General features: G+C 46.6%; 6 protein-coding genes and 2 long non-coding RNA genes across 17 annotated transcripts; 6 read left to right on the top strand and 2 right to left on the bottom strand.

Annotated features, from left to right (window-relative positions):
* The first annotated feature begins 1,140 nt into the window (after positions 1-1,140).
* On the top strand, positions 1,141-19,810 carry LOC119954199 (glia maturation factor beta-like). 3 transcript variants are annotated; one of them, XR_005458190.1, is made up of 8 exons: positions 1,350-1,510; positions 1,615-1,711; positions 6,871-6,920; positions 7,935-7,984; positions 14,044-14,126; positions 15,422-15,495; positions 16,988-17,168; positions 18,885-19,810. XR_005458190.1 is itself a non-coding variant. In XM_038779230.1 (7 exons), the coding sequence occupies exons 1-7, from the start codon at positions 1,325-1,327 to the stop codon at positions 18,954-18,956; spliced, it is 429 nt and encodes a 142-aa protein (XP_038635158.1). In that variant the 5' UTR covers positions 1,141-1,324; the 3' UTR covers positions 18,957-19,810. The 3 variants fall into 3 exon arrangements, 2 of the variants coding, with proteins under 2 accessions (XP_038635158.1, XP_038635148.1); XM_038779230.1 differs by lacking the exons at positions 1,350-1,510; positions 16,988-17,168 and adding an exon at positions 1,141-1,327; XM_038779220.1 differs by lacking the exon at positions 16,988-17,168 and having other exon boundaries at positions 1,356-1,510.
* A 5,542-nt stretch (positions 19,811-25,352) lies between these two features.
* LOC119954196 lies at positions 25,353-52,608 on the top strand. Its single transcript, XR_005458186.1, has 4 exons — positions 25,353-25,391; positions 41,321-41,403; positions 42,743-42,798; positions 52,564-52,608. It is a non-coding gene; the product is annotated as an uncharacterized LOC119954196 (long non-coding RNA).
* A 1,072-nt stretch (positions 52,609-53,680) lies between these two features.
* Positions 53,681-68,263, top strand: LOC119962252 (cyclin-dependent kinase inhibitor 3-like). Its single transcript, XM_038790242.1, has 5 exons — positions 53,681-53,789; positions 62,624-62,822; positions 65,444-65,475; positions 65,631-65,734; positions 67,636-68,263. The coding sequence occupies exons 1-5, from the start codon at positions 53,681-53,683 to the stop codon at positions 67,723-67,725; spliced, it is 534 nt and encodes a 177-aa protein (XP_038646170.1). The 3' UTR covers positions 67,726-68,263.
* Positions 68,264-68,855: 592 nt separating this feature from the next.
* On the bottom strand, positions 68,856-101,019 carry cnih1 (cornichon family AMPA receptor auxiliary protein 1). Of its 4 annotated transcripts, XM_038779176.1 has the most exons (7): positions 100,863-101,019; positions 99,801-99,869; positions 99,532-99,579; positions 83,706-83,818; positions 78,641-78,784; positions 74,981-75,067; positions 68,856-69,851 (listed from the first exon to the last, which is right to left on the bottom strand). In XM_038779176.1, exons 1-6 carry the CDS (start codon positions 100,941-100,943, stop codon positions 75,004-75,006), a joined length of 519 nt encoding a protein of 172 aa, XP_038635104.1. In that variant the 5' UTR covers positions 100,944-101,019; the 3' UTR covers positions 68,856-69,851; positions 74,981-75,003. The 4 variants fall into 4 exon arrangements, with proteins under 4 accessions (XP_038635104.1, XP_038635114.1, XP_038635122.1 ...); XM_038779186.1 differs by lacking the exon at positions 74,981-75,067; XM_038779194.1 differs by lacking the exon at positions 99,532-99,579.
* A 402-nt stretch (positions 101,020-101,421) lies between these two features.
* On the top strand, positions 101,422-124,650 carry LOC119954175. Its single transcript, XR_005458180.1, has 2 exons — positions 101,422-101,468; positions 123,652-124,650. It is a non-coding gene; the product is annotated as an uncharacterized LOC119954175 (long non-coding RNA).
* Positions 124,651-125,235: 585 nt separating this feature from the next.
* LOC119954157 (cyclin-dependent kinase inhibitor 3-like) lies at positions 125,236-149,660 on the bottom strand. Of its 5 annotated transcripts, none has more exons than XM_038779141.1 (8): positions 148,774-149,660; positions 138,190-138,272; positions 136,784-136,839; positions 131,434-131,478; positions 130,449-130,671; positions 128,266-128,297; positions 128,007-128,110; positions 125,236-125,862 (listed from the first exon to the last, which is right to left on the bottom strand). In XM_038779141.1, exons 1-8 carry the CDS (start codon positions 148,783-148,785, stop codon positions 125,773-125,775), a joined length of 645 nt encoding a protein of 214 aa, XP_038635069.1. In that variant the 5' UTR covers positions 148,786-149,660; the 3' UTR covers positions 125,236-125,772. The 5 variants fall into 5 exon arrangements, with proteins under 5 accessions (XP_038635069.1, XP_038635085.1, XP_038635078.1 ...); XM_038779157.1 differs by lacking the exon at positions 148,774-149,660 and adding an exon at positions 148,539-148,624; XM_038779150.1 differs by lacking the exon at positions 148,774-149,660 and adding an exon at positions 145,634-145,772.
* A 51,907-nt stretch (positions 149,661-201,567) lies between these two features.
* On the top strand, positions 201,568-201,801 carry LOC119962373 (cytochrome b-c1 complex subunit 6, mitochondrial-like). The gene has a single exon (XM_038790340.1). The coding sequence runs from the start codon at positions 201,568-201,570 to the stop codon at positions 201,799-201,801; it is 234 nt and encodes a 77-aa protein (XP_038646268.1).
* A 267-nt stretch (positions 201,802-202,068) lies between these two features.
* Positions 202,069-211,051, top strand: LOC119962251 (suprabasin-like). The gene is made up of 2 exons (XM_038790241.1): positions 202,069-203,522; positions 211,021-211,051. The coding sequence occupies exons 1-2, from the start codon at positions 202,069-202,071 to the stop codon at positions 211,049-211,051; spliced, it is 1,485 nt and encodes a 494-aa protein (XP_038646169.1).
* Positions 211,052-243,793: the final 32,742 nt, after the last annotated feature.

The following is a 243,793-nucleotide window of genomic DNA, read 5'->3' as shown; positions in this document are numbered from 1 at the left end:
CCAGCGACACCGCGGGGCGCTGGCGGCGGGTCGTGAAAATGTGCCGCGCGTAGACCTCGTTGATGGGCCGCACGTACATTCGGTCGAGCATAGCGAGGGCCTCAGTATAGGAGTCGGTACAATTAAGTTGCGTATAGATACGCTGGCTCACCCTTGCGTGCAGTAGACTGAGTTTCTGCTCCTCTGTAGTTTCGGAAGTGCTTGATTCATCCAGGTAGGCCTTGAAACATCGGAGCCAGTGTAGAAAGATTTCCTTTGCCTCTACAGTCTGCGGGTCGAGTTCCAGTCGGTCAGGTTTGAGGGCTGATTCCATTGTAGTTTTCTTCAAGTTTTCTAAGACTATTAAATTGATGAGACCATCAATTCACTAGACACACGATTGGAAGTAAATTGGTTTTAATAGTCTTACAACTAAGCCAGCCTGCGACCAGAGGAACTGAGAGCAGGCTTACGGCTGCAGTACTTTATATTTCCGGTTAGTGGGTGGAGCCAAGGGTGGAGCCCAGTATAAACTCATCTCTCCCTATGGGCAGATCCACGCAACGGCTCACATACAGAGCCCACAAGGACACAATACAACGCAAGGCAATACAGTGTGAATTACGATGCATATAATTCACCACAGTGGACATGCCGAATTTCCTCAGTTTCCTGAGGAAGTATAGACGCTGTTGTGCTTGCTTGGTCGTAGCATTGTGATTGTGAGCACTTCACAAACCATTTCAGTCATGAAAATGAAAAATGAAAATCGCTTATTGTCACGAGTAGGCTTCAATGAAGTTACTGTGAAAAACCCTTATCCGGGGAGGCTGGTACGGGAATCGAACCGTGCTGCTGGCCTGCTTGGTCTGCTTTAAAAGCCAGCGATTTAGCCTTGTGAGCTAAACCAGTCATGTTAAATGCAAAACTTAAGAATGGCTGAATTTTAAAGCACAGGAAATCAGTGTGCTTTTTTTTTTGGCCTGTGATTGAGCCATTCAGTCAGTTCCAGAGCCATGCACACCTTTGTGGGGGGGAAAGACTTTAAAAACATTTAAAGCTGTTTTGGGGGGTTTGAATTCCACGAGTGGCTGCGTCCGGCAGGAACTCCAACAAGCTGCACTGTTGATCTGAAGGCGGTTGGCTGCAGGTGAGCGGGAAGGTGCTGGCGTCCCGCGGAATTCCTCCCCGGATCTCTTCCCCATGATGTCATTTAAATGAGGAAGGACGGGCCCGGCAGGTGCTGATTGGCTCTCTCCCGGATCACGAGACTGGGAAGAGCTGAAGGGACAACGGGAGCCGGGATTAGAAAGTAGGGGAGCAAAAAAAAAAAAATCGTCGAGAAATGGTAAGAAGCGGAGCGAGAGCGGCGTGTGAGCGATGATGGGGAGAGCAGCAGCAGGGGCTCCCCCTGGAGCTGCCCAACATGTCCTAGGAAATGTGCAGCAGGAGCCAGCTCGGCCTAAAACGTCTCGGTTGCGGGCTTTTTCTCTCCTCACTCGCTTGCATTTTGTCCGCGATCGAGAATATTAACCCAGCCAATCAATTAGCCTGACTGGTTTAGAATTTTCAAAAAATCATTTATTTGTTTTGTAATGGCCTGTGTGTGTCTCCTCCCTCCTCCCTATCATCCAGAGCTGCCCAGTGAGTCTGTGCGGTGTCGACGAACAGCTGATGGAAAAGCTGAAAAGATTTCGCTTTCGCAAAGAAACCACGAATGCTGCCATGATCAGTGAGTGAAACGTCCTTTAATCCGCCCGGCCTTAACCAGCCCCACCCATTTTTAAAGAGCCGCAGATGGGGAGGCCGGCAGCACATTGCTCAGGGTTGGCTTCGGGGTGGGGCAGTTGGGGTGTAGGCGACATTCTGGTGAGGTCAATGATCGCCACTTGCCATTTGTAAGGCTTGCACTTGCTTCATATCCTTTGTACAGCCAGTTGTGGTCAACCGAGAAATCACTGTGCCATCTACGGGGGGGATTTGGGAGCTGTGTGGGGGCAAGGCAGGCAACTGTGTCGCTCCTTTAGTCAAACAGCCATGAAGGAAGGATCATTGAGCAGCACAAGAGTTCTGACCCCCCCCCCCCCCCCCCCCGGGCAGGCAGAACAACATGAGGTGGAGGGGGGACGATTACTTTTAGAGAGCAACAGAAAAAGAAAATAAAAACGTTTCCCAAAAAATATCTCCAACCATTTTACACGTGTAGAGTAAATTTTCATTTAGCACAGCCAGCATTTGTTTGCCAGTAATTAAGGTGTGCATACTTGGCTTTTAACTAGTCCAGCCGTATCTTTTTTTGTGGTAAATTTAGTCTGTATATGCAACTCCCAATACGTGACTACAGCCGTTCAATAACTTGAATGAGGGAGCCAGATGGTGTTTTTGCACCATCTTGAAGGACACATCTGGGACAGGCAACTTTTTGAGTTTAATTGTGCACTTGCTGCGATTTGCTTTTTGATTTGCGCAAGCGCAACAATGAATGTTGTTAAACTCATCTTTGCCATCACTGCAAAGTATGGTCCATTTGTTTTTTTGGCACATAGAAAGTTTATCATTAAAGTTATTTTCTTCCTGTTGTAACTACCTCAAAACCAGATAGACCTTTCAGATTGATTATGACACTCATGGAAAACACTCATCCATATCCCCATCAGGTTCAGTGAATGGAATCAGAAAGCCACAAATTGCAAATATGCTTTTGAAAGGCTGAATTATTTTGTGGCATACAGGCCTTCCAAAACCTTGTTAGTGAAGCTATAATTCTCTGAAGTCCTTGCTTTAAACAAAGCCGTGTAAATTTGAGTAATGGTTTTATTTTATTGGCATTTGGTTTTGTTTGAATTAAAGTTTAATAGTCAAGTAAAGTCAATTTAAAAAAGAACGTGTTTAAAATTCAAAATTAAAGCATTGTAATTTTATAGAAAATTCATGAGGTTTTTTTGCATAAAGTAAAATGTCTCTGGTTGTTAGCATTGACATTTTCCCTGCCATTGATTTTTCTTTCAATTTATGTTTGAGTTACATTGCCAGGATTATGTTTTTAATGAAACATTAACTTTTAAAAAAATGTTTGTGAATTGATACGATAGAGCTGTTCCGAAAACAGCAGTTAGCCATGTATCAGGCTCTGCAGGATTCTAAATTTAAACTTGCACCAAAAGGTAAGTGTTAATATGCTCCTTAAAATTATTGGTGGATAATTTGAACATGACTTGCCTGGTGGGAAAATGTGATCAGCTTAGCTGCCTAATTGTACATTTAATTAAGTCAAAAGTAGAGACGGGCAGTGTGTAAAAGGGCAGCCTGTCTGATCACATCACTTTCTCACTTGGTGTTGTAAAAAATTGCCCCCATGTAATTTACACAATTCGGGCTATTGTGCCTGTTACGGTAGTTCTTCATTTGAGATTTGTTGTCCCCTCTTTCCTTGCATCTTTTACATCAGTCAAATGGTTACGCTGTTCTCCTCTTTTAAAAATCAGAGCACCTGCATCAATAGCCTCTGTGGTAGGTTATACAATATTTTAATAATTTGTGTGGTAGGAAATCTTCAAACTTTCTCTTTGTTTTTCTGGTGGCTATCCCAAGTATATGCCATTTGTCACTTTTCCCATTGGCTGGCAAAAATCTTTACTTTTTAAACCTTTTCATTAATTTTGCAAAAAATTGATTCTTCACCCTTGAGCTTTCTGCTTCAGTGAAATAACCTTTTCGAACTCTTCATGTCGTCCCGATGAAGAATTCTTCCAACAGAGTTTTCATGAAGTATGGCCTAATCAACATTTTGCACACATTTAACTTCACCTCTGTTCATATTCAATATCATTTTTATAAAACCAGAATTCTGTATATTTTTAATAGCTCTTCTGACTGCAAATTCACCCACAAATCTGCATACCTATCTTCCTCAATTGTTCCACTCTTAATCTTACTATATGTGATGTACTTCTGTTCTTTTTCCCAAAACGTATTACTTAGCATTTCATTGCATTATACCTTGAGAAGAACAAAAAAATTACATCTGCCTACCTGCTTGTTTAATTTGACATGTCCTGAATTTGATAATACCAAACCCGTATAATTTTCACTGTAACTTCATTCAGTGTTAAAGTAAGCCTACTTGTGACACTAATAAAGATGATTATTATTATCTCTCATGCCTATACCCAAATTATTCTCTACAAATGGAAAATAGAGGTCACAGTATAGTGCCAAGAATCTTGAATAAAGAAGCTTGGATAAAATAAAGTTTAAAGAAATGGATGGCAGGGAATTGATAAGGGTGCAGCTGCGTGGAGGGTTTTTGATATGTGAAATTAGCTTAGGGTAAACAGATACTTCAGTGAAGTGGAGAGTATAGAACTGTTACAATTACAGAAGTTCAAAGTGGAGACATGTGAATGCATACCACGCTTGCATGACTTATAAGGCAAGTCGTTCAGATAAGATGAGATCAAAAGGGATAAACAATTTATCAGTAGCAGCATTAGCTTTGTACTACAGGAGAAGAACAGCTGATGAGCAGCTAAAATAGCCACACTCAGCTGAAAACACAAGCTCTCCCAAAAGCAATATTCTATGCTTGAAGCTGCTGTTTGGCAACATTAAAGTCTATGCTGAATTTGAAGAAAGCCTTCCCAAAATTAAAGATACAACTAGTGTGTGGTAATTTGTTGGATTTGGCTCAGAGTTAAACTGTATGTGATGATGTTATAGGAGAAGGAACATTCTCAGTTTAGGAAAGTAGGTAGATGTGGAATGGGGTTTGTTCAACGATTGTGTGTGTGTATATTGTGGCCTTGTGTATTTAAGACAGGAGACCGTTCCTTATGGTGTGCCTAGCTTTCCTCACGTTATGCCAAAATGCAAAATAAACAATTAAGAACTGGCATACCAAGTTACCCTTCGGGATTTTGAGATACCCTCTCAAACTAACAGCAGTGTGGTTCTTAACAATAGATCCAAAGCCACAAAATCAGTTCATGTCCATTTGAAAAATGTTAATTTACCCCTGTTCTGATGTTTCTCTTAATAAAATAACATTCCCTTTAATGCCATATACCTCCATCTTCACAAAATAAATAATCACCCTGCCCTTTAGAAATCTCAACTGTCGATCTTTGATTTGTGTCTGCTTTGTTGTTAAAGTAATTATCCACTTTGCCCCTTTCTCAAGCAATGGTATAACATTTGGTACTCGGTCCTTTGGCTAGCTTCCCATTTCTCAAGATTTGCAGAAACGATAGCAAATACCTTAGCCATGTCCTCACCAACAACTCAGTATTCTGTTTCACATCCCTCCTTGGCCAGGGAATTTTTCTCCCATCAATAACATCAACCCCAGTAAAAATTCTAAAGAGGTAATTTCAACCAGTACCCAATTATTATTATTTTTTGCAATTAAGGGGCAATTTAGTACGGCCAATCCACCTACCCTGCACATCTTTGGGCTGTGGAGGAGAATGTGCAAACTCCACAGGGATTCGAACCCGGGTCCTCACGCCGTAGTCCCAGTGCTAACCACTGCACCACGTTCCGCCTTTTGAACCAGTTCTAACATCAAATTATGAATTGGCATTTTACTGAAAAATGCTAAACTACCTTCAAGATCACTAATTAGTTTATTGTGGCCAGTTTCTTGTCCTGCATGCAATAGGCTATAGTCTAGGCTGTTCTCATAATAACAATCTTTATTATTGTCACAAGTAGGCTTACATTAACACTGCAATGAAGGTACTGTGAAAAGCCACACTCCAGCGCCTGTTCGGGTACACTGAGGGAGAATTCAGAATGTCCAATTCACCTAACAAGCGCATAACAATTACAGTTGGAAAAGTAGAATAAGCTGGACTGCATCTATACACTAAAATATAAAATACTTGTGCAATTAATTTGTCTGTTCAGAAGCAGCTCCAGGGCCTTTTATTCAAAAGAGATGCTGAGACAATGCAAACTTGGCGTTGGGTGTACTCTGATCTCTTGAGTAATTTCAGATGGCTGTGCTCAAGAAGATTTCTTCAGTGAAGGATGATATATTCCAAGTTTTCTCATTCTGGCTTATTGTACATTCGCAATTATAATTTCTCCATCATTGGTGATCAATTGCCTAGGCCTCTGCCCTCGCTCTCTCTTCCCAATGCAACACTCCTTAAATCATATCTTTGACATGGTTTTTGGTCATCCAACCTAATATCTCCTTATGTGGCTCAGCGTCATATGTTTTCTAATGTTCCTCTAAAGTACTGTGGGACATTTGATTATGTTAAATGTGCTATTGAAATATAAATTGTTGAATTGTGTAGTTTTATTTCTACTTCAGGGGTGGGTGTACTTTAGGTAATTGATAAATATAAAATCTTGAGAAAAATATCCGCAAGCCTTAGTAAAGGTGAACAGCAAGTAAAAGTCGGGTTCTTGTCATCGCATCCTGCTTTTTAATTATATACTGACAAGGGGCATATTTTCTGGAGAGACCTTGGGCTCTAAAGCTAATAAGATAAGCCAAAGTTTAAACTTGGGATAAATGAACGTTTGTAATATTCAAGTAAGTAAACAGCCCTATGTCAGAACAAATTAAGCTTACAAATGCGCTAGCATTTATTCTGCACACTAGAAATAGGTTTATTTTGTTTACTGCTGTGAATTAAACATTCATTTTTGTATCTAAAGGAGTTCTCTTCTATCTCTCCATCACTTTAATCACAAGAGACTTCAACTAATTTGGAACCATCCTAATGGAAGAGTAGTAGAAATAAAATTTGTGGCTTACAGTATACTCTTTTTTTTGTTTTATAATTTCCCATATCTCTCTCCAGCTTAATCAGAATTTAACAGGCTCATGAACTTATACTTCAGAAAAAACACTTTAATTATTATTTTTTGTCACAGTGAAAATTGATCAGGAGCAACATATGGTGATTTTGGATGAAGAATACGAGGTTAGTCACTTATTAACTTACATTTTAACTTGTATTTTAACTTTGGGGAACAAATTTGAACGGTGCCAGGGAAGCCCGGCAAACCACACCCACATGTTCTCGGCGGGACCCACACTCGTTGGGTACTGGACAACCAGCTTTGAGGCTATGTGGGAATGAGGGTGGCATCATGCCTAAAAGTGGCTGTCTTCAGGGTTTCAGATCAGTCAGAACTCTTCATGCCGGGGGGGGGGGGGATGCCCTAGCCTTTGCCTCCGCCTCCGCCTCCCTGATCGCGCGCCGGAGAATCTTGCTCGGCTGGCGATCGGCAACACCACTAGCTGTCCGACCTGGCAGAATTTCTCAGGCTGGAGAGAATAAAATTAAAATTCACCATCCATCGGTTGGAAGAAGGCTTCCACAGGATGTGTGGATGAAGGCCGAAGGCTTGCAAAAAGAAGGCAAGGGGCAAGGCCACAGGGGAATGGTCAGAATGTAAGCTAAGGCCCAAACCAAACTCTAAATCGACACATGCTTTGGTCATATAGGGGATTGTAAAATATGTATGCCAACTAAGGTGGGGGGGGGGGGGGGGGGGGGTCACGGCCAATTGCAGTGAAAACTTGATTGCAAATATGTGTGATGGCATGGTTTTGTAAGTTATAAGAAAACATTCCCCCCCCCCCACTCCCCCCAAAACGCTTTGGGGACAAAAAAGCTGATCATAATGTAGGTGTTTTACTGGCTCCACAGTGTGTGATCCATTAGGTAGGATTGCCATTCTCTTTTGAATCTGACTTAAGATGAGCCAAATGGAGATGAGCACTCTGGCGGAGTTTCCAGCTGGGCCTATGTGTTGTATATTAAACTGGAAGAAAAAAAGGGCTCTGTAGGGGAGGGGGGGAGAGGAGGGAGGGGTGTGTGGAAATTATAAAATCTGTGTTTACAAGCTGTCAAAATTGTCTGCACAGTATAATAAAGCAACGTATTACTGGTGACATAACTTGCACTGTTTGCCTTGCTTGTGTTATTTAGGATATTTCCCCAGAAGAACTTAAGAATGAAATACCTGAGCATCAACCCAGATATCCTTTTCTTGCTTTTCAGTTTTTGCAAAATCTTATTGTTCCAAATAAATTTTCCAGATAATTATACCCAAAATAACATAATTGGAATTCTATATTTTAAATGATTACGGTATGAAATTTTATGCAATAGAAAATGGGATGAATATAAAGCTGAGTGCCTCATTCTCTAGGGAGAGAAATATTTAGTAACCAGTTGCGGCATTATATGCCACTATAAGTTGATTCTAAGGAATTATTTGGTTTGTTATTGTGCTAATAATTTCATTGTGTGTGTGTGTGGGGGGGGGGGGGTGTGTTGTAGTTGGGGGGGGAGGGGTGTGTTGGTGTTGTAGTTGGGGAGGGGGGAGGGGTGTGTTGGTGTTGTAGTTGGGGAGGGGGGAGGGGTGTGTTGGTGTTGTAGTTGGGGAGGGGTGTGTTGGTGTTGTAGTTGGGGAGGGGGGAGGGGTGTGTGGAGGTTGTAGTTGGGGAGGGGGGAGGGGTGTGGAGGTTGTAGTTGGGGAGGGGGGGAGGGGTGTGTGGAGGTTGTAGTTGGGGAGGGGTGTGTGGAGGTTGTAGTTGGGGAGGGGTGTGTGGAGGTTGTAGTTGGGGAGGGGGGAGGGGTGTGTGGAGGTTGTAGTTGGGGAGGGGGGGAGAGGTGTGTGGAGGTTGTAGTTGGGGAGGGGGGGAGGGGTGTGTGGAGGTTGTAGATGGGGAGGGGGGAGGGGTGTGTGGAGGTTGTAGTTGGGGGGGGGGGGAGGGGTGTGTGGAGGTTGTAGTTGGGGAGGGGTGTGTGGAGGTTGTAGATGGGGAGGGGGGAGGGGTGTGTGGAGGTTGTAGATGGGGAGGGGTGTGTGGAGGTTGTAGATGGGGAGGGGGAGGGGTGTGTGGAGGTTGTAGATGGGGAGGGGGGGAGGGGTGTGTGGAGGTTGTAGTTGGGGAGGGGGGAGGGGTGTGGAGGTTGTAGTTGGGGAGGGGGGAGGGGTGTGTGGAGGTTGTAGATGGGGAGGGGTGTGTGGAGGTTGTAGATGGGGAGGGGTGTGTGGCGGTTGTAGTTGGGGAGGGGGGGAGGGGTGTGTGGAGGTTGTAGTTGGGGAGGGGGGGAGGGGTGTGTGGAGGTTGTAGTTGGGGAGGGGGGGAGGGGTGTGGAGGTTGTAGTTGGGGAGGGGGGGGTGTGTGGAGGTTGGAGGGGGGGAGGGGTGTGTGGAGGTTGTAGTTGGGGAGGGGTGTGTGGAGGTTGTAGATGGGGAGGGGTGTGTGGAGGTTGTAGTTGGGATGGGGGGGGAGGGGTGTGGAGGTTGTAGTTGGGGAGGGGTGTGGAGGTTGTAGTTGGGGAGGGGTGTGTGGAGGTTGTAGATGGGGAGGGGTGTGTGGCGGTTGTAGTTGGGGAGGGGGGAGGGGTGTGTGGAGGTTGTAGATGGGGAGGGGTGTGTGGCGGTTGTAGTTGGGGAGGGGGGAGGGGTGTGTGGAGGTTGTAGGGGGGAGGGGTGTGTGGAGGTTGTAGGGGGGAGGGGTGTGTGGAGGTTGTAGTTGGGGAGGGGTGTGTGGAGGTTGTAGATGGGGAGGGGTGTGTGGCGGTTGTAGTTGGGGAGGGGGGAGGGGTGTGTGGAGGTTGGAGGGGGGAGGGGTGTGTGGAGGTTGTAGTTGGGGAGGGGTGTGTGGAGGTTGTAGGGGGGAGGGGTGTGTGGAGGTTGTAGTTGGGGAGTGGGGAGGGGTGTGTGGAGGTTGTAGTTGAGGAGGGGGGAGGGGTGTGTGAGGTTGTAGTTGAGGAGGGGGGAGGGGTGTGTGGAGGCTGTAGTTGGGGAGGGGGGAGGGGTGTGTGGAGGCTGTAGTTGGGGAGGGGGGAGGGGTGTGTGGAGGCTGTAGTTGGGGAGGGGTGTGTGGAGGCTGTAGTTGGGGAGGGGGGAGGGGTGTGTGGAGGTTGTAGTTGGGGAGGGGGGAGGGGTGTGTGGAGGTTGTAGTTGGGGAGGGGTGTGTGGAGGTTGTAGTTGGGGAGGGGTGTGTGGAGGTTGTAGTTGGGGAGGGGTGTGGAGGTTGTAGTTGGGGAGGGGTGTGGAGGTTGTAGTTAGGGAGGGGGGGAGGGGTGTGTGGAGGTTGTAGTGGGGGAGGGGGGAGAGGAGGGAGGGGCTGTAGTGGAGGGGGGAAGGGAGGGGTTGTAGTGGGAGGGAGGGTCGTAGTTGGGGGAGAGGAGGGAGGGGCTGTAGTTTTGGGGGGGAAGAGGAGGGAGGGGCTGTAGCTGGGAGGGAGAGAAGAGGACGGAGGTGCTGTAGTTGGGGGGGGAAGAGGGAGGGGTTGTAGTGGGAGGGGTTGTAGTGGGAGGGGTTGTAGTGGGAGGGGGGGCCCTAGTTGGGGGCGGGGGGGGGGCTAAAATGCAGGCAATGTGGTGAGGTGGGCAAAGTGTGAGAAAGTAGTTGGAAGCCCGTTTGGTCAGCTTCACGGCACATTCTCATGTCCTGGAAACCTTTCCCATGGAGCAGTCTGGAAATCAGATTGGCTATCTGCTTCATGAGGTGGGCAACTAGTTATACTGATGAAGGCGTCAAGCAGGCATATGTTTGCAGCCTCGCAGACATTATAAAAATTCAAAAGTGTTTGTTTTGAAGACTCTGCTCACCTCACCTCAAAAGCTAAGGGCTGAATTTGCTCTCTGAAGGTGAAGACCAGTCACCAAGGCTAAAAATGACAGCTGATCCAGTTTGACCACTGACAGAGTATTGCATGGTTCTGGCTGTTGGGAGGCCCTGGCGGAACTAATCTAAGCATCAGTGAGCAGGTTATTTCCGCTTGATATCAAGTGCTGCTTGATAGCATTGCGACAACACTGTCTATTAATTTGCTGATATTCCTGCGGTGGCACGGTGGTTAGCACTGCTGCCTCATGCCGTCGAGGACCCGGGTTCGATCCTGGCCCCGGGTCACTATTCGTGTGGAGTATGCACATTCTCCGTGTGTCTGCGTGGGTCTCACCTCACAACCCCAAAAGATGTGCAGGGTAGGAGGATTGCCCACGCTTAATTGTCGCTTAATTTGAAAAAAATTATTGGGCACTCAAAATTATTTTTTATAAATTTGCCAATATTTCAAATAGATGATTAATGCACCATTAAAAAGAAAATTCTTTACTTAGCCTGAACCAATGCATATGCTTTAACCTTACAAAATCTATTCAGTCATCAGCGTTTTTACAATTCCTTCACTATCAAATTTCAAGTTTTCAGTATGACTTGAGATTGAATATTAAATATTTTAGTTAATTCTAAACTTCAAATGAAGTTTGAGACTATGAAGTCCAAACCAAGCAGTGAGGTTCAATGCTAATACAAGCAGGAAGGATCCATGGAGTGATTTCATTTCATCACATCACAAGCAGCTAACATCTAATTGCCAAGCTTGCAGTGTGTCATTGAAACTGACGCATTTAGCCATTGAATTTTGATAGATTATCGTAATTGAATACAGTTTAATCCAAATCTAATAACTGAAATTAACATCAGAAAGAATAGCTCAGAATGTCCATTGTTCACCCAATACTTGCATTGTCTTGGTAATTCCTAATGTAGAAGTTTAAACTATTTTGTCAGCATTGCATGCCACCTGATTTATGTAAGTATTTGTGAACATACCTTCACAGGTGCGTGTGCCTGCTTGCAAGTGTTTTGTTGTGGAAGTCAACCAATCAGTGTTAGACTGAAGTGAGACTTGTGTGAAATACATTGGCCAAAGTTGGAAGCACAGAAAGCCAGGCTAATTATCCGCTCTCGATTTAGATGCAAATGTTAAAGTATGTCATAGTATTACACAGCTGAGCTATTAGAAATGAACAACTTTTTGTATATTTTGTGAAGTCTGGTGAAGTAATAAGAAATTCAATCTTTCGAGCATGTTCCACCATTTCACTCCAATCACGGTTGAACGTCTTCCTAAGTGCGGAATTGTCCGTGACTTACTTTTGAAGTATAACATAAATAGTCTTTTTGAAGCATAGTTATAGTCATACAATAGGTAATTCCAGACAGGAACTCTCTAACATTCTGAAATTCTACATACGCCTCTCAATTGCCTCCAGTGCCTTAAAGCTAACAGCATTATGCTGTGTGTTTGTAGCAAACATTATGCATAACAAAAATGCAATATGGGTTGATTTGATGCAATGATCTTTGTGGCTAAATCACAAAAAGGGTAAGCCTTTTAAATTTTCTTGGGGGTTTCAAACGGTTTTCTAAATGTCGGAAGATCAGCTTGGGAGAGTGGGCAGGAAATATTGCTGGTGGGAGAGGCAACTACTGCTCTTCCACCTTTTAACTCTTAAGAATAGTCCCATGTCTAAATCCAGGAATACTGTTGTGAATATTGAGTCTGTCGTATACAAACATCCACTCTTCAGACTAGACAGTCAGAAAATGTCTTGATTCCAAACAAACTTTACCTAAAAGTTTGGTTGGGTGCTTATTCCAAGGTACCAAACTATTTTTTGTGCTAGACAGACTGATAGCTGCATTCTTAGAGCTCTGCTTTCTGGTGAGGGAGATGCGCATTTCTTTTTACTTTGTTGGTCCTGAGGGAGGGTGTGCTGAAAATGAAACTGCAGAAGACCATATTAACTCTAAATCCACCTCTGGTCAGTAGGCTATTCTGTCAATATTTGGAAGTGACTTTGTAGCTGACCCCTGATAACTTGCTTGCATGGTGACATAACTTTTGTGATTTTCTTTCTGGAAGCCCCCCCCCCTCAATCCTTAAGTCTGCAATTAGTCAGTTCGGCACTGACCAGGAATTAATTTAGGGGCTTTGTCAGTTTATGAAATGTGGTACCACACCAAATAATCAGGAGCATATTTATAGAATTTTATGCCAGCAAATGTTTAAGCATCCAATTAAATGCAGACTTTGCAAAAGCTCAGGAAGCTTATATTAACATAGTTTTATAACTAAAGAATTCAAAAGACCGCAATAATTAAATTGGCTGGAGAATCTGCAATTAAAGGAATTTCTGTATCATATTTTTAAAAAAGAATTACATCAAGATTCAAAAAATGGAAGATTTTCCAGGCCCCCTATCCTCTTTGTTATTAGTTACACTCAGCTGGACAGCATTCTGGATGCTAAAAATTGTTTCCAGTGTCTCCAGGCCAGGGACCCCACTAAATATTATCCTTGAACCTCTTGCTGTGCCTGTGATTGAAACATCAGATGATTTTTCGTTTTTTTGAAAATTGGTTTGCTATATATTGAGATGGGCTGGAGATGATGAGGATGTGAAGCAAAGCTTAAGAGCCAGAATGAATGGGATACATTAGTGGAAAATCACAAGTGGAGGAGCTTGTTATTGAAGCCATTGAAGGAGAATGAACTTGTTGAGATAAGGGACTCGTGACTATAAGCAGAATAGCCTTGAGAAACAAGGAGCATGGCCGGATGACAGAATATGAAATGTGGGAGCCTCTTGCAACTATGGCTAACACCTGCTGTTTAAGCCAAGACTGCTACATACTCATGTGCCAATAGATAACCTCAAAGTCTTTAAAATCATGTATTGGAACTATGGCAATAACAAATTTATGCTTTGTAATGGGGGTGAGCTCAAGTGAATGTAAGGGACAGCCCCCTAATAATACATATTTAAAAAAAGGATGTTTTGAGCAATACTTTGGCACTCTCCGAGGTGGTTCTCCGGAATACCTAGAGAGCGGCTCCGATCATAATAAAGAATATTCTGAAATACGGACGTGTTCGAGATTGTTTCTTCCGGACTGAGAGACAAGTGAATTAGAGACGCATTCACAATGAAATGGCCAGCTAATCAATTTTGTGAAAAAATGCAGCAATGTAACTGGTTGAAGTTGCAAATGTTTCAACGGTTGCTTTCTTGCAAGTTCTTTTGATTTGTATTTCAATGTATTATAGCTAAGTTACTTATTTGAACTAAAGAAAAATGTGCGGAATTTCCTTTTTTCTTTGGGTTGATTTGGTGTTAGCCACACATCTAACATGATGTGCAAGTGCTTTTTCTAAGGCTCACTTAACTCGAAGTTATATTTTTCCTTCAAACGGAAGTGTCTTTTTTTCTTAACTCGAACCACATTTGTAGTCTACAGCTACAGATATAAACATACTGATGGAAGGACCTCCTATCCACAGTGCTTCATATTCTTTAGTCCTTCTGGTAAGTGATCAATTTCTAAAGTTTTCAATTTGCTTTCATTTCAACAGTTTACTTGTGCACTATGTTTAGTCTCAATAGCGTGAGTTTCCTTTCTGTTCCCACTTCAAACTTTATAAACGGGTTTCCATTTTTTTTCTTGTGGCTTATTTTAACCTTGGAAGATTGGTTTATTTAAGATATTTTTGGATAGCTTAAAACGTTGCTTCGCAAGATTTCATTTTGTGGTGCCAGCACAAAGTCCTGGAATAGGATGTGCCTTGATTTTATCGCCACTTAAAACCAAAGCTACTACTGTATATTGTTCCTAATCTATCACAAAAGACATTTCAATTTTTGAATAATTCTGAATACAACATGCTGAAATGCTTTTGCACAGAATGCTAATCTTGCTAGTGGTTTTTAACCTTGTGGAGGATTGCTGCAATTTTGGTATATGTGTGTATACAAGTAAGATCATGTTCCATTGGCACCAGAGTCATAACAATTATCCTTATGGACACAGCTCTTGTGCTGCACTAGCTATTGCTTCTCAAATTGCTGGTTTGAAATGTTTAAATGAGATATGAGGCTCACTGGCAAGCCCAGCATTTTCCATCCCTAATTGCCCTTGTGAAGTGAAAGCATTCCAGGCTTTTGACTTAGCATCAGTGAAGGAACAGCTATACACTTGCCACGTCAGCATGGTGTGTGGTTTGGAGGTGAACTTGCAGGTGATAGTGTTGCTGCATGTATCAGCTGTCCTTGTCCTTCTAGATGGTTGAGATTGTTGGTTTGGAAGGTGCTGTCGAAGGAGCCTTGCATTGTAATGATCAAAAAACATAAGTGCTTGTATTACTATATACAGTTTTTACTCTTCCCTGTATGAAAGTTGTCTAAATTGGATTGGAAGTACTGCAGCATTTGGGAATTGATCTGGTGTGGGTTCTGGTCCTTAGACACTAGGATGGTCTGCGATGCACGGTGCTGATTACAAAACTCTTTCTAAATAGTAAGAAATTCATGTAAGTCAACAGTTCTTGTGGTCATTTCTTCCAAATGTCCTACGCAAATGTACTTTTGTCCAACACAAACACTATTTGTTTCCTTTAAATGGGGATTGATCTCTTATTCTTGTAGTGACTAATTGCCACAGCAACACTATTCAATCGATGAGCTGAAATGTTAGTGTTGGCACTTGTTGATTTGTTGAATATAAAGATACAGAGCTAAATGGATTTATTTCTGATGCAGTTTATTATGATTGTATAATCATTTGTTTGTAGATTGTCATGGCTTTTTGTGGCTTTTGATTTTAGGTTGCAAGCCTGAACAGCATATGCTTTATGCTGGTAGCAAAATTGGTTTCGTGGACGTAGCAGAATTTACCAAGGTGAGAGTTTGTAATTTGTTTTGTTTTAAACCGAGCCTGTGCATACAGCTGTCATTTTATGAGCTGCCTGTTTTTATATTGGTTTTCACATTTAAAGTGACAATTTGGTGGGTGGAGTGGGGGGAATAATTGGGTGAAGATTAAAACAAACTCTCTTTGTTGAAGGAACTAATTTCGGTCTTTCTTTACTCATGCTAGAAGAATTCAAACCTTCAGTGGGTTATGATGAGGAAGGAGAGACAGGTTGATTGTAAAGTTGTTTGCGTCATTTTATCTGCCAACTTATATTTTACTATACTGTGTTTTAATTTCCAAAATTCTTTAGATTGCAGTGTGCAATTTGGTTCCTGTAATTTCCTTCAGTCTGGTGTCCCTGTACACACTCGGGCTGCTGCTTGTTTTTTTTTGGACCTTCAGACCATGTTATGTCGTTACGCATTCTGTTGCTGCTCTCTGCTGTGTAGCTCCCTACCAAGGTCTATGTAATCTTTCTCAGATTTTAGAAGTCTGCAAACCCTGACTTTAACCGTGTCTTTGCCATCGACATGTGTTTCCCCTCCTTTTCAGCATCCACTCAGTTTGCCTTTATGTTTACATAAGTCTTTATGGGCAGCATGGTAGCATTGTGGATAACACAATCGCTTCAAAGCTCCAGGGTCCCAGGTTCGATTCCGGCTTGGGTCACTGTCTGTGCGGAGTCTGCACATCCTCCCCGTGTGTGTGTGTGTGTGGGTTTCCTCCGGGTGCTCCTGTTTCCTCCCACAGTCCAAAAGATGTGCAGATTAGGTGGATTGGCCGTGATAAATTGCCCTAGTGTCCAAAAAATTGCCCTTAGTGTTGGGTGGGGTTACTGGGTTATGGGGATAGGGTGGAGGTGTTGACCTTGGGTAGGGTGCTCTTTCCAAGAGCCGGTGCAGACTCGATGGGCCGAATGGCCTCCTTCTGCACTGTAAATTCTATGAAAATACCCCTGCATCCAAGTGAGGAATTGTATGAAAATACAAATTTTTTTCTGCAACCATCTCATTTGGCAGGTTTGAACAGTTGTCTGACAATGGGTTAAACGTTGTTTACCTTCCATTTGACTCAGTGGGTAAATGTACTGTATGGAGTGGCAGTGATGTATTATGAATCCTGGGTTCATTCCATTGGCTGAGATCAGTTAGTGAATCTTCCTTTGCTTCATTGGGCTTGGAAATACAAAGCACTTCTGTAGTGATCTAAATTTTGTATTTATTTACACACTTCTTACTTCTGGTCAAGGTGGGCTAATCCATGAGAAACTTTTGTGTTCCTATTTTGCACTTTGTTATGTCTGTAGAGCTACAAACAGTTTTTAAGATCTCAACTTAAATATCCTATTTTCCATTGAAAACAATTCTTGTACTGTTATGTTCAATTTGCTTTACATAGGATTTTGGAATACTGAAAATAAATTTAATGAACTCCTTGGCAGCCTGTACTCTCCCTTGACTATTACAACTTTTAACAGGAATTCACTCTCAGTTTTCATCTTCTACTCTTGTAAACACTGCTGTATGGGTTAGAAGAGGAAGAAGTAAATGGACCACTATCTGAGACAGACAAGTGGAGCTTAGGCATGAAGGATGAATTAGGGCAGAAGAACTACAGCTGATCAAGATGGTACAGAACTACTGCAAAATGGAAGGAGGGTACGGTACAGTTTCCTCACGGTGTGCATGTGTGCTGAGAAAGCAAGCTTAATATAGTACCAAAAAGAAAATGCTGGAAAATCTCAGCAGGTCTGGTAGCATCTGTAGGAAGAGAAAAGAGCTAACGTTTCGAGTCCAGATGACCCTTTGTCAAAGCTTTGACAAAGGGTCATCTAGACTCGCAACTTTAGCTCTTTTCTCTCCCTAGAGATGCTGCCAGATCTGCTGAGATTTTCCAGCATTTTCTTTTTGGTTTCAGGTTCCAGCATCCGCAGTAATTCGCTTTTATCCAAGCTTAATGTAGTAATGTGCTTTACACAAGAAGAGAAGGGATTTGTCCTTGGGTGCCCTGCCCTAGAGGATTTCAAATAGATATCCAGGTTTCACAGCCTGTTCACGATGGCTGGATGAATGCAAAATATGCCTTAATTGGCAACTACTTCACAGAATTCAGTACTTCAAAAAAAAATTCTAAAGAAAATTAACAAACTATTTTTGGAACAAATCTAACATTGCATATTCTGAGTAGCATATAGTGGAATAGGTTGAGCAAGATGCTTGGTGCATATGCAGGTGTGATATAGTAAAGACCTCTCCATACAACCCATTCCTACGTAACAGCACATAGGTTTCTGTTAGTGGGAAACATGTCAGATGCTTCATTCTCCAGAATCTTAACTTCAACTGTTCTGGTCAGCCCAGTCTAATTCTTGGATAATTGTCTAGTTTGTCAGAATGGACAGCGTGTATCTTTTATCTATCCTTCGTGCTTGTTTGGTTGCAATTTACAGAGCAGGATGTGAGATGTAAATACCAGCTGCTGCTCTTCACTCTTGGGAATGGAAGCAAACTGAAGGTAGAAACTGAAAGCAAAAATGAGCAATCAACATGGGCCAGCATGGCTATGGGCACTTACTGCACTTGTTGAGCTAAAATCCACAATGGCATAAATGTAGATTAATTCAAAGCTGCAAGCACTCCTGATGCGAGGAGCTAGATGAATGCTTAAGAGTACATTCATTTCTTAACAGTCGTTGAACCTGCTGTTCAGGTATGATTGGTTGTACAATTCGAAAATTGATTTTTCCTAAGTTTCTAAATGCCTTAACAATCCTTAAATATGTGAAACAATTTTTAAAATGGAGACATTGTCCAGCATTTTGTACTCCTATGAGCCTAAGTAGTTGGCATCAACCATGTTCCAGTGGAGGTTGTTCACGGGCTGGTTTAGCTCAGTGGGCTAGACAGCTGGTTTTTAATTAGGGTTAGGAACAAGGCCAGCAGCGCGGGTTCAATTCCCGTACCAGTTTACCCGAAAAGGTGCCGGAATGTGGCGACTAGGGGATTTTCACAGTAACTTCATACTTGTGACAGTAAAAGATTATTAGAATTATTATTATAGATATGATTAGGATCCTGTTCTGCCTTTGGTTCTTCCAAGTCTGGGGTCATTGCTGCTGAAGTTTGTAGGGCAGTTTGAGAGTTCACGTTATTGAATAAGAGATTATAATTTTTCTAGACCAGTTTTTCCTGAACAAAATAAATTTTGTTTGTAGCTAAACAGACAAAAATGTTGCCGTTGTTCATTAAATGATGATGTGCTATGCTTTTAGGTTCATTCATAAAATAGGAACTTATCAATAATTCAGACTTTATTGCAATTCAGAGATAAATAAGTAATTGGATTAATGATTTAAGTACGTATTTTTCTTTCAGGTGTTTGAAATTAGGAATACGGAAGACTTCAGTGAAGAATGGCTCTGCGCAAAATTGGGTTTTTTCCGTTAGATGATGTGACTGAATTGTGTTTTGCTTTGTATGGATTAATACCACAAGCTTGAATTTTAATATTTACTTCACATAAACTGGAAAATTAAATGATTTTTGTACATTGTGTTTCAAGCTGTAATGGATTTACACACTGTGACAATGTTGAATGCAGTTTTCCTAGAAAATTAACTCTTAAGCGCTTCATCTTTATTGGGGTTTTTTTTCGTGTGCCAGAAAAATGAAGACAAGCCATGGTCTGCTGAGGCATTTGGAAAGAGCAGTCCTTTGACCTTTGATCCAAGCATAGGACATCAAAATTCCTCCTCCTTTGTTAAAGATCATTAAATTAATATTTGGCCTTCGCCCCCAGTTGGATATTTAACATTTCTTTTCATTTTACTCTCGAGTAGGAAAACCCAATTAAATGGTGGATGATTACTCTTGATTATCCAATTTTTTTTTTTTGCTGTTGCTTTACAACTGAAGAATGCAGCCCTGTTGCCCTGGCATAATTTTGTATATATCTTATTATTTTTGTCTTGGAAATTTGTTTTGATTCTTTGCTTAACTTTGCATGCCAATTCATACTCTGGTTTTCAATGTCTGGTTCCTTTCACAGAGGTCAATGAACATTTGAGAAGCCCCATTTATCTGTATGATATTTACATAAAATGGCAATGATAACGGCATTGGTTGATATTTTTTAGTTGGCTTTATTTTAAAAGGGTACTGTTTTTGAAAATAAAATGCCCCTTCAGAACATTGGTCTAAGTCTGGAAAGTGTAAGTGTAACAGTGTAACTGTTCTGGTTATCTTAGACTAAAATGCATGCTGCCAGGAACAAAAAAAAATAAACATTTTTTGACCTTAAATAGTTTAGCTACATTTTTTGCATCTATACAGATTATTTCTATTGCAAGCCTCCAATCCCCTGCTCTTTGTTAATCCATTTTTAAAATTGAGTTTTCATCCTTGAGTAATTTGTGATATTCTGCTCCCTGTTAATATAAGCTACCCCATAAAACCAAATCTTAGAAGAAAGATCCTGATTTTTGAAAATCAGTTTAATTATTTAGTCAGACAAACTAGAACTGCTTGAATAATTTCAAATTCTTCTCCCTCCTGTATCGAAGAGAACAAATGGTCTACTGTTCCTCCCTCTCTCTTTCGTCTCCTCCCACCCCCCCCCCCCCCCCCCCCCCCTTTCTCCCAATGCTTCTACTTGACTTCCTTTACGTTAGTACAGGTCAGCCTTGGGGCGGGGGAGGGGAAGAGAGAGAGAAACTGTTTCTTTCTACTATGGTCTTCAAATTAATCCACTACTTCCACCTCTAGGAAGTCTTTCTGGATTTTAATTGGAAACTAAATATCCAAATGACATCTTAATTTGAATAGGCTGGACTCTACCAAATTAATATTTTGGTCCATAAAATCCAAATGCTATTTGTGACATATGATATAAATACAACAAATAACAATACAGCACAGGAACAGGCCCTTCAACCCTCCAAGTCTGTGCCGATTGCGTGTCCTATCTAGACTAACCACCTGTATCCTATACCCCGTCTGTTCATGTGCCTATCCAGATAAGCCTTCAAGGTCGCTAATGTATCTGCCTCAACCACCTCACTTGGCAGTGCATTCAAGGCCACCACCACCCTCTGCGTAAACAAGTTCCCCTGAACCTTTTCCCCACCCCTCAACTTGAACTTGTGCCCCTTGTAATTGTCAATTCCTCCCTGGGAAAAAGCCTCCAACTGTTCACCCTATCCATACCCCTAATAATTTTATAAACTTCTATCGGGTCGCCCCTCAGCCTCCGCCTTTCTCGGGAGGACAATCCCAGTTTATTCAATCTCTCCTCATATCTAACACCCTCCATACCAGGCAACATCCTGGTAAACCTTTTCTGTACTCTCTCCAAAGCCTCCACGTCCTTCTGGTAGTGTGGTGACCAGAATTGGACACAGTATGTAGCCTAACCAATGTTCTATATAACTGTAACATAATTCATGAGCTTTTATACTCGATACCCCGCCCGATGAAGGCACGCGTGCCATATGCTTTCTTTACCACCATTTCCACCTGTGCTGCCACTTTTCAGGATCTGTGGACCTGCACGCCCAGATCTCTCTCTGTCTCTATGCTCCTCTTGGCTCTGCCATTTATTTTATAGCTCCCACCTGAATTGGATCTACCAAAATGCATCACCTCACATTTGTCCGGGTTAAATTCCATTTGCCATTTCTCTGCCCAATTGTGTAGCCTATCTATATTCTGTTGTATTCTCTGACAATCTTCTTCACTATCTGCAACTCCTGCAATCTTAGTATCATCCGTAAACATGCTAATCAGACCTGCTATGTTGTCATCCAAATCATTTGTGTATATATTACAAAGAGCAGAGGTCCCAGAACTGATCCCTGTGGAACAGGGGAGAATAATCCCTCGCTTGGTCCAGCAGTGACCCGTTGATAGAATACTGGTCAACTGGGACCTAAACTAGCATAAATCGTCAATTCTCAGAATCCTACAGAACGGTGGTTCCTTGGATGCAGACTCCGCTCCCTCGAGGGTGACGAGAGCGGAGGGAGGGGTTGGTTAACCACCCTCCAAGACAGACCCCAAGCGACAAAGAACAGTCACTCTTCCTAAGTGCTACACCAAGGCCTGACACCGCCAGCACCACCAAGGCTCAGAATTGCAGACACCAAACTCCATCTGCAACTTTTCCCCCATCATCACCAGTCCTTCAGAAGAACTAACCGCACTGCCTCGAGCTCCCCTTTTGTCGATCACCTTAAACCCGTGTCCCCTGCCCTGTGGGAAAAGATTCCCCCACCGTCTGCTCCATCAAAAGCCATCTGACCATCTCCATCACATCCCCTCAAGCCAATCTCCCCACCCCACCCCACCCACTCACTCACAGCACGTTAGCACAGTGGTTAGCACAGTTGCTTCACAGCTTCAGTGTCCCAGGTCCGACTCCTGGTCCGGGCCGCCGTCCGTGCGGAGTCTCCCCGTGCCTGCGTGGGTTGTTTTCTCCCCCCCCCCCCCCCCCCAAAAACAATACCCCGGCCCCCACCCACAAGCCCAGACAGACGTGCCCGCCGGGTGAACCGGACACTCCGAACTCTTTCCCCCCCCCCCCCCGCGCACCCAAACAGGTGCCGGAATGCGGCAACGAGGGGCCTCCCACAGCAACCCCATTGCGGTGGAAATGTTAATGTTTTCAGTAGGTCATGGTCATACAGAACAGAAGGGTCCCTTTGGCCCATTGACTCTGCACTGACAAAATACACTAAATCCCACTTTCCAGCATTTGGCCCATAGCCTTGAATGTTATGATATTTCAAGTGCTCAACCACATTTTTTAAAGTTTGTGAGGTTTCCCGCCTCTACCACCTTCCTGGCAGTGCATTCCAGACACCAACCATCCTCTGGGTGAAATAATATTTCTTCAAATCTCGTCTAAACCTCCTGCACCACTTTATTGACTTTTCAACTAAAGGGAATGTTGCTTCTTATCAGCCCTGACCATATCTCTCAATCTTATATACTTCAGTCTGGTCTCCCCTGCCTTTTCTGCTCTAAAGGAAATAGAAGGGGGTAGAAAAAAATCAGGGAATTACAGACCAGTGAGCTTCACATCAGTGGCAGGAAATTATTTGAGAAAATTCAAGAAGAGAATTAAATCTCCATACTTAAGAAGCAAGGTTTGAAGCAATGACTTTGTCAAAGGAAGGTCATGCCTAACAAATTTGAATGAATTTTGAGCTGATCGGGTGTGTAGATGAGGATAGTGGTAATTTTTATCGGGATTTTAGCAAATCCTTTGACAAGGTCCCACCTGGAAGACTGATGAAGGTAAAAGCACATGGGATCCAGGGTAACTTGACTTACAGGCTTAGTGGTAGGAGACAGAGGGTAGTGGTAGAAGGCAGTGTGTGTGACTGGAGGTTGAATCGCAGTGGCGTACCACCGGGATCGGTGCTAGGTACCTTATTTGTGATTTTAATGTGTATATATCTGGGGAAAAAACAATGTAGATGAGAATGTGGGAGGGAAGAAGTAAGTCATGCAGATAACACTAAGATTGGCAGAGTGATTAATAACAAGGAAGAGATAGATGGGTTAGTCAGATGGGCAGCATGGTAGCATAGTCGTTTGATTCCCGGCTTGGGTCGCCGTCTGCACCCTAAAGGGAACATGTTGAGCCTGTACATTCCCCCTTTCCTTTCTGAATCCCCCTCCCACTGCTCTGCTGTATCCACAAGAAGCTTTTCCCAGTCTCCTTCGGCCAGATCCTGCTCTATTTTAATAAAATCTGCCCTTCCCCAATCCAAAACTGTTTTTGGCAGACCATCCTTTTCCGCAACAAACTTAAATCCTACTGTGTTGTGGTCACAATCACAAAAATGCTCCTTACTGCCACCTTGAACATCTGTCCATCTTTGTTCTCCTGAATTAGATCACAGCGCTGTGCCGTCCCTTGTTGAACCTTTTACATATTGGCATGAAGAGCTTTCCTGAATACATTTCAGGAAATCTGCCCCCTCTAAACCCTTGACACTAGGACTATCCTAATTAATGTTGGGGAAGTTGAAATCCCCAGATATAATTAACCTATTATTTTTACACACCTCAGTGGATTGTCGACATATCTGCTCCTTTATTGCCTGCTGACTATTTAGGGGCCTATAAATACACTTAGAGCAATGTGATTGCCCCTGTGTTATTCCTAAACTCTATCCACAAAGTCTCATTTGAAGACCCTTCCAAGATATCCTTACTGCAGTAACTAACTCCTTATTTAATAATGCTACACTACACCCCCGACGGTGTCACAGGCCACCATCTCCCTGATATTGAAATGGGACAAAGACCCGGAGGCATGTGGGTCCTATAGGCCGATCTCTCTGCTCAATGTAGATGCAAAAATACTGGCCAAGCTTTTGGCTGCTAGGATTGAGGTCTGTGGGCCGGACATTATTATGAAAGATCAAACTGGGTTCGTCGAGGGTAGACAGCTGGTGGCCAACCTAAGAAGGCTGCTGAATGTGATCATGATGTCCCCAGAGAGTAGGGAAGTAGAGGTAGTTGTGGAAATGGAGGCTGAGAAGGCTTTTGACCGGGTTGAGTGGGACTATTTGTGGGAGGTGCTGGGACGATTTGGGGCGGGGAGGGCTTTAATCGACTGGGTCAGGCTGTTGTACCAGGCTCCGGAGGCGAGTGTAAGGACGAATAGGACGACGCCTGACTATTTTAGACTGCACCGTGGGACAAGGCAGGGGTGTCTCCTCTCCCCACTGCGGTTTGCGCTAGCAATAGAGCCGCTGGCAATTGCCATGAGAGCTTCTCTGGGTTGGAAGGGACTGGTACGGGGGGGGGGGGGGGGGAGAACATAGAGTTATGATGTATGCCGACAACCCGCTCTTATACATTACGGATTCAGTGGCTGGGAAGGATGAAATCATGGGAATCCTGTGGGAATTCGGATGGTTCTTGGGGTATAAATTGAACATGGCAAAAAGTGAGTTGTTTGTAGTCCAGGCGAGGGACCAGGAGGGTCGGCTGAGGGGCTGCCGTTTAGGTTAGTTGGGGACAGTTTTAGACACTTGGGGATACAGGTGGCGCAGGACTGGGGCCGGCTGCACAAGTTGAACTTGATGGAGCAAATGAGGGTTGAGTTCTGGAGGTGGGATGCGCTCCCACTGACACTAGCGGTTAAAATGACGATCCACCCGAGATTGCTGTTCGTATTCCAGTGTCTCCCCATTTCATTCTGCGGTCCTTTTTTAAGAAGGTCAATAAAATGATTATGGGATTTGTGTGGGCAGGAAAGTCCCAACGGCTGAGGATATTGATGCTCGAGAGGAACCGAGGGGAAGGGGGGCTGGCGCTGCCAAACTTTAGTAATTACTACTATGCTAAGGAAGTGGATGGTGGGTGCGGGGTCGGTTTGGGGGCGGATGGAGGCCGCTTCGTGCAGGGGCACCAGTCTGGCAGCCCTGGTTACGGCGCCCCTGCCGCTCCCGCCGGCACGGTACTCCACCAGCCCAAAAGTGGTGACGACTTTACGGATCTGGGGCCAATGGAGAAGGCATGTGGGGAAAGTGAGAGCATCAGTCTGGTCCCCAATTTGCGACAATTGGGAAATAACAAGAGATATATAGAAGACCCATTGTGTAAGAGAGCACAGGAAAACAGAGAGGTAAAAGGAGAGTGTAGAGCTACAGCAGGAGACAGACTGAAAGAGGTAGAGATAGGAATAAGAAGACAGCAGGATATTCAGAGATTTCAAAAGTGAGGTGACAGCAGAAACAGAGGGATTGATACAGTAAGAGTGGAGAAAGGGGCAGGCAGACACAAGTCTCCCTCTTTTCCTGGTTTATGCTTTAGAATAGAACAACAGCCTGTCAGTACCAGGAGCTACACGGCATGGTGAACTTGGTGAGTCTAGACCAAATATATTGGACCGTGTTACATGTGGTGGGAGATTTCAGCTCGTGCCTTTCAGATTTTGGAAAGAGGGTTACACTGTTTTCAAAAGCTGAAAATAGCAGCCAAAAAGAGAAACATGATTTTAGCTTTACATTTATTCCCTCTATGAAATCCAGCTGTTTATGCATTTCAATTTCATACAACAGCATCAATTCTAATTTTCTCAACTTGTCTCTTTCAAATCGTGAGAAAAAACTATTTTTCTACAATATTTTTCATGCATGTTTGAAGGGCTTGGGTTTATAGATTACAAAAGCAGGGAGGTTGTGTTGGAGTTGTACAGAACTTTGGTGAGGCCACAGCTGGAGTACTGTGTGCAATTCTGGTCGCCACATTATAGGAAAGATATGATTGCACTGGAGGGAGTGCAGAGGAGATCAACCTGGATGCTGCCTGGGATGGAGCATTTGTGTTATGAAGAGAGGATGGATAGGCTTGGGTTGGTTTCGCTGGAGCAGAGAAGACCGAGGGGTGATCTGATCAGGGTGTACAATATTACGAGAGACATGGACAGGGTGGATAGGGAGCAGCTGTTCCCCTTAGTTGAAGGGTCAGTTATGAGAGGATACATGTTCAAGTGAGGGACAAGAGGTTTAATAATAAATTAATCTTTATTAGTATCACAAATTGGCTTACATGAACACTGCAATGAAGTTACTATGAAAATCCCCCAGTCGCCACATTCCGGCGTCTGTTCGGGTACACTGAGGGAGAATTCAGAATGTCCAATTCTCCTAGCAAGCACATCTTTCGGGACTTGTGGGAGGAGGATTTGAGGTAAAACTTTTTTACCCAGAGGGTGTTAACAGTCTGGAATGCACTGTGTGGGAGGGTGGTAGAGTCAGGTTGCCTCAAATCCTTTAAAAAGTACCTGAATGAGGACTTGGCACGTCATAACTTTTAAAGCAATGGGCCAAGTGCTGGCAAATGGGATTAGGTAGGCAGGTCAGGTGTTTTTCATGCATCGGTGCAAACTCAATGGGCCGAAGATCCTCTTCTGCACTATTAATCTGTGATTCTGTGATTAGCTGATGTCCTGTAAAGTTGCTCAAATCTAATATGGAGTCTGGAGCAGGATTGTCATATTTAGCTGCTAATGTGGTCTGGTTGTTTAGGACCTTCACCACCTTTCCAATAAGTATATACAGTGAAGTAGGCTAAACTAATACCAAGGTCAATTAAGGTAAATTACTGTGAGAAGCTTCTCTGGACTGGTAATTAATTGTTTGGCTCCTCTCACTGTTTACTCAACAAATATTTTGGATTATCTCAAGGCCAGAAAAAGATCGGCAAGAAATAATAGGGTTCAATTCGCATTTTTGAAACTTTTTTTTGCCGGTTAGTTTGGGTTTTCTCATGTCACAGGGACAGGATGGAACCTGCAGCTCCCATGTTGCATTCCTCTCCTACGGAATTTGACGACAGGACACACTAGGCGCAAGTCAACTTTATTGGGATTGAAGCAGAAATTAAATTCCAAAGAAAGAGACAGCCTGTGGTTGGGATGGGACATTTCCTGAATTTTTATGTTGGTTAAGCTTGGGAGGAGTTTTTCTTTACGTTAAATTAACTCTTATTACGCGCATGAGGAGAAAAAATTGGCAGTCAAAGCCACTCTTGTAAAAGTGACCTGTTTGATTTGCTTGTTTTGCCACTGATTTTTATGACCACATGAAAAAAGAGATTTGAATTGTGGTGTTTGTTTTGGAGTTTGTTTAGGGAGCTCTGTCTCTCTCTTCGCCCCCCCCCCCCCCCCCCCCCCCCCCCGCCCCCCCCCCGGCCTTTGTTTCCGCATGGCTACTTTTTACATTAGTTCTGATGCACATGTGACAGCTAACAAACATTCACCCTTTACCCCTGTGCTCGCAGACCTACATTGGCTCCCGGCCAAGCAGCGCCTCGATTTTGAAACTCTCATCTTTGTTTTCAAATCCCCACAGAGCCTCGCCTTTCCCTGCCTCAGTAACCTCGCCCCTCCCTGCAGCACGGTAGCACAGTGGTTAGCACAGTTGCTTCGCAGCTCCAGTGTCCCAGGTTTGATTCCCGCTTGGGTCACTGCCTGTGCGGAGTCTGCACGTTCTCCCCATGACTGCGTGGGTTTCCTCCAGGTGCTCCGGTTTCCTTCCACAGTCCAAAGATGTGCAGGTTAGGTGGATTGGACATGATAAATTGCCCTTAGTGTCCAAAATTGCCCTTAGTGTTGGGTGGGGTTGCTGGCTTATGGGGATAGGGTGGAGGTGTGGGCCGACTCAATGGGCCGAATGGCCTCCTTCTGTACTGTAAATTCTATGATTCTATGATATATAGCTCTAAGAGGGATGATGTGGGGTTTGTGAAGAGGCTGCTGGGTGCCATCCTGGATCTGGATACCATAAGTTAATAGTGGCGGAATTGGAATAAGGTGCAGGCGCTCTCAGCCGCGCTCGCTGGCCCAGTCAGGTGGGGGGGAAAAGGCACTGGCTGGGCTCATGAGAGAGATGGGAGGAGTGGACCCATTGAGGTTCCTGTACCCGGGGGAATGGGAGCATGCGTTTTTCTCTCTGGTACACAAGGTGTACTGGAGAATAGACTTTTTCATGGTGGGAAAGCAGGAAGGCGGCGGGACCTGACAGGTTCCTAGTTGAATTCTATAAGAAATTTAAGGATAAGTTGACACCGCTGATGGTGGGAATGTTCGAGGATGCGATACGCAGGGTGTCTTGCCACAGACGATGGGCAGGATTCGATTTCCCTGCTGCTTAAGAAGGATAAGGACCCAGTGCAGTGTGGGTCATTTAGGCCCATAACCCTACTGAATGCAGATGCCAAGATATTGGCAAAGGTTCTGGCGGCAAGGTTGGAGGGGTGTCTCCTGAAGTTGATCGGAGAGGATCAGATGAGGTTTGTGAAGGGAATGCAGCTGTTTTCGAACATGATGGCGGTTGCTAAATGTGATCCTGTCTCTCTCAGAGGGAAAGGAGAGGGAGGTGATGATGGCACTCAACGCAGAGAAGCTGTTTGATTGGGTAGAGTGGGGTTACTTGATGGCGGTATTGGAGAGATTTGGACTCGGGCCGAGGTTTGTGGCGTGGGTGCGGCTGTTGTACAAGGAGCCGATGGCGAGTGTTCTCACTAATAGTATGAATTTGGAGTACAAGGCAGGGTTGCCCTATGACCCCCCCCCCTGTTTGCATTGACTATAGAGCCCTTGGCCATCGCGCTAAGGAGCTCGGGGCTGTGAAAAAGGGAGGGTGTGTGGGGGGTTGGAGTATAGGGTATCCTTGTTATTGTACATCTTGGAAACGAGTACGTAGGTGGGGGGCATAATGGAGCTGCTTCAAAGATTGGGGACATTCTCTGGGTATATATTGGACTTGGGCAAGAGCGAGTATTTTATGGTCTCCCCGCCGGGAGTAGTGCCGGGGGTGGGGGGGCTGTCATTTTGTTTGCAACCCACTTTAGGTACTTGGGGGTGCAGGTGGCCCGGGATTGGGGTGGGCTCCGAAAATACAATTTTACTAGTTTCGGGGGAGGGTGAAGGCTGATTTGTTAAGGAGGTTGTTTGTTAACAACCTCTCTCTGTCGTTGGCCGGCTGAGTGCAGGCAGTTAAAATGAATATGTCATCGCGATTCTTGTTCTTATTTCAGTGCTTGACAGTCTTTTTACCAAAATCCTTCTTCATGGGGGGTGGCGGGAAGGGGGTTAGACAAATTGATCTCCTCGTATATCTGGTGGGGAGGGAAGGTGGTCAGGATTAGGAGGGTAGTCTTGAAGAGAGGGCGACAGGCGGGGGCACTGGGCCTCCCAAACATACTGTACTACTACTGGACAGCGAATGTGGAGAAGATGGGGTTTGGGGTTGCGGGCACTGGGAACGGTGCCGCTCTCGATGGCTCCAGGAAGGTAGTCGGTGAGTCCAGTGGTGGTGGCTACTTTGAGATCTGGAGGCAGTTTAGGAAACATTTTAAGCTGGAGGCCGGGTCGGGGGAATGCCAATGCCAATTTGGGGGAATCATGGGTTCAAGCCGGAGAGGATGGATGCAAGGTTTTGTTCCTTGGTCAGGGGGGGGGGGGTTGCTGATTTGCGAGCCTGGAGGCCGGCCTCCTTGTTGCTGGAGGCGGTGCTGTCAAGGGGGAGGGGGGGGATTAAGGCAAAGTGAGAGAAGGGAGCTGGCGAGGTGATGAAGCAGGGACTCTGAATGAGGTGCTGCGGAGGCTAAATGCCTCAATCTTCTGTGCGAGGCTGGGGCTGATACAGTTGAAAGTAGCACATAGGGCGCGCCACACAAAATCAAGGGTGAGCTGGCTTTTTGAGGGGCTGGAGGATGTCTGTGAGCGATGTGGGTGGGGCCCCGCAAATCACGTTCACATGTTATGGTCCTACCAAAGTTGCAAAGGTTTTGGAGGGAGGTATTTAGCACTATCGCGAGGGTGTTGAATATCACAGCGGTACTACAGGAGGACACCTCCGAGGGAAGCGAGGCTATACGTGTCGAGATCAGGAATAAGACGGGTGCAGTCACAATGTTGGGGGTTTACTACAGGCCACCCAACAGCCAGTGGGAGATAGAGGAGCAGATAGGTAGACAGACTTTGGAAACGAGTAAAAACAACAGGGTTGTTGTGATGGGAGACTTCAACTTCCCCAATATTGACTGCGACTCACTTAGTGCTAGGGGCCTGGACGGGGCAGAGTTTGTAAGGAGCATCCAGGAGGGCTTCTTAAAACAATATGTAGACAGTCCAACTAGGGAAGGGGCTGTACTGGACAAGGTGTTAGAAGTTTTAGTAGGGGAGCATTTCGGGAACAGTGACCACAATTCAGTAAGTTTTAAAGTGTTGGTGGACAAGGATAAGAGTGGTTCTTGGGCAAATGTGCTAAATTAGGGGAAGGCTAATTATAACAATATTAGGCGGGAACTGAAGAATCTAAATTGGGGGAGGATGTTTGAGGGTAAATCAATATCTGACATGTGGGAGGCTTTCAAATGTCAGTTGAAAGGAATTCAGGACCGGCATGTTCCTGTGCGGAAGAAGGATAAATACGGCAAATTTCGGAAACCTTGGATAACGAGAGATATTGTAGGCCTTGTCAAAAAGAATAAGGAGGCATTTGTCAGGGCTAGAAGGCTGGGAACAGACGAAGCCTGTGTGGAATATAAGGCAAGTAGGAAGGAGTCAGGAGGGCTAGAAGAGGTCACGAAAAGTCATTGGCAAATAGGGTTAAGGAAAATCTCAAGGCTTTTTGTACGTATATAAAAAGCAAGAGGGTAGCCAGGGAAAGGGTTGGCCCACTGAAGGATAGGCAAGGGAATCAATGTGTGGAGCCAGAGGAAATGGGCGAGGTACTAAATGAATACTTTGCATCAGTATTCACCAAATAGAAGGAATTTGTGAATGTTGAGTCTGGAGAAGGGTGTGTAGATAGCCTGGGTCACATTGAGATCCAAAAAGACGAGGTGTTGGGCGTCTTGAAAAATATTACGGTAGATAAGTCCCCAGGGCCTGATGGGATCTACCCCAGAATACTGAAGGAGGCTAGAGAGGAAATTGCTGAGGCCTTGACAGAAATCTTTGGATCCTCACTGTCTTCAGGTGATGTCCCGGAGGACTGGAGAATAGCCAATGCTGTTCCTTTGTTTAAGAAGGGTAGCAAGGATAATCCAGGGAACTACAGGCCGGTGAGCCTTGCGTCAATGGTAGGGAAATTACTGGTGAGAATTCTTTGAGACAGGATCTACTCCCATTTGGAAGCAAATGGACGTATTAGTGAGAGGCAGCATGGTTTTGTGAAGGGGAGGTTGTGTCTCGCTAACTTGATAGAGTTTTTCGAAGAGGTCACAGAGATGATTGATGCAGGTAGGGCAGTGGATGTTGTCTATATGGACATCAGTAAGGCCTTTGACAAGGTCCCTCATGGTAGACTGGTACAAAAGGTGAAGTCACACGGGATCAGGGGTGAGCTGGCAAGGTGGATACTGAATTGGCTAGGTCATAGAAGGCAGAGAGTAGCAATGGAAGGGTGCTTTTCTAATTGGAGGGCTGTGACCAGTGGTGTTCCGCAGGGATCAGTGCTGGGACCTTTGCTGTTTGTAGTATATATAAATGATTTGGAGAAAAATGTAACTGGTCTAATTAGTAAGTTTGCAGACGACACAAAGGTAGGTGGAATTGCGGATAGCGATGAGGACTGTCAGAGAATACAGCAGGATTTGGATCGTTTGGAGACTTGGGCTGAGAGATGGCAGATGGAGTTTAATCCGGACAAATGTGAGGTAATGCATTTTGGAAGGTCTAATGCAGGTAGGGAATATACAGTGAATGGTAGAACCCTCAAGAGTATTGAAAGTCAGAGAGATCTAGGTGTGCAGGTCCACAGGTCACTGAAAGGTGTAACACAGGTGGAGGAGGTAGTCAAGAAGGCATACGGCATGCTTGCCTTCATTGACCGGGGATTTTGAGTATAAGAATTGGCAAGTCATGTTGCAGCTGTATAGAACCTTAGTTAGGCCACACTTGGAGTATAGTGTTCAGTTCTGGTCGCCACACTACCAGAAGGATGTGGAGGCTTTAGAGAGGGTGCAGAAGAGATTTACCAGGATGTTGCCTGGTATGGAGGCATTAGCTATGAGGAGCAGTTGAATAAACTTGGTTTGTTCTCACTGGAACGACAGAGGTTGAGGGGCGACCTGAAAGAGGTCTACAAAATTATGAGGGGCATAGACAGAGTGGATAGTCAGAGGCTTTTCCCCAGGGTAGAGGGGTCAATTACTAGGGGGCATAGGTTTAAGGTGCGAGGGGCAAGGTTTAGAGGAGATGTACGAGGCAGGTGTTTTTACATACAGGGTAGTGGGTGCCTGGAACTTGCTGCCGGAGGAGGTGGTGGAAGCCGGGACGATAGTGACATTTAAGGGGCATTTTGACAAATACATGAATAGGATGGGAATAGAGGGATACAGACCCAGGAAGTGTAGAAGATTTTAGTTTAGATGGGCAGCATGATCGGCACAGGCTTGGAAGGCCGAAGGGCCTGTTCTTGTGCTGTACTTTTCTTTGTTATTTGTTCTATATATGGATATGAAGCTCGGTCCCCTAGAAGCCATTTTCGGGGTGTCGAATCAGCCCAAGTTGCAGGCGGGTGTGAGGGGCAGATGTTTTAGTCTTCACCTCGCTAGTCGCTCGCAGGCGGGTCCTACTGGGGTGGAGATCCGTCTCTCCACACTGCGCCTCGGTGTGGCGGGGGGACCTGCTGGAGTTTTTGACCCTGGAGAAGGTGACGTTTGAGCTGAAGGGGCGAAGGAGGGGTTCCTCAATTCTTGGGGATTGTTCATCATGCACTTTTAGGAGTTGGCTGCTGTTGACTATTAGGGAGGGGAGGGGGACTGTGGATTTTGGGGGAGAACTGATTTCTTTTTTTATATTGTTGGGGTTGTTTTTGTTTCTGTTTCTGTTTTGTATGGTGAAAATGATGAAAATATGGGGAATCAAAATATTTTTCAAAAAAATTTCCCTCAAGGTCCCACAAATAGGAAGTTAGATTAATGGCCAATGAGTGGGGTTTTGGTGAGGCTGATTGAAAAGCAAACATTAGTCAGAACAGCAGAATAACTCTCGTCGCCTTCTCTCAATAAACAATGAGGTATTTTGCATCCACCTGTACAAGTAGATTGGGCCACTGTTGAAAGTGTTCCCTGAACACAGCTCCGACAATAATGTGCTGCATTACAATGCCAGCCGAGATGTGTCCAATTCCATGAATGGGGCTTGAATCTCTGCCTCTGAGATAAAAATGCTACTAACTGAATGTGTGTGTGTGATATATACATTTATCTCCAAATATTGTGGGAAGACTCTCCCACCAATTTAAAGTTCATTAGCAAATGGTTAATGGCCTGGTCAAAACCCATGGCAATTCATGAAATTGATTTCAGTAAATCTGGTCATTTGTGGGTTAATGCATTTAAAAATGAAAGCTTCCAGCTTTTCATGAAAATCAAAAAATATATATTTTTTATACGTACCCAATTATTTTTTTCCAATTGAGGGGAAATTTGAAGTGGCCAATACAACTACCCTGCACATCTTTGGGTTGTGGTGGTGAGACCCTCGCAGACACAGGGAGAATGTGCAAACTCTACACGGACAGTGACCCGGGCCAGGATTGAACCCGGATCTTCAGCGCCATGAGGAAGCAGTGCTAACCACTGCGCCACCGCGTCGCCCCTTAAATCAAAACTATTTATTTAGGTCTTTTGGGACCTACCACCCCTATCAGATCTGGTCTACTGATGGCTCCAGTCTCCTCCATGTGGACGGCCCTTAGGGCGACGAGGGATGGCCAATAAATACCAACTTGCCAATGTCACCCACACATCCAAGATCAACATTTGTTTTAAAATTATGATGCTTTTTCAGAAATAATTATTGATGCTGAATCACAGGAAAGTTAATAAATTCACTCTCAAAACAAAAAGAAAACTAATTTCATATACAGTATTATGTTTTATAAACATGTCAAAAGTAAAATGACATTCAAAGAGAAGGAATTTCACTCAAGAATGAACAAGAGAATGTAATTGGAAAGGGTGGAGGTTTGACAGTAATATCAAATAGCTTGCATACTTTATGAATCATGCCAAAATTTGGACTTCTGGGTCTCTGTTTATCCACAACCTTCATCATCTTTCCAATTAGTGTATACTTCAATTTTTTTGTTCCTGCACCCAACAGTGTCACCTCGCACCTATCCACATTAAATTGCACATCATAGAATTTACAGTGCAGAAGGAAGCCATTCGGTCCATAAAGTCTGCACTGGCCCTTGGAAAGAGCACCCTACTCAAGCCCACGGCTCCACCCTATCCCCATAACCCAGTAATCCACCTAACCTGCGCATCTTTGGACTGTGGGAGGAAACCAGAGCACCCGGAGGAAACCGATGCAGACACTGGGAGAATGTCTCCCAGTGACCCAAGCCGGAAATTGAACCTGGGACCTTGGAGCTGTGAAGCAACTGTGCTAACCGCTGTGCTGCTGTGCTGCCCTTGATACGCCAGATGATGCGAAGGTGTAGCCTGGGAGGAAATAGAGCAATTGTTAAAGAAACCTTTCAAAAATACATACACTTAGTCGAACTCAAAGGATGTAAGCCACTGATCCTGGACTATATTTATCATGGCCGATTCAAGTAATAATATTAGTGTCACAAGTAGGCTTGCATTAACACTGCAATGAAGTTACTGTGAAAACCCCCTAGTCGCTACACAATGGCGCCTGTTCGGGTACACTGAGGGCAAATTCAGAATGTCCAATTCACCTAGCAAGCACGTCTTTTGGGACTTATGGGAGGAAACCGGAATACCCGGAGGAAACCCACTCAGACACGGGGAGAACGTGCAGGCTCCGGACAGACAGTGGCCCAAGCCAGGAATCAAGCCCTGGTCCATGGCGCTGTGAAGCAACAGTGCTAACCACTGTGCTGCTGCACTGCCCTATCTGAGAGGAGATAGTAGCAGCTGTGTCCAAAATGCTTCCTACTTTACTAAATATGACATTGTCATTGGGCAGTCCAAAGAAGCGCAGGTTAGGTAGGGTTAGGGCGGAGGAATAGGCCTAGGTAGGGTGCCCTTTTTGGAGGCAGAATATCCTCCTTCTGCACTGTAGGGATTCTATGGATTCTATGACTGGAGAGTAGTGAGTGCAACATCTTTGTTCATGAATTTAGCAGAATGGTTTCTCAGGATTTTCAGAAGTCATTCAATAAGGTGACCGAGCATGGAAATGGAGAGAAAGTTGGTTGACAGATGGGAAACGGAGTTTCCCTGCAGAATGCTTCAAAATAGTTTAAAGGTCTACAGTGTTTGTGGTCCATATACCGCTGATTAGCTTGGTTGTGAGCAATGCAATCTTGAAATTTGCTGAGAACCCCCAACTGAGTCAGTTTATTAAAATGTTTTTAAAGGGCTGTAAAAGATTTCACAGAACCATAAGCAGAGCGATTAAATGAGATAACAGGTGCCATATCCAATTAAATATTCACCAGCGTGACTCATTTTAGGAAGAAATACAAGAAATGTGCGTATGCACTCAATGGAAATATAATTGGAGGTGAACAGACATTCCAATCTTGTAAGAGCAAGTAGTTAAAATCTTAAAACAGGTCAACAATGTTCTGAGTTTTATAAATAATGTATTTTGGTGGGAAGGAGAAAAGGTCATATATTTCTTGGATAACAAGAATCTAAATGGGATAGAAGAGAAAAGGGGATCTGGGAGGGGGAGGACGCACAAATGGTGTATTAAACTGCTTTACTACTTTTATTAAAGTTCTTTTTTTACAAAAATCAAAGCAAGCACAGTGGTTTATTTCAGGAGGGGTAGAATTGAAAAGCAGGAAACTGCTCTCAAGGCGATGTTTGGTGAGAACACATTTGGAATGCTGTGCACATCTGATCTTCATATTAGAAAGAGTATACAGAAGCATTGCTTAAAGTGCAACACATGATTTGAATGGATTGTGCCAGAACTGGAAGATTTTACCTCTCAGGAAAGATTGAACAGGTCAAACTCTTTTCCCTAGAAAATGGAGTCCGAGCAGTGGTGTGTTACAGCTCTTTAAATTGATGAGTGTGTTTTGATTCGATAAACCATGATGAAAGTGTTTCCATTTGAAAAAACTAGCGAGCTCATGGATATGAAATGGTCGCCAATAAACCCAATAGAAAATTCAGGAGAATTTTCTAAATACAGTACTGGTTAAATGAGGAAGGTCCTACCACAAGGAGTGGTTGAGGCAAATAGAATAAATGTACTTGAGGGGAGGGGCTAGATGATTGGCTTTTGTTTATTGTCACATGTACTGAGGTACAATGAAAAGCATTTTTCTGCGAGCAGCTCAACAGATCATTAAGTACATGAAAAGAAAAGAAAATGCATAATAGATGAGTGCAGTGGTTAAAGAATGGAAGACTTTACTGAAAGGGTCAGATGAAGAGGCATAGAAAGGTGGCTGTTGTGAAGCATAACACCTGGCATAGAAGAGTTGGCCTTCATGGCCTGTTTCTGTGCTATGGATTTATGTAACTTGATGTAAATGGGGGAACAGAGAATAAAGCAGCAAGAGTAAATTGGTACACAACATTAGTTAGGCCACAGTTGGGAGTAATACGCATACTTTTGGATGCCCCATTATTAAAGGACATTGAAACGTAGACTTAGCAGATTGATCCCAGAATTAGACAACTTAGGGTGGCACGGTGGCACAGTGGTTAGCGCTGCTGCCTCACGGTGCCAAGGACCCTGGTTCGATCCCAGCCCCACGTCACTGTCTGGGTGGAGTTTCCATATTCTCCCCGTGTCTGTGTGGGTCTCACCCAAACAACCCAAAAAGATATGCAGTGTAGGTGCTTTGGCCATGCTAAATTGCCCCTTAATTGTGAAAAAAAACTAATTGGGTACTATAAATTTATAACAGTAAAACAAAAAGAATTATGCAACTAAAGTTACAAGGCTAGACTTAAGATATTGTGATTACTTTCACTTGAGCAGAGGAGACTGAGATTTGATAGAAGTTTTTTTAAATTATGGAAGGTCTTGATAAGTGTGCGTAAAGGAAAACTATTTCTTCTGGCATTGGTAATGAGGGATTATTAATTTTAAACGGTCGTGGAATATTTCAGAGAAACTTCTAGACACTGTAGATTAGTCGAGTAAGGACTGGCCATAGGGGGAGATTGAAGCAGAGCCATTACATCTTTTGAGGGAAAATATTTCAAGCATATGCTGAGAAACAGAATTGTCTCGTTGCAGAAGGAGGTCGATCGGCCTATTGTGTCTGCACCAGCTCTCCGAATGAGCAATTTCCTTAGTGCCATTCTTGCACCTTCTCCCTATAACCCTTGGAAGATTGTTCATTTTCAAAGTATAGTCTTTCCTTTTGAATATCCTGAATTAACTTGCTTTAATGTACAATTTTGGGGGGTGTGGGGGGTGGTTATTTTTAGATAGTACCAATGTAAAGCCAGAAATGGCATGGCAGTATTAATATCTACCTTCTGTGCTATAACACTATATGGTTCAAAGAAAGATAAAAAACTGACTTCTAAACAGTGACAACTTCTGCTCAAGCAAGCCTTTCCTTTCCAAATGTCATGTTGCATCAAGACGTCAATCCAAACAGGAGTGGCAGCGAGACTTTCTTCATAAATCGCAGTAGAATAGGACAGGGTAGGCTAGATAGCAGATTTATCTCGCAGTTACGAGGTCAAGTACAAGGGGTATAGATATAAGATTTAAATGTAGGAAATACAAAGAGGGCAGGAGATACTTGCACAAAGTTGCGAGGCTTTGGAATGTCTATATTCAAGATCAGATTAGAAGGAAAAGCATGTGATGGGACAAGGAACAAGATTCAAATTATTTGTTCACATGGAGGGTAGATGGACTATTTGGACCAAATGGCCCATTTCCATTTCGTAACTTCTAGAACATAGAACATAGAACATTACAGCGCAGTACAGGCCCTTCGGCCCACGATGTTGCGCCGTCCTGTGAAACCCCTCTAAAGTCCCTCTACACTATTCCCTTATCGTCCATATGCCTATCCAATGACCATTTGAATGCGTTTACCGTTGGCGAGTCCACTACTGTTGCAGGCAGGGCATTCCACGCCCTTTCTACTCTCTGAGTAAAGAACCTACCTCTGACATCTGTCCTATATCTATCTCCCCTCAATTTAAAGCTATGTCCCCTCGTGCTGGACATCACCATCCGAGGAAAAAGGCTCTCACTGTCCACCCTATCTAATCCTCTGATCATCTTGTATGCCTCAATTAAGTCACCTCTTAACCTTCTTCTCTCTAACGAAAACAGCCTCAAGTCCTTCAGCCTTTCCTCATATGATCTTCCCTCCATACCAGGCAACATTCTTGTAAATCTCCTCTGTACCCTTTCCAATGCTTCCACATCCTTCCTATAATGTGGCGACCAGAACTGCACACAATACTCCAAATGCGGCCGCACCAGAGTTTTGTACAACTGCAACATGACCTCATGGCTCCGAAACTCAATTCCTCTACCAATAAAAGCTAACACACCGTACGCCTTCTTAACAACCCTCTCAACCTGGGTGGCAACTTTCAGGGATCTATGGACATGGACACCGAGATCTCTCTGCTCGTCCACACTACCAAGAATCTTACCATTAGCCCAGTACCCTGCCTTTCTGTTATTCCTTCCAAAATGAATCACCTCACACTTTTCTGCATTAAACTCCATTTGCCACCTGTCAGCCCAGCTCTGCAGCTTATCTATGTCCCTCTGTAACTTGTAACATCATTCTGCACTGTCCACAACTCCACCGACTTTATTGTCATCTGCAAATTTACTCACCCATCCTTCTACGCCCTCCTCCAGGTCATTTATAAAAATGACAAACAGCAACGGCCCCAAAACAGATCCTTGTGGCATACCACTAGTAACCGGACACCAGTCAGAGCATTTCCCATCAACCACCACTCTTTGTCTTCTATCAGCTAGCCAATTTCTGATCCAAACTGCTAAATCACCCTGAATCCCAAGCCTCTGTATTTTCTGCAATAGCCTACCGTGGGGAACCTTATCAAACGCTTTACTGAAATCCATATACACCACATCAACTGCTTTACCCTCATCCACCTGTTTGGTCACCTTCTCGAAGAACTCAATGAGGTTTGTGAGGCACGACCTACCCTTCACAAAACCATGTTGACTATCTCTAATCAAATTATTCCTTTCCAGATGATTATACATCCTATCTCTTATAAACCTTTCCAAGACTTTTCCTACAACAGAAGTAAGGCTCACTGGCCTATAGTAACCGGGGTTATCTCTACTCCCCTTCTTGTATAAGGGGACAACATTTGCTATCCCCCAGTCCTCTGGCACTATTCCTGTAGACAAAGATGACTTAAAGATCAAAACCAAAGGCTCAGCAATCTCCTCCCTAGCTTCCCAGAGAATCCTAGGATAAATCCCATCCGGCCCAGGGGACTTATCTATTTTCACACTTTCCAGAATCGCTAACACCTCCTCCTTATGAACCTCAAGCCCTTCTAGTCTAGTAGCCTGTATCTCAGTATTCTCCTCGACAACTTTGTCTTTTTCCTGTGTGAATACTGACGGAAAATACTCATTTAGCACCTCTCCTAGCTCCTCGGACTCTACACACAACTTCCCACTACTGTCCTTGACTGGCCCTACTCTTACCTTAGTCATTCTTTTATTCCTGACATACCTATAGAAAGCTTTAGGGTTATCCTTGATCCTACCTGCCAAGGACTTCTCATGTCCTCGCTTGGCTCTTCTTAGCTCTCTCTTTAGAGCCTTCCTAGCTAACTTGTAACTCTCAAGCAACCCAACTGAACCATCACGTCTCATCTTCACATCAGCCTCCTTCTTCCTCTTGACAAGTGATTCAACTGCTTTAGTAACCCATGGTTCCCTCACTCGACCACTTCCTCCCTGCCTAACAGGTACATACTTATCAAGGACACGCAGTAGCTGTTCCTTGAACATGCTCCACATTTCCATTGTGTCTATCCCCTGCAGTTTTCCTCTCCAGGCGATGCATCCTAAGTCTTGCCTCATCACATCATAATTGCCTTTCCCCCAGCAATAACTCTTGCCCTGCGATTTATACCTATCCCTTTCCATCGCTAAAGTAAACGTAATCGAATTGTGGTCACTATCACCAAAATGCTCACCTACCTCCAAATCTAACACCTGTCCTGGTTCATTACCCAGTACCAAATCCAATATAGCCTCTCCTCTCGTTGGCCTATCTACATACTGCATCAGGAAACCCTCCTGCACACATTGGACAAAAACGGATCCATCTAAAGTACTCGAACTATAGTGTTTCCAGTCAATATTTGGAAAGTTAAAGTCCCCCATAACAACTACACTGTTATTTTCGCTCCTATCCAGAATCATCTTTGCAATCCTTTCCTCTACATCTCTGGAACTTTTCGGAGGCCTATAGAAAAGCCCTAACAGGGTGACCTCTCCTTTCCTGTTTCTTAACTCATCCCATACTACCTCAGTATTCAAGTCCTCATTAAATGTCCTCTCAGCCACCGTAATACTGTCCTAGTAATATATTACTTCTGAAAAGGCTTATGCCTTCTCCTTTCCTTCATTTTAATGCACCTTCTGGCATTTCCCTACGTTAAAAGTTCGACCATTTTTGCTTTTAAGTATATTTGTTGTTGTATTAAGGGGTATAGGCAAATAGGACATAAATTAGATTAAAACAGAGTCATCTGCTAAGAGAATTAGCACCAGCAAAGAGACAATAAGGCAATTAGTTCCCTTCTGTGAGGTGTGGAGATTGCTTTGGTAGTCTCTGTTTTTGTATGCATAATACCTAAATCTGACCACGGTCTTCATTTTACATTAGCCTATACTGGTAAATTTTTAAAAAGCATGCCTACCCCAGCCCTGGGTCACTGTTCGTGTGGAGTTTGCATTCTCCCCGTGTCTGCGTAGGTTTCACCTCCACAACCCAAAGATGTGCAGGTTAGATGGATTGCCCACGCTAAATTGCCCCTTAATTGGAAAAAAATAATAATTGGGTACTCTAAATTTTTTTTAAAAGCATGCCTACCAGGATTTGTGCATGACAGAAATGTTATTTGGGTACACCAGAAGATTAACGTTCAACTTTGTTACAATACTCTGCATTTAAAACGGGCCTGATTAAACTGTTGCAGCTCTTATTGAGGCAATTTGTCACGGTGTTAGTCAGTGTCAAATCTGAAATATTTTCATACCTAAGTCAATTACTTTTCTTGATTAAGACAAACCTAATGAAATGGCACAGCAGCTGACATTGAGAAAGTTATCTTTGTTTTTTTTTTAGACTGGCACAATGAGGACAAGTGAATCTGACTCTTCAGATGAGGACTCTGAAGGAGAGCACCAGTCACCACTACAGGTATCTTGGTGAGTATCCGCAGTAGATTCATCACTTTCATTTTGTCACTGATTGTTTTCTATATATGCGTGCATTAATGCACAACACCATTTGCCTTCGTCAACCAGGATGTTACGAACATTGGAGAAGATTGCAGTAGAGTTCTGGAGAAGATTGCAGTAGAGTTCTGTATTAGTGTGAACGTGTAACGGCCGTACATTCATAGCCCTCTTAATCTTGCATGCTGCATCAATTTCTAACGTAGCAAATTCATGGTCCAGACATTAGTACGTTTCTTTCAAACAAGATTTGGATGCGCCTTTTAATAATTTCACCAACTTTGCTCAACTCTTTCACCATTGCAAAAGTAGGGAGTTTGCAGCACAGAAATAACTGAGCAGCAGACTCCAAGTACTGAAGATACACTGGTGAGAGGGGATCTTTGATAACTAGGCCAGTGTCCATCTGGGTTTTCTGACCCCATTTTAATGTCGTTTTTCTATATCCTTTTTCCCTTTCCAAATACTAATCCAGCTCCTTTTTAATGATGTTATCATCTCTAACTCAGCAACCACGTATCAGGAAACCTACCATGTTCTAATAAGCCAAGTCCGTACCCTTATTCCTGATTCACCGAACATTGACAACTATTTTTCACCATTGAAACTTTTCATAATTCTGAAAGTTTCCTTGAACCATTTAATGTTCCAGTGTATCTAACGAATCTTCGCTATCCTTCAATGGTTGTAAAACTATTGCTACAATTAGGTGCTAAGCTAGAATGCAAAATTTCAACTTTGGTCTAACTAATAACTTGTACCTATTCAGCATCACTTTCCTTTTGCATCCAAACTCGTATCTTTTAAAATTCACTGGTCCTTTGTCCTTTCACTATTTTTCATTTACTTTATGTACCATACTTTTAACTTTTTTTCCAAAAATCTAATGCATTTTCCATTGCTCGACTCAGTTCTTTTGTAATCTCTTATGTTCTGCTTCACAATTTGGTAAAATCAAAAAACAGTATCATCCCTCGTAGAAAATTATAGAAACAAGTGCAGAGCACAGGTGAGGATGATGTCCAGTTTGTATAATGGGATAGTAGCGATTCCTGGCTTATGCTATTGTACGTTTAGATACTGGGCAATGAGAGTAATTTCTGAAAGTGAGGCCCATTTATGGGAAAAAAATGGCAACAGTAGCCCAAGGTTAATATCGAAGGCTGAGCCACAGTCCATAACGCTGAATGATCTATTATCTTACTCTGAATATTTAAGTGCGTGCTTGATTTTGGAAGTGCCTGTTTTGTTTGGGCACAATTAACTTGCTAAATTTTAAGTAGAAATATTTTTACTATATATTTAACAGGTTGGCTCTATCGATGGTGAACTGTCACCAGTTCCTTGGAATCTGTGCATTGCCAGGTAAGCCATTTTTGTTTTCCCCCACAAATTATGAAAATTTAACTCCTGAGTTTTAATGAGTTTGGAGTAATGTTTCTGTATTTCCGCTCATGATGAAATCATCCGTAATCTCATAATTTCTCTTGTTTATAGGAAATGTTTCTAAGAGGAGCTCCTTTGTTCCCATTTTCATTAAACAAACTGATCACCGATGCTTACCATCGTGTTTCATTGTTTTTTTTTTGGAAATGTTTTTCATTGAGTTTTCATATTTTATATCCAACAAATTACAAATTATTAGAAAAAAAACACGCAAAAATTAACATGTATATTTACAGTCAAGCATCTTCATAATAACAACTGTGGCCACCCCCTTTAACCGGCATACATATTTTACATTCCCCAATATGGCCGAGGCACATGTTTGTCGGCATTTATTTACAATTTGGTTTTGGGCCTTAGCTTGCCATCAGACTGTCGCTTGCGACTTTGTCCTTCCTTTTTTTTGGAATAATTTTTATTCAAGTTTTCAACAACAAATTTTATCACAACAGAGAAAAACAGTAACCCCTCCCCTCCAATACAAAAACAATAAATTAACAAGAAAAAGAAATAAGCATAAAACCATGAGAACAAACCCCCATAATGATCCCGTAGCCCCCCCCCCCCCCCCCCCCCTGTGGGTGTACTGGGAAGATCTCGCTTTTGCTCATGTTGAGTTTGTAGCCCGAGAAGGCTCCAAACTCTTTCAGGAGCGCAATGATTCCGTCCATGCTGCTCTGTGGGTCCGAGATGTAGAGGAGCAGGTCATCTGCATAGAGTGAGACTCTGTCCTCTCTGCCTCCCCTTCGGATCCCCCTCCAATTTGTTGCTGCCCTGAGCACGATTGCTAGTGGTTCCATTGCTAGTGCGAACAGCAGCGGGGACAGTGGGCATCCTTGTTTAGTGCCCCTGTGCAGCTGGAAGTATTGGGAGTTGGTATTCTTGGTCCGTACGCTCGCCATGGGAGCATTGTATAGGAGCTTTACCCAAGCGGTGAACCCTGTTCCAAGCCCGAACCGCTCCAGTACCTCTATGAGGTATTTCCATTCGACTCTGTCGAAGGCCTTTTCTGCGTCCAGGGAGACGATCACCTCTTGTGTTCTCTCCCCGGAGGGGGTCATTATCACGTTCAGCAGGCGCCTGATGTTCGAGGTAAGCTGTCTACCTTTGAGGAAGCCCGTCTGGTCTTCTGCGACCACTTCGGGTACACAGTCTTCTAGCCTTTTGGCTAGGATCTTGGCCAGTATTTTGGCGTCTGCGTTCAGCAGAGAGATGGGTCTGTATGACCCACATTCCGTTGGGTCTTTGTCTTTCTTAGGTATCAGCGAGATTGAGGCCTGTGCTAACGTGGGTGGCAGTGTGCCCCTAGCTAGCGAGTCTGTGAACATCTCCCGCAGGTGCGGGGCCAGCGCTGTCGCGAATTTTTTGTGGAAGTCCGCCGGGAATCCGTCCGGTCCCGGCGCCTTCCCCGTCTGCATGGAGCTAATGCTCTCCATGATCTCTCCCAGTGCTAGTGGTGCTTCCAGGTCCCGTTTTCTGCCCTCTCCCACGACTGGTATGTCCAGTCCATCAAGGAACCGGTTCATCCCAGCCTTCCCCGTTGGGGGCTCTGAGGTGTACAGCTCTTGGTAGAAGGCCTTGAAGGTTTTGTTAATCCTCTCTGGTTCTGTTTCCAACGTGCCTCCGGTACCCCTGATTTGTGCAATTTCTCTGGTGGCTGCCTGCTTTCTCAGCTGGTGTGCCAACAGGCGGCTGGCTTTGTCTCCGTGTTCATACAGGGTCCCACGTGCCTGGCGGAGTTGGTGCACTGCTTTCCTGGTGGAGAGCAGGTCATATTCCTTTGTAGTTCTTTCCTCTCCGCCAGGAGCTCTACGGTCGGGGCCTCGGAGTATTTACGGTCTACCTCCAGTATGGAGTCGACCAGCTTCTGCCTAGCCACCCTTTCCTCCCTATCTCTTTGCGTTTGAAGGCAATGATTTCCCCTCTTAGTACGGCCTTAAGCGCTTCCCAGAACGTGGAGGGTGAGACCTCCCCGTTTTTGTTGTTCTCCGTGTACTCTGCTATGGCCCGCGCTATCCTTTCGCTGAAGGCCTTGTCAGCTAGTAAGGCACCGTCCAACCTCCATGTGGGGCGCTGGGCCCTTCCCGTCTCTAGCCGCACGTCCATGTAGTGTGGAGCGTGGTCTGATATCACAATTGCGGAGTATTCCACCTTGTCTATCCCTGGAAGCACCGTTTTCCCCACCACAAAGAAGTCAATTCTGGTGTACACGTTGTGTACTGGGGAGAAGAAGGAGAATTCTTTCTCCCCTGGGTGGGCGAACCTCCAGGGGTCCACTGCTCCCATCTGCTCCATAAAGTGACTGAGTTCCCTTGCCATGCTTGAGGTTTTCCCCGTTTTGGGGTTTGATCTGTCCGTCTTTGGATCCTGTACACAGTTGAAGTACCCCCCCCCCCCATGATTAGTCGATGCGTCGCTATGTCCAGGATTTCTGCCATGGTCTTTTTGATGAAACTCGTGTCGTCCCAGTTGGGCGCGTACACGTTGACTAGAACTACCAGTGCCCCATCCAGGGCCCCGCTGACCATGACATACCGCGCCCCTGGGTCTGTAACCGTCTTTGTCGCCCTAAACATTGTCCTCTTGCCGATCAGGATCGCCACCCCCCTGGCCCTTGTCCCATAGCAGGAATGGTAGGTTTGTCCCACCCAACCCTTTCTTACCCGCAGTTGGTCCTGCTCCCTCAGGTGCGTCTCTTGGAGGAAGACTATGTCGGCCCTCATGTTTCTGAGGTGGGTGAGGACTCTGGATCTCTTCACTGGGCCGTTAAGTCCCCTTACGTTCCAGTTGATTATCCAGGTGGGGGGCTTCTGCCCCCTCGTTCCTGTGGGATTAACCATATTTATCTGGTGGATGCGCCCCTGCCCTCCGGGGTTTCCCTTTGTTAGGGGGCCGTCCAGGATGGCCGCTGTCACTGCTCTCCCCATGCGGTCGGGTCTCTGCGCTCCGGGGTTTCCCCTTGTCCCGGGGGCACCCGCCATGGCCGTCCACTGTGTGTCCGCCACGCGGGTAGTCCCCTGCACTCTGGGGCCCCCTTCGCCCACAGACCGTACTGGGTGGGTGCTTGCAGCGGTTCCTTGATTCGAGCCTTTGGTTGTGGCACTTTTGTCCCTCTGTCCCTGCATTTCCCCTCCCTGGTCTCTCGCTCCCTGTGCCCCCCCCCCCCCCCCCCCCCCCCCCCCCCGGTCTCTCCCTTTTCCCTCCTCCCCCATATACCCCTCCTTTGCCCCTCTATCCCCTATTCCTGTCCCCGTTTGCTCTCCCGACTTTGACGGGTGTTCCCCCCCCCCCACCCCTGCCTGGCGCCTTCACCCCTGTTGGGGGTGCGCTGCGGCCCTGCTTTGTTGCGTGCCCCCGTCGCTAGCTTTCCTGCTAGTACGGTGGCTCCCCTCTCGGGGGTTGTTGTCTTGCTTCTCCCCTGTCTGGCCTCTAAGGTTTTCTGCCCGCTCTTCCCCCATCCTACCCTGCACCCCTCTCGCCTGCTCTCCCTTCTCCAATACTCTCGTTCCCTCGTGCTGGGGCCTGGCCTTCCACCTGGAGCGGTCCCTCGGGCAGTGGTTTGTTCTTTGTTCTGGGTCTTCCTGCCAGGGTGGGGGGGCTGGCATTGCCTCGCCCCTCCCCACCCCCCCGTTGGCGTGTCATTGCCCGCTGCCAGGGGGCCCTCGTCCCTACCCCCCCTGGTTGTTTTCCAGACCGTGCTCCTCGACGAACCTATTCGCCTCAGCGGGGGCTGTGAAGAAATATTCCCTGTTTTGGTATGTGACCCAGAGTTTAGCTGGGTACAGCATACCAAAACGCACTCTGCTCCTGTGGAGAGCTGCTTTCGCTCTGTTGAACTCAGCCCGTCTCCTAGTTATATTTGCCCCAAGATCCTCATAGATTTGGATGGCGTGCCCATCCCATTTGCAAGCTCTATTTTCCTTGGCCCAGCGCAGGATTGTCTCCCTCTCCCGGTACCGGTGCAGTTTGGCTATGACTACTCTCGGTTGTTCCCCTGCCTTGGGCTTCGGGCGCAGCGACCGATGTGCTCTGTCCATTTCCGGTGGGTTGGGGAAAGTTTTCCTCCCCACTAAGTTGCCCAGCATCTCAGCCACGTATGCTGTGGGGTTTCTACCCTCGCTCCCCTCTGGCAGGCCCACTATCCTGACATTTTGCCTCCTTGAGCGGTTTTCCTGGTCGTCTACTCTGCCTTTCAGGGGCAGCTCGGTGGCCTAGTGGTTAGCACAACCGCCTCACGGCGCTGAGGTCCCAGGTTCGATCTCGGCTCTGGGTCACTGTTCGTGTGGAGTTTGCACATTCTCCCCGTGTCTGTGTGGGTTTCGCCCCCACAACCCAAAAATGTGCAGAGTAGGTGGATTGGCCACGCTAAATTGCCCCTTAATTAGAAAAAATAATTGGGTAATCTAAATTTATAAAAAAAGAAAAAAAAAAAAAAATTACTCTGTGTTGAGCCCAGTCTCGCCACCTCCTTCTCCAGGGCCGTGTTCCGGTCGCTCGCGTCAGTCGCTGCTTTCTCCAGCTCCTTAATGGTCGCCTCCTGGGCTTCCAGTTTCTCCCCTTGGGTATCCAATTTCTCCTCTAGTCTGGTCAGGGCCTGCTGCACCCCTGACATGGCCCTGGCCACTGCTGCCTGCACTGCGGCCTCTATTTCTGCCTTCACCTCTGCCTTGAGTACCTGCAACTGCTCCCTCAGCTCCTCGGTAAAGTGTGGGATCAAAGGCTATGGGTAGAAAGCAGGATTAGGCTATTGAGTTGGATGATCAGCCATGATCCTGATGACTGGCGGAGCAGGCTCGAAGGGCCAAAAGGATTCCTTCTGCTGCTATCTTCTATGTACCTATGTATATATCTAAGGTCATTCAGGAGACTGGTAACAGTGGGGAAGAAGCTGTTTTTGAGTCTGTTTTGTGCGTGTTCTCAGACTTTTGTATCTCCTGCCCAATGGAAGAGAGAATGACCCGAGTGGGAGGAGTCTTTGACTATACTGCCCACTTTCCCAAGGCAGCGGGAGGTGTAGACCAAGTAAATGGATGGGAGGCGGGTTTCTGTGATGGACTGGACTGTGTCATGACTCTCTGTAGTTTCTTATGGTCTTGGGCAGAGCAGTTGGCATACCAGGCTGCGATGCAGCCAGATAGGATGTTTTCTGTGGTGCATCTGTAAAAATTGATAAGAGTCAATGTGAACATGCCGAATTTCCTTTGTTTCCAGAGGAAGTATAGGCGCTGTTGTGCTTTCTTGGTTGTAGCATCGACGTGGGTGGACCAGGACAGATTGTTGGTGATGTGCACACTGAGGAATTTGAAGCTGTCAACCATCTCCACCTCGGCACCATTGATGCAGACAGAGTTGTTTAGGTACTTTGCTTCCTGATGTCAATGACCAGCTCCTTTGTTTTGCTGACATAGAGTTTTGTCGTGCACCACTCCACTAGGTTCTCTATCTCCCCTTGTACTCTTACTGATCTTTGTTTGAGATCCGACCCACTACAGTCGTGTCACCAGAAAACTTGTAGATGGAGTTGGAGCCGAATTTTTCTACACAGTTGTGTGTATATATAAGGAGTATACTAGGGGGCCATGTATGCGGCCTTGTGGGGCCCCGGTATTGAGGTCTATCGTGGAGGAGGTGTTGTTGCTTATCCTTACTGATTGTGGTTTATGGGTCAGCAAGTCGAAGATCCAGTTGCTGGTTTTCTGATAAGGATACACAACAAGCATCGCACTAATCTAAGCCGAAATGGTAAAACATTTATTATCTGGAGCTTTGGAAATGTTGATATAAATGGAAGTGTCAGGCTTTGCTCAGAGTGGCCCCTTCTTCTGAGTCAGGAGGTTGTGAGATCAAATACCTCTCCAGAGCACATAATCCAGGTTGACCCTCCAAAGCAAGCTGCACTGTCAGACATGCTGAATTTCCATTGAGACATTACACCGAGGCCCAAACTGCCCTCTCAGGGAGGCATAAAAGAATCCATGGCAATTTTTGAAGACGTTCTCATGGCATCCTTGCCAATATTTATCCTTTTAAGCAACTTCTGTAAAACCGATTATCTGGTCGTTAGTTAATTGCCATTTGTAGGAACTTGCTGTATGCAAATTGTTCCTCCATTTGACTGGTATCCATGGCTGGGAAGTGCGCTGAAGTTGTGAAAGGCATTGGGCGGGATTTTCCGAATGCCAACGCCAAAATCGCATTCAGCGATTGGCCACAAACCACATAAACCACAACCATTTTTACGCTAAAATCGGGGCATCACTGTTTTACGGATGCTCCGCCTCCGCAAAAATGGTATACTCTAGGAGTGGCCACACGCCATTGGGCCCTGAGGCCCTTCCCCGGTGTCCAACGCAGCCACAGTCGGGGGGGGGGGGGGGGGGGGGGGGGGGGGTGGAGCCGTTCCGCTGGCAAGGCGGAGCTTCGGCTGGGGATACTGGTGGGGGCTGGTCTGGGGGTACCGAGGAGGGTTGCCGGGGGGGGGGGGGGGGGGGGGGTGGAGCCGTTCCGCTGGCAAGGCGGAGCTTCGGCTGGGGATACTGGTGGGGGCTGGTCTGGGGGTACCGAGGAGGGTTGCCGGGGGGGGGGGGGGGGGGGGGGGGGGCAGTATCTGGAAGGCCGGATCCGCACGCGGCCAGCGCCATGTTGTACGGTGCGGCCGCCGCATGTTACGGCCGTGCACATGCGTGGCCACAGACCCGGCCATTCAGCGTCGGTATCTGCAGGTAAAGCCCACGTTGCGCGGCTGCTAGCCCCCCACCAGGCGGAGCATCGGTGCGGGGTCGGTGCCGACTTTTTGGTCGTAAGACCAGATGCTTCGTCCGGACATAGCCTCAAAATCGGAGAATCCAGCCCATTATATGAATGTAAATTCTCTCTGTCTAACATTTAAGAAGTTCCACTTAATCTACAATCATGAGGTCTTGCTAAAATACTTGTGCACGTGACAGGAACATTATGCAAAATGATCCACTAAATAATTAAATGAGTAAAAGCTGCTTTTGTTTTTGCTCTGAGGTTAGGTGAAATGCTCCCTGGAGTTACAAACCCCATAGAGACCGAGAACTTCTAAAAAATATATTTGTACTTCCAATTAATAAGTAGTTGAACAAGATTTCATAAGATATTTACGGTGACAGACTAAAAGCACTATTGACTAAACACTATTAATGTAGACAGGTTATGGTTTAAACTACAGAACAGAACTCTTGACGCTGCAAAAGCCCCATTATTTACTGTGATGCCATCAATTCAATGCCAATGATAATCAATTCTTCTGGAACCAGTACAAAATGATTCTTAACTCCTGTCTTTTATGATGGGAATTTTCCTGGAGAGTTCTCTGTCTAGCTAAAGCTAGGCAAATTTTTCTGTCTCATTTTAAGTCCCTGTGAATGTTGTCTTCCAATCAGAGTGCGAGCTTCCACCCACATTCCTGCACAGTGAACCATGGAGACCTTCGACTAGTCTCTCTCTCCCTTTCCAGGCCTTGGTAAACTAACTTGTAACCTAATAACAGTGTTTCCAATGTATCTTTCCTATTTCAAAGTAGGCATGGTAATTTGATGTGAAGCACATGGGCATTGTATCCAGGTAACAATGCTGATTGACTATTGTTTAGACCCCAACTCTGTTCCTTTGCGGAATTAAATGGACATTTTGAGGCACAAATGTCTACAACCTGACATTCTCAATGTTTTTCTGGGACTTTGGAGACTCGTGGTCTACCTACTGTTAGCACATGAGCTGCTGCCATTGTCTCCAAGTGTAAACACGTCGCATCTTCCTCCCATTAAAGCAAACTGGACCACCTTTAATCTATAACGGTCAGACCACCCAGGCTTGCTGTCAGACAGACTTCAGAACAGGTCACATGAGTCCCGTTATTTACCTGAAATAAAAGAGACAGTCACAAAACATAATATTATAAATCTCTTAATTATAACACAGGATAGTCATCATTGCAAAATTGGAGCAAAACGCATCTGACTAAACCAGCAACATTATTTTTCCATCTGAATGGATGGAGGTGCCATGAAAACTAGCCTAATTTGCAGGAAAGTAATCAACATTGATCTTAATGGGTGTAGTATTATAATTATCATCTAACTGGCAAAAGTGACAGTGGAACAGCATAAACATTTAATGGTCTAAATCATGTACTCCATCATTTCCTTTTTGCACCATTTATGGAAAGTCTAACCTTGAGACCTTTTAATAACAGATGAAATAGACTTTCATCCCATCACTTTTTGCTCATTTGAAAAATGTGTATTAATTTACAAACACCCTGGAATGTCTCAATTCTGTGTGGTGTGAAAGATACCTGGGAACACTGACATGAATGGACAGCTAGTGCACACTTAGGATCTGTTATGTACAAATTGTTTGAGTGATTCTGCAGCTGTTTCTCATGTAACAAATAAACACAGTGGATGGAATGAGGGGGGGGGGGGCTGCTAAGACATGGGGTAAAATTTAATTTGCCTTCCCTGGAATGGTGTGGAAAGGGAATAAAAAAGGTTAAGTCGCCACAGTCCCAGATGACCATAGGCATTTGCGAATTGACTGGTGGTGATTTAACCTAAGGGTCACCACACCTCCAGCGAGGGACAAGGTTGAGAAGGCGGGGCCTTCATGAATAACCTCAGCCATCACAGGAATCGAACCCACGCTGCCGGCTTCACTCCTCATCACAAACCAGCTGTCAAGCCAACTGAGCTAAACTGGAATAGGAGATCAGCGTCACATCAAGTTTCTCCACCCACCACCTCCAACCCTCTCAATATCTTTAATCTGTTTTATTTCAGATATGGGAGAGCTGCCCACTCCTGATGGGTGCGGAATACTTTACACCCTGGATTCGGGAGGCATGGATGGGGTCAACCCCAATAGAACCAAGACAGGAGTTGTAGAGTGGCCAAAAGAGGCCAAAGTAATTTTTTTTTTTGAGTCACTATGCTTGTGGACCCTAACCCTAACTCCCAGGCTCCACAATTAGTCCTTCAGCCTCCCCTGCCCCAGTCTTGCCTCTCCCTCCCAGCACTGGCATTGACTTCCAAAGCCTCAAGGTTACAACAGCGCAGCACGTAACAGAAGAGGCAATAAGCCAGTTGCAGTGGCTATTTGCAGAAATCTAATAGTTTAACAAGGTTTCTGTAGAAAAATATTATGCCACATTATAGTTGATGGGATTATTAGTAACCACTACGGCACAAGCACTAAATCCACTAAAGGTTCCAGTGTCAACCTAAATATTCCGGGGTGCTACGGTGTTGTTAGTGTCTCTGATTGGGAGTGTGTCTGTTTGGAGGTGAGAAACGACATAGTACTGCAGGATTCGAATGACTGGTTGTTTGATTAAACTGGCGTTGTTTTAAATGGAAGGGGGAATTATGCTTGGTCAGTGTCAGATGGGTCTGTAGCAGGATGTCCATTTTCAGAGAGAGAAGTTGGAAGTGCTACTGACTAAGACGGCAGAGAAAGAAGGTCCTATCTAAGAAAGAGTGTTTCAATAATGAGATTCTACTTCTTTTCTTTGGGTCAGGCCATGACTAATTTCATGACTCTTTTGTTTTGATCAAACTTGCTTGAAGGAAAACAATTATGTGCAGCCATTATAATATTGCTTCCAGTTCAGTCATCCTAAATTTGCACAGCTTATTAAATACTACTTTATTTAAACAGGTTGTAAATTTAAAGATGTAAGACGAAATCTTCAAAAAGATTTAGGTAATGTATATTTATATATACATAGAAGAACATAGAACATAGAACAGTACAGCACAGAACAGGCCCTTCGGCCCTCGATGTTGTGCCGAGCAATGATCACCCTACTTAAACCCACGTAACCCGTATACCCGTAACCCAACAATCCCCCCATTAACCTTACACTACGGGCAATTTAGCATGGCCAATCCACCTAACCCGCACATCTTTGGACTGTGGGAGGAAACCGGAGCACCCGGAGGACGTGCAGACTCCACACAGACAGTGACCCAGCCGGGAATCGAACCTGGGACCCTGGAGCTGTGAAGCATTGATGCTAACCACCATGCTACCGTGAGGCCCCGTCCCTAAGCGAGAATCATACCCCTAGACCAACGAGCCGACCTAAATACGTATTTATACGACCGATACGTATGCGTCATTTGTCTGTGGGTTCAAGGAAGGTGACTGTAGAACGTAGAACAGTACAGCACAGAACAGGCCCTTCGGCCCTCGATGGTGTGCTGAGCAATGATCACCCTACTCAAACCCACGTATCCACCCTATACCCGTAACCCAACAACCCCCCCCCCTTAACCTTACTTTTTAGGACACTACGGGCAATTTATCATGGCCAATCCACCTAACCCGCACATCTTTGGACTGTGGGAGGAAACCGGAGCACCCGGAGAAAACCCACGCACACACGGGGAGGACGTGCAGACTCCACACAGACAGTGACCCAAGCCGGGAATCGAACCTGGGACCCTGGAGCTGTGAAGCATTTATGCTAACCACCATGCTACCGTGCTAACCCTGTTTTGGATAATAATGCTAATGTCGTAACTGTTTTGGCCTTTTGGAGTCGTACTTCATCATTTTCTTTATATTTTATCTTGGGGGTTTTTTCGGTGCAGATTTGCATGACGAGTTCTTCTAATGCTGCTGGTAAGCTAGGGCGGGATTTTGTGATACTGACTGGCATCATAATGAGCGACATAGGAAGGTTTATTCCTCCCCCCCCACCCCCCCCGGAACGACCACAATGATGCCCGCGAGTATCGGAAAAGCCGATTTTCCAGTCCCGCCCGTGACGATGTGCGCCGCTAGCTGGACCAGAAAATCTGGAGAGCAGCCAAAACATCTGTTGACTTTGGACGGGAATTCCCGACTGGAGCAGAAAATCCAGCCCCCAGTATTTAATGGTGAGGGGAAAATAACCTGTATTTGATTCACTTTTTTCCCTGCCAATAATGGGTGCTGAAATAAGAAACTTAACTTTGGGGAACAGCGGATACAAATGTGTGACTGTTGTGCACATCGACACAATAGATCTCGACCAGACTGCCGCAATTTCTACTGGCTTAAATTACTAGTTTAGATAAGGCTCTTGCAATCTGCACTATCTATTCCATTGTTGGATTACAGTGGCTGTAAAATGTATAGCTTATATGGAGTTAGTAGAGCATATAATTCATAGTATCCATCTTCTTCAACTATTGACAGAAGAACTCAAGAGCCGCAAGATAGAAGATGTATTTGTGTTCTGTACTGTTGCACGTTTTACTTGAGTGTAATTTGCGTTTATTGGAGTGTATTAACACGCCTCCGTTTAAAGGCCGTGTGCTTAACACTGCTAGGCTCTATGTATGTATTTTCAGCTCGGGAGTCGCCAGTTGCCGTATCTAGACAACTCACAGATATTCCAAGGTCAGGTTCAAAGTAATAAAACGATACACCGATTAGTAAGTTCCAAACGATCAATATTTATTATACAAATATAATAAATACGCATGCACACGCTAAGGGACTAAGCTATAACTAAACTTAAGCGATCAGAATACTTAACTAAACAGGAACAGGCAAGGTCAGGGAGCGAGGCCTTCGTTCCGATCTTGGTCTGCAACCTTCAGAGAGTGTGCTGGTCACTGGGGGTCTAGTGGGCCTGGTTTGCGTAGCGAGCGTCGTATTGGCACTTACGGTTCGGCGGCTGGTGCTCGACGGCTGGAGTCAGGATACAGGTTGAAGTTCTTGGTCAAAGCCGGAGCACGAAAACAACAGACAGGACCATGTGTGGGGTCTATCTTTTATAGGACCCCAATGTCCGTGCCTCTTTTGGGGCGGGCTTTACCTTCAGGTATCGATTGGACCAAATTCTAATCGATATCTTTTCAATTCCCCCAATGTGAGGGTCTCTTCTTGATGGAAGGGGGCGGTTTCTATAGTGGACACTTCTGGTGCCGCTCTGTCTGGACATCCACTTAAAGTATCTATTCAAACCTGAATGTTGCCATTGTGTGTGCCCAGATCTGGATTGCCTCATTAATATGCAAAGCGTTTTGCCATTAACACCTTTGGTTTGAGATCTTCCACCTGGCCAGAAACTAGTTTTGCTGCTTGCAAAATGCTAATCAGTCTTTGCAGACTACTGTCTTGGCTAAACTGCTTTTCCCTGCAGTCTTAGCAATTCTCCATCTTGTTTAGTCCAGTGTCCATTTTAGGTGGCTACAGTGGCTACATTCCCTCCTTGTGATCCTCACAATCAAAATATTGTGAAGGATCACCTATGCACGTTGCTTCGAGTGCTTCTGGGTGCCTTCTTTGTGTTCCCTGACCTCGGCAAGCTCCTGAGCGTCTACTCTGTCCTTGACTATGGGAAGAAAATTTTTTACCTGACATCTCTACTTGGCGCTATGTCAAAGGGGACATGCATTACCAAAAACCGGGAACCTCTACCTATCACAACTATCCTTATCTTACCTTAAACATTTAATTACAGACTAAACCTCATCCATTCATACCACATCACATAACATTTCCTGACTCGGCAGTCGAGTTCAGGACAATATAATACATGGGTATATTTTATTCTATTCACACAGTGCTTTATTCATTTATGGGCTGGGGGGATTGGTGGAAACCGAAGATAGGAGATTGAACTCCATAGATGGTTGAGGGGCAGGAACGGGAGGCTCTCCTCTTCCACTTCCTCAACCTGAGGGTCTGTACGAGTATGACGAGGATTGCAATCACTAGCAGTGATTCAATCACATATGACATGGAGTACCATGTCATAAATTTTGTGCACCAGGTCTGAACCTCACTGATCAGAGCTGAGCACGGGGGAGTTGCTGTGAGTGAAACATTTACGGCGGGGGTTGTGGGGGAAACGTGTCTTGCTCCCACATAAACAAATACAACATTTAAGAGCAATAAGCAGGCTTCCATCATCTTCTCTTCGTTCTCCTTTTTCTCTTCCTCCTGTACGGCTGATCCTTGCTGTGACCCCTTTTTCGTCCTTCGAAAGCTATGGGATCAAGCACAGTATCTGTCAATACAGCTTAATATCCGTACTTGTTAGTGTATCTGTCTTTCAATTCCAATTGACCCATTAAAATGACTGGCCAAGTCACACCCTGTGACTCCCCTCATTTTTTTTTTTTCAAAAGCGAATTTAATGAACACAATACACCTAACCTTTTCTCCTGCGAGCCGTCTCGCAGGCTTTGCTCATTTACCATCCGAATGTTCCTGGATGTAAATAGCATGTGGGATGGCGGCCTAAGGGCTGCCTAACGAAAAATGAAAACAAATTGGAAACAAAAGGTCGAATGGGTTGCGTATGGGCCGCTACGGGTACGATTTGAATGGGATCCCCGGGTAGGGCGTGCTGTGCCATACCCGAGCTTGGCTGACCAAAGTGGGTTCTCAGACAGGGCGGGTCCTCAGTGCCGTTTGTCCACTGCCTGAGTAACCTGGATTAAACGGGCAAGAATGTGTTTACCGTGGGTTTGCAGCCTCTATTCGCCGAATAGAGGGGCACCTAAAAACAATGGAGGAGCCAAGATGCTCCTTCATCTGAAAACAGGGAACAAGTCGTGAACCGTGTCGGTTCACCAGAGGATACAACTGAAGTTCTCAGAGGTATCTGCGGACAAGCTAACGTGCGTGCGAGGTGGTCACAATCTTTTCAGCTGAAAAGATCTGCAATCAATCCCTTAACATATTAACAAGAAAAACATAAACTGACAAACAAACATGCGTGCAGGTTCCATCAGAAAGGACATCGCTTCCCTCAAGCGGTTCCTATTTTACATCATCTGGACACCTCACTTTTCCTCTGTCTCTGTGAACAGGGTCACAAAGGGGTTGCCGTATCGGGATTCAGACACCGTGTCGTCCTGCTCTCCCGGATCCCACACCCTTGTGTGGATCAGGCATGATATCTTTGAATTGTGTGACTGGGGGTCACTTTCGTCATTGCGGACAAGTCGGTACGAATTGTCCCTGTGCCAGAGTGTTGGGTCCAAAAGTGAATGGGTATTGTCGGGGTCGTCGGGGTCGGGTGGTGGGTCTGGGTTTTTAATGTAAGTGACTTCCATGGGGTCACTGTAGTCGGGGTCATTGTTGCTGCAATGTGGGCTGTAGTGTGGTGTGCTGTGGCTGTCCTCAGAGTCAGTGTCTGTATCGCTGTCTCTGCTGCGGCAGCTTGTGGGCGTTTCGGGGCGTGGTCTGTCGTGGTCAGTGGGCGGAGTCGTGGGCGAGTCCGATGAAGAACTGGTCTGTGAGGGGGATGGTGGAAACGTGTCTCTAGTGGGTGGGGTGAGGTGTTCTGCTGCGTCTAGCAGGACATGGTGTGCATGGTTGGCCTGTGTTCCATATGCCTTTAACTGGTTGATATGGAACCACGCGGTCTTACCATTAGGATATTTTATCCTATAAACTGAGGGGCTAATTTTATCCGAAATTGAGTATGGGCCGGAATATTTTGGTGCCAAAAAACTGCTGGGGTTGTATACAGATAGCATTACCTGTTGTCCAACCTGGAATTCTGTGGGGTGTACGGTCTTGTTAAAGCATGCTGTGCGTTGTCTACGGCGTTTCCCTAGCTGAACTGCGGCTGCAATCTGTGCAGACCTCACAGTCTCAACCAGGTCTTTAACTGCCTTTTCGTGTGTGAGGGCCGTCACTTCGGGGCTAGTCATGTCCAGTCCTAAAAGGAATTCTGCACCTTTCATAGGGCGTCCGGTCATGAGTGTGTGTGGTGTGTATCCTGTGGAAGTTGAAACTGTATTTCTGATGAACATGAGTGCAAATGGGAGCACTGAATCCCATGTTGAGTTGTTCTCTTGAACCATTTTTCTAAGTGTGGATTTTAGGGTCCAATTCATGCGCTCTACAATCCCGCTGGACTGTGGGTGATACGCAATATGGAAATTTTGTTTTATGCCAAATATTGTCAGGACGTTCTTCATGACCCGTCCTGTGAAGTGAGATCCCTGGTCCGAATCAATACTTCGGGGTAAACCCCATCTCGTGAAGATGTGGTGGGTCAGGATCTTTGCAGCTGTCTTAGCTGTATTCGTTCTAGAGGGGAATGCCTCTACCCATTTGGTAAAGGTATCGATGACCACCAGAACGTATTTATAGCCATTCCTACAAGGGGGCATTGGTCCTATAAAGTCGATCTGGAGGTTTGTCCAGGGGCCATTAACTGGTCGAGTATGCCAAAGTTGTGCCTTTTTAGAATACCTCTCCGGGTTATTCTGGGCGCAAATAAGGCAATTCTCGATGTAGTGACTTACATCTGTCCTTAGGTTAGGCCACCAACAGAGCTGCCTGAGGTGCCTCGTGGTTGCGTCGATCCCTTGATGCCCGTGCCCATCATGGAACAAAGCAATCATTTCATTCCTGTCCTGCTGCGGGACCACATAAAGCTGATCCTTTATGATCACACCCTCATGTGTGGTCAGTGCGTGTCTGAATTTGTCATACTGTGGCACAAAGTTGCCTTTGAAAATCTCCCTGAGATCCTCATCCTGCTTCTGTGCCTCTACTAGATCTTTAATATCGGTCTGTGAGACTTGAATCGCGCTCACAGGGGCGCTAGCTGGTGCACTAGCTGGGGGTGTCCACAAGTGTCCTCGCCTGGAACCTGCCTTAGCCAGTGCGTCGGCTTTTACATTCCCAGGGGGGGATGACCTATGGTGGCTTCTTACTTTGATAATGCCGAAGGTCCTGTCCTTCGCTTTCTCTAAAATGTGTTGGAGTAAAGGGGCTGATGGAAGGGGTTTCCCATCTGCGGAGACAAAACCTCGTGTCCTCCACAGGGGCAGAAAATCTGTTAAACTATTACAGACATATAGACTGTCCGAATATATGTCCGCCGGGCTGGGGAAAGAATCGGGGTGGTCCACTATATATGCTATGGCCGCGAGCTCTGCTGCCTGCGCGCCTAAGTGTCCTGGTAATTTTAAAGCTATCTCTTCGAGAGCGCGCCCCTGCGCGTCCTCGACATAGATGCCGCATCCTGTGATACGCTCACCTTCTAAAACCGTGGATGAACCGTCTACGTATATCCGTAGTGGTCCACACGTGTCTGTGTGTTGGGGGCTTTGTCTGGGGTTCCCTATCTTCCTGGGGGGTGTCTTCGCTATAAAGGGTCCTGTGTTGTGTAGGGGTGCTACAATTTCGCATTCATGGGGCTGTCCTGGGTATTGAAGGTTGTCGGCTAAAAATGTGTGTGTGCGGGTCCGTTTTACTGTAATGTCCCGTCCTTGTAAGAGTAGTGTCCACCTAGCTGCCCTAATCTGGCTAACTGAACCGTCCTTCAGTCGACCGTCTAGGAGTAACTGTGTGGGGGTGTGCTCGGTCAAAATGGTGGTGGGGTTGAGTCCGGTAATGTAAGAAAAGTATTGTACTGCCCAGAAGACAGCAAGGAGGTGCCTCTCGCAGGCTGAAAATCCTTGTTCCACTGGGTCTAACAGTCGGGAGGCATAAGCCACTGGTCTTAGCTGCTCGTGCCGTTCCTGAAGTAACACGGCCGAGAGGGTCAGATCTGTGCTCGCTACCTCTATTGCATAGGGGGAAAGTGGGTCTGGGACTTGTAGCGCGGGTGCTGCGCTAAGGGCTTTCTTTAACTCTTCCACAGCCTCTGTATGCTGCGGAAGCCATTCCCAGGGGGCTCCTTTCTTAAGGAGGTCTGAGAGTGGGGCGGCTTTTGTCGCGAATCCGTCGATGTGGTTCCGACAATAACCAACCAGGCCTAAAAACGACCGGAGGGCTGAAACATTGTACCCAAATACATCACTTTATTTTCCAAAATCTGGGCCTTTCTTGGGTTAACTTTACAGCCAATTGAGGTTAAAAGTTCCAGGAGTTCGGCCAGAAGCGTAATGTGCTCTGCCTTTATGTCTGTCTGCAGTAGTAGGTCGTCTACATACTGTACCAGACATTCGGGGCGGGAAAATTTTTCTAGACCATTCGCCAACTGTCGGTGGAAAATGGAGGGGGAATTGTGGAATCCTTGTGGAAGGCATGTCCACGTATACTGTTGAGCTTTGAAAGTGAAGGCAAATTTGTACTGGCACGCTTTTGCCAATGGTATTGACCAGAAGCCATTACTAATGTCCAATACCTTGAAGAACTTGGAGTTGAGTCCCTGCTTGAGCATGGTCTCGGGGCTTGTTGCTACCGTGGGGGCTACTGCTGGGGTTACTTTATTGAGTTCCCGATAATCAATGGTCAGACGCCATGATCCGTCGGGCTTTCTCACTGGCCAAATAGGGGCATTATTGGTCGAGGCTACTGTTCTAAGCACACCTCGCTCCAATAAGCTACCTATTACCTTCTCTATTTCTCCCTCTGCTTCTAGGGGAAATCTGTACTGCTTCTGTGGTCTGGGGTCAGGTCCGGTAACGTGAATTTGTCCAGCCGTTCTGCCGCAGTCATGCCGGTGACTGGCAAATGCTGTCCTATGTTTGTTTAATACTGCCTTAACTTGTCTGTCCATGTTTAGTGTAGTCGGGTCAAATGAATAGTCTCCTACTGCACTAATCCTATTAGCGTACTCTCCTACTGTGAGAGTAGCGGGTGCTCTGTCCGATCTTGCCATTCGCCAGACACATTGGTTCACTGGGTCGAACGACAGGCTATGGGCATTCATGAAATCTATCCCTAGGATGTGTTCTGCTGTCCGGGGAGGATTTACTAATACTACTGGGTGTCTGGTGGAAATGTTCCCTAGCTGGATTGCTACGGGTGCTGTAATGTGTCCCTGTTGCGAGTGTCCTGTGAAACCGCTAAGTGTGATGGTGGAGGTGGTCGGCCACGTGTCTGCCTGTGCCGTGGTGGTGGAGTTAATCGTGGTGCGGGACCCTCCTGTGTCCCAAAGTAACTCTATGGGCTTCCCTCTTAACTTTGCCGTGACTACCGGTCTTCCGGATGGATCCCATAGTGTGTCACAGACCCAAGTGGGGGAGCCCGAACACCGTCAGTCCGTTCCGTCCACATTGGTCTGTCCTGACTGGATCCCTATACTATGGATTGGTTTTGTTTTATTCCTGTTCAGAGTGCCTGTCTGCTGGCCTCTCTGTGATCTCTGGGGTGCATTACATTCTTTTGCCCAATGTCCTAACTGGCCACAGTTGTAGCATTCCTGCGACTTCTGTGGAGGGCTGCTCTTTCCCTCATTTACCCACGCGGGGTTTTGGTGCCCTCTCACTGCCTGTATGTCTGCTGCAGCCTGAGCCTCTTCTGGGGATTTCACTTTGCCTCTGCCCTGAACTGATTGCTCCCAAGCGCGGGACAATCTTTTCAGGACCCACTTCTCATTATGGGCTTCCTCTGAGGGGTCATAGCTGTTACAAGCGCTCTGTCCTGCTTCTGTTGCATGAGAAATTATGGTGCGCGTCCATTTAACCATATTTTCCCGGTTCAAATGGGCTCTATTTAAATTGCCAAATACTGCGTTAAAATGGATCCACAGCCTTCCGGCGAATGCTGTGGGGTGCTCGGTTTTCTTCTGTCGGCACTTATTAAGTCCTTCTACGGGGTCACCTCGATTATACCCTATGGCATCTAAAATGGAGGCATGCATTTCCTCTAGGGTGCCTCCGCCAACGTTCTGTGGGTCGGGGAGGGCTGCTACAACCGATTGGTCCAAACTCAGAACTGTGAGTTTAACCTGCTCTCTCTCGTCCAGGCCGTACATGGTAGCCTGTTGCTTTACCTTTGCGAAAAACTGGTGGGGGTCTGCAGTGGGGAGAAACGGAGTGATCTTTTCACACGCGTCCCTTAGTTGGGTTACAGTTAAGGGGGTGGTGTAAGTAATATCGGGTGCGCCTTCTGTGGTCGCTTTCCTCTGGGTGGTGACTGGATTCATTGGAACGGTAACTATCTGATCTGTGGGGGGTTGGGGTGCTTGTCTTTTCTGCTGTGCTGCTGGCGCACATGTTCCCTGAACATAACGCTGCGCTGTCTCACTTAACTCTTTCCAGTCTGGGGCATTCTCCTCATCTAACTGCGTTCCAAAGGTGCTTTGAAACCCATTTTGCACCGAAAGCAGCGATTGCAGCTCTGCAATCTGCTTCCTGCATTTTGCATGGTCTACAGTACTCTGTCTGTGTTCTGTGGTGGCAGCATGGAGTGCTCTCAAAGCTGCTTTAAGGTCAGAGCATTGCCTCTGCAAAGCCTCTACCTGCTTCTCTGATTCTTCTCTTATCAGGACGGCACGTTGCACGTCCTGATAGGCCTTTTCGTACTGGGTCTGGGAACTGCTGAGATGGGCTAGACAAGACTGATGTGCCCTCTTGGCATCATCCACCTCTCTACCTTTCTCTGCCAACTTCCCTCTAAGATCCATGTTTTCCTTTTCGATGTCCCTGACATCCACTTTACTCATTCTATTTCTTTCTTCTAATTCTGCCCGGAGCGTCTGAACGACCTCCTCTGTGCCTCGCAATTGTGCCAAACAGGACACAATCGCCATCGGCTTACGTGCTTTACTCATATTTTTCTTGTGAATTTGAGAGAGGTTCTCCCACCAAGTATGTCCGATACTTCCGGGACCTGTCTCCTCATTCAAACAAAACTCTTTCCAAAGGGGCCATCCCTTTCCTTGCAGATACTTGCGGAGTTCCAGCTCCCACATGGGACACTGACCTACTCGGCTACTGCTGGTCGCTGCGACCACAAACCGTTCTGGGTTCATGAGGCGTTCCATTGCCTGCATGGCCATTTTTCTAAATCTGCATTTTAGGTGGCTACAGTGGCTACATTACCAAAGGAGAAATGATGAAATACAGGGTTCCAGGCTTGTTGGAATCGTACCAGCAACAGGGATTCACAGTGTATCATCATCCTTTTCCTGATGGAAGTGTTCCAGATATTGCTAGCTGTTGGAAAATTCTGGAAGAGCTGAGAATCTGCTTGGAAAATGAGAAAAGGATCCTTATCCAGTAGGTGGCATTGCAGCTGTTCATTGTGAACCTATATGAAACATCATCTTCTCTGGCGGGTGCATTGCAAATGCAAGTAACAGCGTCTCAGTTAAAAAATATATAAGTAGGGTGATTGCTTGAGCCAGATTTTTTTTTCAACGTTAGAATTGTAGCGAGGCAGGACATGAAAAATGAAATAAAATGAAAATGAATGAAAATCGTTTATTGTCACAAGTAGGCTTCAATGAAGTTACTGTGAAAAGCCCCTTGTCGTCACATTCCGGCGCCTCTTCGGGGAGGCTGTTACCACAACGGCACAAGCACTAAATCCACTAAAGGTTCCAGTGTCAATCTAAATATTCTGGGGAGCTACTGTGCCTCTGATTGGGAGTGTGTCTGTTTGGAGGTGAGAAACGACATAGTAGTGTACTGCAGGATTCGAATGACTGGTTGTTTGATTAAACTGGCATTGTTTTAAATGGAAGGGGGAATTATGCTTGGTCAGTAGGACTGAGCAGATAGCCTTCAAGTAGCTGAACCTGAAGGGTGGGTAAGTCTCTCTAATGTATTTGTTTATCTGTTAGGCATTGCAAAGCTCACTTGCTCAAAAGCTGTGTCAGGGTGCAGCAAAGGTACCCGGTTCAATGAACTCTCAAGTGTGCCCCGGGTATGTCAACTTTCTGATGCCCGTTCACATCCATTACCACTGATGGGAAAGAAGGTGAGCGAAGGAAGTGGCAACACTTTCTCCACCAGCATTTGGGTGCCCAAAGCCACAGAAAGTAGTTGAGGCCAAAATATTGCATGTATTCAAGAAGCAGTTAGATATAGCACTTAGGGTGAAGGGGGATCAAAGGATATGGGGGAAAGCGGGATTAGGCTATTGAGTTGGATGCTCAGCCATGATCATAATGAATGGCGGAGCAGGTTCAAAGGGCCAAAAGGCCTTCTCCTGCTCCTATTTCCTGTTTCTATGTTTGAGGACACCCCATTGAAAAGGATAGAGTACCGTCACCTCGAGGTAGATGCATGCGCTCATTTCAGTGATGTGTAAGGGCAGCACGGTGGCCTAGTGGTTAGCACAATCGCCTCACGGCGCTGAGGTCCCAGGTTCGATCCCGGCTCTGGGTCACTGTCCGTGTGGAGTTTGCACATTCTCCCCGTGTCTGCGTGGGTTTCGCCCCCACAACCCAAAGATGTGCAGAGTAGGTAGATTGGCCACACTAAATTGCCCCTTAATTGGAAAAAATAATTGGCTAATCTAAATTTAAAAAAAAAAATTTCAGTGATGTGTTCATGCCACTCACTAGCCTTTGATATTGAAGAACGCATTTTTTCGGACTAGTAGATTAGGAGAAAGTAAATTAACTAGGATGAAGTGACACAGTATAAGAAATTGTTAGATCAAATGTTTTTACTACCTTTTGAGTTATATTTCTGTGAAACCTATTGTTTCTGGGGCAGCTGGAAATAGGGATTGTTCGGTCTGTATAGCTTGGTGTCAGAGTGTCAGTGCATTGATGCCATGCTGCTTAACCCGTCTGCCCACAATTTCTGCTTCTCTTCATCCAAATGGGAAAACCCATTGAGACCTCTTCAAAATAATGTGGGATTTGAGTCCCACATCAGCATGATTTCACAGTGGTTAGCACAGTTGCTTCACAGCTCCAGGGTCCCAGGTTCGATTCCCGGCTTGGGTCACTGTCTGTGCGGAGTATGCACGTTCTCCCTGTGTCTGCGTGGGTTTAATCCGGGTACTGCGGTTTCCTCCCACAGTCCAAAGATGTGCAGGTTAGGTGGATTGGCCATGATAAATTGCCCTTAGTGTCCAAAAATAAATTAGCTGGAGTTACTGGATTATGGGGGTTGGGTGGAGGTGTGGGCTTATGTAGTGTGCTGTTTCCAAGAGCCGGTGCAGACTCGATGGGCCGACTGGCCTCCTTCTGCACTGTAAATTCTATGATCAGAAGGCACGCGGGTTAATGGTGAAGCACTTAGTATTCACAAGAAACCAACAAATCATTTGTAAAATAAGAAAATAAGCAAAATATAGTGCAGGCTGCAACCTGAAATTGAAACTGATAAATATATGAAATATTTAGCAGGTCAGGCATCATCTGTGGAGAGAGAAACCAAATTAACACTTCAGGTGCTGTAAAATAAACTTTTCTGTGTATCCTTCCTTAACTTGCAGCTGGGTCAGTTGAACCTATTTCCACCTTTATCTCACTGCCCAGCAAAAGCAGATGTCTTTTTTTTTGCATGGGCATGATGTAAAATGTGACATATCAATCACCATCTCATTTCATTTTAACTTTTGAGGACAAGAACTTCCTGCATCAGTCAGAATTTAACCATCCTCTTTTCCACCCACAATGGGCAGAATCCCACCTCAAAGTCAGGCCATATTAATAGGAAAGCTAGCCATGAATCTGTGGTCTTAATAACTGAATTCACAATATCAGAGCTAGGATTATCCATGTTCTGCATGTACCCAACCATTTATTCTTGATTGTTGCTGAATCCTGACAAACTGATTAGCATGTTTTATGCCAGGAATCTTTGATATTGATACAGTCGCAAATAACTTTCAAATCTGAACCATTTTCTTGAAGCACTCTCTGTAATTATCTTTGCAGATGTTACGGAGGCCTTGGGCGTTCATGTCTAAGTAAGTGCAGAATTTTATTTCCTCAGTTTTTCCATTCTGGAAGCCCCCTTTTATCCAAAGGAATATCAAAGAGTGGTCCTTCAACTCTGAAGTGTCATTTAATCAGATTAGTAACACAATTTGAAAGCGTTTCCTTCCTGAATTGTGTCTCCTAGTTGCAGCATGTCTTCTACTTCAGCTGTCTGATACCATCCTACCAGAAGATGCAATTGGTCACCTTCGTGAACTAAGAGGCGCGGCAGCGATACAAACAGTGAAGGTACAGTTGAACTATGTCTCAGAAACTATTCATGCTTTATTTTATTTCTAACTAGTTTGCACCCCCTCCATTCCAAGAGTGATGCGAGTGAGAACTGGTCCTCCCTGCCTCATTCCAGGCAGAAAATAGCCAAAATTCCCTCCACGCTAACAATGCTTAAGATTCATATGACACCAAATTAGCCTTGGATCACTTCCAGGATTCCCAGACTGTTGTCATAGAGACCTTGTATTTGTGAAAGAAGGGCCCAATACCAACATTGAGCCTGCTCCTCATGGGTTTTGATACCTTGCTGCTGCTTAACTAAAGAAGCAGTTATTTTAAATGTGCTCATCACATCTCTGCAAGAAGCCACCCTATTCCCAAGGGGTGCAGCCAGCCCACAATTCCTACCCTGCCTGTTCTGGTCTTCCCCTCAAACTCTTCTATTGCCTTTCTAAAACTTGCCAGGGGGTCTATAGGCAGGGCAAAATGCCTACATCAGATCTTTAATTTCTCTGAAACTACTTCATTGCACACTGTGCCAGTATTTCTTATTGCACTATGAATGATCAAGTGTGCTTTACGCCCAGGGAGCAGCAGAGTATCGCACCACGTCAAAGAAGATCATACATCACTCATTCTAAATCTCCAAAATTTCCTGAGACATTGAAGTCAGGACAAAGAAAACCCTGGGTTTGAGTGCCGTATGGTCATTCAGAATTATTATGCCTGCTCCGTGTCAGTTCCCTCACAGCACTGCTGCAAGACTTTGTACTCCCTTCCCAGAGCACCAACTTGCTGTCATCTTAAAGCAAGTGCTCTTTGCTTAATGGTATTTCTCAGTCCCTATCTCGGCTACATAACAGCCTTGCACAAACCCAAATCCCATATCTATTACTCCACCCTCTCAAGGACTAAGAGTGGGAGGCTTCCTTCACCCCCTTGGAGGTCTTTGGGGAGGCATTTGACTCTTAATTGAGTTATTACGGTTGGTGGCATCTTGCAGACCAATAACTGGCAAGTACCTGTATTGTTATCGTGGCATTCCGATGAAGCATCAGTAACGCACAACCACCCATCCATTTCAATCCCAAAGAGGTGATGCTTACCCATTCTACACTTCCACCCTCCCTTACTATAGACCGATCACTGCACAGGAAATGCAAGATGGTAAAAGGATGACCTAGCCACACAAGAATGAATAAGCATTATTCCGTTTCAGTTCAAGTGTCAGCGAAATATCATGACATATTAATTACTCAAAGGAGTCACAACAGCATCCTATGCCAATGCAGTGTGGCAGGTATGACCAAGAACACCTTCCTACCAAGAGCCAACTCCATCCATGACCTAGTCATCCAGATTTAAAACAATAGCTCCCTTCTCTCTCCACAGGTGCTGTCAAACCTGCGGAAATGGTCCACTATTTTGTTTCTGTTCCATCCCATGACCTTTCAGTACGGCATGAGAAGCCACCCACTTCCTATCGACCTGACAGGTGGCACCTAGCATGCCTACAAGGAATTCCATCCCTATGCCTGACATTGAAGCAGCAACTCACCAGTCCTGCCTTAAGCAACTGTTTGAGAACTGCTGCACTGAATACAACAGATGCAACTTATCCCAACTGTGGTAACTAGAGGTGTCCAGGAAACTCTCCTCCACAGCCTCGTAATTGGGACTCCTGATGACTCAAGTGCAATGTAGAGGATTTTGAGAAACACACGAGCTCAGCAACCGTTTGAAGATATCCAATGTGTCAGAAGCATCCACGATTTGTATGTCAATGCAGTGAAGGGGGCCACAACACGTGACATCCACCACCTAAAGAACAGGCGATCAAGTTTATGTATTCAGGAAATGTGAGGATAATTAGAACATGAACAAACCGTCTTGTAATTATTTTGTTTGTCGGACAGCAATACAACTACTTGTACGATTTCCGGGATAACGTGGCAACGTACCTGGCAACAAAAGAAGATGCTGCAGCCCGATCAGTGTCAAGATAAAAAAAGAAACAGGCTGTAGATTGTAATTTTGAAGACTGATTGTATATATAAATGTTACAATTGTCCAACCTCAGCAGAAATCATCAAAATGAAACGTTAACTGTTCCTCTCCATGGATGTGTTGGGCATGCTGGGTGGTTGCAGCATTTATTAATTTTTCCAGCATCTGCAGAATTTTGCTTTTTGTATTTTACCATTTAAACTTCGTCTTTCGTTCACCACACCAAAGAGCTTGTATTATATGGCACCTTTCGGAAATTCCCAAAATATATTGAACTGTAGTCGGTGTTTTATTGTAGGAAGCACAGCAGCTGATTTGCACAGCAAGATTCTATACACAGGAATAAATAGTAAAATCATGGTGTTTTAGGTGATGGCTGATTGAAACAGAATATTGAGAGCAATCTGGTATGTCTACATATAGGTAACATTAGTAACGCAGGCTAAACTTAGCCAGTGGAATAAAAGTCACTTGACGCAGCATGTGTTCGCGACTCCTTTTCCCCCTCCAAAATAAAATTATTAGATTATATCCAAATATGTTATCATGCTTTTTTTTGATGACCTATTTAGACAAGTGCTAAGAAATGTACAAGAGGTTCTTCCTCGACATGTGTACTCGATGTAGAATTGGCTTTCATTGCAGAGATAAAATACCACACCTGATATCCAGTGATATAAAATAGGGCAGCATATTTGAGCTTGATCGTCATACTTCTTGCAAAATAATTTAATTGCACAAAACTTCACAACTTGATTAGAAGATTCACATGAGAGTAAACAGGGCAACCTACGTGTATCAAGTACAATTGATAATGACAATTCTGAATGTTTTGAATAGGCCTGTCTTAAAAGTGGAGCCCATTAATATCAAAACTATCCATACCAAATATACAGTATTATACATGCATAAATTGGTTGGCAAACCGTCTTTAATCCATTTACAGTTGTACCTTTGCATTAAAATGTTATGTAGTCCATTCTTAAACATTAAGCATCAGTCTCTATTTGCTGAAAGGGATACTTGTGGTACAGTACTAAATACAACAGCAAGTTCCTTGCCATTTATGTGTCAGTACTAATGTCCTTGGTTCACCTAAACATGAAATTTTGCATTCTGCAGCGCACAATTTTTAACATTTGTTAATTTATATTCAAGCTTTTTATTTGCAGGAATTTGTACAGAAAAATAAACATACAGCTGTAACACACCACATCTAGTGAACGGTATTATTACAAACCAAATTAAGTATTCTGAAAAGGGAGTTTACGTTATTTGAACATAATCAGAATAAATGCTATGAGGGTCAAAATAACCAAATTTATTATGTAGTAAAAGTATAGTAGAACCATATAAATGTGTAGGTCAAATCAACATGGAATCCTTTGGCACATTTACCAGAGCTAAAATAGTCTTCACAAACAAATGTTCCCAAACTATAGCAAGAAATTTTACTTTTAAAATGTCACTTTGCGTGGGAAAGGGATCCATTTGTGTAAAAGAACCATAATTTTCATATTCTGTAAAGAATGACCATCACAGGTTAGGTTATATCCATCATTCCTTCCGTGAGTACAACAAGCTTAAAATAAATTCTCTTCACATAATGTGAGCAAAACTATTCGATATACTAAAAACGTAAACTGGTATCCTGATGCTTAGGGGCCAAAAAGTGTCTGAATTCATCTTCTAGTCTATCTTTTAAACTGGACACAATACATTTGAGCCTAGTTACATAATTTCTTTTGACATAATATACCTGCAAGTTATTGGTGAACAGCATCAAATAGGAGTGCAATTTCCAGGTTATGTTTAAAACATAATCAGCAATTTTCATACAAAGTACAAACGTAATTGTTCTCAGTTTCGGGTCAAGGCAAGTTGCAGAAATAATTTCTTCTACAGGCGGAAAACTATAAACTCTGGTGGCAAAATGTCCATGAAGTGAGGGAAAGCATTAAATTTGTATGCATACAAGCGAGTCAGATCTGGTGAACCACAAGTTCTGTAGATGAGTCCAAGTTAATAAAAGACTACCATCATCCATCTGTCTTTAGCATGGAGTAAACGAGTTCACTGGATATCGCAACTGTTGTTTTAAGAACTCACCAGCACATAGATCATTCTGCAAAACAGAATAGTTAAAAAAGAGCTATTATGCTAAACCTGTTAAAATGAAATAAAACAAAGATTTGATTTTGAATTAACAGTAACCAAATCAACTGCTGTGGGTAACTTAATAACCGATGTTCCCTGGTCTCCACTACTATTGGTATCCCTCCTATTGTCCTCAAGCTGCCTCTTCAGTCATTTATTCCCAGTCAATACTTCCCTCCTCTTAGATATCTGCCTCTATTCATCATAAGGTATTGTCCTTATAAATATTGTTTAACGTTATGGAAGCTGGCCTATAAACCAGAGTTCTACCCAAAACCATTTTATTTGTATAGTTTTCTTATCTTCAGCAGGTTCAAATGTGTACCTCTGCAACTCTACTCTTGTGTGCACTAGAGTAATTTATCACATTTCCAAAGCCTTTGCTGGGTCTTGAATTATGCACTTCTAAACAAGCAACGTTGTTGCGTGCTGTACTTGATTGTACATCTTTTTCCATCAACTGTCATATCCTGTGGCTGCGCACCTTCACCAATGACGATCTTCAGGGAGATCATCCTTCAAAGTCTCTTCATTACCTAAAATGTTCAAGTCAGGGATGTGATGGAATACTTACTGCTCCTCTGGATAAGAGGAGGCCATTTGGACCCTGCTCTGCCATTCCATCAGATCAAGGTCAATCTGATTGTGGCATTAACCCCATTTTCCTACTGCGTCACCCCCCACCTCCCATAACCGTTGGCTCCCTTGAAGATCAAAAATCAAATTCATTCTTAAATATATTCAATAAATTCCAAAGATTAACAATTGAGAAAAAACTCCTCCTCATTTCTGTCATAAATTGGTAACTCCGTATTTTGAAACTGTTCCCCCAGCGCTAAATTTTACAAGAGAAAAATTTATTTCAGCATCTACCTTTTCAAGCCATCACAGAATCTTTATGTTGCATGTAGTCACCTCTCGTTCTTCTAAACTCCCAATGAGTTTCAGCTCAACCTTTCCACAAACATTCATTTCCTCCACCACCGATGCACAGTGGAAACAGTGTGCACCATCTATAAGATGCGCTGCAGGAACTCATCAGAGCTCCTGAGCACCTTCTAAATCCACGGCCACTACCATCTAGAAGGACCAGCACAGCAAACACATGGGAACACCACCATCTGGATGTTCCCTTCCATCCTGACTGAGAACTATATCACCATTCCTGGGTCAAAATCTTGCAATTCCCTCCCTGCCAACACTGTGGTGTCCCCACACCACATGGACTGAAGCAGTTCAAGAAGGTGATCAACCAGCACCTTCTCAAGGGCAAGTGGGGATGGGCATTAAATGCTGGCCTAGCCTGCGATGCCCACAGCCCACAAATTAATTAAAGACCTTTCCTCATAAGATAGCCTCTTCATCCCAGGAATCAATCTAGTGAACCTTCGCTGAATTGCTTCCAAGGAGACCAAAACTACACAACATTCTAGATATGGTATCACCAATGCCCGTCTGTTGTAATAAGACTTCCCTGACTTTTATACTCCATCCACCTTGCAATAATGGGCAACATTCTATTCGCCTTCCTGATTACTTGCTGTACCTGCACGGTAACTTTGTGATTCATGTGCACCATGTCCTCAATTCAAGTTGTGGCTGTGTTCCTGAACATCACAGTTTAAAGTGAAACAACTTCTAAGTATAGGTTCCCATAGAAATCAATGTTAAAACCAGAATTAGGTTTCTTTGGACATTACTCACCCAGAGAAAAGCAATATACAAATTGAAATACTGTACCTCATATGTGCAGCACTATGCATTCCTAGCTGAAAAACTTACATCACTAAATATAAACGAAATACTGGGCAGTATCCAATAAAACAATTCACTAACTATACAGGCACCTGTACTGAGAGGAGTCAGTTGGCTGGACGGCTGGTTCATGGTGCACAGCATCGCAACAGCTCAGGTTCAATTCCCATAACCGCTGAGGTTATTCACGAAGGCCCCACCTTCTCAACCTTGCCCCTCGCCGGAGGTGTGGTGACCCTCACCTCCAGTCAGCTCTCAAAGAGGAAGGCAGCCTATGGGGCTGTGGTGATAATTACATTTTAATGAGAACTTTTCAAATTGACCATACTCCATCTGGTGGCAGACATTGGTCACTGCTGTTAACCAGCTGAAGTCCCAGAACTTCCGGCACTGACCAACTGCTGCCACTAGATAGAGGCAAATATATCACTGGGAGTTCAGCACCGGCAAAGCCAGAAGCGGACTGCGCAGCCAAGGGAACAAAAACAAGCTGGCAGGCGAATCCAAGGCGCAAGAGGCACCGATGGCGAGAATGGAAGTTCTGGGGGAAAGGCTTTGAGAGTAGGCAGGCCACTGACGAGAACAAACCATGTTAAAGTGAAAGTGGCACAGTTAAATGGATATACTGACACTACTAACATTAAAGAAAAATAACATTAAATGAGACACCTAAAGACTTAACAAGCACAACAACATCCAGATTGCTCTGTACAACAGCACGTCTGCATTTAAATAATATTCTGCTTTTCTATTCTTCCCACCAAAATTGGACAATCTCACATTTTTTCAACATTATACTCCATCTGCCAATTTTTTGTCCATTCACTTAACCTATTCACATCCTCTTTACAACTTACATTCCTATCTATCTTAGTATTGTCAGAAAATGTGGGTACAACCTGGGGGACCATGCACAGGCTTAACTTTTCGAGGCTGGTGGAGCAGATGGAGGAAGAGTTCAGGAGGTGGGACGCGCTGCCGCTCTCGTTGGCGGGCAGGGTCCAGTCGATTAAGATGACGGTGCTCCCGAGGTTTTTGTTCCTTTTCCAATGCCTCCCCATATTGATCCCGAAGGCTTTTTTCAAAAGGGTGAATAAGTCCATTCTCGGGTTTATGTGGGCGCGGAAGGCCCCGAGAGTGAGGAGGGTACTCTTGGAGCGAAGAAGGGAGGTCGGTGGTTTGGCGTTGCCCAGCCTGTGTGGATATTACTGGGCGGCGAATGTGGCAATGATTCGCAGGTGGGTGACGGAGGGGGAAGGTGACACGTGAAAGAGATTGGAGGTGGCGTCCTGTGTGGGCACGAGTCTGGAGGCTTTGGTGAGGGCCCCACTTCCGCTCCCCCCCGGCAAGGTACTCCACGAGTCCAGTAGTGGCGGCGTCCCTCAAAATCTGGGGGCAATGGAGGCGGCAAAGGGGGGCAGTGAGGGCCTCAGTCTGGGCCCCGATACGGGGCAATCACCGCTTTGCGCCGGGGAGCATGGATGGGGGATTTGGGAGTTGGCACAGGGCAGGCATTAGACGGATTGGGGACCTCTTCCTGGATGGGAAGTTCGCGACGCTGGAGGGGAAGTGGAACCTCCCCCCGGGAACGCTTTTAGATATATGCAGATCAGGGCATTTGTTAAGCGGCAGGTGGCGGAGTTTCCGCGGCTGCCGCCAAGGGAGGTGCAGGATAGGGTGCTCTCAGGGACGTGGGTCGGGGAGGGGAGGATCTCGGCAAACTATCAGTTGATGCAGGAGGAGGAGGAGGCCTCAGTAGAGGAGCTTAAAGCGAAGTGGGAAGAAGAGTTAGGGGAAGAGAGCGAGGATGGAACGTGGGCGGATGCCCTGGAAAGGGTGAACTCGTCCTCTTCTTGCGCACGGCCCAGCTTAATCCAGCTGAAAGTGCTGCATAGGGCGCACATGACAGGGACCAGGATGAGCCGGTTCTTTGGAGGGGAAGACCGGTGAGTGAGGTGTTCGGGAGGTCCGGCGAACCACACCCATATGTTTTGGGCATGTCCGGCCTTGGAGGGGTTTTGGAAGGGGGTGGCGGGGACTTTGTCTGAAGTGGTCGGGTCTAGGGTCGGACCGAGCTGGGGGCTCACGATCTTTGGGGTAGCTTCGGAGCCGGGAGTGCGGGAGGCGAGAGAGGCCGGCGTTCTGGCCTTTGCGTCTCTAGTAGCCCGGCGCAGGATTCTGTTACAGTGGAGGGATACGCGGCCCACCGAGGTCGGAGGCTTGGATCAACGACATGGCTGGGTTTATCAAGCTGGAGAAGGTTAAGTTTGCCCTGAGAGGGTCGGTACAGGGGTTCTTTCGGCGGTGGCAGCCCTTTCTCGATTTCCTGGCGAAGGGGTAGAGAGAGTGGTCAGTTTCAGCAGCAACCTGGTTGGGGGGGGGGGGGGGGGGGGGGGGGGGGGGGGGGGGCTGGTTCAGGGGGCTTGTATTTGCGACGGTGGGTCTGCTATTTTTTTCTTACTTGTACTGTTGTTTGTTATCATTTATTATTTCATGGGGGGGGGGGGGGGGGGAGTTATTTTTCTGTTTTGGTGCAGAACCACACTTTGTTTGTTTTAACTATGGGGAGAAAATTTGTTGTTGAAAAAATTTGAATAAAAATTATTTAAAAAAAAAAGAAAATGTGGGTACAATACTCAGTCTCTTCATTCAAGTTATTAATATGGATTGTAATAGTTGAGGTCCCAGCACTGATCCCTGTGGCACTCCACCAGTTAAGTTTCTCAACTGAAAATGATCCATTTATTCCAACTCTGTTTCCTGTTAGTTAGCCAGTCCTCCTTCCATGCTAATATATCATTCCAATTCCCTGCGTTCTTGCATAATAACCTTTTACATGGTACTTTTTGAAATGTCTATTGGAATTTGAACACACACCCACTGGTTCCCTATATCCATCCTGCTTCCTACATCCTCAAAGAACTCTTATAAATTTAGTACACGTGGTTTCATAAAACTACGCCCAAGTAAATTACTTCCTAAATGTCATAGAATCCCTACAGTGCAGGAGGCTGCCTGAGTCCGCACCGACCCTCTGAAAGAGCACCATACCTAGGCCCATAGCCCCACCCTATATCCCTGTAACCTCATCTGATCTTGGACATGAAGGGGCAATATATGGCCAATCCACATGACATGCACAAATTTGGACTGTGGGAGGAAACCAAGCAGACACAGGGAGAAAGTGCAAACTTCGCACAGTCACCCAAGGCCGGAATTGAACCCTAGTTCCTAGCGCTGTGATGCAGCAGTGCTAACCACTGTGTCACCGTGCTGCCCTGCTGCTACTTCCTTAACAATGGACTCCAGCATTTTCCGATGACAAACGTTAGGTTGACTTGCCTGTAGTTTCCTGCTTTCTATCTTTATCCTTCTTGAACAGAAGTGTTATATGTGTGGTTTTCCAATCTGCTGAGACATTCCCAGAACCTAGGGAATTTTGGAAGATTACAACCAGTGTATCCACTAGCTCTACAGTCACTTCTTTTAAAGACCCAGGATACACATCATTAATTCCAGGGGACTTGGTCAGCCCTTGAGCTTTCATGGAACGTTTTCTCTAGTGATAGCAATTATTTACATAGACTAGAATCCCTGCAATGCAGGTGGCTATCTGGCTCGTCGAGTCTGCACCGACCCCTCGAAAGATCACCCTACCCAAGCTCAACCCCCCCCCCCCCCCCCCCCCCCCCCCCCCCCCCACCGCCTTATTCCTGCGACACCACCCTAGGGGCAATTTACCATGGCCAATCCACCTAACCTGCACAAATTTGGACTGTGGGAGGAAACTGGAGCACCTGGAGGAAACCCATGCAGAAACGGGGAGAACGTGCAAACTCAACAGTCACCAGAGGTTGGAATCGAACCCAGGTGCTGGCGGCAGCAGTGCTAACCACTGTGCCACCCTCATTTTTCTCTCCTGCCTTTTGATCTTTGATTTTCAACTATTCCTTTGGTGCTTTTCGTGTCTTCTACTGTGAAGACAGGTACAAAACCTTGAAAGTCTCTATTTCCTTGTTCCCTTTATTAATTCCCCAGAAACTGCTCACTTCCTTTTTATATACTTGCAGAAGCTAATATTATGTTTTTATATTTCTTGCTTGTTTACTTTCCTATTCTAATTTGTCTCCGTTTTTTTTAGTCGTCCTTTGTTGATTTCTAAAATGTTCTCAATCTTCTGACCTGCCACTAATCTTCACAACACAATGCCTTTTCTTTCAAAATTCTATGGTTCTTTCAATATACCATCGTAACTTCCTTCGTTAACCATGGATGGTGCACACTTCTCGTGGATATATCCTATTAGGAAATCATCTCTGTTCAATGAATACAGCCACGAAACACTGGATTAAAAATTCTACCACTTTGCAGATCGTACACAATGCAGCCAAAGTGCTCCAGAGCAGGGTTTTTCAAACCCGGGGTTGTGAAGTAATCGGTCGTGGCCCTCCTGATCGCGGGATAAGCACCCAACAGCCACGATCGGCTTTGAGGTTGAGAATGCCGCCCACGTCTGCCAGCAGCCGCAGCATTTCGTCTTGCTTCATCTGATTGGCACCCAGATTATCCAATAGGGTGATTAGCTTTCCTAATGTCACATCCAAAATCTAATTGTTCCGCTGACCCAATAGTGGTGGATGGGGGGGGGGGGGGTATTTCCAGCGGTAGGACTGTTGAAGCTCGAGGCCTGTGACAGACACGGAGAGCGGCCAAGGTAAGGTTGTGTGAGGAGTGAGAATGGCGGATCATGATGCTGGCAGTCAGTACCAGTTCGCTGGCTTCCACAAGTACTTCAATACCTACACCATCACAGGAAGGGGGAAGTATGTGATAGCTACATAACCAAGGATTGCAACAATTTGTTTGTTCTTCAAACTGAGATCCAAGAAGAGGACACCAGCAGCAATCTCAGAAAATAAATTGTGTGTGGTTTTCCTCTGGAGCAGGGCAAGTGGAATTTAAGCACCAGCATGTGAAATCTGTGAATGTTTGAAACCTCTGCAATTGTTTCACTATAATGGTGTATTATAAGTTATCGGTCTTCACAAATAAAACTCATGGGACACCATGTGCTGTTTAAAAAAAAGAGAATGCCGTCCATATGCATGCTCCCTCAGGCAGATCCGGCAGTGCTCAGGCCCAGTGCCAGGGGGGGCAGAATGCCACCTCCCGACGTCAGCGTTTTATTAAAAGCAGCAGAGACTTTGCACCAGAAGTGGTGAGAGAGAGCAGGTCACGCACCCGGCACGAACACTAATGTCAGGCAATCCGTGCTTTGGCCGTGAAATTGTGGAGGAGATATTCCTCCATTTTGCAGCTGCTAGCAAGCTACAAAAGTCTGTGAGTGTGTGAAAAACTGAATATGTATCAACTCGTGATAAAGGAAGAGAGGGCCAGAGACACAAATAGGCCAGGATCTCACAACTGAATTGGCTGGAGAGAGCTTCTCATGAAACTTCACGCAGGACAAAGCAGTGCTGGTGTGAGCTCCAGGGCCTCTCGTGAACAACCCATTAAGAAGCTGAAATCGGAAACAAAGTAGTATAAAGATGATTTCTTGAGGTATGGCTTCATTAATTGTGCCAATGCAAATCAGTATGCAATGCCCATGTGCGTTATGTGCAGGGAAGTACTGGCAAATTAAAGATTAAACCCTCAAAACTTCAAAAGCATTTGGAGACGAAGCATGGCGAATTCGCGGACAAACCTGATTTTTTTTTTTCAAAGGATGCAGCGAGAACTTCATCATCAGCTGAAGTCCTTAGCAGAAATGTAACACTGAATGACAAAGCAAGTGAGATCGTGAGGACCAAGCAGGCTCACCTGTCGCATTAAAGGTAAGCAAAAAAGTCAGTTGGAAAGTTCGAGTAGCATGGGTCACGAAGGATTGCCAGTTGGTAAAAATGTGTCCCGGGCAAAATGGTTTGAAAAACACTGCTCTGCAGCAACTCACCAAAGTTACTTCAACAGCACACCCCTCCTGTGACATTTACTTCTGAAAACAAGATAAATGTGTATACACCATCACCTTCAAGTTCTCAGAGTCATACATTACCCGGACTTAGGCATACATCGGGGTTACTTCAGCATCCCTCGGTCAGCATTCTGGGAACAGCTAACATTATTGTGGGAACACTATCAAAAGGACTACAAGCAGCCTTGCCAGTATCACCATACCCAAGATTTTAAAAAGGATCTTTTAAATGTCTCTGAATGGGATACAAGAGATTTGACAGGCGGTTTTCCCCCTCCTGCTGTTTCTAACTCTCACCTCTTCAATGCAATATTTTTTCTATTTATTTTGTTAATATTATTTACCCCCCCACAAACCTTCTCACCTTGTTCTTTCTTATTTTCCTGGTATAACACACTATAAGCCTTCCGCCTCCCCTCCAAATTCAGTTTTACAGTTGTTTCATTGCATTGTCTCGTACTGCGGCTCATCATTTTCTGGGATCTTGAAATGAAGCAACCCCATTAACACCCTGCACATACACTTCCTCTTTCCGCAGGCATTAATTACCCAGCCACTATTTCTCATTTTATCCCATCATCTCCTAGTCTTTACGCTTCAGTGGCAGTTTTACTTTTTTTTTATAAATTTAGATTACCCAATTATTTTTTCCAATTAAGGGGCAATTTAGTGTAGCCAATCCACCTACTCTGCACATTTTTGTGTTGTGGGGGCGAAACCCACGCAGACACGGGGAGAATGTGCAAACTCCACACGGACAGTGACCCAGAGCCGGGATCGAACCTGGGACCTCAGCGCCGTGAGGCGGTTGTGCTAACCACTAGGCCACCGTGCTGCCCCTCAGTTTTACTTTTTCACCCAAATTTTGAGATAGGAAATTATTTTTTTGCCCGAGAACAATAAATCTAATACCCAAGTTTTATACTTCAAAATCATATTAGTCATTATAAACTTAGCAGTGCATAAATCTCAGTGATAAAATTGATAAAATATTTCAAAAAACATAATTCACCTTTTTATCAACTTACCCATATAGATAGTAAAAAAAAGACAACAGGTAAAATGCTAGTTTGCACCACCCTTCCTTCTGACAGTATGCTAGTATATCAGCATTCATAATAGTGGTCGGATCATAAAGACCTGGAACGCTCATTATTGGTCGAGTCATGTACCTGCAAATACATTTCATTTTGATTAAAAAATATATATCCTCAATTGACATGAAAAGTGACAATTGCTCTGATAAATGCAGTGATCAACATAAAATCCCAACAGTACATCAGGTCTGCACCTACCCTCTGAAAGAGCACCCTACCTCGGCTCACTTCCCCCCTCCCTATCCCTGTTACCCTGCAATCCCACCTAACCGTTGGACACTAAGGGGCAATATGAGCATGGCCAATCCACCATCTTTGGACTGTGGGAGGAAACCGGAGCCGCCGGAGGAAACCCACGCACACGGGGAGAACGTGCAAACCCCACATAAACAGTCACCCGAGGCCGGAATTGAACTCGGGTCCCTGGCGTTGAGGCAGCAGTGCAGATCACTAACATAGGAACAAGCTAAGAATGGAGCACAGATTCTTTCCAGGCCATTTATAAAACAGTGGCAGAGTACAAAGTAAGGAACATTAACACCAATAAAAGTAGTTTTGTGAACTATATATCAAATTTATGACGTCATTGTACTCGTTAATTTAATAACTTACAAAGTATCCCGATAGGTAAATTCAATAAAATTGGAAAAAGTAAAAGTTTTGAATGTAATTTGGCTGTGGCAATGCAAAACTGATGCAAAGCAGACAATAATGGAAACACTATTAATCAAACACATAACTGTATCCTTTTACAGACAGTGCCTTAGAGTACACTTTTCAAGAAACAGTCAGGCTGATCTTAAGGATATTACTATATTTGTCCTTAATCATAGCCTGGAATCAAACAAAGAGATCATAAAATACTGCAGACGCTGTGAACAAGAAATAAAAACTGAAGATATTGCAAATACTCAGCTGGTAGGGAAGCATCGGGGAGAAAAGTACAGTTCATGTTTCAGTCTATGACCTTTAATCAGAACTGCAAAAATCTAAAAATGTAATTGGCCTAAAGCAAGTGAGGGGGGGGGGGGGGGGGGGGGGGTCCAATAGGGTAGAAGCACAAGAAATTAAATGACCAAAGAATTGTTCCTGCAAGATCATCAGACTCATCAATAAGTTAAACAATTTCAGACCATTACTTCTCCCTCCATTTTGCTCCCTTTTTCTGGCAGGTTTTAATTTTCCTCCAGTTTTTCATTTTTGGACAGCAGCTGTTCACTATTCCGACATTTGCAACCTCCTTTAGAGGTTATTCATGAAGGCCCTGCCTTCTCAACCTTGCCCGAGGTGTGGTGATCCTCAGGTTAAATCACCACCAGTCAGCTCCCCCCCCCCCCCCCCCCCCCCCCCCCAAAGGGGAAGTAGCCTATGGTCATCTGGGACTGAAGAGCTGAGAAACTTCCTAGCATCCCTAGTCAACATCCATTTCTCAACCAACATCAACTAAAATTGACCAATTTTTCATTCAGCTCGTCAGTGTTTATGGGTCTTTGCTTTGTACTAATTAGCTGCAACATTTCCCTACATAATAATAACCACACTTATTTGATTTGTCTGAAGTATTTTGAGACATTTAAAATGAAATACTGTGCTACAGAACATGTTTTCTTTTAACATTATGAAACATGTGGCAATTAATGTGTGAATTCAAAAGCCACTATACAGTTCTGTATGAAAACTTGCATACAAGTATGTATCCATGGCCTTGGTGAGCATTTCTTTCAGAACCTATGCAGAATTTTATGGTTCTTGCTATTTATTTCTGATGATTCCACCATAGAAAAGATGGAGTTTGAAAAAGCTACTGGTAAATTCTACATTTTGTAGGCCACAACATACATTATCCAATATAATGGATATTGACCAGTATATCAGGTCTCAACTTAGTAAAGCCTCAAATTATATAGGTGTGCTTTAAAACATCAAAACCAAGGCAAGTGTTAACATGTTCAAACTCAATTTCCTGTACACAAATGACATTGCAACCTGGACCTTATGTGCGTGCAGTAACTTAAGCAATACATCTGCTAAACTCTTCATTGCATTGGCTGAGGGATGTAAGGTTCCTGGATTTGGAGAAGGTGAAATATGCTCCGAGAGGGGCAGATGAGGGGTTCCACGAGAGATCGGGTTTATTTATCTTACACTGTTTGTATCTGATTGCCATCAAGGGGGTGTGGTGTCGGAGTTGAGTTTATTTGTTGTCAAAATGTTAAAATGTATAATATTATTGCTTCAAATATTATTTTCCATTTATCATTCAGATTGTTAGCTTCTATTTCTAGTCAGTGCCATAAGGACCCAGATTTTCGACTGTACACCGGGGGGGCCAGAACATAAGCAGGTGCGCTTTGAAAATAGTGCTTTCTAGATAGTTTCAAAGTGAGAACAGGTGGGGGGAATTTGCTCGACTCCAATTAACAGCCTGTTAAGCTCCTTGAGGAGTTTGTTAATGGGCCGGGGAGAGCAAGGCAGCGATTTTCAATTATTAAATCATCAAAGTCTGAACAGTCTGGTGCTGCTGGGCTCAATGTGGGCAGAAATTAACAGATATTTTTATGATGGAAAGTTTTAGAAACTAGAGGATCTTGCTTCAAAATGGGCACAAAATCTTTTAGTTAGCTGTTTTGGTCACTTCAGTGCAGGATCAGGTTGCTGGCCCTCTCATCTACAAGGCAACAGGAAGCCCCACTATAGCTGCTTTCTGCCTTGCTTTTCATGCTTCGCAGGCATTTCCACTTCCTGGTAACGCTTAGCACCACTATTTGGGTCCCAGTTCATCTCCAGCCCAATTCAGGCATTTAAGTCCTGTGGAATCAGGACTTGAAAATTATTTATGCTTTGGGGTCTCAACTGCAGTTTGAAAATAGAGTCCAATAGGTCTATTGTGACTTTGAGGCCTAATGAATATTTTAGTAATGTTATTGTTCAATTCGAAACAATCTCAACTGATGAAATTTATTATGCACTCTTCTGCCAGGTTTTGCATATTTACAACAATTTTAATTATAGATTTGGAAGAATGTTTACAGGGTTAAATTCAAATTCCAACAAATTTGGCATTAAAAGCAGAATAAGCTGAATTATCAAATCGTAATAAAGCAAAAAATGTTCCACTCTGGCATCTCTAACTCTTATCCAATTTTTCAGAATTTCAGTGCTCCATCGTGCTTATATATTGCTGAAAAGAGAGCCATGTTGCCAAAGCTTTTCAGTTTCACTCATCAGGGTAAACTTAAGTATGCCAAATTTTAAACATTCACAGCAATTTATACCACAGGAGAAAAAGGTAATCAGTTGGCAAGCCAACTCTGATTAGCAGAGACCTTGCCATGGAGAAAGCAACAGAGAGCTATAGGTTCTCTGAGCTCCTGCGAAATCAAAAAAGGTGCACGGCCTGAACATATTCCTTTTGCTTACAAACAACAGGTCCCTGCATATGAACATGCATCGCTTCCAGCAAATTAAATGAGACATGTCATGGGCTTGGCTGATTATCTTACATTGGTTGTCATTGCTTTAAGTGCACTCAAGATTGTTCAGCAAGTGCTGCCCAATCACAGAGTCGCATCCAACATCAGACGTTTGTTTTGGATGTTGCAAGTGCGGGCTAGTTGAGTATGGTCCGTATTCTTAGAAACAACCAAAGGAACATGCTATTTGTTTCAATCAGCCAATCACTGGGATGCATTGCCATGTACTTGGCATCAGACTAGCACTGAAATTCATGCAAGACATTGCCAAATTGTTTGGTAGGTAGAGCGTCTTTTTGGACTGATGAGAATATCTGTTAGTGGCAAATACGTCATGTTGTCACTGCATAGCAGTAGTGTGGAAAGGCTGCCTTAACCTGATGTTCAAATTTTTGACATGCTTTACCTCTCCGGGGTAATTCTGAGATAGACCAGGCACTTTTCAGGTCTGAAGGTGGAAGCCTTTGGTCTATTTGTGAGTTTGTAGAAAACACAGTAACCAATGACCTGGCGGGATTCTCCGCCGCCGTGATTCTCCGTTATGCCGGCACCCAGGGTTTCCCGACGGCGTGGGGCTGCCCCACAATGGGAAACCCCATTGACCGGTTGGCATAACGGAGAATCCCACCGGCTGGTCGGGGCAGAAATGTGGCGCAGCAGGGCGGAGAATCCCACCCCTGATCAGGCTAGCCACTGTCCCACAAGCTAGCTTTGACGCAGTGTCGCTGTGTTAATCTTGCAAGGTGAGCAAACAGCTAGGGCTCTATTTTACAATCTTGTAATACATGGAGGCATAGCTTCCCTGGTCAATATACATGTTGGGATTTGAATACATCTGTCTGCCATAAGATTGGCCTTATCAGAAATCTTGTAAATAGAGCCCTAGCTATTTGTTCACCTGCCAAACGCAAAGCAAAATGTCTACTGTTCGATGTGATTCCCTTATTGGGCAGCATTTGCTAAATAACCCTGAGTGAATTAGTATCTACATTAACCCAATTAAGAATAATCAGTTTAGCTTGTCATGTGACTCATTTAGACTTGCTAGAAATTATATACATTCATTCGTAGGACATATAAAAGAAATATTTTTAAACCTTGCACCTTGTTTGAATTACACAGGAACCTTTGGTTCTCTGTTGCTGTCTCCATGGAACACCTCAACCAGAGTCAATGTGCCAACCAATTAGCAGCCTTTTCTCCTGTAGCACAAATTGATGCGATGGTTTAAAGTTTGATATTCTAGCATCCGTCCTGATCAGCAAGGCAAAAAACTCTGGCAAAACATTTCTCTTCAATATTTTCAAGTTCTGTACCACCAGGCAAATGTACTCATAAATAGGAAAGATTGTGCGCTAGGCTTCAGGAAAAACACAATGTAGAGCTAAAATATAAAGAGTATAAAAATAGCTGCAAATAAACTACAAGATGAATGCTGCATATTTGGCACAATAAATTCAATTATCTATTTAAAGCAAAACATAAATATATTCAGTATAAAATGGTAGACAATAGGTACTTACCTCCAGATGTGATAGCCCAACAATGGCATATTGACACCCAATGTAAGCCATTCTGTTGCACAGAGGAACATGACACAGAAGAAGGCATGGATGAGGTACTCAGGAAGTACCAGCTGAAAGAAAAACCTTAAAATGAGTGTGATGTACTAGATTTATTTTACCTTTATATTACGGCTAAAAATAGCCCATTGGATTTTTAAAAAATTAATTGGTATCCAATCGGGCCAATGTTTCAGAGTCATTAAAACTGCTTTCCCATTCTAAAAGTTCTATGTAAATGTGCCAGTCGCCAGCACTACTTACAATACGGGAAAACAAATTGGATCACATCTGATACAAACCAAAACAAAGCTGCATCAAATCATAAGGAAATAAACCAAACTATTTATTTCAAATAAAAATGTAAAGATTAACTCAAAAATATTCTGAAGTATGGGCAGCACGGTGGCACAGTCGTTAGCACAGCTGCCTCGCGGCACTGAGGACCCGGGTTCGATCCCGGGTAACTGTCCGTGTGGAGTTTGCACTTTCCCCCCTGTGTCTGCGTGGGTCTCACCCCTACAACCCAAAAGATGTGCAGGGTAGGTGAATTGGCCATGTTAAATTGCCCTTTAATTGGAAAAAAAAATTGGGCAATCTAAGTTTTTGTTTAAATATACTGAAGTATTTAAACGTCCTGAAGCAGTTGCACACCTGATATTAGGTTGGCATGTCAGAACAATGGGAGCAGAACGTGGAGCAGAATTGTTCTTTTAAAAATCCCGTACAAATTACAGAGCTGTAAGCATAAACAGGAACAGCAGTTTGGAGTAAAGCAAGGTATGTAGCAGCCACACAACATGCAAGTTTATGGTAATTGGACATTCTGCTGTTTAGATGTCTTAAATATTTAAGATGTAGTCTCTAATTTTGCAGCTTGTTTTTAATTAAGTTTAATCCCTAGACAACTGGGTTTCACCCATACACAACTGTGATGTAAACAAAATAACTTGGTTGAGTGATCTCACTTTAAATTTGACACTGAAAAAAAGTGTCAAGAGTTGAATCTTCAGACATCAGTGACTCAATTGGCAGGACCTGTCGGTTTAGGAACAAAACGCCATATGCTTCAAGGTTGGTTTAATAAAAAAAAAACAGAAAAAGGTCAAAAGAAAAAGCTAATATAAAACAGGATGGAAGAGAAAAGACCAGAAAAGTGAAGACATTTTTTAAAATCTAGAATTCATCTTTCTCGTTCAAATATTTGGATATGAATGTTGTATTCATCAACATGAAGGATGTCAATGCTGGTAACAGAATATTTTTGCAATTTTTGTCTCCAAATTTCAATATCAAACATTCATAAATCAGATACAATTGACCAGATATGGAGTATGGTTCGCTTTACTCTACCCAACAGTATGCTTTAACCTCCACCCAGTGTAAGACCCTTCGTATTCCTGTGTTAATCATTCAACTTTTCAATCACCTTTATTAGAGTATCCAAGTCTAATTGTCAATTTAAGGAAGATTTTTGCTGTGAGGTCACATTCAATAGGCACTCTTAAGATGTCCTCAGCATGGCAGTACATACCATACAACAATGTTTATCGCCTTGCATTCATTAACATAATATTTTTCATAATATTCTTGAGTGTAGGCCAGTGAAGGTTACAATTTGCAGAATTAAATGGTTGCTTCCAGACTTTGAAATGTGGGTTGAGGGTGAGCACGGCACAGTGCAATTTTGATTAGATGCCACAATAGAAGGACAACTCCAAAACAGAATAATGGAAATTGGCAGATAATATACTCACACCATATGGAAAGTAGAGTGCAGTGATAAGCATTGCTTACTTTAATATTTCAAACAGTGCATGTTTACAGTGGACACAAAACATAAATAGCAAAGTTTTGTTCCATCTGTTTTTATGCTATGGGGGACACTGGTAAGGTGGTATTTACTATCCATCCATATTTGTTTTTTAAATTTAGAGTACCCAATTCATTTTTTCCAATTAAGGGTCAATTTAACGTTGCCAATAAACCTACCCTGCAGATCTTTGGGTTGTTGGGCGAAACCCACGCAAACACGGGGAGAATGTGCAAACTCCACACGGACAGCAACCAAGAGCCGGGGTCAAACTTGGGACCTCGGCGCTGTGAAGCAGGAGTGCTAACCACAGCGTTACCGTACTGCCCTTACACCCTCCCATATTACCAAGATCTCGTTACAAATTGTAGGACTGGAGTCACCAGCAGTCTCGAAACGGAGACATATACGGCAATTTCCTTCCTCAAGGACAGATGAACAATTTGAGTTTTTAAACCTGTAAACTTTCCTGGTCATTTTCTGGCGCTAGCTCATAAATTTACTGAATTCAATTTGATAATTAACTATGACAGGATTTGTTTATTGCTAGCCCAGTAGTATTCTGGATAGGTCAAACAATATTTTTACTTTCAAGTAAATGGTTTCTTTTAAATTGGTAGTATTATTTTGCAGAAGGTTGGTTAAAAGATGGGGGGAGGTGGTGGAACAGTGGAGGTTTGGGAGGCCAAGGATGAAGGAGTTTTCGCACTTCCCCATGTGCACCAGGTGTATTCCGTGATTGATATATTTGTGTTGGACAAGACGTTGCTGGCAGGGGTGTCTGAGTCGGAGTATTCGACTATTGTGGTTTCCAACTACGCGCTGCACTGGGTGGATTTGCGCGCAGCACCCTCAGTGGAGGTTGGATGGGAGGTTGCTGGCGGATGAGGAGATGTGCAAACAGGTGAGGGTGGGCTGCCATTCGGGGCTACATGGAGCCGAACGACATGGGGAGGTCACAGCCGCCACGCTGTGGGAGGCACTCAAGGTTGTAGTGGGGGTTATATCAATTTGGGTGCATAAGGAGAAAACTGAGCGGGAGGAGAGGGCAAGAATTTGAGGGTGGACAGGAGATACTCGGAGAAGCTAGAGGCTTGGCTGTTGAAGGAGGCAGAGGCTACAGGTGAAGTTTGGGCTAGTTTCTACAGGGAAGGCAGTGGGGCAGCTGCGGAGAGCCAGAGGAGCAGTGTATGAGAATGGGCATGCAAACTGTTGGCCCATCAGTTGAGAAAACAGGATGTGGCGAAGGAGATCAATAGAGTTAGGGATGATAAGGGTACGCTGGTGGCGATGCCGGAGACGGTGAATGGGGTGTTCGAGACGTGCTATAAGAGGCTCTATGAGTCGAGGGGGGGGGGGGTTCCTCCTTTCACTTGCTCCCAGTGTCAGAGACCCGGGTTCAATTCCCGGATTGGGTCACTCTCTGTGCGGAGTCTGCACATTCTCACCGTGTCTTTGTGGATTTCCTCCAGGTGCTCCAGTTTCCCTCCACAAGTCCAGAAAGATGAGCTCGTTAGGTGAATTGGACATTCTGAATTCTCCCTCAGTGTACCCGAACCGGTACCATAGTGTGGAGACTAGGGGATTTTCACAGTAACTTCATTGCAGTGTTAATGTAAGCCTACTTGTGACACTAATAAAGATTATTGTTATTACAAAAGGTGATTAAAACAAAACTTTTGGAATTGGTGGACAAGTTGCAATTGAATTTATCTGCAGGGGTGAAGACAGTAGATGTAATTAAAATGATATCTTAGCATTTAAATTTGGAAGAGATGCCAGATACACAGCCGGAGCTAATATTATTGGAATTAGCCAAGCTCCAGTTGCAAATTAAACAATTTCAGCATGCTGAAAAAATGAGACAGCTGGAATTAGAAGCAAAGAAAAAGAGAGGGCAGAGAAAGAAAAAGCGAGAGGCAATGGCAAGGAGAGAATTTGAACTTCAGAAAATGGACCTGAAGGAGAGGGAATTGGAACGGCACGGAACACATCAACTTTAACTCCAATCCTTTACGGCAGAAGATGAGGAAAGTCTAGAGGGAGGAATACCCCTTCGTAGTCCAAATCCTAGTGGGAATTTGTTTAAATATGTTCAAGCACTGCTTGTAACTAAACAATTTAATTGGCCAAAAACCATGTGAGTATGGTTGGTTCAATCAAAATTAGTAGGCAGAGCTAGCAAAGTATTTGCTTCATTGCAGAGTAGGCACCTAGGGAATATGATGTGAAAAAAGCTATTTTAAGTGCATATGAACTAGTACCAGAAGCCTATGGACAAGTTTAGAAATATAACGAAAGAACCAAGTCAGACGTACATAGAATTTGAAAGAATCAAACATAACTTTGACAGGTGGATAAGAGCATTAAACATAGACCTGAATGCTGACGCTCTTCGGGACATTATTATTCTGGAGGAATTTAAAGATTCACTTTCTACAGTAGTGAGACCCATGTGGAAGCGTTAAAATCGCTAGACAAGCAGCAGAAATGGCAATGATTTTCAATTAGTTCATAAATCAAGGTTTGGTTTTACACATTATTTTCAGTCTGTGATGGATAGAAAGTGGAAAATTAAAAATCCACATGGGGTATAGTTGGAGATATTGAAGAGATTTTTACTGCAGGTTATAAGAGAAACTTATGGGGCAGCGGGTTAGCCCTACTGCCTCACGGCGTCGAGGTCCTAAGTTCGAGCCCGGCTCTGGGTCACGGTCCATGTGGAGTTTGCACATTTTCCCAGCGTTCGCATGGGTTTTGCCCCCACAACCCAAAGATGTGCAGGTGGATTGGCCACGCTAAATTGCCCCTTAATTGGAAAAATTAATTGGGTACTCTAAATTTATTTTTACAAAGGAAACTTATGGGAGCGGGAGAGAGATAAGAAAACTTGTTTTCATTGTAATAAAGTTAGAAAGTTAAAGTTGCAGTGTTGGCTTAAGAGAAGTACTGGGAAAGCAGACTGTTTAAAACAGGATAAGCCAGTAGGGTTTATTGAAGTGGCAAAAGAAACCATGGTTGCAGCTGAAGAGGTGCCAAAATATGTATAGCCTGTTCAACGTTTAGTAGATAAGCAGGTGTCAGATCTTTTAACAGATTTTATTTGCAAGGGCACGTTTCCCTCATGTGTACAAGGTGGAGTAGGTATGGTTGTTAAAATCTTAAGCAATACAGGAGCAAGTCAATCTTTGATGGCACATGATAAGGAGGTATGTTATTCAGAAGGAGTGTTGCCAGAAAATGTGGCAATATGTAGGATTAATAGTGATGAGTGGTATTCCATTATACTGTATAAGGTAAGGTTAGGGAGCCCAGTGAAAGGTGATGAAGTGGTGATAGGAGTAATAGAGGAATTACCTTTTTCAGGGATACAGCTCATCCTTGGTAATGATTTAGCTGGATCACAGGTGGGAGTAATGCCTACTGTGATTGGAAAGTCAATGGAAAGTCAAACAATTGAGGTGTTGCAAGAAGCAAGACCTGGGGTGTTTCCAGATTGTGATGTAACAAGATCACAAAGCCACAGGTTGAGACAGGAGGAGGAGAAATCAAGAATTAAGATGGGGAGGCTGTGTTTTCATTATAAGAAACAATCTTGGCCAGATTATTGATAAAGAACAGGTGGAGGATGAGGCTGATGTCTTTAGTTCAGGAAAGTTGGTAGAATTACATCAGAAGGATGCAGAGATAAAGCAGTTTTGTATCAGAAAGTATAGATTCTGAGTGTATACCGGAGTGTTATTACATTAGAAATAATGTACTAGTGAGAAAGGGGAGATCTTTCCACATTCGGGCAGATGAGAAATGGGCAGACGTTCATCAAGTTAGATTACTGGTAGGTTATAGAACAGGTTTTGCAGATAGCGTGAGGTTCCAGTAGGGGGGCATTTAAGAGTAAGGAAAACATAAGCGAAAACACAAAGAATTTTATTGGTCTGGACTGCACAAGATTGTGGTTGAATTTCATTGTGCATGTCACAAATGTCAGGTAACAGGAAAACCTCAAGCAGTAATCAAATCAACATCCTTAATATCCATTCTGGCATTTGAGGAAGTTTTGCTAAGGTTCTAATTGATTGCATGGAACCCCTTCCAAAGATGAAAAGTGGAAATCAGTACTTGTTGACTATAATGGATGTGTCTTAATAGACTTCCTATAAGAAATATTACAACTAAGAGGGTTCTAGAGAAGTTAACCAATTATTTTTACCAGATAGACTACCAAAAGAAATTTAATAAGATCAAGGGTCAAATTTTATGTCAAGTTATTCAGGGATGTTGGGCGGCACGGTGGTGCAGTGGTTAGTACTGCTGCCTCACGGCTCCAAGGACCCAGGTTTGATCCTAGGACCCAGGTTCGATCCTAGCCCCGGGTCACTGTCAGTGTGGAGTTTGCACATTCTTCCTGTGTCTGTGACGGTCTCACCCCAGTAACCCACAGATGTGCAAGGTTAGGTGGATTGGCCACGCTAAATTGCCCCCCAATTGGAATTTTTGAAAAAGATATTCAGGGAAGTTATGGATAGCTTCAGGGTACTGCAATTTAAATCAACGGCATATCATCCAGAGTTACAGAGAGCGTTAGAAAGGTGGCACCAAACTGTAAAGAGATATGTTGAGGGCCTATGGTCAGGGTTATCCAGAGAATTGTGATAAAGAAATTCCATTTACACTATTTGCAAATAGGGATGCAGCTAATGAATTAACTAAATTCAGTCAGTTTGAATTGATTTTTGGTCATGAGATAAGAGGACTTAAATTGATTAAGGGGAATCTGGTGAGCCAGAATTCTGAGACTACAGTTTGCGACTACATGTCAAACTTTAGGGAGAAATTACAGAGCTGGTGAGTTAGCTAGAAAGCATTTTAAATTGTCACAACATATGATGAAAATAGAGGCAGATAAGAGATCAAAAACTTGTACCTTTGTAGTGGGGAGAAAGTATTAGTATTAGGACCAGTGTTAGGTGAACCATTAAAAGCAAGATTTAGTGGGGCTTATCAAATTGAAAGGTAATTGAGCAAGGTGAATTATTTGATAAAAGCGCCAGATGGAAGGAAAACTCACAATGTGTCAGGTTAATATGATCAAAAGGTACTTGACAAGGAAGGAAAGAAGAGGACATGTAAGTAGTTATAACTCAGGGAGGAGAGAAAAATCCAGATGATTCTGAATTTGATATTCCTCAAATTAGATTGGACAAGGAGAAAGTAATGAGACATTTCTATAAATGACTGAATTACCTTCCAGAGGAAAATCATAGTGTCCTGAAAGACCTATTACAGTCACAGAGAATAATATGTGGGAACTAGGAAGTACAAAGGTGATTATACATTTTTTTTTTTTTTTTTTGGAGTCAGCCGCTGGCTGGGAGAGAGAGGCAGAAATCCCACAGACTGACACTGCCCCCCCCCTCCCTCCCCACCCCGGGGGGTCCCCTCCCTCCCCACCCCGGGGGCCATCCCTCCCCACCCCAGGCCCCCCCCCCCCCCCCTCGGGACGTTTGTTCGAGGACTCGGAGGCCGCCCAGCTCAGGATCGCTGGTCGGTACTATGGCCTCGAGAGGGTTTGATCTACGGCCCTGGTATCTGGGCTGTGCGAACGCCGAGCTCAGGGGGCAGAACGCCCCCCGGATTCGGCGCCAAGACACGGACTGGCGCAAAACCGTGCGCACGTAGCCCCAGGCCGCAAAGGTGATTATACATGATGTTGATGTAGGAAGTTTTGTTCCAATTATAATAATAATCTTTATTGTCACAAGTAGGCTTACATTAACACTGCAATGAAGTTACTGTGAAAAACCCTAGTTGCCACATTCCGGCGCCTGTTTGGCTATACGGAGGGAGAATTCAGAATGTCCAAATTACCTAACAGCTCATCTTTCGGGGCTTATGGGAGGAAACCAGAGCATCCGGAAGAAACGCAATTAAGTAACATCCATATACACTGATTTCACTAAAGTTGGCACAGGTTCAAAAGGAGATTGAAAGCATGCTTAAGAATATTATTAAAATGAGTTGCAGTGATTGGAACTCACCTAAAGTGATGGTGCCAAAACCAGATAGAACACAAACGATTGTGTGCGGACTATAGGGAAGTCAATGCAGTAACAAAGTCTGATTTGTGTCCTATTACTCGCTTGGTAGAATCTTGATTAATTTGAGAATCAGGGGGTATGGGGAGAAGACAGGAGAATGGGGATGAGAAAAATATCAGCCATGATTGAATGGTAGAGCAGACTCTATGGGCCGAGTGGCCCAATTCTGCTCCTATGTCTTTTGGTCTTATAGACTATTGAAAAAGTGAGACATGCAAATTTCATTACCAAAACTGACTTCCTAAAAGCATACTGACAAGTACCTTTAACGGGAAGGATGAAGGAAGTTTCGGCTTTTGTAATGCCAAATGGTCTGTACCAGTTTAAAGTTATGCCATTTGGACTGAAGAATGCGCCGGCAACATTCCAAAGGCTACCCAACAAGGTCATTTCTGAACTAAAGAATTGTGCAGTATTCTGGTGGTGTTCAGTCAAACATGGAAAGAGCATGTTTCTTTACTAAGTGAGTTTGCTGTGAGGCCACGTCACATTCTTAGGCCTTACTTGTTGTTGGGTCAGACGGCCCCACAGAACATGAAAACGAAAGCTACTGGAGAATTCCCAATAGTCAACGAGAAATTTTGAAATTTCTTGCCACGAGTATTTTCTACAGAAATTTTGTGCCAAACTTTGGCAGTGTGGTTGCTCCACTGGCTGAACTTTTGAAAAACAGTAAAGTTTATTGGCCAACAGAATGTCAGGAGACATTTGATAATCTGAAAACGGTGTTGACCACAGCACCAGTTTTGGCGACACTGAATTATAACAAGCAATTTAAGATGGCCATTAATGCAAGTTATGTGGGCATTGGTGCTGTGTTATAACAAGATGGCGGAGACGGTATAGAAAAACCTGCTGGCTATTGTTCCAGAAAACTAAATGTTCATCAAAAGAAGTATTCAACCATCAAAAATCAAACACTGAGTTTGGCATTGCAACATTTTGACATTGATGTTGCTAACAATTCATCGTAGACAAATGTTTATCCATGCCATAATCCATTGGAGTTTCTGGAGAGGTTTAACAATCATTACACAAGACCGCTTAGATGGAGTTTATTTCTACAACCATTTAACTTGAAAATTATACATGTAGCAGGAAGGGAAAACATAAATGCAGATGTTTTATCACAGCTTTGAGATGTGAGAAGAATGGAATGTTTAAAGTTGGGGGAAAAGACTCAAATGAACTGTACTGATGTTTAAATTTACATGCATGAATATGACGAGATATGTATCTGTTTAACAGTAGTTAAACAGCAGCAGGGTAGCATGGTGGTTAGCATAAATGCTTCACAGCTCCAGGGTCCCAGGTTCGATTCCCGGCTGGGTCACTGTCTGTGTGGAGTCTGCACGTCCTCCCCCTGTGTGCGTGGGTTTCCTCCGGGTGCTCCGGTTTCCTCCCACAGTCCAAAGATGTGCGGGTTAGGTGGATTGGCCATGCTAAATTGCCCGTAGTGTCCTAATAAAAAAGTAAGGTTAAGGGGGGGGGGGGTTGTTGGGTTACGGGTATAGGGTGGATACGTGTGTTTGAGTAGGGTGATCATGGCTTGGCACAACATTGAGGGCCGAAGGGCCTGTTCTGTGCTGTACTGTTCTATGTTCTAGTGTTAGTAGTGAGTAGTATTTAAAGTTGAAACAGCTTTGGAAAATGAAGCCATCTTTTTATGTTCATTGTTTAAGGGGGGGGGGGGGGGGGTGTGAGGAATGCAAGAAAGTCATATTTTATATTTTTTGCAGTAATGTTAGCGAAACCTGAGTTAAGATGCATACAGACAGTATGACTGCTAGAGATGTGATTAAGGTGTCATAAAAGTGAGTTAATCATTGATTTGCAGATGAAGTGCTCTGCTCTTAGATCTTGAGAACTAATTACCTTTTTGCAGATAACTAGTTAATGGGATATTGTTTACATTTGAAGGACCCCTGGAGTGTAGATAACTTATGAGAGGTATTGTGTTTGTTCTTGGTTAAATAAGGGACATCTTGTAAGAAGAGAAAAAATTGCTTATGTTCTAGGTACAGATGATGAAATGAAATGAAAATCGCTTATTGTCACGAGTAGGCTTCAATGAAGTTACTGTGAAAAGCCCCTAGTCGCCACATTCCGGCGCCTGTCCGGAGAGGCTGGTACGGGAATCGAACCGTGCTGCTGGCCTGCTTGGTTTGCTTTAAAAGCCAGCGATTTAGCTGAGTGAGCTAAACCAGCCCCAATTAATGGGAGGAGCCAGATTTGTCTGAAAGGCAGTTGGTCCTAGATCTTTCATCTGAACAGAGGTGTTTCAGTTTGGGCCTGAAAAATTCTCTCTCCAAAGATTCTGCACAGAGATAAGCAAGTAGAAACTTGGTTGTTACCTTTATTCATGAATGGTATTGGAAATATACTGGTTTGCTTAATTGAAATATAGTGGCAGGTTTAGGAACTTGGTTAAGGTTTTCTCTTTTACCTAAGAACTGTTGTAATTATTAATTCTAAAGCTTTTTCTTTTTTTTGCCAATGTGGTTAATTCTGTGTTTAAATTAAAATGTGTCTTAACATACAGTGTCATTGTTATCACTGCTGGATGCAGTAACATTTCCTCTCAGTTTTACAAATTGCAAATAGTTTGGTTGTCGCCCGAGATCCTAACATAGTGAATGTAAATCTCAGAACATAGCAAGTCTCAAACATATGAATAGTATCTTTCAGCATCCTGTTTAAATTACAAGATCAAGTGGAACTATTTGTAAGGAAATCTAATAATTCAACAATATCATATCATCTGCCCCATTTCTAGATACAAGCTTCGGTTAGATATTATCTTAAAATGGATGTTGATTTTGCTGCTTTCCCACTTACCTTTCAACCAGAAGTGTGCCTGGGCTGCAAACAATTTGAGACAAGATGGGGATAGAGTTTTGTTTTTAAACCTATTCACCCCCATCTCACCAGTTCTTCAAAGTGGCACTGCTGAGTGAGTATCAGCTAACGGAGTAGGGTAACTCTTGATATTTTCACTCTATGTGATCTACAAGAATTGTGATGTTATTTTTACCTGGAAAGACTGAACAGTCTTTTTCTCTAGAAAGTAAACCTTGCATTTTTACTGCGCTTTTCACAACCACTAGATGGTTCAAAGCAATTTACAATGAAGTACATTGAAGTGTAGTCACTGTTGTAGGAAATGTGGCAGCCAATTTTTGTGCATAGCAAGCTCCCACAATGAGCAATGTGACAATGATCAAAAATCTGTTTTTGTGATATTGGACAAGAGAGAAATATTGGTCAGGACACCAGAGAGAGCACTCCTGCACTTTTTTCAAAATAATGCCATGGAATAGGACTTGATAGAGAGCAAAAGGGTCTCAGTTTAACGTCTGTCTGAAAGACAGCACCACACGTCAGCTTTGATTTTTGTGAAGTTCTGGAGTGCGACCTAAACCCAGAAGTGAGAATGGTACCAACAGTGCCAGGCTGACACCACAAGCTGTGGGGTGACCAGAATGAGATATGTATAAGGAAGTTTCCATTTGTGGCAGAAACCACAATGAGAGACCCTAAATTCAAGATAACCACTAATAAATCTAATAAAGAATTGAGGAGAAACCTCTATACAGAGTGCTAAGACTGTGGAATTCACTGCTATATGCTGTATTTGAGGCAAATACCTTCATTGCTCCAAGGGAAAGCTGAATAAATACAAGTGGAAAAAGGAATAGAAGAATATGCCAACAGTTAGATGAAGTGCTTTGGAGGAAGCTTGTGTGGGACATAAGAAAAAAAAATGAAATGAAAATTGCTTATTGTCACAAGTAGGCTTCAAATGAAGTTACTGTGAAAAGCCCCTAGTCGCCACATTCCAGCGCCTGTTCGGGGAGGCTGGTACAGCATAAAAATCAGCACATACCGAAACGGCAGTTTCCCTGCTCAAAATTCTCTGCAATATAACTCCATGAAATACTGCACAACGTTTCAAATCCATGTCAAATACCTGTCTCTCTACATAAAATGGCAGAAGGATGCAAGCAGTGGTTCAGTGAGTGAATGCACTGCATTGCAGGTCACTGTCAGACAAAGGGTGGCACGGTGGCACAGTGGTTAGAACTGCTGTCTCACGTCAAGGACCCAGGTTCAATCCCAGCCCCGGGTCACTGACCATGTGGAGTTTGCAAATTCTCCTCGCATCTGCGTGGGTCTCACCCCTACAACCCAAAGAAGTGCAGGGTAGGTGGATTAGCCACGCTACAATTGTCCCTTAATTGGAAAAACTATTTTAAAAAGGATACTGTCAAACAGACCAATAAGCTCTTTTAGAATCAATCCATTAACGTTTTTGCTTATTATTTTGTAGCGAAGGTGAAAGTACTATATTAGGCTTTGACGAAAGAAGAAAAATTGCAAATACAAATCTCCTGGAGGTTCATGAAGAAACACCATATGAAGTCTGGGTCAGACTCAGCTGTACTGACCTCAACTGTCAAATCCACTGATGCTGATTGTATGCACTCATGCATGAATAACTGCTTTGGATGAGATGCTGTAATGAATTACTTCAACCATGAAATAAAGCCAGTTACTTTCTTTAGGAAGGGACGTATTAAAGAAAAAATACTGGGTACCATCCAGACAAGATAACTGCACTATACATTGTGCCACGGTGACAAAAACTGAACATTTAATTCATTTTAATTTTGTGGATTTTGCTGCAAGTGCAGAATTTATTGCTCTCACTTGTTGCCCAAAATAGCAGTTTGATGCCCAAAATAGCAGTTTGATACAACTGAGTGACTTGCCTAGGCACTTCAGAAGGCAATTAAAAGGCAAATACGTGTGACTGGATATAGGCCAGACCAGGTAAGGATAAGCAGTAAACAAGACAGGTTTTAATGACATTCTAGCAGCTTCATGGACACTTTTATTGCCAACAGCCTTTTTTCCCTTCAATTTATTTTTAAAAATGGAATTCAAGTTCCCAAACTGCACCATTGAGATAGGAACTCTCAAATAGTACAGATTATAAACACTACTGGATTCCAATTAGGAAGACGAACTTCAACAGATCATAGCGTTCAAGCTACTTATGGGAGAAAACTCTCCATTAAAAGACCCTTTTTCCATTTATTCAAGCACAATTCCTTGTAGATAGTGTCGTCAGTGATAACTGCAAATTCAACTGAATACCCTTCTTTGCTTGATGAGCAACAAAAATGAAAGCTGAAAACTTTGATTGCAAGGGCATTAAAAAACCTGAAGTATTTTGTTCAAAAAACTAAGTAAGAGGTACTGCACAAAAATAATGATCCAAATGTGCAATCCTGAAATGTTAAATTACTGCACTGATTACATATCTCAATTAAAATCCGTTAAAAATGCTTGGCATTGGGCAGTGCAGTGGCACCGTGGTTAGCACTGCTGCCTCACGGCGCCGAGGTCCCACGTTCGATCCCGGCTCTGGTCACTGCCTGTGTGGAGTTTACACATTTTCCCCGTGTTTGCGTGGATTTCACCCCACAACCCAAAGACGTGCAGGGTAGGTGGATTGGCCACGCTAAATTAGCAAAAATGGATTGGGTACTCTAAATTTATTTTAATGCCTGGCATATTTACAGAATACGGTTCTGCTCGAAGACAAGAGGCATTGTGCAACAAGGCAGCCATTTCCTTTATTAGTTAATGCTGCACGGTGAAATGGTTTCAGCATAATAGGTACTTATGGGTGATACATAGATAGACACAGATAATTGTTTCCCTCCACTTAATTTAACGTGAAATCTCGTGACAGGCACTCTATATTGGAACAAATTTAAAATTAAATGCTGCCAAATATTTCATTGAAAAATTCCATTTCTAATCTACATCAATGATTTGGGTTCTGAAACAATATAAATTGGTCAAATGTGAATCATAACAATTTACCGGGGGGGGGGGGGGGGGGGTCAGAAATTTTAGAATATATCTTACAAATAACTAACTAGGCAGAATAGCAGATGAAATATAATTCAGACAGCTAACATGAATGCTGAATTATATTGTCAAAACAAGGGTTCAAATCAGAGGAAGTCATGCTGGAACTCTTAGTCCCTGAAGCACTGCCTCCAGTTCAAGATACTAAGACACATGGCAGGCACTCACACGGGAGGCTTTGCAGAGGAGTGCCACAAAGCCGAATCCCAGTTTGCGGTCTGAATGGTGAAAACTGCAGAAATGTGCACATTAACTTTGAAAGAATCACAGAATTGACTGCTTCAATTGAACCTGCCTCCACCACACCCATGTAGTGGAGATGCCGGCGTTGGACTGGGGTGAGCACAGTAAGAAGTCTTACAACACCAGGTTAAAGTCCAACAGGTTTGTTTCAAACACGAGCTTTCGGAGCACGGCTCCTTCTTCAGGTGAATGGAAAGGCTTGTTCCAGAAATGTAAACATTTCTGGAACAAGCCTTTCCATTCACCTGAAGAAGGAGCCGTGCTCCGAAAGCTCGTGTTTGAAACAAACCTGTTGGACTTTAACCTGGTGTTGTAAGACTTCTTACTGTGCACACCCATGTAGAGCATTCCAGGCCCTAACCATTTGCTCCATGAAATGCTTTTAATCATATCAATATTGCTTCTTTTACTAATTACTTTAAATATCTGCCTCCTCATTCTCTATCCTTTCACAAGTGAGAACAGTTTGACCCTATCGACTCACTCCAGACCCCTCATGATTTTGAATACCCAAGGTGGCAGGGAATAATATTTTAGAGGTATACAAGATATTAAATAGCAGAGAAGATTTGTCAGGAAAATTATTTCAAACTAGACTGCAAGAGTCAGGCTAGGGGTTCAAGGTAGCAAACGGCAAATACAAGTGATGGAATGGATGGAATGAACCTCCTGATATAGTTGGGGAGGGAAAAACCCATGATTCATCTAAGAATCAACTGCATGCCACAGCTATGTGGGGGAGAGGGGAAATTAATTGCCTTTCTGGTGGATAAATTAAGATTTCCAATTGGCCTCTGTTATCCATAATTATCTTATGATCGTCTGAACAAGAGTTTCAGCCAATAAACTACAAATTAAAAGACAGACATTTTGCTAGCATGTCGGATTTATTTTACTGGCATACTGAATATGTATGGAAATTACATAATTAAGTAATGTGCCTTCTCAATGTATCTTTACATGAAAGAATACCCACCAAAATCTCAATATGAAAATGAAATGAAAAATGAAAATCGCTTATTGTCACGAGTAGGCTTCAATGAAGTTACTGTGAAAAGCCCCTAGTCGTCACATTCCGGCGCCTGTCCGGGGAGGCTGGTACGGGAATCGAACCGTGCTGCTGGCCTGCTTGGTCTGCTTTAAAAGCCAGCGATTTAGCCCAGTGAGCTAAACCAGCCCCATATTAAGATGGATATTGATCACCAACAATAATTAAGCGTTCCACTGTATGCACAAGAATGTGTTATGTTTGATGATGCCGGGCTGGGTCATTTACAATAGTCTTTCAGTTAAACAGCATCTTCAGCATTTTCTGTTGTGCATCTTTAGTAATCCCAATGAATTTGTTTTACACTTAAAATTTACAACAGTTGAGCTTGCAGCTTGTAAGTTAACTTGAGAAGTTTAATTCTTACTGAACTTACCAATTTCAAAATATCTTAAGGTTACGTAGTCCCAAATTATTTGTTCGTACAATCAGCCCAAGTCAGCGTAGCATACAAATTAAAATGTAACTGCAAAAGTTCCATATATTAGCCGTTTATTTAATTCATGATCAAAAAAATTCTTGTTGCAAATAATTTGATTCTACCCCTGTATACTGTCAATTATGATCTGAAAGACGTTCACATATGACCCCAAGAAAAGGGTTTTTAAATTAAAGGCATTTTAACTAGAAATTAGTACGAACCTTTAATGCCATTTTGACTCTTTTAATCTTTCTGACCTTTACAACTGTCTTTGTGCCGAACAAAATGACAAAAGCAGATTGAAAGAATGTTAGTACGACAGCTGACAAGATCACTGTAGATTAATAAGTCAGAATACAAAGGTGAAGAAGGCAAGCATGAATCCAGACTCAAAGAGAAACAACTTTGCTAGGCAGAGAAAACAGAATGTTTAGATAAAAAGCAAAATAAGCAATTTATAATTATTCAAAATCACCTCACATTAACTTACAGGATTGAGTGTATTACATTGGTCTATAGGATTCTTGTAGTCAGTCTTCAATTCATCAAATGCTATAATCTGGAAAAGAGTATCAACGGTTTAACATAATTTTATCTTCCCTCATATTTGCAAGTTCACAAATCATTGGGTCAATCAAGATTATTCAACCAAATAAAGGTGAACCTAGTGGAATTTATTATATGCTGCTATTTTTTGATAAGGCTTTAAAATGCAAAAATATGAATTACATTCCCACACTCGCCTAACATTTAGCAAACTGGAACACAACCAAGAGGCAACACATGGGTCACAATCGTAGAAAAATAAAATGGCATACAACAATAAACATTATCTGGTGGCACGGTGGATTAGCACTGCTGCCTCACAGCACCAAGGACCCCGGTACAATTCCAGCCGTGGGTGATTGTGTGGAGTTTGCATGTTCTCCCCATGTCTGGGTGGGTTTCCTCCGGGTGCTCCGGTTTCCTCCCACTGTCTCAACATGTTAGGTGGATTGGCCGTGCTAAATTTCCCCTTAGAGTTCAAAGGTTAGGTGGGGTCACAGTGATAGGGTGGGGGAATGGGCCAAGGTGGGGTGCTCTTTCAGAGGGTCGGTGCAGACTCGATGAGCCGAATAGCCTCCTTCTGCACTGTAGGAATTGTATGGTTCTCTTGTTAAACCAGAGGATCGGGGTATTCCCCAACTAATTTACATTGACTGTGGCAACACTCATCACAAATCTCTGATTGCACTCAGCTCCATTCAAGGAGAGCGCCGGCGCCAGAAGCTGGAGTCGCTTTAAACAAGATAGTCTGAATGAGCATGTATTAGGGAGACGAACGGCGAAAGCAGGTAAAAGGTGCCTTATTTTGGGAAATATCTGGGACCTCCATGCCTCCCTCCCTCGGCCCGACAACAGCCACAAACAAGCAGGACCAACCGGCAAATCTACCGGCAGCATCGCTCCTCCCACATCCAGCCAGAAGAAATCCCGTTCGCAAAAGAATGGGCCATTTAAAAGCAAAAAAAAATCTGCTCGGATATAAAAGCGGGAATAATGTAATACTCACATGCCAGATGGCAAAGAATATGAGCGCGGCGGTGAGGAGCAGTGCCAACATATAACAAAAGGCCGCGAATGTAAACGCCATCTTGGATCCGGGCAGACAGGCAGCCGGCGCGCTGACGTCAGGACGTCATGATGCGGCGGCCCCGCCCCCTATATTCAAGAGTAAAATACTGCAGATGCTGGAAATGTGAAATAAAGCTCAGCAGCACAAGCAGCATCGCTGGAGTGAGCCAACACTTCCCAGATCCCTTTCTCCCCAGCTGGCCCCAGTCACACAGACACTCTCTTCTTGTCTGCAAAAGGACAACGATAGGATTGAAATCAAAGTTCTAAACTGGTTGCTGGGTCACTGTCTGTGAGGAGATGGCCATTGTGGCCATCAACCAAACCTCAATTCGACGAATACGACCTCAGCGGACAGTCATCACGGGGCCTCTCCAGCACTGCTGATCGAGCCGCCGACTACCCGCAACTCAACGCGGTCACGCTGGACCAGTCACGTCCGAAGCACCTCCAGAGCTCGATGATGTCCGTTAAAATCAACGGGTACAGGACACCATGCCTCTTCGACTCCGGGAGCACCGAGAGCTTCGTACATCCTGACCTGGTAAACGCTGTTCGCTCCCTATCTTCCCTGCACGGCAAACTATCTCCCTCGCCTCGAGCTCGCACTCAGTCCACATACAAGGGCGCACCGTCGTGACCCTAACGATTCAGGGCGCCAGCTACTCTAATTTCCAGCTGTACGTACTCCCCGACCTCTGCGCCCCACTCTTACTCAGGCTCGACTTTCAATGTAATCTCAAGAGCCTCACATTCAGCTTCGGCGGACCCCTACCTCCACTCACTATCTGCAGTCTAGCGACTCTGAAAGTCGACCCCCCTCCACTCTTCGCTAATCTGACTGCTAACTGCAAACCCGCAGCCACTCGCAGCAGGCGGTATAGCCTGCAGGATAGGGTATTTATTAGAGCCGAAGTCTAGCGGCTCCTACGTGAGGGAGTCATAGAGGACAGTAATAGCCCCTGGCGAGCTCAGGTGGTGGTCGCCAAGACCGGGGAAAAGTTCCAGCACCTCGATGCATACCCCCTCCCCAGAATTGCAGACATGGTCAATCAGATCGCCCAGTACCGCATATTCTCCACGGTAGATCTGAAGTCTGCTTATCACCAGCTCCCAATCCGCCCAGAGGACCGCCACTACACGGCGTTCGACGCAGATGGCCGCCTCTTCCACTTCCTCCGGGTCCCCTTTGTCGTCACGAATGGGGTCTAGGTGTTCCAACGAACAATGGACCGAATGGTGGACCAGTACTGGCTGCGGGCCACGTTTCCGTACTTGGACAATGTCACCATCTGCAGCCATGATCAGTAGGACCATGACGCCAACCTTCACCGATTTCTCCAAACCGCCCAGTAACTCAATCTCACTTACAACACGGAGAAATAAGTTTTCCGCACTACCAGACTAGCCATCCTCGGCTATGTCATGGAAAATGGAGTCCTGGGCCCCACCCAGACCGCATGCGGGCGGTGGATGAATCGTCCCATTTCAGGTGGAGAGCGACGCCTCAGAGGTCGCTCTCGCCGCCACTCTGAATCAGGCAGGGAGACCAGTCGCCTTCTTCTCCCGAATCCTCTCCGCTTCGGAACTTCGACACTCCTCAGTCGAAAAGGAAGCTCAAGCCATTGTGGAAGCTATACGTCACTCGAGGTACTACCTCGCAGGTAGGAGGTTCACCCTCATCACCGACCAAAGATCGGTTGCCTTCATGTTCAACAACTCGCAAAGGGGCAAAATTTAAAATGATAAAATCTTGCGGTGGAGGATCGAACTCTCCACCTATAATTACGATATATATCGACCGGGGAAGATCGATGAGCCCCCAGATGCCCTCTCCCGTGGCACATGCGCCATCGCGCAAGACGACCGCCTAAAGGCTATCCACAATGACCTCTGCCACCCGGGGTCACCCGGCTCGCCCACTACGTCAAAGCACGAAATCTGCCTTTCTCCACTGAGGAGGTAAAAGCCATCACCAGGGATTGCCCGATCTGCGCGGAGTGCAAATCGCACTTCTATAGACCAGACAGGGCCCACTTGGTAAAGGCATCCCGGCCCTTTGAACGCCTGAGCATCGATTTCAAAAGGCCACTCCCCTCAACCAATCAAAACATGTTGGGGCAGCACGGTAGCATGGTGGTTAGCATAAATGCTTCACAGCTCCAGGGTCCCAGGTTCGATTCCTGGCTGGGTCACTGTCTGTGCGGAGTCTGCACATCCTCCCCGTGTGTGCGTGGGTTTCCTCCGGGTGCTCCGGTTTCCTCCCACAGTCCAAAGATGTGCGGGTTAGGTGGATTGGCCAGGCTAAAATTGCCCTTAGTGTCCTAAAAAATAAGGTTAATGGGGGTTGTTGGGTTACTGGGATAGGTATACGTGGGCTTGAGTAGGGTGATCATTGCTCGGCACAACATCGAGGGCCGAAGGGCCTGTTCTGTGCTGTACTGTTTTAAAAAACAAAAACGTGTTTCTGAACGTCATCGATGAGTTCTGCCTCAGTTCCTCTGGTCGCAGGCAGGCTCAGTTGTAAGACTATTAAAACCACAGTTTACTTCCAATCGTGTCTCTAGTGAATTGATGGTCACATCAAGGAGTTTGCAAGTTCTCCCCATGGATGCTTGAGTTTCCTCCGCGCGCCCTGGTTTCCTCCCACGGTCCAAACACGTGCGGGTTAGGTGGGTTGGCCATGCTAAATTTCCTTTAGTGTCCAAAAAGGTTAAGTGGGGCTTACTAGGTTACGGGGATAGGGTAGATACATGGGCTTGAGTAGGCTGCTCTTTGTAAGGGCTGGTGCAGACTCGATAGGCCAAATGGCTTCCTTCTGCACTGTAAATTCTATGATTCTATGATCGAGGGCTCAAAATAACAGAAGTCCTACAGGCAGAGAGAATGTACAACAGGGAACATAAAAAGGAAATTAAGAGAGCAAAAATTGAACATGAATGGATACTGGCAGGTAAAATAAAGGGTAAAAAGGTAACCAGGAAAAGATGCCCATTAAGGACCACAGTGGTAATTTGTGTGTGGAGCTGGAGGACCTAGGTAGGGTTTTCAAATGAAGGCTTTGTGTAAGTGTTCATTCGTGAGAGGGACAGTATGGATATAGGAATCAGGGAGAAGGACTGTAATAAAGTTAAAGAGATTATCATAGACAGAGAGGACGTTCTGAGTGGTCTGTCTGGCAGGCTTAACAGTAGACAAATCTCCAGGGTCAGATGAAATATATCCCAAGCTGTTGAGTGAGACAAGGGAGGAAATAGCAGGGGCGCTGGCAATAATTTTCAATTCCTCTCTGGCCACAGGAGAGGTGCCGGAGGACTGGAGGATAGCCAATCTGGTACCATTATTCAAGAAGGCAGGAGGGATAAGCAAGGAAACTACAGGCTAATCAGTCTAACGTCAGTGGTGGGGAAACTATTGTAAACAATTCTGAGAGTCAGAAATAATCTGCATTTGGAGAGACAGGGATTAATCAAGAACAGTCAACATGGTTTTGTCAAGGGAGGTCATGTCTGACCAACTTGATTGAGTTTTTTGAGGAGGTGACCAGGTGTCTAGATGAGGGTAATGCATTTGATGTAGTCTACTTGGACTTCAGCAATGCTTTTAATAAGATCCCACATGGGAGACTGATAGCAAAGGTGGGAGTCCATGGGATCCAAGGAAAGTCAGCAAATTTTATCCAAAATTGGCTGAGTGGCAGGAAGCAGAGGGTGATGGTCGAGGGGTGTTTATCTGACTGGAAGCCTGTGTCCAGTGGGGTCCTGCAGGGATCAGTGTTGAGGCCTTCGCTGTTTGTGGTTGATATAAATGATTTGGATGTGAATGTAGGAGGGTTGATCAGTGGGTTTGCGGATGATGAAAAAATTGGTGGGGTGGTAAATAGTGAGGAGGATGGCCTTCGATTACAGGAGTATATGGACGCGCTGGTCAGATGGGCTGATCAGTAGCAAATGGAATTCAATCCGGATAAGTGTGAGGTAATGCACTTCAGCAGGGCAGGACCCTGGGAAGCACCGAGGATCAGAGGGATTTTGGTGTGCATGTACACCGGTCCCTTAAGGTAGCAGGGCAGGTGGATACACTGGTTAAGAAGGCAGATGGTAAACTTGCCTTTATTAGCCGAGGCACAGCATTTAAGAGCAGGGAGCTTATGCTGGAACTGTATAAAATGATGGTTCGGCAACAGCTAGAATATTGTATGCAGTTCTGGAATCCACATTACAGGCAAGATGTGATAGCACTGGAAAGGGTGCAGAGGATATTTACCAGGATGTTGCCTGGGCTGGAGAGTTTTAGTTATGAAGAGAGATTGAATAGACTGGAGTTTTCCTTGGAGCAGAGGAGACTGAGGGGGGGACAAGATTGAGATATATCAAATTATGAGGGGCATAGATAGAGTAGACAGGAACAAACATTTCCCTTTGGTGGAAGGGTTAATGATCAGGGGGCATATATTTAATGTAAGGGACAGGAGGTTTAGAGGGGATGTGAGGAAAAACCTTTTACCCAGAGGGTGGTGGAGTTTGGAATTCGCTGCCTGAAAGGGTGTTGGAGGCAGAAACCCTCATAACATTTAAGAACTATTTAGATATGCACTTGTGATCCCAGGGCATACAAAGGCTATGGACAAAGTGCTGGTAAATGGGATTAGAATAGTTAGGTGGTTGTTTTTGACCAGCACAGGTGCAATGGGCCGAAGGGCCTTTTCTGTGCTGTATGATTCTATGACTCTTTGACAAACAGTCATCCAGACTCAAAACATTAGCTCCCTTCTCTCTCCACAGATACTGTCAGAACTGCTGAGACTGTCCAGTATTTTCTGTTTTGTTTCACACGGACACTCTCCAAATAGACTCCTCTTCGTCAGCGAGGTGACACGTTTGCCCTGTCATTTGGCGCTTTTCACTGATAACAAGGCACAAGAAACTGCCGTCAATAAAATACTCAGTGGCCTCTTTTACTTAATAAAGATAACTTTAAAGTTAATGGGCGGGATGTTTCAGCTGTGCCTACTCAGCAACTGGAAATTCCCACCCGAGGTCAGCGGACCTTTACCTGGTCCCCATCCAATCCCTACCGATCTTGCAGCCCGAAAAATCAAGCCCTATGTTATCCACAGGAACTGGGAGAGACTCGTCAGGAAAAGCTTCACAACAAAAGAGAAGTGGGGAAAAAGTGGTTTTAAAAATGGCTGAAAAGTTTAATTTAAGAAGAATAGTTTCCACAGTTGGATCCTGGAATAACATAGTGATTTAATAATGATAAAAACAGAACCTGCTGGAAGTATAGGGCAGCACAGTGGTTAACACTGTTGCTTCACAGCGCCAGGGTCCCAGGATCAATTCCCGGCTTGGGTCACTGTGAGGTGTCTGCGCGTTCGCCCTGTGTCTGTGTGGGTTTCCTCCGGGTGCTCCAGTTTCCTTGCACAATTCCCGAAAGACTTGCTTATTAGGTAAATTGGATATTCTGAATTCTCCCTCAGTGTAACTGAATAGGTACCGTAGTGTGGCGATGAGGGGATTTTCACAGTAACTTCATTGCAGTGTTAATGTTGGCCTTCTTGTGACACTAATAAAGATTATTATTATTCAGCCCCGGCAGCAGCTCTGGAGAGAGACACAAAATCAACATTTCAGGTCAATGGCCTTTCATCAGAGCTTGGGGGAAAATCCACAATGTTGTCTCTTGAAACATTTTTCTCTCCCTTCCTGAAGCTGCCATCTGCTGCTTCAGTACAGTTCCAAATTGCCAAAAATTCCTCTGCAATCCCAAAGTGATCAGTCATCGTGTCCCAAATTGTCGACCATATGTTATCTACCATATACAATGATCATGTTGCTTTCCAAAAATCTATGTCATACGTATTTTTTAAAATTGTGATAGATTGGTAAATGTTGGTATTCTGAGGTATTTGGTAATCCTGCTACACAAATTACAGAAAGTTAGCTTGCATGTACAGAAAACAATTAGGAAAGCAATGTTATGTTGACCATTACTGCAAGCAGGCTGAAGTACAAGAGTAAGGAAATCATGGTATACGGTATTTAACATATAGTCAACAATTTGGGACATGTACAACTTTGTTGTGAGCACGCCTGGAGTTCTGTATACAATGTTGGTCTTTCTACCTAAGGAAGGTTATACATGCTGTCAAGGGGATGCAACAAAGGTCCCACCAGATTGATTTTCGGGATGAGGGTTGTCCCATGAGGAGGATTGAATAGAATGGGAAATTATTCTTTGGAGTTTAAAAGAATGAGAGGTGATCTCAATTAAATGAGGGCTTGAGAGTGTAGAATGCTGAGTAGAATGGCAGAAAAATCTAAAACAAGGAGTCATACTCAGGATAAAGTCAGATATTCCGGACTGAGCTGAGCAGAAATTTCTTCACGCGGAGGATCTTTGGAATCCTTTTCTCCAGAGAGTTATAAATGCTCAGTCGATGAGTAGATTCACAACTGAAATGGGTAGAATTTTGGGCATTAAGAGAATTAAGGGAAATATGGATAGGATGGGAATGTGAAATCGATGTAGAGGTTTACCCATGATCTTATTGAAAGGGTCATTTGGTCCATTCCTTCTCCTATTTCTCACACCCTTATGTTCGCAGCACAGAAGGAGGCTATTTATCCTCTCATGGCAACGAACCAAAACTAGTTCATTTTCTCTTTCTTGGAAACGAAAATCATAAATGAAGCTCAGGTCCTCTGTGAAGGGAAAATAACACCTCATTGTAACTTCACCTGCATTTACAAACATAAGAACATACAAGAAAGAACTGGAGGAAAGAAACACCTGACCCACCAAGCCTGCACATTCCATTTGTTCCAATCCACTGACAACAGCGAACCCATCTTATTGATATCAGTCCCTCGTCCATACATGCTCTATCTACATGTGAAACATATGGGAAAAACCTGAGGCAAATTTAGGAAATTCCTTTCCATCCACACTAAAACATTGAACAAGCACCGGGAGACCACAGGGACAGGTATCATTATCTCAGTGTTGATCTCTTCTACTTGCAGAAACATATCCAGCTACTTTTTGGATACTTGCTCACAATGTTCCAACATGTTGTATGGGAATAGGTATTGTGCAATCCAACGTTTTCATTATTTGTTCTTGGGATATGAACAAGAGTAGCAATATTTGGTGCACATTCTTAGTTTCCTTTATAAGAGTTGATCATGCGAAACTGGAGTCACATGTCGGCCAGGCTGGATAGGATATTAGCGAACCATTCAGGTTTTTGTGAGGACACGGCGGTATTCACGGTCATTTTATGATTTAAGTTGTTTCCAATCTTTGTGCAAGTCACCATACATAATAGGGTGGCACATGGCGCAATGGTTAGCACTGGGGCTACGGCGCTGAGGACCCGGGTTCGAATCCCGGCCCTGGGTCGCTGTCCGTGTGGAGTTTGCACATTCTCCCCATGTCTGTGTGGGCTTCACCCCCACAACCCAAAGATGTGCAGGTTAGGTGGGTTGGCTACGCTAAATTGCCTCTTAATTGGAAAAAAAATAATTGGGCACTCTAAATTTATTTTTGAGAAGTCACCATGCGTAATTACCTTCCCTGATAACAGTGTTTGAAAACAGGGCTTCAGTTGCTGTCTCTGTTCAGGTGGTAACTAGAAAGCTTTAATACATTAAGGATATAAGAAATGAGAATGCGGAGTGGGGAAAATGAGGAATTTTCAAGTTAGCAAGCTGTAATTACTGGACTGCCGCAAGTATCAGTGTTGGGATCTTAACTATTTCCAATCTCTAATAATGACTTTGCCAAATAGACTGACAGTAAGGTAACAAAGTTTATAGAAGCACAAAACTAGGTAGGAGTGTAAACTGTGAGGAGGACATCAAGAGGATGCAAGGGAATGTCGACAGGTTAAGTGATCGGGTAACATGGTGACAGATCGAGTATAATGTGGGAAAATGAGAAGTTATTCACTTTGCTGGTTTCAAAAACTCTCCCGATCCTCAGGAGCACTGCTAATCTTTGCCACCTTATAAGCCTCATGTTTTAATGTAATGTTAGCCTGACTTTTCTAGTATGCCATGCGTGGCCCTTTCTCACTGAGTTTTTGTATGTTTCGTACAATCTATTTTTGTTGAACATTTTGAATCGTTTAAGAACAAAAGATAGACTTGCACTTTTTAGCACTTACAGCACTTTTCATGACCACTGGACACTTCAAAGTATTTTACAGCCAATGAAGTACTTTTGAGGCGTAATCACTATTGTAATGCATGAAAAATGGCAGCTAATCTGCAGACAGAAACTCCCACAAATGTTATAATGACCAGGTCATCTGTTTTTTTGTGATGTTGATTGGAGGATGGATATTAGCCAGGACATTGGGGATAACTCCCCTACTCTTCTTCAAAATGGTGCTATGGGATCTTCTACATTCACACAAGAAGGTAAATGGGGCCTCAAGACATTCCCAGCAAACTTGGAGCAGTGTCCACCTCACTAGCAATGAAACTAACACACTCTAACTGACTCTGCAGTCTTAGGTCCAGGCACGGCAGTTGTACAATCATTTTTGGCAGCGCCACATATATTCCACATTTTTATAAGCGCATTTTGCTCATGGGCACAGGAGGAGGTGGGTGGTGGTGCAGGGGTGGGGCTGTGGTGGTGGGTGGAGTAATGCTCAAACAGCTGTATCAACTAAATGCCCCCTCCCTCTAGAAGATTTTAGTTCAAACGGGCAGCATGGTCGGCACAGGCTTGGAGGGCCAAAGGGCCTGTTCCTGTGCTGTACTTTTCTTTGTTCTTTGTTCAAAATCTCAGATGTTTCTTTTTAAATTAACAACTTGTTTCTCTACAGAACCTATAATAAAATATCCAAGGTGCACTGACGATTTAAAGAATAAAATGTGATACCAAGTCACATAATAAGTAGGTTTTAGGCGGGATGACAAAAGACTTAGTCAAAGCGGTTGTTTTTAAGGAGCAGAGTAAAGGAGGAGAGAAAGAGGTGGAGAGGTTTATAGAGGGAATTCCACAGCTTAGGGTGCAGGCAGCTGAAACCTGGACACAAAATAATGGATGGTCAAAAGGCTATAGATAGGAAAAGTGCAGCTATGGTGGTAGGCTGCTAATGGGGGTGATTACAGAGATAGGGCAAGGCAAAACCATGAGGGATTTGAAAGAAAATATGAGAAATGAAGAATTTGAGGCATTGCTTAACCAGGAGACATTGTAGGTCAGGTCAAGGTACATAGAACAGTACAGCACAGAACAGGCCCTTCGGCCCTCAATGTTGTGCCGAGCCATGATCACCCTACTCAAACCCACGTATCCACCCTATACCTGTAACCCAACAACCCCCCCCTTAACCTTACTTTTATTAGGACACTACGGGCAATTTAGCATGGCCAATCCACCTAACCCGCACATCTTTGGACTGTGGGAGGAAACCGGAGCACCCGGAGGAAACCCACGCACACAGGGGGAGGACGTGCAGACTCCACACAGACAGTGACCCAGCCGGGAATTGAACCTGGGACCCTGGAGCTGTGAAGCATTTATGCTAACCACCATGCTACCCTGCTGCCCCTAAAGGTGATGGATAAACAGAACATGATGTGGGTTAGAATACAGGAATAACCTCAACCTTATGGAGAGAACATGTAAGGCCAGCCAGTACATTGGAATTGTCAAGTCTAAAGGTAATAATGGCCTGGTTGTGAGTTTCATCGGTAGATAAGCCGAGTAAGGCGCTATTACAGAGGTTGTAATAAGTGGTCTTAGTGATGATTCAGGTACGTGGACAGAAGATCATCTCAGAGTCAAATATGACACCAAGGTTGTGAACAATCTGCCCTGTAGCACTTACCAGCCAGAGGGATGGAGTTGATGGCTCGGGAACTGAGTTTGTAACAAGGACAGAAGACAATGGTTTTGGTTTTCATACTATTCAGTTTAAATCAGTTTATTCCTTTCAAAGGAACATGCTTCGGAACACTTGATGGAACACAAACAATGGTTGGTATGGTCTTCTCAGGTTTGACAGATCTACACTTTGACTAATTAATTGTTCTTGTTACGGCCGGGGGAGGGGGGGGGGCGACTGTGGGATTAATTTAAACAGCTCTAATCTCTCCTCTCATCACCTCTCCATAAACAGAAAAGTGTTTTTGATTTGCCTCCTACTTTATAAGTGGTGGCATATTTCTCAACCCCTCTGTTATGGTGTGATAATTTCTGCTAATAACCCCATAGCAAACTCATGATATGATAAACTCGGATGGTTAGTTTATTTGTATATACTCAAATGCAGGAGGAGCACAGCAATGTGGCCTCCTTTTCACTCATACAATAAAAGAAGTGGATAGAGCAAGAAAGATTTACAGGGCAAACAGCACAAAGAAAATAATTATTGTTTTGCATGTTGCCAGAGTCCAGAATCAAAGTCCAATGGTGTATTCCATCATCGAGGTTGGCAGGCTGAACTGATGTGAATAATTCACTTTTCCAGTAGAGTTGACTTCCACAATGAGATAGGCAAACGGAGATGAATCAGTCTTGTAGACAATGGTACAGAGGTTCCGAAGTTCCAGTAGAAACAGTCTAGATGGCACTCGGCTTTCAAACCTGGAGAGAGTCCCTTTCCTGTACTAATGCTGGGTACATGGAAAGATGGCAGATTGATCATTGCAGCCCCACAGGGCAATATTACTGATTTCACCAATTAGCGGGAGTCATGTTACATGACACCCAACTCTCCACTTTGACATTGACAAAGGGTGCAAGTCCATTTGTCTGAGTTCTTGAGATTGTTCATGTATTACTCAGCACGGGGCAGCACGGTAGCATGGTGGTTAGCATAAATGCTTCACAGCTCCAGGGTCCCAGGTTCGATTCCCGGCTGGGTCACTGTCTGTGCGGAGTCTGCACGTCCTCCCCGTGTGTGCGTGGGTTTCCTCCGGGTGCTCCGGTTTCCTCCCACAGTCCAAAGATGTGCGGGTTAGGTGGATTGGCCAGGCTAAATTGCCCTTAGTGTCCTAAAAAATAAGGTTAATGGGGTTGTTGGGTTACTGGTATAGGGTGGATACGTGGGCTTGAGTAGGGTGATCATTGCTCGGCACAACATCGAGGGCCGAAGGGCCTGTTCTGTGCTGTACTGTTCTAATACTAATTCTAATTAAGTCTTAACTAGAGTTTGTACGGTCCTTTGGCCCAGCAGAAGAATAAGCTCCAGTTGACCAGGCCTGGTTTATGAAATGTTGATAACCTTTGTATGATTCCCTTTGAATATGGTCCCAGTGGCCCACAGGGATCATCAGCGTATCTTCAGGGATAATGAGGTGCAAGTTTCTGCGTTACTGCTAAAAAGTTCTTATTGTTCAAGGGTTACAGCCAGGCATGGCTTCAGCCATTTAAAAAAAAGTTAGTTTCCCATTTTTAAATTTTAGAAATTAGCCATCAGGATATACGAATATATAAAGTTTATAAAAGTACATAGAATGTGAAGTCTTAGCCCTATTGCATTCTTGAAAATCTAAGAGATTTGGGACATAAACGCAGTTTTATCTTTTCATCTGCTTTGTTTGAATTGTGCGATTCATGGAAGTAATAATATTTTTAGTTGAACATTATGTGCAATTTCTATTTGAAGAAATTTTGATTGGTCTTGCACATTCACAGCCAAACAACCCCACTCCACCTCCAAAATAATCCAACCTACAACATTCATAGATTGTTCAAGATCTCTCTGGGGCATATTCTCCACTACATTCTTCTCCTCAGGTATTTATCAAATGTGTCTTTTTGATCATTATTAAAGGATCACACATTTAATGCCCGTGTAGCAAGTGAAAAGGCAAGAACCCTCAGTTCCCTGTGGAGAAACAAAAACATCACTAACTTGTTCCCACAACATGCTTCATTGTGTCGTTACGCCTCTAACTATTCATCTGAGTCACTGCTCCCAGAATTCTGTGATTAACTGGGATAAAGAATATATCAACAGAATCTCCTCTGGAAAGCCAACACACAAAATACTTACAACAGTGTATTGGCTGCAATACAATGTCTGCTTACATGAGCCTAGTGGCATTGTATAATTTATTATCCTCAGATGTATTTGCTCTTTATTGTGACTGGCAGGGGACCTAAAATGTATATATATCCTTCCCCTCTTTAATAGTTAATTATTTATGGGTAAGGATGGTTCAATCTCTTTGTCTCTCCATTCTTTGCCACAGATCACACATTTTACGCTTCCTAGAAACGTTTTGCTAATTGAACTGTGGCAGGATGTAACTCCTTGTATGCCTCAGCACTGATGCCAAACAAAAATATTGTCTCACCACTTTTATTATAAGAATAATGCTGTACATGAATATAAGGCTTGAATTATTTCTTTTTAAAAAATGTAATTCGTTTTTTTCTTCCAATTAAAGGTCAATTTAGCGTGGCCAATCCACCTACCCTGCACATCTTTGGGTTGTGGGGGTGAGACCCACACAGACATAAGGAGAATGTGCAAACTTCACACTAAAGTAACCCAGGGCCGGGATCAAACCTGGGTCCTCGGCGCCATGAGGCTTCAAAGCTTGAATCATATAATCCATTTCATGTAATAAAATGTTCCGTGGCACTTCACAGCAATATTATTAAATATTAAGCCACATTTGGAGATATTAGGAGATATGTCAAAGGGGCAACCTTAAGGGGGAAGGCATTATGCAATCGTATAGGGTGTTGGTGCGACCACATCTGAAGTTTTGTGTCCAGTTTTGGTCACCTTATTTGAGGAAGGGTGTGGTGGCATTGGAGGCAGTTCAGAGGAGGTTCACCAGATTGATTACGGGGATGAAAGGATTGACGTATGAGGAGGTTAAACAGTTTGGGTTTATACTCACTGGAGTTTAGAAAGATGAGAGGGGTTCTAATCGAGTTGTATGAAATACTAAATGGGATTGATAAAGCAAACGTAGACCAAATATTCCACCTTGTGGGGCAATCTAGAATGAGAGGTCATTGATATGGGTTGAGAGGCGGTAGATATAAAAGTGAGATGAGGAGGAACTACTTCTCGCAGAGGGTGGAGAATTTGTGAACTCACTACTCCATAGTGTGGTGGAATCTGAGTCATTAAATGGTTTCAAGAAGAAGATAGATATATTTCTGATTTTAAAAAATAGGTGAAAGGGATGTGGGCAACAGGTGAGGAGGTGGATTTGAGACCAGGAAGAGATCAGCCATGATCTGATTGAATGGTGGAGCAGGTTCAAAGTGCTGAATTGCCGACTTCTGCTCCTAATTGCTATGTTCCTATAATTGAGAGGTTGAGATAAGGATTTCTGGACAGATGAAAATAGTTGCCCATGGCAGAGCAACTAAAACCAGGAGATAGCTGTAGAGCTGGAGGAATTTGTATAGATATTGAGGGGCAAAGCTATGAAACGCTTTTAAAAACACAGTTGAGTATTATAACATTGAGGTTTGTCAGACAGGAGTCAATGTAGCTCAGCGAGCACAGAAGTGATCTGTGAATAGGGCTTGGTCTGAATTGGATATAGGCAGCAGAGTTATGGATGAGTTCAGGTTTATGAAGAGTGGACGATATGAGACCAGCCAAGAGAGTATTGCAACAGACAACTCTAGAGGTAGCAAACATATGGAAGGGTCTCAGCAACAGATGAACTGAGACATGAGGCTGTGATGGGTGACATTTTGGAAATGGCGGCAGGTGGTCTTGGTGATGGAGTAAATGTGTGGTTGGGAGCACATGTCCAGGTCAAATAGGATGTCAAAGTTTCAAACAGTTTGGATCAATGTGAGAAAGTAGACAGGGAGAGGGGTATATTCTGTGTCGAGACCAAAGAGAATGGCTTTAATCTTCCCAATATTTTGTTCAAGGAAATGTCTACTCACTCTGTATTCGATGTTGAGCAAGTAGTCTGTTAATCTAGACAGTGGAAGGTTCAACACGTTGATGTTAAGGTAGAGCTGGGTGTTGTCAGTGTACATCTGGAGACTGACTGTTTTGTGATGTTGTAATTGAAGACATTATGTTGGAGAAATAGGAATGGGCCAAGGAGAGATCATTGGGGTACTGCATTACAGAAGTTGGAAAAAAAATCTATTGAGGTGATTCTCTGGCCATAACTGGATAGATACAAAAGGAACGAGGTGAAGATAGTCCCAGCTGGATGACGGAGAGGTATTGAAGAGAATGGCGTGGTCAACTCTGTCAAAGGCTGGTTAAGGAGGATGAGCCCACATAATTCACCACAATCACATGGCAAAGTCTCATTGCATCCTAAGGACCATTTCAGTGGCGTGGCAGGGGCAGAAACATGATTGGAGATGTTTAAAAATGACAACACAGGCAGAGATTTGGGAGACAACACCACATTCAAGGATTTTGGAGAGGAAAAGGGGTCAATGTTTATCTCAAGAGGGTTGAAAAACAAAAGTGAGAAAGTTATGCTTCAGTTGTGTAGAACGTTGGTTAGATACCAACCAAGTAACAAGTTCTCATTTGGGCACAGGACCTCCAGAAATCTATATTGACTTTGCAAGGGGTTGGGGAGTGGAGTGAGGGGTGTGGGTACAGAATAGATTCACCACTGATGTAGTACCTGTGAGTAAATTCTGAGAACAGTAGTGTGAACATGTCTTGTATTCACCTCCAGATTTTGACATTTGAGGGAAGATCTCACGGGTTTAAAATGATAAATGATTTGATGGGTTTGTAGAGAAACTATGGGGAGATTGGAACACATTACACCCATTTTATGGACAGACAACCAATGTGGAGATCAAATCTAGGGGGTCAACATTCTACAGAACAGAACTGGAATTACATCTGTCATTATATTGTTCCTCCTGGGGCCATCCAAAATAGATACTAGAACCCTTACGTTGAATAATATTGATCTCAGTATCCAATTGGAAATTGATTTTCTTGAATTCAACAGCTTTCCGGCCTGTTCTGTCCATTTGGTCTACGTTCATAGTGGGACGTTTGGAGGCAACCACTAAAAAATAAGTTTCTGAAAAAAACCTTAGCTGAGTAAAGAGCGAGGTAGGGCAGAGTACTCTTCCCAGCTTCACATTTCAGGTACTACCTGTTGCTCATCCCCTACCCCCTTCACCTTTTTACGGGAGATGGTAGTGCAGTGGTAATATCAGAGGCCTAGGCTAATGATCTGGGGCACGGGTTCAAATCTTACCACCGCAGCAGGTGGAATTTAAATTCAATTAATAGATCTGGCATTGAAAGCTTGCCTGACTAATGATGACCATAAAACTATTGTCGATTGTTGTAAATGCCCATCTGATTCATTGATGTATTTGGGCTCACTAATGCTCTTCAGGGAAGAAGATCTGCTATCCTTACCTGGCCTGGTCTCCATGTAATTCCCGACCCATGGAAATGACCCTTGACTGCCCTCTGTAAAATGCCAGACTCAGATCTCGGGAAATGAGGGATGTGTAACAAATATTGGCTTCACCAGTAATACCCATGTCCTACAAAATATATATTTTTAAATGCCCCTCTGGATTGCTTCTTCTGTTTCCAGGCACACTTTATCCCTTCAATCACCAGCAAGCTGCCTTCGTGACCATATACAGCCAGTTTACTAAAGTATGATGCACTAGCAGACCATCATTTTCTAAATAACAGTAGCATGTACTCCATGTTACTCACAGTGGTTGTTATCACACTTTAAAAACTAGTTGCACAATAATAACTTGGGTTATTTCAACTAGATTTCTCCTTTCACCTTCCACCCCCGGTCTAAGGAGATTAGAAGGGTCAAATAGGGAAGGGACTCAATTGATTATTCATGAATATCCTGAAATATATTCCTTGTATGTCATTCATTAAAATATCCCATGATAAAATTTCTCAACACTTTGTTTTGGCAATTGAAATTGTATGTGGCTGAGTACAGAAAGAAGCACGGCATTTTTTCCTCATCCATGAATTAAAACGGAGGGCGGCACGGTGGCGCAGTGGTTAGCACTGCTGCCTCACAGCGCAGAGGACCTGGGTTCGATCCGGGTCACTGTCGGTGAGGAGTTTGCACATTCTCCCCGTGTTTGCATGGGTCTCATCCCGACAACCCCAGAGGGCAGCACGGTAACACAATGGTTATCACAGTTGCTTCACAGCTCCAGGGTCCCAGGTTTGATTCCCGGCTTGTGTCACTGTCTGTGCGGAGTCTGCACGTTATCCCTGTATCTGCGTGGGATTCCTCCGGGTGCTCCGGTTTCCTCCCACAGTCCAAAGATGTACGGGTTAGGTGGATTGGCCATGCTAAATTGCCCTTAGTGTTCAAAAAGGTTAAGTGGGGTTATTGGGTTAAGGGGACAGGGTGGAGGCGTGGGCTTGAGTAAGGTGCTCTTTCCAAGGGCAGTAGACAGCCTGCCTGGCTCTGTGTCTGCACTTCCCACACCCAGGTGGCCCTCATGGATTTGACGGAGCACCAAGCTCTGGAGACTGTGCGGAATTACAATCCGGTCCAGTTTGAGGAGGATACCATCAACCACCGTCAGGTCGTCCTTTACATTGAAAAATTGAGGGCACTGCCCTTTTTGCCAGCCATTGGCTCGGTGTTCCATAACACTAAACACTTTGGCTGCATTATGTACGATCTGCAAAGTGGTAGAATTTTTAATCCAGTGTTTCGTGGCTGTATTCATTGAACAGAGATGATTTCCTAATAGGATATATCCACGAGAAGTGTGCACCATCCATGGTTACCGAAGGAAGTTACGATGGTATCATATTGAAAGAACCATAGAATTTTGAAAGAAAAGGCATTGTGTTGTGAAGATTAGTGGCAGGTCAGAAGATTGAGAACATTTTAGAAATCAACAAAGGACGACTGAAAAAACGGGGACAAATTAGAATATGAAAGTAAACAGGCAAGAAATATAAAAACATGATATTAGCTTCTGCAAATATATAAAAAGGAAGTGAGCAGTTTCTGGGGAATTAATAAAGGGAACAAGGAAATAGAGACTTTCAAGGTTTTGTACCTGTCTTCACAGTAGAAGACACGAAAAGCACCAGAGGAATAGTTGAAAATCAAAGATCAAAAGGCAGGAGAGAAAAATGAGGGTGGCACAGTGGTTAGCACTGCTGCCGCCAGCACCTGGGTTCGATTCCAACCTCTGGTGACTGTTGAGTTTGCACGTTCTCCCCGTGTCTGCATGGGTTTCCTCCAGGTGCTCCAGTTTCCTCCCACAGTCCAAATTTGTGCAGGTTAGGTGGATTGGCCATGGTAAATTGCCCCTAGGGTGGTGTCGCAGGAATAAGGCGGGGGGAGGGGGGTTTGAGCTTGGGTAGGGTGATCTTTCGAGGGGTCGGTGCAGACTCGATGAGCCAGATAGCCACCTGCATTGCAGGGATTCTAGTCTATGTAAATAATTGCTATCACTAGAGAAAACGTTCCATGAAAGTTCAAGGGCTGACCAAGTCCCCTGGAATTAATGGTGTGTATCCTGGGTCTTTAAAAGAAGTGACTGTAGAGCTAGTGGATACACTGGTTGTAATCTTCCAAAATTCCCTAGGTTCTGGGAATGTCTCAGCAGATTGGAAAACCACGCATATAACACTTCTGTTCAAGAAGGATAGAGATAGAAAGCAGGAAACTACAGGCAAGTCAACCTAACGTTTGTCATCGGAAAATGCTGGAGTCCATTGTTAAGGAAGTAGCAGCAGGGCAGCACGGTGACACAGTGGTTAGCACTGCTGCATCACAGCGCTAGGAACTAGGGTTCAATTCCGGCCTTGGGTGACTGTGCGAAGTTTGCACTTTCTCCCTGTGTCTGCTTGGTTTCCTCCCACAGTCCAAATTTGTGCATGTCATGTGGATTGGCCATATATTGCCCCTTCATGTCCAAGATCAGATGAGGTTACAGGGATATAGGGTGGGGCTATGGGCCTAGGTATGGTGCTCTTTCAGAGGGTCGGTGCGGACTCAGACGGCCTCCTGCACTGTAGGGATTCTATGACATTTAGGAAGTAATTTACTCGGGCGTGGTTTTATGAAATCACGTGTAATAAATTTATCAGAGTTCTTTGAGGATGTAGGAAGCAGGATGGATATAGGGAACCAGTGGATATGTGTTCAAATTCCAATAGACATTTCAAAAAGTACCATGTAAAAGGTTATTATGCAAGAACGCAGGGAATTGGAATGATATATTAGCATGGAAGGAGGACTGGCTAACTAACAGGAAACAGAGTTGGAATAAATGGATCATTTTCAGTTGAGAAACTTAACTGGTGGAGTGCCACAGGGATCAGTGCTGGGACCTCAACTATTACGATCCATATTAATAACTTGAATGAAGAGACCGAGTATTGTACCCACATTTTCTTTTTTTTTTAAATAATTTTTATTCAAATTTTTTCAACAAATTTTCTCCCCATAGTTAAAACAAACAAAGTGTGGTTCTGCACCAAAACAGAAAAATAACCCCTCCCCCCCCCCATGAAAGAATAAATGATAACAAACAACAGTACAAGAAAGAAGAAAATAGCAGACCCACCATCGCAAATACAAGCCCCCTTAACCAGCCCCAACCCCCCCCCCCCCAACCAGGTTGCTGCTGAAACTGACCACTCTCTACCCCTTCGCCAGGAAATCGAGAAAGGGCTGCCACCGCCGAAAGAACCCCTGTACCGACCCTCTCAGGGCAAACTTAACCTTCTCCAGCTTGGTGAACCCAGCCATGTCGTTGACCCAGGTCTCCGAACTCGGGGCCGTGTATCCCTCCACTGTAACAGAATCCTGCGCCGGGCTACTGGAGACGCAAAGGCCAGAACGCCGGCCTCTCTCGCCTCCCGCACTCCCGGCTCCGAAGCTACCCCAAAGATCGCGAGCCCCCAGCTCGGTCCGACCCTAGACCCGACGACTTCAGACAAAGTCCCCGCCACCCCCTTCCAAAGCCCCTCCAGGGCCGGACATGCCCAAAACATATGGGTGTGGTTTGCCGGACCTCCCGAACACCTCACTCACCGGTCTTCCCCTCCAAAGAACCGGCTGATCCTGGTCCCTGTCATGTGCGCCCTATGCAGCACTTTCAGCTGGATTAAGCTGGGCCGTGCGCAAGAAGAGGACGAGTTCACCCTTTCCAGGGCATCCGCCCACGTTCCATCCTCGCTCTCTTCCCCTAACTCTTCTTCCCACTTCGCTTTAAGCTCCTCTACTGAGGCCTCCTCCTCCTCCTGCATCAACTGATAGTTTGCCGAGATCCTCCCCTCCCCGACCCACGTCCCTGAGAGCACCCTATCCTGCACCTCCCTTGGCGGCAGCCGCGGAAACTCCGCCACCTGCCGCTTAACAAATGCCCTGATCTGCATATACCTAAAAGCGTTCCCGGGGGGGAGGTTCCACTTCCCCTCCAGCGTCGCGAACTTCCCATCCAGGAAGAGGTCCCCAATCCGTCTAATGCCTGCCCTGTGCCAACTCCCAAATCCCCCATCCATGCTCCCCGGCACAAAGCGGTGATTGCCCCGTGTCGGGGCCCAGACTGAGGCCCTCACTGCCCCTCCTTTGCCGCCTCCACTGCCCCCAGATTTTGAGGGACGCCACCACTACTGGACTCGTGGAGTACCTTGCCGGGGGGGAGTGGAAGTGGGGCTGTCACCAAAGCCTCCAGACTCGTGCCCACACAGGACGCCACCTCCAATCTCTTCCACGCGTCACCTTCCCCCTCCCTCACCCACCTGCGAATCATTGCCCCATTCGCCGCCCAGTAATACCCACACAGGTTGGGCAACGCCAAACCCCCTACCTCCCTTCTTCGCTCCAAGAATACCCTCCTCACTCACTTACACGCCCACACAAACCCGAGAATGGACTTATTCACCCTTTTGAAAAAAGCCTTCGGGATCAATATGGGGAGGCATTGGAAAAGGAACAAAAACCTCGGGAGCACCGTCATCTTAATCGACTGGACCCTGCCCGCCAACGAGAGCAGCAGTGCGTCCCACCTCCTGAACTCTTCCTCCATCTGCTCCACCAGCCTCGAAAAGCTAAGCCTGTGCATGGTCCCCCAGGTTGTACCCACATTTTCTGACAATACTAAGATAGATAGGAATGTAAGTTGTAAAGAGGATACAAAGTCTGCAAAGGGATGTGAATAGGTCAAGTGAATGGACAAAAAATTGGCAGATGGAGTATAATGTTGAAAAAATGTGAGATTGTCCAATTTTGGTGGGAAGAATAGAAAAGCAGAATATTATTTAAACGCAGACGTGCTGTTGTACAGAGCAATCTGGATGTTGTTGTGCTTGTTAAGTCTTTAGGTGTCTCATTTAATGTTATTTTTCTTTAATGTTAGTAGTGTCAGTATATCCATTTAACTGTGCCACTTTCACTTTAACATGGTTTGTTCTCGTCAGTGGCCCGCCTACTCTCAAAGCCTTTCCCCCAGAACTTCCATTCTCGTCATCGGTGCCTCTTGCGCCTTGGATTCGCCTGCCAGCTTGTTTTTGTTCCCTTGGCTGCGCAGTCCGCTTCTGGCTTTGCCGGTGCTGAATTCCCAGTGATATATTTGCCTCTATCTAGTGGCAGCAGTTGGTCAGTGCCGGAAGTTCTGGGACTTCAGCTGATAACAGCAGTGACCAATGTCTGCCACCAGATGGAGTATGGTCAATTTGAAAAGTTCTCATTAAAATGTAATTATCACCACAGCCCCATAGGCTGCCTTCCTCTTTGAGAGCTGACTGGCGGTGAGGGTCACCACACCTCCGGCGAGGGGCAAGGTTGAGAAGGTGGGGCCTTCGTGAATAACCTCAGCGGGTATGGGAATTGAACCTGAGCTGTTGCGATCCTGTGCACCATGAACCAGCCGTCCAGCCAACTGACTCCTCTCAGTACAGGTGCCTGTATAGTTAGTGAATTGTTTTATTGGATACTGCCCAGTATTTCGTTTATATTTAGTGATGTAAGTTTTTCAGCTAGGAATGCATAGTGCTGCACATATGAGGTACAGTATTTCAATTTGTATATTGCTTTTCTCTGGGTGAGTAATGTCCAAAGAAACCTAATTCTGGTTTTAACATTGATTTCTATGGGAACCTATACTTAGAAGTTGTTTCACTTTAAACTGTGATGTTCAGGAACATAGCCACAACTTGAATTGAGGACATGGTGCACATGAATCACAAAGTTACCGTGCAGGTACAGCAAGTAATCAGGAAGGCGAATAGAATGTTGCCCATTATTGCAAGGTGGATGGAGTATAAAAGTCAGGGAAGTCTTATTACAACAGACGGGCATTGGTGATACCATATCTAGAATGTTGTGTAGTTTTGGTCTCCTTGGAGGCAATTCAGCGAAGGTTCACTAGATTGATTCCTGGGATGAAGGGGCTATCTTATGAGGAAAGGTCTTTAATTAATTTGTGGGCTGTGGAAATCGCAGGCTTGGCCAGCATTTAATGCCCATCTTGAACTGCTGCAGTCCATGTGGTGTGGGTACACCAGTGTTGGCAGGGAGGGAATTGCAGGATTTTGACCCAGCAACAGTGAAGGAATGGTGATATAGTTCTCAGTCAGGATGGAAGAGAACATCCAGGTGGTGGTGTTCCCATGTGTTTGCTGTGCTGGTCCTTCTAGATGGTAGTGGCCGTGGATTTAGAAGGTGCTCAGGAGCTCTGATGAGTTCCTGCAGTGCATCTTGTAGATGGTGCACACTGTTTCCACTGTGCATCGGTGGTGGAAGAAATGAATGTTTGTGGAAAGGTTGAGCTGAAACTCATTGGGAGTTTAGAAGAACGAGAGGTGACTACATGCAACATAAAGATTCTGTGATGGCTTGAAAAGGTAGATGCTGAAATAAATTTTTCTCTTGTAAAATTTAGCGCTGGGGGAACAGTTTCAAAATACGGAGTTGCCAATTTATGACAGAAATGAGGAGGAGTTTTTTCTCAATTTTTAATCTTTGGAATTTATTGAATATATTTAAGAATGAATTTGATTTTTGATCTTCAAGGGAGCCAACGGTTATGGGAGGTGGGGGGTGACGCAGTAGGAAAATGGGGTTAATGCCACAATCAGATTGACCTTGATCTGATGGAATGGCAGAGCAGGGTCCAAATGGCCTCCTCTTATCCAGAGGAGCAGTAAGTATTCCATCACATCCCTGACTTGAACATTTTAGGTAATGAAGAGACTTTGAAGGATGATCTCCCCAAAGATCGTCATTGGTGAAGGTGCACAGCCACAGGATATGACACAGTTGATGGAAAAAGATGTACAATCAAGTACAGCACGCAACAACGTTGCTTGTTTAGAAGTGCATAATTCAAGACCCATCAAAGGCTTTGGAAATGTGATAAATTACTCTAGTGCACACAAGAGTAGAGTTGCAGAGGTACACATTTGAACCTGCTGAAGATAAGAAAACCATACAAATAAAATGGTTTTGGGTAGAACTCTGGTTTATAGGCCAGCTTCCATAACGTTAAACAATATTTATAAGGACAATACCTTATGATGAATAGAGGCAGATATCTAAGAGGAGGGAAGTATTGACTGGGAATAAATGACTGAAGAGGCAGCTTGAGGACAATAGGAGGGATACCAATAGTAGTGGAGACCAGGGAACATCGGTTATTAAGTTACCCACAGCAGTTGATTTGGTTACTGTTCATTCAAAATCAAATCTTTGTTTTATTTCATTTTGACAGGTTTAGCATAATAGCTCTTTTTTAACTATTCTGTTTTGCAGAATGATCTATGTGCTGGTGAGTTCTTAAAACAACAGTTGCGATATCCAGTGAACTCGTTTGCTCCATGCTAAAGACAGATGGATGATGGTAGTCTTTTATTAACTTGGACTCATCTACAGAACTTGTGGTTCACCAGATCTGACTCGCTTGTATGCATACAAATTTAATGCTTTCCCTCACTTCATGGACATTTTGCCACCAGAGTTTATAGTTTTCCGCCTGTAGAAGAAATTATTTCTGCAACTTGCCTTGACCCGAAACTGAGAACAATTACGTTTGTACTTTGTATGAAAATTGCTGATTATGTTTTAAACATAACCTGGAAATTGCACTCCTATTTGATGCTGTTCACCAATAACTTGCAGGTATATTATATCAAAAGAAATTATGTAACTAGGCTCAAATGTATTGTGTCCAGTTTAAAAGATAGACTAGAAGATGAATTCAGACACTCTTTGGCCCCTAAGCATCAGGATACCAGTTTACGTTTTTAGCATATCGAATAGTTTTGCTCACATTATGTGAAGAGAATTTATTTTAAGATTGTTGTTGTACTCACGAAAGGAATGATGGATATAACCTAATCTGTGATGGTCATTCTTTACAGAATATGAAAATTATGGTACTTTTACACAAATGGATCCCTTTCCCACGCAAAGTGACATTTTAAAAGTAAAACTTCTTGCTATAGTTTGGGAACATTTGTTTGTGAAGACTATTTTAGCTCTGGTAAATGTGCCAAAGGATTCCATGTTGATTTGACCTACACATTTATATGGTTCTACTATACTTTTACTACATAATAAATTTGGTTATTTTGACCCTCATAGCATTTATTCTGATTATGTTCAAATAACGTAAACTCCCTTTTCAGAATACTTAATTTGGTTTGTAATAATACCGTTCACTAGATGTGGTGTGTTACAGCTGTATGTTTATTTTTCTGTACAAATTCCTGCAAATAAAAAGCTTGAATATAAATTAACAAATGTTAAAAATTGTGCGCTGCAGAATGCAAAATTTCATGTTTAGGTGAACCAAGGACATTAGTACTGACACATAAATGGCAAGGAACTTGCTGTTGTATTTAGTACTGTACCACAAGTATCCCTTTCAGCAAATAGAGACTGATGCTTAATGTTTAAGAATGGACTACATAACATTTTAATGCAAAGGTACAACTGTAAATGGATTAAAGACGGTTTGCCAACCAATTTATGCATGTATAATACTGTATATTTGGTAAGGATAGTTTTGATATTAATGGGCTCCACTTTTAAGACAGGCCTATTCAAAACATTCAGAATTGTCATTATCAATTGTACTTGATACATGTAAGGTTGCCCTGTTTACTGACATGTGAATCTTCTAATCAAGTTGTGAAGTTTTGTGCAATTAATTTTGCAAGTAGTATGACGCTCAAGCTCAAATATGCTGCCCTACTTTATATCACTGGATATCAGGTATGGTATTTTATGCAATGAATGCCAATTCTACATCGAGTACACATGTCGAGGAAGAACCTCTTGTACATTTCTTAGCACTTGTCTAAATAGGTCATCAAAAAAAAGCATGATAACATATTTGGATATAATCTAATAATTTTATTTTGGAGGGGGAAAATGAGTCGCGAACACATGCTGCGTCAAGTGACTTTTATTCCACTGGCTAAGTTTAGCCTGCGTTACTAATGTTACCTATATGTAGGCATAACAGATTGCTCTCAATATTCTGTTTCAATCAGCCATCACCTAAAACACCATGATTTTACTATTTATTCCTGTGTATAGAATCTTGCTGTGCAAATCAGCTGCTGTGCTTCCTACAATAAAACACCGACTACAGTTCAATATATTTTGGGATTTCCGAAAGGTGCCATATAATACAAGCTCTTTGGTGTGGTGAACGAAAGACGAAGTTTAAATGGTAAAATACAAAAAGCAAAATTCTGCAGACGCTGGAAAAATCAATAAATGCTGCAACCACCCAGCATGCCCAACACATCCATGGAGAGGAACAGGTAACGTTTCATTTTGCTAATTTCTGCTGAGGTTGGACAATTGTAACATTTATATATACAATCAATCTTCAAAATTACAATCTACAGCCTGTTTCTTTTTTTATCTTGACACTGATCGGGCTGCAGCATCTTCTTTTGTTGCCAGGTACGTTGCCACGTTATCCCGGAAATCGTACAAGTAGTTGTATTGCTGTCAAACAAAATAATTACAAGACAGTTTGTTCATGTTCTAATTATCCTCACATTTCCTGAATACATAAACTTGATCGCCTATTCTTTAGGTGGTGGATGTCACGTGTTGTGGCCCCCTTCACTGCATTGACATACAAATCGTGGATGCTTCTGACACATTGGATATCTTCAAACGGTTGCTGAGCTTGTGTGTTGCTCAAAATCCTCTACATTGCACTTGAGTCATCAGGAGTCCCAATTACGAGGCTGTGGAGGAGAGTTTCCTGGACACCTCTAGTTACCACAGTTGGGATAAGTTGCATCTGTTGTATTCAGTGCAGCAGTTCTCAAACAGTTGCTTAAGGCAGGACTGGTGAGTTGCTGCTTCAATGTCAGGCATTCAGGAATAGGGATGGAATTCCTTGTAGGCATGCTAGGTGCCACCTGTCAGGTCGATAGGAAGTGGTGGCTTCTCATGCCGTACTGAAAGGTCATGGGATGGAACAGAAACAAAATAGTGGACCATTTCCGCAGGTTTGACAGCACCTGTGGAGAGAGAAGGGAGCTATTGTTTTAAATCTGGATGACTAGGTCATGGATGGAGTTGGCTCTTGGTAGGAAGGTGTTCTTGGTCATACCTGCCACACTGCATTGGCATAGGATGCTGTTGTGACTCCTTTGAGTAATTAATATGTCATGATATTTCGCTGACACTTGAACTGAAACGGAATAATGCTTATTCATTCTTGTGTGGCTAGGTCATCCTTTTACCACCTTGCATTTCCTGTGCAGTGATCGATCTGTAGTAAGGGAGGGTGGAAGTGTAGAATGGGTAAGCATCATCTCTTTGGGATTGAAATGGATGGGTGGTTGTAGGTTACTGATGCTTCATAGGAATGCCACGATAACAATACAGGTACTTGCCAGTTATTGGTCTGCAAGATGCCACCAACCGTACCATTAAGCAAAGAGCACTTGCTTTAAGATGACAGCATGTTGGTGCTCTGTTTGGGAAGGGAGTAAAGAGAAACACGTGCAGTATACTGCCATGACTGCCCTGCTGAAGGTGTACAAAGTCTTGCAGCAGTGCTGTGAGGGAACTGACACGGAGCAGGCATAATAATTCTGAATGACCATACGGCACTCAAACCCAGGGTTTTCTTTGTCCTGACTTCAATGTCTCAGGAAATTTTGGAGATTTAGAACGAGTGATCTTCTCTGACTTGGTGCGATACTCTGCTGCTCCCTGGGCGTAAAGCACACTTGATCATTCATAGTGCAATAAGAAATACTGGCACAGTGTGCAATGAAGTAGTTTCAGAGAAATTAAAGATCTGATGTAGGCATTTTGCCCTGCCTATAGACCCCCTGGCAAGTTTTAGAAAGGCAATAGAAGAGTTTGAGGGGAAGACCAGAGCAGGCAGGGTAGGAATTGTGGGCTGGCTGCACCCCTTGGGAATAGGGTGGCTTCTTGCGGAGATGTGATGAGCACATTTAAAATAACTGCTTCATAGAATCATCAAATTTACAGTGCAGAAGGAGGCCATTCAGCCCATCGAGTCTGCACCGGCTCTTGGAAAGAGCACCCTACCCAAGGTCAACAACTCCACCCTATCCCCATAACCCAGTATCCCCACCCAACATGAAGGGCAATTTTGGACACCAAGGGCAATTTATCATGGCCAATCCACCTAACCCGCACATCTTTGGACTGTGGGAGGAAACCGGAGCACCCGGAGGAAACCCACGCACACACGGGGAGGATGTGCAGACTCCGCACAGACAGTGACCCAAGCCAGAATCGAACCTGGGACCCTGGAGCTGTGAAGCGATTGTGCTATCCACAATGCTACCGTGCTGCCCCTTCTTTAGTTAAGCAGCAGCAAGGTGCCAAAACCCATGAGGAGCAGGTTCAATGTTGGTAATGGGCCCCTTCTTTCACAAATACAAGGTCTCTATGACAACAGTCTGGGACGCCTGGTAGTTATTTGGTGTCATGAATCTTAAGCACTGTTAGCGTGGAGGGAATTTTGGCTATTTTCTGCCTGGAATGAGGCAGGGAGGACCAGTTCTCACTCGCATCACTCTTGGAATGGAGGGGGTGAAAACTAGTTAGAAATAAAATAAAGCATGAATAGTTTCTGAGACATAGTTCAACTGTACCTTCACTGTTTGTATCGCTGCCGCGCCTCTTAGTTCACGAAGGTGGCCAATTGCATCTTCTGGTAGGATGGTATCAGACAGCTGAAGTAGAAGACATGCTGCAACTAGGAGACACAATTCAGGAAGGAAACGCTTTCAAATTGTGTTACTAATCTGATTAAATGACAATTCAGAGTTGAAGGACCACTCTTTGATATTCCTTTGGATAAAAGGGGGCTTCCAGAATGGAAAAACTGAGGAAATAAAATTCTGCACTTACTTAGACATGAACGCCCAAGGCCTCCGTAACATCTGCAAAGATAATTACAGAGAGTGCTTCAAGAAAATGGTTCAGATTTGAAAGTTATTTGTGACTGTATCAATATCAAAGATTCCTGGCATAAAACATGCTAATCAGTTTGTCAGGATTCAGCAACAATCAAGAATAAATGGTTGGGTACATGCAGAACATGGATAATCCTAGCTCTGATATTGTGAATTCAGTTATTAAGACCACAGATTCATGGCTAGCTTTCCTATTAATATGGCCTGACTTTGAGGTGGGATTCTGCCCATTGTGGATGGAAAAGAGGATGGTTAAATTCTGACTGATGCAGGAAGTTCTTGTCCTCAAAAGTTAAAATGAAATGAGATGGTGATTGATATGTCACATTTTACATCATGCCCATGCAAAAAAAAAGACATCTGCTTTTGCTGGGCAGTGAGATAAAGGTGGAAATAGGTTCAACTGACCCAGCTGCAAGTTAAGGAAGGATACACAGAAAAGTTTATTTTACAGCACCTGAAGTGTTAATTTGGTTTCTCTCTCCACAGATGCTGCCTGACCTGCTAAATATTTCCTATATTTATCAGTTTCAATTTCAGGTTGCAGCCTGCACTATATTTTGCTTATTTTCTTATTTCACAAATGATTTGTTGGTTTCTTGTGAATACTAAGTGCTTCACCATTAACCCGCGTGCCTTCTGATCATAGAATTTACAGTGCAGAAGGAGGCCAGTCGGCCCATCGAGTCTGCACCGGCTCTTGAAAACAGCACATTATATAAGCCCACACCTCCACCCAACCCCCATAATCCAGTAACTCCAGCTAATTTATTTTTGGACACTAAGGGCAATTTATCATGACCAATCCACCTAACCTGCACATCTTTGGACTGTGGGAGGAAACCGCAGTACCCGGATTAAACCCACGCAGACACGGGGAGGATGTGCAGACTCCGCACAGACAGTGACCCAAGCCGGAATCGAACCTGGGACCCTGGAGCTGTGAAGCAACTGTGCTAACCGCTGTGCTATCATGCTGATGTGGGACTCAAATCCCACATTATTTTGAAGAGGTCTCAATGGGTTTTCCATTTGGATGAAGAGAAGCAGAAATATAACTCAAAAAGGTAGTAAAAACATTTGATCTAACAATTTCTTATACTATGTCACTTCATCCTAGTTAATTTACTTGCTCCTAATCTACTAGTTCGAAAAAATGCGTTCTTCAATATCAAAGGCTAGTGAGTGGCATGAACACATCACTGAAATGCGCGCATGCATCTACCTCGAGGTGACGGTACTGTATCCTTTTCAATGGGGTGTCCTCAAACTTAGAAACAGGAAATAGGAGCAGGAGGCGGCCTTTCAGTCCTTTGAACCTGCTCCGCCATTCATTATGATCATGGCTGAGCATCCAACTCAATAGCCTAATCCCGCTTTCCCCCATATCCTTTGATCCCCCTTCACCCTAAGTACTATATCTAACTGCTTCTTGAATACATACAATATTTTGGCCTCAACTACTTTCTGTGGCTTTGGGCACCCAAATGCTGGTGGAGAAAGTGTTGCCACTTCCTTCGCTCACCTTCTTTCCCATCAGTGGTAATGGATGTGAACGGGCATCAGAAAGTTGACATACCCGGGGCACACTTCAGAGTTCATTGAACCGGGTACCTTTGCTGCACCCTGACACAGCTTTTGAGCAAGTGAGCTTTGCACTGCCTAACAGATAAACAAATACATTAGAGAGAGACTTACCTACCCTTCAGGTTCAGCTACTTGAAGGCTATCTGCTCAGTCCTACTGACCAAGCATAATTCCCCCTTCCATTTAAAACAATGCCAGTTTAATCAAACAACCAGTCATTCGAATCCTGCAATACTATGTCGTTTCTCACCTCCAAACAGACACACTCCCAATCAGAGGCACTAACAACATAGTAGCTCCCCAGAATATTTAGGTTGACACTGGAACCTTTAGTGGATTTAGTGCTTGTGCCGTTGTGGATGCATGTCCTACCTCACTACAATTCTAACATTGAAAAAAAAATCTGGCTCAAGCAATCACCCTACTTATATATTTTTTAACTGAGACGCTGTTACTTGCATTTGCAATGCACCCGCCAGAGAAGATGATGTTTCGTATAGGTTCACAATGAACAGCTGCAATGCCACCTACTGGATAAGGATCCTTTTCTCATTTTCCAAGCAGATTCTCAACTCTTCCAGAATTTTCCAACAGCTAGCAATATCTGGAACACTTCCATCAGGAAAAGGATGATGATACACTGTGAATCCCTGTTGCTGGTACGATTCCAACAAGCCTGGAACCCTGTATTTCATCATTTCTCCTTTGGTACAGAACACAAATACATCTTCTATCTTGCGGCTCTTGAGCTCTTCTGTCAATAGTTGAAGAAGATGGATACTATGAATTATATGCTCTACTAACTCCATATAAGCTATACATTTTACAGCCACTGTAATCCAACAATGGAATAGATAGTGCAGATTGCAAGAGCCTTATCGAAACTAGTAATTTAAGCCAGTAGAAATTGCGGCAGTCTGGTCGAGATCTATTGTGTCGATGTGCACAACAGTCACACATTTGTATCCGCTGTTCCCCAAAGTTAAGTTTCTTATTTCAGCACCCATTATTGGCAGGAAAAAAGTGAATCAAATATAGGTTATTTTCCCCTCACCATTAAATACTGGGGGCTGGATTTTCTGCTCCAGTCGGGAATTCCCGTCCAAAGTCAACAGATGTTTTGGCTGCTCTCCAGATTTTCTGGTCCAGCTAGCGGCGCACATCGTCACGGGCGGGACTGGAAAATCGGCTTTTCCGATACTCGCGGGCATCATTGTGGTCATTCCGGGGGGGGGGGGGGGGGGGGGGGGGGGGGGGGGGGAGGAGGAATAAACCTTCCTATGTCGCTCATTATGATGCCAGTCAGTATCACAAAATCCCGCCCTAGTTTACCAGCAGCCTTAGAAGAACTCGTCATGCAAATCTGCACCGAAAAAACCAAGATAAAATATAAAGAAAATGATGAAGTACGACTCCAAAAGGCTAAAACAGTTAGGACATTAGTATTATTATCCAAAACAGTCACCTTCCTTGAACCCACAGACAAATGACACATGTATATATAAATATACATTACCTAAATCGTTTTGAAGATTTCGTCTCACATCTTTAAATTTACAACCTGTTTAAATAAAGTAGTATTTAATAATCTGTGCAAATTTAGGATGACTGAACTGGAAGCAATATTATAATGGCTGCACATAATTGTTTTCCTTCAAGCAAGTTTGATCAAAACAAAAGAGTCATGAAGTTAGTCATGGCCTGTCCCAAAGAAAAGAACTAGAATCTCATTATTGAAACACTCTTTCTTAGATAGGACCTTCTTTCTCTGCCGTCTTAGTCAGTAGCACTTCCAACTTCTCTCTCTGAAAATGGACATCCTGCTACAGACCCATCTGACACTGACCAAGCATAATTCCCCCTTCCATTTAAAACAATGCCAGTTTAATCGAACAACCAGTCATTCGAATCCTGCAGTACTATGTCGTTTCTCACCTCCAAACAGACACACTCCCAATCAGAGACACCAACAACACAGTAGCTCCCCAGAATATTTAGGTTGACACTGGAACCTTTAGTGGATTTAGTGCTTGTGCCGTAGTGGTTAATAATAATTCCATCAACTATAATGTGGCATAATATTTTTCTACAGAAACCTTGTTAAACTATTAGATTTCTCCAAATAGCCACTGCAACTGGCTTATTGCCTCTTCTGTTACGTGCTGCGCTGTTGTAACAAGGCTTTGGAAGTCAATGCCAGTGCTGGGAGGGAGAGGCAAGACTGGGGCAGGGGAGGCTGAAGGACTAATTGTGGAGCCTGGGAGTTAGGGTTAGGGGCCACAAGCATAGTGACTCCAAAAAAAATATTACTTTGGCCTCTTTTGGCCACTCTACAACTCCTGTCTTGGTTCTATTGGGGTTGACCCCATCCATGCCTCCCGAATCCAGGGTGTAAAGAATTCCGCACCCATCAGGAGTGGGCAGCTCTCCCATATCTGAAATAAAGCAGGTTAAAGATATTGAGAGGGTTGGAGGTGGTGGGTGGAGAAACTTGACGTGACGTGCATCTCCTATTCCAGTTTAGTTCAGTTGGCTTGACAGCTGGTTTGTGATGAGGAGTGAAGCCGGCAGCGTGGGTTCGATTCCTGTGCTGGCTGAGGTTATTCATGAAGGCCCCGCCTTCTCAACCTTGTTCCTCGCTGGAGGTGTGGTGACCCTTAGGTTAAATCACCACCAGTCAATTCGCAAATGCCTATGGTCATCTGGGACTGTGGCGACTTAACCTTTTTTATTCCCTTTCGACACCATTCCAGGGAAGGCAAATTAAATTTTACCCCATGTCTTAGCAGCCCCCCCCCCCCCCCCCCCCCACCCCTCATTCCATCCACTGTGTTTATTTGTTACATGAGAAACAGCTGCAGAATCACTCAAACAATTTGTACATAACAGATCCCAAGTGTGCACTAGCTGTCCATTCATGTCAGTGTTCCCAGGTATCTTTCACATCACACAGAATTGAGACATTACAGGGTGTTTGTAAATTAATACCCATTTTTCAAATGAGCAAAAAGTGATGGGATGAAAGTCTATTTCATCTGTTATTAAAAAAGTCTCCAGGTTAGACTTTCCATAAATGGTGCAAAAAGGAAATGATGGAGTACATGATTTAGACCATTAAATATTTATGCTGTTCCACTGTCACTTTTGCCAGTTAGATGATAATTATAATACTACACCCATTAAGATCAATGATGATTACTTTCCTGCAAATTAGGCTAGTTTTCATGACAGCTCCATCCATTCAGATGGAAAAATAATGTTGCTGGTTTAGTCAGATGCGTTTTGCTCCAATTTTGCAATGATGACTATCCTGTGTTACAATTAAGAGATTTATAATATTATGTTTTGTGACTGTCTCTTTTATTTCAGGTAAATAATGGGACTCATGTGACCTGTTCTGAAGTCTGTCTGACAGCAAGCCTGGGTGGTCTGACAGTTATAGATTAAAGGTGGTCTAGTTTGCTTTAATGGGAGGAAGATGCGACACTTGGAGACAATGGCAGCAGCTCACGTGCTAACAGTAGATAGACCACGAGTCTCCAAAGTCCCAGAAAAGCATTGAGAATGTCAGGTTGTAGACATTTGTGCTTCAAAATGTCCATTTAATTCCACAAAGGAACAGAGTTGGAGTCTAAACAATAGTCAATCAGCATTGTTACCTGGATACAATGCCCATGTGCTTCATATCAAATTACCATGCCTACTTTGAAATAGGAAAGATACATTGGAAACACTGTTATTAGGTTACGGGCTTTCCTAAAATATCACTGAAATCACAGACAGGTTAGTTTATCAAGGCCTGGAAAGGGAGAGAGAGACTAGTCGAAGGTCTCCATGGTTCACTGTGCAGGAATGTGGGTGGAAGCCTGCACTCTGATTGGAAGACAACATTCACAGGGACCTAAAATGAGACAGAAAAATTTGCCTAGCTTTAGCTAGACAGGGAAGTCTCTAGGAAAATTCCCATCATAAAAGACAGGAGTTAAGAATCATTTTGTACTGGTTCCAGAAGAATTGATTATCATTGGCATTGAATTGATGGCATCACAGTAAATAATGGGGCTTTTTCAGCGTCAAGAGTTCTGTTCTGTAGTTTAAACCATAAGTTGTCTACATTAATAGTGTTTAGTCAATAGTGCTTTTAGTCTGTCACCGTAAATATCTTATGAAATCTTGTTCAACTACTTATTAATTGGAAGTACAAATATTTTTTTTTAGAAGTTCTCGGTCTCCATGGGGTTTGTAACTCCAGGGAGCATTTCACCTAACCTCAGAGCACAAACAAAAGCAGCTTTTACTCATTTAATTATTTAGTGGATCATTTTGCATAATGTTCCTGTCACGTGCACAAGTATTTTAGCAAGACCTCACGATTGTAGATTAAGTGGAACTTCTTAAATGTTAGACAGAGAGAATTTACATTCATATAATGGGCTGGATTCTCCGATTTTGAGGCTATGTCCGGACGAAGCATCTGGTCTTACGACCAAAATGTCGGCGCCGACCCCGCACCGATGCTCCGCCTGGTGGGGGGCTTGCAGCCGCGCAACGTGGGCTTTACCTGCAGATACCGACGCTGAATGGCCGGGTCTGTGGCTGCGCATGTGCACGGCCGCAACATGCGGCGGCCGCACCGTACAACATGGCGTCAGCCGCGTGCGGATCCGGCCTTCCAGATACTGCCCCCCCCCCCCCCCCGGCAACCCTCCTCGGTATCCCCAGACCAGCCCCCACCAGTATCCCCAGCCCCCGCTGAAGCTCCGCCCTGCCAGCGGAACGGCTCTCTTCCCCCCCTCCCCCTGACTGTGGCTGCACTGGACACCGGGGAAGGGCCTCAGGTGATGCCCTGAGGTCGTCCCAATGCGTGTGGCCACTCCTAGAGTATACCATTTTTGCAGAGGCGGAGCATCCGTAAAACAGTGGTGCCCCGATTTTAGCGTAAAAATGGTTGTGGTTTGTGGCCAATCGCTGAATGCGATTTTGGCGTTGGCATTCTGAAAATCCCGCCCAAAGTCTTTCCCAACTTCAGCGCACTTCCCAGCCATGGATACTAGTCAAATGTAGGAACAATTTGCATACAGCAAGCTCCTACAAATGGCAATTAACTGACGACCAGATAATCGGTTTTACAGAAGTTGCTTAAAAGGATAAATATTGGCAAGGATGCCATGAGAACGTCTTCAAAAATTGCCATGGATTCTTTTATGCCTCCCTGAGAGGGCCGTTTGGGCCTCGGTGTAATGTCTCAATGGAAATTCAGCATGTCTGACAGTGCAGCTTGCTTTGGAGGGTCAACCTGGATTATGTGCTCTGAAGAGGTATTTGATCTCACAACCTCCTGACTCAGAAGAAGGGGCCACTCTGAGCAAAGCCTGACACTTCCATTTATATCAATATTTCCAGAGCTCCAGATAATAAATGTTTTACCATTTCGGCTTTGATTAGTGCGATGCTTGTTGTGTATCCTTATCAGAAAACCAGCAACTGGATCTTCGACTTGCTGACCCATAAACCACAATCAGGAAGGATAAGCAACAACACCTCCTCCACGATAGACCTCAATACCGGGGCCCCACAAGGCCGCATACATGGCCCCCTAGTATACTCCTTATATATACACACAACTGTGTAGCAAAATTCGGCTCCAACTCCATCTACAAGTTTTCTGGTGACACGACTGTAGTGGGTCGGATCTCAAACAAAGATCAGTAAGAGTACAAGGGGAGATAGAGAACCTAGTGGAGTGGTGCACGACAAAAATCTATGTCAGCAAAACAAAGGAGCTGGTCATCAGGAAGCAAAGTACCTAAACAACTCTGTCTGCATCAATGGTGCCGAGGTGGAGATGGTTGACAGCTTCAAATTCCTCAGTGTGCACATCACCAACAATCTGTCCTGGTCCACCCACGTCGATGCTACAACCAAGAAAGCACAACCGTGCCTATACTTCCTCTGGAAACAAAGGAAATTCGGCATGTTCACATTGACTCTTATCAATTTTTACAGATGCACCACACAAAGCATCCTATCTGGCTGCATCGCAGCCTGGTATGCCAACTGCTCGGCCCAAGACCGTAAGAAACAACACAGAGTCATGACACAGTCCAGTCCATCACAGAAACCCACCTCCCATCCATTTACTTGGTCTACACCTCCCGCTGCCTTGGGAAAGTGGGCAGTATAGTCAAAGACTCCTCCCACTCGGGTCATTCTCTCTTCCATTGGGCAGGAGATACAAAAGTCTGAGAACACGCACAAACAGACTCAAAAACAGCTTCTTCCCCACTGTTACCAGTCTCCTGAATGACCTTAGATACATACATAGGTACATAGAAGATAGCAGCAGAAGGAATCCTTTTGGCCCTTCGAGCCTGCTCCACCTGTCATCAGGATCATGGCTGATCATCCAACTCAATGGCCTAATCCTGCTTTCTACCCATAGCCTTTGATCCCATTCTCCCCAAGTGCCATGTCTAGCTGCCTCTTGAATATAGTTTTAGCATCAACAAATTCCACTGGCTCATCATTCTTTGTGTGAAGAAATGTCTCCTTGTATCTGTCCGAAATGGTTTATCCTGAATCCTCAGACTGTGACCTTCTTACGGACTGAACTGATCACTCCATGCATCTTCTCTACTGTTGTTAGCCACTAACAATGAAACACGATGGTAAGCATCGGTGATCAGTTTGTTTAATGAAAATGGGAACAAAGGAGCTCCTCTTAGAAACATTTCCTATAAACAAGAGAAATTCTGAGATTACGGATGATTTCATCATGAGCGGAAATACAGAAACATTACTCCAAACTCATTAAAACTCAGGAGTTAAATTTTCATAATTTGTGGGGGAAAACAAAAATGGCTTACCTGGCAATGCACAGATTCCAAGGAACTGGTGACAGTTCACCATCGATAGAGCCAACCTGTTAAATATATAGTAAAAATATTTCTACTTAAAATTTAGCAAGTTAATTGTGCCCAAACAAAACAGGCACTTCCAAAATCAAGCACGCACTTAAATATTCAGAGTAAGGTAATGGATCATTCAGCGTTATGGACTATGGATCAGCCTTCGATATTAACCTTGGGCTACTGTTGCCATTTTTTTCCCATAAATGGGCCTCACGTTCAGAAATTACTCTCATTGCCCAGTATCTAAACGTACAATAGCATAAGCCAGGAATCGCTACTATCCCATTATACAAACTGGACATCATCCTCACCTGTGCTCTGCACTTGTTTCTATAATTTTCTACGAGGGATGATACTGTTTTTTGATTTTACCAAATTGTGAAGCAGAACATAAGAGATTACAGAAAGAACTGGGTCGAGCAATGGAAAATGCTTTAGATTTTTGGAAAAAAATGTTAAAGTATGGTACATAAAGTAAATGAAAAATAGTGAAAGGACAAAGGACCAGTGAAGTTTAAAAGATACGAGTTTGGATGCAAAAGGAAAGTGATGCGGAATAGGTACAAGTTATTAGTTAGACCAAAGTTGAAATTTTGCATTCTAGCTTAGCACCTTATTGTAGCAATAGTTTTACAACCATTGAAGGATAGCGAAGATTCGTTAGATACACTGGAACATTAAATGGTTCAAGGAAACTTTCAGAATGATGAAAAGTTTCAATGGTGAAAAATAGTTGTCAATGTTCGGTGAATCAGGAATAAGGGTACGGACTTGGCTTATTAGAACATGGTAGGTTTCCTGATAAGTGGTTGCTGAATTAGAGATGATATCATCATTAAAAAGGAGCTGGATTAGTATTTGGAAAGGGAAAAAGGATATAGGAAAGCAACATTAAAATGGGGTCAAAAAACCCAGATGGACACTGGCCTAGTTATCAAAGTTCCCCTCTCACCAGTGTATCTTCAGTACTTGGAGTCTGCTGCTCAGTTATTTCTGTGCTACAAACTCCCTACTTTTGCAATGGTGAGAGAGTTGAGCAAAGTTGGTGAAATTATTAAAAGGCGCATCCAAATCGTGTTTGAAAGAAACGTACTAATGTCTGGACCATGAATTTGCTACGTTAGAAATTGATGCAGCATGCGAGATTAAGAGGGCTATGAATGTACGGCTGTTACACATTCACACACATTCACACTAATACAGAACTCTACTGCAATCTTCTCCAGAACTCTACTGCAATCTTCTCCAATGTTCGTAACATCCCGGCTGACGAAGGCAAATGGTGTTGTGCATTAATGCACGCGTATATAGAAAACAATCAGTGACAAAATGAAAGTGATGAATCTACTGCGGATACTCACCAAGAAACCTGTAGTGGTGACTGGTGCTCTTCTTCAGAGTCCTCATCTGAAGAGTCAAATTCACTTGTCCTCATTGTGCCAGTCTAAAAAAAAAACAAAGATAACTTTCTCAAAGTTAGCTGCTGTGCCATTTCATTAGGGTTGTCTTAATCAAGAAAAGTAATTGACTTAGGTATGAAAATATTTCAGATTTGGCACTGACTAACACCGTGACAAATTGCCTCAATAAGAGCTGGAGCTTCCTGCAACAGTATAATCAGGCCCGTTTTAAATGCAGAGTATTCTAACAAAGTTAAACGTTAACCTTCTGGTGTACCCAAATAACATTTCTGTCATGCACAAATCCTGGTAGGCATGCTTTTAAAAAACATTTAGAGTACCCAATTATTATTTTTTTCCAATTAAGGGGCAATTTAGCGTGGGCAATCCATCTAACCTGCACATCTTTGGGTTGTGGGGGTGAAACCCACGCAGACACGGGGAGAATGCAAACTCCACACGAACAGTGACCCAGGGCTGGGGTTGGCATGCTTTAAAAAATTTACCAATATAGGCAAATGTAAAATGAGGACCGTGGTCAGATTTAGGTATTATGCATACAAAAACAGAGACTACCAAAGCAATCTCCACACCTCACAGAAGGGAACTAATTGCCTTATTGTCACTGTGCTTGTGCTAATTCTCTTAGCAGATGACTCTGTTTTAATCTAATTTATGTCCTATTTGCCTATACCCCTTAATACAACAACAAATACACTTAAAAGCAAAAATGGTCGAACTTTTAACGTAGGGAAATGCCAGAAGGTGCATGAAAATGAAGGAAAGGAGCAGGCATAAGCCTTTTCAGAAGTAATATATTACTAGAAGTTACAAAACGGAAATGGGCCATTTGGTCCAAATAGTCCATCTACCCTCCATGTGAACAAATAATTTGAATCTTGTTCCTTGTCCCATCACATGCTTTTCCTTCTAATCTGATCTTGAATATAGACATTCCAAAGCCTTGCAACTTTGTGCAAGTATCTCCTGCCGTCTTTGTATTTCCTACATTTAAATCTTATATCTATACCCCTTGTACTTGACCTCGTAACTGCGAGACAAATCTGCTATCTAGCCTACCCTGTCCTATTCTACTGCGATTTATTAAGAAAGTCTCGCTGCCACTCCTGTTTGGATTGACGTCTTGATGCAACATGACATTTGGAAAGGAAAGGCTTGCTTGAGCAGAAGATGTCACTGTTTAGAAGTCAGTTTTCTATCTTTCTTTGAACCATAGAATTTATAGCACAGAAGGTAGATATTAATACTGCCATGCCATTTCTGGCTTTACATTGGTACTATCTAAAAATAACCCCCCCTCCCAAAATTGTACATTAAAGCAAGTTCATTCAGGACATTCAAAAGGAAAGACTATACTTTGAAAATGAACAATCTTCCAAGGGTTTTCGGGAGAAGGTGCAAGAATGGCACTAAGGAAATTGCTCATTCGGAGAGCTGGTGCAGACACAATGGGCCGATCGACCTCCTTCTGCAACGAGACAATTCTGTTTCTCAGCATATGCTTGAAATATTTTCCCTCAAAAGATGCAATGGCTCTGCCTCAATCTCCCCCTATGGCCAGTCCTTGCTCTACTAATCTACAGTGTCTAGAAGTTTCTCTGAAATATTCCACGATCGTTTAAAATTAATAATCCCTCATTACCAATGCCAGAAGAAATAGTTTTCCTTTACGCACACTTATCAAGACCTTCCATAATTTAAAAAAAAACTTCTATCAAATCTCAGTCTCCTCTGCTCAAGTGAAAGTAGTCACAATATCTTAAGTCTAGCCTTGTAACTTTAGTTGCATAATTCTTTTTGTTTTACTGTTATAAATAATGTGGCATCCAAAAGTGTGCATATTACTCCCAACTGTGGCCTAACTAATGTTGTGTACCAATTTACTCTTGCTGCTTTATTCTCTGTTCCCCTATTTACATCAAGTTACATAAATCCATAGCACAGAAACAGGCCATGAAGGCCAACTCTTCTATGCCAGGTGTTATGCTTCACAACAGCCACCTTTCTATGCCTCTTCATCTGATCCTTTCAGTAAAGTCTTGCATTCTTTAACCACTGCACTCATCTATTGTGCATTTTCTTTTCATGTACTTAATGATCTGTTGAGCTGCTCGCAGAAAAATACTTTTCACTGTACCTCGGTACATGTGACAATAAACAAAAGCCAATCATCTAGCCCCTCCCCTCAAGTACATCTATTCTATTTGCCTCAACCACTCCTTGTGGTAGGACCTTCCTCATTTTACCAGTATTTAGAAAATTCTCCTGAATTTTCTATTGGATTTATTGGCGACGATTTCATATCCATGAGCTCACTAGTTTTTTCAAATGGAAACACATTCATCATGGTCTATCCAATCAAAACACACTCATCAATTTAAAGAGCTGTAACACACCACTGCTCGGACTCCATTTTCTAGGGAAAAGAGTTTGACCTGTTCAATCTTTCCTGAGAGGCAGAATCTTCCAGTTCTGGCACAATCCATGCAAATCATGTGTTGCACTTTAAGCAATGCTTCTGTATACTCTTTCTAATATGAAGATCAGATGTGCACAGCATTCCAAATGTGTTCTCACCAAACATCACCTTGAGAGCAGTTTCCTGCTTTTCAATTCTACCCCTCCTGAAATAAACCACTGTGCTTGCTTTGTTTTTTGTAAAAAAAGAACTTTAATTAAAGTAGTAAAGCAGTTTAATACACCATTTGTGCGTCCTCCCCCTCCCAGATCCCCTTTTCTCTTCTATCCCATTTAGATTCTTATTATCCAAGAAATATATGACCTTTCCTCCTTCCCACCAAAATACATTATTTATAAAACTCAGAACATTGTTGACCTGTTTTAAGATTTTAACTACTTGCTCTTACAAGATTGGAATGTCTGTTCACCTCCAATTATATTTCCATTGAGTGCATACGCACATTTCTTGTATTTCTTCCTAAAATGAGTCACGCTGGTGAATATTTAATTGGATATTGCACCTGTTAGCTCATTTAATCGCTCTGCTTATGTTTCTGTGATATCTTTTACAGCCCTTTAAAAACATTTTAATAAACTGACTCAGTTGGGGGTTCTCAGCAAATTTCAAGATTGCATTGCTCACAACCAAGCTAATCAGCGGTATATGGACCACAAACACTGTAGACCTTTAAACTATTTTGAAGCATTCTGCAGGGAAACTCCGTTTCCCATCTGTCAACCAACTTTCTCTCCATTTCCATGCTCGGTCACCTTATTGAATGACTTCTGAAAATCCTGAGAAACCATTCTGCTAAATTCATGAACAAAGATGTTGCACTCACTACTCTCCAGTCATAGAATCCCTACAGTGCAGGAGGATGTTCTGCCTCCAAAAAGGGCACCCTACCTAGGCCCATTCCTCCGCCCTAACCCTACCTAACCTGTGCTTCTTTGGACTGCCCAATGACAATTTCATATTTAGTAAAGTAGGAAGCATTTTGGACACAGCTGCTACTATCTCCTCTCAGATAGGGCGGCGCAGCAGCACAGTGGTTAGCACTGTTGCTTCACAGCGCATTGGAACAGGGCTCGATTCCTGGCTTGGGCCACACTCTGTGCGGAGCCTGCACGGTCTCCCCGTGTCTGAGTGGGTTTCCTCCCACAAGTCCCAAAAGACGTGCTTGCTAGGTGAATTGGACATTCTGAATTTGCCCTCAGTGTTCCCGATCAGGCGCCATTGTGTAGCGACTAGGGGGTTTTCACAGTAACTTCATTGCAATGTTAATGCAAGCCTACTTGTGACACTAATATTATTACTTGAATCGGCCATGATAAATATAGTCCAGGATCAGTGGCTTACATCCTTTGAGTTCTACTAAGTGTATTTATTTTTGAACGGTTTCTTTAACAATTGCTCTATTTCCTCCTAGGCTACACCTTCGCATCATCTGGCGTATCAAGGGCAGCACAGCGGTTAGCACAGTTGCTTCACAGCTCCAAGGTCCAAGGTCCAATTTCCGGCTTGGGTCACTGTGCAGAGTCTGCACATTCTCCCAGTGTCTGCATCGGTTTCCTCCTGGTGCTCTGATTTCCTCCCACAGTCCAAAGATGCGCAGGTTAGGTGGATTACTGGGTTACGGGTATAGTGTGGAGCCATGGGCTTGAGTAGGGTGCTCTTTCCAAGGGCCAGTGCAGACTTTATGGACCGAATGGCTTCCTTCTGCACTGTAAATTCTATGATATGCAATTTAATGTGGATAGGTGCGAGGTGACACTGTTGGGTGCAAGAACAAAAAAATTGAAGTATACACTAATTGGAAAGATGATGAAGGTTGTGGATAAACAGAGACCCAGAAGTCCAAATTCTGGCATGATTTATAAAGTATGCAAGCTATTTGATATTACTGTCAAACCTCCACCCTTTCCAATTACATTCCCTTGTTCATTCTTGAGTGAAATTCCTTCTATTTGAATGTCATTTTTACTTTTGACATGTCTATAAAACATAATACTGTATATGAAATTAGTTTTCTTTTTGTTTTAAGTGTGAACTTATTAACTCTCCTGTGATTCAGCATCAATAATTATTTCTGAAAAAGCATCATAATTGAAAAAAAAATGTTGATCTTGGATGTGTGGGTGACATTGGCAAGTTGGTATTTATTGGCCATCCCTCGTCGCCCTAAGGGCCATCCACATGGAGGTGACTGGAGCCATCAGTAGACCAGATCTGATAGGGGTGGTAAGCTTTCATTTTTAAATGCATTAACCCACAAATGACCAGATTTACTGAAATCAATTTCATGAATTGCCATGGGTTTTGACCAGGCCATTAACCATTTGCTAATGAACTTTAAATTGGTGGGAGAGTCTTCCCACAATATTTGGAGATAAATGTATATATCACACACACACATTCAGTTAGTAGCATTTCTATTTCAGAGGCAGAGATTCAAGCCCCATTCATGGAATTGGACAGATCTCGGCTGGTATTGTAATGCAGCACATTATTGTCGGAGCTGTGTTCAGGGAACACTTTCAACAGTGGCCCAATCTACTTGTACAGGTGGATGCAAAATACCTCATTGTTTATTGAGAGAAGGCCACGAGAGTTATTCTGCTGTTCTGACTAATGTTTGCTTTTCAATCAACCTCACCAAAACCCCACTCATTGGCCATTAATCTAATTTCCTATTTGGGGGACCTTGAGGGAAAGTTTTTTGAAAAATATTTTGATTCCCCATATTTTCATCATTTTCACCATACAAAACAGAAACAGAAACAAAAACAACCCCAACAATATAAAAAAAGAAATCAGTTCCCCCCCAAAATCTAGTCCCCCACCCCTCCCTAACAGTCAACAGCAGCCAACTCCCGAAGGTGCATGATGAACAATCCCCAAGAATTGAGGAACCCCTCCTTCGCTCCCTTCAGCTGAAACTGCACCTTTTCCAGGGTCAAAAACTCCAGCAGGTCCCCCCGTCACACCGAGGCGCAGTGTGGAGAGACTGATCTCCACCCCAGCAGGACCCGCCTGCGAGCGACTCGCGAGGTGAAGACTAAAACATCTGCCCCTCACACCCGCCTGCAACTTGGGCTGATTCGACACCCCGAAAATGGCTCCTAGGGGACCGAGCTCCATATCCATATGCAACACCCCCGAGATAGTGCCAAATACCTCCCTCCAAAACCTTTCCAGCTTTGGTAGGGCCAAAACATGTGAACGTGGTTTGCGGGGCCCCTCCCACATCGCTCACAGACATCCCCCACCCCCTCAAAAAGCCAGCACATCCTTGATTTTGTGTGGCGCGCCCTATGTGCTACTTTCAACTGTATCAGCCCCAGCCTCGCACAGAAGGTTGAGGCATTTAGCCTTAGCTGCCCCACAATGCTACCGTGTTGCCCCCATATATGCCTGCCAGTTCTACCAACCTTCCCTCTGACGCCCCAGTCACCATGATGTACCTGCCCCCCTGGTCTGCCACCACCTTTTCCATCTGAAATGCCCACCAATATTGCTAACCGTTGAACCATTGAACCCCTCCCCACCTCCCAGAATCCCCCCACCTACTTCTTGTTGCAAACACCTCTCCCAGTATCGATCCCAACCCCCACCTTTCACACCTCTCAGACATCGAAACCAACGACCGTGCCCCCCCCCCCCCCCTTCACTAGCCACCCTTTGCTTGCTGGTGTAGAGGCCCCTTCCAGATCTCCCTCCTCCCAATCCCCTCCCCCTGATTCAGTCCCTGAAAACAAAGACAAACAAACAAAACCAGTGCAAAAACCACATCCCAGAAAACCGTCATAACCCTAAAGCCCAATACAATTGTACCTAACTATAGCCTATAACAAAGGTAAACTACCGTTTCCCATCAACCAACCAAAAACCCAACTGTTCCCCCTCCAAATACAAAGCAAGTAACAACCTGAAACAAGAAATAAAGGCTGAGCTCTCCCCTCAGTCCACGTCCAAATCTCAGTCCCATTTCTCATTTCAGCCCCAATCCTTCGGCCTTTACAAACGCCCCCGCCGCCTCCAGCCTCTCGAAGTAGAAGTCTCTCGAGTTGTAGGTCACCCTCAGCTTCGCTGGGTAGACCATGCCAACCTCACACCATTACTGTAGGGTGCCGCCTTCACCCGTCCAAAGACCGTCCGCCTTCTCACCAGCCCCACCATCAAGTCCTCGTATATTCAAATACCAACTCCTTCCCACTACACCTCATGCCTTTGCTTTGCCCAACTCAGGACCTTTTCCTTGACATGAAACTTGTAAAAGCAAATTATGACCACCCTGGGTGGCTCGTTTGCTTTTGGCTTGGGCCGAGCGACCAATGAGTCCTGTCCAGCTCATATCGGGAGGGTACTTCCCGCTCCCCCAACATCTCCGCCAGCATCTTCACGAAATACTCAGTCGGCCTCAGGTCCTCCACCCCTTCGGGCATGCCCACAATTCGTAAATTCTGCTGCCACGACCCGTTCTCCAGGTTCTCCACCTTGGCTCAGAGTCCTTTGTTGGCCTCCACCACCCTCCGCAGCTCCTCACCCACCCAGGTGAACTGGTCACTGTGCTGCGACAGACCTTCCTCCACCCCCTTCAACTTCTCCCCTTGCTCCCGTACCACAGCCAAAGTCATCAACGCCGTCGCCTTCACCGGGGCAATTGCCTCCTCACCCACTCCTTCATCAAAGCCATCATCTCCCTCCACAGCACTGCTTAGGTGAACTGCCTCTCAAATTCTCCGACCATCACCTCGGTCAGAGTTTCCACTGTGAGGGGAGCGGCCCCACCCAGCGATCCAGCCTACGTCATCTTTCCTGCTGCTGGGCTGACCCGTTCGCTCGACAGCAAACTTTCGCCCCCCCCCCCCCCCCCTCCTCTTCTTCCCAGCAGCTCTTCTCTGGGTCTTCGACATTCCCCACCTTCCTTATGTTTTCCTGCACCAGCTTGTTCAAAATCGGCCCTGAAACCAGGCATTAAACTACAAACTCCAAAATCCAGAGCCTCGCGCAGGAGCCACCCAACGTGCGACTTCCACCTTCCACGGAAGTCGCGAGGTGTGCAAAATGATGCCACATTTGTTTGCATAATAGCAAATATACTTCAAAAGTATTTAATTGGTGTTGCATGTGAAGGCCACTGTACAAGGGCGGATTTTGTTTAGAAATAATTCAATCAAGATTAAGTTGGTTACATACAATCACAGACGTAGACTTTACACAGCTGCAACCCAACATATTCTCTGTCACCTCCAGAGATGACTCTTAATCATTTAGATGACTCTTGATCATCTTAAGAATCGCAGTGCCATGTCAGTCTCTCTATCCAATTTGGAAGCTAAGTTGAGAAATTATAGCTTCTAATTATCCTTACAATTAAAAATAGTTTTAATTTCAGCTTACACCTCTAGTGTAGAAAATTGGTAAAGGCACTTTCACAACAACGATATAACTTTAAAAGGCGCTAAATAAATACAAATGTCGCAAGGGCACGTCAGATGAGCATTGGAAGCAAAATTTGATCCTGAGCCACGTAAGGTAATAACAGGGCAGGTGGTGAGCAGCTTTATTAAAGAGGTAGGTTTTCCAGAGCATCATTATGAAAGGTATTCCGAAAGTATTCCGGGGCTCTGGACTCTGACAGCCAAAGGACTGGCCACCTATGGTGGAGGGTTCAAAAGTTGAGACTTAAGAGTTCAGAGTTTGACGAGCACAGCTATCTTGCGGGGTGGGGATGGGGTTTCATAGAATTTACAGTGCAGAAGGAGGCCATTCGGCCCATAAAGTCTGCACCAGCTCTTGGAACGAGCACTCCATTGAAGCCCATACTTCTAACACCCCAACTAAATTTTAGCATGGCCAATCCACCCAACCTGCACATCTTTGGACTGTGGGGGGAAACCGGAGCACCCGGAGGAAACCCACGCACACACGGGGAGGATGTGCAGACTCCGCACAGACAGTGACCCAAGCGGGAATTGAACCTGGGACCCTGGAGCTGCAAAGCAACTGTGCTAACCACTGTGCTACCGTGCTGCAGGGAGGGGCGAGGTTACTGAGGCAGGGAAAGGCGAGGCTCTGTGGGGATTTGAAAACAAAGATGAGAGTTTCAAAATCGAGGCGCTGCTTGGCCGGGAGCCAATGTCGGTCTGCGAGCACAGGGGTAAAGGGTGAATGTTTGTTATCTGTCCCATGTGCATCAGAACTAATGTAAAAAGTAGCCATGCGGAAACAAAGGAGGGGGGGGGGGGGGCGGTGAAGAGAGAGAGAGTGAGAGAGAGACAGAGCTCCCTAAACTAACTCCAAAACAAACACCACAATTCAAATCTCTTTTTTCATGTGGTCATAAAAATCAGTGGCAAAACAAGCAAATCAAACAGGTCACTTTTACAAGACTGGCTTTGACTGCCAATTTTTTCTCCTCATGCGCGTAATAAGAGTTAATTTAACATAAAGAAAAACTCCTCCCAAGCTTAACCAACATAAAAATTCAGGAAATGTCCCATCCCAACCACAGGCTATCTCTTTCTTTGGAATTTAATTTCTGCTTCAATCCCAATAAAGTTCACTTGCGCCTAGTGTGTCCTGTCGTCAAATTCCGTAGGAGGGGAATGCAACATGGGAGCTGCAGGTTCCATCCTGTCCCTGTGACATGAGAAAACCCACACTAACCAGCAAAAAAAAGTTTCAAAAATGTGAATTGAACCCTATTATTTCTTGCCGATCTTTTTCTGGCCTTGAGATAATCCAAAATATTTGTTGAGAAAACAGTGAGAGGAGCCAAACAATTAATTACCAGTCCAGAGAAGCTTCTCACAGTAATTTACCTTAATTGACCTTGGTATTAGTTTAGCCTACTTCACTGTATATACTTATTGGAAAGATGGTGAAGGTCCTAAACAACCAGACCACATTAGCAGCTAAATATGACAATCCTGCTCCAGACTCCATATTAGATTTGAGCAACTTTACAGGACATCAGCTAATCACAGAATCATACAGTCCAGAAGAGGCCGTTCGGCCCATTGAGTTTGCACCGATGCATGAAAAACACCTGACCTGCCTACCTAATCCCATTTGCCAGCACTTGGCCCATTGCTTTAAAAGTTATGACGTGCCAAGTCCTCATTCAGGTACTTTTTTTAAAGGAGTTGAGGCAACCTGACTCTACCACCCTCCCACAGTCCATTCCAGACTGTTAACACCCTCTGGGTAAAAAAGTTTTACCTCAAATCCTCCTCCCACAAGTCCCGAAAGATGTGCTTGCTAGGAGAATTAGACATTCTAAATTCTCCCTCAGTGTACCCGAACAGACGCCGGAATGTGGCGACTGGGGGATTTTCATAGTAACTTCATTGCAGTGTTCATGTAAGCCAATTTGTGATACTAATAAAGATTAATTTATTATTAAACCTCTTGTCCCTCACTTGAACGTGTATCCCCTCATAACTGACCCTTCAACTAAGGGGAACAGCTGCTCCCTATCCACCCTGTCCATGTCTCTCATAATATTGTACACCTTGATCAGATCACCCCTCAGTCTTCTCTGCTCCAGCGAAACCAACCCAAGCCTATCCATCCTCTCTTCATAACACAAATGCTCCATCCCAGGCAGCATCCAGGTTGATCTCCTCTGCACTCCCTCCAGTGCAATCATATCCTTCCTATAATGTGGCGACCAGAATTGCACACAGTACTCCAGCTGTGGCCTCACCAAAGTTCTGTACAACTCCAACACAACCTCCCTGCTTTTGTAATCTATAAACCCAAGCCCTTCAAACATGCATGAAAAATATTGTAGAAAAATAGTTTAAACGGTATAACTCACGATTTGAAAGAGACAAGTTGAGAAAATTAGAATTGATGCTGTTGTATGAAATTGAAATGCATAAACAGCTGGGTTTCATAGAGGGAATAAATGTAAAGCTAAAATCCTGTTTCTCATTTTGGCTGCTATTTTTAGCTTTTGAAAACAGTGTAACCCTCTTTCTAAAATCTGAAAGGCACGAGCTGAAATCTCCAACCACATGTAACACGGTCCAATATATTTGGTCTAGACTCACCAAGTTCACCATGCCGTGTAGCTCCTGGTGCTGACAGGCTGTTCTATTCTAAAGCATAAACCAGGAATAGAGGGAGACTTGTGTCTGCCTGCCCCTTTCTCCACTCTTACTGTATCAATCCCTCGGTTTCTGCTATCACCTCACTTTTGAAATCTCTGAATATCCTGCTGTCTTCTTATTCCTATCTCTACCTCTTTCAGTCTGTCTCCTGCTGTAGCTCTACACTCTCCTTTTACCTCTCTGTTTTCCTGTGCTCTCTTACACAATGGGTCTTCTATATATCTCTTGTTATTTCCCTGTGCCTCTCTTGCCACCTACCTGTTCTACTCTCTCTTGCTGTGCTCCCTCTAATTCAAGATATCTCTCCTGCTGCTGTTCTCTGTATTGGTGACCACTGTATTTACCCTCTCTCTGTATTGGCAACTCCTGTATCTGTCCCCTCTCTGTATCTCTGATCCCTGTATCTATCCTCTCTCTGTATCTCTGACACCCCCTCCCCCTCCTCTCCCTTATCGGTCCTCTCTCTGTATTTCCGAGCCCCGTATCTGTCCTCTTTCTGTATCTCCGACCCCTGTATCTGTTGTCTCTGTATTTCTGACCCCCTGCACCTGTCCTCTCTCTCTCTCTCTCTCTCTTTCTATTTCTCTCTGACCACTGTCCTTTATCTATCCTCTGTCCAATATCCGTCCACTCTGCAACTCCCGTCTTGTATCTGCCCTGTCTCCTTTTATCTAACCCTTGTCCTTTACCTGTCTTGTATCTGTTCTCTCTCTCTCCATCTAACCACTGTCCTTTACCTGTCCTCTCTATAACTCCTGTGCTACATGTACCGACCCTGCTTCTACATTTGTTTCTCTCTCACTTCCCCTGCAGAAAAAAACGTTTATGTTTGGTTCCTTCAAAAAATAGCAGCTGTTTTGATTGCCAGCCCCTGATTGGTTAGTTCTGATGGGCGGGGCCTAACAGCGCGTTTTCCCATTGGTTGCCCGGTAGATTGTGCAACACTCCAACATACCAGATCTGATTGGTTAGCCTTGCAGCCTTTGCCGTTGTGATTGGTTGGCTCTGCATTTCCGGGATGCTGAGGAGACTAACGTGTCCTAACTGGCTGGTGTTAGCCTGCATTCACCCTGCGTTCAGTGTCTCACATATCATGCCTGCCATGTGGAGGATAGACGATAATAACATTTTTCAACGTTAAAAATATAAACAGGGCCCATATAACACTAATGTAAACATATACAAATATAAATATATTTATGAGTGGGAAATGTGGATGGTGGAGACTAACAGTTTTAAAAGGGAATGGTTCATGGTGGAAAGGGATTTGTGGAAAAGATAAATAAATTAGATTATTCCACTTGCACTGAAGCAATGGGCTGAATGGCCTCCTGGGTTACAATTCCTATTTTTAACTTGTGACCACTCATGAAAGAATGGTGGAAACAAATTCAACCATAACTTTCAAAAGGGAATTGGAGATTTACTTGGAAAGATTTATCGGGCTGTGGGGAAAAAGCAAGGGAGTGGGACTAACTGGATAGCTCTTTCAATGAGCCACATGGTCTTCAATGCTGTAGGATTCTATGTAAAGTTCATACCTAATATTATTTAGTAAATGTTTAACAGAAAAGCACAGATTGTGAACAGCTCATGTACCATTTTATTGCAATGTTTAAATATATTCTTGCTGGATTTCTTGCCCTGGCGATGTCAAATCCTGTGTACATCTGGTCTTCCACAAGGTCAGTGCCCTGGAATCGCATAATGGTTGAGTGGCACTTCATAAACCTCTGAGTGATTTGTCAACAATAATTGACAACAAAGGTGACTTGGGCTTTCCTGGCAACTTTTAACAGGTAAACAGCCGAATGTTTTACATGGGTGGTGATGCACTATCAATTACGACAAAGACGAGAGTAGTGGAATAATCGAGGCTTTATTGAGCAAAGATGTTGTGCCTCCTGTAGCTGCTACCAGAATGGCTGCAGCTCCGGCGAGCACACACATTTATACGCCGCCTACTGGGCGGAGCCAGCAGGCAGGGATTTAGCCATGTACCTCTAGTATACGTGTCTTACCGTAATACATATAATACTGTTAGTGGTGACTACCACATTCACCCCCTGTTAAAAAAAAGTCCGGCGGGGGTGGTGGAAAAAAATTACAAGTTCAGTCTGTCGGGGGCCTTGATCCTCCTCTGTGATCGCCTCAGTCCTGGTGGTGCTGTGGGCACCGACTTGGTCACCTGTGACTCCGGGAGCGTGTTGTCCTCGTCACCCCTGAGTGGAGCCAGTGGGAGGATGGATCTTCCTGGGACGGGGTCTGCGGTGAGGTTCGCTGGGGGGAGGGTGAGTGGCGCAGGGGTGAATGAGGTAACCGGTGTGGGGGGGGGTGTCAGGTCGGGGGGCCGTGGGTGGGGATTCAGCGGGTGCCAGGTCTCGGAGGGAGACTGTGTCCTGGCGCCCGTCGGGGTGTGCCACGTAGGCGTACTGTGGGTTCGTGTGTAGGAGGTGGACCCTTTCGACCAAAGGGTCCGACTTACGGGTCCGCACATGCTTGCAAAGGAGGACAGGTCCGGGAACTGTCAGCCATGTTGGGAGCGAGACCCCGGAGGTGGACTTCCTGGGGAAGACAAAGAGACGTTCATGAGGGGTCTCGTTTGTCGCGGTGCAGAGGAGTGATCGGATAGAGTGGAGAGCGTCGGGGAGGACCTCCTGCCAGCGAGAGACCGGGAGGTTTTTAGACCACAGGGCCAGCAGGACGGCCTTCCAGACCGTCGCATTCTCCCTCTCCGTCTGTCTATTTCCCCGGGGGTTGTAGCTGGTCGTCCTGCTTGAGGCGATGCCCTTGCTGAGCAGGAACTGACGCAGCTCATCACTCATAAAGGAGGATCCCCGATCGCTGTGGACGTAGGTGGGGAAACCAAACAGTGTGAAGATGCTGTGGAGGGCTTTAAAGACCGTGGCAAAAGTCATATCGGGGCATGGGATGGCGAAAGGGAACCGGGAGTACTGATCGACCACGTTCAGAATGTACGTGTTGCGGTCGGTGGAGGGGAGGGACCCTTTGAAGTCCATGCTGAGGCGCTCAAAGGGGCGGGAGGCCTTCAGCAGGTGCGCTCGAACTGGCCGGTAGAAGTGCGGCTTGCACTCTGCGCAGGCCTGGCAGTCTCTGGTGACAGCCCTGACCTCCTCGATGGAGTAGGGCTGGTTGCGGGCCTTGATGAAATGGAAGAATCGAGTGAACCCCAGGTAGCAGAGGTCATAGTGGAGAGCCCAGAGTCGGTCCAGAGGGGACCGGGGTCTCGCTCCCAACATGGCTGACAGTTCCCGGACCCGTCCTCCTTCGCAAACATGTGCGGACCCATAAGTCGGACCCTTTGGTCGAAAGGGTCCACCTCCTACACACAAACCCACAGTACGCCTACGTGGCACACCCCGACAGGCGCCAGGACACAGTCTCCCTCTGAGACCTGGCACCCGCTGAATCCCCACCCACGGCCCCCCGACCTGACCCCCCCCCCCCACCGGTTGCCTCATTCACCCCTCTGCGCTGGCACATGTACCGGGGGATAGGGCATCTGGGGCTCGTTGAGCTTCCCCGGGCGATACAAAATCTCGTAATTATAGGTGGATAGCTCGATCCTCCACCTCAAGATCTTGACATTTTTGATCTTACCCCCGCTGTGTGTTATTGAACATGAAGGCAACCAATCATTGGTCAGTGAGAAGAGTGAATCTCCTGCCGGCCAGGTAATCCCTCCAATGTCGCACAGCTTCCACAATGGCTTGGGCCTCCTTTTCGACAGAGGAGTGCTGAATTTCGGAGGCATGGAGGGTGCGGGAAAAGAACATGTACTGGCGGTACATGTGCCCGCCTGGTTGAGGGTGGTGGCTAGGGCTACGTCCGATGCATCGCTCTCGACCTGAAAGGGGAGGGACGCGTCAACTGTGTGCATCGTGGCCTTGGCGATTGTCATAATACAGTATATACCAATATATCATGGTGCAGACACACACTGATGGGCATACACTAGGACCAATCAACATGTACAAACACCGCAGCCAATCACCAGTTAGAATACACACACTATAAAGGCAGAGGGCACCACGGTTCCCGCTCGTTCTGGGTGCTGCCCCTGAGTGTAACAGGAACTTATTCAGCCCAGCATAGACTCACAACACATGCTGAGAGAATCAACTGGTTCGGACAAGGCTTAGGTCTCGAGTTCAAGTTAGCATTATTTAGACCCACAGTCATCGTGTGTTAGTTAGTTAGAAGTAGTTAATAAAATTGAGTTGAACCTTCATCTGTGTTGGAATTGTCTGTTCATCTCTCAAGCCTACACAAGCCAGCACATCAGCGATGTCTGCCTTGACGTGGTTGAAGGCCTGGCGGGCCTGAGCCGTCAGGGGAAAAACTATGGACTGAATGAGTGGGCGGGACTTGTCCGCATAATTAGGGACCCACTGGGCGTAGTAGGAGAAAAACCCCAGGAATCGTTTCAGGGCCTTGGGGCAGTGGGGAAGGGGGAGTTCCATGAGGGGCCGCATGCGGTAGCCAAGGATGGCTAAGCGGTTGGTGCGGAACACGCATTTCTCCTTATTGTACGTGAGATTAAGGAGTTTGGCGGTCTGGAGGAATTTTAGGAGGTTAGAGTCGTGGTCCTGCTGATCGTGGCCGCAGATGGTGACATTATCTAGGTACGGGAAGGTGGCCTGCAGTCCATATCGGTCAACCATTCGGTCCATCTCACTTTGGAAGACTGAGACCCCATTCATGACCCCGAAGGGAACCCTAAGGAAGTGATAGAGACGGCCATCTGCTTTAAACACAGTGTATTGGTGGTCCTCCTTGCGAATGGGGAGCTGGTGGTAGGCGGACTTCAGGTCCATTGTGGAAAAGACCCGATACTGTGCAATCTGATTGACCATATCAGATATGCGTGGGTGGGGGTACGCGTCAAGCTGCGTGTACCGATTGATGGTCTGACTGTAGTCAATGACCATCCTGTGCTTCTCTCCAGTCTTTACAACTACCAATTGGGCTCTCCAAGGGCTGTTACTGGCCTCAATGACCCCCTCCCACAGAAGCCGTTGGACCTCCGACCTGATGAAGGTCCTGTCCTGGGCACTGTACCATCTGCTCCTGGTAGTGACGGGTTTGCAATCTGGGGTGAGCTTCGCAAACAAGGAAGGTGGAGTGGCCTTAAGGGTCGTGAGGCCGCATATGGTGAGGGGGGTTAGGGGTCCGCCGAATTTTAAGGTTAAGCTTTGGAGGTGGCACTGGAAGTCCAGGCCGAGTTACAGGGCAGCGCAGAGGTGGGGGAGGACCTAGAGACGGAAGTTGCTAAACTGTACGCCTTGGACGGTGAGGGTCGCGATTCAGTACCCCCGGATCCCCACAGAATAGGATCCGGAGGCCAGGGAGATCTTCTGGGTGACAGGGTGTACCGCGAGGGAGCAGCTCCTAACCGTCCTGGGGTGGATGAAGCTCTCTGTGCTCCCGGAGTCAAAGAGGCAGGTCGGCTCGTGCCCATCGATCTTCACCGTCGTCATCGCGGTCGCGAGGTTGCGGGTCCGGGACTGGTCCAGGGTGATCGAGGCGAGCTGCAGCAGATGCTGGGAGGCCCCGGGCTGGTCAGCGGTGGTGGAGGTAGTGGCAGGCGATGAACAGCCAGACGGGCAGGGGTCCTGAGATGCCGTCCAAAATGGAGCCAAAGAATACTGCCGGCACATGGTATGATGTCTGTGTTACAGATCACGGGCTCCGGCTGCCTCAGAGGCTGCATCCCGAGAGAGCGGGAAAACTAGTGCCCTCTGGCTTTATGGTGGCCGTGTCCTGTCTGGTGATTGGCTGCTGTGTTCTGTGTGTTGATTGGTCGTTCAGTGTGTCAGTCAGTGTATGTCTATGCACCATCATATACTTCTGTGTATATTATGACAGAGTAGTGGAATAATCGAGGCTTTATTGAGCAAAGATATTGTGCCTCCTGTAGCTGCTGCCAGAATGGGAGCAGCTCCTGCGAGCACACACATTTATATGCCGCCTACTGGACGGAGCCAGCAGGCAGGGATTTAGCCATGTACCTCTAGCATACGTGTCTTACTGTAATACATATAATACTGCTAGTGGTGACTACCACAGGTGGAACAGAACATTAAGCAAAATTTGGAAGAGATGAGGGAGATTGACCAAATAGGTAAGTTTTAAGAAGGTTTTTGAAGGTGAGGAGACTTGCGGGGAAGGAGGTTCTGTAAGAAAACTCAAATTGATGTTTAAGGAGTCTACCATTGATGAAACAGAGGGCCGTCCGACCAACTGAATGTTTGTGCTGATTTGTAGAGTGAGGGGAGGTTACAGATGGAAGGTAAAGACATTTTGAAATCAGTAACTTGAGGCATAGGGAACCAGTCATAGGCATTGAAGACAGGGGGCGCAATTCTCCGCAAAGATTTCTAAGTGTGGTAGGGAGCTGGAACTGCCATGAGCTTCCCGGCGCTCGGCCCGGCTGGCAACGCTATTCAATATTAATTGGTCCACTTAACGGGGCCCCATCGGCTTCACACCGCAAATGAAGGCTCGCCAGTCAATTCAATGAGACCGCATTCGCCAACTCCCTGCTAACAAGGTCGAGCAGCACTTAAACAGCATTTGCCCAGCCAGCCCCACTCAGCTCGCAACCATGGCGCCGAGAAGACCGGCCCCCAGATTCGGGATGCACCTGGGGAGGCGCCTCGATGCGGTGGAGACCAGAAGGGATGTCCTGTTCCCCTGAGGGTGCCGCCTGGGCCAAAGTGGCAGCAGCCGTGAGGTCGGGGAGTGTAAGCAGGAGGACTGGCCTCCAGTGTCGCAAGAAGGTCAAAGACCTACACCGGGCAGGATGGGGGAGTTCACACCAACGCCCCCCCCCCCCAAACCCCCCAAACCCCCCTCCCCCCAACCCCCACCCTCCGTCCCGAGACAGTGACAGTAGGAGGTTTGAAAGATAGTGAAGGTTTTGCTGCAGACTGGGCTCAAAAGGGGCGATTGGGTGACCTGGATTGGGTAGGAGAGGCTTTAAACTTGGAGCAAGTAGTGAAGTGGGAAGTGACCAGGAATGTGCAACGGAGCACACACAGGCAACAAGTACAGAGCGAGCAGCTGAGGACAGGCCAGACAGCTGCAACAAATGGGTGAGGGAGGTGCAAAGTCCCTGAGGTTGCCTGACAACTTAAAGTGGGGGAAGCTGCAGGTCAGGGAGCAATCGAGAATGGACAGGGGAGACTGACGGTGATGGAGAAGACCCCATTACTCACTTGCAGCCCATTTAGCTGAGGGAAAACGGACCCAATGGAGTGGGGCCTGCAAGGGCTTTGCTGAAAACACTCAGCATTTCCTGCTGTTATAGGTCAAAGATTAAAGGTGAGTGATCAGATTAACATTGCAAATTCAACAGAATTGCTACTGTGTCACAAGGGATACTAATAGATAGTGAATCATATCGAACTATGAATATTTTAACATGCAAATGTCCATAGGCATGTTTACATAGATTTTTTATAATGGGACATGCGTGTGACCAACTGTAAAGTACTCTGCTGAGCTTGGAAATAATTGTGTTAGAATTGAGTGGTAGAAGATTTAGAACCTTTCACTTATTCCTTTCCTTTATTTGGATGTACATCTTTGGTGGAGCCCTTGTGATTTTTGCGTCAAGATATCAGGAGTAAGCCACAGTTGAGGAAATGGGTGTGGGGTGCATGCAGAATCTCATGAGTTGGAGCTTGGGGAGGGTATTTTTTTATTGTTTAAGTGCTTTTCTAGCAGGTCTATTATTGGGAAGTGGTGCCTTCTACATATTATTATTATTGCTGGCTAACTCTGTTCTACAGAGCAATTTTGAACAGAAATCTGGTTTCGGAACTAATACTCGAGGCAATTCACGGAGTGAAATCACTAGAACATAGAACATACAGTGCAGAAGGAGGCCATTCGGCCCATCGAGTCTGCACCGACCCACTTCCACCCTATCCCCATAACCCAAAATTGCTTCCTAACCTTTTTGGTCATTAATGGCAATTTACCATGGCCAATCCACCTAACCTGCACGTCTTTGGACTGTGGGAGAAAACCGGAGCACTCGGAGGAAACCCACGCAGACACGGGGAGAGCGTACAGACTCCGCACAGACAGTAACCCAGCGGGGAATCGAACCTGGGACCCTGGCGCTGTGAAGCCACAGTGCTAGCCACCTGTGCTACCTTGTTGCCCAAAGTTGGGTCAGCGCTTCTAACTGAAAACATTCAATTACCTCAATATTTCCACGATGTTCAAAATCATGAGGGAGGCTGGACTGGGTAGATAGGGAGAACCTGTTCCCGCTCTTAAGAGCATCAAGAATAAGAGGACCCAGATTTGAATTGATCTGCAGAAGAAGTAAACGTGATGTGCGAAAAAAAGCTTTATCACGCAACTGGTCTGGAATTGCGCTGTCTGGAAGTGTGAAGGAGGCAGGTCAATTGCGGTGTTCAGGAGGACATTAGACAATTACTTGAATAAAAATAATGTGCAGGGGTACGGAAAAAAGGCAGTGGAATTACACTAAGTCATGGTGCTCACCTGGAGAGCCAGTACAGACACGATGGGCCAAATGGCTTCCTTCTGTGCCGTAACAATTGTGTGATTCCGGGATCTCTGCGGTTGATAAAATCATGGCAAAGCCACTGATGACCAGTGGTGACTGTAAAATAAATGCTGCCTATTAGTAAGGAAAGACTGCAAGCTGATGTCGCAAACTCAACCACATCTGGTTGATAAAAGAAAATTACTGCGGATGCTGGGATCTGAAACAAAAACAGAAAATGCTGGACAATCTCAGCAGGTCTGACAGCCTCTGTGGAGAAAGAAGGAATGTAATTTTGCGAGTCTGGATGACTCTTTGCCAAAGCTTTGCCACATCTGGTTGATGTCCTTTTGCAGGAGAAGCCCGAAGAAACCTATATTATTTGACAAGCGTATTTCCAAATGAACTAATTTTATTATGGTTATGATTTTCAACTAAGATGTTTCTCAAAAACAATTTGAGATACACCACTTTCCGTGTACTTCTTTTTTTTAATATAATTTTTATTGGAATTTTTTACAGAACATATAAAACGTAACGACAAACAATGAAATGCAACAAAATAACCCATAATAACTGTATCACCCCCAGACCGTATCGACGCATGTATCCCATCCCCCACCCCCAACCCCAATGAACAACAGAAGAACTTAAAAATAAATTTAAATTAAATAAACAAACTTAGTCATCGTCCGCCCCCCCCCTCGTTCCCCCCCCCCCCCCCCCCCCCCCCCCCGGGTTGCTGCTGCTTCTGTCCCTGTACCCCATCGTTGAGCCAGAAAGTCGAGAAAAGGTTGCCACCGCCTAAAGAACCCTTGTACCGACCCTCTCAGGGCGAATTTGATCTTCTCTAGCTTAATGAAACCCGCCATGTCATTGATCTAGGTCTCCACGCTTGGGGGCCTCGCATACTTCCATTGTAGCAAGATCCTTCGCCGGGCTACTAGGGACGCAAAGGCCAGCACACCGGCCTCTTTCGCCTCCTGCACTCCCGGCTCCACCCCAACCTCAAAAATCGCGAGTCCCCATCCTGGCTTGACCCTGGATCCCACCACCCTCGACACCGTCCTCGCCACCCCCTTCCAGAACTCCCTTTCCGTGTACTTCTTTCATAACAGTCACAAAAATACTGGAATGAAAATTTTGAACATAATTGAAAGCAAGTTTCATAAGCTGTTAAACAAATGTACAACTTGGATAAACTTGTCTGAGAAGCGGCTATTTCGAATGAGGTAACTTTATTTTAGTGTCAGCCATTTTTCACACACATTTATCAATTTAAAAATAATACAATGCTTTCTAGAATAATATGAGCATATTTGTGAGGCTTCACTAGCTTAGAAACAGTACTGGAGGATGAATTCATTTAATTTTTCTTTGCAACAGTACTTTCATTGATTTTTTGAAATTGATTGCTTACATACTCATCTACTGTCCTCTGTGAAAATGAATCAATGCAAAATTTAATTTTAAACATTGATTATAGAGCCATATGTATTAATGATGTACTTAAGAAATGAGCATAATTCAACCAAAGCATTCCTATGTTTAATTTTAGGTGAGTTTGGCTGGATGTTTCTCCCCTGCCTTTTGGGTGAGATACCCACCTCTATTCAACCACAATTAGGGCAAAATCTAGCGACCACTGACAGGTGGTGGTGCCAGGCTGGGTGCCATTTGGCCCATGCCAAGGATCAGGCCCAGGGATGCCCTGCCGTTATTAGGTGGGGAGCTCGCTGAACACCTTATAGGTGAGTTGGTGTGTTGGGGGGGGAGGTCCGTGGACCGCGTTGGGGGGTCCCGAGATCGGGATTGTGGTAAACCACGGTGTTGCATTGTGTTGTATTGTACATTCCTGGGCTTGTCCCGGCTGGCTCTGTCTGTGGCTCCTCCCTCGGGCTCATGTATAAAGGTGACGTGTCCCCGCCTCCACCCCTGTTCGGGACCAGGGGGCTAGCTGTTTAGTGTATCAAAGCCTTAGTTACATTCATCACTCGTCGTGCACCTATTGAAGGCGTATCAATTTAATACACTAAACTTTAAGATGAACTCATCACTCAAGCCTGGAGCTGGACCCACAGGCAGCCAATGCCACAGAATCTTTTGAGCACTGGCTAAGCTGATTCGAAGCGTACCTCGCATCCTTGACCGAAGACTTCACTGACCTCCAGAAGAAGCAGATCCTCCACGCACGGGTGAGCCCTAGAGTCTTTCTTCTCATCAGGGGTGCCCCCTCATATACTGCTGAAGGGACAATACATGAAGTTCATTAACGAGGTGTATGCTAGGCACCTCCTTGCCACGAGATGGCAACGTCCGGGGGAATCATTTGCAGAAGTCCTGCGTGCCTTGCGTGTACTCTGCTGGAACTGTGACTGCCGGGCGATATCGGCTACCCAGCACGCGGAGCTGCTGATCAGGGACGCTTATGTCGCAGGCATGAAATCAAATTATATCCGCCAGCGGTGACTAGAAGGGGGACACTCGGCCTCCCAGAGACAGTGCAACGCTCCAACTCGCTGGAGGTGGCCTGCCGGAACATGGAGGCCTATACCTCTGACCGCGCGGCACCCTCGTGGGCCTCGTGGGTGCAGCCATCATCAGACCCGGGTGCGATGCAAGCCTGTGCCGCGCAGTGGCCCGCCAACGCCGGAGGCCCGAGGTGCTACTTTTATGGCCAGGGCAGCCACCCCAGACAACGCTGCTCTGCACGGAACGTAACTTGCAACGGGTGTGGGAAGAAGGACCACTTTGCAAAAGCCTGCCAGGCCCGATCTCCCCCTAAAACATCTAGGCCCAGCAGCGCTGCCTGCTGCCTGTGGGGGCCGCCCTCAGCTGCCGTGCCACCCGCCATGTGCGATCCGTGGGTGCCGCCATCTTCAATTTCGGAAGCCACGTACGACCCATGGGGGCCGCCATCTTTAACGCATCCTCAAACCGCCACGTGCGACCCATGGGGGCCGCCATCTTGGACACCATTGCCGCTGCCACCCGCCATGCGCGACCCATGGGGGCTGCCATCTTGGACGGCGTCGCCAATGCCACCCGCCATGCGCGACCCATGGGGGCCGCCATCTTGGGACCACTCCGCTGCCTCCCGGGAGCCTGGCTCACCCGACCCTACGCTGGCCGCCGCTACCTCTGACCAGCCTATTAACCGCCTTCCGATGCTTTCCTCTATCACGCTTGACCAGTCCCGGCCGCACCACCTCGCGAAGTCTACGATGACCGTCCGGATCAACGGGCACGAGACGCCTTTCTTGTCAACTCCGGGAGCACAGACAGCTTCATTCACCCAGACACGGTAAGGCGCTGCTCCCTCCCAATCTTACCCGCGACCCAGAAAATCTCCCTGGCTTCCGGATCCCATGCAGTAGTAATCCGGGGGTACTGTGACGCGACCCTTACAAGGCGTAGAGTATGCTAACTTCAAACTCTACATCCTCCCCCATCTCTGCGCTGCCCTATTACTGGGGCTCGCCTTCCAGTGCTATCTCCAGAGCCTTACTTTAAAGTTTGGCGGACCCCTGCCCCCCCTCACCGTCTGTATCCTCGCGACCCTTAAGGTAGACCCACCCTCGCTTTTTGCAAACCTCACCCCGGACTGTAAGCCTGTCGCTCCCAGAAGCAGACGATACAGTGCCCGGGGGACAGGGCCTTTATCAGGTCGGAGGTCCAGCAACTCCTGCGAGAGGGGATCATTGAGGCCAGTAACAGCCCCTGGAGAGCCCAAAGGGTGGTCGTCAAGACTGGGGAGAAGCACCGGATGGTCATCGATTACAGTCAGACTATCAACCATCAACCGGTACACGCAGCTCGATGCGTACCCCTTCCCCGCATATCTGACATGGTCAACCAGATTGCGCAGTATTGAGTCTTCTCCACAGTTGACTTGAAGTCCGTGTACGACCAGCTCCCTATCCGCCCGGAGGACCGCCAATACACTGCCTTTGAGGCAGATGGCCGCCTCTACCACTTCCTCAGGGTCCCCTTCGGCATCACCAATGTGGTCTAAGTCTACAAAGAGAAATGGAACGAATGGCTGACCAGTGCGGGCTGCGGGCCACGGTCCCGTACTTGGTCAATGTCACCATTTGCGGCCATGACCAGCAGGACCATGACGAGAACCTCCGGCGCTTCCTCCACACCGCTAAACTCCTGAACCTCACCTATAATAAAGAAAAATGCTATTTCCGCACAACCCGCCTGGCCATCCTTGGCTACGTCGTGGAACACGGAGTCCGAGGGCCCGACCCCGACCGCATGCGTCCCCTCCTGGAACTCCCCCTCCCCCACTGCCCCAAGGCCCTGCAGAGATGCCTGGGGTTCTTCTCGTACTATGCCCAGTGGGTCCCCAATTATGTGGACAAGACCCGCCCACTTATCAAATCTACCGTTATTCCCCTGACAGGCGAGGCCCGACTGGCCTTCAATCGCATCAAGGCAGACATTGCCAAAGCCACGATGCACACTGTGGACGAGTCCATCCCATTCCAGATGGAGAGCGATGCGTCGGATTTCGCTCTGGCCGCTACCCTCAACCAGGCGGGCAGGCCCGTGGCTTTCTTCTCCCGTACCCTCCATGCCTCCGAAATACGACACTCCGCCGTCGAAAAGGAAGCCCAAGCCATCGTAGAAGCTGTGTGACATTGGAGGCATTACCTGGCCGGCAGGCGATTCACTCTCCTCACTGACCAACCGTCGGTTGCCTTCATGTTCAATAACACACAGCGGGGCAAGATCAAGAATGACAAGATTCTGAGGTGGAGGATCGAGCTCTCCACCTACAGCTATGGCATCTTGTACCGACCCGGGAAGCTCAATGAGCCCCCAGCGCACAAGTAGACCGACGCCGGGCCCTCCACAATGACCTCTGTCACCCGGGGGTCACCCATTTTTATCACTTCATCAAGGCTCGCAACCTGCCTTACTCCATCGAGGAGGTCAGGACCGTGACCAGGGACTGCCAGGTCTGCGCGGAGTGCAAACCGCACTTCGATCGGCCACACAGAGCACACCTGGTAAAGGCCTCCCGCCCCTTTGAGCGCCTCAGCATCGACTTCAAAGGGCCCCTCCCCTCCACTAACCGTAACGTGTACTTCCTCAACATTGTTGACGAGTACTCAAGGTTCCCCTTCGCCATGCCATGCTCTGACATGACCTCTGCCTCTGTCATCAAGGCCCTGCACAGCCTTTTCACCCTGTTTGGTTTCTCCACTTACATCCACAGTGATCGGGGATGAGCGACGAGTTGCGTCAGTTCCTGCTCAGCAAGGGCATCGTCTCCAGCAGGACAACCAGCTACAACCCCCGGGGAAACGGACAGGTAGCGAGGGAGAACGCGACTGTCTGGAAGGCCGTCCTCGTGGCCCTACGGTCTAGGAGCCTTCCAGTCTCCCGCTTGCAGGAGGTCCTCTCCGATGCGCTCCACTCCATCCGGTCGCTCCTGTGTACAGCCACCAACGAGACTCCTCACGGCTGTATGTTTGCCTTCCCCAGGATATCCACTTCCGGGGTCTTGCTCCCGTCCTGGCTGGCAGTCCCAGGGCCCGTCCTCCTCAGGAAGCATGTGAGAAGCCATAAATCCTACACCCTCATTGAGAAAGTCCTGCTCCTCCATGCCAATCCACAATATGCCTACGTGGAACACCAGGACGGGCGACAGGATACGGGCAGCACGGTAGCATTGTGGATAGCACAATTGCTTCACAGCTCCAGGGTCCCAGGTTCGATTCCGGCTTGGGTCTGTGCGGAGTCTGCACATCCTCCCCGTGTGTGCGTGGGTTTCCTCTGGGTGCTCCGGTTTCCTCCCACAGTCCAAAGATGTGCAGGTTAGGTGGATTGGCCATGATAAATTGCCCTTAGTGTCCAAAATTGCCCTTAGTGTTGGGTGGGGTTACTGGGTTATGGGGATAGGGTGGAGGTGTTGACCTTGGGTAGGGTGCTCTTTCCAAGAGCTAGTGCAGACTCGATGGGCCGAATGGCCTCCTTCTGTACTGTAAATTCTATGTCTCCCTTCAGGATTTGGCACCAGCAGGCTCCACAGTGACCATCACCACCACCACCCCCGACCCTACACCGTATTTCCTCACCGCTACCCACCTACCTCACGAACTAGCACCCGCAGGCCCACTGGCGACCATTGCCACCACCTCCGCCCATACATCACCCCCCCCCCCCCCCCCTTCACTGACTCAACAACTGGGTGAAGAGGACAACACGCTCCCGGATGCGCAGGTCTCGACACCGGTGCCCACACCACAGCTGGGACTGAGGGGCGGATGGTCAAGGCCCCCGACAGACTTGACCTTTAAGACCACTTCACCCCCGCCAGACTCTTTTTTTAACAGGGGGCGAATGTGGTAAACCACTGTGTTGCATTGTGTTGTGATGTACATGTCTGGGCTTGTACAGGCTGGCTCCGACTGTGGCGCTTCCCCTCAGACTCATGTATAAAGGTGGCTAGTCTCCGCCTCCACCCAGTTTGGGTCCAGAGGCCTGGAGTCTAGCTGTTTAGTGTACTAAAACCTCAGTTACATTCATCACTCGTCGTGTGCTTATTGAAGGTATATCAGGGGTTCCATTTAAAAATGGGTGGGATCAACTTTTAGCAAATCTGCATATTAGAGCAAGGCAGGAAGCCTAATCCAATGTGCAGATTTCCCAGGTACCTGAGACTTTGGGTGCGATTCTCCAGAAACATTTCTAAGTGTGGTAGCGAGTGGCGGGCCATGCAGCATCTGGGATTCATTGCCTAACATCCCAATCACACCTCAGATGTGCATCCCAATCACACCTCGATGTCTGGACACTGTGCTTGAACACTGCGGGAGGCAACACCTCACATGCAGCAGCCAACATCCAAACACCTAGTGGATGGGACACAGCTCCGGGGACATGTCCATGGCCGGGGGGTAGGTGAGCAGCACAGGGAAGGAGAGATGCCTGAAGAGATGGGCCTAGGGTTCGGAGGTCAGCCCGCATTGCAGAAGAAGGTGACAGAGGCATCATACTAGTTATGCACAAAGGTGTTTATTTTGTTTGACAATTCCCCAACCTCCTGATGGTGATGCCCCCTCCTCCACCCCCAGCCCCAGCCCCCCTCATCCCCTCTACCATTCCCCCTCTCCCGGTGCCCTCAGTGATCTTGATGCGCTTATACCCTCCTAGCTCTTCCACTATGTCTTGCTGTTGCCCCAGGATGCACATCTGAGGTGGAGGCGGCCAACTGCTCACCTCGTCCCGTGGTCTTCGATGCCCCTGGCGGACGTTCTCTGGGGGCTCTGAGATCGGAGGGCCTCGGCTCACTCGTCGGCAGCATGGCCATGCCGCCCTGTCCCGTGTGCTGGCTGCAAGATACGGCCTCATCAGAGTGGCGGAACCCGGGGAGCTGATGGCCACCATTGCCATCTATGGGACGGGCCCGGGATGGCACTCAGCTCCCCCTTCTCCTGCTCTGTGCCCATAGGGCCCTGGGATTCACCTTGGAATGGAGGGGCAGCTGGTTCGAGCCCCGATCTTGCTCTGCCAGCCCTGGTGGTTCCCCATAGTCTGCACCATCGCCCTCGGCGATGCTCCTCAGTGACTGGGACATCCTTAGCAGCGCCTCGGCTATGCCCACCTGCGACTGGGACAAGCTCCGCAGCCCCTTGGCCAGTCCCATCTGAGAGCGGGGACATGTCCCGCAGAACCTCATCAATGTCGGCCTGGTACTAGGTCACATCCTCCAGCGAGTCGGACATTCTTCCGAGACCCTCAGCCATGGCCGTCACCAACTCCGCGATGCCTTGGACGCCTTTACTCATGCTGCCAATGTCGTGCACCAGGCTCTCGACTGCGGTTGCCACCCTCGCAGTGCTGGCCTTGGTGCCATGCATTGCCAGTGACATCTCCAGCGCCTGTAACCTTTGGGACTCCTGCAATCAGCTATGGATCTGCTGGAGTGACGCTGCCACCTCCCTCTGAATGTCGGGGCCACACCCTATCATCTCCATTTGCTCCACAGGCTCAGCATCAGGCCTGAACTGAGCTGGTACCTGGGATCCAGCTGCCCTCTGACTGCTGTCTCGCCTGGGGGTTCCTGCCTCCACCTGATATACGTCAGCAGCTGTGTGATGCCCACCAGAGTGTGCCCCAGAAGCCTGGCCACTAACATTTCCCACCGAGATGTGTGTATCTGAACTGGTGGAGGGTGGGGATGACAGCTGTGACGCAACTATTATGGTGGCATCTTCGGAGGGTGGTGAGAACTGGCACCCCATCGCCAGCCTGGGCCCTGTTCCAGCGATTATGGGAAAACTTTTCCTGAGGAGACGCAGAAGGGGGATCATTAGCCTCATGCTTGGTTCACAGTGGTGGTGGGTGTGAAGGAGGGGTTGGGGGGGGTGTTGTTGAAGGGGACAGGGGTGGAGGAAGGGTTGGGGGAGGGAGGGGGGAGAGTAGACTCTCCCATGCTGGAGGAACTTGTTAGCAGGTGTGGGGGGGGGGGGGGGGGGAACTGGTGGACACAATGCCAGCGAATTATCCGGCGAGCCTTCATTTGCGGCGAGAAGCCCGTGAGACCTCGTCAAGTTGAATAGTGTTGCCGGCTTCGCTGGGCTGAGCGCCAGGACGCTCGCGGCAATTCCTGTTTGCCACAACACTTAGAAATCTTCCCAGACACATTGCTGCCTCAGGTGCTGAGGTGCCAGGTTCGATCCTGGCTCTGGGTTGTGGGAGCGAAACCCAAGCAAACACGGGGCGAATGTGCAAACTCCGGACAGTGTGGATTCTCCCGGTGTTTGCGTGGGTTTCGCTCCCACAACCCAAAGATGTGCAGGCTAGGTGGACTGGCCACGCTAAATTGCCACTTAATTGGAAAAAATGAATTGGGGACTCTAAATTTATAAAAGAAAAAAAAAAGGAAATCTTCCTAGAGAATCGCACCTACTAATCAATTGTCATTGAATAGAGGTGAGGATACTGCTGGCAGAGCCGGGGGGGGGGGGGGGGGGGGGGGGGGAAGGAAGTCCCTGAAAAATCCACCGCAAATGAACTGAGAAATTGTTGGGGAGAATTATGCCCTCTAAGTGTGGGCTAAACCGGTTAGAAACTCCCCAGGGCCAGAGGCCTCGGCAGTCGATGAGAGTTATGGGTGGTCGGTGGGGCAGACAGCCAGGGTCAAGGGTTGCCCAGGAACTGGTAGACAAGATCCACTGGGTTGGCATTGTGGTGTCGCAAGCGGTTGACCCCCCCCCCCCCGGTTCCCCCCCTAGCGCCCCTCCCCACCCTCCATGGTGGCCCACCCCTGCGGAGGGTCCCCCACCCCTCGCTGAGCACTGGGTGGCATACCCAGCACCCCCGTGCTCTTTGCCTGTGAGAAAAGGTGGCTACTCACCTCCTCTGCTCCCCACAGAAGCCCTTTCACCAGGTTCACGCTTTTCAAAAGGAGTACTGATCGGCGGCTGTGTGAACACTTGCTGGGGAGGCCGCTGAATGACGGGAGGCCATTGGCTATGGGGTGGCTCTCGTTAATTGTATGGAAATGGGGCTTAAGTGGTGATAATTGGTTTCTCACCACGTTACGGCGAGATCCCGATTTCATCTACATGAGGGGGCTGGTTGCAGGGCAAACTGTTTGGCGCCTGGCGCGGTCCTCGTTTTTGGCCTCTCCCGCTATTTATCGGCCTCATTTCATTTAAGCCCCAAAAGGGAACAAAGTTCCCTCGTGAGCACGTTTAGCCGCCTGTTTTCCAGTGCTCGCAGTGCTGAGAAACACATGTGTGGTGAATGTAATATATGTTAATATATATGTTAATTCACACTGTTGTTGTAAGTGCATTAGCGCTGTCCTACCACTAGGGGGAGTAGAGCTGGGAGCACTTAGGAACTTGTACTGGGCTCCACCCTTGGTTCCGCCCACGACTCCTCCCCCTAGTGCAGCTGTATAAGTACCCGTGTCCAGAGTCAGCTTGGGTCACTACGAGTTCATCGACAGGTAACAGGCTGGCTCTGAAGTAAGTCGATTAAAGCCTAGATTCACATCGGAAACACGTGTCTGGTGAATTGATGGTTCCATCAACATGGCTATTCAATGCGACTCGCGTTGAATAAGGGTCCTGAATGGGGAATGTGCGGCCGGAACTCCCCATTGCAGCGAGAGATTGGGCTGCCGTTTTTAAATGCTGTCCTAATCTCTGAGGCCCACAAAAAAATCCCCGACATTCAATGGTCTCCTTCTGCACTGTAAATTCTATGAAATATTTGTGCCTACTACAAAACCCTCAGCTGAGCCGAAATAATATCTTGTCCTTTGTTGAACGTCTGCCTGGTTTGAGTTCTATTATTAGTGCTCATTTTGTCTGAACGTTGGTCCAGAAAATATAGCTTGTAGAAAGCTGCAAATGTAACCGATGATTCTAATCTAAATTGAACTGACATGCAATAAGTGTGATATTATATTGTAAAAATGCAGATGCATGGCAAAAATGAATGTTGGAAATGATTAAGTTGTTCCAGATGTGTTTCTAACAATAATTCCAATAAACTGCAAAACAGAAATACATACCAAAATACAAATATATTGATTAGTGTTAGGATATGGAGTAGGCCTTTTAGCCTCTGGAGCTTGCTCCGCCATTCAATAAGATCATGGTTGATCTGATTGTGGCCTCAACTTTACATTCTGACTAGCCCGATAACTTTTGACCCTCTTGTTAGTCAAGAATCTATCCACCTCTGCTTAAAGATATTCAATGACCACTCTCTGGGGAAGAGAGTTCCAATGACCGATCACACTAATTCCCCTAGTTTTCGACAGAGTGGCGCAGGGGGCAGGGAAAATCGTTTGGTTGAAACCCTTAAAAAAGGGATGGGGTGGGTCCCACAAGGTAACGCTGGTTGGGCAAGCTCTGATTGAGCCTCTCCCGCCAGTAGCCTAGGCTTTAAAAGATCCAGTCTCCATTTTTAAAAGAGGCCTCGATACAAATTTAAAAAAATAGAACACCTCAAACACGACTCCTCTGAACACCTCCCCCGATTACCAGCCCCCCCTGAACCCCTCCCTTCCAAACAGTACCCCCTCCCCCCGCGAACACTGCCCCCATCCCAAAACAACATCCCTACTTTCATATTCCATTCTCCTTGCAATAAGCAACAACATTGTATTTGGGGCGACATGGTGGCACAGTGGTTAGCACTTTTGCCTCACAGCTCCAGGGTCGTGGGTTCAATTCCGGCCTCAGGTGACTGTCTGGGTGGAGTTTGTACGTTCTGCCCGTGTGTGCGTGGGTTTCCGCCGGGTGCTCCGGTTTCCTCCCACAGTGCAAAGATGGGCAGGTTGGGTGGATTGACTATGCTAAGTTGCACCTTAGTGTCCAAAATGTTAGGTGGGGTTACTGGGTTATGGGATAGGCTGGGGGCATGGCTTAAAGTGGGGTGCTCTATCCAAGGGCCGGTGCAGACTCGATGGGCCGAATGGCCTCCTTGTGCACTGTAAATTCTATGATTAACCTGCTTAATTGTTTTCTATATCTGCATGCCAACATTTTGTGATTCATGTACCAGGACACCCATGTCTGTCTTTAGCTCCAGGTAAATCCTTATTTCACAGGAGATGATGCCAGCAATGCATGGCACCCAGGCCAACACTGCAAGGGTGGCATCCACAGCGGAAAGCCTGGGGCTCAAGGTCAGATTCACGGTGGGAGAACTCTGAAGCATGGCTCAATCCTTGAGGTCCATGGCTGAGGACTTGGCATGGCGCAGACAATGGTGGGCCTCCAGGACTGGCAGCACCAGCTGATGTTGAGGCTTCCGGACTTCACTCCAGCTGCCTCTCCGTCCCATTGAGTAACCCGGGAATACACCTAGATATATTGGGAGGATAGGCAAGGCCAATAAATTGTCGGGCACAGCGTGAGCACAATTGCACCAGTGGTTGGGGGACATTATCATTTGTCACATTTTGACATGTTGCTACATTATTGTTATTCACCACTTTCATGCCTCAGAATCTTTAACCCTCCTCCCACTGGCACGATGCTTTTCCCCATCGGAACACACCTGTTCTCACTGGGTCTCCATGCCCGGGATCCTCCGAAACCCCCGCCAAGTGTTGACGCCGGCGTAAACACCGGAGTGGTGGACGCCGGATCAACGGGCCTCCTGGTCCAGCAATTCACCTGTTTTCAGGGGGCTAGCATGGCACCGGAGTGCTGCGCGCTGCTCCGGCGCCGAAAGGCAACCCTGCACGGCCGGAGTAGGTCCACGCAGGCACGTGACGGCCGTCTCCGCGCCGGCACATGCACATGGTTGCCGTCTCCGCGCCGGTGCAGAGCAACATGTTGGGGACCTAACAGTGGGCCCGCGCGAAAGGAGGCAGGGCCCCTCCAGATCGCGGTGGCCCGCCGATCGGAAGACCCCGTGGAGCCCCCCCGCTGCGCCCCCCACCAGGAGGTCCACCACGGCCGCGGGTCCAACCTCCCGCTGGGCGGTACCAGATTGGAACCACGCCGGCGAGACACGGCAAAACTCGACGTGAGTTTGGCCGGTCACCCACGGAGTATCGCCATGGGAGCCTCTTTCAGTGGCCCCCGACCAGCGCTGCGGTGACCACGCGGGGGCAATTGGCGGCAATTCTCCAGTCGGCGGAGAATCGCGGCCCAGCAACGGAGCGGTGTGGCTGGAATTTCCCACGCCCCGCCGATTCTCCGACCTGGTGCGGGCTTGGAGAAACCCGCCCCATGTCTGCCATAAGGTCAGGCCCTCTCAATGCAAAATTTTCATTTGTAATGATAGGGCCTAGGCATGATTCAGCGAACCATAGACCCTCAGCCATAATCCCCCCCCTACAGCAAAGGGACAAAGGTATGAAGCACATAACCTCACTCAGACATGAGCCGGGGAGTCAGCGTGCTGACAGCAGACAGGAGTTAGACATAAGCAGCAGCTGAGGAACATCACCGACTATTCCTTGCTGCGAGTCATCATCATCGTCCTGCTTTGACAGGGCAGCAAGCATCTCAAGGACTCCCCAGCCCCAGCCCCCATGTTCGATATCTCAGACTGAGCGACATGAGTGCAGTCTATCGCCCCCTGCACCTGTAGCAGACCAGCTATGTGCCCCAACCCTGTAGCCCTCTCATCCTGCAGGGCCTGGTCCGAGGTCAAAGTGGATGTAGTCTAGAGCCCCTGCGTGCGGTGCATCCGTGACATCATGGATGCACTTATTAGGAGAGGGGAATGTGCAGCGAGACTTGGGTGTCCTCGTACACCAGTCACTGAAGGTAAATATGCAGGTGCAGCAGGCAGTAAAGAAGGCTAATGGTACGTTGGCCTTCATAGCGAGAGGATTCGCGTACAGGAGCAGGGATGTCTTGCTACAATTATATAGGACCTTGGTGAGGCCACACCTAGAATATTGTGTGCAGTTCTGGTCTCCTTATCTGAAGAAGGGTATTCTTGCTCTCGATGGTCTGGTACGAAGGTTTACCAGACTGATTCCAGGGATGGCAAGACTGATGTATGAGGAGAGATTGAATTGGTGAGGATTGTATTCGCTGGAGTTCAGAAGAATGAGGGAGGGATCTCATATAAAATTCTAACTGGAAGAGACAGGGTAGATGCAGGAAGGATGTTCCCGAAGATGGGTGTGTCCAGAACCAGGGGTCACAGCCTGAGGATACGAGGTAGACCATTTAGATAGAGATGAGGAGAAAGTTCTTCACCCATAGAGTGGTGAGCCTGTGGAATTCTTACCACAGGAAGTAGTTGAGTCCAAAACATTGTGGGTGCGATTCTCCGCAAATACGGCGAGTTGTAAAGGCTGGCGTGAAACTGGCCGTGTTTCACGGCAGCCTCCGCGCCCCCTCCCGGGACCCGATTCTCCCCCCGGGTGGGGCTAGCAGCGGGGCCCCGTGAACCACAGCATCGCGGCCTTAGCGACCGTCGCTAAGTCCGTGCGCCAAGCGTCACGCCGGCTGACGCGCACGATGATGTCAGCCGCGCATGCGTGGATTGGACGGCTCCAACCCGCGCATGCGCGGGGCCGCCATCTCCCTCAGCTGCCCTGCGGACTGATCCTGCGGGGTGGCGGAGGGAGACCCGATTGCGGGCCCATGGCCGTGGTACTGCCGTGCCAATCGGGGCCCTGGATGCCCAGAACGGGCATGTTGCGGCCGTTGTTACGACGGCAGAAAGCAGGTGTGTTTGCTGCCGTAAAAACGGCCGTAAAGGCCTGGGAACTCGGCCCATCGGCCTGGGGAGAATCGCTGTTCGCCGTAAAAAACGGCAAGCAGCGATTCGTGTCGTGGGACGGCCGTGGGGGGGGGGTGGAGAATAGCGTGAGGGCGTGAAAAATGTCGGGGACGCCCTCCCGCTATTCTCCGACCCGTCGTGGGCAGCGGAGAATCGCGCCCACTGTATGTTTTCAAGAAGCAGTTAGATATAGCATGTAGGGTAAAGGGGATCAAAGGATATGGGGGAAAGCGGGATCAGGCTATTGAATTGGATGATCAGCCATGAGCATAATGAATGGCGGATGAGGCTTGAAGGGCCGAATGGCCTCTTCCTGCTCCTATTTTCTATGTTTCTATGGATGGATGTCTATGAAATATCACAAAGATGCCCCATGGAACCCTGGAGGGACCCCATGATGTGGAAACTGAGGGCTTCTCTGACGTTGACATAGGGAGCATATCTCCTCCGCCTCCACTTCGCGCCAAGTGTGCAAGAACATGGCACAGATGCCACACAGTCTCCTTTGTGAGGCTGAATCTTCGATGGCAGATGGTGTCAGGCAGCTCCATGAAGGATACATGAGTCCAGTAAACCTTCGGTCTTCTTTGGTGGCTTAGTGCTCCCTGCATGGCAGGTGTGGCCTCTGGCCCCTGATCCTGCCCTGTAGCCTCCTGGACTTCTTCTGCAGGGTCTTCCCTTGGAGCCGTTGCATTTTGCTGCTGGAGTCTGTGCTCCACTCGCACAGTGATTAGTAAGATTGCCAGCTCCACTGGCTACATCCCAAAATGGCTCAGAATCCTGCGAGGGATGAGTGAGTGAGAGAGATTCAGGTTGGTGTCGATGCTGTTGACCATCAGCATAGCCCCTGACCCATTGGTCTTCTTGATCTGGACCCAGAGGCTCGACAGCAGTGATCCCACACTCACAGCTCAGGTGCCCTCCTCTCACCAGACCATGACTGGCTCCAATCTATGCCCTCACCCACTTAGAATCACCTGTAGCCTTCCATCTGGGATTTCCCTCTGGGGGGTCATGTACTCCCTCATCCCGACTGTCCAAGGTTAACTGGACGGTCATGTACACCTTGTGGGGGCAGTCTGGCAGGCATTAGGATCCCAGCAGAGAAATGATCCCATTGCCTCTTAATCCCGCGCTACCAAGCTTTGAGCTCTGCACCCTGAGGAGTCATCCCATTCCCGGGGGATCTGACATTGCTAAGAGTTAACTCTTGATGCCCAACTAGTGTCACGAGCATGGTTCTCACGAATGACAGAAGGCACAATTTCCTTCTGTTTCAGGAAGCGGCAGAGCTAATAGGCACCTTCTTATTCAGGCTGCGTAATTCAGAGATCTCATTGCTGTCATGCCAAAACACCTACGCTTCCTGGACATCTACTCCATAGGTTGAGCCCCCCACCCCCCATGGGTGGGTACCATGTTGCTTTCTGTGTCTCATCCATCAAGCCCATTAGGCCTGGCTCCTTGACTCTCATAACCCAACCCCACGATTACAGCCTTAGCCTTCGACAGCGTCCTCCTCTTTCTCCCATCCTCACCGACCCCACCCCTAAACACCCCTCCATTCCCCAGAGCTGCCCAGTGGCCTCTGACCCCTGGGATTCCCTGGTACTCAGTGGAGACAATGGTGCTCAGCACCTTCCTCCCTCTCTGGGGTGCTAGCACCAGACTCGTGCTGGTGAGTGGGAAGATTCAATGAGGGCTGAAGATGTGACGTTAGCCCCACTAATTGATGCTAATAGATTCAAATTAATGTTAATCAGGTTTGTGCCCTTTCTGACTTGAACCTGATTGTGTCATCGGGAAGGTCTGGGAAGATTGAGTTTCGAAACCTTGCCAGTGCAAATCCCATTTTTGGCCTCTTGCGGATATTTAGCAGCCGTTATGGGAATTGCGCATGTGGCTAACGGACCTGCTAAACCTTGCCCATCATACATCAATAATTAGGATGTGGGAACCAAATGTAATATTTCTAAGTTTGCCGATGACTCAAAACTTGGTGGGAATTTGAGTGGTGAGGAAGGTGTTAACAGGCTTTAAGGCCATTTAGACAAGTTGAGTGAGTGGGTAAATGTGAAATTATCCAATACAGTAGGAAAAACAGAATGGCAGAGTATTATTCAAATAAATAAATGATTTTTATTATTGTCCCAAGTAGGCTTACATTAAAAAAAACCATTTTATTAAGGCATTTATGGTTTTATAACAAACAAAACAAATACAAAAGTAAACATAATTCAGTGTGTAACACATCCTTCCATCTCCCACTGTTCCCGCCTAAGCTAGACACAAAATAGCCTAGCACCGCCTTAACCCCCTTACTCCCTACCCCCCCCCCCCCCCCCACCTTATTGAATCTACTGACAGTTTAGTTTTCTCCGAAGAAGTTGATAAATGGCTGCCGCCTCCAAACGAACCCTAACGTTGATCCTCTCAGGGCGAACTTAATTTTCTCAAGTCTGAGAAACCCAGCCATGTTGCCAACCCAAGCCCCTGAGTTCCTCCACGCTAGCAATATCCGTCTCTGGGCTACCAAGGAGGCAAAGACCAAAATGTCAGCCTCTCTCAGCCCCCTGGATTCCCGGGTTTTCCGACACTCCAAAAATCGCCACCTCTGGACTCGGCGCCTCCCTCGTTTTTAGTACTGTGGACATGGCAACAGCAAATCCCTGCCAGTATCCCCTAAGCTTCGTGTGGTGATATGCATCGCTGTAATTACACAAGGGGTTAATGTAGACACACCAGGACACTGTAAATACACAAAGGGTTAATGTATATACACCAGGACACTGTAAATACACAAGGGGTTAATGTAGATACACCAGGACACTGTAAATACACAAGGGGTTAATGTAGATACCCCGGGACACTGTAAATACACAAGGGGTTAATGTAGACACACCAGGATACTGTAAATACACAAGGGGTTAATGTAGATACCCCGGGACACTGTAAATACACAAGGGGTTAATGTATATACACCAGGACACTGTAAATACACAAGGGGTTAATGTAGACACACCAGGACACTGTAAATACACAAGGGGTTAATGTAGACACACCAGGACACTGTAAATACCACAAGGGGTTAATGTATATACACCAGGACACTGTAAATACACAAGGGGTTAATGTAGATACACCAGGACACTGTAAATACACAAGGGGTTAATGTAGACACACCAGGACACTGTAAATACACAAGGGGTTAATGTATATACACCAGGACACTGTAAATACATAAGGGGTTAATGTAGATACACCAGGGCACTGTAAATACACAGGGGGTTAATGTATATACACCAGGACACTGTAACTACACAAGGGGTTAATGTAGATACACCAGGACACTATAAATACACAAGGGGTTAATGTATATACACCAGGACATTGTAAATACCACAAGGGGTTAATGTATATACACCAGGACACTGTAAATACACAAGGGGTTAATGTAGATACACCAGGACATTGTAAATACCACAAGGGGTTAATGTATATACACCAGGACACTGTAAATACACAAAGGGTTAATGTATATACACCAGGGCACTGTAAATACACAAGGGGTTAATGTAGATACACCAGGGCACTGTAAATACACAAGGGGTTAATGTAGATACACCAGGGCACTGTAAATACACAAGGGGTTAATGTAGATACACCAGGGCACTGTAAATACACAAGGGGTTAATGTATATACACCAGGACACTGTAAATACACAAGGGGTTAATGTATATACACCAGGACACTGTAAATACCACAAGGGGTTAATGTAGATACCCCGGGACACTGTAAATACCACAAGGGGTTAATGTATATACACCAGGACACTGTAAATACCACAAGGGGTTAATGTAGATACCCCGGGACACTGTAAATACCACAAGGGGTTAATGTATATACACCAGGACACTGTAAATACCACAAGGGGTTAATGTAGATACACTAGAACTAAATAAACACTAGAGGGAACACCAGAGACATCATGACACACAGACATTCCACCCTAGCCCAGGGCTTGTGGAGTACCGGGCCGGCGAGAACGGCAGAGGAGCCATCACCAATGCCCTCAAACTTGTGCCCTTACATGATGCTGCCCACTTCCTAAACATGGATATATTTGCCGCCCAGTAGTAGTTACTAAAGTTCGGCAGCGCCAGCCTCGGTTCCGCTCCAGCAGTATTTTCTTTACTTGTGGGGTTTTACCCACTCACACAAACCCAGAGATCATCCTATTCACCCGCTTAAAAAAGGCCTTTGGTATAAAAATAGCGAGGCACTGGAAAACAAACAGAAATCTCGGGAGGACCGTCATTTTTATGGTCTGTACCCTCCCCGCCAGTGACAACGGGACCATGTCCCATCTCCGAAAGTCCTCCTTCATTTGTTCAACTAACCGGGCCAGATTTAATTTATGTAACTGCTCCCATTCCTGTGCCACTCGGATTCCCAAGTAAGTATTGAAAACTCTCTCCCACCACTTTAAACGGAAACCCTCTCCTGCCCCCTCACGTGGATCACAAAAACCTCACTTTTCCCCATATTCAATTTGTATCCTGAGAACCGGCCAAATTTCCCTAAGATTCGCATAATCGCTCCCATCCCCCCTAACGGGTCAAAGATATATAGGAGGAGGTCATCTGTGCATATAACGAGACCACCACCCCTCCCCGTCCCTTCGGACTAGCCCCTTGCAGTCCTTTGATGCTCTCAGCGCCATCGCCAATGGCTCTATAGCCAAGGCAAACAACAGTGGGGTGAGGGGACATCCTTGCCTTGTCCCCCGGTGCAGTCTAAAGTAGTCCGAACTCACCCGGTGCACACTCAAATTAGTATATCCCATTTTCGTAACAAGCACGTCTTTCGGAACTTGTGGGAGGAAACTGGAGCACCCGGAGGAAACCCACACAGACCCTGGGAGAACATGCAGACTCCGCACAGACAGTGACCCAAGCGGGAATCAAACCCGGGACCCTGGCGCTGTGAAGCAACAGTGCTAACCACTGTGCTACCGTGCCCGCCCCCTGGTGATAGATTGGAAAATGTTGACATACAAAGGGACCTGAGTGTTTATGTACACCAGTCACTGAAAGCAAGCATGCAGGAGCAGCAAGCAGATTGAAAGGGAAATGGTATATTGACACTCACGTCCCTCTGTGTGTCAACATTTTCCAATCTATCACCAGGGGGTGGCATGGTAGCACAGTGGTTAGCACTGTTGCTTCACAGCGCCAGGGTCCTGGGTTCGATTCCCACCCTTGGTGCCAGGTGCCCAGGTGCCAGATTGTTCATGCCAAGGAACGGGCCCAGGGGTGCCCTGCTGGGGTGGGGGGGGGGGGGGGGGGGGGGGGGGGGGGCTTGAGGATCCCCGAATCAGTATTTTGGGGATTTGGGGGTCCGGAGGCTCTTCAGTGCAGGAAGAGCGGTGAGTTTGGCCTTGCTGGGGTGTTCCCCGTAGAGGCCTCCGAAAGTAACAGGGTCCTGTTTGATAGCGGGGCCATTCTCGGTGCTGCGGGCTGCAAGAAACACCCTGCTACTCGGGTGGTTATTTTCTTTTTCACTAAATCGCGCCTTAAGTTTCTAAGCTGCTTTTCTATTCTTCATGCCAAAGTGGACAAGGTCACATTTTCCCCCATTATACGCCATCAGCCTAATTTTTGCCCAGTTACTTAACTCAGTGTTTTTCAAACTTTTTTGCCCAGGATCCATTTTTACCAACCGGCCGACCTTCAGGACCCACACCGGCTGACCTTCCCAGTCCACTCCGGCTGACCTTCGCGACCCACTCCGACCGACCTTTGCGACCCATGCCACCTGAACTTTGCAACCTACCATTTTTGCCTACCTTTAATGTGACAGGTTAACCTGCTTGGTCCTCACGATCTCACTTGCCTTGTCCTTCAATATTCAAAACTTCAGCTGATGATTTAAGACCTCCCTGTATCTGTTGAAAAAAATCACGATGTTGTCCTCAAACTCGTCAGTCTTAATCTTCAAATGCCTTTGATGTTTTGAGGGTTTTAATCTTTCACTTACCAGTACTTTCCTGCATGCAACACACATGAAGTTTGCACCCTGATTTGCAGTGGCACAATTAATAAACCCACACCTCAAGAAATCATCTTTATACTGCTTTGTACCAGTTTTCAGCTGCCTCTTCATCGGTTGTTCACCAGAGACCCAGGAGCTCACACCAGCACTGCTGGCAGCTACAAAATGGAGGAATCTCTCGCGACCAGAACACATGATATCAGTAGGAGCCAATTCAGTGACCTGCTCTCTGCCGATGTTTCTGGAGAGAAGACTCTAGCGATTGTTTAAAAGAATCTGCTCCTGGGTCAGCATGCTGATGTCAAGAGGAGGAGGTCTGCCTCGCTGGACTCCAGGCCTGCGCATTGCTGAGGGGTCACGCATGCGCGGGATGACCAACATTCGCGGCCGGCATTTTGAAAAAGCGGTTGTGGCCGTTGGGCACTTTCTCCTGCGATCGGGAAGGCTGTGATACATGGCCCTGCGACCCGCCCGACAGCCACCCACAACCCACCCATGGGTCATGACCCTGAGTTTGAAAATGACTGAGTTAACCTGTTTGCAGACTCCAAATGTCCTTTTTGTAACTTACTCTTCTACCTATCTTTGTGTCAAAACAGTACATTTTGTCATGTCAGAAAAATCATTGATTTAAATTGTAAATAGTTGAGGCCCAGCGATAATCCCTGGGGCACTCCATTCGTCATATCTTGCCAACCTCAAAATTACCCATTTATTCCTAGTCTCTGTTTCCTGTTAGCTAACCAATCTTCTATGCTAATACATTAATGATTAAATGATTAACTATTTAAGCTATGAGCAATGTTAATAATAGATATATCGGCAAAACTCAAAGCAAACATTATAATCTAAGATTTGAACAGACTGATTTAAAATTTATTCTGCTATTCATAAATTAACATCTAGGGCAGCACGGTGGCACAGTGGTTAGCACTGCTGCCTCAAGGCGCTAAGGGCCCGGGTCCGATCACGGCTCCAGGTCACTGTCCATGTGGAGTTTGCACATTCTCCCTGTGTATGTGTGGGTTGCACCCCCACAACACAATAAAGACGCGCAGGTTAGGTGGATTGGCCACGCTAAATTGGCCTTTAATTGGGAAAAATAAAATAATTGGATACTCTAAATTTATTTTAAAAAACATCTGAATGAACGTCAGACCATTAAGGACAAAATTGATCAATTTGTTTTCTGGGGATTACAAACAATTGAAGTTATATAATTGGTAATTATTTTGTATGAAGTTAGTTTCTTTTTCATTTTGCATGAAGTTAGTCACTAACGGAATTTAGGTGATTCATTGGCAATTTTGCATGATTTTACTTTTAATAAATATAAAAGCAAAACAATTCCCCTAAATTAGTAATCATAGGTTTTATGAGCAAAGTTTTACATTGTAAAAAATGCTTCAGAAAGTGCAGGTATAAGAATAAAATATTTCTTATTGTTAGATTTTAAATGATTGGAGGGAGCAAAAACCAGCCTGAGTTTTCCATTTTACTGAAAACTTAACTAAATATTTCACTGCGTACAATATTCAAAAGTATCAGTAAGAGGTTTTACATAAACTTGTCTAATTCACACAATCCCCATTGTCTATTGAGCTACTTTCCTCTCAACATTTGTGTTTAATTAAGTTGGGGAGCCAACTTATTTTAAACAGCTCTTTTCATTTCAAAATAATCAAATCTGTCAGTTCTTGCAAGCCAGACATAACAGAACAACGGGAAACTTGAAATTAAGAATGAAAGGAAATTTGATATGTACGCAACAGACTTGTAAAATTTGTTGGAAGTATTGTTTTTCAGTTGAAGCAAAATCACCATGAATTGCAATAGGTGAACTGTATCCACTGCCTCCAGGAAAGCTGATTGTTCCCTTTTAGTGACCTAGCCAATCAATTTCAGGTTAATTACATTTGCCCAAATCAGCCAAGTGGTGATTGCCACTCATACTTGATAAACTTTGCTGACACAGCTATGATAGGCAGCTCCTGTTCTGTAAATGCCATGATTATAAACTAACAGATTGATAATAGAGCTATGGACAAAGCAGAATGAAGATGGATGAGTATCACCAGTACTGGATGCCTATTCAACGCGGTTTCAAGACCCCTTTCCCCAGCATACTCCTGGCAAACGTCCAAGCGATTGAAAACAAGCTGGATGAACTTAACGCCAGACTTACCTCTCAGAGGGAAGTAAGAGACTGCTGTGTGCTCTGTTTCACAGAGACATGGCTCACCCCCGCCTCACCGGACTGTGCCATACAACCTGAAGGCTTCTCTATTCACCGGGCGGACCGCATGGCATCTTCAGGCAAAGCGAAGGGTGGAGGGGTCTGCCTCCTCATCAACTCCTCCTGGTGCTTGGATGTGGTGACCCTGGCGACCTACTGCTCCCCAGACCTGGAATACTTGCCCGTAAAGTGCCGCCCATACTATCTTCCACGTGAGTTCACTTCAGCCATTATCACAGCGGTCTACATCCCACCCCAGGCAGAAGTGAGGAAGGCGCTGGATGAACTGTACACAGTCATAAACAACAACGAAACAGAACACCCGGAGGCCCTGTTCATTGTGGCCGGAGACTTCAACAAAGCCAACCTCAAGAGTGTACTGCCAAAATTCCACCAGCACATCTCCTGTCCCACCAGGGGCGACAACACCCTTGACCACTGCTACTCAAAAATCAAGGGCGCCTACCGTTCCATCCCCCGACCACACTTTGGGAAATCAGACCATAAGACTGTGCTCCTTCTCCCAGCATACAAGCAGAAACTCAAGCGGGAGAATCCAGCTAAAATGGTTGTGCAGTGCTGGTCCGAGGAGACAGAAGAGCTCTTACGTGACTGCTTGGAGACAGTGGACTGGTCCATATTGAAGAACTCAGCGACTAACTTAAATGAGTATGTCACCACCGTCACAGACTTCATCAGCAAATGTGTGGACGACTGCGTGCCAAAGAAAGCTGTACGTATGTTCCCCAACCGGAAACGATGGCTCAACCGCAAGATTGACTCCCTACTGAAGGACAGATCTGAGGCGTTCAAGGCAGACGACCCTGTCCTATACAAGAAATCCAGGTACGACCTCCGCAAAGCCATCCGAAATGCCAAGAGAGAATATCAAACTAAGATAGAGTCACAGACAGACTCTCGGCGGTTGTGGCAAGGACTAAACAACATAACGGGCTACAAAGCGAAGCCGAGCAGTATCGCTGGCAGCAGCGCACCCCTCCCCGATGAACTTAATGCATTCTATGCTCGGTTTGAGCAGGTAACCAACAATCCGCTGTCGAGTGCCCCAGCAACTCATAATTCACCCATACCCACCATCACAGTTTCCGAAGTCAGATCGGCCTTCCTGAAAGTGAACCCACGGAAGGCGATGGGCCCGGACGGGATCCCTGGTCGTGCACTCAGAGCCTGCGCATACCAGCTGGCAGAGGTATTCACAGACATCTTTTACCTATTCCTACTCCACTCCGAGGTCCCCACCTGCTTCAAGAAGACCACCATCATACCGGTACCAAAGAAGAACCAGGCAACGTGCCTCAATGACTACCGCCCGGTGGCCCTGACGTCAGTTGTAATGAAGTGCTTCGAGAGGCTGATCATGAAGCGCATCACCTCCATACTCCCGGAACGCCTTGACCCACTTCAATTCGCATACCGTCGCAACCGGTCCACATCAGACGCCATTTCCCTGGCCCTACACTCATCCCTAGAGCATCTCGAAAACAAGGACTCCTACATCAGACTGCTATTTATTGACTACAGCTCCGCCTTCAACACCATAATCCCAGCCAAGCTCATATCAAAGCTCGAAAATCTAGGACTTGGCTCTCCACTCTGCAACTGGATCCTTGACTTTCTGACCAACAGACCACAGTCCGTAAGAATGAACACCAACACCTCCTCCACAATAGTCCTCTATATCGGTGCCCCGCAAGGCTGCGTACTTAGCCCCCTACTCTACTCCCTGTACACACACGACTGCATGGCAAAACTTGGTTCCAACTCCATCTAGAAGTTTGCTGACGATACAACCATAGTGGGCCGGATCTCGAATAACGACGAGTCCGAATACAGGAGGGAGATAGAGAACCTAGCGGAGTGGTGTAACGACAACAATCTCTCCCTCAATGCCAGCAAAACTAAAGAGCTGGTCATCGACTTCAGGAAGCAAAGTACTGTACACACCCCTGTCAGCATCAACGGAGCCGAGGTAGAGATGGTGAGCAGTTTCAAATTCCTAGGGGTGCACATCACCAAAAATCTGTCCTGGTCCACTCACGTCGACGCTATCACCAAGAAAGCACAACAGCGCCTATACTTCCTCAGGAAACTAAGGAAATTCGACATGTCCACATTAACCCTTACCAACTTTTACAGATGCACTATAGAGAGCATCCTATCGGGCTGCATCACAGCCTGGTATGGCAACTGCTCGGCCCAGGACCGCAAGGAACTTCAGAGAGTCGTGAATACCGCCCAGTCCATCACACGTACCTGCCTCCCATCCATTGATTCCATCTACACCTCCCACTGCTGGTGGAAAGCGGGCAGCATAATCAAGGATCCCTCCCACCCGGCTTACTCACTTTTCCAACTTCTTCCATCGGGCAGGAGATTCAGAAGTCTGAGAACACGCACGAACAGACTCAAAAACAGCTTCTTCCCCACTGTCACCAGACTCCTAAATGACCCTCTTATGGACTGACCTCATTAACACTACACCCTGTATGCTTCATCCGATGCCAATGCTTATGTAGTTACATTGTATATATTGTGTTGCCCTATTATGTATTCTCATGTATTTTCTTGAATTCTGTTTAATTCCCTTTTCTTCCCATGTACTGAATGATCTGTTGAGCTGCTTGCAGAAAAATACTTTTCACTGTACCTCGGTACACGTGACAATAAACAAATCCAATCCAGTCCAATCCTATTAATAGTGCTTTTTACGTTTTTAAATGACGTCATTTATAGAGGTTGTTGTAGTATGGCTAGAGAGATCATATTACCGGAGAACCAAGCTGCCATTGGTACAGCAGCCTCGCTGCCCATTGGCCCAGGCAAGTCATGTGCCTCTCTGCCAATTGGTCGTGGCTGGTCATGTGACTCCCCACCGATTGGATGAGAGGTTGGTAGCTCCGCCTACAAGGTGGGTTATAAGAGCTCATACTGGCTGGCAGTCGTCCTTTCTCTGTATGACCACTGCCGGGCTCATATCTAGCGTATTAAAGCCTGTTATTTGGAACTTCACTACGACTCGAGTCCAATTGATGGTGCATCAATTTAATACGCTAGACTTTGAAAATGGAACTACGGATTAAGCCAGAATGCCTCCAGATCAGCCCGCATGCTGCAAACGCGTCAGCAACTTTTAAACATTGGCTGGCGTGCTTCAACAGCTACCTCACTACTACCGAAAATCAACCAACAAAGGAGCAGAAACTCCACATCTTCCACTCGTGCGTGGGCACCGCCGTTTACTCGATGATAGAGGACAAACTGGACTGTGATGACGCCATGGATCTACTAAAAGGACACTTCATCAGGCCAGTAAACCAGGTCTACGCGCGGCACCTCCTGGCAACAAGGCAACAGTTCCCCGGTGAGTCTCTCGATGAATTCTATCGGGCCCTCATTGTCCTAGGGAGAAACTGCACCTGCCCGCAGGTCACTGCTGCGGAGCACACTGAACTCTTGATCAGGGACTCCTTTGTGCCAGGCATGCAGTCACCCCAAATACGACAGAGGCTTTTAGAAAAGGACACTCTCAGCCTCACTGAGGCACGGACCCTTGCATCCTCCTTGGAGGTCGTTGACTGCAATGCGCGCGCATATGCCCCCGGCCGCGCGGCAGCCCCGTGGGCAGCGTGGCACACCCCACTCGCCCCCACTGACTCAGACCCCCTGACTTGCGCTGCAGGACGCCCAGGCAAGCCCGTGGGCCCCCGCTGCTTTTTCTGCGGGCAGGCCAAGCACCCCCGCCCGCGCTGCCCGGCCCGCACCGCAGTCTGCAAGAGCTGCGGCAAAAAGGGCCATTTTGCGGCCGTCTGCCTCTCCAAGTCGGTCGCTGCCGTTCCAGACAGCGACCGCGGGCCCCCCCCCACCACTCCTGTAGGGCCCTGTGCAGCCCGCAGACCTCGCTGCCTCCACCCCCCACCGCCACGAGTGATCCCCTGACGCTGCCATTTTGGGCCCCCGACTCCACGTGTGACCCCTGAGTGCCGCCATTTTGTTCATCCCCCACCACGTGCGGCCGACGGGCGCCGCAATCTTGGATCGGCACGGAGGACCCCGCAAGCGATTACTCCGTATTGGATGATGACTCTGAATTCCTGCCACGACTCACCTCGGTGACACTGGATCAGTCACGGCCCCGCATGCTTTCCACGGCGACCACACAGATCCACCTCAACGGTCACGAGATGAGCTGCCTACTGGACTCCGGGAGCACAGAGACCTTCGTCCACCCTGACACGGTAAGACGCTGCACGCTCCCCGTTCACCCAGTAAAGCACGAAATCGCTCTGGCCTCTGGTTCGCACTTAGTCCAAATCACCGGGTGCTGCGTGGCGGACCTCACGGTCCACGGGAAGGTTTTTAAAAACTATAAATTCCTCATCCTTCCCCGTCTCTGCGCACCGGCACTTCTTGGACTGGACTTTCAGTGCAACCTGCAGAGCTTAACTTTTAAATTCGGTGGCTCTATTTTCCCCCCCTTACTGTCTGCAGCCTCGCGTCCCTCAAGGTCGACCCCCCTTCCTTGTTCGCAAACCTCACCCCGGATTGCAACCCGTCGCCACCAGGAGCAGACGATACAGTGCCCAGGACAGAACCATCATCAGGTCCGAGGTCCAAAGGCTTCTGAAGGAGGGAGTCATAGAGGCCAGCAACAGCCCCTGGCGAGCACAAGAGCTGGTGGTTAGGACTGGGGAGAAATACCGGATGGTTATTGACTACAGTCAGACCATCAACAGGTTTACGCAGCTGGACGCGTATCCTCTCCCCCGTATCTCCGACCTGGTTAACAGGATCGTGCAGTACAAAGTCTTTTCCACGGTGGACCTTAAGTCCGCCTATCACCAGCTCCCCATTCGCGCGAGTGACCGAAAGTACACTGCGTTTGAAGCGGATGGGTGACTACTACTTTTTAAGAGTTCCTTTTAGTGTCACGAATGGGGTTTCGGTCTTCCAAAGGGAGATGGACGGAATGGTTGACCAATACGATTTACGAGCCACCTTCCCGTATCTCGACAATGTCACCATCTGTGGCCATGACCAGCAGGACCACGACACCAACCTCCGCAAATTCCTCCGAACCGCAAAACTCCTTAACCTCACGTATAATAAGGATAAGTGCGTGTTTAGCACCGACCGTCTAGCCATCCTCGGCTATGTAGTGCGTAACGGAGTGATAGGCCCCGATCCCAAACGCATGCGCCCCCTAATGGAACTCCCCCTTCCCAACTCCCTCAAAGCCCTCAAACGCTGTCTGGGCTTCCTTTCTTATTATGCCCAGTGGGTCCCTAACTACGCCGACAAAGCCCGCCCCCTCATCCAATCCAACACGTTCCCCTTGTCGATGGAGGCCCGCCAGGCCTTTAGCCGCATCAAAGCTGACATTGCGAAGGCCACAATGCGCACTATCGACGAGTCCCCCCCATTCCAGGTCGAGAGCGACGCGTCCAATGTAGCTCTGGCGGCCACCCTCAACCATGCGGGCAGACCCGTGGCCTTTTTCTCCTGGACCCTCCACGCTTCCGAAATCCGCCATTCCTTGGTGGAAAAGGAGGCACAGGCCATTGTCGAAGCTGTGCGACATTGGAGACACTATCTGGCCGGCAGGAGGCTTACCCTCCTCACAGACCAACGGTCAGTAGCCTTCATGTTCGATAATGCACAGAGGGGCAAGATCAAGAACGACAAGATCTTGCGGTGACAGATCGAGTTTATCACGTACAACTACGATATCTTGTATCGTCCTGGGAAGCTCAACGAGCCTCTTGATGCCCTGTCCCGCGGTTTCTGCGCCAACGCACAGGTGGACTGCCTCTGCTCCCTCCACGCGGACCTCTGCCATCCAGGGGTCACCCGTTTTTTTCATTTTATCAAGACCCGCAACCTGCCCTACTCCATCGAGGAGGTCAGGACTGTAACCAGGGAATGCCACATTTGCGCGGAGTGCAAGCCGCATTTCTACCGCCTCGAGCCTCTGATAAAGGCTTCCCGCCCTTTCGAACGTCTTAGCATGGACTTCAAGGGTCCCCTCCCCTCCAACAACCGCAACACATATTTCTTGAATGTGATTGACGTGTACTCCCGCTTCCCGTTCACCATCCCCTGCCCCGACATGACCCCTTCAACTATCATCAAAGCCCTCCACTCCATTTTCTCCCTGTTCGGTTACCCAGCGTACATCCACAGCGAACGGGGGTCCTCCTTTATGAGTGATGAACTGCGTCAATTCCTGCTCAGCAGGGGCATCGCCTCTAGCAGGACGACAAGTTATAATGGTCAGGTCAAGAGGGAGAATGGTACGGTCTGGAAGACCGTCCTGCTGGCCCTGCGGTCCAGGTGTCTCCCAGTCTCCCACTGGCAAGAGGTTCTCCCAGATGCCCTCCACTCTATTTGGTCCCTCCTTTGCACTGCCACGAATCAAATGCCTCATGAACGTCTTCTTGTTTTCCCCAGGAAGTCTTTCTCAGGGACCCCACTCCCAACCTGGCTGCCACCCCCGGGCCCATCCTGCTCCGGAAGCATGTGCGGGTGCACAAGTCCGACCTGTTGGTTGAACGAGTCCAGTTACTCCATGCAAACCCGCAGTACGCGTACGTGGAGTATCCCGACGGACGACAGGACACGGTCTCCCTTCGGGACCTGGCACCCGCCGGAGTGCGGCCGCACCCCCCAGCACCAACACCCTCTCCCCAGTTCCGACAACCCCCAGCGCCCCCGCAACCCAGCGCACAGGAACCCCTTCCCCCGGCCCGGCTACCACCAACTCCGACCAGGGGTACGGACACAGGACCACGACCGCCGCTCCCGGAGTCACGGACGACCACCGATCCAACGTCACCTGCGCCGCTGCACAGGTCCGGCAGGACACCGAAAGCACCCATCCGGCTGATCGAGTCAATTTGATGGACCTAATGGACTTTCATGTTCTGCACATGTTCCTTGCCTGAGTTTTTTTATTATTATTACAGTAGTCCCCCGTTATACCGCGCTCCGCAATACCGCGGTTCGCGATATACCGCGGGGGGGCTTATGGACCCCAACTGTCAGTTGTGTCAATTTCAGCGGCCGGCTCACTTTGATCCAGAGAGGGAAGCTGCTCTCTCACTGAAACAATCAGCCGGCCGCTGAAATTGACACTGCCGGCTGCTCTCTCCCTCCAATCAGAAACATTAAAACTTAAAAGTTGGATTGGAGGGAGAGAGCAGCCGGCAGTGTCAATTTCAGCGGCCGGCTGATTGTTTCAGTGAGAGAGCAGCTTCCCTCTCCGGATCAAAGTGAGCCGGCCGCTGAAATTGACACTGTTTTAATTAGATCCACGATGGGGGTTTTAAATTTCTATGCTAGCGCTTCCCATTGTGAGTCTACGGGGGTCTGACCTCTCCCCCCGCCCCCCGTAGACTCTCAATGGGAAGCGCTAGCATAGATTTTAAAATAAATTTAAAACCCCCATCGTAGATATCCGCGGCTCGGATGTCTTGGACACCAACACCCGCGTTATAAAGGGGGACTACTGTACTATGGTTATTGTTGTTTTTTTTCTCTTGTACACTGCATATAGCATGGTTTTCTTACACGTTCGTCGCGGGCCAGTGGGCAGCCATAGTTACCTCGGTACTACCCGAGAAGGTCTCTAGTCATAACTACCAGTTTTATGCGCCATACACCCCCCCGTCTCTCACCCCACTCCTTCCCCCCCCCCCCCCCCCCCCCCGCTTCTTTCTCAATAATGAGTGAATGTGGTAGTATGGCTAGAGAGATCATATTACCGGAGAACCAAGCTGCCATTGGTACAGCAGCCTCGCTGCCCATTGGCCCAGGCAAGTCATGTGTCTCTCTGCCAATTGGTTGTGGCTGGTCATGTGACACCCCGCCGATTGGCTGAGAGGTTGGTAGCTCCGCCTACAAGGCGGGGTATAAGAGCTCGTACTGGCTGGCAGTCGGCCTTTCTCTGTATGACCACTGCCGGGCTCACATCTAGCGTATTAAAGCCTGTTGTTTGGAACTTCACTACGACTCGAGTCCAATTGATGGTGCATCAGAGGTCCTTTAAGAAATCAGAATTTTGGGATTAATTGTCTTGTCTTCTTTGCCTTGGCACGAGAAAGGCTTCTGCTTTTCAGGCTCAGGTGCAGCTGCATTCTTGTCCTGAGCCAGGGATTAGTCCGAGAATAGTCGAGTACAGTTTGAGAAAACCATGCTCATACTGCCCAATTCAGGTCAACAAACATAAGGAACGTATTTCATATACTGGAGACTGTACAGAGAATAGCAGTGGGGCTGGTCCTTAAGAGTCAGAGGTTTGAGTTATCAGGAAAGATGAGCAAAGCAAGTGCATTTTAAGTCTGAGAAAAGGAATTTAACAGTAATGGTTTTATTGGGGGACTACGGCATCAAAGGTGGTGGTGAGTGTGTGGGTGAGTAAAACAGTAGATGAAGAAATGTTGAGGTGAGCAGAAAGCTAAAGGGTACATAGTTGGGCTTACAAAAGTGCAGTTGTAAGTGAATTGGGGGCAGCTTTTTCAAGAGACGAATACAGAAGGAAATAGGATCGGGACGTGGACAGGGCACGTGGGTGGAGATCAATACAAAAAATTGGTCATATGTGATGGGACTAGCAACAGCATGTGAATTAGCAAGGTCAAGGAGGCGACCATGAATATGGATTTGGGAGTTCACAAGTAGGGAGATGCTGAGGAAGGATAGCAGGCCAGAGGAGATAGATCAAGATGGGTTGAGACGAAGTTGAAATCACCCAGGGTAAGAAGCTGTTTGGTGCAGAGGCTGAGGGAGGAAAATAGTGAAGATGTCTCGTTGAGAACATTTTTATTGTACCAGTGGGTGGATGGGGTGTGGCTTTGAATGGGAAGTGAGGGGGGGGGGGGGGGGTTGGAATACGATAAGATGTTTAAGGGAGGAGGAAGTTCCTGGGGAGGTGGGGTTCATATCAAGGTGAGATTTGGTGATAAGTGCCACCTGACTACTGCCAGGGTCTTGGTGGGGTAAATGGTGGAAGGAATGGCCAGATGGGGCTGGATTCATTTTGGGAAGTTTCCGCAACCTCCCCGCCAGGTTTCCGTTGAGACCATAATCATCGACAATAAGTTCATGGGTGGCAAGGGCCTTGCTCTGAAGTGAATAGGCATTCTGGAAAGAGATGCATAAAGGGGGTGGCAAGAACAGTGTCTCCAGGCTCAACAGTGGGACAGTGTGTTGTCAGGAAAGAGATTTGCAAGGTTAGCCTCCAATGGATACACGGAACTGGAAGGTCGAAGATGGAGCGAAATGGGACAGTTGGGATGGGTAATTAACCTCGATGAGCTCGTGGGAGAATGCCAAGAGAGGTACAGGGGGAAGCTGTAGGCATATCTAAGAGGGAGGGAAGCCAGAGCTAGCAGCAAGAGAGCAGGAATGTTGAGGAATACACAAGGGTTTGGACAGGGAACTGGGAGGGCAGGGTTGCTGAGAGTAGGGTTACCAACTATGGTTAAATGTTCTCCTGGAGGTTTCATCACTTGTTCCCACACTTCAGCCATTCTTTGGCCAAAATATTCATCCTTGTGACGCACTTGCTTCCCTACAGCAATTGGAAAGCAAAACAACTCATTATCCAAATGGATGAGCCTTGATGTTGGCCAACAGCTCCCTCCCCCCCCCCCCCCCCCCCCCACCTCCCCACCCCTCCCCCACCATTCTCACAATGTTTACATCTGACAAAGAAATACGCAAAGAAAACAACAAAATCAAATCTTGCTCCATGTCCCAATGATGTTTCACCAGGATTGCACATAGCAATGTCCTGGAGGATGACCATCAATTCCTGGGGACCCAAGGCTAATCCTGGAGGGTTAACAATCTGAACTGTGAGTGGAGAAATGACAGCAGACAAAACAGTGGAAGAGGGCAGTATAGGAGGGGTAAAGAAGAGTGGAAACAGAGTGACAGGCTCTGGTTTTGAGCGGAAGCCAAAGCATACAGAAAAATGGACTCTGGATTATTTGAACGTTGCCATACAAAATCTACACATTCAGGGAATGGAAGTCTGTTGAGGGGGTTTTAAGCAGGATTTCACAAAGCAAAATAGTGTGTGTATCATAGAATCCCTACAGTGCAGAAGGAGGCCATTCAGCCCATCGAGTCTGCACAGATCCATGTCCCACCCTATCCCTGCAACCTCATGACCTAATCTTCCCATTCAATTCCCATCTACCTATCCCGTACATCTTTGGACTGTGGGAGGAAACCGGAGTACCCGGAGGAAACTCATGCCGACACTGGGAGAACGTACAAACTTGACACAGACAGCGACCCAAGGCCGGTATTGAACCCGGGTCCCTGGTGCTGTGAGGCAGCAGTGGGTGGCAAGGGCCTTGTTCTGAAGTGAATGGGCATTCTGGAAAGAGATGCATAAAGGGGGTGGCACCGCACCACCCAAGAAACTAATGTCATGCCTTGTTAAATCCATACTGGAACAGTTGCATTTAATTGACGCTGACATATGCGGTCAAGTGGTAATTATTGAAATGGTGATGTAGGGGAATTGTGATGAATGGTATCAGTAGCTGCTGTAACGATACCTTACCTTTAATACATTCGCCCTTTAAGACTGGGCTTGGAACCCTGGGGGACTCCGCCTCTGGCTCCGCCCCCAGGAAACGGTATATAAGATGAGGCTCACTCGGCAGCATGTGATGAGCACACTTCTCGGCTGCTGTTCAGTTCTCAGATGATTAAAGCCTTTGAATTACCAATCTTCTCTCCTGTGTCGTAATTGAGGGTATGTTCCTTCATTTGAAAGTGGGGGAGAAGGAGCTAAATTGCTGGAGTCAAAGGTAGACACACAAAACCTGTGTCTACAGTGACAAAATGTGCTCTGTTACTTCTTGAGTGTCCTCTGACAAATGCACTGAGTTTGGATCATCATAGTGTTTTCCTCCATGTAGTCAGAGTCCAACAGAGCCATGCCTTATCAGCAATATCAAAGTCCATCCAATTTAAATGGCAACATTGTAATGGACACAGCAGGCTATAACTGTACATGACCATGAAATGCAGCATTCTGGAGAACCCCTCCTGATCTGTCTAGCAGTGAAAGTTTCCGTTTAATACTTCAACAGTCCTGTCAATGACAAATCCTCCAGTGCCAAATGTTTCATTGTAGCAATCCGCTGTTGCTATTCAGGATTGTTACTAATGGGAACAGAGGGTAGGCTTTGTCATCCATGAGATATCTGTTGGCATGATTTTCCCTCCTAAAGAGGTCAGGGAGGGCAAAGTTTCAAAGAATGAATGTGTCGTGACAACATGCAGCATATCTTGGTGGGTTTTTTTGAAAAATATTTTATTGAGGCATTTATATTATAAATTTTGACAGTATGAACAACCACACACCAAACAAATAACAAAACCCAGCCAACATGGCTTACATAAACAACTCTCTGAACACAGTACCCCACCAACCTTCCCCCACCTTCCCCAACTCCCCCTGCCTCCTCTGTTTAACCCTAGCCCCCCCCCCCCCCACCCCCCCGGCTGCCAGCTTAGTCCTTTCCAAAAATGTCGATCAACGGCGGCCACCTCCGTAGCATTGAGCCTCTCAGGATGAACTTGATCTTCTCAATCCTGAGAAACCCAGCCATGTCACTGACCCACATCTCCCATTTCAGGGGCTCTGAGAGCCTCCATGCTAGCAAGATCCGTCTCCTGGCCACCAGGGAGGCAAAGGCCAAGACATTGGCCTCTCTCGCCCCCTGGACTCCCGGTCTTCAATCACACCAAAATTCGCCACCTATGGACTCATAGAACATAGAACATAGAACAGTACAGCACAGAACAGGCCCTTCGGCCCTCAATGTTGTGCCGAGCAATGATCACCCTACTCAAACCCACGTATCCACCCTATACTCGTAACCCAACAACCCCCTTCCCCCCTAACCTTACTTTTTAGGACACTAAACTGTGACTTTGACTCGGGACCACCTTTACTTTTAGAACCTCCGACATGACGTTGGCAAAGTCATGCCAGAATCTCCCAAACTTTGGACATGCCCAAAACATATGGACATGATTCGCAGGCCCACCCACACACCACCCTTACCTATCCTCCACCCCTTCAAAAAACCTGCTCATCCGGGCCACAGTCATAAGTGCCCTGTGGACCACCTTAACCTGTATAACGCTAAACCTGGCACATGACGAAGACTCAGTGACTCTTCTCCCATGACCCAGCCTCCAATTCCCAACCCAACTCAACTCTTCCTCCCACTTCCGCTTCACCTCTCCTATCGGGGCTCCCTCCCAGTCCATTAGTTCCTTTTAGATTTCCGATACTTAATCTTAGTTTTCCCAATTCTTAACAAATACATGGGAAAAAGGGACCAAGAACAACAATTACAGTACTTTGTAATTATTCTGTAGGATTTCCACAATATGCCCGGTGGTCTTTTGGCACAGTGGGTAGCTTCCCTATCCCTGAGCCAGAAACTCCAGGAACAACGAGCTGTGGAAACAGATGAAAATCAGCCTTTTGCACCACTAGGTGTGGGATGAAAAACAATTCCCACAATGTTCACTTTACTCTTTTGAAAGGTTAATCATTAATTGAATGCTCTCAGACAAAAGTGCGAAAGTTAAAGCTAAAACATTCATTAGGTGGTTGAACAAAAACAGCTTGGTATGAAAACAATGAAAAGAGAATCATTGCTTGGGGTCGCTTACTCTTTTTAGAATACATTTCTTACGCAACACCATCCACCCATAACCCCGTTCCACTCATCTTCAACTCCCTCCCATAACCACATTGATTATAACAGAGAATGACAAATAAGAGTAAGACTGTGCCCAGGCCACATTACACATAGTCAACTCAATATGATTTTGCTAGGCCAGGAAAACAGACGACACTCGTCCTCGTTTTCACATCTTGCACGCCCTTGCAGGAGAAAAGACAACAATGAAAATGAAATGAAATGAAAATCGCTTATTGTCACGAGTAGGCTTCAATGAAGTTACTGTGAAAAGCCCCTAGTCGCCACATTCCGGCGCCTGTTCGGGGAGGTTGTTACGGGAATTGAACCGTGCTGCTGGCCTGCCTTGGTCTGCTTTCAAAGCCAGCGATTTAGCCCTGTGCTAAACAGCCCCGTAGTAATAAAAAATCAACAACATAACATCCGGGATTATAGAAGAATTGCAGGATAATAACACCATTTAGGAAAGTCGGCATAGTCCCTGATGACTGTAGGCCGCTTTCCCCTTTCAGGGGAGAGAGCTGACCGGTGGTAGTTTCACCTGAGGATCACCACACCACAGGCGAGGAGTAGGTTGAGAAGGCGGACTGTCATGAATAACCTGAGCCGGTACGGGAACTGAACCCGAGCTGCTTGCTTTGTTTTCATCACAAACCAGCTGTCTAGCCCACTGAGCTAAACTGGCCCCCAATAACACCATCTATATTGCTTGAGAAGGCCAAGGCTAAGACAGGATCAGCGATTACTCCTCATGATCTCGCAAGGATTCCAACAAATGAAGCACCATCATTTCCACCACACCATCACTCCAACGTCTAGGCAATCCACGGACTAGGCCCAGTCCGGGGGGGGGGGGGGGGGGAAATGACACAATCTGCTCAGCCACCTCCAGATCTTCATGACCAGCGTTAGGATAGGATAATATAGGACCAGTGGTTGACCATCCCGGCCTTGAAGCCCGGATACCCTGATGCACCCAGTCTCCAAATCAAGAATCCTAAAACATGGCAGCCAATTTTCAAACTCAATTGGGAACTTCTCCCCCCCCCCCCCCCCCCCCCCCCAACTTCTCGCCAGGGTTTGGACATACCTTGCCCGACCCCTACCTCCCGAACCTGTCAGGATTAACGATACACCATGCAGCTGGATCTAGAAGACTCAAAGGCAGGCTCTTCCCAAGGAAAGTGATGTTTCAAATGCAGAACTTCCACCATTCTCCTGAGGATGCATTGCAACTCTTCAAAGTGAGCTCTAACGACCTGCACCGCAGGCTGAGATCCTCATCCAGACCAACATTCTCAATGGCGACCATCATCCAGCACTGCCGAAATAAGAGCCTGCTCACCAGAAACAAAGCCAGTGCAAGCTAGGCCCCACACCAGCCCACTCTGACCATCATCAACAAACAAGGATTTTAACAATGTATCGTAGCTCCTCTTCACAAAACATCAATCAGAATGCTCCAGGGGCGGCACAGTGGCACTGACCAGCTGGGTTCGGTTCCGGGTCACTGTCCATGTGGAGTTTGCACATTCTCCCAGTGTCTGCGTGGGTCTCGCTCACAAGCCAAAGATGTGCAGAATTATCCGGCCATTGGGATTCTCTTTTCCCGCTGGCAGTTCACCCCGTCCACGGGTTTCCCAGTGGTAAGGTGCGGCTTCAATGGGAAATCCCATTGACAAGCGGCGGGAAGAGCGTATCCCGCTGCCAGGGAATTGCGCGCCACCAAGCAACACGCGGCTGGGGGACCGGTGATTCTTGCCCCTGCTATCTGAGAGTAAATGGGAATGGTGGTTTATGGTCAGGAGTTGTTGAACTTGGTGTTAAAGAGAGATGGTTATTGAGTGTCCATTGGAAAGATGGGGTGATGTTCCTCAAGCTTCCATTGAGCTTTATTTGAATCTTTGATAGTTTAACAGAACTTGAGACATAAATAGGGGAGCTGTGTTCTTCATGTATGTAACCCTAAGATCCCACACTACTGATAAATTTTCATAGGGCGGGATTCTCCAAAACGGCGGCTAAGTGTTGACGCCGGCGTAAACACCGGAGCGTTTCATGCCGGCGTCAAGGGGCCCCTTGGCCCAGCGATTCACTTACCTGAAGGGGGCCAGTGGCGGCAGCCACACGCAACATGGCGGACCCACACAGCAAGCCGGCCCCAACAATGTAGGCACCCCCCAGATTGCACGAGCCCACCTTTCGGTGGTCCCTGATCGGAACCCTGGCTGTCCTGGAGGGCTCTCGCCGGCCATAATATCTCAGCAATCAAACTAAACAGGTTAATCTCCACCACTGTCCCTCAATCTACACATGTTAACATTCCAATTAAACTGCTCCAACTGCCAAACACATTTTTGATTTATTTAATTTTTTGAATGATGGTATAGATAAAAACAAATAAAAGTCTATCCAGGGCAAACATTTTTCATCAAACAAACTGAAAATCAAAAACAATGGACATAGGGAAGGGGCAGTGGTTTGGACGAAGTGGAACCTTTTTTCTTAGCGCTGGCACAGTTTAGAATTATATTGTAAATTTCTGTCATTCTATTGTAGAAAGAAAGACTTGCAGTCAACGCCTCTCCTGATTTCAAGATGCTGCAAAGCACTTCACGGTCAATGAATCACTTTTTAAATGTCATCATTGTTGTAGTGTAGGAAACACAACATCTGACTTGTGAATAGCAAGATCCCATAAACGGCAACGTGATAATGGCCGGATAATCGCTTTTCATCACATTAGTTGAGGCATAAATATTGGCTAGGCTACCTACTCTTCTCTGAAATAATGCCGAGGGATCTTTTGCCTCCATCAGAGTCGGTAGATAGACCGATGATCTGATGTTCACCCAAATTGCAGTACCTTTGAAAGTGCAGCACTCCCTTGGTACTGCAATGGAATGTCAGCCTAGATTTTGTGCTCAAGTAGCTGGAGTGGGTCGTGAACCTATGACCTTTGGGCACAGAGCTGAGAATACTACCACTGAGCCAAGGCAGGCACCGTAAGGTGATAACATTGTGTAGATAACGATGTGCATCACGTTGCCAATGAAGGAATGACATTTCCTTAGAGATCCCCCTGGCGGAAGTCATTTTTAACTTGCCCCATCTATCTAAAATCATGTCACATTAAACACAGAAATGTTGTTAGATTTTCACTGGTACTTTTGACAGATTTTCCTGCTCCTTTTTTATGATCCTGTTTAATGTAAAGTGATAAGAGCAAATAGTTTAAGATATTTGTGCTTGCTACAGCCCCCGTTTATCTGAATACTATTCCCCTGGATCTTCAAAGATTTGTAGCTGTGTACTGCTGGAGTTGCACCACAAGATGGAGCCAAGACACTTTAATTCTGACAAGAGATGGGGACAATACTGATCTAATCAACAAACAATTTTGAAACTTGAGCGCGATCTCTAGGTTGGGAAGAGTAAGTAGGAAATCAAAATAAATGGTTACAGTCAGCGGCATAGCGTAACATTTATGCACGACAAGTTCCAGTTTTAAGCCACTGATGCTCAAGCCATTATAGGTTTACCTGGTTACACCACTCACTTTGCATCTTTTTCATTTGTACTCAACAAATTAACTTGGTGGACGAGTAAAACATTGAAATGAACTTCTTGTCAGTCCCCTAATATAAAGAAAAATTGATAGATCCATGTGGTAATTTAGACCATAAAGGGTAAATGGGAGTGATCACCAAAAACAATGACCATTGCAAGGGTCCTTCCTGTGAATTCCCTTATTTCCCCTTTCTCTATTTTTGATGATATCATTTTTGATCCATGGATGTTTAATGGACATGTATCTTTAATAAAAGCAGCAGAGAGAAGGATGAATTCACGAATTTACAATTTAGTATATGGTGCTGCTAGCTTTGGGCAACATAGCTCAGACTTTGTGGCACCTGAAAGACGGGTTGAGACTCAGTTTGATTGGTTGGCTGATGGCCAATGAGTTGGCAAAAAGGCTGTATTCTGCCCGGTAACAGGTGGTGATTGGATCCTGGCTGAGTGGGATGATTTCCAGAGACCTCAGGAAAGCAGAGTTGAGACCTGGACTAACAGAGACAGGGGCCTGCTCCCTCTCTTCTCTCCCTCTCTCTTGAGAAAGGCTGTGAGTTGATGTATTTCTGAGCCTGCAGAGACTTGAATAAATCTACAGTGAAAATCATCAGAGATTGGAAAACAAAATCTCGACATGAGAGCTTGGTTTGAAGGACGGTGTGCTAGAAACATCCACCTGAAACAAGGACTCTTATCTTTTGACTTTCATCCATATTATTTTCACCCCTCTGTACCCCTCTGTGTTTGCTTGTCTTGTGTGTGTATGTAGAGGGTGGGGGGTAAGTTAGCGTGGGGTTTTAACAATTAGTTTATTAGTTGATGGATAACCATTTGTATTTGCTGCATATTTCATTATCGTATTGCTATAAATAAGATGTAATTGTGTTTGAATTTACAAACCTGATGACTGTAATTATTGGGCAGCTAAGGGCCAAAGACTTTGGGTATTTTTTGAATAATTATTTGTTAATTCAAAAGTGTTGCGACTCCTGGTCAAGGGGGGGGGGGGGGGGGGGGGGGGGGAGGCTAGAAATGACCACGCACTAGCCCAGGTTTTCACAACATAATTTGCCGATTCGGTTCCGTGATCTTTGGAATACTAAACGGCAGAGTTTGGGTTACAATATACATGAAAAAGATAAACCAGGTTTGAAGTAAATTAACTGGATGGCTCTGGAAGCTGCCACGATTTTGCTTCAGATGAACGACTTGTCTTTGGTTGATTTAAAAGGGCTTCGAAAAGACAAGGTCGTTGAATTGGCGAGTGAATTAAAAATAGAGGTACCAGCTAAAACTAGGAAGGCAGAGATAACAGATGTGACTGCTCAGTATTTAAATTTGAAAGAAATGCCATAAACACAGCCTGGGTAGTAGCAACAATCAGTAGAATTAGCTAAAATCCAGTTCCAAACGAAACAATTAGAGATGCAGCAAAAAGAAAAAGAAATGGAGATGGAAATGAGGAGGTTGGAATTAGAGAAAGAAGACAAAGCAATAAAGAGAGAGGAAAATGCAAAAGAGAGAGAGAGTTCCAGCGTAACGCACTGGAAATTAAAAGGGAGTTGCCAGGAACTTGAGGAGAGTTTAATCCTAGGATGGAACCCAGTGGTGAAATGTTTAAATTTACACAGGCCCTCCCAGAATTCGAAGAGAAGGAGGTGAAAAGAGGGCATTACCCATGCAAGTAAATTGACGGTGTGAGCACAGGAAGTCAGAGGTGGTGTTGAAGAATTATAACAAGGTCAAAAACCTTGGCAGCACGGTAGCATTGTGGATAGCACAACCGCTTCACAGCTCCAGGGTCCCAGGTTCGATTCCGGCTTGGGTCACTGTCTGTGCGGAGTCTGCACATCCTCCCCGTGTGTGCGTGGGTTTCCTCCGGGTGTTCCGGTTTCCTCCCACAGTCCAAAGATGTGAAGGTTAGGTGGATTGGCCATGATAAATTGCCCTTAATGTCCAAAATTGCCCTTAGTGTTGGGTGGGGTTACTGGGTTATGGGGATAGGGTGGAGATGTTGACCTCAGGTAGGGTGCTCTTTCCAAGAGCCGGTGCAGACTTGATGGTCTGAATGGCCTCCTTCTGCACTGTAAATTCTATGATAAAAAAGACTATTCTGAGTGCATTTGAATTGGTTCCTGAAGCATATAGGCAAAAGTGAAATTCGGGACAGACGTATTCCAAATTTGTAAATGTTAAGCAGTGAGTAAGTGTTTCCAGAGCCAAACCCTGCTGTGGCAGGACTGTATAATCCCGCCCAAAGGCATTAATATAGATCAAGAAAGGCAGTGGTCCTTGTACCACTCCTTGTGAACAGTAGGGATGGCACGGTAGCATGGTGGTTAGCACTGTTGCTTCACAGCACCAGGGACCCACATTCGATTCCCTGCTTGGGTCACTGTCTGTGCAGAGTCTGCACTTCTCCCCGTGTCTGCGTGGGTTTCCTCCCACAGTCCAAAGATATGTGGGTTAGGTGGATTGGCCATGCTAAATTGCCCCATTGTGTCCAAACGTTAGGTGGGGTTACGGGGATAGGGTGGAGGTGTGGGCCCAGGTAGGGTGCTCTTTTAAGTAGGCCGGAGTAGCTCTGATGGGCCGAATGGCCTTCTTCTGCTCTGTAAATTATTTGATTTTATGATTTAAATCATTGCATAGGTTCTCCAGTCCAAAAACACATCTCTTTACTACTATTTTCTTTGCTGTCACCGAGCCCTGTGCTGTAGCTATCCCTTTTAATCTGTGGACTTTAATTGTTCTCAGAGGACTGTTATGTGGCACTTTATCAAACAGCTTTTGAAAGTCCCTTTAAACAGCATTACCCTCATCAATGTCCTCCGTAATCTCTCGACAAAACTCTAAGTTAGAGAAGCATAATTTGATTTTAACAAATCTCTGCAAGCTTCCCTTACTCCATTTATATTTGTCCAAGAGACTGAAGATTTGCCTCCTGAAACAGAGATAATTGTTTGATTACAGTTTTGTGTGCCAATCTTAGATTCCAATTTACCCCGGACACATCTGTTCTCAACCCACTACCCACTGTACCACCGTGCTGCCCTGCCTCCCCCACCCTTACCATGATGTTGCGTCTTTTTCAGAGTGCCATATAGTGAGCCAGCTGTGCTGGAAAACCTTGCTCTGCACACTCATCCCTGGCCACATCAGGAGCCCTAGACCCCAGCCCTCTGCCAGGAACATTAGGGAAGACCTGCTCAGTTGCCCTCCGTTTACCTCTTGTACCTTTGGGTGCAAGAGGATCCTCAGTGATTTTTAGTGCTTGACTGTTGGCAGCTGCCTCTATGCTGCTGATGCTCATAGAGTTCAGGCACACTGTTCAGGCTTCAACGTTTGCTGGAAATGCAGTGCGCTTGAGAATTGAGGAGCATGAAGTCTCTCGCAACTAACAAGGCTAATTATTAATTTGAAATAGCCTTCAGCTGTGAAGCGAGTGGCTGCTCATAATCAAAGGGAGTGAAATTGAATTTCAGGATAGAAGTTGCAGCAGGGCTCTGTCCTGGGAGAGTTTGGTTGGACGGACAGCTTGCAACTGTGGTTACCTCTGTTATGGGTATCCACAATATTTAAAGATGTCTTGAAGGCCTCACAGATGCAAAGTCCCTCATCCCCTGACCTGGAATGCTTCAGCTCCCCTGACAGAGCCCAGCAACCCTGAAGGCTTCCCCAACCCTCGAGCACTGTAGGGCAGCTCCAATGCCCTTGAGCCGCGTGAAGGAAAATGGAAATGGCAACTCACTTCCTCATTTCCCCTCAGTAACCATTGTGCCAGCTTCACGTTTTTGTACAGGAATACTAAATGACCCATGTGTAACTTCTCACTGGGGAGACGGGTAATTCCCAGGAGGCCGTTACATTCGACTTCAAACTCGTTAATGAGATTGAATTGAATACAAATGAGGTTTAAGATATCCTCTCTGTTTTTGGATGTATCCTGGAACTCGTCATCAGGAGCAGGCCGGGCGAATCGCAGTACGGTTTGAGACTTGTGTGAATCTCGATTTTTCCCTCTCCCGCTATTCAACTGGCAAGTCCCGATCCGCGCCGTGCACAACGGTTCGCTGAATCGCGCCGGATGTTAACGTTTCAGCCTGATGGTCTCTCATCAGAGCTGGGAAAAGTTAGAGATTAAAATAGTTTTGGGTTGGATGGAACAAAGGCAAAAGGAATGTTTGTAAAAGGTGGAATACAGGAGACCTTGAGTGATTAGAACAGTTAGTTTTCTAGGACCAAAGGGCATGGTTATTGGGTAGACCTATCACAGCAGCGCGTGTTAACAATTATAATAAACGCAACATACTGCAAATGCTGGCAATCCGAAACAAAAACAGAAAATGCTGGATAAACACAGAAGGTCCGGATGCATCTGTGGAGAGAGAAACAGAGTTAATTTTTCGAGTTTGTGTTACACTTCTTTGGAAGAGTCTGTTACCGATTATAGTCCCTTGAGATCTCACGAGATGATGCAATCTGGATTTTGCCCTCACTGGATGAGGTCCAGATTTACAAAGTTAATGGCTGGGAGCCATTAGGTTTATTTAAATATCGGCGCTCAATTCTCCCAAGGCCCGGGAATGAACACTCGTGCCTGGGAGAACCCACCATGGCACCGTTTAACCCAGGTCCTCACAAACATCGATCAGATGTAACGGTACTTGGAAGGGTCTCCCAGGCCATTGGAGGCCCCTGGGCCTGGACAGGGTGGTAGCCCTGCACTCCCACTGCCAGATGGACAGCTTGGCATTACCAGTCTGGCATCCTGGTATTGCCACCAGGACACCCTGACAGTGCCAGGGTGCCAGGCTGGTAATGCCAAGGTGCCCATGTGCCAGTTTGCCCATGCCAGGGGTGCCCTGCCCTAATGTGGTGGGGTGAGGTGGGGATAGAGGACCCCCTAAGAGGTAAGTTGAGCTCGTCAGTGCAGGAAATTAGATTAAAGAAAAAGAGTCCAGTTTGATAGCGGGGTCATTCTTGGTGCTACAGATGCCGAGAAACACCCCACTATGCCCGCACAAAACGGGACTCTTTTTTTTGGGCCTTACATTGCATCCATTATGGGCAAGTTCAGAAATGGTGCAAATATCCACAGGGCCATTGGGCTGTCACATGTACTTCAACAGCAATGTTTCTCCCTTCTTTCAGTCGCTCTGGGAACAGACATTCATTTTGTAAGTAAGGTGACTAAATTTTTCCAAGGATTGATAGGAACAAATAATCATTAATTTTTTACAGTGATAATCTAACCTGTAAATTAAAAATACAGCCCTGACTAAATGAGTGGTCGAAGATTGGTCAATGACAGACTCCTATGGGCGCCATGGGGATGGAGGATGAGCTGATGTTGACCGGAGGACCTGGGGAGGGTGAAGAGGAGGAAGAAGAAGCGATGGCTCCCCTAACAAACATCAGGGAGCAATGCGAGCAGATTGAAACTTGTGTGAAACTGCGAGAAATACTGGACACCTGTACAGACCGAGTGAGTTCTCAATCACAAACCGAAGAAACCTGTACTGAGGAGCTGTTTGACTTTTTGCATGCCCTGTGTGGCTGAAAAAATCTTCAATAAGTTAAAGTGAAGTCCAATACGCGAGGAACTCGACTGTATCCAAATTCATAACGGTTATGGGAACCAAATTATTCACTGATTTCTAACTGTGAGAAATGAATCTTTGTGCACAATGGTTCAGGCATTGCCTTTGTCAAAGGTTTAATATGTTTGTGATTTGGTGCCAGAAATTGTTTATTTTACTTGCCCTTTTCAGTAAATTTATTGAACTCCAAAACAAAAGACAGACTCCAATGGGAATTAATAGATGCAATGGTGGTAATCAGCCAGACTGTTCACAGGCAGCCTGGTCAGCTGGACTGGTCAATGGTGGTAATCAGCCAGACTGTTCACAGGCAGCCTGGTCAGCTGGGCTGGTCAATGGTGGTAATCAGCCAGAGTGTTCACAGGCAGCCTGGTCAGCTGGGCTGGTCAATGGTGGTAATCAGCCAGACTGTTCACAGGCAGCCCGGTCAGCTGGGCTGGTCAGTGGTGGTAATCAGCCAGACTGTTCACAGGCAGGCTGGTCAGCTGGGCTGGTCAATGGTGGTAATCAGCCAGAGTGTTCACAGGCAGCCTGGTCAGCTGGGCTGGTCAATGGTGGTAATCAGCCAGACTGTTCACAGGCAGCCTGGTCAGCTGGGCTGGTCAATGGTGGTAATCAGCCAGAGTGTTCACAGGCAGGCTGGTCAGCTGGGCTGGTCAGTGGTGGTAATCAGCCAGACTGTTCACAGGCAGGCTGGTCAGCTGGGCTGGTCAGTGGTGGTAATCAGCCAGACTGTTCACAGGCAGCCCGGTCAGCTGGGCTGGTCAATGGTGGTAATCAGCCAGACTGTTCACAGGCAGCCTGGTCAGCTGGGCTGGTCAGTGGTGGTAATCAGCCAGACTGTTCACAGGCAGCCTGGTCAGCTGGGCTGGTCAATGGTGGTAATCAGCCAGACTGTTCACAGGCAGCCTGGTCAGCTGGGCTGGTCAATGGTGGTAATCAGCCAGACTGTTCACAGGCAGCCTGGTCAGCTGGGCTGGTCAGTGGTGGTAATCAGCCAGACTGTTCACAGGCAGCCCGGTCAGCTGGGCTGGTCAGTGGTGGTAATCAGCCAGACTGTTCACAGGCAGCCCGGTCAGCTGGGCTGGTCAGTGGTGGTAATCAGCCAGACTGTTCACAGGCAGCCCGGTCAGCTGGGCTGGTCAATGGTGGTAATCAGCCAGACTGTTCACAGGCAGCCTGGTCAGCTGGGCTGGTCAATGGTGGTAATTAGCCAGACTGTTCACAGGCAGCCCGGTCAGCTGGGCTGGTCAATGGTGGTAATTAGCCAGACTGTTCACAGGCAGCCCGGTCAGCTGGGCTGGTCAATGGTGGTAATCAGCCAGACTGTTCACAGGCAGCCTGGTCAGCTGGGCTGGTCAATGGTGGTAATCAGCCAGACTGTTCACAGGCAGCCTGGTCAGCTGGGCTGGTCAGTGGTGGTAATCAGCCAGACTGTTCACAGGCAGCCTGGTCAGCTGGGCTGGTCAGTGGTGGTAATCAGCCAGACTGTTCACAGGCAGCCCGGTCAGCTGGGCTGGTCAGTGGGGGTAATCAGCCAGACTGTTCACAGGCAGCCCGGTCAGCTGGGCTGGTCAATGGTGGTAATTAGCCAGACTGTTCACAGGCAGCCCGGTCAGCTGGGCTGGTCAGTGGTGGTAATTAGCCAGACTGTTCACAGGCAGCCTGGTCAGCTGGGCTGGTCAGTGCCAAATGGAATTCAATCCGGAGGTGATGCACTTGGGCAGGTCAAACAAAGCAAGGGAATACATGATATAATGGCAGGATCCTGGAAAGCATTGAGGATCAGAGGAACCTTGGTATGCATGTACACTGGATTCTTAAGGTATCAGAGCAGTAGATACAGTGGTTAAGAAGGTATACGGTACACTTGCCTTTATTAGCCGAGGCATAGAGTTTAAGAGCAAGGAGGTTATGCTGGAACTGTCTCAAACGTTGGTTAGGCCACAGCTAGAGTATTGTGTGCAGTTCTGGAATCCACATTATTGGAGGGATGTGATAGCACTGGACAGGGTGCAGAGGAGATTTACCAGGATGTTGCCTGAGGTGGAGAGTTTTAGCTATGAAGAGAGATTGGATGGACTTGGATTGCTTTCCTCGGAGTAGAGGAGACTGAGGGCGGGCATGATTGAAATTAAACTTTTCCCCTTGGTGGAGGGATCAATGACCAGGGGGCATGGTTTTAAGGTAAGGGGCAGGAGGTTTAAAGGGGATGTGAGGAAAAACATTTTACCCAGAGGGTGGTGGGAGTTTGGAATTCACTGCCTGAAAGGGAAGTGGAGGCAGAAACTCTCATAACATTTAAGAAATATTAAGGTGTACACTTGCAATCCCAAGGCATACAAAATTATGGGCCAAGTGCTGGGAAATGGGATTAGAATAATGAGGTTGTTTTTTATGACTAGCACAGACACGGTTGGCTGAAGGGTCTTTTCTGTGCTATATAGAGTCATAGAGTCTATGACTCTATGAGTCACAGTGTTTATTTTATTGAAGTGAATATCCCAATTGAACTAGTAAAAGAAAGGGAAAGACTAAAGTCATTTTTCAAGCACATATTTTATTTTGTTCTCTTTACCAAAGGCTATATGTATTGGTTAATGGATCAGTTCTATTTAAAATAGGTTTGTAGATCAATACAATTGCAATATTAATCATTTCTGGATTATTTTTAGTAGAGCCCGAAGTGGCTCACAATTAAGGAGATTCAGTTTAGTGATCGTAATTGCGGAAAATTTGCATCTTAAATAAATAATGTTCCTGCTCTGCAGTATTTGCAGGTACTTTAAAGGGAATTAAGTTTATTTGATATATATATATTTTTAAGCAACAATCGTAGAATCACAATGCTTGCAGCACGGTAACTCACCTTGTTGTACTTCCCCAGTCCTTTTCCCAAAGCCCCTCAAATTGTTTCTCTATCCAATTCTCTTTCGAATAACCCAATTGAATCTGTCTCCACCATACTCTTGGGCAGTGCCTTCCACATCCTAACCGCCCGCTGTGTGAAAAGGTTTTCCCTCATGCCGCCATTGTTTCCTTGGTCAATCATAGGAAGTTATTGTACTTCCTGGCTCCAAACACGACTTAGTTTAATTAAGGTCAGGAGTTCCACAATTAATGGGTGGGCCTGATCTGACATCCTGGTATCTTCAGCAAAAGCTATTTGGGCACATTGGGGTAGATATTAGTAGCATTTTACACTAATCGACAATGCTGGCATGGCCACTGTCATTTCAGACCTCAATGTTGTTAGATGTCACTGGTTGAAACCGGCGCTGGATCAATTTCAATGTACAAAGAAATTGACTGCAAAATACATGCAAATCTAGTTGGAGCATGAGCTGTGCAAGGCCCATCTAGTTCTTCCAGTTCTACTTAGAGCTAAAAAAAAGTAGGGTAAATTATATTTTGCTTCCCCTTCTGTGGAAGAAGTAGTAGTGCTCCTTGTAACTCAGGACTGCTTTGGATCGCTGTTGGCCATATTTGAACCCCCCCTGCATCTCCTCCAAGTATTTGAGCTCAGCACAGGTCTCTGTCTCCTATAATTCCCCTTTTACCCATCAGTGGCAACAATCTTTCCTTATATGCCCTTAGTAAGGTCCCCACGTTTCACTTATGTCCACTCCAACTGGTTACAGCTCCCTTGACACTGCTTCTAGTCACTGATTACTGCTCCCACCAAACCCATTTCCCTCTACCCACCCACCCAATCACTCCTTACCCCCAGTCCCTTCTCTCCATATCTCCCCTCATCTAAGTCCCAATCACCCAGCTCTTTGCATGGCCTGCCTCTCTCCCACAATCCCCATATTTCTCACTCTGACTTCCTCAAACCTTTTCCTGTTCCCGAAATGCTGGTCAATTTCTCTCCTGCCTCTCCCCAATCCCAATCTTCAGACTGACGCTCCGAAAATTCCAGCCTCCACTACCCCAGTCTATCTTCCACCCCTCCTCTCAAGGCCCAAATCTCAGTCTACACACCTCCCCCGAGCCACCATTTCCTGTCCTGTGGTCAGCCAGCCTTCATTGCACCTCTTCATGTTATATCTCTATATCCTCTTCACCAAGTATCACTCCTAAGTGAGGGCCAGCTATTTAAGACTGCAGTGTTGTGGGAGTGGGTAGGTTATAAGGTAGAGAAGTGACTAGGGGTGTCATCATTGTGGGTGTGGGGACAAGGGTTGGTGCTGCAGTACAAAATGCAAAAACCAGTTTTCCAAAAATGTTCGAAAGAGTGTCGGGAATATTTCACTAAGCGTGGGACACTGTAGTCTGGGTTAAGATGTACTATGGGCCTTCCAGCTGAACTATGCGCCCTGATGTTATGTCTCCTGGTCGGTTTCCGCTGTTGTGTGTTTGCCTACGCCTCGACCTTCTGTCGTTCCTTCCTCCTGTACTTTCTTACTCTCTGTTGCTCTGCTGTGCTCGTTGTGGTCGCTGTCATTTCCCATGCTCTCCTTCCAGTTTGTGTTCCATCATCTTCCCTCCCCCCGGCACCCCTCTATTATTCCTTGCCCCCTGTCCTTCCCTGCCCCCCTTCCTTCCCCCTCCCTCTCTGCAACTCCCCTTTCTTTTCAGCTGTGTTTGGCTACCCCCTCTTCCACTGTTCAATTCCGGCTCTGGATCACTGTCCATGTGAAGATTGAACATTCTCCCCGTGTTTGCGTGGGTTTCACCCCCACAACCCAAAGATGTGCAGTGTAGGTGGATTGGACACGCTAAATTGCCTCTTAGTAGGAAAAAATTAATTGGGTACTCTAAATTTATTTTTAAAAAGTGGGTTCTATGTACCACCTTTAGTTGTGTTAGGTTGAGTCTTGAGCACGTGGAGATGGAATTGACCCTATGTAGTGCTTCACTCCAGAGTCCCCACTCTATTTCGAGCCCCAGGTCTTCCTCCCATTTCTTCCTCATCAAGCCTGGTTAAGCCTGGTGGGTAGAGTTAAGTCAGACTTGCAGAGGTGGGATAGTCTCCTGTTATTGTCGGTGAGCCGTGTCCAATTGGTTAAGATGAACATCTTGCTAATATTTCTATTTTTATTTCCGTGTCACCCGGTTTTCCTGAAAAAGTCATTTGTCCAAAAGGTTGAGTGGCTTATTTCTGGTTTTATTTGGGTGGGTAAGGCCCTGAGGATTCGGAGGGGGGTGCTTCAGAAGGAGAAACATGCAGGGGGCTTAGTGTTGCCAAATTTGCTGTGTCATTAGTGTGCGGCCAATGAGGAGAAGATGTCAGGCTGGTGTAGGGACCTGGGGGTTCTCTGGGTTCAGGTGGAGTCGGGGATCATGTAGGGTGACAGGTTTGTAACAGTGCCACTTCCGTTGACACCGGCAAAGTACTCAACGACCCCAGTGGTGGTGGCCACATTAAAAATATGGAGGCAACTCCGCCAGCATTTTAAGTTGAGGGCAGCTTCAAGGCTAGCTCCCATTTTTCCTAGCTACCTGTTTGAGCCGGCAAGGCTAGATGCTGCGTTTTGTCCATGGAGGGAGAAAAGGCTGGAGAGAGTGAGGGATTTATTTTTGGAGGGACGGTTTGCCAGCCTGGAGGAGCTGAAGGAGAAATTTAAGCTGTTAGGCTCTGACATGCTTAGGAACCTCTAGGTGTGGAGCTTTGTTAAGAAGTGTTTTTCGCCTTTCCCGGTGATGCAGCCATCTTCCTTATTGGAACTGATTCTCTCCTGTTCGGTCTTGGAGGAGGGCAGTAGGTCCGGCATGCATGCACGGATCGCGGGAAGGGGGAGAGTTGTGTTTGGTGGAAGAGATGAAAGCAAAATAGTTGGAGGAGTTGGGTCCAATACTGGAGGAGGGGGTGTGGAGTGAGGTGCTGCGGAGGGTGAATACTACATCGTTGTATGCGAGACTGAGCCTTATCCAGTTAAATGTAGTGATTTGGGCGCACCTCACTAAGGCGAGGATAAGTTTTTTTTTGAGGGGGTGGGGGATAGGTGTAAGCACTGCTCAAGGGGGCCCACATACCCCCCACACACACGTTCTGGCCCTGTTCTAAGCTGGTAGGTTTTTGGAGGTCCCTTTTCAACGCCATGCCTCCTGGTGGCTGTTTTGGAGGTTTCGGATGTGTCAGAGCTGCGGACGAATGTCCAGTGTGGGGACGAATGTCCTGGCCTTCGCCTCATTGGTGGCATGAAGGCGGATCCTGTCAGGCTGGAGGTTAGCAACACCGCTAAGTGCTTCGACGTGTGAGGGGATTTGATGGAGTTTTGACACCTCAAGAAGGTCAAATACAATGTGAGGGGGTTGATTGAGATGTTCTACCGGAGATGGTGACCATTTATTTGTATGGGGTTGGTATTTTGTTAAAGGTATTTGTTTGTATGTTTTATAATTTTGTATAAAATAATAAAAAAATGTAATGAAAACATTTACAAAAAAAACTGCACTGTGAACCGGATTGAATTGTACTGCTGGCTGGATTAATCTATACCACAAATCAGATTACATTATAACACAGACGGATTAGACTATATTATGGGTTAGATCAAATTTTATCTCCGGCCTAATTAAACTAGATCTTGTGTTATATTCCAGAAAAGCTGGAGGTGAAGGATAGAACTAGAGCTACCTTTCACACACTTTGATCAGCTTTTATTGACAGAGATGCAAATCACAAACATGCACCTTCGAACCAGCAAATACAGTTTTAATCGGTTTCCATTTATAGGAGCACAAGTGAATCCCCCAGCCACATGTATACACTTAAACACAACAAATATACAGTTATCAGATTCCTGTCTCTCTTTAACAATTAGAGTTAATATGTACAATCAAAATTTCAAAACGAATTGAAGCAAAGACCTCCATATTATGTACAAAGTGTGACATTGCAAGATGCCCCTCCTATAGAACTCCTGACAATTTCTTTGTACAGGCATTTATTTTTGTAAAATAATCAGAGAGTTGATAACTTGCATCCCCTCACTTAATTTCAGAGATTTCCTTTCTTGTCAACATTTATTTTCATTAGTTAGAAACGTCAATTTGTTACCTTTCCTCAAACCTTTTGTACAGTGTACATTATTCCACAATGAACGATTATAACATTCACTGGGTATACTATCTTCAGCACGCCCCTTGTATAGAATCTTAAATAAAATATTTGACAAATAGAATCCATTACCTCCACAAGCGACTTTGTTTTGACAGCTTTTAACAACCTTTTTTTAAATTTCCTTAGCTTTGCAAACTAGAGGACATTTGTAATCCTCACCCACCATAAATATTATGAAACCTGTTCCTTCAGAGTATACATCAGGAAGATTAGTTTATGAAGCAACATTAAATATGACGAGCTCCAAGTTTTTTTTAGGATTATCTAGTAATGAGAACGTAAGTATGCATTTATCCAGATTTAATTTTCTTAATGTCATTTACCCTGAAAACATTTTTGATTTAAAGTTGATTCATCGTAATACTTAACTCTGACAACAGCAGCAATAATTAAATGTCCCAGCGTTATTAGGTGACCAAAGGATTGGTCAAAGAGGTAGGTTTTAAGGACACTCTCAGAGGAAATTGAGGTGGAGGCAATGCAGAGGTGTAGGGAGGGTATTCCAGAGCACAGGACACTGAAAGAACAACCACCAATGGTGGAACAATTAAATTTGGGAATGCACAAGAAGCTCGAATTAGAGAAGTGTAGATATCTTGGTATGTGAGGGGCTTGAGGAGATTACAGAGATAGGGAGCGGTGATGTCATGGAGGGATTGGAAAATAAGGATGGGAATTTAAAATCAAGACCTTGTTTGACAGGGGACCAATGCAGGTCAGTGAGCAGAGAGGCAATAGGGGAACAGGACTTGCTGCAAGTTAAGACATGGGCAGCAGAGCTTTGGATAGCCTCCAAGTTTACAGAGGCTGGAATGTAGGAGACCAACCAAGAGTGTGTTGGAATAGTCAAATCCAGAGGTAACAAAGGCATGAATGAAGGTTTCAGCTATAGACGAGCTGAGACAGAGCAGAAACCGGATGATATTGCCAAGGTGGAAATAGGCAGACTTGGGGCTGGCGCCAATATGACATTGGAAACGCATCTCAGGTCAAATATGACAGCAAGGTTGTAAACAGACTGATCCAGTCTCATATTGTTGCGAGGAAGAGGGATGGAGTTGATATCTTAGAAATGGAGTTTGGAACATGGCTTTTGTCTTCCCAATATTTAATTGGGGAATGATTTACTCCTCCTGCACTGAATGTCGAGTAAACAATTTGATAATTTAGCAGTAGAGAAGTCAAAATTAGCAACTGGTGTAGTTGAGTGCAAAGTTCAACAACAATTTTATCTTGTAACGGTCCTTCCTGTTGATTCCCTTATCTCCCATTTCTTTTATTTTGTGGTTATCATTTTTGATCCGTGGATGTTTAATGGACATACACCTTTAAGTCGAGCAGAAGAAGTGAGGAACTGAAATGTTGCAAAATGGTACATTGTGCTATTTGAGATATAACCTTTTGAGCAGCTTTTTGGCATCCGTGAGATCGGAGGGATTTGGTTCGATTAATTCATATGGAACCATAGAATTTACAGAGCAGAAGGAGGCCATTCGGCCCATCGAGTCTGCACCGGCCCTTGAAAAGAGCACCTTCCTCCATCCTATCCCTGTAACCCTGTAACTCCATCTAACCTTTTTCTTTGGCCTCTAAGGGGCAATTTATCATGGTCAATCCACCTAACCTGCACAGCTTTGGACTGTGGGAGGAAACCGGAGCACCCGGAGGAAACCCATGCAGACACGGGGAGAAAGTGCAAACTCCACATAGACAGTCACCCGAGGCCGGAATTGAACCTGGGACCCTGGACCTATGAGGTAGCAGTGCAAACCACTATGCCATCTCTCTCACTCTCTCTCGAAAGGTGTTCTGGAAGCTGTCCATCTGAAACAAAGACTCTTATCCTTTTACTTTCATCATTATTTTACTCCCCTCTTTCTCTGTGTTTGTCTATCCTGTGTGCGTGTAGAGGGTGCGCCGAGTTTAAGGGGGGTGGGGGGGAATTAGGTTTTAGATAATAGTTAACCAGTTGTATTTACTGCATATTTAATTGTAGAGTTTGTTATTCTTAAAATAACAACACACCTGTTGACTGTAATTAAGGGCAGCCATAGACTTTTGGATACTTTCTAAGAATTATTTGTTAATTTCACTTGTGTTCTAACTCCAGGTCAAGTGGGTTGGAATTAAACATGCAGTAGCCCAGGGTGTCTTAACAGTCTGACCAACCAAGTTTTGCAACTGCTCTAACTACTTTAGAAATAGCTTAAATTTCTGTGATGATCGAGTGCAATTAACTGGAATAAGAGTAAAGGCCTCATTTGCACAGATTTTTCTGGTTTGCTGCACCTGCCTTGGTTAAAAAGTGTCCATCGGGCCTGATTTCTGTTCTGAGTGGATGGGTATGGGATTGAGTCGGTTCAGCTGTCCCTGGACGCAGATTGGCAGTGGCTGCAGGAGCTACCGAGCACCAAGGCGGGCTATTTAATAGAATTTCATAGAATTTACAGTGCAGAAGGAGGCTATTCGGCCCATCGAGTCTACACCGGCTCCTGGAAAGAGCACCCTACCCGAGGTCAACACCTCCACCCTATCCCCATAACCCAGTAACCCCACCCAACACTAAGGGCAATTTGGGACACTAAGGGCAATTTTATCATGGCCAATCCACCTAACCTGCACATCTTTGGACTGTGGGAGGAAACCAGAGCACCCGGAGGAAACCCACGCACACACGGGGAGGATGTGCAGACTCCACACAGACAGTGACCCAAGCCAGAATCGAACCTGGGACCCTGGAGCTGTGCAGCAATTGTGCTATCCACAATGCTACCATGCTGCCCAGATATTTAAAATGCCCACCTCAGTTCTCTGTGGTGTGTTCCAGTTGTTTTGTTAAATATTAGGCCCTCTGGCTCTCATCCCTCAAACCATATCAACCGCCCCCTATAACCCTAGGCCCCATTCATGCCAATTCATGTTTCCACCCAGCTTATCGCCCCCATAGTAACTTTTTCACATTTTCTCCCAAATTTACACCCACGAACAATAAACAATAATCAGCAACAAATATGTCAATCCCCATATCAATAACAACAATCCCATCCTCCCACCAAACCCCAAACATTAGCCCGCATGTTCACATAGACAAATAACAGTAAGGAATCAGGAATCACCCATAGTCCCCATCAACACACAGACCCTTCCCCCCCAAACTCTCCCAACCATTCCCCCCCAACTAATGTTCGATGTTATCCAGTTCTTGAAAGTGCATAATGAATAATGCCCATGAATTGTAGAACCCCTCCATCCTTCTCCTCAGTTCCAACTTAACCTTCTCCAGAGTCAAGAATTCCAACGCCAGAGCACAGGGTGGAGAGGCTGCTCTCCATCCCATCAGGATCTGCCTTCAGGTGATCAACGAGGCGAAGGCTACAACATTTGCCTCCGCACCTGTTTCCAAACCCGGCTGATCCAACACCCCGAATATGGCCTCCCGAGGGCCCGGGTCCAGTTTCACATACACCAGTTTAGAGATTACCCTAAAAATCTCTTTCCAGTAATCCTCCATCTTTGAACAGGACCAAAACATATGAACATGATTTACGGGGCCCCAACCACTTTGTTCACACACACCTTCTCCTCCTTCAAAGAATTGGCTCATCCTCGCCCTTGTGAGGTGTGCTCTATATACCACCTTCAGCTGTATCATCCCCAACCTCACGCATGAGGTGGAGGCATTCACTCTCCGGTGCACCCCTCCTCCATATCCTCTCCCAACTCTTCCTCCCACATTGCTTTGATTCTTTACAGTGGTGCCTTCTCCTCTTCCAAAATAACACCGTAAACCGCTGACACTACCCCCTTCTCCAGCCCCCTTGTCGTCAGCACCTCCTCCAGCAATGTGGAGGCTGGCTCCACCGGGAAGCTCTGTATCTTTCTGGCAAAAATCTCGAACCTGCATGTATCTAAACATTTCCCCCTGCTCCAGCCCATACTTCGCTTCCAGCTCCTTCAATCCTGCAAACCGATCCCCAAGATACAAATCTTTTAGTGTCTTAATCCCCTTCTCCTCCCATTTCTGAAAATTTCCATCCCACCTCCCTGACTCAAATCTGTGGTTCCCCTGAATCAGCATTTTCCTTGACCCTGCCCCCAACCAAAGCTACCTCCAAATTCTCAATGAAGCTATTATTACCGGATTCCCTGAGTATTTCTCTGGGGCCATTGGGAGCGGCGCTGTTGCTACCGCCTTCAATCCCGACCCCCTGCATAAACCCTCCTCCATTCTGATCCACTGGGAATCTGACCCAGCTCTGTACCTTCTCCTCATTCGGCACCCATTAATAATACATCAGGTTCGGGAGACCCAAAACCCCCTGCCTGCCTTCCCCTCTGTAGCAGCACCTTTCGAACTCTGGCCACCTTCTCTCCCGATACGAACGAGGTAATCATTCCTTCAATCTCTCTGAAAAAAGCCTTTGGCAGGAAAATCGGCAGGCTTTGGAAAATAAACAGAAATCGCGGCAACACGTTCATTTTAATTGCCTGTACCTGACCCGCCAGTGACAGAGGGAGACCATCCCACCTCGCCAGGTCAGCTTTCACTCTCCCCACCAAACTAGAAATGGTGTACCTGCGGAGCCCCCCCACTCCCGAATAACCTGCAACCCCCGTATCTAAAGTGAGTCCCTGCCCTATGGAATGGCAGCCCCACCCCACCCCTGCTCCCACCCCCGGCCGAGACACCACAAAATACTCAATCTTGTCTAGATTTAATTTGTACCCCGGGAAAGACCCAAACACCTGAAGCAGCTCCGATATTCCCCCTATTGACACACTCGGTTCCGACACGTATAACAACAAGTCATCGGCATATAAGGACATCCTATGCTCTATCCCCGCCCCACCCTGCACTGTCCCTTTCCATACCCCCAAACTTCTTAATGCGATGGCCAACGGCTCAATCACAAGTGCAAACAGCAGGTGGGACATAGGACATCCCTGTCTAGTCCCATGGTGGAGAGAAAAGTATCTTGAGCTGATGTTATTTGTGTGGACACTCGCCTTTGGCTCCTTATATAGTAGCTTTACCCAGTACACAAATCTTGGTCCAATCCCAAACCGCTCCAGAACTGCCATCAAGTACCCCCATTCTACCCAGTCAAACGCCTTCTCAGTCCAATGCCACAACCACCTCCATTTCCTTCCCCTCCGCCGGTGCCATAACGATGTTCAATAGCCTTCTAACGTTTGGAAAGAGCTGCCTTCCTCTCACGAACCCCGTCTGATCTTCACCTATCACCTTCGGGAGGCACTCCTCCAGACTACTCGCCAGTACTTTCGCCAGTACTTTTGCGTCCACATTCAGAAGTGATATGGGCCAATATGACCCACACTCCGTCAGATCCTTTTCTTTTTTCAGCAACAGTGAAAACGATGCCTGCCCCAAAGTTTGTGGCAACACCCCCTTCCCTATCGCCTCTTCAAACATTCCACCATCAGGGGTGCCAGCTTATCCTTGAATTTTTTATAATATTCCACCGGAAACCAATCCGGCCCTGCCACCTTCCCCGACTGCAACCTCCCAATTGCATCCTTTATCTCCTGCTCCCCTATTGCTTCTTCTAATGTAGCCCTGTCCCCCTCCCCTAACCTCGGGTATTCCAACCCATCTAGAAATTCTCTCGATCTCCCCCAGGTGGCTCTGACCTGTACAACCTCTCACAGAATTCCTCAAAGACCTTGTTAATCAGATCCGGAGCCACCACCAACTTCCCTGCCCTATCCCTCACCTGAAAAATTTCCCTTAGTCCCCATGGTAACTTAATGCCAAATCATGCCAACTCATGTCCCTATGCCCACTCCCATGGTCCATATAGTCCCCATGTCAACTTATTGCCAACCCATAGAATCATAGAATTTACAGTGCAGAAGTAGGCCATTTGGCGCATCGAGTCTGCACCGCCCTTGGAAAGAGCACCCTACTTAAGCCCATGCCTCCACCCTATCCCCGTAACCCAGTAACCCGACCTAACCTTCTTTTGACAATAAGGGCAATTTATCATGGCCAATCCACCTGACCTGCGCATCTTTGGACTGTGGGAGGTAACAGGAGCACCTGGAGGAAACCCATGCACACACGGGGAGATTGTGCAGACTCCGCACAGACAATAACACAAGCCAGGAATCGAACCTGGGACCCTGGAGTTGTGAAGCAACTGTGCAAACCACTGTGCTTCCCAATACCCTTTGCCCTTATATTCTTCATGCCAATTCATGCCGAGGTCCCAGGTTTGATCCTGGCTCTGGGTCACTGACGGTGGGGAGTTTGCACATTCTCCCCGTGTTTGTGTGGGTTTCGCCCCCATGACCCAAAGATGTGCAGGGAGGTGGATTGGCCACGCTAAATTGCCCCTTAATTGGAAAAAATTAATTGGGTACTCTAAATTTTGAAAACAATTACAGCCTTAACTATATAAAAAAAAGTCACTTCCCTTCAAAAACCCATTCAAAACTTTAAAAGCCTGTCAAGTTCTCAACCCCTTATTAAAGGAAAAGAGACTTGTATTAATTTTTTAAAAACATTTTATTAAGGCATTTATGAATTTTTAACAACAATTTCAAGAGGAAAAGCAACAAAGTAAGTAACACCCACCCAACCAACAACCACAGCCAGCCAACATGGCGTACACAAACAGTTCCCCAGTCCCCCTCCCTACAAACTAATCCCTCCTCAACCACCACCCCCACCGCCCTTCCTCCATAACCCTCCCCTTTTGTATCTGCTGAAACATAGTGAAAAAGTGGTCCATACAAAACAGAAGAAAACCAAAATACAAGATATAAACACTCCCTCCAGAGTTCAATGTCCTCATTCTCCTGCCAGTCTATTGTCTCTAATAAATTCCATTGCCTCCTCTGGCGATCCAAAGTAGAGTTCCTGGCCATCGTAGGTTACCCACAGACGTGCTGGATACAGCATGCCGAACTTCATCCCCTTCTTAAAGAGGGCTGACTTAACCTTGTTGAAACTCGCCCTCCTTTTGGCCAGCTCCGCACCCAGGTCCTGGGAGACACACAGCTTGCTGCCTTCCCATGTACAGCACCTTGTCTGCCTGACCCACCTCAGAATCTGTTCCTTATCCAGCAATCGGTGCAATCACACCACCATCGCCCTCGGCGGTTCGTTTCTCTGCGACTTCCTCATAAGTGCCCTGTGCGCTCGGTCCACGTCCAAGTGCCGAGCAAATGCTCCTTCACCCAGCAGCTTCTCGAACATTCGTGCCACATATGCACCGGCATCTGCTCCCTCACTGCCCTCCAGCAGGCCCACGATCCTCAAATTCTGCCTGCGCGGTCTATTCTCCAGGTTCTCCACTTTATCCTGCAGCCTCTTCTGTTGATCTCTCATCAACCCCATCTCCGCAGCCATTGAGACGAGCTGCTCCTCGTGCTCTCCCACCACCTCCTCCACCATACTGGACTGGGCCTCCAACCTCATTTCCATGCGGTCGATCACTGCCTTTATAAGATCCACCACCCTGGCCAAGTCCTCCAAGTTCTCCTTCTGCTGGGAAAACATCTCACAGAGAAAGGTCACTAACTGCTCAGGGCTGGCAAGTCCGGACCCTGACCCTTCGCCATCTTCCCCTGTGTCACAGGCTCCACACCAACTTTCGACAATTGTACCCTCCTTTTTCAACCACTTCTGGTCCATGAATCCATAAACCGTTGCGATTCTCTCTTCTTCCACCTCTCCTGCACCTTATACCATCACTCAGCTCCACTGTTAGCTGGGGAAAAGGTCCAGAAAGTCCATCACGAGCAGGAGCCACCAAATGTGTGACCACGCACTCCATAGTCGCCTCCGGAAATTGAGGCGGAATGTCAAGCATTTATATATTGTTTTGTTTTATAAATTTAGAGTACCCAAATCTTTTTTTTCCAATTAAGGGGAAATTTAAAATGTAGTCGAGCAGCTTCAATAACTGTTTACAATAACTGCATATCTTTTTGGGTTGTAGGGGTGAAACCCTTGCAGACATGGGGAGAATATGCAAACTCCATACAGTGACACGAGGCCGGGATTGAACCCAGGTCCTCGGCGCCATGAGGCAGCAATGCTAACCACTGCGCCACTCTGCTGCCTGACAAATATTAATATTGATATAATGATAGACATTGGGGTAAAACAAACAAACAGTTATTGTAGCTGCTCGACTACATTTTTTTCAACTCTCACTGACACAGGCAGGCTATTTTTTTTCAAGGCTGGGATTTAAATAACTTCACAGCTTGACAATTTTTCAGGCCTTGTTCATTCTTCATGAGCCTTTATGTTGCCTCAATAAATTTGTAACTCCCACACTGTGAAAATAAGGTCTGTTTGAACTCAGTACTAGGCCCTACTGAGTTTGGGTTTCCCTCATATATGAGTCATGCTCCACCCCATTCTCCTAGTGTTGGAAATTGGATCTATTGGAAATGTGGGCAGGAATTCTGGATCCAGTTCCAGGCATTTTTAAAGGTCCGTGAATATTCGGCCCACAGGCTCTAATAGGATTGTTGATTTGAAGTTATTCCAGATGAATTTTGCTTTATATGTACACTGATATATTTAAAAGTCCTATTTTTCTGACTCTCAGGGCGAAATTCTCCGCCCCCCACGACGGGTGGGAGAATAGCGGGAGGGCCTTCCCGACTTTTTTGACGCCCTCCCGCTATTCTCCCACCCCCCCGCCGAAATCCCGACACGAATCGCTGCCGCCGTTTTTTTACGGCCGGCAGCGATTCACAGCTGTTAGAAGGGCCGAAGTCCCAGCCCTTTACGACCTTTTTACGAACGGCAAACACACCTGGTCCTGCCGTTCGTAAAAACGTCGTGACTACCTGGAAAAAAATAACCATGGCACCGATTGGCACGGCAGTACCACGGCCGTGCCAAGGGTGCCATGGGCCCGCGATCGGTGCCCACCGATCGCGGGCAGCGGGCCCGATGCCCGCGCACTATTTGTCCTTCCGCCGCCCCGCAGTATCAATACGCGGGGCGGCTGAGGGGCAACCCGGACCGCGCATGCGCGGGTTTCGCGCAAAAAAAGCGGTGACGTCACCCGCGCATGCGCGGGTGGCGTCTTCCCACCTGCGCATGCGCGGCTGACGTCATATGACGCGTCAGCCGGCGCTAAGTCCGACAAGCGGGTTTAACGATTTTCGTTAAGCCCGACTTGTCGGAGCCTCCGACGTCGGGCTGCTAGCCCCGACGGGGGACCAGAATCGGTCCCCCGTCGGGAAGGGGCGCGATGCCGTAAAACCCGCCCGGGTTTTACGGCGGTTTGACGATTTTTCCCGTTTTGGGAGAATTTCGCCCTCAATTTTTAATTCTGTTCTAATTTTATTTATGATTATTTTTCAAATTCTAAAGTCCCACCAAAAGAAATCACTGAATGCACCATAAAGATGCCTGAAAACATTTCTTTATGATGCCAGTAAAACATTGTGAGATCTGCTTTTAATTTAGCACAACCATTCAGGTCACCGACATATTTGCTTAATTTCCATAGTTTTCCTTCGGCATCTACACCATTGGGCAGTTTCAAAAACATTTCTCTTTGAAATGTATTGCCCCGCAGAAATGTGGCTTTTCGTATGATAAACCTACCCAGGATGAATATGTGGCCAAGAGAGCTAAAAGGATTTTTAAGGTTACTTTACCATCTGTGGGAGAATCCATTCTGTGTCACAAAGCCACTTTTCAAAGCCCCAAACAACTAGTCCCATCTTAACCTTGTAAGTCCTCGAGAAGAACTTTTTCACTACAATTCCATCTATGTAAGAAGGCTGGTCGACACTTGTTTGCTACCTCAGAATAAACTTTAAACTTTCTAATTATCTAACCCCCTTTGTTTTTGTCTCTCTTGTTAACTTATCCTTGAGTTTATTGGCAGGCATGAAAACTTCACAATCATATGGATTTCCTCTTCTTTTTTTTGTTTAAAAAATTTAGAGTATTTAATTTCCAATTAAGGGGCAATTTAGCATGGCCAATCCACCTACCCTGCACATCTTTGAGTTGTGGGGTGAAACCCACGCAGACACGGGGACAATGTGCAAACGCCACACGGACAGTGACCCAGGGCCAGGATTCGAACCCGGGTCCTCAGCGCCGTAAGCAGCAATGCTAACCATTGTGCCACATGGCCCCCCCCCCCTCCCCGGATTTCCACTTCTAATACTGTTACAGGACTGTTCTGTGGCTTTTATTTCATTATCTAATCTATTCAAGCTATGGCTTCTACTTCCCCTTTATTTCTGCCGGGATTATGGGTTCTCCCCCTTGCACTTTAGATTATAGAACAGTACAGCACAGAACAGGCCCTTCGGCCCTCGATGTTGTGCCGAGCAATGATCACCCTACTTAAACCCACGTAACCCGTATACCCGTAACCCAACAATCCCCCCCATTAACCTTACACTACGGGCAATTTAGCATGGCCAATCCACCTAACCCGCACATCTTTGGACTGTGGGAGGAAACCGGAGCACCCGGAGGAAACCCACGCACACACGGGGAGGACGTGCAGACTCCACACAGACAGTGACCCAGCCGGGAATCGAACCTGGGACCCTGGAGCTGTGAAGCATTGATGCTAACCACCATGCTACCGTGAGGCCCCCACTGTTGAAGGCCTTTTCTCCAGTGCATGATCCTTTTCCAACATGGCAGTCCCTTCCAAACACACTATCAATACTCGCACTGTGCTTTCATACTCTTCATTATTTCCTTGTTTTCCAATTAAGGGGCAATTTAACGTGGCCAATCCACCTACCTTGCAAATCTTTGTATTTGTAGGGGTGAGACCCAAGCAGACACGGGGAGAATGTGCAAACTCCACACGGACATTGACCCGGGGCTGGGATCGAACCTGGGTCCTCAGTGCCATGAGGCAGCAGTGCTAACTACTGCGCCTCCATGCCATCCCTTACTCTCCATTCTACCATACCATTCTGACAGTCTATGGACCTGTTGGACATCATTCTGAACATTCAACCAATATTTAACCGGCGTTTCCCACAATTGGTGCATCTCCATTTATTAGACTCCTCTGGAATGTGTCACCTGCGTGCTGACTCTGGGGAACTGACCTATGGAGCTGATACTGTGCATGATCACTCACCTCACCACAATCCATCCCTTGATCTACCGCATTCTGGTCCTCAGGCCCCTTATCACAAAACGCACAAAGATTTTAAGTACAAGGTGCCTCGTTACTTCTATCAGCTGCTCAGAGTCTGAGATTTTGTAATTAATTCTGATAAATCATGAGGAATGAACCTTAAAGAGTTTGATTGCCAGGTTTGATAATCATCACGACCGATTGCCCCATCAGGGTCTTCCCATTCCCCTCCATTTCGCCTGAATTACAGTCTCTCAGATGGTCTTAAAATATATTGCAGTGCTCTCCGAATATTCTTTGAGATTTCAGCCTTGATGAAAGCCTGTCTCCCTGAAAGTAAATCATTCAAATGTGTAGAAAGAATGGAACTAATTGTCGTCCCTTCTAGCGCACAACTATCGTACAGAGCAGAAGGCAATTTGGGACTTTGCCCATAATTGTGAGGAAATATATCCACTAACCATCTGGAGTGAATTCTTTGTGTGAACTGCCGATGACAGGGTCATTGTCAACTTGCAGTCTGGTTGATCAGCTAGAATTTTATGCAGCATTTCATTCATTGCTACATGATTCCTCTCACAGAGCCCGTTACTGAAAGGACTTTCAACTGCGGTATTCATAACCAGAATGGTCATGTTTTCACACATATCTCTGAGCTTGTCATTGACAAATTCCCCTTGCATTATCAGCCAGAAACTTTGCTGGTGTCTCAAGTCCAGTCCCTATCCATGTCTCCATGGTCTGGTCTATAATAGCAACTCTGTCCTTCGCAAGTATTATAGTAGACAGTCTAAATCAGGTTTCTAAAATATAGAATGAAAATATTAGACAAGCATTTGTCTGAAGCTCTTAGATCCATGGCAACTCGCTCATTAAAGACACAAGCCAGTGAAAGGTTTGGATGTGATTGTGTCCTCTGGTACCTTTTACAGATTAACATTACTCACTCTCCCCATCCGTCAGGTTTACAAGCTCTTCATCAACTACACACGGGCAGTTTACCAGATAAGGATGCTTCAAGCCATACCTAAAGCATCTATTAACTGTTTCTCGGGCATTCCTGGCACTCGTGATTTAGCAGGAGTTTTTCTTTTTTCAATTGAGGGGAATTTTAGTGTGGCCAATCCATCTACCCTACACATCTTTGGGTTGTGGGGGTGAGACCATGCAAACGCGGGAAGAAAGTACAAACTCCACACGGACAGTGACCCGGGGACGGGATCGATCACGGGTCCTCAGCGCCGTGAGGCAGCAGTGCTAACTACTGGGCCACCATGTCGCCCTAGGAGCAAGATGTCTATGTAATTTTATGAGAATTATTCTGTTTCCACTCTGATTTTGTATTACCAGGTTTTATTAATATTTGCCTAATATGTGGATGAGAAACATCAAGTTTTATTAAGGGGATAAAATAATGTCCTCAATGGGTAATTGCAAATCTATTGAATTTCCATAACTAATCGCCTCATCATACTCAATGCCAAGTTTGTTTGTCTTTTTCATAAGTTTACTCTTTAGCAAAGGTATCTCACCAGAGACTATGTCAATACTTATAAAGTAGCTTACTTCAGCTTTTTACGTGCAATTACGGTGCTATGTCTTTTCGTCCGACGTCATTTCGTCCAACGACACTTCGTCCACGTCTTTTGGTCCAACGTCTTTTTGTCCGCCCGTCTTTTGGTCCAAGGTCACTTCGTCCAATTATCCAATTACAAATTAACTCCGTATAAAACCATTCAATTGATAAAATGCAAGTACAATACAGCAAGTGAATTTAGTTGCTAAAATGCAAGTAATTGATAAAATGCAAGTAAAATGCAAGTTGAAAAATGCAGTTTAAAAATCTAAAAATGCAGTTAAAAAATCAAAAAGTTTACTAATAATTTTTTTTGTCTAAGACTTTTTGTAACTTGACTTTTTGTAACTTGTAGCACTCTACTCCACTCCCCACATTAACTTTTTATGCAATAAAGGTTTTTATTATCGGTCTCTTTCCTTTAACGAGCCTCGTTAAAGGATAGTTATTATCGTTCTCTTTCCTTTAACGAGCGTCGTTAAAGGATAGATATTATCGTTCTCTTTCTTAATTCGCCCATCCCGAAATGGCAAAGTTCATTGTGTCAACGAAGAGTAAAAGGAAAGTAGCTGATGGAAATAACTATATCTACGATTTTCATTCGAGCAGTCCAAACCTAGGAAAAGAATACTGGAGATGTGAGAAAAGAAGGCTATGTTCAGTGCGGATTCACACGGTAACGGAAAACAATGAGCCGAAAATTATTTATTTCTCTAATGAGCACCTTCATCCAGCTGATGTTGATTCGTTAAATGCGAGAAAAGCAGTTGCAGAATTGAAGCTTGAAGCGGTGGAAAACATAGCAGCAAGTTCGCGTAGCATACTAGCGGCCAAGTTTACGCAGCTATCAGAAAATACCTGCTCTCAACTCCCTAGGTTGCCCGTCGTCTCAAGAACTATTCAAAGGTGCCGACAAAAAAATTCTGGATTTCCCGCTAATCCAGCGGCTAGACACGGTTTTGAAATACCTGATAAATATTGTAGACTTGACAATGGCGAACAGTTTCTGAGATACGATTCGGGCGCCGAGGATCAACAGCGCTTACTAGTATTCGCATCAGAAAGTGCTCTTCAGGATTTAGCATCATATCGTCATTGGGCATGCGATGGGACATTCAAGATTGTGCCACAACAGTGGTTTCAACTGTTCTGCATTCATTTACAAGTTAAAGGAAGCCGTTTTCCACGGGTCTTTGCATTACTGCCGAATAAAAGAAAGCAGACATACGAATTATTCTTTGACCAATTGAAAATTATGCAACCTAATGCAGATCCGATTGATATCATGGCAGATTTCGAAGTTGCAGTTCACAAGGCAATTAATTCATCATTCCTTAATTCATCTGTCGTGGCATGTTTGTTTCATTTGAGCCAATCTGTGTTTCGAAAAATTACCGATTTAGGCCTCAAAGAAAAATACAATACAGACTCTGAATTCTGTCTTAAAATTCGATGTTTTTCAGCATTAGCTTTCCTCCCCTTTGAAGATGTCGAAGAGGCTTATGAAGATTTGATAGACGATGAAGAAATACCTGCTGAATTCATCGTTTACTTCGACTTGACTTACATAGGCATTGTGAGAGGACGTGGTGCCAGACGAAGGAGTGAAACACCTACATTCCCGACAGCTGTATGGAATGTTAATCAGCGTGTTCTACAAGATCTACCGAGAACAAATAATGCTGCTGAGGGGTTTCATTCTGCCATAAAGCGTTCGGTGGGTGGAGCTCATTTGAATATCTGGAGGTTAATCAAAACTCTGAAGGAAGAGGAAGGGTTCATAATAGGCAAAAAGGCTCAAATTCTTCGGGGAGATCAGTCGACTTCATGTACGCGATATAAGAAAATAACTGAACGCCTCAAAAGATTGGTCGTTGAATATGATTCTACAACAAAAATTGATTTCTTGAGGAATGTTGCTTACAATTTACATCAATTTTAAGTAATTTCGGGAATTTGAAGTAATTAGTAAACTTTTATATTTTTTAACTGCATTTTTAGATTTTTAAACTGCATTTTTCAACTTGCATTTTACTTGCATTTTATCAATTACTTGCATTTTAGCAACTAAATTCACTTGCTGTATTGTACTTGCATTTTATCAATTAAATGGTTTTATACGGAGTTAATTTGTAATTGGATAATTGGACGAAGTGACGTTGGACCAAAAGACGGGCGGACAAAAAGACGTTGGACCAAAAGACGTGGACGAAGTGTCGTTGGACGAAGTGACGTCGGACGAAAAGACGCGACACGGCAATTACAACTCTCCTTAGTGACGTCAATACATTGTTATAGCCAATCCTAACCTTGCACCAATCGAAGAAAGATTTGAACCACATACTGCTGAAGTACAAAGTTAAAGGAGTTCACAATTAACACATTCATCACAGGACTAAGGCTCCTTCTGTCCAACATGATTTGTTTGGATTCATTATAATCATCAGTCTCCAAGGGGTGGCATGGTGGTGCAGTGGTTAGCACTGCTGCCTCACGCTGCTGAGGACCCGGGTTTGGTCCTGGCCATGGTTCACTGTCCGTGAGGAGTTTGCACATTCTCCCCATGTCTGCATGGGTCTCACCCCCACAACCCAAAGATGTGCAGGATAGGTGGATTGGCCATGCTAAATTGCCCCTTAATTGGAATTGTTAAAAAAAATCTTCATCCTCCTCCTCAGATTTATTTTTGTCATGTCTCCTTTTGAGAATCCTGTCTCTTTGCTTTGGGCAGTTCACCAGATAATGGCACTTCAAGTCTCACCTGAAGCACTGATATGTTCCTTGGGAATATCGGGGACTCATTCATCTTTTATTATTGCTCAAATCTTGTCTTCTACTGTCATAACCAGATCTGCTGAAGATCCTTTCATTCTGCCTTTCTTTAATCGTTCCATGGTATTGATGCCTGCATCTGGTACGGGATTACTTTGAAAACTGGCCATCATTGAGTCTTCGATTCTTTATGTCACTGTGGAATGTCTCATTGTTCCATGAAGGCTGAGGAAACAATTGTTTCCTAGACAGCAGATATCTTCAAGAGGGTCTTCTTCTCTTGAGAATAAAACATCAATTAGAACCAGAGGTTTGTCCACATGAGACTCCTAACACAATCCAGTAATTTAACTGCTAACAGTAATCCAGAGCTTCCCCAGATTGACTTTCCTCAACCTTTTATACAATCTGTCAAAGTCCATGTTATCTACTTGCATGGAATGATCGTCTGGTTTCTGAAATCTATAACGTTCTAACCATGCCTCAGAGTCATTTAATGAATCATCTTTCATGCAGATTTCATCCAAGAATTCTCAAAAGTTAGAAACCTTCATCACTATCAAATTGTTGAACATCAATCTCATATAATATTTTACTTTTGATTTTATGTCTTGTAGGAAGCAACAATGCCAAGTCCATTCCTTGTATTCACTTTGGTAGCATTATAACCTGTGGCCATATATACACTTATTGATCAGAGCACAAATGAATCCCCATCTAATGGTCACTACTTGTATACTGTTAGAAAAAAAGGTAGTATTAAGGGATTTATATTTGTATTGGTAAACATTAGAAATAGGGTATAGTTTAAAGTCTGTTTAATTGCATGTTTCTGTGCCTGGAACAGTAAAACCTATAGTTAGATTCATGCTGGACAAAGGTGTTCCCGGGTTGGGGAAATGTTCCACATTTGGTAGGGTTCCTCCGTTGATTTTGATAGAGGGAGAGAGACTGGATCTTGCCCCGGGGAGAGTTGATAAAAGACTTGAGTCTTCTTGAGGTTGAGGCTGAGATGGATTTGGTATGCTTCCGCGAAGTTGTCAAACATGGTTTGGAGATTCTCTTCTGAGAGAGTGAAGATGGCGATGTCATCCGCATATTTAAGTTCCACGAGTGGTGTAAGTATCATTTTCCTCTTGGATTTCAACTGGTTGAGGTTGAAAGATTTTCCGTCGATCCTGTAGACCATGTTCACTATACTGGGAAATTTTGTTCTTGACAAGGGGAAGGATGGTGACGATGAAGATGGAGTAAAGGGTGGAGGTGACGACACTTCCCTGCTTGACTCCAGTCTTGACCTCAAAAGTTTCTGTCTTAATTCTGTCGATGAGGACTGTCACTGACATCTTGTGGTGGAAGAGTTGGAGGATGTTGATGAATCTCTCTGGACAGCCAGCCTTTGACAGGGTTTTACATAGCACTTCCTGATTGATTGAGTAACAAGCTTTGTTCAGATTGTTGAAAGCCATGTAGAGTGGTTGACGTGGCTCCTGGCATTTCTCTTGAAGTTGCTGAGCGGTAAAAATCATGTCCGTTGTTCCATGGTTTGGTTGGAAGCCACACTGCCTTTCCGGATGGATTTCTTCAGAGACTGGAAGAAGGTGGCTCGTGAGGATTCGGGCGATGGTCTTCCTGGTGATAGAGAGCAAGGAGATTCCTCGGTAGTTCCCACTTTCTTTCTTTCTTTCTTTCTTGATTATGGTAATGATGACAGCATCCCTGAGGTCGGCAGGAATTTCTTCTCTGTCCCAGCTTATCAGGAACAGTTGATAGAGATGATGGACGATCTTTGCTCCTTCAGGTTTGAAAATCTCCACTGGAATCCTGTCCACTCCAGCGGCTTTTCCTTTCTTCAGGTGTTTAATGGAGGCTTTGACTTGGTCCACGCTTTGTGGGAGTCCAAGATCATCTTTGATTGGGAGTTGGGGGATTTCCTCAAACATGTCCTCATCTATGATTGTATCACGGTTTAGGAGCTCTTAGAAGTGTTCCCTCAATGGAAAGCTTGTGATTTCTCTGTCTCTCCAGAGGGTTCCATCCTTACTCTGCACCGGTTCGAGGCCTAAGGTGTTGGGTCCTTATATTGCCTCAGTAGTACTGAAGAAGTCCGGGGTGTTGTGCTTGTCAGCGGGTAGTTGCAGCTATTAGCGTTCTCAGTCCACCATTGGTTTTTGATTTCCCCAGTTTTTCTTTGTACCTCCACCGTTGCTGATTGATGAGCTCTCCCTTTTACCTTATAATAATTATAATCTTTATTAGTGTTACAAGTAGGCTTACATTATAGAACATAGAACAGTACAGCACAGAACATGCAATGAAGTTACTGTAAAAATCCCCGAGTTATCACACCACGGACACATTGAGTGGGAATTCAGAATGTCCAATTCGCCTAACAGCACGTCTTTCAGGACTTGTGAGAGGAAACCAGAGCACCCGGAGTAAACCCATGCAGACCCAGGGAGAACGTGCAGACTCCACACAAAAAGGTGACCCAAGCCGGAATCGAACCCGGGTCCCTGGCGCTGTGAAGGAACAGTGCTAATCATTGTACTACCATGCCGCCTTGCTGGTTATGCCATTTTGCCAGGCATGGAGAGCTCTCCTCTTCTTGTCGATGAGGTCTTGGATGGTGTGGTTGTTCTTGCTGAACCAGTTTTGGTGTTTCCTAGTCTTGTAGCGATGGTTTCTTTTTCTTCATAGTTTGAGATGACGGCTGTGAACAGTGAGCAGAACAGATAATAGGAGGGTGGCGCAGAGGTGCAGTGGTTAGAACAAAGAACAAAGAAAAGTACAGCACAGGAACAGGCCCTTCAGCCCTCCAAGCCCGTGCCGACCATGCTGCCCGACTAAACTACAATCTTCTACACTTCCTAGGCCCGTATCCCTCTATTCCCATCCTATTCATGTATTTGTCAGGATGCCCCTTAAATGTCACTATCGTCCCTGCTTCCACCACCTCCTCCGGCAGCGAGTTCCAGGCACCCACTACCCTCTGTGTAAAATATTTGCCTCGTACATCTACTCTAAACCTTGCCCCTTGCACCTTAAACCTATGCCCCCTAGTAATTGACCCCTCTACCCTGGGGAAAAGCCTCTGACGATCCACTCTGTCTATGCCCCTCATAATTTTCTAGACCTCTATCAGGTCGCCCCTCAACCTCCGTCGTTCCAGTGAGAACAAACCGAGTTTATTCAACCGCTCCTCATAGCTAATGCCCTCCATACCAGGCAACATCCTGGTAAATCTCTTCTGCAACCCTCTCTAAATCCTCCACATCCTTCTGGTAGTGTGGCGACCAGAATTGAACACTATACTCCAAGTGTGGCCTAACTAAGGTTCCATACAGCTGCAACATGACTTGCAGCTGTATAGAACCTTAGTTATACTCAATGCCCCGGCCAATGAAGGCAAGCATGCCGTATGCCTTCTTGACTACCTTCTCCACCTGTGTTGCCCCTTTCAGTGACCTGTGGACCTGTACACCTAGATCTCTCTGACTGTCAATACTCTTGAGGGTTCTACCATTCACTGTATATTCCCTACCTGCTGTATAGAACCTTAACGCTCATCCAAAATGCATTACCTCACATTTGTTCGGATTAAACTCCATCTGCCATCTCTCCGCCCAAGTCTCCAAATGATCTAAATCCTGCTGTATCCTCTGACAGTCCTCATCGCTATCCGCAATTCCACCAACCTTTATGTCGTCTGCAAACTTACTAATCAGACCAGTTACATTTTCCTTCAAATCACTGCTGCCTGACGGTGCCGAGAATTCGGGTTCGATCCCGGCCCCTGTTCACTGTCCATGTGGAGTTTTCACATTGCCTGTGTGGGTCTCACCCCACAATCCAAAGAGGTGCAGGGTTGGTAGATTGGCCATGCTAAAGTGCCTCTTAATTGGGAAAAAAAAAATTGGGCACTCTAAATTTTTTTTAAAAAGAACAGAAAATAGGAGCAGAGTAGGCCATTCGGCATGAGAATGAACACTTTGGAGATTCTGGCGAAGACATTGTTGAAAGTTCACCAGCATGCTTGGCTCTTGGATTTGCTTAACGTTAATCTTTTTTCTGAGCTGCTTCTTCATCTTCTGCTGCTTCTGGAGGAGGTTGATGGACATAGAGGAATGGATGAGCTGGCAGTCAGTCCAGCAGTCATCTGCACCCGTCATCGCCTTGGTGATGAAGCCATCCTTTTGGTGTCAGGATCAGACAATGACAAAGTCGATCATGTGGCAGTGTTTTGATGGCGGATGTCTCCGGAAAGTCTTGAACTTGTCTTTTTGGCGGGACAGTTAGTTAGGGATGACAAGCTGGTGTTCTGCGCATTTAGTGAGCAGGAGAACCCCACTGGAGTTGTAATTCCCAACTCCTTCCTTTCCGATGGTTTCTTTCCAGAGTTGGGAGTGTTTTTCAACCCTGGCAGGTTGAAAGGAGGATGATTTAATCTTCCTTAGGAATACTGGAGAATATAATATCCAGGGTGGAGTAGAACGCTTCTTTTGACTCATCATTGGTATCAAGCATTGGGACATAGGTACTCATGACCATTGCCTGCTGGTCCTTGGCAAGTTGTAAACGGAGGATCGTGAGGCGCTCATTGTTGGAAAAAGTTACAGCATAGGAGGGATAACTTCATTAATTTATTGCTCGGCCGTTTTTCTCCTCCTTTCCTGAAGAACTGACTTGTGATGGGGTCTAGTTTCCTGGGTGCCAGTAACCCAAACACCTCAATATTATAACCCCCATGAGGACCATGGGGAAGCAATAATTAATCTCTCTGTGGGACCCATAGAATACGAGCTTCCTAGGTAGAGGGCGGAGGCCAAAGACTTGGGGCACATTAGGGCAGGGGTAAAAGCAGCTCAGGGCAGCACGGTAGCATGGTGGTTAGCGTAAATGCTTCACAGCTCCAGGGTCCCAGGTTCAGTTCCCGGCTGGGTCACTGTCTGTGCGGAGTCTGCACGTCCTCCCCGTGTGTGCGTGGGTTTCCTCCGGGTGCTCCGGTTTCCTCCCACAGTCCAAAGATGTGCGGGTTAGGTGGATTGGCCATGCTGAATTGCCCGTAGTGTCCTAAAAAGTAAGGTTAAGGGGGGGTTGTTTGGGTTACGGGTATAGGGTGGATACGTGGGTTTGAGTAGGGTGATCATTGCTCGGCACAACATCGAGGGCCGAAGGGCCTGTTCTGTGCTGTACTGTTCTATGATCTATGATCTAGGGCCTGATCAGACCTATCCTCCCAGCACGGTCTGCATTGGGAGTGAAATGCTGTACGAAGCCTGTAATTGTAAATATATAAATAAATTCTACTTTGTTCACGACAGTTTTCCTATGAGTTATTATACTCATCGAAGTGCACATTCTTAATGTGAGTTCAGGCCAGGAGTAAAGATGATGGTGGAGAGCATCCTGGCTGACTGAACCTGTTCCTGCCACCAGTTAACACTTAGACTTTCCACCAGGGGTCACTGGTTAGCTATCAGGAACAAGCAAACTTGGCTGATTTTTTTTCTCCACTCCCTACCTCAGAAGCTTCATTTATCTTTGTTGTTCTCCCACCTGCATGAGGTCAGCACACACAAGCTTTAATTGTAATTAGAGTTTTGTATTTTAGTATTGTGACAACTGTGCATTAACCCATTGGATCAAATCTTCCATCCCGGGATTTTTTGCCAATGTCTCCGAGTTTGAGTAGGAGACTTTGGACAGTCCATTGTACTAACTTGGGTTATTACCCAGGAAATGTCACCCAGTTACCATCTGGGAAACCACACAACTGACCCCTCAAACACCGACCACATCCCTGCCCTGACACCTAAATGACTGCCGTTCCTTCCGACTTGACCCAACTACCCCACCATCCTGACGAGCTGACTACCCTCCCACCTCAACTACCCTGCTGACCAGACCACTCCCCCCAAACAATCAACTACTCCCAAACCTCATCCGATAAACATACAACAATCCCCCCCAATGTCCAGCTGACAAGATCTGGCGACCCAATTCCTACACGACCTGACATGACCTGACCACACCACTGACCTTCCCCCATCTCAACCTGACCCAACTAACTCCCTAATTTGAGCTGACAGGGTAAACCCCCTCAGCCCGACTACCAGTCCAACCACCTGAACACCATCCCAGATTGACGCAACCTGGCTACCCCACACAGCAGACCTGATTACAGTACCATGAACGGATATTACCCCCAAGCCAATTGCTCCTCAACTCAACCCAACTCCTCCCCAAACCAGTTCCAGCTCCTCTCCAACCTGACCCAGCTCCCCCCGCAGCCCGACCCAACTCCCACCCCCAACACAACCCAACTCTCCCCCCAACCCGACCCAAAACCCCCGGCCTGACCCAACTCCCCCCGCAACCTGACCCAACTCCTCCCAACCTGACCCAACTCCCCCCAACCCAACACAACTCCCCCCCCCAACCTGACCCAACTCCCCCCCGAACCCGATCCAACTCTCCCACCAACCCGACCCAAAACCCCCGGCCTGACCCAACTCCCTCCCCCAACCTGACCCAACTCCTCCCAACCTGACCCAACTCCCTCCCCCAACCTGACCCAACTCCTCCCAACCAGACCCAACTCCCCCCCAACCCAACACAACTCTCCGCCCCGAACCCGATCCAACTCTCCCCCTAACCCGACCCAAAACCCCCGGCCTGACCCAACTCCCCCCAACCCAACCCAACTCCCCCCCAACCCGACCCAACTCCCCCACAACCCGACTCAACTCCCCCCAACACAACCCAACTCTCCCCCCAACCAGACCCAAAACCCCCAACCCGACCCAACTCTGCCCCCCAACCTGACCCAACTCCTCCCAACCTGACCCAACTCCCCCCCAACCCAACACAACTCTCCGCCCCGAACCCGATCCAACTCTACCCCCAACCCAACCCAAAACCCCCGGTCTGACCCAACTCCCCCCCTACCAACCTGACCCAATTCCTCCCAACCTGACCCAACTCCCCCCCAACCCAACACAACTCTCCGCCCCGAACCCGATCCAACTCTACCCCCAACCCAACCCAAAACCCCCAACCTGACCCAACTCCCCCCCAACCTGACCCAACTCCTACCAACCTGACCCAACTCCCCCCCAACCCAACACAACTCTCCGCCCTGAACCCGATCCAACTCTACCCCCAACCCAACCCAAAACCCCCAACCTGACCCAACTCCCCCCCCAACCTGACCCAACTCCTACCAACCTGACCCAACTCCCCCCCAACCCAACACAACTCTCCGCCCCGAACCAGACCAAACTCCCCCCCAACCCAACACAACTCCCCCCCCCAACCCGACCCAACCCCTCCCAACCTGACCCAACTCTCCCCCTGAACCCGATCCAACGCTCCCCCAACCCGACCCAAACCCCCCGCAGCCCGACCCAACTCCCACCCCCAACACAACCCAACTCTCCCCCAACCCGACCCAAAACCCCCAACCTGACCCAACTCCACCCCCCCCCAACCTGACCCAACTCCTCCCAACCCAACACAACTCCCCCCCCAACCTGACCCAACTCCCCCCCCGAACCCGATCCAACTCTCCCACCAACCCGACCCAAAGCCCCCCGACCTGACCGAACTCCCCCCCAACCCGACCCAATGCACACCCCAACACAACCCAACTCTCGCCCTCAACACAACCCAACTCCACCCCCCAACCCGACCCAACCCCCCCAACAGGACCCAACTCCCCCCAACCCGATCCAACTCCTCCCCAACCCCGCCCAACGCCCCAACCTGACGCAACTCCCCCCAACCCGACCCAACCCTACCCAACCCTCCCCCAACCCGACCCTATTCCCCCCAACCCGACCCAACTCCCTCCCCCAACCCGACCCAACTCCCTCCCCCCAACCCGACCCAACTCCCCCCAACCCAACCCAACTCACCCCAACCCGACCCAACTCCCCCCAACCCGACCCAACTGCCCCCAACCCAACTCGACTCTCGCCCCCAACCCGACCCAATGCCCCCAACCCGACCCAACCCCCTCCCCCCAACCTGACCCAACCCCCCAACCCGACCCAACCCCCCCCAACCCGACCCAACCCCCCCAACCCGACCCAACTCCCTCCCCCCAACCTGACCCAACCCCCCAACCCGACCCAACCCCCCCCAACCCGACCCAATGCCCCCAACCCGACCCAACCCCCTCCCCCCAACCTGACCCAACCCCCCAACCCGACCCAACCCCCCCCAACCCGACCCAACCCCCCCAACCCGACCCAACTCCCTCCCCCCAACCTGACCCAACCCCCCAACCCGACCCAACCCCCCCCAACCCGACCCAACCCAACCCAACTCTCCCCCCAACCCGACCCAACTCCCTCCCCCCAACCCGACCCAACCCCCCACCAACCCAACCCAACTCCCTCCCCCCAACCCGACCCAACTCCCCCCAACCTGACCCAACCCCCCCAACCCGACCCAACTCCCTCCCCCCAACCTGACCCAACTCCCTCCCCCCAACCCGACCCAACTCCCCCCCAAACCCAACCCAACTCCCCCCAACCCGATCCAACCCCCCCAACCCGACCCAACTCCCTCCCCCCAACCGACCCAACTCCCCCAACCCGACCCAACTCCCCCCAACCCGACCCAACTCCCCCCAACCCGACCCAACTCCCCCCAACCCGACCCAACTGCCCCCAACCCAACCCAACTTCCCCCAACCTGACCCAACCCCCCCAACCCGACCCAACCCCCCCAACACGACCCAACCCCCACCAACCCGACCCAACTCCCCCCAACCCGACCCAACTCCCCCCAACCCGACCCAACTCCCCCCAACCCGACCCAACTCCCCCAACCCGACCCAACTGTCCCCAACCCAACCCAACTTCCCCCAACCCGACCCAACCCCCCCAACCTGACCCAACCACCCCAACACGACCCAACCCCCACAAACCCGACCCAACTCCACCCCCAACCCGACCCAACTCCCCCCCAACCCGACGCAACTCCCCCCCAACCCGACCCAACCCCCCCAACCCAACCCAACTTCCTCCCCCCAACCCGACCCAACTCCCCCCAACCCGACCCAACTCACCCCAACCCGACCCAACCCCCCCAACCCAACCCAACTCCCTCCCCCCAACCCGACCCAACCCCCCCAACACGACCCAACTCCCCCCAACCCGACCCAACCCCCCCAACACGACCCAACTCCCCCCAACCTGACCCAACTCCCCCCCCAACCCGACCCAACTCCCCCCAATCCGACCCAACTCCCCCCAACCCGACCCAACCCCCTCCAACCCGACACAACTGCCCCCAACCCAACCCAACATCCCCCAACACGACCCAACCCCCCAACCCGATGCAACTCCCCCAACCCACCCAACCCCCCCCAACCCAACCCAACTCCCTCCCCCCAACCCGACGCAACCCCCCCCCAACCCGACCCAACCCCCCCAACCCAACTCCCTCCCCCCAACCCGACTCAACTCCCCCCAACCTGACCCAACCCCCCCAACCCAACCCAACTCCCTCCCCCCAACCCGACCCAACCCCCCCCCAACACGACCCAACACCCCCCAACTCGACCCAACCCCCCCAACACGACCCAACTCCCCCAACCTGACCCAACTCCCCCCGCAACCCGATCCAACTCCCCCAATCCGACCCAACTCACCCCAATCCGACCCAACTCCCCCCAACCTGACCCAACCCCCCCCAACCCGACCCAACTGCCCCCAACCCAACCCAACTTCCCCCAACCCGACCCAACACCCCAACCCGACGCAACTCCCCCCATCCCGACCCAACCCCCTCAACCCAACCCAACTCCCTCCCCCCAACCCGACGCAACTCCCCCCAACCCGACCCAACCCCCCCCAACCCAACCCAACTCCCTCCCCCCAACCCGACCCAACTCCCCCCAACCCGACCCAACTCCCCCCAACCCGACCCAACTCCCCCCAACCCGACCCAACCCCCCCCAACACGACCCAACTCCCCCCAACCGGACCCAACTCCCCCCCCAACCCGACCCAACTCCCCCCAACCCGACCCAACTCCCCCCAACCCGACCCAACTCCCCCCAACCCGACCCAACCCCCCCAACACGACCCAACTCCCCCCAACCCGACCCAACTCTCCTCCCAACCCGACCCAACTCCCCCCCAACACGACCCAACACCCCCCAACCCGACCCAACTCCCCCCAACCCGATCCAACTCCCCCAACCCGACCAAACTCCCCCCCCAACCCGACACAACTCCCCCCAACACGCCCCAACTCCCCCCAACCCGTCCTAACCCGACCCAACCCGACCCCACCATCCCAAACTGACCCAACTCCCCCCAAATCGACCCAACTCCCCTCCAACCCGACCCAACTCTCCCCAACCCGACCCAACCCCCCCAACCCGACCCAAACACCCCAACCCGACCCAACTCCCCCCCAACCCAACCCAACTCTCGCCCCCAACCCGACCCAACTCTCCCCCCAACCCGACCCCAACCCCCCCAACCCGACCCAACTCCCCCCAACCCGACCTAACCCCCCCAACCCGACCCAACTCCCCCCCAACCCAACCCAACTCTCGCCCCCAACCCGACCCTACTCTCCCCCCCAACCCGACCCAACCCCCCCAACCCGACCCAACCCCCCCCCAATCCGACCCAACTCTCCCCCAACCCGACCCAACTACCCCCCCAACCCGACCCAACTCCCCCCAACCCGACCCAACCATCCGAAACTGACCCAACTCCCCCCAACCCGACCCAACCATCCCAACCCGACCCAACTCCCCCCAACCCGACCCAACCCCCCCAACCCGACCCAACTCCCCCCAACCCGACCCAACTCCCCCCAACCCGACCCAACCCCCCCAACCCAACCCGATCCAACGCCTCCCTAATCCGACCCAACCCCCCCAACCCAACGCAACTCCCCCCAACCTGTCCCAACCCGACCCAACCCGACCCAACTCCCCCAACCCAACCCAACTCCCCCCAACCCGACCCAACCACCCCCAACCCGACCCAAACCCCCCCAACCCGACCCAACTCCCCCCCAACCCGACCCAATTCCCCCCAACCCGACGCATCTCACCCCCCCAACCCGTCCCAACCCGACCCAACTCCCCCCCAACCCGTCCCAACCCAACCCAACCCTCCCGCAACCCGATCCAAACTCCCTCCCCCCCCCAATCCGACCCAACTCCCCCAACCTAACCCAACTCCCCCCAACCCAACCCAACTCCCCCCCAACCCGACCCAACCCTCCTGCAACCCGACCCAACTCCCTCCCCCCAATCCGACCCAAACCCCCCCAACCCGACCCAACTCCCCCCAACCCGACCCAACCACCCCAACCCGACCCAAACCCCCCCAACACGATCCAACTCGCCCCAACCCAACCCAACCCCCCCCAAACCCGACCCAGCCCTCCCGCAACCCGACCCAACTCCCTCCCCCCAACCTGACCCACCCCCCCAACCCGACCCAACTCCCTCCCCCCAACCTGACCCAACTCCCCCCAACCCGACCCAACCCCCCCAACCCGACCCAACTCCCCCCCAACCCGACCCAACTTCCCCCAAGCCGACCCAACTGCCCCCAACCCGACCCAACTCCACCCCAACCCGAGCCAACCCCACCAACCCAACCCAACGCATGTCCCCCCCAACCCGTCCGTACCCGACCCAACCCTTCCCAACCCCCCCAACCCGCGCATCTCCCCCAACACATCCCAACCCGACCCAACTCCCCCCAACCCGTCCCAACCCGACCCAACCCTCCCGCAACCCGATCCAACTGCCTCCCCCCAATCCGACCCAACTCCCCCCCAACCCAACCCAACTCCCCCCAACCCAACCCAACTCCCCCCAACCCGACCCAACCCTCCCGCAACCCGACCCAACTCCCTCCCCCCAATCCGACCCAACTCCCCCCCCAACCTGACCCAACTCCCCCCAACCCGACCCAACTCCCTCCCCCCAATCCGACCCAACTCCCCCCCAACCCGACCCAACTCCCCCCCAACCTGACCCAACTCTCCCCCCAACCCGACCCAACTCCCCCCAACCCGACCCAAACCCCCCCAACACGATCCAACTCCCCCCAACCCAACCCAACCCCCCCAACCCGACCCAACTCCACCCCAACCCGACCTAACACCCCCAACCCGACCCAACCCCCCCCAACCCGACCCAACTCCCCCCAACCCAACCCAACCCCCCAATCCGACCCAACTCCCCCCAACCCGACCCAACTCCCCCCAACCCGACCCAACTCCACCCCAACCTGACCTAACACCCCCAACCCGACCCAACTCCACCCCAACCCGACCCAACCCCCCCAACCCGACCCAACTCCACCCCAACCCGACCCAACCCCCCCAACCCGACCCAAACCCCCCCAACACGATCCATCTCCCCCCAACCCAACCCAACCCCCCCCAACCCGACGCAACTCCCCCCCAACCTGTCCCAACCCGACCCAACTCCCCCCCAACACAACCCAACTCCCCCAACCCGACCCAACCCCCCCAACCCGACCCAAACCCCCCCAACCCGACCCAAATCCCCCCCAACCCAACCCAACTCCCCCCAACCCAACGAATCTCACCCCCCCAACCCGTCCAAACCCGACCCAACTCCCCCCCAACCCGTCCCAACCCGACCCAACCCTCCCACAACCCGATCCAACTCCCTCCCCCCCAATCCGACCCAACTCCCCCAACCTAACCCAACTCCCCCCAACCCAACCCAACTCCCTCCCCCCAATCCGACCCAAACCCCCCCAACCCGACCCAACTCCCCCCAACCCGACCCAACCCCCCCAACCCAACCCAAACCCCCCCAACACGATCCAACACCCCCCAACCCAACCCAACCCCCCCAAACCCGACCCAGCCCTCCCGCAACCCGACCCAACTCCCTCCCCCCCAACCTGACCCAACTCCCCCCAACCCGACCCAACCCCGCCCAACCCGACCCAACTCCCCCCCAACCCGACCCAACTTCCCCCAACCCGACCCAACTGCCCCGAACCCGACCCAACTCCACCCCAACCCGACCCAACCCGACCCAACGCCCCGACCCGATGCATCTCCCCCCAACCCGTCCGTACCCGACCCAACCCTTCCCAACCCCCCCAACCCGCGCATCTCCCCCCAACACGTCCCAACCCGACCCAACCCCCCGAACCCGACGCATCTCCCCCCCAACCCGTCCCAACCCGACCCAACTTCCCCCAACCCGTCCCAACCCGACCCAACCCTCCCGCAACCCGATCCAACTCCCTCCCCCCAATCCGACCCAACTCCCCCCAACCCAACCCAACTCCCCCCAAACCAACCCAACTCCCTCCCCCCAATCCGACCCAACTCCCCCCCAACCCGACTCAACTCCCCCCCCAACCCGACCCAACCCTCCCGCAACCTGACCCAACTCCCTCCCCCCAACCCGACCCAACTCCCCCCCCAACCCGACCCAACTCCCCCCAACCCGACCCAACTCCCTCCCCCCAATCCGACCCAACTCCCCCCCCAACCCGACCCAACTCCCTCCCCCCAATCCGACCCAACCCCCCCCAACCCGACCCAACTCCCCCCAACCCGACCCAACTCTCCCCAAACCAACCCAACTCCCTCCCCCCAATCCGACCCAACTCCCCCCCAACCCGACTCAACTCCCCCCCCAACCCGACCCAACCCTCCCGCAACCTAACCCAACTCCCTCCCCCCAACCCGACCCAACTCCCCCCCAACCCGACCCAACTCCCCCCCCAACCCGACCCAACTCCCCCCAACCCGACCCAACTCCCTCCCCCCAATCCGACCCAACTCCCCCCCAACCCGACCCAACTCCCTCCCCCCAATCCGACCCAACCCCCCCCCAACCCGACCCAACTCCCCCCAACCCGACCCAACTCTCCCCAAACCAACCCAACTCCCTCCCCCCAATCCGACCCAACTCCCCCCCAACCCGACTCAACTCCCCCCCCAACCCGACCCAACCCTCCCGCAACCTAACCCAACTCCCTCCCCCCAACCCGACCCAACTCCCCCCCAACCCGACCCAACTTCCCCCAACCCGACCCAACTGCCCCGAACCCGACCCAACTCCACCCCAACCCGACCCAACCCGACCCAACGCCCCGACCCGATGCATCTCCCCCCAACCCGTCCGTACCCGACCCAACCCTTCCCGACCCCCCCCAACCCGCGCATCTCCCCCCAACACGTCCCAACCCGACCCAACCCCCCGAACCCGACGCATCTCCCCCCCAACCCGTCCCAACCCGACCCAACTCCCCCCAACCCGTCCCAACCCGACCCAACCCTCCCGCAACCCGATCCAACTCCCTCCCCCCAATCCGACCCAACTCCCCCAACCCAACCCAACTCCCCCCAAACCAACCCAACTCCCTCCCCCCAATCCGACCCAACTCCCCCCCAACCCGACTCAACTCCCCCCCCAACCCGACCCAACCCTCCCGCAACCTGACCCAACTCCCTCCCCGCCAACCCGACCCAACTCCCCCCCAACCCGACCCAACTCCCCCCAACCCGACCCAACTCCCTCCCCCCAATCCGACCCAACTCCCCCCCCAACCCGACCCAACTCCCTCCCCCCAATCCGACCCAACCCCCCCCAACCCGACCCAACTCCCCCCAACCCGACCCAACTCTCCCCCCAACCCGACCTAACACCCCCAACCCGACCCAACTCCACCCCAACCCGACCCAACCCCCCCAACCCGACCCAAACCCCCCAACACGATCCAACTCCCCCCAACCCAACCCAACCCGACCCAACTCCACCCCAACCCGACCTAACACCCCCAACCCGACCCAACTCCACCCCAACCCGACCCAACTCCCCCCAACCCGACTCAACACCCCCAACCCGACCCAACTCCCACCCAACCCGACCCAACCCCCCCATCCAACCTGACCCAGCCCCCCCCATCCGATCCAACTCCCCCAACCCGACCCAACCTCCCCATCCAACCCAACTCCCCACAACCCGATCCAACTCCCCTCCCCCTCTAACCCGACCCAACTCGCCCCCAACCCGACCCAACCCATCCCCCAACCTGACCTATCTGCCACCCGGCTCTTCCCCCAACAACCGCCAGACTTCTTTCATGGAGTCGCCAAACTGCGCAAAATTCCCTGCACTCTGGCAGGAACTGTTGATGGCGAACAGCCAACGCAACGTGACTCCGTGCTGAAAGCGGCCTTGAACTGGCTCTCTGGCTAGCTCTTCCATTCTCGGTGCTCCTTCTCGCTCATGCTTTGTGTTTTCCTTCGTGTCCTCCTATAACTCATTGATCCCCACAGAGTGATTGGCCAAACGGGTGCTTACCGCTGTGGGGTGGGAACAGCAGTGTGTTATTAGATGGCAAGCGCAGATGGTATATTGTACTCTGCCAGCTGCCACACGTGGGCACCATGAAGAGCAGAGGAAATGTTGAATCAGAGGCAGTAATTGAGACTTTCAAGCAGTGTGTTTATGACAATACAACAACTACTTGCATTTCTGAGGAAAGGCCCTTGACCTAAAGCATTAAATGTGTTTTTCTCTCCACAGAAGCTGTCAGGCCTGCTGGGTATTCCCAGCATTTTTTATTTTTATTCATCAACTTATATTTATATAACACCTTTAATGGGTGTTAAAGGTGTTAAATGTGCATCTCCACATCATGACCTTTAATGGGGTTAATGTGTACTAAGACATTCTAGTGTGTTTCACTGTGATGTGCGTTATGCATAAGGGAACAAATGAAAGAATGAGTAAGATTGAGAAAGAATAGGGCAGCACGGTGGCCTAGAGGTTAGCACAGCCGCCTCACGGCGCTGAGGTCCCAGGTTCGATCCCGGCTCTGGATCACTGTCCGTGTGGAGTTTGCACATTCTCCCCGTGTCTGCGTGGGTTTCGCCCCCACAACCCAAAAATGTGCAGAGTAGGTGGATTGGCCACGCTAAATTGCCCCTTAATTGGAAAAAATAATTGGGTAATCTAAATTTATAAAAAAAAAAGATTGAGAAAGAATGAGGCTGCGGGAAATTCTGACCTCTCACTTCCCCCATTCTTTCTGGTGCCTCTGCACCAATATCTTGTTCTCAAGAGGAGACATTGATCATAGTTTAGACAACCTCCTCCCTTACCGCTATTTGTCGATATGTGTTCACTGCCCAACAAAGGCAGAGGGAACGTCCTTCCTTTAAACCCAACACCTTCTTTGAGGTGAAGGCAATAGAACTAATGGTGACCTACCTGGTCTTGCTGTGGGAGAGTACAGGATTGGCAGCATCTTGCAGATTACTGACTGAGGATTACATTGTTGCCCTGTTATATCTGTGAAGCACCCGGCGAACATAAGCTTCCACTCTCTTTCTCGCCTCCTTAATCCCAAGAGGGAAATGCTCACCATTCTTCATTGCTACTTTACTTTTTGCAGATTCACCATGGCAATGGGGAGTCATGGGATGAGGAAGGGTGTAGGAAGAAGCAGAAGATGACGAGGATGAACATTATGAGGTTTGAAACACTTTCTCTATGCAGTTGCACATTGCTGCCCATCTTCCCAACTCACCATTTGTAATACTTACTTCCTCCCTCCCAGGCATCAGATCAGATACTTACACACAAGGGAATTAGACAGTGAGGATGCGATTTGGGATTGTTCACAGAGCACAGGGGATCCAGATGTTCGGGAGGTGGGCGGGAAATGTTATCTTCCCACCAGAGGCTGTGAAGAAGACTACCATGAGCTTGAGATGTTACTTCCAGAACTAATGAGTACTCACTTGAAAAGAAAACTATTCGAGATACACCACCCACCGTCACGCTTCGCAGTCACTCTCAGCTGATGACAGCAACTCACAAGTATGACTCAAATTTACATCCCTCCTTTTTGGCAACATGGCCAAAAGCTTCTGTTTCTTTAAAGCGCCTGTCATGTTCTGTAGACTGGCCAAATTGAATGATGAACTACAGAACATTAAGTTGAAATAATTTATTGCAGAACAACTGCATGATAAGGTAACTGGGATAAATAAAACAATAAACAACTAAAACTAATTAACCATTGTGGAATTACTGCAAAATACATCTATCCTCCAGCACGACCTGCTCCCAACCCCCAGATCACAGGGGCACGTGATGAGTTTACACTGCCACCTAGTGGTCGGAGATCATGCATGACATTATGCACAAACTAGCCTTATGCATATAGTCACAGCGTCAACATGGCACCTTCATTGAAATCTGTAGCCATTCCCAGCTAAGGAATGGCCAAGGACCAGTTAGCGCCTCCGCTTGATGGATCTAGATACTGCAGCTCTGGAGGTATTAGGGGACAGAATGGACGCCTGTGTAAATTGCAGCCTCTAGACCACTTGACTGCGGTGCTTCAGTGCTTTCAGAGTGTGATAGCTGCCATTTGACCATTCCGAATCCACCGTGCTGGGCTCAGAAAACGGTGACAGATGAAGTTCACCAGCCTGCATCTCTCAGAATTGTAGCACATACCAGGCCACTGGTCATCTCTCAGAGCCCCACACTGGTGAAATGTAGATGGTGTGATTAACCTTCCAAGGAGTTTCAATCAGTTCACTTGGGTCTAGTGTGCACACACTAGAGAACCATGGATGTCTCCACTACCATAAAGTGTCAGATTCAGTCTCTTTGCCACGGGAAAGTGAATGCCAAGTGGATAGTAAGCACTTCTCAAAAGGGAGGGAGTGGGAAATCATTGGTGAAACCATCACCAGGCTGTCTCCAGACTGAGATGAGACACTAGAAACATTTCAGCCATCTGTTCCTTCAATTGTTGGTCATACTTGGATCCCAGAGCACAACTTTGGACCCCAGAGTAGGAAATAAAATAAAAGGAAGACACTCATATCATCACAAAATGTCATCGCCAGTGGATTCCAAAGCATGGGTCTGATCCTTAAGATAGTGAAAGGAGTCAAATGTTCCCCGTCGTCAAGTATTGTTTAGCCAAGTTGATTAAACTTTGGAAGATGGGTCCCTGACACAAGAACAGTTTGGCATCTGGTATAAACAACAGTGTTTGGACTGAAGAGTCAAAGAGCGCGAGTGGAAAACAGAATGTTCGACAAAAACAACTAATTGGATTGGGGCCTTTCAATTTTGTCATAAATATAGACTCTGTTCCTCATTAATGTATCCTTTGTAGTTAATTTATTTGGAGGGTAAGTCACTATATATAGGAATGTAACTTTAAAAAAATTAATGGCAATCAGACAAAATGAAATTGGTTTGAAACAATTAATGACGAAGCATATTGATGTACAAATGTGTTGTAAGGGTACTAAATTGCTTTATATCTACAGCTCTGATCTCTGATGTGTCGTCTGTGTAGCATGCAAGAAACTTTTCACTGTATACTAATACATGTGACAATAATAAATCAAATCAACTTAAATGATCTCAGATAGAATTGTGGGTATATGTCAGAGGGTGGATAAGTGATCCCCCAAAGCTGGATCCACCTCTCAGCTTTAGGCTGGAAGGCAGTATTTGCACAGATTGATGTTCAGCTTAGAATACAATCTCTACAGTGCAAAAGGAGGGCATTCGGCCCATCAAGTCTGCACCGACCCTCTGAAGACACAGCACCCCAACCAAGCCCGCTTCCCCACCCTATCCCAATAACCCCTTAACCATAATGGTCTAATTTTTGATTAAATTATCGGCGTATGTGGAAGTGATTGAAAAGAGCTACAAATGATTTTTGATGAGAAATTAAGTACACATTCTAAAAAAGGTGAATGAGTTGTGCCATTACTGGACGGATTGTGAGAAAGCTTTTCATACCTTAGCACTGTGACTGCCCCTAAAATCTAAAATGTTTCATTTTTCCGGGGAACCTAATAAGAGCACAATTAGAACAAAAAGTCCTTAGTTTGTAACTTGCATTATTTCTGATTCACTGATCATTTTATCCAACACAGACATGTAACGATTCTAAAATGTAATGCACATTATCAGGAGGATGCAGAAAATTGTAAATGACGTATTTTTGTATAATTGCATAACTAATTTGGTCAAGCAGATTGGGGAACAGAATTGTATGCATTGTAATGTGATGACCAGAGGTGGATCACTGGCACACTTTGTTTCATGTCTGAGTGTGCATGTAGACAGTTAAATAAGTAAGCTTATGGGTCACGTGCTGTTGGTTTTAAGTGACCACTTTGACCTTGATGATTTATTTGTGTTTTTGTGGTATAATTAATTAATTAAACCTTTTGTACAATTTTCATTGTTAGGTAATCCCCAAGCTTTGGATAATCTTAGATGACAGATTTTTTTTGAAATGAGTAATAGTGAACCACGTTAATATATAATTAGTCAATCACTCAATTATCAAAAATATAAAAGCCCTATCTGGCATCCT

The sequence above is a fragment of the Scyliorhinus canicula genome, chromosome 2 (assembly GCF_902713615.1).
Source record: "Scyliorhinus canicula chromosome 2, sScyCan1.1, whole genome shotgun sequence".
Lineage (NCBI taxonomy): Eukaryota > Metazoa > Chordata > Chondrichthyes > Carcharhiniformes > Scyliorhinidae > Scyliorhinus > Scyliorhinus canicula.
The sequence above is the reverse complement of the archived record's forward strand: the minus strand, read 5'-3'. Positions and strand labels throughout refer to the sequence as shown.

Excerpts from the sequence above, each read along its gene's own strand:
- LOC119962373 (XM_038790340.1), top strand. The coding sequence starts at position 201,568 with ATGGGGATGGAGGATGAGCTGATGTTGACCGGAGGACCTGGGGAGGGT.
- LOC119962252 (XM_038790242.1), top strand. The coding sequence starts at position 53,681 with ATGTGCGCCGCTAGCTGGACCAGAAAATCTGGAGAGCAGCCAAAACAT. Across the intron at positions 62,823-65,443 it reads GAGAAAAGGATCCTTATCCA|ATGTTACGGAGGCCTTGGGC; the intron begins GTAGGTGGCATT and ends TTATCTTTGCAG. Across the intron at positions 65,735-67,635 it reads CAGCGATACAAACAGTGAAG|CAATACAACTACTTGTACGA; the intron begins GTACAGTTGAAC and ends TTTGTCGGACAG.
- cnih1 (XM_038779176.1), bottom strand. The coding sequence starts at position 100,943 with ATGGCGTTTACATTCGCGGCCTTTTGTTATATGTTGGCACTGCTCCTC. Across the intron at positions 83,819-99,531 it reads GAGTCAAAATGGCATTAAAG|CTGGTACTTCCTGAGTACCT; the intron begins GTTCGTACTAAT and ends TTTTTCTTTCAG. Across the intron at positions 78,785-83,705 it reads TTGGGCTATCACATCTGGAG|GTACATGACTCGACCAATAA; the intron begins GTAAGTACCTAT and ends ATGTATTTGCAG.
- LOC119954157 (XM_038779119.1), bottom strand. The coding sequence starts at position 145,409 with ATGATGGCTTTGATGAAGGAGTGG. Across the intron at positions 138,273-145,385 it reads TGGCTTTGATGAAGGAGTGG|ACTGGCACAATGAGGACAAG; the intron begins GTGAGGAGGCAA and ends TTTTTTTTTTAG. Across the intron at positions 125,863-128,006 it reads CAGCGATACAAACAGTGAAG|CAATACAACTACTTGTACGA; the intron begins GTACAGTTGAAC and ends TTTGTTTGACAG.
- LOC119954199 (XM_038779220.1), top strand. The coding sequence starts at position 1,418 with ATGTGCAGCAGGAGCCAGCTCGGCCTAAAACGTCTCGGTTGCGGGCTT. Across the intron at positions 1,511-1,614 it reads TGTCCGCGATCGAGAATATT|AGCTGCCCAGTGAGTCTGTG; the intron begins AACCCAGCCAAT and ends CCTATCATCCAG. Across the intron at positions 14,127-15,421 it reads CATATTCTTTAGTCCTTCTG|GTTGCAAGCCTGAACAGCAT; the intron begins GTAAGTGATCAA and ends TTTTGATTTTAG.
- LOC119962251 (XM_038790241.1), top strand. The coding sequence starts at position 202,069 with ATGGTGGTAATCAGCCAGACTGTTCACAGGCAGCCTGGTCAGCTGGAC. Across the intron at positions 203,523-211,020 it reads CAGCCTGGTCAGCTGGGCTG|GTCAAGTGGGTTGGAATTAA; the intron begins GTCAGTGCCAAA and ends TTCTAACTCCAG.